We start from the raw sequence: 288358 nt of genomic DNA, 5'->3' as shown, positions 1-288358 counted from the left end.
CGTGCACTTTATTTGACCCAATAAGAGCTTCAAGAATTAGAAGAAAACTCAAAGCAAGCTGTTGACAACTTCTGCACCAGCATACACAAAAATCAATCGCTTAAAAAATCGTAAGAGAAAATTAATGAAAATAGTCATACTCATGGACAATTTGCACGGTAATACTCATGGATCCCACTGTGCTACGTGGACGAGAGGCTGTCAATTAGGTGAATTCAGATAAGTTCTCGCCTTACACCCCATCACCAGTAACACTATTGTAGTAATAATACAGGGGCGTTCAAGCACCCACTAGTACCCCTGCTCTATGCTGTGGTGTAAATATACCTCCTTGGAAACAAATTCAACTCCATAGGTGCGATGTGGATCCTTTCTAATAATCTACATTGGCAACACTTTACTTTACCACACACTTAAGTTTATGATGTGTTCTCAAAGATAATCACAGACTTTTTTTTCATGTGGCTATGGCGGTTGCATTAATCACACCCAATCCGTAACCCTCTCCCTGGGAACAGAAACGCCAATTCACTCTCTCGATCTCAACGGAAGCTTCGATGGGTTTCAGGATTACCTAATTTTGCACTTTTACATACAAAACGCTCCGGCTTTCAGAATCCACAGTGTTTGCAGAGCAAACATGCAGAGAGCGGGCGCTCCATAATGGCTCAATAAAAGGGGCAATCTCCTAACTGTTGCCAGGTCGTGACTTTTAAATTTACGTCGCTACTTTTTGTAGGTTCGAGAACAACCTCGGGATTCATGGAGCAACAAACAATACAGGAATCGAAAAGAGATTGGCAGATGCGATATTTGGTTTTGTAGTCTCCTCCAACGACAAATTGAGCTTACCAAAAACGCTACCCAGAAGTGTTATATCAGAAAACGCAGTGTTGCTACCAGTAACTGGCAACACCGGGAACGCGTGACATCATATGCATAATACAAGTTTCGTGGATAATAGGTTAGTCAATCAGTGGATTTGTATGACGTGAGATGGCGCCCTGGAAGTCAAAGTCAAACGATCTAGTACAACTACTACAATTTTACAAGTTCCTTTGTGAAATATCACAAGTAAATATTATATAAATTATAATTTCAGAAAGTATTATAAAAGTTTAATTTTCCTGATTAATACAAGGGTTGACACCCTATTTAATTAGCAATTCCCTATCATTTTAGACCTTGATTTCGTTATTTAACTATTTAACTTTGGCATCTCCAGGAAAACGGTGCAATCGTTGTGTTATATCCTCAGAATTGTTTTCAAGAGATGTTTATCTGAAGGTGTATTTCCTCATGCCTGGAAAAAGGCTAAAACATCACACAGATTCACAAAAGTGAAACCAAAAAAGCCTTGTTTCGTAATCAAAGGCAGATTATACAAATTTGTTTCTCCGTACAAACCTATCGGTTGTTCTCTCAGATGCTATGAGATGTATTTCAAATAATTCTCAATTGGACGTAATATAATATGATCTGGCCAAAGCTTTCGATACTGTTAGTCACCGTCAACTGACTCACAAAGTATGCAATAGATTCAACATTCATTGCAAATTTCTCAACCTGCTCACAGATTACCTTAGCGATCGCCAATAACGGGTCGTCCTTCCAGGAACTGTATCTAACTTTCTTCCTGCTCTTTCTTGAGTTCCACAGGGTAGCGTTCTAGGACCTATCTTATTCATATTATTCGTCGACGACCTTGCCGACCACCTCACAGCTCCCTCTAGCATTTACCTCCTTTTCGCAGATGACTGTAACATTTTCACAGAAATTTCAACTCGTGTCCTATAGAATGACAACAACATTTACTTCCTGGTGACTGACACGTGACCTCACATTACATCCTGAAAAGTATACTACTCTAAAAAATAACCTGTTATCTCTGGCAATAACATCAAAGCAGTATCTTCTCACGTCGCGTTATTGCAATATGTACTACATTTTCTTTCATACATAGTCACTAATAATTATTATTATTTAGATGAAAGTTTGAAATTGGAAGGGGTGCTGGCCCGAATACAAGGAGTGTGAAAGCACCACGTGGCACAGTGGCGTGCTCAGGATTTTCGAGGGAGGCGTATGTTTTATTAGTCTGCTTTATATTTTGCAGCATTTAAAGTTATTTCTTTTGTAGATGGTGAGTCACCAACTCCCCCTTCGGCGCGACACTGACTTCGCATACCGCTGGCAACACCTTCTACGTCGAGATACGAAAGGAAGTTATTCTTGAGATGTTCGACGAGAGGCAAGGAGGACCCACTGAAATGTATCTCCCACGCTCCAAGTTGGCAACACTGCACCCTGGCTCGAGTGTGAAGCAAGCGGGATGATGTGGTAAATTGGGTGGTCAATTAACCGCTGTGTCGCAACGACGGGCCGCGATTTGTTCTGGAAGACTCCTCTCAAGGTTCCTGTCCCGAAGGAGTCCCTTGACCGCGGAATGCTCTTGTGCAATCAGACCGCCGGAACAACAACCGCATGGAATCGATTGGTGCACGCCAGGGAGCACCAGGGAAGGGCCTCAAGTTTTGTCGGGTGAACTTACACTCGCGGCTTGGATTATGGTCCACGAAAACCTAGGCGGAGTGGATTTTCGGTATGGCTGAGTTGCTCTCAGAGCCTCCACACATTGTTCCGGTACGAGTATAGCTTCTGAGGTTGAAGAGAACGTTTCTTCCATTCGCGACTTGCCGTTGTTATGTGTATGCGCAGAACGATACGGAGCATGTCACTGCGCAGCCTCCTGACGCAGGAAACAAGATTTCTCCCATTTTATGTTGTTCTGCGCATGCGCTGAGCGACACGGCACATGTCACTGCGCAGCCTTTTTCTGACGTAGAATTCTAGCTTCCTCCTACTTGGAATTATATATTGTTGTTCCGCGCATGCGTAGGGCGATACGGTGCGCAACCTCCTTCTGACGTGACACAAGTTCGCTGCACTTTCTTGTCTACACTGTCGCGTCTAGTTCGTTACAAAGTGCAACACCGAGCCGTTTCCTTCGTCGATTTGGTGTCACGTAGTGTATTTCTGTCTGCACTGTTTGCACCACTGAGCTGTGTACGGTGTGGTGTGTGATCACGTGGTGCGTGTTAGCCACTAACCTAAGTTGTACAGCAGACAGGTATTTGTGCAATTTACACCGCTATCCTTCCGTACAGCGTCTGCTTGGTTTAACGTAATTTCCTGGCACCAGCCACTGGCATTCACCTGCACTGCACCTGGTGTCAAAAAGTGTACCGAACTAGATGGGCCTTACGTTTTGTTCTGCGCATGTGCAGAGGGACACGGCGCATGCCACTGCGCAGCATCCTTCTAACGTGAAGTTCCTCTTACTCGTCGCTATATGTTGTTCTGCGCATGCGTAGGACGATACGGCGCAAGCGCAGCTGCTTCTGACGTAGCATGTTTACAATAAAGGTGGGTGGGCTACATACCATCCAAGGATACAACACCGAAGGATTTGCGATGGGATCACGTTCGATTCTGAGTTTCTCTCGTGATTTCGCTCAATGGAATGGAATCTTAGCTTTAACGAAGGAAACGATATTCTTTCATTTCGTCTTTGAAGCCCTCCATCTCGGCCTTAAATTAATGACGCCAATAAACGACGGGGCAACCCATTAGAAACTCGGTTGAGAGCAAAGGAAACGTCACTCCGGAATTTCCTTTCCACAGGGCAAATCGCTGTCCGATGATTACTGCTAAGTCAACCAAATCCCGCTCTAATTGGTAGAAACCGCTGCGCGATATGAAAGCAATTAGCCCAGTATTATGCATCACTGAGCACGCTGAAATCAAATCTGCATCCCGCCTACACACGGCGAGAACAGCGATATTAATATGAGCTCATTGCTTGCAACGTAATGCTCGCGGGAGTACTTAAGTGCACAGAAATGATAGTGCTATTTAGGCATAGTAAAACGGGTTGGAGATATCTGATAGAAAATGTTTTATCGATCATTTCTGTATCGATTGTACTAGAAACTCGACACTAGACAGAGACCTTGAGTTTTTAAAGTCCACTTTATGCACAGAAAGGTTAATCGGGACTGGGTCTACAGTTTAAAATGGGATCCGAAGCGCTATGTGCCTCCACCGGGTGTCAACTGATTCATTGATTGATTGATACATTCATTCATTCATTGATTAACTAAAACGAAAGTGAAAACAGGCACCTGACACGAAAATAAAAATATGTTTCTTAAAAGGTTTGGCATTGATTTTTAAAACTAATTCATTCATTCATTACTTAACAAGGACTAAAACTACACTATCTCTAAGGACAATACATCCATAACGTAGTTAAAGCTAAAAGCTGAGGCTGTAGAGGGGCACTCAGCACACAGAAGGACAAGCATATTACAGCTTGACTCCACAGAGGATTTTCCAGGCGCCAGATCCTCGTCGACCTGCAAGCAGCCGTTATTGTGGTGAGGGTTTTGTGTACACTTTCTGCACCTTTTTACATCTTTTCGTGAGATCAGCACATTCATGCCATTTTTAGCCCCTCTTTGATGCTTCAGCACCATTTTCCTGACTTTTCTTTCATGTCTTGTTAAAAGGAAATTGGACTGAAAAATAAATGATTTTCACTCTTTTTGAGCAGCTACATGAAATCCTTTAGTCTCGTTTTGTAGAGGAGGACGATAGCTACAAAATGGTATAATATAATTATTGTAGCCCCAATAATCAAGATAATCAAGCAAAAGCCGCGAGAGAGAAAACAAACTTCAACGAAACCTATTCGGCAGAACCACAGTTCTCTCTGCGGTCCGCGCGCATTATATACAGAAGGCACAAAAAAAAAGAGAGAGAGCATTGATTAAGGCATTTTATCAGCACTTTTCTTTCCCCTTTTTGAAAACATTATCAGAGCCTTTTTTTTCTTTCCCGACCATAATTTTGAACCTTAAAATCCTTTCCCAAATCATTAGTTACTTGACTTTTGGGCGTCTTAGCAGAAATTCACCCCCTTACAACCCTCCCACAGGCGAGTACCGAACTCAGGATCCCTTGATTACAAGGCGACGACGTCATCACTACGTCACCACAGAGGCCCATCAAGAAAGTCTAGTCTCGTTACAACCTTATAACCAGTGGCGTATACCGAGTCCAATGTCTGGGCTATCTCACTATGTCACGTGGTCCTAGGCTATGAATAGAAATAAATTTACCAACTCCTAAGAAATCAGGTTGCCAACTCCAAAGAAATCAGGTTGCCAACTCCAAAGAAATCAGGTTGCCAACTCCAAAGAAATCAGGTTGCCAACTCCAAAGGAATCAGGTTGCCAACTCCAAAGGAATCAGGTTGCCAACTCCAAAGAAATCAAACTGCCAACTCCAAAGAAATCAAACTGCCAACTCCAAAGAAATCAAACTGCCAAATCCAAAGAAATCAAACTGCCAAATCCAAAGAAATCAAACTGCCAACTCCAAAGAAATCAGGGTGCCAACTGCTAGGAAATCAGGGTGCCAACTCCTAGGAAATCAGGGTGCCAACTCCTAGGAAATCAGGGTGCCAACTCCTAGGAAATCAGGGTGCCAACTCTTAGGAAATCAGGGTGCCAACTCATAGGAAATCAGGGTGCCAACTCCAGAACCAGCATGATCATCTCACTGATATGAATATTATTATTTACAATTTGTGATCGATTTTTCTCCTGTATTTTATTCTCTATACTTCAGTCTTCGCAGATAGCCTAGAATATACGCTCCTGCATATAACACAAAACAGTCTCAAAACAAACCCATTCCACTGTAAACGCAAAATAAACTAGACGTGGTGACAAAAACAGTTGCCGCCCCCCCCCCCGCAACGTCAGTTCTGGAAAAAACAAACTCTTTTTCATCTTTTGTGTAGGATTTCTGATAAAAAGAGGCTAGTGGCTATGGAAACACTGCTTACGGATGAGCTGTTCCTTTTTACCAATTGCGACAAGCCAGTGCACAAAGGGTGGCGTTCCCTTTTGAAGTCATATTTGCACGGATCACGTGGTAGACCGTTTGTTTTTAACGAATGGGGTAGTTGAAACAATAAAAAAGGGTAGGGGGAGGGAAGAACGACAGGTGAAGATAAAATACGTTTCTGCCTGTTCAATTTACATTATGAGAAACGTCATGAAAGCAACTCATTGATCTGAGGACATTTTTCAATTGCCAGTACCAACTGACGTACATGACAACAAATGCGCCATGATGGACGTTTTGAAATGGGGGGTAAGGAACTTGGCGACTGCCAAATATCACCAAAATCACAATGTGTGGTGTTTATGCGTGAATGATAGAATAAACTACCGGGTGATCCGTTTGAGATGTCAGAAGGGGAAGCCGTTGTGTACAATAGGTTAATGTACGTATCTCTGAGCAGTTTGTTATAATATATACAGAAAGGATGTAAGTTTTGAGTGAGTACAGGTTTACAGACTTCAGCCATGTGGCTGTACTAGTGTGCATATAACACTCGAAAATTTCACATCCCATACGATACATCGTGCGCTGTTGTGGCGTGACCACTATCTTATTACGTGCCAGAATGAGCGAAGCCAACGATAAACATATTGTGAAATAGTTTGTGAAAACGACGATAGATGGCACCACAAGTGGAAAAACGGAAAGTAAATTATTAATGAACTAGGAGGAACTAGAAAGTATTAAAAACCTAATAAAACAAATAAAAAGAAATGAGTAGTGATTAAATTGTTGTAAATGAAGAATAAAAAAGGAACAAAGGAAGCTCAATGATCGACGATATGCAGTCGTAAAGAATAAAGAAGTTTGTAAATATATGTATATAAAAAGGCTAAGATAGAGAGGAATAACGAAATGAAAGAAGATAATCTTTCCATAGAAGAAGAAGAAAGAAAATTTTGCACTAAGAATTCATGCATATAATCTTTGTATCGTAGATGTTTCAGAATATAGATTTCCTTTATTTATATCCATTGGTATATTATATGGTTGCAGTTTCATTCGCATTCCAAGAAAAGAACCCATAATCCTAGAGATTAGACGTGGTATACAGAGTGACACCAAAAGACAGGTGGCATAATTAAGTGGCACTCCTAACGTGTGGCATACACAAACAGAGGTAGCAATCTTTATCTACCATGAACGCTAGCGCCATTAGGCTGAAGTCTGAAAACCTGCACTCACTCAAAACTTACATCCTTTCTGCATATATTAAAACAAACTGCTCAGAGATATGTACATTAACCTATTGTACACAACGGTTTACTTTTCTGACATCTCAAACGGATCACCCGTTATGTTAAGTTTGTTGTAAGCTCATTTTATGCTCGGATAGTCTAATTTAGACTCTGTGATGAATTCACGCGGTGGCTCGGGGTGGAATATCACCCCCGGAAGTTAAAAGATCCCCCCAAAAATTTGAATAACCTGGAAGAGCTTCCGGACAAAAATAATTTTGGCAGCCATGATCACTTTGGCTTTCTATCATTCATTTTAATTTTACGTAAAACGTACTTTTTTTGTAGTACAAGCTTTCTTTGATTTTACGTAAAACGTACTTTTTGGTAGTACAAGCTACCTTTAATTTTACGTAAGACGTACTTTTTGTAGTACAAGCTTTCTTTAACTTTACGTAAGACGTATTTTTTGTAGTACAAGCTTTCTTTAATTTTACGTAAGACGTACCTTTTTGTAGTACAAGCTTTCTTTAATTTTACGTAAGACGTACTCTTTTGTAGTACAAGCTTTCTTTAATTTTACGTACAACGTACTTTGTGTAGTACAAGCTATCTTTAATTTTACGTCAAACGTACTTTTTGTAGTACAAGCTATCTTTAATTTTACGTGAAACTTACTTTTTTGTAGTACAAGCTATCTTTAATTTTACGTAAAACGTACTTTTTTGTAGTACAAGCTTTCCTTAATTCTACTTAAAACGTATCTTTTTGCAGTACAAGCTTTCTTTCATTTTACGTAAAACGTACTTTTTGTAGTACAAGCTTTCTTTAATTTTATGTAAAACGTAATTTTTCTTGTAGCACAAATTTTCAAAGCTATGTTGATTAATAAGGTAAACTTTAATCATAGTGTGTAAACTTTTACAAAATGTTATTTTGAAAAGAAGGATGTACTGATTCATTGGCAAAATACCAATGATTGACTTCTAATTCCAAAGGACTGATTGGTTGGAGTGTAGCGCATATCAACATATTATGTTAGTTATTTGCACAGTATTTATTTATTTAATTAGATTTTGAGCATAAGTATTTACAATGAAACCACTTTTTTTCTATTCGAATGTGTACATTTTGCTATCCCGTTTTTCCTTCAGGAAAATGTACAGTTTGGTTATTTTAAAATTGGCCGCGGTGGCTCAGTCGGTAACGCGTCTGAGTACCATGCTAGAGTGCGCGTCAAATCTCCTGCATATGGCCTTGAACGGCTGAACAGCACCAGCGAATCACAGACGTGCGGCGTTGCCTAGTTCAGAACCTGTTTCACCTCGCTACTAAATCGTGTACCTGGCGCTCGGATATAAATAGATTATTTCAAGTGTCGTAGTTCAACAGATGGAAAGATAATGAATTTGCGAGTATGTACGAAAAAGAAGCGTGATTGTAGCTTATACCGTTCGCTCTGCAGAAGCAATGTTATTATAAACGTATTTGCATTGTATCGTTTTTGCTTTCCCTTCGTTCCTGTTTTTAAAATAATGTTCGAGTGAAGAATAGAGAAGTAAAATTGACTTTATGAAGTGCCAGGATCTAACAGCTCAAGCGTGTGGTGTGAATCAAGCTACCGTTTCACGGATATGTTCGGGAGCAAAACAATGTGGATCGGGCCCTGCTCAAATGTTTCAATCACCTAGAAAGCACATTAACGTACCGAAAAGAACGAAAAACTTAGATGACTTTGAAAAAGACGTACTTCGTAGAAGCGTCTTTGAATTTTACGATCGTGGCGAATTCCCTATTGCCAAAATGATAACGTACTCTTTACGGGATAAAATATCTTACAAAGGCTCTACAACTTCCACCTTGAGAATATTGAAACAATTAGGCTTCAAGTACAGGAAAACCAACGACGGTCGTAAATTTTTGAAGGAGAGAAGTGACATTGTTAAGTCAAGGGTATATCGTTTTTTCTTTGGTTTTGGTAGTGCAATTTTTTTATTCTGATCTCGAACAACTTCAGTAACACAAAAGATCAGCAGTGAATTTTTATAATTAAGTATCTAAGTATTCATACACCACAAAATACAGTATTAATATTTATTAAAGGCCCAAGCACCTGACGTCTGTGGTTTACAAACGATTCCGGATTAGTCAGCTTCCGGTGTGAATTTGTTGAGATATTAGACCAAACTTAGTTCTTAGAGGTTATTTCACAGAGTACTTACGTCTTCGATGTAACTACTTAGATATTTACTTCACTTGGCGATAAACACGCTGAAAAACACTAACGTTGAACACTTAGGGGGAGTTGGGGGGAAAGCACAAATCTTGCTGATACCGAGTTCGACGTCTTCAATATTCTAATCCTCCTGTCGTTGGTTCATAATAAACATGTAGCCTCTCTTCTTTAGTAACATGTTCTGGTAGAGATACTGCACAGACCGATAGTTCACTCACAGTTTATTCTATAGACTCTATATCTCTTTCCGGCTGAGATCATGGCCATTAGTTCACTCACAGCTTGTTCTTTGCCCGCGAAACCAATAACCAACGTGATATGGGTTCTAACCGTATCAATGCTTGACTCGGACTGTCTTATCTGCAACGCACATCAACCAGTTCCTTAGAAAAGACGTTAACGTCTCTTGCCGCCTTTTTTCCCCCAGCGAGGGCGGGTCAACTTTCATAAGGGGTGCATCAAGATCGGTTACAAGGGTAAAATTCCTTCGTACAATGCACGAACTTGACAATGTAACACAAGAAAAATGGGCCGCTTGTGTTAAACATGCACAACAATTACAGGAAAACTATTTTGTAAGGGAGATAGGCCGGGACGAAATTTTGGATCCAGTTTGAAGGACCACACAGGGCGAAAGTAGTGCGGTCAGTGACGATGAGGACAACGACGGCAGTTGTTAGAGTGATGAGGAGCTCCTGGCAGTCCCTCTGGCATAATGAAGTATGATCATTTCTCCCATTAAGTTTAATATATGTTATATTATCTAATGTTCCGTGCTCTCCGTGACAAGGCGTTTCGCTCAACCACGCTCTCTCTTTTCCGTGTGAGATTTCGACATGGCACCGCTGCAGTGCGCTGCTATTGGCTATCGCCATATGCAGGAGATTTGACGCACACTCTAAATGTCCCGGGTTCGATCCCCGGCCGGTTCAAATCCGGGAACTTTTCTAACGTTGGAAGCGGCCCCGGCGCCCGCCGAGCGTCGAATGACATGGGTACCTGGGGGAAACCCTGGGGGGTAAAGGCGGTCAGGGGCGTGGTGCTGAGCACATCACCCCCACTCACGACCGGGTCAAGAAAGTGTGGGGCGTTACCCCCACACCCCCTATACGCCTTCATGGCGTGTTGCTAAGTACAGGAGCACTTTAAACTTTGTTCTTTTAAAAATACGGTCACCTTAGTATAAGAGTCGTAACGCGATACCACTACGCCAGAGAGGGCGGCGGGAAGAAGAACTGCATATTCATCTCACGACAGGGGAGAATATCCCCAAGTGGTCCACGAACGTCACAAGGGAGTAAAAAAATGGAACGTTTTTCCTCATCCAAGTGCGTGACACGCATGTGTTTACACGCGTGCACGTTCAATTTTTTCCTCAACGCGTTCCGCCATCTTTCACACCCAATTTCCACGTTTTATCCCGCCTAGACTGTCAGTTTGACACGATGATTGAAGTGGATATTCACGTCACGGAATAAAGCCTTAATTTGGTATCCGAGGCAATGACGGGGGGGGGGGGGGGCACAAGAGAGGGGGAGGAGCCCTGCGAATCCGCACTCATTTTTGACATAGCGGGATTTGTTCGAAATGACAGAGGGGCGAGAATGAGACGTTACAAAAAAAAAAAAAAGAAACAAGCGAAAAACGCTTTTTTTTTTCCTCCGAAAAGCATCCTCTGGAAAATTACTAGCCAAAGGCACGGAATATATGTATGTAATGAAATTTTGATTACAAAGTTACATTTGCTCCCAATCTGGGATTAAAAAAAAAAAGTCGTCCGTGCTCCGAAATTTAAAAGGAAAAAAATGAGTATCCTGCAAAACCGCAGCCCGCTTCACAATAAAGCCAACTTTTTCAGGACCCGCCTTAATTTACATTACCGAGTTTGGATTGTGATGCAAATGAAGTCGGTCCCTTTTCTCCAGAAAACGTCCGCGGCTAATTCCTACTTCCGGTAGACAATTCTAGTGTCTCGTGGTGGTCGCCTACTGAATTTCGGCTTTGTTTTTGCGATTGGTCTGTTGCGAGACTGTTTTCGAACATACAGCAGAGGTGCAATTTATTACTACTTTCGAAAAAGAATCTCCAAGAATTACGGTGGAGCTGTAATAAACAGGGACGTGAAGTCTTAGTTTTATTTTTACCTAAATTTCGATGTTATTTTTTTACTGCAATTCGGTGTTATTGTTCGCGGTTTAGAGAACAATTCGTTACAATTTTTACTGTTCCTTCTACGTTGAAGATTTTCACATTGTTTTAGTTCTGGAAAATTGAGACAAATTTTAGTTTTAAATACAAAAAAAATTATGGCTTACCTTTGTGATAAAAGACATAATTATTTGCATTTGGAAAATTATTTCATCTCATCAGCCACTAAATATGAACTGTTTATTGAATGATAACACCCAAATCTTGGAACACAATCATACCCATCACATTTTCCTGACAATGACAAAAAATCTCTCTGCAACCTCAAAATACCGTTTTGTGAACACACACATATAAGGGCGGGGGATGGGGGCTTACCTTCGAAAATCAACAGGAGCTTCTCCCTGAAAATGTTTCCGTTAAAAATGACATAACCGGGAAATGGATTTCTTCAAATTTACAGGAGAATGTACTTACGGAATTCAGTTTCTGTGTAATTTCGGAATTTCGTTGAAGTGTTTTCTCGCATTTTTCAACGTATTTGGCCGCTAAATCATGTATTTTTCTATAATAATGTCCGTCCGACGCACGAAAGCTGTTGCGTGAATTTCCATCCATGTACTTGAACCGGATGTTGCGAGCATCTGATGACGTAATCCCCGGCAAGTGTTTCCAAACGCACAGTTTTTTCACTAATTTCCCAACCTAAACTAACCTTACCGTGAAGGTGCGTGGGGCTATCGTGAATGGTTTTTGGGGCTATTCGTGGATGGTCATACTATCCCGAATGATTTTTGGGGCTATGGGTGAATGGTTTTTGGGGTTATGCGGGAATGGTTTTCGGGGCCATGCGGGAATTTTTCTGTTAAGAAGGTTGAAACACTGCTTTGCCGTTTGAAACACAACGCTAGTCAAGATTTGCCCGCCATTTTGCGTGTTCAGGAAGCGAGAAAAGAACGAACAATAATTACTCGATATGTCGACAATAGATACTAATTTCGTTAAAAAAAAAGCGAAACCCGTTGTTAAACAATGTTTCGCATTGCAGAATAGGTAAGCACGAATGTAAAAAAGTAGAGAATGAACGAGTTGGAGCGATTTCTCGCATTTCCCTTCCCACGAAACCACGAAATTTCCCTTGAGATAATTCTATTTCAGGGCGAGGTTAAACACTGTCAGTCACGTTTGCGGCAAACTGCAAAAAATGAAAGTGACTGTCGTGTACAGACTGAACATATATGCTGATCTACGCCAGACCTGATCTGCATCATCTGTGCACGCCAGACCTGGTTATTAAGTGTTGTTTAACATCAGTCCGTGATACAGCTTCCTTTGTGTATGCCTCAAAGTCACAGCCGTCCTTCGTGACGAGACTTCTTGCATTTATACCATTATGTAAGTTGTTGTACTAAAGTTCAAATCACCAACCCTGAGACCTTCTGTAAACAAAACCACGTGCATGCAGAAAGCATTGCAAACTCATAGAAGTATTTATTTATTTATTTACATTTTACTTGGGATTACCGCTAAGCAGTTTTTCCCATATCTATATATGTACTGTACATAAACTTACATTTTTTAGTACATTATTATTAAAAGATACTATCAACAATTTTTTTTCTACTAAATAGTTAAGCCACATTTTCTAAAAAAAGATAATAATATATATCCAACTGTAAGGTTAGGTTCACAAATCAAAGATTCCGAACACTGAGGAAAAGGAATTTCACAGTTTATAAGAGTTTTATAGAATGTCTCTCTTTCCTGTGTGATCTATTACGCTCAAATATGATATGGTGTATATCTTCCTTGTTGCCACATGTACAGTTTGGGTTTTGTACAATCCGGATCTTTTGTAAATGACTTTTAGTAGTTGTATGTCCTGACCTAATACGATTTAGTAATACTATCACATTCCGTGAACTTTGAACTTTTGTAATCCAAGGTCTCATTCTATTGAAATTAGCTATCCTCTGATAAAAGCTGACTTCAATTTTGTATGTGTCGTATATAGACAATGTATAATCAAAAGATATAGGTTCAAATGGAATGCTTTCATGAATCACAATTGCAACTCCTTTACTATCATCTTTAATCTTTTCATAAATTATGTGATAATGATTTACTTTAAAATAATTTATGTTTGATGGGTTCACAGAGATTTCCGATAAACATAAAAGTTCAGGTCTATATTCATCTATTAATTTCACCAGATTTTGCTTTCTTGCTTTCAGTGAACTTACATTCCAGTGTACCCCCACGAATGTTTTACATTATTTTTTCTTCCACACCCTAAGGTGTCTCTCCAAAAATTTCCAAATCTTCAATAATTTTCTGCACCTGGCCATTTATTTGTGAGCATTCTGTTAGTATTTCTTGTTTGTTTGTTTGTTTGAGTTGGTGTTTTAAGTCCACTTTATGCACAGTAAGGCTAATCGGGACTGGACCTACAGTTTAGAGTGGGATCCGAACCACTTGTGCCTCCACCGGGTATCGAACCCGGGACCCCTTGATTACAAGGCAATGACGCTACCACTGCGCCATAGGGGAGGCTGTTAGTATTTCTTTTATGCTTAATAAGTCAGAATTTTTAGTTAATGTCGCCATAAGTTTCGCCATTAATTGTAACAAATTATACATAAGATCCTTCTGAGATGTTATGCGAGGAAAGTACACGATTTTTTTCTGTTCTTCATTGTTGTAGATTCCGATGCTCACCTCCTGCATGCTTCTGTTTGTACTATCCACATCTTCCTCATTATGCCTTGTCTTAATTACAGTTCCTGTAGACTTTCCATTTAATTGTTTTTGATTACTTTGTAATTTTTTAGAGAACCTTTACTTGATTCTCCTTGAGAATTTCCATTATAATTCTTTGTTTGTGAATAGGAATTTAGTCTGAAATTTTTTCCAAATTTATTTTCAAATTTTGAATAGTCTCTATGATCTTCTGGAGGAACTCTTTTCCATGAAACATTTTCCAAGTATGTATCTGATTTTCTTTCACCCCAATCACTTAAGGCTTCAAATCTGTTTTGTATTGTTATGCTATTTCCTACAACACCAGTCTTTCTTGTGTTAATTTCACTTACTTGACTTTTGTTTATATGTTTTTTTATTTGATCAGCATATGAGTTGCCTTGAACAACATAATTGCTTGGAACATTACCTGTTATTACTTTCTCTCTTGCATCTTGCCGGGATAAATTATCATATGCCATAACTCTCATGATTTCTCTTTCCATTTCCCATTTTACACATGACTTATCAGTAGCAACATGTTCTCCTCCGCAATTTAAACACTTCGGAGTTTCAATACAATTTTCATGTTCCTCTCTTCCACATCTAGCGCACTTAGCTTTATCCTTGCATATGGCTGCTGAATGTGCGAATCTGTAACATTTCTATATTGCATCATATTTCTAACTTTAGGAGTAACATCGAAAATGTGACTAACCACTATAATCTGTTTAGGCATTTCTTGAGATCTAAACGTGATTGATAATAGCTTAGTAGGGACAAAATAATATGAACCATCATCTTTTCGAATTCTCTTTTTCATTCTTTCCACTGATATTACTGTCGGGTCTTCAATACTTTCCTTAATTTCCTCCTCTTCAAATTCAGTGGGCACACCATATATCAATCCTTCCTTCAACAATAAGGATTCTGGGATGAACACATCAATATTATTTTCTTTATGAAAATGCATATTTTTCATGAAATTGTTAGCTTCATTCCTGGTATAAAAATAAATCTTTGCTCTATATAAACCACTTGGTTGGATATATCTTACCTTTATACCTTTCTTTCGCAATTCATTTCCTATTTTCATAGAGTTAAATTTCTTTTCTGCACCTTTTGTACTAGTCATTATTACTAAATATGGCCCATTATGTGTATCATAATACATTTTACACTTGTCTACATTATTTTCTCTTCGACCTTCTCCAAACTTCTTTACTTTATTTCTATTATCTAACCTGTCCATCCTTACCGCTTTTGCTGGAACTTGACCATCTTCAGGAGATCTGACTCTTTTAGCTTGTTTTCTAGATGTTTCTTCTATAATGTTATCTTCTATAACAATTTCATTGTCTTCTACCAAGTTCGTTATAATTTCTACTTGTATGACATCCGCCATGACGTTAACAAGAACTGCCTTACGCAAATCACATTAATGAGTATATTTCCTTTTACCGTAGTTTTAAACTTCAACTTAAATAAGTGTATGGGTTTAACTCAATTCCAGTCCCAAAATTCTCTCTTTAAAAACAGTACTCACTGAATTAACAACTGTTAATATTACCACAATATTACACAAACAGCTCAGTTTCCATCAACCACCCTCATAGAAGTAAAATAATCCACACGAAAATCCAGTGTTGTTACGGAATTCATTACGTAAGGTAAAACAACGGCCAATTTGTAGTATGGGATACGCTGCCGGAAATGACGTCTCACTTTAAACCCAATGCTCTTTCTTTTCTACTTATTGCTTCACCTTTATGGTTAACTCTTTGCACCAGTAATCATTTCCCATAAATTTGGCTTCTTTCTTGCATGCGAATTGAATATATTTTACTTGCATTTTTTTAGACAAAATGATAAATGGTAATGTATATTTATAAGGTTTGATATAGATAGGAGTGTATTTGAAATTTGTTTGTAGATTTTATGTAAATTGTATCGTATGTAAATAAAATATATAATGGGCATAAACAGCCATATGCAATGCTGTATGTCCAATAAATATATTGATGATGATGATCAAAACAAGACAAAGGAAATTCGTAAATTTATTGCGGTTGGAAACTTTGACAAGTATCCTAATAACGATTTTTGTTCCGCCAAATATAGTGCACTTCGTAAAATAACTTGGTGACATGGCAAGGCAAGATAAGTGTGAACATTTTGTAGTAATATAACTTTCAATCAGCTTAGATCTGTGTACATAATGATGATATTTTATAACATTGGTTATTTTCTAAAAATAATCATGTGAACGGCAAGGAAGTAGTGCCACTTTCGAGTTCTATGCGTGCGGGAAGGTGTTCGTGTTCAGTGATACATCGAATCGGTGAGACGGTTTGTTTACAGAAGGTCTCAGGGTTGGTGATTTACACTTTAATTCTGTTATTGTGTTCGTGAATTATTTTGTTTGTGTCCGTACTCCAGTCGTATTCTTTACTTCATTTCCTGGATTCCCGAAGAACAGAAAGAACCCACACTCAACAGCGACAATCTCATTTGAATCTAACAATCACCATCGACACTGGAAATAACAGATCTAACAGCGCTTTGCTTCAGGTAGTTCTTCTTGAACAAAAGAAGCGTTATCCCCAGTTTATATTTCATATTTCGCGGCGTTTTCGCGTTAAAGTGCAAAAATGGCTGATTTCGCGTTATTTCGCGATTTCGAAACACTGAAAACTTGTCTCCTTTACCTACCCAAATATATTTTAAACACTTTATTTTGATATCCTCAACTTTTCGTTGTTATCGTTATAACGAAAACATCACGTCCCTAGTAATAAGTATGACAGCAAATCAAAAAAGATCATATTAGGTAGAGTCGAATTACTTTCGGAACATCTCCAGCGGACTACGCGAGTCTGTCTAGCGAGCCTAGTGGGCGTGTAGAGCCTGAGCAGTGGGCTTAGCGATAGGTTCTGGATTGAGATGACGTCAGTGGCTCGCTTCGTTGATTGGCTGCTACGAGAGTTGTGACTCGTTTCGAAGCTTCAAATGCATAACAGCCAAAGATGTTATGGAAATAATCTCCCTCTACGAAATGCCAGAATTGTTAACAGAAAGTTTCCGATCTTATGTTCATAAGATTTATTCAAGGCTATTAAATTGTCACGGGCAGGACGCACAGATTACTTTTTGGACATTAAAGTAACTGTTCTGCTCACCTTCATTGGCGTACGCAGTATATTTTCGGGGAAGGGGGGGGGGCGCTGAACGTTTAAAATTGAATTGTGCATAGCAGACCGCAGTGTAGCAGGAGTTTTTCATTTGGTGGGTACACAATTCAACTTTCTCTCTCCCTCTTTCTCTCTCTCTCTCTCTCTCTCTCTAAGCATTCCAAGTCAAAGTGCCCCTGAATTTCATTTTTTTAAATTAAATACAATCTGTAACTTTACTATCTTGTGAGTGAACGATCCAAGATAGTCATTTGCCTAAAAATTCAAGTATTATACATAATTAAGTTAGAAGATAGAATGCATTTTACATAAAAAAAAAAGTAAAGGTAAAGTGCTCCCCTATGCTATGCACCATCCCATGAGGACTATAGGGGGTGTGGGGGTTAAAACCCCACACTTTCTTGATCACGGCCGAAGGTGGGAGTGATCAGCACCACGCCCCTGGCCGCCTTTAGCCCCCAGAGTTTCCTCCAGGTAACCACTTTATACGACGCTGGGTGGGCGCCGTAGCCGCTTAAACAGGTGGAAAATATCTTGGTTTTCCTCCAAGCAGTCAGACGCCCTAACGACTTTTTTTTATTTTTTAATGGAATGTTCGGCAGTATCCCCCGTCATTCACACATTTCTCAAACTTTCACACATGTCAATTTTTACTGTATTATCTTTATTACTCATTTCGGACAAACACAAACATCCAAGTCCTAGCCGGGATTCGAAACTGGGAGTGCCAAACGACTGAGCTACCGTGACTTCGCATTTTACATATTGTTATTTTTTTTAAAACTTTTTGATTTAATCTTGTTTTGTATTGTGTCCCACCCGTGGCACCAAAAAACAATTTCTCCTTTAACTCTTACGTTTTCCCCTTAATTCCGCTAGAAAATTAAAAGATCAATTACCTTCTCTCTTTGTCTTAAATAATTTACTTTTCATCATTAAAATGAAAATAAATTTCTTATTAACTGAAGAGGCAGTGTTTCGTCTGTCCCACCCGTGACACAAAATTGTTCACTTGTAGCTACAAATCTGGGAAAGTATTTTAAGGGTAGTTATGTTCAATCAACAGTCTTAAGTTTCATATTCCATTGGACAGAAACTGCCAGAAAAATGTTGCTTAACTATCAGTAGAATAGTTACTTTAATATGAAAAATGTATTCTACGTGTCCCACCTGTGATCAAACGGATGCCCGATGTATATGTGTGTGGGGGGGGGGGGCTAAGAAAGCCATTAATCCAACTAAGATAAGCTTTGAATTGTCAACAAACATGCACTTATTTTTTTTAATGTAGCGTGCGATTTAAAGGCGGGATAGGGGGGGGGGGTAATTTCCCCAACTGTCTTGAAGAATCAAAGCTCTGGTTATGAATTACATCTTAACCAGGATGGTTATATCCAACACACTGGATATGTAAACTATATTATTAACACTATTAAGGCTTCTTTCCATGTTTAATAAAACACTCAAACAGCTGACCAAGACAGAATTTTTTATCAAAATAACAAACTAAAAACGTCAAACTCATAGCAGGGTCTTATATTTACTAAATTTCATTTTAATTTTGTTCCGAGTCTGAGGAAGGTTTTTGCTATAAGGTTATTTTGATAATAAATTCTGTCTTGGTCAGCCGTTTGAGTGATTTATGTATTACTTGCTGATTAGCCGGCGTCGCAAGTGTATTTATTTATCCCAATCTTATATTAGACAGGAAAATAATGAATTCTAACTATAGTGTAAAATGTAACTAATTTTAAATGTGATCGTGAATGTCACCAATTACCTTAGAGACTCCGAAAACTATGGATTCGACACTAATCTAGGTCATTTGTGGCATTTTATTTTTCACCCCCTCTCACCCCATGCCGATAGGTGATGAACTTTAAGTTGAACCGCATTGGTAGTGTCACGAAAACTATGGATTTCACACGTTTTCGCAACACAAAATCATATCAGCCTGAATGTTAGACAACCCGAGAAACACTATCGTTGTGCGAGATTGCATAGAGTGACGGATGTCTGTTTGTGCGGAATTTAATATCGGTCGTTTTCGATTATTTTTAAATGTCGCCCCTCCCTCACCCCACCCCTAGGGGTGCCAGGAGTGTCTTATCCCCAAAGTATTATTTCCAGATTGCAAGTGATACGTGTACCAAGTTTGGTTGAAATTGCTCCAGACGTTCGAGAGTTATGCCGGAACAAACAAACATACACACCCACCAACACACATACATCCATTTTTATTTATTTATTTATTTATTGCGTCTTGTTTATCATGGCGAAGTTAAGGCTTTGTAGCCTTTTCTACCACTTAACCATGTTTACAACAACGTTTAAACCATTCCATAGAAAGGTAAATTTTAAAATATAAAAAGAGAAATATAAAATTACAAAGAAAAAATTACAGAAAAAAATGATAAGAAAAAAAAATGCATACGGGAATAAAATCCTAACCTATACACACGAACATACAACAAAACACACACATACACACACACACACACAATCAGATATTCATGACAGTAGTCAGGGATTTGAAATATTAAGGTGAATAAGGATTTTCAGTGTTGTTCTGCGCTTAACTGTATGCAATTTATCACTAAAATATAATGTGCTAACTATTTGTGCCCAATAAAAAATGTTTTAATTGCGTCTTAAAGACATATACTGAAGATGAGTTTCGGATTTCGAGGGGCAGTGAGTTCCAAAGACGAGAAGTAGAAACGGTGAAAGATTTTGAATAAAAATTTGAGTTATGAAGGGGGATGAGTAGTTGAGTTCTCCCTCGCGATCTGGTGTCAAGGCTGTGTGATTCGGAAAGCATTGAGAATCTGCTCGAGAGATAAGCCGATAATAAAATAATAAGATTAAATATACTCTTATAGTTTTCCCGTTCAGTTCAATTAAGTTTACAATACCATAGCTACATACAAAAGTTTCGTTACGCAATTGATGGAGGCTGTGTACGTGTACCATATCTAGTCTCGTTTAGATGCCCTGTATTCGGTATTTTCTCAGATTACTTGTGCTTCACAAGTTCTTTTATGTCGAATACTAAAACTGGGCCGTGTTTTTGACGTACGTTTCGTCGCTTCGTTTAATCCTGTTTCAATACTTGAGGTCCATAGTGTTTTTTTTCTGCTCATCTTGTGAAGTCGTAACGATCCGTAGTATCTTTTAATTATTATGGACAACGAACTCCAACTTCCAGTCATTCAACCATCGTTTTCCAATCAGGAAATATTCAGAAACATCAGAGGAATGCAGTGTCAGACAGCACTGAAGCTCTTCCTGGTCATCAGCGGTATACGGACGAAATCCAGGAAGAGGCTACAGTCCTGGCTGTGCATTTGTTTAGTAAATTGAATTGCAATATGTCTTGGAGGCAGAGAGTTCGGGGGTCAGTTCGAATTCAGTTATTGAGGTGGAAGTTCCGATTGAAGAGAGAGAGAGGAGGAGTGTGTGTTAACGCCAGTCGCAAGTCAGACTCTACGTACAGTCACAAGCATAACCTCTCCCAGCAGATCTTCAGTTGGGGTACAGAGACAGGTATATCCTTACATTACCCATGCTGATCCAGTCTTTAGGGGTGTGAAACTCAAGTGTCATGTGTTGCCATTCAAGTGTGTAAATTTAGTACCTCTAGCGCCTTACCATCAAGCTCACCACGAGCAGAGAGTGCTTTACCATCAAGGATGAATGATGATTAGTGAGCTACATTCCCAAAAGATCCCCCCATACCTAAGGGTATGAGACGAAGTGTTCGTTGTATTCCATTACATAATTCGGTTTATCCGGCCATTTCGTTTCGCCGGTTAAGAGGCACCCACCTTACGGAGTAAATAAATTTAGACAGTAATCAAGTTGCAATTTCTCATTTTGAAAATAACTGTTACAAGTAACTCGCCATTTTCAAAGCGCGATTCAAAGAAGCCGCCAAAAGGGTTTCTAAGGCCTTTGAACATCCCTCACAGCCGGCTGCCTTATGCCTTTCTACGCCGCTCGGAACTTCCCTTGGCCTGCCGAAGCCAATTTAGGTCCCAGAGGGTCCTGAGTGTTCAGTGTTTTAGAAGAGCCTTTACCGACCTGGTGATGGAAAGCAGGAGGAAGAGACCGACGCCATTTTTCCCCAAAAGAATTTCCAGCGAAAAAGGAAGAAAGAGCCGATAGGAAATGTGAAGCATCTCCACAGAGATTTAAGTTCGTCCGAAAAAAAAAAACGAGAAATCGCTGAAGGGAGAAATCTTTCAGTAAAAACTACAGAATTTTTTCTCTGGTGGCCCGCCTTTGAAGTCTGAAATTCTGAGCCTCCTATTCCGTTCTATTGTATCATCCCACCGTCCATTATTCACAGATTCAATCATTCTGGAATGGTTTGATTCAAGAAATCTATCGTCGCAGAACTTCAAAGTTTCCGATATTCGGAATTGTTCCAGCTCGATTTTCTGCCACCGTTCGGAAATTGGGATTAGGGTTGGCCCGGGACACCGTGGCCCTTGACGTCAGCAGGAGGGGCAAGGAAGGTATTTTTTTCCAGGGGGCAAACAAGGCACATTTTCTCCAACAAAAGTGTTGTTCCCTAAAAAAAATATTACTTAAATTTGAATTTATGATGTTCATGCAATAATTAACACATATTATTGTGGCTAAAATGAAATTATATGTGTGAAATACACAACTTTTGGTCGACTATCATTTTCTGGGGGGGGGGGGAGGCACGACTCCCATGACCGTGCCATTTCTGCACAATGGAACGTGACTTGGCAGTTTTGGTTTCGTCTCGAATTGTAAATATGCGTCTCGTTCTCTTCGAAGGACAAGTCTAGATTTTGTGTCGAGTTTCGAACATCGCATAAACTGTTACAGGGACATTCCAGCGTTACGTGTGACATTTTACACACAAAATTTAAGGTTCTAGACATGAGATTGGGTTAAAAGGAGCGATTTTACAATACCGGACAATTCCCCGATTTCGTTCATATTTCGCATAGCCCTACTCAATAATTTAGGGCTCCTAATCACGAATCTGCAGTTAATATTTAGTGGTCACGTGTATAATTTACAAAAAAAGGGGCTGTGATCGCAACCGACAATGCACAATTGCTCATTATTTACCGGAAGATTTACTGTTTCCAATATTTAAAAAAAACGAAATATACATTCCTGATATTAGTACGACCAGAAATTTTAACTATGTTTGCCTAACCTGATCTAACCTAACCTAACCTTACCGTGAATGGTTTGTGGGGCTAAGTGTGAATGGTTTGTGGAGCACCGTAATGAGCAATCGTGCATTGTCGGTTGCGATCCTTTTTTTTGTAATTCTACAGGTGACCGCCAAATATTAACTGCAGATTCGTGATTGGGAGCCCTAAATTATTGAGTATGCGAAATATGAACGAAATCGGGGAATTGCCCGGTATTGTAAAATCTTACCGATTAAAATATTCATAATGAACCGATTTCATAGAATTATTAAGTACTTCGTGGTGGCTGCTAACAAATTAAATAAACTTTAGTAAGATGGTATAGGCTGAATGCATGAAAAGCATTAACAAAAGTGAGTTACGTGTGTGACATTTTAAAAACGTAGCAGAATTTTTACTTTTATTTGTCTGTGAAGCATACAGTCTGCAGATGCTAGTAACTTTTATTGGTGAAATCGTGCAACTTATCTGAATTCACAAACTAGGAAATAGTAAGACCATCAATTAGTAATTACGCCACGAGATACATCACTCAACAAACAGTAATGGTGCATTCTTACAAAAGGTACCAACAAGAATACACTATATTATGACTCAAAGGTTTCCAATATGACATTTGTCATACTTAAAGCAAGATGAATCTGTTCATACAAACTTTATTACAAAAATATCGAACACATCACTTCTGGACACTAATAAAATGTACGCATGCATCAGAATCGAACACAATAAAATTTGGTAACAATTTACAATACCGAACCCTTCCGTAATTTCTATCCTAGTTCTTCTACTCACGAAATTCCCGATGAATTATCTGAGGTTAACATCTGGGGGTGACGTGTAGATTGTTCGTTCATTAACGTGTACAAGTTGTAAAATAAGCTTCACAATTTTCGCAATCATTCTCCGTATACAAGCATGGGAACCATGTTTGTTGATATGAACAATTGACGTTCGCAATCAGTTACGCTGTCTACAGCGTTGCCACACTGTTGCCATCATACTTGGAGAGCATGGATCGTGTAAAAATGGCGGAAGAGGGACTGCTTTGATTAGAGGTAAGTTTGGCAACAGTGTATCGAGCGTTCAATTGTAGGTTACGAAAATGGCGTCTTCAGTTAGGAAATTTTGCCGTTATAGTGCTACGAAACTAACATTTTTTATCGGTCCGTGATCGCAATTGACCCACAAACTATTCATGGATAGCCCCACGAACCATTCTCGGTAAGGTTAGGTTAGGCAAACAGTTAAAATTTGGGGTCATAGAACCATGCACGGGTAGCCCCAAACCATTCACGGTAAGGTTAGGTTAGGTTAGGTTAGGAAAGCATAGTTAAAATTTGGAGTCGTAGTAATATCAGGAATAGCTATATTAACTTCGTTCTAAAACGTAAAATATTGCAATAAACATTGTTTTCGTGGAGAAATCCAGGGTTTCTGTTCCGATCACGGACACTCAATTTCGCTTATTTTGCAATTTCTACACGTGACCCCCCCAATTTTAACTTCAAATTCGTGATTAGGAGGCCTCAATTAGTGAGTATGCGAAATATTACAAAAATCGGGGAGGGGTCCGGTATTGTAAATTCGCTCCTAACATTTTAGTAGTCCAAACTATCACATATCTAACGTAAACATTATTAACTTGGGCAAAATACCGTCTTTAGTTTATGTGGAAGGAAGAACGTATTTGACGTAAGCACCAAATAAATAATGGTCGTGGCACGCAAGGCACACTGCGATATGTTCTTGGAGCAGCTGGTTCTATACCTTGCCGGTGGCGGCGCCACTTAACAGCCTCTTTTGATTGCTTTGTTACAAGATTTGAGTACCTTCAGAGGGGTTTTCTCTTCACCAATGGTCCATCAATGTGGTAGAGCGAGATGCAAATTATCGAACACATCTAAACCTTAATGAAATTATAATTTCCATATTAATTCATTTTGTTATTTAAACAGAGTAGGACCACTTTTCATGGAATAAAGTCTCGAACATATTCAAGACACTAATCCTCGATTTTTCAATTGTTCATCGTTCTCGTTGCAGAAAACATGACTCACTTCACTTCGAGCACATAAAACCAGTAAATAATTTACAGAAATAGCCACTCCTTTCCATGACCGACATAGATTAAACACAAACCAGGAAAGAGCTGGACCAAACGTAGCATGTATCTGCTCCGGAAGCGTCTAAATGCATAGTTGCCAGGTCTAAGTTTTTATGACCGCTCACAAATCTTCTCCTTTATGGCACTTACGTGTTGATTTATACATCAGCCATGAATTCCACACCTACGCTGTCGTTTGGGTCGAGAATTATACGCTTCAGCGTGAACGAAGCCACGTGGTGGCTGTATCTAAGCCAAGTTGTCACCAAAGCAGGGGCACGGTTAGTAGAATGTAGGTTACTGGTGACGCCAGAGATGTTGGTTCCAGTAGGTTCAAGGACGGATGAAGTATTTTCAGACGGGCTTCAGTATCTCTTGTCCTAACTTTTACTTGTTTTCCCTTCTCTATCTTTCTGTCACTTTCCATTTTTCCCTTTCTCTGTTTGACCTCTATAAATCAATTTCATTCAAATTTTCCTCAATTTCTTTGTCACTGCTTTGTCTTTTTATTTCCTCTTTTGCTTATTTTCTCGTTTTCTCTTTTCCTGTTTCTCTACATCTTCTTCTTTCTCTCTGCTTCTTTTTGAGGCACTACAACTTCATACATTGAATGTTTTCGCTTTCTCAACATCTCTCAATTTTTCCCTGCACTGGATGCTCCTCGTCCAAATTTTTAATTCCTTGCCTTTCAAATCTTTAATTATTTCATCTCCCTATTGTTTCTTTGGCCTGTCCAAAATTCGTGTTCCGCGTGGACTCCATTTATAAACGTTATTAATATTTCATCAGTCATTCTATTTACGTGCTCAAACCAACTCAATCTTTGTTTTTTAATGAAATTTATTATGTTTTCATTCCGTATTATTTTATTGAGTTCTTCGTTAGGTCGTATCTTCCACGTACAGTGGGATCCATGAGTATTACCGTGCAAATTGTCCATGACTATTTTCATTAATTTTTCTCTTACATCCTATGTGTTTTTAAGCGATGGATTCTTATGTATGCTGGTGCAGAAGTTGTCAACAGATTATTTTGATTTTTCTTTTAATTCTTGACGCTCTTATTGGATCATATGAAGTGCACGAACATGCTGATGGACAATTTGCACGGTAATACTCATGGATCCCACTGTACCACTAGGTTTTGTCAAAGATCCTTATAGTTAACCTCAAATATTAGGAAGTTTTGTTTACAGCAGTCTTTGAGTGTCCAAGTTTCACATAAATTCGCAGCCAAGGAGAAAAACAGCAAGTTACAGGCCGGATCACAAAGCACAGCTTGCATACTATACTTCCAGCGCAGTGGCGGCCATTAAGGGGGCGCGTGCCCGCACTATGCTAAGCTAAACTTTATCTACCAAGGGAAAGTAAACTGGCTTTGCCCCCCCCCCCTGCTGCAACTGTTCCAAGGTTATATATACAAGAAGATAAGGGCTTTCCCGGTGGTGTAGTAGTAGTAACGTCTTTATTTTTTTTAAATCAAGGGGTCCATTGTTCGATGGCCGATGAAGACACATAATGGTACGGATCCCACTTTGAACTGTAGGCCCAGTACCGATTTGCTATCTGTATATAAAATGGACCCAAATTAAAAACAAAAAAATAACAAAAGAAGATAAGCAGAACCGTGCCCAAATTCCAATTAAGGACAACATTCTGCAGCAAAAATAATACTATCATTTTTATTTTTGTTAATTTGCGTCGCTTTTCTGTCACCTTTTGGTTAATCGCGACGATGAGAATGAGTGACGATGTGATGAAGCGAGACTCACAAAGAACACCGATGTCCAGCCTGTGACTCGAACCCGCTGACGTCGAACACAGCGTTGCTCAGCTGGTTGTCTAACCTCGCCGTACCCAGTGACAGGAGAAGCGCCGAAAACTATCACAAATAAAGTTCTCTACCAGCCAGTGTTATGAACGATTACGGAGTGGTTTGGAGTTTAGGAAACTTCGATCTTACCTGTCACTCTCGATTTCCTCCCCCCTAGACTTTGGGCTGAAACTTTCATAAGTTTGGTTGATGACTCAACTTGGGGGAGAGGGGGTTAGCGTCGGGAAACGACGCTCGCAAAATGTGCACACTCCAGGGTCACGCAACGAAGGGGAATTTCAGTTCGTTTCTTCCAATGGTAATGTTTATTGGCTTATGCCACGCCTTCAATGACCTACACCTGCGTCTAGGAAGGGTGTTTGTTATCTTCAATTTAAACGAGAGAGGTTTCTGTGAGGGTGTAGCGGTGGACTACATAATTTCTTCTTTCCCCATAGTGTTTTTGATTACCTAGGAAAGTGATTTCACTAACTGAATATCATTGTTTTCTTTTCTCTGTCATAACTATTTGCGAAAATTGCTATCATGAAAGAACGTGTTATGTGAAGATTATAATTGGTTGGAAAATTATGATTTTGATTTCTCCTGCAAATGTAGAGCCAATATTTAAGCACATATTGCGTGTGTCTGTTGACAAAATTTCGATCTGCTGGTGTTGCCAGCTACGGAGATATGTTCGAAAAATGGCACTTTTTCACTCAACCCATAAAATCGCCAGTCATAAATCAATCAAAGGCTGCACATAATCATTATTAGTCGCAAATGACAGATTGACATGGGATCAGTCATCAGACGTTTAATTGTGATTCTCCGATAATTTCTTATATAGTATTCTCACTGAAAAGTGCATTTCTGGAAAACTTTTAACGCAGCCTTTCGCCAGTTATTAATTTGTTTAATTTTCTGTATGGAATAAATTGATAATGTTAAGCATTGAAAAATATCTCAAAGGATGAGGCTTTATAATGCAGCAAACCCGATGTAAATATCTCTTAAGGTTTTCGTGATATAAATTTTCAAAATTTGGGTTGGGCGACTTTTGAAACACTCTGCATAAGCAATAAGCCCATGTACACTTTTTACTTCAGATAAATTAAAAACCATTGCCCGATGTTTATTTTACAATATAAACACGAAATGTAATACAAATAATAAACTCTACAATATAATTTTGATGAAATTTCATAAATAACATTTCGAGTTTCATGTCGGCCACGGATTAGTGGCAAAAGCCCATTACTTGTCCATGGTCTTGTGACAAAGTTGTCTTCCAACCGTTTGATGGCGCTAGTTACTTCCACATTCGCTTTTCCATAGGGTATTGTAACATCCTTGCTTAGAGATTGTTCTTGTTCAGGTGTTTTAATATCTGCATATTGTTGTTTCATCGTTTCACATTCTAGTGATACATTAACTTTGGCGCCACTAGTACATTGTGCACATAGTACACTTAAAACGTTACATTGTAGATAGGCCAGGGTTTTTGTAATGTTCTTGTCAGCCATTTCACAAAAAAATTCAATAACTTCATAACGAATTATTTCGCTCCTGCAGTCTATAACAAGAAGTTGTACAGGACAGAGAACAATATAAAGGTTTGTTTCAATCTCTCTCATCCTTCCTCCCTTCACATATACCTACCTTACATTTAAACTATTCCTGTTTCTAGCCTCGATTCCGTAAATTTCTCGTATCGGACAAACGGATTTCTTCAAATTTACAGGAGAAATTACTTAGCGAATGCAGTTTCTTTATACTTGTGGAAGTTCGGGGAAATGTTTTCTCGCATCGTTCATTAAATTTTGCCGGTAAATCATCTATTTTTCGATATAAATGTGTGACCGATGCACGAAAGCTCTTGCATCCATTTACTTCCAGGTGGATGTAGCCTGTGTGTGATGACGTAATCCCGGTAAGTGTTTCCAAACACGTGTTTTGTAACTGAAGAAGGTACGTTTCCGCTAATGGTTCGTGGGGCTATGCGAGAATGGTGTGTGGGGCTACGAATACTTTTTTAGAAACCAATTTTTAACTATTGTAACCTATACGTGACCCCACCTAACCTAACCTTACCGGAAATGGTTCGTGGGGCTACGTAGGTATTTTTGGGTGCAGTGGGGGTGGAAACACTGCATGCCGAGTACGGTAGTGAAACTGTGATCGCCATTTTGCGTGTTACCGAAGGCAAAAAGAAACTAAGAAAACTTACTCGATATGTCGCAAATAGAGCTTATTTCAGTGAAATAAGCGAAATGTCACCTTCAGCAATGTTTCTCAATGCAGAAGACGTAAGTACGAATATTCACATTAAATGTACTAGCAAATTTGAGCCGTTTGTCCGATACGAGAAATTTACCCTAGATTCTGTTAAGATGTCGAACTGACAAATGCTCGGGTAAGGTATCACTTATACAACTGACCTACTTCCAAAGGGCGAGCTAGATGTGTATCATCTGAGCTGGAAAAAGATTGAACATCAACCTTCCTTACTGTCCTTGTTAAACGAGCAGAGTGGACGAAAAGCGTCACTTCAGTTTTACCAATATTGATGTATAAAATATGTAGAACCCCCATGCAGTAAAATTTCAGAAAAACGAAATCTAATTTCCTGCTGACGCATTAAAACACTTTCCTATCCGGCTCGTATGTCACTCCAAATGCATCGTTCTCCAAATTGGTGTTGACAAGTGTACCGGGTGAGTGCACGCGGTTGAAATTGGACTCGGGAGAAAAGATGCAACTGTGAAGGGTGGTCAATGACCACTTAAAGCGAAACCCGGATGCTTGGGATGGTATCGTAACCTGGTAGTCAAGGACGTATGTAGACCGTGGGTCGACGAGGTCTGGACCTAAAAACCTGCCAGGTGCAAAATTAAATAGGCGAAATACTTCTTTCTTGTTGTATACAGGGTGTCTCAAAAGTAATAGCGCAAACTGACACAGGTGAAAGTACACGATAATAGAAGCAAAAAAGTCTCAGTAAACATGGGTCTGCAAACGAGCCGTTTTCGAGATAATCGCGAATGTGTGATTACAAGCCGCCCCTGACTTCACTGTTTGTAAACGTCGTCCTAGTTGGTGAAATGCTTTCGAACACCCCCGGTTCATTTCGGAATTGGTCACGAGCATGGACAATTCTCTGTACCGATTGTATCCATCCTGTTTGATTACAACGCCACCTCTCGGAAATGTTCTGTTTTGTAAACAAAGAGAAAACCTCGGAACGCGGAAGGAGTAAAGCAATCGGGGTTTACAAAATGCAATCAGTGACGGCTTCTAACCATACATTCGCACACATTATTTGTATTTTACCAACTAGGACGACGTTTACAAACAATGAAGTCATTGGCGGCTTGTAACCACACATTCGCAATTATCTCGAAAACTGCTAGTTTGCGTACCAATGCTTACCGAGACTATTTTGCTTCTATTATCGTAGGCCTCCCCGATGGCGCAGTGGTAGCGTCCTCGCATTGTAATCAAGGGGTCCCGGGTTCGATACCCGGTGGAGGTACATAGTGGTTCGGATCCCACTTTAAACTGTAGGTCCAGTCCAGATTAGCCTTACTGTGCATAAAGTGGACTTAAACACCAAATCAATCAATCAATTCTATTATCGTGTACTTTCACCTGTGTCAGTTTGCGCTATTACTTATAAGACACCCTGTAATATGAAGTTGATTTTATTTCCGCGGAAATTACATAACGCTATTTTCACCATATGGAAAAGACACGCATACACGGGCGTTGTTAACGGGAAAGGGCAGGAGAATGTGGCGTGTCTGCCAATAACGTAGAAAAGATACATGTCCTCCTCAGCAACTCGAGGTTACGGATGCATATGCACACATGCATCACAATTAATTCATTTTCAATGTCATGTCACAATGTGCATCTTCTGAAAGACAAATTCAACTGAAATTTTTTTGACATATAACTATGAAACAGCATATCGCCATCTGTGATGGCATAGTGGTAGCGTCATCGTCTTGTAATCAAGAGGTCCCGAGTTCGATTCCCAGTGAAGGCACATAGTGGTTCGGATCTCACTTTAAAATGCGGATCCAGTCCTTACTAGACTATATGTGCATTAAGTAACTTAAAACTTCATCTCATCGGCATAGTGACTTTGGCGTATAAGGGAGTGACCCTCTTTCAAAACATCCAAATGTCAATTTCTCGTCCCACGTAGTACACCTTGGACAGTGGCGTGCCCAGGATTTTCGAAAGGGAGGGGTTACGTACACTATTTTTGGTAGTCATCCCTCATTTTGCCATCTTTTCCTACATTTGAATTTTTTTTTAGGAAAACTGGGCCAAAGGGGGGTATAACCCCCAACAACACCCCCTTGGGCACGCCACTGACCTTGGACTGCATTTACCAGTCTAACGAGGCTGTCACCTGAACCCTCAGCCAGTTTTAATTCTCTGTCCGACTTTGGTTGTGTACTGTCCATATACTATATTTCTGACTATCCATTTATCAATTTCATCTTATCGCAATTCATCTTCATCTTCGCGAAAGTGGCAGAAAAGCGAAGAAAAATAAAGGTAATCCAATCAATCAATCGATCGAATTTGGTCTCCCTCTTTCCTCTCAGCAAATCAATTGCGATCCTGGACCAAATGCTGCACGCATCTACACAGATGAATACAACGCACCCCCACAGAACCGGAACTTTTGCCCAACAAACCGCAGCCCAAAACGTCCCAATATATCTGTGGCCGGGGAAGGGTAAATGGCGCGGAAGACGCTAAAGAATTGGCCAGTATCGTACTTCGCACCGTAGAGTTCCGACCGCACCAATTGGTAGGCGAATCAGAGCTACTACGGCCGAAAGCTTCTTCGATCGCACTCAGGATCCTTCCGTGAGTGAATAATTCTTCTTTGGGAGTTGAAAGGAAGTGAATTTGTATCGACAGCTTTGCAGTTAAGAAGCTGATTTAAGCGTACGATTTTCTTGAAGATACGAAGCTGAGTCAAATAACCTCTTCACACCTTGGCAAATTTCAACACACATTTTACTAGGTCTACCAAATGCCGTGCACATACAGTGCGCCATCTAGTAGCTGGTACTGAAATCAACACAATGCTTGCAAAGTTACGCATGAAAATTAGATGGGTATGGGTTAACCTTTCATTTATTTTTTTACTTAAAGTTTCGGATGCAGTACTGAAAGACCATTTTGTACTGAAACTGTACCAACAGGAACACAACAACAACAAGGGACTACAATGCAAGATGGCACAGGAAAAAAAAGTTACATGTACAGTGGAATTCATAAGTGTTGCTCAGCAAATTGTACATGACTATTTTCGTTGGTTTTTACTTCATCCTACATATTTTTAATGACTGTATTTTTACGTATACTGGTTCAGAGGTTGTAAGCAGATTGTTTGGTGTTTTGTGTCAGTTCTTGAAGCTCTCATTGCATAGAACAAAGGGAGTAAACAATTTGCTTGGTAGTACTTATGGATCCCACTGTACATTCTTAACTAATTTCGTAAACTGCGTTCTGACAATAAAATGTCATTCTCACACACTCTCTCTCTCTCACACACACATAGTGTTGCAATAAGTGGACAAATAAACATATAAAACTAATTTTCAGGCTTATTTCCAGAACATTTCGGAGGGGTATGATCAGGACCGGCACATCCCCCTCGTCGCGGCAACGGGAAATTGAAAAATCAATATATTCGTAAGTAAAACATCAAACTATAAAATAAATAATGAGACTTGTTACGCTATTGCAATACTATTAAGCACAAAAGGATATCTCGTTCGACCACAGTTAAACTTTAAAAAATGCGACGCTAATTTTATATTATTATTATATTTTATGAAAACTATCTCTCTTAAATGTATTAACAAGTATTAGGAAAGAAATGAAAGCTTGACTTCATATGTTTACCATAGGTCTGTGATATATGACTGGATCTTTAAAATGTAATATTCCCGGATCTCCCGTGTGGGTGATCTAAGTTCTCAATTCATTCCTGAGTTGTCCCCGCATAAAGCGGCTCTGGGGTTCACCCAGCCTCAAATTAATAGATACCTGTGGGCAACCCTGGGAGGTATAGGCGGCCGGAGAGTGGTGCTGATCACCTCCAAAATAGCCGAGATCAAGAATATGTGTGTCCGTATCCCCCACATCCTATGAACCGTAGTGCGTGCGGAGCAGTCATTTTGTTATATTTGTTTCATTTGTGCCAGATTGATGGAATAATTATTAATTTTACCACCAGAGGTCAATAGAATCGGTTACGCAATGACGTAATAAGGAAGCCTCGGTGCAACCTCGCAGCCTTTCAGGCAGCGCATTTTGGATTCTGACCCCAGAGAGAGGAAGTTGTTTTCCTCAAGGTAGACACTTTGTGAAGGTGTCCGAGGAACCACGTGTTTTAAAGTTCCGATCTTGCACTCACTCACTCAATTATATTTTGTTCATCTTTCTCGTCTATACTACGTGGAGAAGTGACTTGACAGTCAAAACACAGATTTAGTTCATTATTATTAATTAGTTAAACTAATATCCATCAAACTGGGCCAAGTGATAAGACAATGTTTATTTCAGCGAGTTTATCATCCAACAATCTTTCTTTATGTAGTCTAATTGTGCTTGCACATTATGTCAATAAACTCGCATAATTTGGGACAGTGTTGTATCTGTACATTCGAATAGCATAGCTGCCCCATAGCTAATAAGTAGACCTTTAAGGCGGAAATTTCCACTGCGCGCTTACTTCAAGCTTCGTATGCATTAAACAAGCCAGTTTAACGTGCATAATCCCCTAAATGTGACTTCATGACATGGTGTTCTATGCACAGGGAACTTTACCTTTACTTTTGCATGTAATATTCTATTTCGTACAATCTTGCATAAAATGGAAACTAGCGTGTTTCTGATTTATATTTATATTCTTGCCACGGTTACCGACGCGACAAAGTTAATAAATTCGAAGTTCTACATTAGGTGCAAAAACATGACCCTTTATCACTTTAAGACCTCCTTTGGTGTAATTGTTTTATTATATCCGAAAGCAATTTTAGTTCATCTTTTAATTCAGTAGCCTTCATGTGTTAACATTCTGGCAAGTTTTCTACACTTTTCAGACAATATCTAATATCAAAGAAATTAGACAATTCACTATGATGTTTAAGCTGCTCAAACCTTTCTCTTAGAGCTAAAATAATCTACGACCTGGTAATAAAAAACAACTTTGTACCGATTTTGTGGATCTTCAGCAGTTACATCATACGGAAACTGCTCCTTCTTTCGATTTCGGCTCTGTACAGTGTTTCCTATCTTTGGATCATCTATATCTACATTCGATGCCAACTCTCTGTCTTCAACCCGGACTCGCAGGTCGCCGCTGCCCGCCGACGCCTCCGTGGAGGGAGGGAGGCCCTACCACGCTGCCAAGTGACGTTTAAAAAACTTTGAAAGTTTTCATCAATCATGCTTTATTCAAAGCGCTGATATGTTTGGAAGAAATCATCTAACAGCATCTAACAACATCGTAGATTAATGTTTTGAAGACATTATTTGCTCATTACATTACGTGGAATCTTGTTTCCCCAATCTGTGGCACTCAGTGGTTTTAAAGTGATACTACTGGTATGTTCCTTCAAAACGGTGGGTTGGCATATATTAACTTCCAAGTTATATACATAATATAATATTATAACTTTCAAGTTTTCAATAGGTTTATTTCTTTTTCTCTTCAAATTTTGCCGCCCTGGAAATTTGACGCTTTGGCGGTGGCACGATTCGCCCCCCCCCCCTTTCCGCTGGCCCTGAGTATGATTCCTCTCCCCCACCCCCACCCCCTTAATAGCTATCTTACAAAATGTGTGGGAATGTCGTTGCATCGAGTGAAAAATTTGTTGAGTGAAGTGTCTGCCATTGGCAAATAAGTAAGCTAGCGAGTTGAATAAACGTACTCGCCAACTTTTGAATGAAGACTAAAGCCGATAAAGTTGTATGGAAAGAGAGAATTGACATGAAAGATGTAGACAAGAAAGAAGCGAAATTCCATTGATTCATTTCAATTCTGTGAACAACACAGAGGTAAAGGATCAATGCTTCACGAAATTTGCCGAAGATTCCCGAGCCGTCACGATCACAGTTTTCCATTTGAATAAAGTGATAGAGAGAGAGGGTGAGACTTTTTTCACGAATTCTTCAATCGCATCATCGCCTCCTTAATTTCTTGCACCTTCCGCTTCGCTGTTTCCCCATCTCGTAATTAAGTTCAAAATGGTGCAAGGAAGGATGTCAACAACGTGGGGAAACAAAAAAAAAAATCTTTTCTTGTACGAAAGCAGGAGTAAACAACTTCGACTCGCGAATTCTGACGAACGTTCGCTCATTCGACAACTGCGAGAAAGCTCACTCTGGCGGAAGACTAAACAAGCTGATAAGCAAAACAGTGTTGGCAGGTCCAGGAACACGCGAACCCTCTCACGGGCAGAAATAAATAAACTGTTTTCCTTCCTTCTCTCTACACAGATTGTTGGAAGCAAGGAAGCTACATACGGGTGGGTCAATCGCTGGTAGTAAAAGCGCATTGGTTAATTAGAAATGGCGTCAAATTGACATTGGGAAAACTATCTGAAACTTGTAACACATCCAATGCCGGCGATTAGTGGGGGGGGGGGGCACTTGCCTTCCTACTTTGTGCCACTTTTTGCCTCGAACCATGACCTAAGCCTTGTCTACCAAACTGTCCTTGCCCCCCACCCCCGCAGTTTTAGCACCCAATCGCCGCTACTGAGCACATCCATTAAGTTATTGGGGACAAAACATACACACATACTGCGAACATGCGGCTACACAGCGAAATATCAACCCTATTTTTTCTGGGCTGTTTTTAATGTCGTAAAATGTGCACATTTATGTTTTAGTAGTATAATTGGGTTCCTTCAAAGTAACACTTGGTACGAGGCCTATTATTTTTATTAATTTAAGCACAATAGTAAACCTATTTTGGTGATGTTTTTGTCGATTTTATACTATTGCAAATCTGTGTTTTTTCACCTCACACTTCGTACGAGTGTCATTATTTCTTTCGAGTTAAAGTACGTAACATCTACACCCACGCACACCCACACCCACCCACGCACACCTAACGCAAATTTGTGATTTTTACCTCATACATGGTACGAGGCCTATTGTTTTTATTAATTTAACCAGTAGTGTAATTGAGTTTCTTCAAAATAATACTTGGTACGACGCCTATTATTTTTATTAATTTAAGCACAATGGTAAACCTATTTTGATGATGTTTTTGTCGATTTTATACTATTGCAAATCTGTGATTTTTTCATCTCGTACTTGATACGAGTGTCATAATTTCTTACGAGTTAAATTACGTAACATTACATAATATTGTGATGCTCTCATATTAAGCTTCCTTTTATTGTATTTATATAAGGTAAACTATTGCATCATGCTTATGCAACAGGCTATTGCATAACATTACGCAACATTACAATGGCACAGAATGTAACTTGTTGCATCATGTTTATGCAAACAGGTTATTACGTAATATTATAATGACTTGTATCTGACGTGGTGTTTTCTGTTTTTCAACATGTTTTTGCGCTTAGGCTATTTAAAGTCTCTTCGCATTACAGATTAGTCAGTATCGTGAGAGTGTTTGAAGAGTACGGACGTGTTGTTGCAGTGCTCCTCATTTTTTGATAAAAGCTAAGTTTTTTAACTTATTTTAAAGCTACATACTATTTATTATTTCAAGTGATTTTTTTCATAGTAATTTCGATCAGATTGAGTTTTGATGTGATCAGATGTTACTTGTTATCTCTGGAAATTCTGTATAAATAACATAGCTGAAAATTTTATCGTAATAGCTACAATTATTTTATTTTGAAGGTGGTTCAAGTCGTTTTTCATTGTATAAATTTGTATTTGTATTGAATTTTGTATTTTTTCCCGAGAAAATTTATATAAATACCAGAGCTGAAAAAAATATTATAATTATAACTATTATCTTTTAAGTTACATTCTATCAATTATCGTAAGTTTAAAAGTGTTTTTTCTAGTAAATAGAATCTTATTGAATTTTGACTTGATTGTGCGTTTTGTATTTTTCCCTGAGAAAATTTATATATAAATACCGAGAAACTTATATTTAAATAACACCTCGTGAAAATGACAACTCGTATAACCGACTTACCACTCGAACTGCTGCACAAGATTTTTGCGTACACATTCGATGGAGGTGAGGATGTCGCAAGGCTCGTTGAGTTAAGCAAAATAGCGCCTGAATTTCGACCACCGTGCGAGATGATTTTTATGGACAATCTTCGCAAAATATGCGGTATGAAAAAATTGCAGAATCCCGATTCTCTTTTTCGGGCTGCAGGCAAAAAGTTGGCTGATAGGATGGACGAGCTTCATGAGGCGAGGGAAGGAAGGAGACGATATATATACGATTGGTATGAGTCAAACGCGGAAACAGACAGCATTATCACACAACTCATCGCATTGACTGGGGCGCGAACTTTCTTTCTAACCTCGCATGATATATAAATAAAATACCATCACTATTAAACCCAAAGGTGTCGTCTATCAGGTACCATAGGCGGACCTCAAATCTCTCGGAGATTCGAATCCTGTTAGGTTAAACAGCATAAAAATTTCACAGCAAGAATTCTCATATGGACTGACGATTTTTTTAACAGACTTAATAATGAGTTATAACCTGTGTTGTGATACCACTATAAACAAAATATGCAGTCCCTGGAATGAGATGGACGAGGCTTATGAACCTCGACCTATACAGTTGTACAATCTGGCAATGAATGGATCGCTGTGACATGCGATTTTCTGGCTCTTCTACTTACAACACAGACACTCATGTTTCTTTTTACATCGCAACGATGAGGATAGTTAGTATTATATGGGATTTTGGTAACGTTGTTGAAACGTTTATATAAGAACGATGGAACGTTCTGTCATCCCCATCTTCACGATTAGTCAAACGTAGCATTCATTCGCTGTTCATATTTTCCGTCCTTAAATTCTAATAATTATGTATTTTATCTAACAATAGATTAAATTATATACCAAACATTATCGAGAAGCAATTCTCAAGACATTATGCTAAAATATTAACATTATAATAAGTGTTCTTGCATAGCCATTTCAGTCTTCAAACTGCTTCCAACGGCTTCCGCTTACTTTTCAATAAAATCTAAGTTATGTGCTGTTCAATTTACGGTGCTAGCATGTCTCACTACTACACAAAAAATCCTACAGGAGTTTATTTTTCCTGGAGGTCTGAGACTCACCAAAAACCCATATAATACTAACTATCCTCATCGTTGCGATGTAAAAAGAAACATGAGTGTCTGTGTTGTAAGTAGAAGAGCCAGAAAATCGCATGTCATAGGTTTTGATGTTATCTGTAAAAAGCATAACAAGAGCAAGGATCATGTCGAAAATAAACTTGTAGAAGGCAAGGCTTGCATCATGAAGCCTCGAGGATGGCAGTTTCTAATTAGCTCCGTATTAACCAACTAATTCTCTTGCCTTCTTAAACCCGAAGGTTTAGCAACAAAAGCCTTCCATCTCTCAATTTTGTATTTAATTCTGTGCAAATCACATGACTGGAAGCTTGCGTGTATCACCCTCACTGTTTATTCAGATTTTAACCGTAACTATTGATCATGCATTCTTATTGCATGTTTCTCATGTCAACACAAAATATATATTTTCTCTTGGATTAATTTTAACTATGAGGATGAGAATTTAAGAAAGAGTAGAGAGAAAGAGAGAGAGAGAGAGAATACCATAACAAATAGCTTCTAAAATTTTAAGATATATCCTACCATATTCTACAAATTCATTTGATTACAATGCAACAACATTTTATTATTACATCATATGTTTCAATATTTTCATAGTCATCCAAACGTTTGACAAAACATTTTTTCTAGTTACGAAGATAGGAAGAGAAAAAAAGTAGTTGAATAATTTCGAGAAGTATTTCTTAATAGGGGACAGTGTTTTTATTTTTTTTCTTTATTTCTTTTGTGTAACCACTATGTTATCGATGGGAACAAGGCAAGACCAACATTACCACTATGTTATTGTGTTGAAGGGGATTTTTCCATTATCTATTGTGTCCACACACAAAACTTAGTACCTGTCTGCATCCATACCTAGATCAAAAGATTCGAACCATGTCTCAGCCCCTTGTAACTTATTTAATTATTTACGCTTGTGCTTGTATTTGCTATCTTCGGGTTTAAGAAGTCTAGAGAGTTAGTTAGTTAGTAGTTATCCACTGCACTATTTGAATTTTGAATAATCACATGTTAGTTATAAACGCATCGTTGACATCCTGTCTGATCATATATGTATTTGGGTTGAAGCTTCGTATCTGACCGAAACATTTATTTTCTTCTTTTTCTTGTTATCTGCTTTCTATATAGAATATTAGAAACAACACATTTCCATTAACAGTATTTCATGTTATGCAAAACATTTAAGTTTATACACCATCAGAAGTGTGATTGCAACAACGTTACCACTACGTCATCCGACAAAGGTTAGGATCGGTATTGTTATATTTTATTGCTCAGGTCATTTCTTTTTTTAAATATGTACAGCTATAGGTGAACATAGTAACTTAAGTCCTCAGAGTCGTAAACCAACAAAAGTACACCTCTGTTAACTGCCTTGTATGGGTGGTAGGGGGGACAATTGTAGCTGTTGGTGCAATACACTTTGAAGTTTTGTTTTCTAAGTGCCACACATCAATTTCATCATAATTATCATTATTCATCCTCATCGTTGCCATTAGCCAAAATTGCCTTTTCTTTTTTACAAATTTTCGTACTGATATCCGTACACCCTAGGCCTTAGCAGATTAACAGAAATCGTCTGAAGTTTGAACTCGTGACCCATCCCAATACCGTTGCAAGCTTATTTGTGATTGTTCTCCTCAATTATTCAAAGTACCTCACTTTCATATTCAAATACACACAAGTAAAGGTAGTTCATATCACATAAGTGATTTTAAATTGTATTCTTGGGGTCATGCACACACTTTCTAACATTGTTGCCTGATATTAAAATAAGTGAAAACACACTGCTATGCTTAATAAAAAAAACATCCATTCATTGCCAGATTGTACAACTGTATAGGTCGAGGTTCATAAGCCTCTTTGTGATTGTTCTCCTCAATTATTCAAAGTACCTCACTTTCATATTCAAATACACACAAGTGAAAAAAAATTCATATTACATTACTGATTTTAAATTGTATTCTTGGGGCCATGCACACACTTTCTAACATTGTTGTCTGATATTAAAATAAGCGAAAACACACTGCTATGATTAATAAAAAGAAACATCCATTCATTGCCAGATTGTACATCTGTATAGATCGAGATTCATAAGCCTCGTCCATCTCATTCCAGGGACTGCATATTTTGTATACAGTTTATAGTGGTATCACAACACAGGTTATAACTCATTATTAAGTCTGTTAAAAAAATCGTCAGTCCATATGAGAATTCTTGCTGTGAAATTTTTATGCTGTTTAACCTAACAGGATTCGAATCTCCGAGATATTTGAGGTCCGCCTATGGTACCTGATAGACGACACCTTTGGGTTTCATAGTGATGGTATTTTATTTATATATCATGCGAGGTTAGAAAGAAAGTTCGCGCCCCAGTCAATGCGATGAGTTGTGTGATAATGCTGTCTGTTTCCGCGTTTGACTCATACCAATCGTATGTATATCGTCTCCTTCCTTCCCTCGCCTCATGAAGCTCGTCCATCCGATCAGCCAACTTTTTGCCTGCAGCCCGAAAAAGAGAATCGGGATTCTGCAATTTTTTCATACCGCTTATTTTGCGAAGATTGTCCATAAAAATCATCTCGCACGGTGGTCGAAATTCAGGCGCTATTTTGCTTAACTCAACGAGCCTTGCGACATCCTCACCTCCATCGAATGTGTACGCAAAAATCTTGTGCAGCAGTTCGAGTGGTAAGTCGGTTATACGAGTTGTCATTTTCACGAGGTGTTATTTAAATATAAGTTTCTCGGTATTTATATATAAATTTTCTCAGGGAAAAATACAAAACGCACAATCAAGTCAAAATTCAATAAGATTCTATTTACTAGAAAAAACACTTTTAAACTTACGATAATTGATAGAATGTAACTTAAAAGATAATAGTTATAATTATAATATTTTTTTCAGCTCTGGTATTTATATAAATTTTCTCGGGAAAAAATACAAAATTCAATACAAATACAAATTTATACAATGAAAAACGACTTGAACCACCTTCAAAATAAAATAATTGTAGCTATTACGATAAAATTTTCAGCTATGTTATTTATACAGAATTTCCAGAGATAACAAGTAACATCTGATCACATCAAAACTCAATCTGATCGAAATTACTATGAAAAAAATCACTTGAAACACCTTTAAACTTAGCTTTTATCAAAAAATGAGGAGCACTGAAACAACACGTCCGTACTCTTCAAACACTCTCACGATACTGACTAATCTGTAATGCGAAGAGACTTTAAATAGCTTAAGCGCAAAAACATGTTGAAAAACAGAAAACACCACGTCAGATACAAGTCATTATAATATTACGTAATAACCTGTTTGCATAAACATGATGCAACAAGTTACCTTCTGTGCCATTGTAATGTTGCGTAATGTTATGCAATAGCCTGTTGCATAAGCATGATGCAATAGTTTACCTTATATAAATACAATAAAAGGAAGCTTAATATGAGAGCATCACAATATTATGTAATGTTACGTAATTTAACTCGTAAGAAATTATGACACTCGTATCAAGTACGAGATGAAAAAATCACAGATTTGCAATAGTATAAAATCGACAAAAACATCATCAAAATAGGTTTACCATTTTGCTTAAATTAATAAAAATAATAGGCCTCGTACCAAGTATTATTTTGAAGAAACCCAATTACACTACTGGTTAAATTAATAAAAACAATAGGCCTCGTACCATGTGAGGTAAAAATCACAAATTTGCATTAGGTGTGCGTAGGTATGCGTGGGTGTGCGTGGTTGGGTGTGTGTGTGCGTGGGTGGGTGGGTGGGTGTGTGTGTGTGTGCGTGGGTGGGTGGGTGTGGGTGTGCGTGGGTGTAGGTGTAGGTGTAGGTGTTACATACTTTTACTCGAAATAAATTATGACACTCGTACGAAGTGTGAGGTGAAAAAACACAGATTTGCAATAGTATAAAATCGACAAAAACATCATCAAAATTGGTTTTCCATTGTGGTTAAATTAATAAAAATAATAGGCTTCGTACCAAGTGTTACTTTGAAGGTACCCAATTATACTACTTGTTTTCAGCGTTACATCTTATCATATGCTAACACACAGCTTGTTCCACTCTCCCAGAAAATAATTCTAGATCCCTCTATGTCAAAGACTCTTTTCAATATTTGACCAAATTTCGATAGAATTGGAATAAATATACACTCACATCACTTAGTACTCCGGCATGTTTGTTTCAATCTTCATACAATTAAACCTTCAAGTTTATCAATATACACTTTATTAAACACACCTTATTACGAACTTCCTTGTCCGTACACTTTGCAAAACTGTGCAGTCAAAAATTTTAGAAGTGCGGTGTAATATATAAAGGACAATTGAGTTGTAATCATTTTAACGTTTTGTATAATTAAGTAGAAACGTTTACACTTTTACAAGATAGGTTAATTACACGAAGGAATAGAAAATTCTAATTTAAAACAATCGAATAATGTCAGTCGGAATTTCACCTGGGGCAACAATGTTGTATAAAGAAGCGAATTGTGACGACTTTACACAATGACACCATTTAAATACGGTACTGTTCCTAGAAGCACGCATTCTGAGGAAAATTTTCAGATCCTCGCTACACCGCGTATAATCTTGCATTCAACGATTCGTGCATAAAGAAAGTACAAGTTCAAAAGAGCTTGGTACACACCGATTCAATTCACTATCTGGCTCCAAAAAAAGATTCCACTTTCCCAGAGCAGAGAAATCCTCTTTTGAAAGCACTTCATTTCTCTGTGAATTCCTGTTCCTCCGCGTACCCCGTCGCTTGCCGGAGCCTTCCGGGCAATCGCCAGCGACCGGAGCTTTGTAAGCGAGTGCTGATTCAAATCCCATCTGAGCCCCGTAGACCGCCTTCGTCGTTTCAATGGGAGAAAGGGCGAAAGGAAGGATCTTTTTAAGGCTTCATTCAGCACCAACGCTGTAAGCACCTATATGGCGAGGAAAGAACTAATCATACAGCGCCTGAGCTCCGAGGAAGCTTTGGACAGCACATAGAGGTTTTCTTTTCTAGACGGATCTTTCAGTGTTGCCGCCTTCATATTATGTGTCGTGGTGAATGTTCGAACATATAACAATGTGAGGCATAGGAGCCGACTTGGACACTTCTTATGTATATTTACATATATAAAGTATTGTTTACGCCGATCTTGCCCCCCCAAATGTATCTTAAGTTAGCGCCTCTGATGTGAAGGGTGGTTAAATGTTAGTCTACGTTCACGTGGACTACTGATAGTACAGTGGGATCCATGAGTATTACCGTGCAAATTGTCCATGACTATTTTCATTAATTTTTCTCTTACATCCTGTGTGTCTTTAAGCGATGCAGTTTTATGTATGCTAGTGCAGAAGTTGTCAACAGCTTGTTTTGAGTTTTATTTTAATTCTTGAAGCTCTTACAGGGTCAAATAAAGTGCACGAACATGGTGATGGACAATTTGCACGGTAATGCTCATGGATCCCACTGTAAGAGACAAGTTTTGGTGCTCGTCCTGAAAGAATTAAAGGAACGACATGCACACAATGTGATGAGCAACCACCTGGCACGGAGGTTGGCGCAATGTGTATTCAAATAGTTATTTGCAGACGCTGTCCACCCAAATCTTTTGACAGTCATCCAAAGCAGAAAGTCTGGACGTGCCAATGTTGCTCATTTCTGAGTCATGTCCAATATATAATTTGACGATTTACTATGATTTCCTTCTGTCTTTTCTGTCAATTGCTACCTTTATTGAGAGAAAGGGTTCTACTTATTTCCCCTCTTTCTTTCTACCCTGAACCCAATCCACAGAACATTCACAGAAAATAGTCAGACATGGCAATTTTCACACCGGCCGAGTGGCGGCAGCACTTTACGTCCCGTCTTGGAAATCATAAACCGTACTGTCAAGCAAGCAAGAAGAGAAGTTGCCCGTTATATCTTTATGTGCAATGTATTCGTTGCGAAACACGAATCGCTGAAAACATATCGTGAGAAATATTTTCAAATGTTACAACCAGGAGTGTGCAAGGGCACAATTCCTTCGAGTTTCTCATTAGTACAGATCGTTAGATGATACTAAAAAAATGTTGATAAGGAGCTGCTGCTATTTCTTTTCCTTCACGTGTTGACATTTTTCTTTATTCCCGCAGCAGTGTTGCCAATTTCAAAATTCTCACCAAATCTGGCGATTTTTCAGTTTGGAGTCAGTGTTCTTGGAATGAGTTCGTCAGTGTGTACTATTCCGGGTCCTGCTTGGATTTCAAAAGCTAAGAGATTGTTTAAAAAAGGAGGCATGGACTTGAAATTATGTCAGGAAGAACTCTGCAGATCTCTCTAGTGGTCTAAAATTCCCAATGATGTACAAGTTGAGTATTTAGGAATGTTTTGTATCTAACTAAATGACTAACTTATTCCCCAGCATTCTTAAAACCGTCCCTCAAACACCAATTGTGCTGCGAATCTGGTTTTTAGTTCGAGTGATTTGTGTTCAATTTAGTGGAAACTGTTGACATAGCACTGGTAACACTGCTCGTCAGCGTACTTCTATTGCAGAAAAATATCTCTGCGCGGAGAAGCGGGTGGGAAATAAGATTTTTTTATGAGGTCCTTCTTTGTTCGTTTCCGAGGCTACGTGTCATTTAACGAGCTTTTTTTAAGGGACGGGTTGAATTCTACTGCCTCGCTGGGAGGTAAAGTGTTGCGTAAGTATTGTTGATGAATGCAAACATTGTTGAATGTTGCATATATCGTGTTCATGAGGGTGGGGCAGCTATCGTGAACGCTATGCAACACACTGATATCATGTAGCCAGTGCCATGTTTAAAGAGCAGTGGCAAACACTGCGTTTCAGAGAGGGGTAACCGAAGCTTATTTTTCATGCAAGAATTTAATGTAACTTCTGCTACTATTTATGGTACACATCGGTGACGAGTGTGCTTGGTATTTGACTCACCAACTGAACACCCACACCCTAGACAGGGGTAGGCGTTCTGGGTATATGGGAGTGTTCGCCATGGCCGTTCGACATGTGCTGAACCAATGGCGCCACGAAAAGTTTCACTTTCGGGGGGGGGGGTGTACAAAATTGACACCAAAACTACTCTAAAGATGTATTTTTATAGTTTGTCTACCATTCGCAAAAATAAAAAAACGGGGTTTTGATGGTATGATTGTTTATTGAATTTTATTATTTGACGACATTTATCGACGTAGTTTTTCTATCTGTGAGCGTAGTGGTATTTCAAAAGGTTCAAGTAAGGGGAGGAATTTCAATAATTTATATTTAAATATCGAGGTTTTAACGAATAATTCAACAATTCTCTTGCATTTTATGAAAAAATCAACCTTTAATTTTAAGAGCGAAAGTTATTTTAAGTCATTTTTTTTTCAGTCTAGGTAATTTTTCAGGTCATCAACTTCCGAGTTCTAATAATAATACAGTGTCTCCCAAAATAGTGTTTACACTCTTTGAACGTTTACAATGGTAACACTAATAAAGAGCAAGTGTTATAATGTTCATTGGCAGAAATGCTTTGTCTGCAATGCTATAGAACAGATCGACAAATCAACAAACAGCAGATATGGTTTCCACAGGAAGGGAAGCACAGGTAGTGTCAATCGCATGTTCATGTCATCCAGTGACCATGGCATTGTGGGGTACACAACGTTCTTCACTTTCCAAGAGGTAGAAATCTAAGGGTGTTAAATTGGGGATCTGGGTGGTTATTTGACACTTCTTACATTGCTCACTCTGCCACTTGGGCTGCCACCTGGTGGGCTGTGATGGAACTAAAACAACAGAATGCCTACACACGCTCACACAATGTAGATATTGCAGCTTCAAATAGTCTACAAAAAACCCAGTCAAGTCATCTTTAATCGTTTCTCAGTTATTAACATCAAACATGACAAGCACCTACACTGGTCCTTTAGGGCCTGTGAATGGTCACAGCAAGGTTATTAGAAGTATAGGTTGGGCCAATCCGTTGTTTACTCGTGATGACGAAACGACGGTAAGAGGTGAATTTATCCATGAAATGAATTCCAAATTTATGCGCTAGTGTTGCACTATGCAGATAGGAAACCATGCCAGAAACTGAACACACGAAATCGAGTACACAAATGAGCATTTCCACCCATTTACATTTTGTGGCTTCCGACAAATTGAAAATAAATATAGATAGTTACTTATTGTTTTGCGGGAGACAATATTATTGATAAAAAAAAGAAAAAGGTAAAGTGTTCCCCTGTGCATAGCACCACGCCATGAAGGCGTATAGGGGGTGTGAGGGTAACGCCCCACACTTTCTTGATCCGGTCGTGAGTGGGGGTGATGTGATCAGCATCACGCCCCTGACCGCCTTTACCCCCCAGGGTTTCCCCCAGGTACCCATGTTATTCGACGCTGGGTAGGCGCCGGGGCCGCTTCCACCGTTAGAAAAGTTCCCGGATTTGAACCGGCCGGGGATCGAACCCGGGACCTTGAGCATGGTAGTCAGACGCGTTACCGACTGAGCCACCGCGGCCATGATTATTATTGATGGGAACAGGAATCTTTTTTAAAATTCTGACATTCGGGACGGGAAATATTCGCAATTTCTCGACTAGTCGGGAAATCTCAAATTCTCATTTTCACCTTAAGTGATTTTCTTTGCATTTCTGGAATGAAAACTAACAATTTCCGATAAGTTCCAGACACTTGTAATGCAGAAAACGTCAAGAATTAATACCGTTTTAAAATGACCATTCGGTATTTCCCGACTGCTCGGGATCCAGAAAAGTAGGGAAGTCATTTGCTGTAGTCGGGATAGGGACGGAATTTTTCTTTCCGACCCCGGTCCCGACTTTTCGAGATGCCGCACACCATTTGTTATTATTATTTATCTTAGTTCAGCACAAGATAGATCTTCCAAGTACGTTAAACATAATATGTACGTTATATACGTTTTTCAAAAGGATTCTTCGGTCACCGAGCTTTGGATTCGTGTGGGAACACTAACGTGAATCATGCTAATGCTAGAATCTGCAGTGCGCATTTCTGCCCAGAAGATTATGTACGTAATGTGAAAAGTCAACTTTTAGGTTTACATCGAAGAAAGATTCTACCCTTAGTACGCCGCGCGGTCTGACGAAAGTAAGCCCAGTGTCGCCGAGGCTTTGAGCGCGAAATTTGAATTCGTATACATAATGGAGAAAAATCGTAATAACTCTGGCACTATAGGACCAATCTACTTCGGATAACTTTTGTTTTGCAGGTAATACATCGGTGCATGCAACCATGTAAAATTTGGATGCCCCAACCGCTGGGGGGGGGGTGACGGGCGGGGGTTGCATCCCCCGAATTTCAATGAAAAGAACATAAAAATGAGGAGTTTGCCCCCTCTTCTCCAACTACTTTGGGGAGAAAACCGGAACTTTTGCTTTTTATCCAAAGAATGGACCTTCCGCAACAGAACGAAACTTGATTCATGTTCGTGGGTGCAATACAATTTGAATAATAAGGCAAAACGTAAAACTCTTGTTTTTTTCCTCAAAACAGCGAATTTGTATATTATTCATAACATTGTTATAACTGACACTATGGGACTAATCTACTTCGGATAACTTTTGTTTTTCAGGTAGAACATCAGTGCATGTAACCAAGTAAAATTTGGATGCCCCAACCGTGGGGGGGGGGTTACGAGCGGGGGCTGCATCCCCCGAATTTCAATGAAAAAATCATAAAAATGTGGAGTTTGGCCCCTCTTCTCCAGCTACTTTGGGGAGAAAACCCGAACTTTTGCTTTTTTTTCGTTCGCACGTGCATCTTGTGTAACTACTGTGAATCTATTTCTGCCCTGTTGATTCGGCTCTTTGTGGAAATATGTCCGGAAGGAAACGATTGTGCCTTAGGGAAATCGATGAGCTGTTATATGATACGAACTGTTTATGGTGAGGCCTTTCCTAACAGAGGAGGGAAGGGAGCCTTGCAATCGTTTGTTTTGTCTTTACTTCTGGATAGACTCACGCTTCTGGCGCCTCTGGCTATCGTCAAGCTTCATTGCATTTCTAACATAGAGGCGACAGAAAGCTGACACCGCCAAACTTCATCCAATCCCCTCTCTCCTTGACCCCCCCGCCACTACTTCAGCTGGATCACCAGGTCTAAACACAAAGAATAATATGTGCCTTATCAGTACTAAATCACAGCGTTGGAAACTTGGAGGAAAACAGCATCGTAAATACCAAGCATTTATTGTGTCTGTCAACTGACGAGAGCCAACACGTGAGCCCAAGCCCAAACACGTGACATATTCCGAGAAAGGAGGGAGGGAGAGTTGGAATTTTCGTAAACACGATTGCAAAACATGTTCCCGAACGAACTGTCAGTGTTTCAACCTCAATATACAAATATAAGTATGGCAAACCCTCGATAATTGTATCTAAAGCTGTTTGTAACATATGTGTTACAGCGGCTACAAGGGAATACTTTTTTTGTTACATATGTGTTACGGGGGCGGACTAAGGGTTTTAAGCAAGATGCCTTCGACTCCTTATTATGAGCAGGAATGTAGGGAGTATAATCCTGGTAAATACTTCGCCTACCATTTCTTTGCCATTGGTGTACAATTCTCTCTCGCTTTTTCCCTACATATTCACATAAAACAATAAAAATACAAACTGCTAACTTTTCATTCCATTTTGGTTATTTTTTAAACGGTACGTGACTGTATTTATATTTCATAAATTTCCTTGCTCTTCCGGCCATTTAAGTCAATTGAGATAATGAAGAAGTGATAAAATAGATGAATGACCAAGCACAGTTCCCCTTACTTAGAAGAGCGACCACAAGAAAAAGAACCTTCGTCGAAAAGTCCCACGCACCTTCCTCCTCTTCCGTTCAACTCGGGCTATAAGAGAGCTGCTCCACTCTCCCCTCCCCTCCACACTGAAGTACGGTGCACAGGACTCGCGAGTCTGCGCAGGTTTCTTTGCTTGTGGTTCCACTATAATAGTAATATAAAATTGTACACTCACCTGACTTAGTTCTCCGGTAGTTTGTTTCTTTATACATCATATTTGGAGAAGATACAATCATATACAATTCAATCTATAGTTGTACGTACACTGTATATAACACACCTGGATGTATAGGGTCAAGGAAAACAAAGAAATGAGCATAATTTTCTCTTCGGTGAAGATGTTGAACCTAAACCAAAAGAAACTCAAATAATGAATTCGACAATGTAAATTGATGAGATTTAGTAAATCATTTGATGAAGTGAACTAATTCTGAGAAATAAATGAAGTCCACACAGCAGAACCTTTAGTTCCAGAACCTAACTTGACTGAAGTTAAAGATGCTATTAAAATGCTAAAGAATAACAAAGCACCTGGCATTGATTTAATACCAGCTGAGTTAATTAAATATGGTGGAAATTCATTAATATGTCAAATTCATAAATTAATTTGTTTAATATGGAATAAAGAAGAAATCCGTCAACAGTGGAAAGAATCCATAATTGTTCCTGTGTTTAAGAAAGGTGATAAAATGAACTGCAATAATTACCGTGGAATTTCCCTACTCTCAACAACATATAAAATATTATCTAACATTCTTTTAACAAGACTAACCCCATATGCTAATGAAATTATAGGTGATTATCAATGTGGATTTAAACGTAACAGATCAACTACAGATCAAATTTTTCACATCAGACAGACACTTGAGAAAAAGTGGGAATATAATCAAAATGTCCATCAGCTATTCATTGATTTTAAAAAAGCATATGATTCGGTCAAAAGAGATAAATTATATAATATATTAGTAGAGTTTGGAATACCTAAGAAGCTTGTTAGTATGATAAAAATATGCACCAGTGAAACAGAAAGTAAAATTCGTGTGGGTATTAATATGTCTGACAAATTTACAATTCATGATGGGTTAAAACAAGGAGATGCATTATCTCCATTGCTCTTTAAATTTGCCTTAGAAGATGCTGTTAGGAAGGTAAAAGAAACTAAAGAAGGACTAAAATTAAATGGTGTGACTCAGTTGTTAGCATATGCAGATGATGTAGACTTACTGGGGGATGATGTGAATACAATTAAGAATAATGCTAAAATATTTTTCAAAACTGCTAAAGAGATAGGTTTGGAAGTTAACAAAGAGAAAACTAAATATATGCTTACAGGCCGAAACCAAGTATTAGGTAATAATCAAAATCTAATTATTGATAACAACTCGTTTGAACCAGTTTCCAAATTCAAATACTTAGGAGTAAAATTAACAAATGAAAATTATATTAAAGAGGAAATAAAAAGTAGGCTTAATTCAGGAAATGCATGTTACTTCTCTCTTCATAAACTTTTGTCTTCTCGTTTAATATCTAAAAAACTAAAAGTTAAAATATACAAAACAGTAATTTTGCCTGTAGTATTATATGGATGTGAAACTTGGTCCCTTACATTGAAAGAGGAACATAAATTGAGAGTATTTGAAAATAAGATCCTTAGGAAAATCTTTGGACCTAAAAGGGATGAGGGGACAGGTGAATGGAGAAGGTTACATAATTTAGAACTACATAATTTGTATTCATGTCCAGATATTATTAGAATAATTAAATGAAGAAGACTTAGGTGGGCAGGCCATGTGACACGAATGGGAGAGGAAAGAGGAGTTCACAGGATTCTTGTTGGGAAACCTGATGGTAAGAGACCTGTAGGAAGGCCAAGACGAAGATGGAGGGACAACGTTGAGATGGACCTAAAGGAAATCGGTAGGGATGGAAAAGTGTATATAGAACTTGCTCAAGATAGGGAAAGATGGAAGGCCTGTGTTGCTGCAGCCACGAACCTTCGGGTTTAAGAAGGCTAGGGAGTTAGTTAGTTAGTTAGTTAGAACTAATTCTGAGTGGACTAATCGCAAAGTACATAATCAGCTCAGACTATTACTTCTTCATGGTATGTGACGTAAAGTTCCCGCCCAACCGTTTGACGGCGTTAGTGGTTATCGCATCTCCTTTTCCACAGCCTGTAGTACACATCCTCATCTACACATTGTTCTTGATCTGGTGTTTAATATCTGCATACTGCAACACTGTCGTTTTGTCATTTCACGTGACTTCACATTGAAGTGATGCATTCACTTGGCCGGTTGCACGTCATCGCACGCAAAAACTTCAACCGTTACCATGGTTTTGGGCCAGGGCTGGGTCACAGCTAGGTTACCCAAATCGGACTTCTCAGTCAGGGTAAACAGATAACCAGGCCCTGACTGGTCACTGGTGTTGGACTCGGATTTATACCTTTCTTTATGAAATGAAAAGTTTATGAAAATGTTGTCCAATATGTGTCTTATTTATTGTCCTTTATCCACAATTACATCAAAACGTATCCACTGGCAATCGTGGATCGAGTTGACGGATGCAGATCTGGGTACAAATCTGTAACGGGCAACCATTTCAAGATTAATCACGGTTTGATAGTATCGCAAAGAACCTGGCTCGAAAGCATAGTAGGTTTATGAGAAACTAGCCCAAGCATAAGCCGATTCGCCCATTTAAAGTACGGGCAAGGATTATATAATCGATAGTTCCTCACTGTTAGAGTACGTTGTCTTCCCCCGCCAGATGGCTCTGCTTGTACTGGGTATGTATAGTCTGTGGTTTATAAGGCCTTAGAAAAGTGTTCCCACAAGTCAATGGAGAATATGCTCAGTGTCCCATCCTGTAATAGATAATCCTTGGTACGGGATTGACCTGTGATACCAGCAACCGGGTAAGAGGGCCGAAAAATACAGAAATCTGGTCCCTTTTTATACCAAACGGTTGCTGACAAAATACCAAGGAAACTAGGTTGATATTTACACATATCCATGGATCTGCATAATTACATCATGTAATTTAAGCTTTTACAATATAAATTCATTAAAGTTGTAAATTACATACCTTCTTAAAATATTTTTCCAATGCCGAAAAAGATCACAAAACAATTAATTTTTATATCTAAAAAGATTGCAAGTTAATTCGAGAATGTTCGAATTTCGTGCATGGCACAGATAATGATGAATGAAGGTACGCGCAGATGTTGCTCTGCTGCTTTACAAATGGAAGCACGACCAGATTCGACTGGGGCGACACATACAGTGTAAACACTATTTTGAGACACTCTGTAGTTGGTTTGGTTATAATCAGCAATTACAGTGGGGGGGAAGCATTTCTTCATTCCGACACAGGCTCGAATGTGATTGTTGCCTCCATATTCGTCCCTTGGCACACAGGTGAATCACAGACTGGTATTAATTGGTAAGAGGGTGGAGAGAAGAATATTATATCTGTCAGATGCCAACATTGCTCCCAAAGCGATTCGGGCAGCAATTGCATGCTAGGAATCGAGGGGAACGGCGCTGTGACGTCACTCCCTCCCTCTTCTTGCTTTAATTCCAGAGCACCAAATCTGTCACTTCTCTGCCGCACTAAATTTTCTTGGGGGCTCGACACGACCATCCGTGCACAAGTAGAAACAGGGGAACGCATGGATTATTAATGAAAGCCGGCCTTCACTTCCACGCTGCCATTGATAAGTGTTGCAAACTGTGTGGACGGAATAGTCACCAAATTATCGCAGTTTGCTTTTGGACATTGAATGAGCAACCAGAAGCAGCAAATCGGAGCAAGTGAAAGATTCGCTAAACTATAATCAGGGGTAGTATCATTAAAAAAAATACAATAAAAATGCATTTTATTAATGTTGAAAAATTAAAGAAATGTACCTTTAGTTGAACAGTTGTAACCGAGTATCTTAATTTTGAAATGAAAAAGAACTGTTTTATCAGATGGAGGTATGGGGTGGGTCGAAAAATATCGACAAATGGGGCATCTGGAGCAAATGATGATAAATCTCACACATATGTTTTAAGAAGGCCGAGTGATATAAAAAAAGTAAAAAAGTAAAGTGCTCCCCTGTGCATAGTACCACGCCATGAAGGCGTATAGGGGGTGTGGGGGTAACGCCCCACACTTTCTTGATCCGGTCATGAGTGGGGGTGATGTGATCAGCATCACGCCCCTGACCGCCTTTACCCCCCAAGTGATATGTTCTTTTAAAATGTTTTAACACATGTTTTAAACTTGCCAGTCTCTGTGGCGGAGTAGTTAGCAGACCGCGCTACGACACCAGGGGTTCCGCGTTCGAATCACGCCTGGGCATGGGTGTTCTTAGTGAGTGTCCCTTCAGAAATTTAATCATATCGTTATTCATCCTCATCGTCGCGATTAACCAAAAGTTGCAGAAAAGCAGGGTAAATAACAAACTAAATCAAATAAAACATGTTTTAAACTTTCAAAAATGTAAACAACATGCTAATCTTCGGCACCCACAACCTATCCTCAGAAACGAATATTAGTTTTTGTAATTTAAATAAAATTACAAAACACTTGTTTAACACTTGGTGTTTAAAACGTTCGAAACAAGATATCCAACCTACGATTGAATTTACGAAACTCTGAGAATGTTGTCATGTATCAAACAAAAGGTAACAGGTGTACATATACGTATATTAAGAGATTGGACCTATACTTTTACCTACTCTTTCAGTCAAGGGGTCCCGGGGTCGATCCCCCGCAGAGGCACGCTACACAATGGATGGGACTCACTTTAAACTGTAGATTCACTTTCGCTTAGCCCATCTAAGTGTACAGTCGACTTGGGGCCTCCCCGATGGCGCAGTGGTAGCGTCGTCGCCTCGTAATCAAGGGGTCCCGGGTTCTATACCTGGTGGAGGCACATAGTGGTTCGGATCCCACTTTAAACTGTAGGTCCAGTCCCAATTAGTCTTACTGTGCACAAAGTGGACTTAAAACACCAAATCAATCAATGTACAGTCGACTTAAAACAAACTTAAGTTGGCAACATCTTAATATGCACAATACAATTGACAAGCATTTGTTATTAGTATCAAATTTATGCTTTAAGCACTCATTCTCATCGTCGGAATTAGCAAAAGTGGCAGAAAAGCGACGTAAAACAACCTAATTCGATTTAATCAATAACGTTTTCCCACCATACATAGTGGGGAGATTCCGTAGTTGGCAAAACTGCGCCGGTAACGTTCTTGGGCGTGACTCACGCAGTAGCTCTTTTGTTGCAGCCGATCTCCTGTGTCTCGTAAAGAAAACGGCCTCCGTAAGCGAGCCTAGGGAACAAGAGGGGTGGGGGGGGGGGCACGATGCAGCACAGACGAACGTTTTTCCAATGGAGAATGGAGGGGGAAGGCATACAAATGAGATCATTGCACTTCTTAATGGAAATTTCGCGACGTCGCCGTTGGGGGAGGGAGGTGGAATAACGAGAGACAGAAAAATAAAGAAAAGCAGTGGTGAGGGTGGAAATGTTACGAAGGGGCAGATTTACACAGCCAACGTGGAAGCCACAAAGGTATGGATGATATCGAGTTGGCTTGGACGACTGTCTGTCTCGCTTGCAAAGTTGCAATCTCGTTTTCGTATCGATTTATAAACATCCGCCTCGTTCTCGTTTCAATCTCGAAGGATAGGTTGTCTTGTCTGGAGTCTTGAAATATAATTGCTTAGAATTATTAAAGTTCTGCTACTCAGAATCCAATGAAACTAGAATATAGTGGCCATGGAGACCATAGAGAAGCGAATGTCGATGAAAATACGATACATGTTGGGTGCTCACTTATAGCACACATCTGAACCACCTTCTTGCCCAGCCCTCGACTCGTGACGTCACAAAAATTTGCTAAGAGCCCTAAACCATCTTATTTTATATTTGTAATACTTTTCGCCTCGTCTCTATGTTTCTTTCTATTTCCCTTCTCCTGTCTCACTTTTTTATATCTATTCTCTGTCCCTGTCTAGTTTCTTTTTCTTTTTTCCTTTCATTCTCTTTATCTGTGTTTCTTATTTCTCTTCTCCTTCCTTTTGCTCTTTCGGTTCTATATTTCTCTTCGCTTTCCTTTTCTCTTGTCTTTCGTTTATTTATTTACATTCCTTTCTCGCTTATTTCTTTCATTATGTCTCTCTGTGTTTATTTCTCTTCTCCTTCCTTTTGCTTCTTTATTTATTTTTCCCTTTCATTTTCTGTCTCTCTCCCTCTCTCATTCGCTTCTTCATTTCTCATCTCTTTCCGTTTCTCTCTCTGTCTTTTGCTTCTTTATTTATTTTGTTCCCTTTCATTTTCTGGCTCTCCCTCTCTCATTCGCTTCTTCATTTCTCATCTCTTTCCTTTTCTCTCGCTTCTTTCATATCTTCCCACAACACGTAAGCATGACGTCAATGTATCCTTCCTACGTCCACAACCTCGAGCTCTATGGACGCCCAGATGGCGGGAATCTTCTCCACAGCGCCTACCACGCATCACTACGGACGCGAGTAAAACTGCTTCCCTTAATCATTCCTGTAATGGATCTGCCCCCGAAACTCACTCACAACCACGATGAAACACAGAGGGAGCTAAAAACTATACAAGAAAAGAAAGAAGGAATCACTTAAAGAGATAAGAGAAGGGAGGAATTAGGGGGCAGAAAGTCGCGAAGCAATTAGCAAACTTTTCCGCGGATAAGGACACGTTTGAGATTCTGAAATCGGGTCGCTCTCGCAAACACGGAGCGACTCACTCGATAACAAATTCGACCTCTCCTAATTGGAGATCCAAGATTTCATTAAACTCTTCCAGGAATGCAATCGGTAATTACGAAAGGATGCCTTCCCGGATACCAATTTCGTCTTCCCTGAAGATGATGGAACATCAACAACAGACGCCATTACCATCCCGGCATTCAACTTTACAACTCGAAGACGAAACGAAGAAGTAAATATGTTCAGTTGGACCGTACGTTATCTCTGCTATTTGCAAACATGTTTCATTAAGGGCTGAAGCTACGTTTTCAATCAAAGGCGTAGCGAATGGGAGCTAATGAGGCTGCAGCCCCCCTTCCAAAAGCATGAAAGGACATACTGAGAAAAATTCTGGAAAAAGTAAAGTGAAGTGTTCCCCTGTGCTTAGCACCACGCCCTGAAGGCGTATAGGGGGTGTGGGGGTAACGCCCCACACTTTCTTGATCCGGTCGTGAGTGGGGGTGATGTGATCAGCATCACGCCCCTGAAATTCTGGAACGTTTCGTAAAATTTAAAACAATACACGAGTCTACCCTACATTGTTGGCAGTTAAGTAAGATTTACAATTTAAGATTTAATTTACAATTTGCAATTTACAAATTTACAATTTGAACCGCAAATAGTTAACATTTTGCTTGTTAACTTACAAAATCTGGACTTAACCTGTTATTTCCGCGCCCGCATGTGCATTCGTGACGTCGTGTCTGTGTTGGAGCATTTAGTTCGCACACACCGATACATGTTTATATGCAGGGTGGGTAAGAAGTAATTGATTGATTGAATTAGATCACTGTACGCCGCCTTTCTGCTGCTTTTGGCTAATCGCCACGATGAGGACGAGTGAAGATATGATTACATTGATGAAGGAAAAATCCCAAAACCCATGCCAGGAATCGAACCCGGGATCCTTGTCGTCGTAGCGTCCTGTTTTAACCACTCTACCACGGAGGTCGACGAGGTAGGAGAGGACATTTTTAATGCCTACATACTTCTCACCCACCCTGTATATATGACGCCTATAGTGCAGCATTGCGAACAGAATGAACAGAGAACTTTGAGGGGGGCCCCAAATTCACGTAAAGGGATAAATATTACGTATATTTACATATATAAAGCTTTGTTTATGGCAACCTTGCCCCCCCCCCCCAATATTTGAAGATGCCGCCTCAGACTAGAACATATTATTATGGAAAGGAAAAAACAAAGTTAAATACAAATATAAAATATCACTTCCGAATTATAGGTGCACAAGAACAGTCAAACATAACAAAAATGGTACCGTACAGTGGGATACATGAGTATTACCGTGAAAATTGTCCATCACCATGTTCGTGCACTTTATTTGACCCAATAAGAGCTTCAAGAATTAAAAGAAAACTCAAAACAAGCTGTTGACAACTTCTGCACCAGCATACATAGGAATCCATCGCTTAAAAACACACAGGATGTAAGAGAAAAATTAATGAAAATTGTCTGGATAATTTGCACGGTAATACTCATGGATCCCACTGTACAAATGCTTCATGCTATAGGCCTATAATTATTTTTATCTGTAGTCCAGGATTGTCTTGTTTTCTGTGAAATGTCCATTGATTTAGTTTTTACTGACATTTTTGTTATTTAGACGTTGTTTTTCTACCTATTCAGGTAATCGCGACGAAATATATGGAAGAATAAACAGAACGACTATGATGGTACAGTGGAATCCATGAGCATTACCGTGCAAATTGTCAATCATCATGTTCGTTCACGATAGTTGACCCAATAAGAGCTTCAACAATTAAAAGAAAACTCAGAACAAACATTTGACAATTTCTGCACCAGCATATAAAAACCCATCGCTTAAAAACACATTGGATGCAAGAAAAATTAATGAAAACAGTCATGGACAATTTTAACGGTAATACTCATGGATCCCACCCACTGTACTAGGGAACCCAGAATTTTAGTCAGGCAAAATCTCCAGTCACACACTAGCTTCACCCCGAAAGCACTTCCAACCATGTCCGCCAATGTATCTTCCAGAAACTACTGAACAAAATGTCAGACATTTTTGCGCGCCATAGAATAATCGTTTTGCTAGAGTGTGCAATTCTCCGTTCGAGAATTGTCTGCTTTAAAAATCCATAATTTATTCCGTACAATTTACATGCTATCCTCTAGCCACGATAAAGCAGAGAATAAACTGCCTGCCAGAGGAAAGCACAACATAAATTCTGAAGCGGGTAGTCTTCTCTCGCTGCATAACGTCGCTGGCCAAGAAACAAAACAAAAGACGAACGGAATGCGATGCAGTTGATTCGCACTTGATAATTTGAAATGCGAAAGAATTGGGTGCTTAGTCTGTGACATCATTTTGTGCAGTGACTCGTCCTGAGAGAGTTGAAGTGGAGGTGGGGGTTGGAGGGACGTATATGATTAACTTCCTGGGAGAATTGCTAACCATCTGCAATGGCCTCGGAATGCAAATCAACCTTCTTCATTGTTAGGAATTAAATGCCTTCGATGCAAGATTGCCAGTGCTCGATGAAATGTCCTGGGGCGAGGGGAAAGGATAGGGGTCATCAGAACCTTCAAATAGGGGAGAGTGCCACGCGGGGGGGGGGGGGGGGCAAACCGGACCATCCTCCCTTATTTCTGATTACATAACAGTGGCTATTTGAGTTTATTTTCGAGTCCACTTTTTGCATAGAAAGGTTAATCGGGACTGGAACAATAGTTTAAAGTGGGATCCGAACTACCGGGTGTGTGGTTGGCTGTTTCAATAACAGTCGGATTTTTTGTTAAGAATTGATTGGGAGTTACTGCTGCATAATGTAATAAGTATATTGCAAATAGGTATATAACGGTCAAATATTGAGTGACAAGTAATTAATCTAATTGCCCGTTAGTAGGAATTAATTGCAATTGGTAATATTAATATCCGTCGCGAATACAGGTGTCTAGCGAACTGTCTTAGCCAGCACTAGCTTGCTCAACCACCGTTTTCGACCGAATTCGGATTTACATGCATTCTTATGGGAATAACAAGAAAAATGCAACTTCTAAACCAATGGACCGAATTGGATGAGATTTCAACCAGCGGAAGAACACACCATGAAAGTACTGATTCCAAGATTTGAGCCTAATCAGAACAGAAATACGGGAGTTATGATTTATTAAAGATTCATCGCTGGATTGAATAGAAGACGGAACCCTACTGAGTTGGCCTCTCGGAACGTGTCGAATACAAAAGAGGAAGAGTTATCCTAATCTCTGCACGAGGGGCTGCTACCAGAGGTTAAGGACCGGAGTGAGCGTTGACCAGGATAGGAGGACAACGGTCAAAGCACCAGAAACAATAAACAAGCACCTGATCATAGAGGGTAGCGCGTCACCACGTTCAAATCTGGAATAAAAGGGATGATTTGGAATAGCGAGACACAGTTTTGCCTAAAATCGCCACCGGAGTGTGAGCTACGCGCGACCTAGCTGCGAGCTACAATCAGACCCGAGGTCTGGATTTGTTTTCCTCGAGTGAGTGTTTTAGAGCCATGGAGTAGAGCAAAGTAGAACAAGGGGGTCGTTCTCCCCCTCGCCGTCAACGCATCCGTGCGCATACGTGTGGTTATGTGAGAATAACGCCTGACACGTCCACCTGTGTCATTCGTCCGAAACAACGTCCTAAGTAGTAAAAGTTAATAACATTTGATATCCATGTGAAACCGCGAATGGCTCATCGCGTATGTTCGTCTCATCGCCCAAGTCACGTATCTGTACTTACGAGTGACCGCGAAGAACTGACCTATTATTGCGCAAGTTGTCGTATGGAGTCGACAGTGTACGTGTACCGTCCTGGACGTCCCTGCGAAGTGAACGAGTGAAGCCAGGATCCGATGATGCCAGATGGAGCTGCCGACTGATCCACTTTCGCCAACCAGGATAACCGCGAAGTGCAACCCTGGAGTGCGGATGTCTTCCAGAACTGTAGGACCACTTTCACCCAACCCAGGTCAGAGGGAATGCAGCGAAGGTAAGATCCAACCATGTGCGTGTGTGAGAAAGATGACGACTATCTACCGCGAATCTGCGTAAATCAAATCATTGCATAACTTAAATCAGTGCTATGGCATCCCTAGGCATCGGTATTCCGGCGGACAGTCAATGTTTAAGATGAGAGTTTATGTTAACAGCAAACAATAGTTCATTGAATATATTTATACCTTCAGAAAAGATAGAAGGGGTTCGCACAAGGAACAAATATTCACTTTATACTTAAAATCCTAAACGATAAATTGTAAAAGGCAATGTAGCCAAGACATAGCAAGAGCATGGTCAAAGTAGTAAATAATCTAACCTTTGTATTTGTCATATTGTCGCAATATGCCATAGAATGAGAGAATGAATGTGAGATCGAGTGAAAGAGGGCAAGATGTAATGTGTATTTATCTGTGCTTTAATATATGTGTATATTCAGAAACACCGTAGTATTATGTAACGTCATTTCAGGTATTTAAAATCAAATCCTCCTAGGTTTTTTCTCGGTAACTCCGACCGTTAGGCACTTATCCTGACCGTATTATAATTCATGTAATGTTTAATTCGCCCAGCAGGTGAGGCGAGCGATTCTTCGTTGTTGCGTTGCTAAGCTCAGTTCAGTTGAGTTAATTGAGTTAGTTAGTTATTAAATTAGCAGCCCGTACCAGGTATTAAATAGTAACTATAAACTTGTTCTTTGACAGTAACACTAGGCTATTATTTCGTCATCGAAACCGTATTTATACATAAAAAAGTCTCATTTTTTATTGGAGACAGGTGGAAACTGGAAAGTAGGATTGAATGATTGAATTGTTGTTTTAAGTCCACTTTATGCCCAGAAAGGCTAATCGGGACTGGACCTACAGTTTAAAGTAGGATCCGAACCACTGTGCCATGTGCCTCTACCGGGAATCGAACCCGGGACCCTTTGATTACAAGGCGATGACAATACCACTACGCCATTGAGGAGGCCCTGGAAAGTAGAACAAGACAGTTGACGGGGGTAGCAGGGTGGACAATTGGGGGGGGGTGCCAAATACCCACCTCGCCCAGCACCCCTGGTGCCTGGATTGTCTCCTCCCCATTACTGAATATCCATGACAACAGAAGTAATATAAAAATTCTGTAGAGACAACAATGAGATGGTGATTGTTCGGTAAAATATAACTGTGAGAAAATGAGTAATTTATTACGCAGTTATTAATAGATTAGTAACTTAACTTCAGCAAGAGACGAGTTGTAACTTGCATCATTTCCAAGAATACAGCGAACAAGGATGTGCAGGGAAGTAATTGTACCGTTAGCGATTCCAGTGAAGCATATAAAATCACCAGATGCACACAAGCCTTTTTTTTCTTTTTACGTTTATCTTCTGACACCGCAAAACCGTTAGTTTCCTGTTACACAGCGTTCTTCACTCGCCTCCAAACGCCCTTGACAGGACAATGGATCACAAATATCCAGCACCATTTACAATGGACGGCGGAACCTGAAGGTTCGATGTAATAGAACAAAAGTTCTTGTATATTTAAATTCTGGTATTATCAGCAGTATTTTAGTGCAGCTCGCGGAATTCAGAAATATATAAATTAAGAAAACGTAGAGGAATGGGAGTGGTGAATTTCAGATTATACTATTTTGTGTATGTTAACTGAAGTGTAGCCATTCATGAAAAAAGCAGAAGCCTATATTAGAAATTATTTGTAGTTATAATCAAAGTTCAGGGAAATCAAAGAAACACATTATAAGTTGCTTTACTTTGATTTCAAGAATATCTGTGGCTAAAAATGACAATTCAGTAGGGCAAATCGTATAACACATTGTTACAATATTGCTGTTGTTCAATCAAGGGGCACATGCGATGGCATCTGAATATTAGGACATTCACGGATTATTATGGATTGTAAAGTCGAGGGAATTTACGTCGAGCGAAGAAATCAAAATATTAATTAATTTTAATGTAGAGTATTGTAATGAATTGCAGGCCCCCGTGGCGGAGTGGTTAGCACATCGCGCTACGACACCAGGGGTCCCGGGTTCGAATCCTGGCCTGGGCATGGACGTTTGCGAGTGTCCACTCATCAATTTCATCATATCATAAACTCATCCCCATCTTCGCAAATTAGCCAAAAGTGGCACAAGAAGCTAAGTAAAATAAAGCAAATCAATCAATCAATATTGTAATGAATTTGGTAAAATTACTGGCTGTGAGAAATTAAAATATAGATTTGTTTTTCTTGGGTACCAGAAAGACGTAATAAAAGCAACGTGAGAGAATTTGCGAATATTCACAAATTCACTTTTATGACTCAGAAAAGATCAGGCAAAAGTCGATATCATTGCTGAATCCAGCACAGAGGTTGTAAATAAGTATGTCGGGAAAACAAAGAGAAGTCGATAATGCTGAAACAAGTCACAGGCATGTATTGCAAGACCGTCAACGATGTAGGGAATAGTTGGGGCTGTATAGCGGGATCCATAAGTATTACCGTGCAAATTGTCAATCACCATGCTCGTGCACTTCATTTGACCCAATAAGAGCTTCAAGAATTAAAAGAAAACTCAAAACGAACTGTTGACAACTTCTGCACCAGCATACATAAAAATCCATCGCTTAAAAGAACAAGATAAAAATTAATGAAAATAGTCATGGACAATTTGCAAGGTAATAGTCGTGGATCCCACTTGCTCTCACATTCTTAGAACCATGTATGACATTTCATGTCATACGCCATACTTAACGTATTTCGATGACATACGGCAAAATACAAATTCTCTTAGTGTTTATTTTACACGCCCCAGAATATACTCAACTGTGCGACACCGATAAAAACCTTTTCTTTCATAATACAACTTCCGCTGAAATGTTAACAAGATTGTGCATCAGATAAGAACGAGGGAAAAAGATTTTCCACCAAGGCACTCACGAAATGTAGTGTCTGATCTGATGTAATCTTGTAGCCACCCTACCGTAGAACAAGCAGCGTTGCCAAGTCGTGTTAGGAGATTAATGCCAACACCGAGTTGGGTAATTCCTGACGCAAATATCTTTGTTCGGTTGCTTCAAAATGTCAACGTGGAGCAATAACGTACACGTGCTGGCACTGGCAGGCATGAATTTGTGGTTATTAAAGAAAGTTAGTAGCTGTGAGGGGGGAAAAGAGACAAAAAAACAGGCGGAAGAATAAACACGTGGTTACACAATCACCCTCCTCGTTTCCCCCCACAGCCTTTAAGCACGTAACCTCTTCCAGCCTCACGTCACGGAGCTTAGGGGAAACAAGAAACCGCAAATGAATGCCGAGATTTGACGTGGGGTATAAACTGGAACGCAGGCGCCAAGCCGAGGGTGAAGAAAATAAACGAATACGAACCAGTAAGAGGCGTTCACAGGATGTGATTTTATCCAATCTCCCATGGGAAAGTTTGTAACATTTTTTCAAGGGCGGTAGAACTGCACTATTGTCGCCATTCATGTTCATCTTCGAGAACAGAAGATTATAAATATTAGTTATTTACATTTCAAGTACATATACTAAAACGAAATTCTGTGGAACAAGAACCCTTTGAGTTTCAAGACCTCCCAAGCGACACACCGCCGCGGTTTTCTGGCTTTCAAGACATAAAACTGCTACCACTGATTCCGAGTAGCTGGTCTGGTGCGGGGCACACCCAATAAACGCCAAAACTAAATCCCAAGAGCTCTAAACCTGGCCCTCCTAACGAATCACATATGCATTGTTAGATCTTAAGCGGAATTGTAAGTTAGGAATTGACCACTTGTCCTCACTATGCTGGGTCTACCCTCGATTATTGAGCTTACTGCATAATACACAAATATCTTATCTACGTAATATATTTTCTGAGGGTGCGTGCCCCTCTTCAATTCGTGCACCGTTCCCATGCTATTTCCACTCACTTATTGGTGTAGCGGTTACAGCACACAACAGCTATGCACTTACAAACGCTCCAGTGGAAACTGAATTCTTATTATGGGGAAGACATGGAGGAAAGGGGGGAGGGATAAAAAATTTATTTTAAGTGATTATTCACGAATATATGTATCGACTTGATAAATTTCTTACTCATTTGAAACCACAAAGATGAGCTGAACGGTAAAAAGTTAATCGTTTCTCATATTTATGCCCCGCAACTGATCCTAATTTGACAGCAGTTACCCGACAGGAACCTGCTCTTACAGACAAACGCCTCAAGACAACAATCAAATCTTCATTGGTACTTATTCACCAAAACTTCTACTTGTGAAATTCGATCGTAAAAGGAACTTTGGACAATGTACAGTGGCTCGGATCCCACTTGAAAGAAACTGCAGGTCAGTCTCGATTACCCTGTATGGACTTTAAAGAAACTGGAAGATTCAAACTTTTCCGAAAGTTCTAAAGTTAATATAGAGCTGTGCATGATAATGTATTTTTGAAATTATATCACCGCATATGAATACAAGTAAATGAATTCATGACATCAACCCATACAATTTTACCATTATGATGATAATTGGACAAATTCAACCATAAATTGTACAGTGGGATCCACGAGTACCGTGCAAATTGTCCATGACTGTTTTCATTAATTTTTCTTCCATCCTCTGTGTTTTTAAGCGATGGATTTTTATGTATGCTGGTGCAGAAGTTGTCAACAGCTTGTTTTGAGTTTTCTTTTAATTGTTGAAGCTCTTATTGGGTCAAATAAAGTGCACGAACATAGTGATGCACAATTTGCACGGTAAAACTCATGGATCCCACTGTACATATGAAGAAAAACTCTGCTAACATCGGCACTAGAATATGAATAATGTGGAAATCCAGTCAGTGGCATATTTTAGTTCGTGTATTCCAGCGCCGCCTAGTACATATTTCGTATTTTAGTTATTAATACCGCTTTTCCAACAGTTAAATTAATAGCGATAACGATGATAAATTGTGATTAGCTGCAAATACTTTGGTAACGGCAAGGAAACACGAACAACAACTGTATTCCACGCACGTTATTGCTTGTCCACAGCTCAAACATGTACGCATACTGCGCTGTTAATTCCATAGATTGAATGTGCAACTGCGTCATGCTCAATTGTTGAAAGAAAGAACATACAAATTGAAATTACCGAGCATTTGTGCTGCTCGATGATATTCAGAGCTTTGTGGTCTAACCAGCAATAAATAACCAAACACTGCCTTCTTATAAACAGGCCGATCCCCGGTGGAGGCACATTAATTCAGATCTCAATTTAAACTGCCCGACCCTGTGGCCGAGTGGTTAGCACATCGCGCTGCGACGCCAAGGGTCCCGGGTTCGAATCCCGGTCGGGCTTGGTTGTTTGTGGATGTCCATTCATCAATTTCATAATTCCATCACTCATCCCCATCTTCGCAAATTAGCCTAGAGGCACAAAACGCGAAGTAAAATAAATTAAATCAATCAAATCAATCAATCAATCAATTTAAACTGCATGTCGTATGTCTAGTCCCAATTCGCCTATCTGTAAAGTATATTTGAAACAAATACTTAAAGAAAAGAAGTATTGTTTCTTACAAAAGTAAAAACGTCAATTACCTTTAAAGTACTTTTTTTTATGTACAGTACAGTAGGATCTAACAGTATTACCGAAAAAATTGTCCATCACCATGTTCGTGCACTTTATTTGACCCGATCATTGAAACAAAACTCAAAACAAGCTGTTGACAACTTCTGCACCAGCATACATAAGAATCCATCGCTTAAAAACACATAGGATGCAAGGGGAAAATTAATGAAAATAGTCATGGACAATTTGCATGGATCCCACTGTACGTGTGCAATACAATATATTCTGGATTATCCAAAACGGAGGGTCCTATACCCTCTGGTTAACCTTACTCATTAGCATATACCTTCTGATGCATTGTGTCACGTTACAAGGAGCAATGAATGAATAAAGTTTGCGGAACTTAGTAATAGATGGCAGCACGAGGCTTAAGAAGTTCGAGTTAATAGGATGTGTCAAATTGATAAAAATAATATGAAATAAGATGGGAAAGGCAGTGAATAAAATTATTTAACACAGAGAAGAATGACTGAAGAAAATAATGTGTATATATGTATTGATACTGTAACATGGATCTAAATTCACGTAAGTAATAAACTAAAGAATTACATCAAGTTTACAGACGAGGACAACTTGTCAATCTTGACGAAGTTAACAGACGAGTAAAACTTCGTCAATCTTGGCTCTTAGAAGCTTGCCCCTCTATCGAGTGGGTATGAATACACGATGCACGTTGTCATTTTATCGTCATCATTTGACTGCTACAATAATTTTGTAAAAATGTGTAGTTAATTTTAACATAACCTTTTCTACTTTGGTTGAAATCTACGCATTAATATAATATCTATCTTTCGATATCAAGACCAATATACAGTGAGTCACATAATTATTCGGACACAGTAAATTTCTAACGTTTAAGAGCGGGAAGGGAGTGAAATCTGTGTACAGCGTTGAAGTTGATTTTCGTTTAAAAAATGTCATGTTTAGCACTAAATTGGACGATAAAAAGTTAAAAAAAGAACATCAGCAACAATATAACGAAGGATGAATCCCTACCGTTGCAAAAATAGTGCCACAAAATTATTCGGACACATAGTAAATGTTAACGTAAGTTTGCGATACAGTGACAATTTCGATTTACGGATTGATTGATGTATGTACAGACTCTGTTCATATATATTTACTCTGGTTTCCTGTAGGTTTCTATAGCAATTACGACCGCGTTTTGTTTAACAAAGTTGTGATATAAGAACATTTTCTATGTAGAAATGGGGCGAAGAAGAAAGGAAAGTTCATTTGAACAATGTCAGTTAGTGATATGGCACCACGCTAAGGGTAAAACTTACAGTGCAATTGCCTCAATGTTGAAAATGAAAAAAAGTACAGTTGCAGATATTATTAAGCGATTTAAAGATGAAGACAGGATCGAGTCCCACGGTCATACAGGGAGACTAATATTTTTTTCCCCCAGAGAAGAGACAGTAATCGTGAGGAAAATTTAAAAAAAAAAACAAAGATGAGTGCTCCAATGGTGTGTGCTGAGGTAGCTGAGGAGTGTGGAAAGCATAGTCATCCTGAAATTATACGAAGAGTGCTCAGAAGGGCAAACTATCATGGCCGTGTAGCCAGGAGAAAGCCATTTGTAAGTAAGCCAAACAGGACAGAAAGACTGGTGTTCGCAAAGGAACACTTAGGAAAGGTTCAGACATGGTGGAATCGGGTAATTTTCACTGACGAGAGTAAATTCAATATTTGTGAGTCAGATGGGAGGGTAACAGTGTGGCGTAAACCAAAGGAGGAGCTCCGAGGGAAAAATTTGCAAGCAACAGTGAAGCACGGGGGTTGTCACGTAATAGTTTGGGGCTGCATGTCGGCCCAAGGCGTTGGTAAATTGGCTTTCATCGAACAGACAATGGACAGGTACCGTTACCTTGACATTCTGAAGTCAAATCTAAAGACTAGTGCTGAAATGATGGGCATTCTTTGTAACTTTATGTTTTATCAAGATAATGACCCGAAGCACATTTCCCGCGTAGTACAAGAATGGTTATTGTACAACTGCTCAAAAGTGCTCCATCCTCCACCGCAGTCTCCAGACTTGGACGTCATTGAGCACCTCTGGTGTAAGTTGGATTGATTGATTGATTGAGTTGGTGTTTTAAGTCCACTTTATGCACAGTAAGGCTAATCGGGACTGGACCTACAGTTTAAAGTGGGATCCGAACCACTTGTGCCTCCACCGGGTATCGAACCCGGGACCCCTTGATTACAAGGCGACGACGCTACCACTGCGCCATAGGGGAGGCCCTGGTGTAAGTTGGAAAAAGAAGTGAGGAAAACACCTATAACCTCGAAGGCAGACCTCAAGGAGAGACTTTAACATGAATGGGCCAACATATCGCCAGTGTACACCAGAAAATTGGTAGAAAGTATGCCAAGTCGTTTATCCGAGGTGTTAAAAATGAAAGGGATGCCTACCAGATAGTCTACTGACATTTCTGTTCGTTGCTTTTCAAGTATGTTTTCCTGTTTCTCCTTCCATGTGTCCGAATAATTTTGTTTAACCCACAGAAAATGTTTGTTTTGTTTAATGAAAATATTTTAGTAATATATTAAACATAATTGAAGATAATTAACTGTGTGCTCATATTGTGTTTTGTTTGTTAAATAAATATTAAACATTTATCATCGTATTATATCACGACTACGTCAGTAAATATTCAGAAATCTTATCTGTCCGAATAATTATGTGACTCACCGTAGATCTTTGACTTAGCTTGAAATGTCGGGAGTATCGGGTAAGTTGAGATTTCGAAATAACGAGTTAGCCTATGCGAAAGTCTCGACAACGTTCTTGTTTCCTTTTACTGTAAATAACTGGGGGCGGAATATATAGGTTCTTATCGTTAAATGTAAGTGAGGTCTGTTATATATCGGTTATAAAAACGGAGAACGAATAAGAGAATTGTTGCTTTTTTGTTATTTTTTCTCTTTTAAGCGTTTTTACAAGTTGTTCATATTTAGCGTAATTAGCAGTATACAAACTGATAATTCACAAAAGCAATAGCAACAAGAAAATACAATACAATAACATGTTGTACTGTAGACTTTATGTTTAAATGTAATAATTCAAATACAAGTTTCATAATTTTGTTTCTAAAATGTCTTCTCTATTGTAATATGCATCTTTTAGGCCAATTAGGGGGTAAATCATCATTGTTAGTATTGATTGATTGATTAAATTTATTTACTTCGCTTTTCTGCCAATTTTCGCTAACCACGAAGATGACGATAAGTCATTATATGATAAAATTGATGAAGGTTCACTCATCATGCCGGGATTCGAGCTCTGGACCCCTGGCATCGTAGCGCGCTGTGCTAACCACTCTGCCACGGAGGCCGATTATTAGTATTGTAACAGGAATTACTTTTTTTGGTAAAGTTAATTGATTTCAAACATTTTAAAGGAAACAATCCAAAGTTAATGATCTTCTGTTAATGTTTTACGAAACTTAGTATATATCCACTGAAAATTTTCAGACTACATTCCTGCCCTGCCCAATACTATAAATTAATTAATTTCACTTAATGATGATTTTACTGTATTAAAAAAAGTCACAATATCCGCAGTGTTGAGTAGTATGTTAGCGATCTTGCTACCGAAAGTCGCGGATTCGAGTCGTGGTTTGGGCATTTTTTTCGTAAGTGTCCCTTCAATCTCATCCTCATCGTCACGATTGACCGAAAGTGGCAGAAAGAGTAGCGCGAAAGAAACATAATACAAGTACGAATGGCCTCCCCGATGGCGTAGTGGTAACGATGTCGTCTTGTATTCAGGGGGTCCCGGGTTCGAGGTACATAATGATTCGTAACGCATTTTAAACTGTGGGTCCAGTGTCAATTAGACTAAATGTGTTTAACAAACTCTGACCAATGCGAATGGCTTAGGACTGCGAGTGTACTGATGACATGAGACAAAACAGATCAAATTGGTCATGTAGCACTTACCTTGGTTAACGTGAAGCAGGTCGTGTTGCCAAATGAAGAAGTGCCATACAGCAGACTAGTCCCTTTTTACGTAACAGGAACACACCAACAGGCGGCACGTCAACTCTCTCGAATACACCGGTATGTCCGAACAGGCACTGCTCACCAAAAGGTCAACGCCTCGAAACACGGGAGAGAAACAAATGACTGTGCAGCTGGAAAAGTTGGTCGCCTCAAAACAAAACACTTCCGCACACACGAACTCTCAACATTCGAGCACTGTTCCTGCAATGGGGTTCCCTTCCTCTACCCAGCTTAGTCACTCTCTCACTGATTCATCTTCGGCAGCGAGCAAAACTGGTTACCATGACAACGGCATCCTTGGTAACCCTGACATTGGCGTTTACCCTCCGCCTGCTGCTACCCCCTTCGTTTCAAGGGATGCTGCAACTCCCCTCCCTCCGTTAGTTCCAGCGTATTGACCCCTTCCTCTATCACGATCCACAACTGCAGGGTGTGCGCACTTCCGCCGTGTTTTTAAAGGGACACGATGCAAAGCGATGGTTTTTTTAAAAGGTTGTAGTACCTGTTTCGGCCGCGGCGAGGCGCTACCGTCGTTCCCTTTTCACGTGATCACGTCCTTCTCGTCAGCACGCAACGCGCAGACTGACTGCGGTCGTTACGTACTGCACTTCCTTCTGTTGATGTCAGTGTTGCAAACGGGCTGTATCAGAATGTTACTAATCTTTCGAAAAAGTTACCAGACTGTAAATAAATAAGTTTTAAACCTTTTTCTTTTACAGGGAAAGGCTAATCAGGGCTGGACCTACAGTTTAGTATGAGATCAGAATTACTGAAATGTCATCCTGCCGGGAATCAAACTTAAGAATCCTTCGGGTGTAAGGGGTGCTCCTTCCACGTAGTACACCCTGGACTGCAGACTAACGAGGCTTTGGCGACTGGCCCCATGGCCAGTATAATTCTGTGTCGTCCTGTGTTTTGTCCTTATTTGTGCTGAGCGCCCTTTTTAGCCTCAGCTTTTAACCAAGGTAAGGACATTTTAGTTTTCAGACACGCTTTTATTTTTGTTACGATAAGGGGCTGGACCCCGCATAGTGTGACGGTGCAAAATAGCCTCAGTGCTGACGCACCCAAAATGTTTTAATTAAAAAAATTCAAAATGTAAAGCTATTCCCTGTGCATTGAATTGTTACATCAAGGCACACATGGGATTGCGAAATTAGGATTATTGATCCAGACCGTGTTTGAAGTGATGTTATCCACAACTATACGCTGGAGGGCGGGAGAGACAAACGAATTCTTGCGAGCGAAATTGGTCCCATACAGTATTCTAGTTCAAACCCCCCGGGGACGAGTTTTCATAAGTTTTAGTAATATCCCATTGTGTTCAACATCCGCGCCGTGTGAAATGGGCCGATTCTGATTGTCTTTAAGGATGAATTAATAAAGAATACAATTTCTCGATTTCAATGAACTGAGAAGTGGAAAAATTCGGATACATGTTACAAATATGAAAATCAACTTCATGTTTTTAGTGATGTAATCGCAGGTAAAATCGAAATCTTGACCGGAACCCGCCGTCGCCTTGTAATCAAGGGGTCCCGGGTTCGATACCCGGTGGAGGCACATAGTGGTTCGGTTTCCACTTTAAACTGTAGGTCCAGTCCCGATTAGCCTTACTGTGCATAAAGTGGACTTGAAACACTAAATCAACCAAATCGAGCGGAACCTTGCCCTAAACTCAACCAAGAGACATCGCTATTTTAAAATAATGTTATTGGTTGTTTTATGTTGTTAATTCGGTCAATGCATCAGTTCTTGACACTCAGATAATATTTTCAGGAATATTTGGTTCATTTACGGCCCCATATTTACACAGACTCTTCTTTGTTTCTACTAATGCGCACTTTTCACCCTCACAATTTGGACCATCATTTATTATACAACCTGTATACTATAATTTGTTGTCAACATGTTCCCACAGGATAGGGTAAATAATCAGTCCTTTCCGAAACAAAATCACGGCTACCCTAGTGATATGAAGGTTTTATAAAACTTTCCATGTGAAATCATAATATGGTCATATGAAAATACTGGGACTAGATCTTGCAATGAACGTTATGAGTTGGCAACCATGGCTGATAATGGATTCGATACACTACAGCGCCGGCGTAGATGAAAAGCGCGCGAACAGAGGGCGCCGCAGATAGCACATGCCTACAGATTATCAGGGAAAGAAATGACTCACCGCTTGAGGAGTGGTGGAGGGGGTAGCGAATGTGTTTTTGGGGGTGGGTGGGCTGTAAGAATATGGGGAACGAGTGTGTTGACTCCTACCGCAACTGGCACGTGCTGCGTAGAAGCAAAACATGCAGATGTTACAGGGAGGGGGAGCGAAATAATGTTCTACACCTTTTCTTCTTACGTAATACTTCACACTGAGGCACTTTATCTCTGAAGATCCACAGAGTACATGCCAGGTTACGAGGAATAGCAAGGGATTGGTAAATGAAAAAGTGGTCGCGAAATTTAAACTCGCGAAAAACTGATATCGGGGAAATGCAAGTGTGATAAGTACAAGCAAAACCAGTTTTTAATGTGCGTTTGAGCAAAAGGTGAGTTCAAAATAGCTCTACAAGGTTTTGAAGAAGAGAACGAGCTATTGGAAGGGACGACGAAAAGAAATATGCTAAAACTTGTTTCAAACATTGTGCGGTTTAAGGGAGGAGTTGGCGCACAAGCCCCCATCCCATAAGTCTAATATATATATATATATATATATATATATATATATATATATATATATATTAATGGTAATGAATAGGGAACGGATCTTTAGGTAAATAAATGTTTTTTTCTGCGATAAGATAGAGACCCTCGTTTTTGCCAAAATTCTGATCATAGCCTTATATGTCAACACAGCAAATTTTATTTTACATAAAAACATATATTTTCCAGTTTTCCGTATGTAAATACATATTTTTCGAATTTTTATTTTAAATACATAAAATCACTTATTGGCTTCATCTACCTCGAAATCCTCGAAGGAAAAATGTTTATTCTCCGCACCTCTTTCATATCGAGATTTCTAGGTTTGTTTTGTCTTTGAACACGCTCGCTGGCAGACTTCTGGCTTCCCGCCTACGATCCTATTGGGGGAAAATATTACCCCCACAACTGGATGTAACGCACAAGTGCTAATGTCCAAATGTACAGAAATTTTTGGGAAAAAACAAGGTTTTCAAACTTTGTGCCAAATTGCACGTGTTTTGGAATCTGAAGTAGAGGAAGAGGAAGTTTTGGAAAACTTCGTGCTTCAAATATGCAAGAATTGTTTCTTGTGATGTGGAGCGATCTTTCTCACAATATAAGATGCTTTTTAGAGATAATCGTCACAGATTTAGAGCGAAGAATTTGGAAAAACTATGGTGATTCACTGCAATTCTTCCAAAAAATAGCTCGCTAGAAGGTAAGCATTTAGAAACTGATTTCAGCTCTTAAAATGCATGTGATATTTTATTTTTGTTACCAAATGTTTTTCATTTTTGTCACATATTTTCCTGTTTTTATCACATATTTTCAACATTTATGACACATAAGAAAATAAATATTTCTGAGTTTTTTAGCACATAAAGTTCCGTTCCCTAGTAATGAAATGGTAATCAGGGTATGTATTCATACCATACATAAGATTCACATGATCCACTTTTAGAAAAAGAATGCTGTTGGACTGATATGTGAAATATTTAAAGCACTAGTAATAATGAAGATTGTCATTATCGAGTAATTACGTGCAAAAATTTCATTACCATGGATAAATTCCTAAAAATTAATAAACACGAATGTACTTCATTTCTATTTTTTTATCGAGCAAGAATCGCAAAACCTACACTCAGAAAGAAACAGATTTTTCTTGCCCAAACTCATAGCTTATCTTCACGTGACCAAATTCCGCATTTTATGTAAAAATATGTAACAAACATCAAAATATGTAACATAAAATTCACATATGTGGTTCCTATCATCGTAATTCGTCGATATTTGTAGTTTTTGCCTCGTTACAGGTAAATAATATGTAATTACATAAAAATCCGGGCCGTAGTAATGACTAAATGCTGACTAAATGCTTTATTTATAACTATTTGATTTAATCAAAACTGGTTGGTCTCTATTCAGTGTAGACGAAATCGTTTTAACAGTGCGACATCTAAACTTCTAAATCATAAGAAAATGTAATGTCCAAACGTTCTTTGCAGCTTGAACATACAATTCCACTGCGTAGCAGCATTCCCGAATGTGATAATATGAAAAGATCAACATCTGACGTCACTTCTTTACATGTGTTTCCTTTGAAGAAAGAACTCGACCATTGTCTAATCCTTCATCTTTCATTGTCTTCACCCTTTCCCACAACCCTTCCAGCTACAACCGGCTAGGGTCATGGAATGCTGGACGACGCATTCTGTTGATTTTTTCCCCACCCAATGAGTCACGCACATCTCGCAACATGAATTTTTACAGGCTACTGTTCTCCCACCACGTCTAAAAAACGTGCGTTTACAAAGTCAAGGTCGTATGCTGGAACTCTGTGCTTTAGGTTATAAAACCTTGGCTAATGGCTTGGGAACTGCATATTAATGCCATGGTTCACCTTAATTCTCCCTATAACACACACACGCATCTGTATTATACGGTAACTTGTAAAATAGCATTTTCAGTGGAACTCACTTTCGACGAAATTAGCTGAGTAATTGTCAGGCGCGGCGCCAGAAAATAGTATGTTTAAAAAATAATGATCCGATTTTGAAACCATATATCTGTACAGTCATGGAAAAAAGTTCTTCCCCATAAGGCTTTAATAGGAGCAAGTAATGCAGGAGGGTAGGCAACACATATTGCACCCTTCGATGATCGGGTGATTTTGCCTGTCTTAACACCGAGAAATGTGTTCCACGCGAAGGTCAACATGACAGGAAAGCAAAGAGGGTCACGTGACTATTGGTTACGTGGAGTGTTGTGCTTCTCCACGTCCCCAGTTCTTGATCCACATTGCAGAAAAAGTAGAGCTGCATGCAATATATGAAAATAGGTTGTTTTCAACTACACGCTTAATTATGATTTTCCCAATTGTAAATCTATCAGACGTGTCTCCCGATTTAGTCGGGACAGTCTTTTACTTTGAATTCCTGTTCGTCATAGGCGTAACTTGACGGGAGCAGAAAAGGCATTTGTAACCCCCCCAAAAATCAGGTTTCTTAAAGCTGCTAAAACAGGAATTAAATACTATGATTTGACGCATCCAAAAAAAGTATTATATTGAAAGATTTTTCCCAAATACGTAGATAGCAATTTAATACTTTGAAAGTGTCTCAGATTTGTTTATTGTCACAACTTAGTGTGGCACAGGTCTACTACAAAAGTGGAATTTCGTAACAGAAATATGAACCCACTCCTTTTATTTCGTAGCCGATTTCATCTTGAAACTGAAATTAAGAATATTAGTTAACAATGTCATTGGTAAACAATAAAAAAATGTGTTAGACCCAATTCTTTAATACCTTATCATAATCTTTATCGCAAGTTTAAATTTTGTTGTAAGTCCACTTTATGCAAAAAAGAAAGGTAAAGTTCTCACCTGTGCTTGGCGCTATGGCATGAAGGCGTATAGGGGGTGTGGGGGTAACGCCCCACACTTTCTTGATTCGTTCGTGAGTGGGGGTGATGTGATCAGCATCACGCCGCCCCACACTTTCTTGATTCGTTCGTGAGTGGGGGTGATGTGATCAGTATCACGCCCCTGACCGCCTTTACCCCCAGGGTTTCCCCCAGGTACCCATGTCATTCGACGCTGGGTGGGCGCTGGGGCAGCTTCCAACGTTAGAAAAGTTCCCGGCCTTGAACCGACCGGGAATCGAACCCGGGGCCTATAGCATGGTAGTCAGACGCGTTACCGACTGAGTCACCGGCACAGATAGACTAATCTGAAGTGCATACAGTTTAAAGTGGGATCCGAACCACTATGTGCGATCACCTGGTATCGTACCCCAGACCCCTTGATTACAAGGCCTTACCACTACGCCATCAGTGAGGCGCACACAATCTTTGTATTTCGACCTTTTTAAACCTATATGTATCATATAAGAGGTTGTTTAACGTTGCTATGCCTCTATGGATTATATTTAGCCAGTATTCGAGCACATAGCGTCAGGTTTCATAGAATATAAGCTTCTCTTCCATGTTTATGGTTTCCTGTCTGCAGTAGAAAAACTGGCAGGTTCCCACAGCTTTTCTTTCAATAGTCTTCCAATGGTTGCATATCATATCACTCAAATTTGATTCATTCGTTTCGAACACAATCCCCGATGGCGCAGTGGGATCGTGGGCGCCTTGTAATTAAGGGATCCCGGGTTCGATACTCGGTGGAGGAACATAGTGGTTCGGATCCCCCTTTAAACTATAGGTCCATTCACGATTAGCCTAACAGGACATAAAGTGGGCTTAAAACACCAATCAACCAACCAACACAATCCCGTTATTGTCCAGATTATCGAATTAAGAACCTTCGTCGCGAATAACATAAGCAGGAAGACAACGTGAAATAACCGAACAGAAACAGAACCTAAAACCTACATCGGATAGATTGAATTAAGTCGACGATACAGCACGGGTTCTGAAATGAAAAAGAATACGAAAGTTGAAGGACCTCTATACGCACCCACTTTTCCTCCACTCAATGGGGAAGATATCCTTCTAGCTGAGAAGCCTTTACGTAGGAGTGCCCTGAGGGAACTTCAAGGCCACGACGATAAAGTGTTCTACGTGCAATGACGGGACCAAAACATACGTCAGATAGCTGTGTTCCTCCTTATTTCGTACGCCATTGATAACTGGAACACGTGACCTCGTCTTTGGTAGAGCAGAAGCCTGCTTGCTTGCCACCACCCTTTAGTTCAGTGACCTTCGCCCGTAGTCAGCAAGAGTGAATGACTCACCATATACTTGTTGTCTGTGAGGCTACACAAGAATAGATATTTCGTTAGTGGCTGTAAGTATTGTTTCATCTGCAGTTATATCAGTTAACATTTCAATAGTTTCCATCCTAATGGTTACGTTAGTGATAAACATGTAAATTAGTTCTCGAGAGTGAACGTTTTATCTATTTGAACGGGGGATTTTTATACAGCCTGCATGTATTATTTTTTCCTGAAACAAGAAGAAATTCGAAGACGCAAAAAGAGTTGTATAAGAGTAGTTAAGAAAAGGAAAAAGAAGAAGAAAACGAAAATGTAAATGCTGAAATAAATTATGGTAGAGATCAAGTGAATAAAATTTTGTCATGAAGCCTCCTCGATGGCGTAGTGATAACGTCGTCGCCTTGTAATCAGTGGATCCCGGGTTTGATACACGGTGGATGCACATAGTGGTTAGTATCCCACTTTAAACTGAAGGTCGAGTCCAGATTAGCATATCTGTGCACCAAACCAAAACTAAGAAAGAAATTGTCGCAGTGTAAGAAAATGTCATGTTCAACCAGATACGAAACAAAAGGGAATAATATATTGCAGGTTGGAGTTCACATCTGTAGCATCTAACCAGCACAATAATGAATCGCAACATATCGTATCAGATCCATTTCTATTATACATGTATGATAATATAAGAGAAGTAGAGGAAAGAGAAAACCAAGCGAAACACGGACGCCTTCTCCAGAATTTCAAATCTCGTTACATAAGGTTCTGGGTTGGAGTCCCGAACAGGCATGACTTTCTTGTTCTTGCCCTTTTATCTGCTTCATTTCATCATAATTCATCGTTATGGTTTACCTGCAGGGGAAGAATAATGACAATAATTGCCAATACAAAGCCAATGACAAACAGAACAACTCGATTACGGAGGTGCCAAGAAGAAACGAGACTTGACAGTTTCTCCGTCTCTCGGTTTGTCGAATTGAAAATTGCTCTCCCGTTCTCGGTCTCGATTAGTTAAATATAGAAATCGAAAATGTATGTGAATGAATATACATGTATTTCATATATTCCGGTTTTGTAGGAGATTTCGTGAGAGATGAAATAAGTACTCTTCCATCGCATTTATTAGGGCCTCCCCGATGGCGCAGTGGTAGCGTCGTCGCCTTGTAATCAAGGGGTCCCAGGTTCGATACCTGGTGGAGGCACAAGTGGTTCGAATCCCACTTGAAACTGTAGGTCCAGTCCCGATTAGCCTTGCTGTGCATAAAGTGGACTTAAAAAACACCAACTCAAAAACCATCGTATTTATTTTTATAATTTTTATTCCCTGTTCGATGATCGCGACGATAAGGACGAGTGACCATTACATGAAATTGATGACGAAATAGTCAAACACCCCCGACAAGGACGGTACTCAAACCCGGGAACTTTGGCGACGATATCGAATGTCAATCACTTAATGAGCTTGACCACCGAGCCTGCTTAATGTTGTTTCTGTCAGGTAATTCGTAATAATATCCCACATTCACTATCATTTGCTTCATAACTTATCTTATTGTTGTGATTAACCTGAATTCAAAGAATAAGTTGAAAGGCAAAAATGCAAGATTGAATGTCTCTGATGTTACTTCGTGCCGAATAATATGACGTGGTATTATGATATGAATTTATTAATCATATAATATGCCTATTCATTCCATTGATTGATCCCAATTGAGCACACAAAATATGGTATAATGTCCACTCCATGGAGGAGTGGTTAGCACAGCGCGCTACGATGCCATGGGTCCCTGGTTAGAATCTCGACTTGGGCGTGGGTGTCCTTGGTAAGTGTCCCTTCATCAATTTCATCATAGCATCACTCATCTTCGTCGTCGCTATTTGCCAAAAGTGAAAGAATAGCAAATCTAAATAACAAACATCCAATCAAATCGAACATCTCTACCGATTTAATTCTATACGGTACCGAATTCCCACTTTATTACTGCATCTTAAGTCATTTTACAGCATCTCAATTGTTTTCCGATTCGAAAACATTTGGAATGTTGTTTTGTGCAGTTGATTGTGCATTGTTTCGTTGTTTGGATTGTTTAATTAACGTCGCATTAATTAGTTTTAGACCAATCGTGACAGGGGAAAGCAAGAGCACAAAGGAAGCGAAAAAGACAAGGAAGAGACCACGGCTTTCTTTAAAGATAGCATCCCGTGAATGCAACTCAAGTGACTGCAGAATATTATGAATAAAATTTATTTCGCTTTTTCCTTTTATTTCTGTTTCAGTTATTTTACTTCGCTTTTCTTCTACCACTCGCGTTACTCGTGTCGGTGAGGAAGAATTATAAACTCGTGAAATGGACGATGGTTCAAAAAAATATATGCCTCTCCCACGGTTCGAAACTGTCAGTACAAAATATTGTCTTATTTTTAAAATTTACGGGCAAATATGGTTTGTCACGTAGCAATTTTCGCTTATCTCTTTCTCAAGGGGTTCCATTGCCTCTCTGATGTCGTAGTGGTAACGTCTTCGCCATGTAATGAAAGGCTTCCGAATTCAATACCAAATAGAGAGGCATTTGGTTCGGATCTCATTTTAATCTGTAGGTCCAGTGCATGAACTGGACTTAAACAATTAACGTGTGGCATGTGGTCTGTGATGAGAACCATAATTTCAGCGAACCTTCTTGACAATAACTCTAATATCACTTGAAAGAATAGTATTTCCTTACGAGTAGCTCTTGTCAAGAAACCAGTTCCTGAAATTTTCTTCTGGAGGCATCGTAGCACCCAGCTGTTTGTTGTGGCTGGAGCACGAGTCATGTGACTCATGCTATCAAAGCTCAATCCTTCCCGAGAACTCGGAATCACCAGGCAAACTTAAGCGAATATCTTGTTATTTGGGTTGCATAAACAACAGGCTTTAAGACGTTACGAAATTCTACGTCCCGTGGCCCAGGTATTTTTTTCTAAGACTGTACAACCACGCACCGCGAGTGAATGAAACTTGCCCTACATCGTGGTCAAGAGTTTTAAAGGACTGCCGCTAGTGGCGCGCAAATATAGACGTTAACCTTCAGGGTTGCCCAGAGGGGGGCGTAGGCTGCGCCATCAAGATTTTTTGGGGTGATTTTCCCCTTCGATTAATATAAAATTCAACATTTATATATTTTTCCAAAATATATGTAATTTTTTTTTACCTTAAATGCACAATATTTAATCCATTAGATGAAGATAAGAAAGTGTTTAAGGGTATTATTATCGACGGGAAGGGGTGTCCAAATCTTACATATTAGGCCTTAATTGACACGTGGGTTCTGGGGGGGGGGGTTCTGAATTAAACGTTGGGGGGACAGTATCCTACTTCAGGTCTTAGATTATGGCGGGTTAGAGGGGAATTGAGCATTAAATTGAGGGGGGTATCCTATTCTTGTATATTATTAGTAGGGAACGGAACTTTATGTGCTAAAACACTCAGAAATATTTTTTTTTATGTGCCATAAATGTTCAAAATATATTATAAAAACAGGAAAATATGTGACAAAAATAAAAAAAAAACATTTTGTAACAAAAACAAAATATTACTTGCATTTTAAACACCTGAAATCAGTTTCTATATGCTTACCTCTTAGCGAACTATTTTTTTGGGAGAGTTGCAGTGGATCACCATAGGTTTCTTTTTATTCTCCATTGTTAATCTGTGACGATTACCTCTAAAAATAATCTTATATTGTGAGAAAGATCGCTCCACGTCACAAGAAACAATTCTTGCATATTTGAAGCACGAAATGTCACTAACACTGAAGTTTTCCAAAGCTTCCTCTTTCTCTACTTCACCTTCCAAAACACGTGCAATTTGGCACAAATTTTGAGAACTTGCTTTTTCCCAAAAATATCTGTACATTTAGATATTAGCACTTGTGCGTTAGATCCAGTGGGGGTAATATTTTCCCCCAATAGGGTCGTAGGCGAGGCGCCAGAAGTCTGGCAGCGAGCGTGTTCAAAGACAAAACAAACCTAACACTCTCGATATGAAAGAGGTGCGGAGAATAAACATTTTTCCTTCGGGGATTTCGAGGTAGCTGAAGTCAATGAGCGATTTTGTGAAACGCCCTCCCTTGCCCGGGAAAACAAATGCTACCACTACCAAGATAGAGGCGGCAAAATCTCCCTCGGACAAGCGAAATAGCGTTACGGTCCAGGTTAAGTTCGTGTGTAGGAACCGGTGACCGACAGTGCATAGTGATAAGCCATATCGAATAAAAACAAAGACATATGTACTTTCAAATAACCACCTCTTTACCTGTAGCCGGGAAGCGGCTAGCTGCATACCTGTAAATCACGGGTAGCAACATGCGTACTAAATGATCTAGCCCAAAATTAACATGAAAATAAAAAGTATATTCTATCCATAATCAACAAAGATCAATTTACTACATCTCCCCCTCTTTCACTCTCACTTTCACTCACAGAATCAATCCTCACGGGGTCATCGACACAAAGAATGATACATGACATGTACAGGTGTTATGACGATAAGCCCTAATTATTGCATTCTCAATTAATTTTACCTTACTTTTTGTCTAATCAGGTCATTTGTGATTTTGCTCCAGTGCTTCTCAAATCCTAGCCAGCCCTTACTTCACCTTTTTTAAAAAGAAACTAGTCGGCGCGGTGACAATACATTATTTGATCAGCATAAACAAAGGCGTCTCAACGGCAATTACATTCACGTGGGCGGACGTTTTCCTTTTACAAGACCTCACGTGGTTCAAACATAACAAATAACCTCCGTTGAGTGACGCAAACATATACTCTCTAGCAGGCGGGACTTAAACACTTCGCCGCGACGAGCAATTCATATTACCAGGCAAATACTTTTAACAAATAATCACACATGCGGCCTGACATAGCTAGCAGCGACACAGCACTGACACATAAAAAATGAACAAACCTCCAGTAGATTAAACAATTAAGTGGGCGGCGCTTTACTCTAATGGTACGCACTTTAAACAAATACAAAGGAGCACAAACAACAATGAATTTAAGATCATTAAAAAAATACCACAAGGAATAAGAAAAATTGACCTGAGACGAATAGATTACAAGTGACAAGCGCGACGGGAGTTTGATATGAAGTTTCGAGTTGAGTGGGCGTTTTCAAAAATGTTGACGAATTTCAAGGGCGTTCTCTAAATCAATCGGGCCGTCACGTGCTGACAATCACACAGATGAATACATTACTATCTCTCAGCTTCCGAGGTGCATCCTGGCGTCTTTATGGGCGATTGAAAAACACATAGTATTCACGCGAAAGGTTTCCTTGATCGCGACGATGAAGATGCGAAAAGTGTTCATACTTCTGGTTCCTCGGTTTCTCTTCCCCTCGGGATCGGTGAACATCTCCGTGGTCTGGGCGTCGGGACGTCAACGTGGTGGCTGGTAGGCAACATCGGCGTATCAATAGGGCGGCGTTCGACGTCTCTCTCTCTCTCCGTGGCGGCGGATAGGCATCATCGGCGTGGCTCGTCGTTCCTCTCTCTCTCCGTGCCGGCTGGTAGGCATCATCGGCGTAGTCTCTTCTGACATCGGGCGAATCGACGGTAACGCCCTCACCTCTCTTCTCCCTCTAGCCCGCCATAGTTTCCGGTGTTCCTCGTTTCTCAAAAATTATAAACGGCGTAAGGTAATCACGGAAACACGGTCTCGCTTCAACTGCTCCCAGCGGTTGAGGTAGGCGCACTCGTGTAGACTTACTGTCTATCACACACACTGGTGTTCGCAAAACACAAGAAAGTCCACTGTACACGCAGAGGTAGCACGAAGGTGCTCTCGTTACAAGAATCGCGGCAAAACTGTACACGGAGAGGTAGCACGGAGCTGCTCTCGCTACAAGGATCGCGGTAAGACTGTATGTCGAAAAACCATGTCCTTCGTTTTGTTTGGATTTTGAAAAAAGACGCTAGGCGTTCGTTGAAGGGACGCTTCCGAAGAGGTCATTCCACTTTGCTCTATTGTCTCCCAACTTTGACGGGCCGTGCTCGAAGTTGAGTTTCTGCGGATTAAGCTTCCGCCTGGCCGTCGCCCATAGCTCAATTGCAACCGGTGTCCACAAACTGATCAATTACAACCGATTTGATCTGGCGTCCGTAATTGTTGCTTGATCGCGACGAATCTCCACACATCCGTCCTTGCACACATGCCGCTGCGCTGGTATAAGTTTCACATGAATCTGACCGCTGGAAACCGAGATATTTAAATGTTTGTCACTACGGTCGAATTTCCTAAGCTTTAGACGCATAACGTGACCCTTCAGGTGCTCACCCTTAAGACACGCGAACGTCTCGTTCCTCCCGTCGGCTTGGCAAAAATCAAATATGTATTCTTACAAATTAAAACACTCAACACTTTGAATCAACACATCTTTTTACCGCTACAGACATGAATAATAATAATAATAATAATGACGGTAAATCTGACTGTCACAATTTTATGTATTTAAAATGAAAATTCGCAAAATATGTATTTACATACGGAAAACTGGAAAATATGTGTTTTTATGTAAAATAAAATTTGCTGTGTTGACATATAAGGCTATGATCAGAATTTTGGCAAAAACGAGGGTCTCTATCTTATCGCAGAAAAAACAACATTTATTTACCTAAACTTCTGTTCCCTAATTATTAGTATGACGAACTGTCATAAGGTATTCTGGAAACTTAAGTTTCGTGTGTGTTTTGCTGGGGTAAAATAGCCCAACTCAGGTCTAAAGACGATGAACTCGTCTAGTGCAAAGAATTCACGATAGGTGGAATGCCTATGCAATATGAAAACTTTGTTGCTTTAATAGTTACGCGAAGAATCGCTAGATGGCTCTGACCGTTGTGCGCAGTTGAATTGTAAATTCCTTTGTTTGAGACCCGATTTTCTCGCGGTTTCCTTATGCACAAGGACATTTTGATGTGTCGGTCACTGCACGCATGGGCAATTCGCTGTTATGGCGCAAAATCATAAAATATACAGCGTTTTGGTCTAGATGCCTTTGGTTAATTATCAGCAAAAAGTTTATCTTATTGAGCATTACACTGGGTTCCTTAACGCATATACATATCTGTTAACGTTTGGTATTTAAATCATGAAAAATTGTTGTTTGGTAAAGACAATTGTGCTCTAAAAAAATGACGAATAGTGATCGAGAGGGGTGTGCAGTGGTGGTGAAGGACTTCCGGAAAAGAGAAACATGGAGTGAACAAAGCAATGTCACTACAGTGGAGGAAATCAGAATTGTTTCCGTGCTTTAGGGAGGAATCTTACATCTGCAGTTAGGACAAAACGGCAGTTAATAGCATGAAGTGAAAGCACATCGCAAAAATAAGTGTTGGAAAGGAATGGAGCTCTCGGGAAGAGGGAGGTAAGAGTGGACTCGTGCGTACTGGACTCGTCGTTCCCGACACACCAGGTGAGGAAATAAATTATCTTAAGTGACTTTGAGAGAAAGAAAATTCTCGAAGATCGTGTTTACAACGGTTAAGCAAAGTTGTTTATGAGATAGCTATCCCGCGTGTGTTGAATTTTACGGGAAACGGTACTAGTACACGTCACAGACCATGCGTTATCTACAAAATGGCCATCGACGCCATGTCTGATAAGGGCTCTGTGCACACGTAAAACGATTTATTTTCGTGCAAGAAACGCACAGCTCTAGTCAAAATATACTAGGAACATGTTCCAAAATTGGTTCAATGTCAAAATAAGAAGTAATTAGGACTTTTGTAATTCCTTATATGGTATTAATGGTGCATGTTAAATGACTTTGATGGGTAAATTTACGTTCATCTATCGACAGTTCTTATTTTATGTCTCTTAACTTAATAAGCACAAATTGTCGATGCTTTCATACGCAGGAAATATGTGTTAAATTGAAAACAATAAACAAGTTTACTGTTTCTGGTGTTCGTATTTACGTGCTAAAACATTTTCTTCCATTTGTATTTGATGTTTATGAAAATGTTTAAATGATTAATTCTTCTCTTTCAGAAGGGGGGAATTTCACATGTGTAATTTGGGTTAATGCTGTTGCTATGAAAAGGGGTTATTGTTAGTTGTAAATTATTTGAAATCCTATTTGAAATCCGAAGGTATAAAATTTTAATCTCCAGCGATCTGTACGCGTCACCAGCGTTACTAGGCAAAGTGTATCAAAATAAATAATTCAAACCAATGACATATTCAACGTTTCAGGATCGTCGAGACTCAGTTATTGAGTCGTAGTTATTGGGTTCAATCTAATAAATTTAATCTAATTGCATTTAGTCCGTCGCATTAGTCTTATACTGTTGCGGAAATTCTGGTGTGGAGACAGAATTATTTTTTTGGAGGAGGCAATATCCACTCTTCAATATCAACAGTAAGTCTGAAAATTGACATGGAAATTTTGGTGGTAGGATTGAGTATGAAATTTAAAGGGGGAGATAGGAAGCTCTTGATAAAGTGTTAAATCTAAAATTGTCAAGGGATTTCTAGTGGAGAGAGTTCGAACATTAAATTTTGGAGACTGTATTTAGCAATATGGTATCCACACGCCTTCGACCCCGAACGTGCCAAAAGAGAAGCTGGAAAAGACTAAATACCTCGGGATCCTAAAGACTGGTTTAAATTGGTCGAGTGAGCGGGAGAGTTACTGGTCTGTCTGCTCGACTCAACCCTTCTATGGCGAGTAGCTTTTACACACTTCCTACTCGACTCCTGCAAAGTGGGATATTAGCTGCAGCTATTTGAGGCTCCTTTTGACATAATGTCAAAAAAAAAAGTTGTGAAACGGTTTACACACTTTTTTTTCACGAAAAATGAATACAATAATATACGTGGACATGTCTGGAAAGAAAACTAATTTCTTTGATTTCTCCATTTTTCGATCGTTCTTGGTTGAACGTAGAACGTGAATTCTTTATTTTTAATTTTAATTCTCCTACGCCAAATACATCAAGTCTCATTTCTTCCGTAGTTTATTTTGTTCGTTCCTATAATCGACACAAATTCCATGGACACTCACACAACACAAGACAGACTCTATACTGTCCTCAGAAAGCGTTTACATTGACCGAGTGGTCTGTAGAACGTAGAATGCTGTTGGACTGATATGTCAAATATTTAAAGGCACTAGTAATAATGAAGATTGTCATTATCGAGTAATTACATGCAAGAATCTCATTACCATGGAACAATTCCTAAAAATTAATAAACACGAATGTACTTCATTTCTACTTTTTTTTATCGAGCAAGAATCGCAAAACCTACACTCAGAAAGAAATCGATTTGCCTTGCTCAACTCATAGATTTTCTTCGCGTGTGTGAAAAAATCGATGGGAGAAGAAGCAACGCCGTCGAATCGCTCGCTGTCCTCCGTGGACAGCCACTCGACTGTCCTCGCTACTGGAGCGAGTACTGGCTCCAGTGCTCCCCCCCGTTTACACGAGGAGAGTAGCTCGCTCCAGCTACTCTCCCGTTCACTCGACCAATGTAAACCAGCCTTAAGAAAGTATTGACACCCCATTAAATTAATAAAAAAATAAAAAATGGATGTAAAAATTTTCTTGCTCGCATTGTTGCGAGAATGCGTGTTTGGCGCTTTACTGACGTCAACATGGACATCCGCAGGATTTTTTCCAGGGAGGGGCAAGGAAGGTTTTTTTTTTCCAGGGGGAGCAACATGGCATATTTTCCCCAATAATAGTGTTCATCCCTCAAAAAACATTACTTAAATTTCAATTTATCATGTTCGTGCAATAATTAACACACATTATTGTGGCTGAAATTAAATTATATGTGTGAAATATGTAATTTTTTGTTGACTTTCGTTTTCCAGGGGGGGTCACGGCCCCCCCTGCCCCCCCTTCCGGACGTCAATGTGAAGTTTCATACTATAGCTGCATTACAAAACATAAGCGGGATTCTAGGGCCTGCCGATGGCGCACCGGTAGCGTCGTCGCCTTGTAATAAAGGGGTCCCGGGTTCGATACCCGGTGGAGGTAGGGGCCTCCCCCATGGCGCAGTGGTAGCGTCATTGCCTTGTAATCAAGGGGTCCCGGGTTCGACACCCGGTGGAGGCACAAGTGGTTCGGATCCTACTTTAAACTGTAGGTCCAGTCCCGATTAGCCTTACTGTGCATAAAGTGGACTTCAAACACCAACTCAAACCAAACCCGGTGGAGGCACAACTGGTTCGAATCCCACTTTAAGCTGTAGGTCCAGTCCCGATTAGCCTTACCGTGCATAAAGTGGACTTAAAACACCAAATCAATCAATCAATAAGCGAGATTCTGGAGATACATTAACATCGCTTCTTTAAATACAGGTTGTATAAAAAAGAATCATCCGATTTCAAAAGGCTATATTTAGGAAACCAATGAACATAGAACCTTGCTGTAAATTGTAAAATACATGTTGGAATATAAAGTTTTATTTACATAATGTTTACAATTGCTCTATATGTCTACCTCTGGATGCACAGCATACAACCACACAATGGTGAAATTCATCCCATACTTGAGGGACATGTCTGGTGTTACTGCAGTCACTGCTGCCAACGGCCTATCCATCGTTGAGGAAGCTAGCTCATTGTTAAGAAATGAATGAACATCCAGGTGGCAGTGGTGGTGCTCCATCCTGTTGGAATACGAAAGGGAGCCTTCCAATTTGGCTTCACACCATTGCCCACCGAGGTCGCCAGATCTCACTGTCTGTGATTTTTTCTTGTGGCGGATTCATGAAAGACCCCGTATATGTCTCCCCCCTCCCTTTAAGAACTGTGGATGAGCTGTGAAACCACATAACAACAGCAGTGACTGCAATAACACCAGACATGCCCCCTCAAGTATGGGATGAATTTCACTATTGTGTGGTTTTATGCTGTGCATCCAGAGGTAGACATATAGAGCAATTGTAAACATTATGTAAATAAAACTTTATATTCCAGCATGTATTTTACAATTTGCAGCAAGGTTCTATGTTCATTGGTTTCCTAAATATAGCCTTTTGAAATCGGATGATTCTTTTTGATACACCCTGTATAATGCTTAGTGTTGGTATACTGCTTAATTTAAAGCAGGTGCATCAAACAAAATGGAACAAAAATCTATCGAATTCGCATTTCTAACTTCTTGTCATAGGAAAAGTTTACTTTAACAAGTTAAACTTGCTCTGAAGATAAAATCCACGTAATTATTGTTATGGGTTACTAAAATAATTATACTTACCCCAAGAAAACAGGGAGGGGGTGAGTTCTTTGAAAGAGCTTAAGATTTTCCAGCTAGTGTTCTGTAATGTCTCGTGAAACAGTACTTGATTCGGTAATACGGCTGGAGCATATTATTTGGTTTTTCAAGGTTGAAATTTCTATCTTTATCGTGTAACAATTTGTGTCAAATTGTGACTTTTATAAACCCACTCACAAACACTATTTATATGCATATTTACATAATTCAATTTACTACATTTAACCAATCAATGTGCTAGCTATAAGTTTGTTCGAAAATCGAACAATTAAAAAATATGGGCAGTTTAACACGGTATTTCATTCATATAGACATTAATTATTACGTATTCATCCAAACTATTTTGGGGGATTATGATGAACGATTTTAGAGGCGGTCTTGAGGGATGGGCACAACTGTCTATGGAGGAGGGGCATATGAAGCATAGTGTAGAGTAAAGCTATGATAAAAGTTACTTTCGGTAGACACGCTGTCGTAATTAAATACTTTGTGGAGTTTACGATATGGTTTGAGGGCGCGAGTGATATGATTTGGTGGGGGGGGGATGCCTTAGTCTTTGAGTCCCTGTCGCTTGCGCCGAGGGTTCTTATCGGTTCATTTCCGCCGCGACATATGTCAAGACCTTCCTTGGTGGGTTTTCCCACAATCCGGAGTGTCATTACCGCCGCGCGCACCTGGGTTTATGACGTTGCACAGCTGCAGGTGTGTTTATCTTCGATTGAAAAGGAAGGTGATTGGTAAATGAATGTAAGATGAAAGTATATATGAGGGAACTACATTGGGAAATTAGTATTTATGTAAAACTCAGACTTGTAAGAGACGACAAGATGGCTGAGAATATGAAAATGTCAATACATCGGAATGGACAAATGTGTTGAGTGTGTTCTTTCGAAGTACAGAAGCTTAGGCGATCTTCGAGGATGCCTTCAAGCATTTACATACCTACAAGAATTCAAATAACGTTTGTACTGTTCTTGTTCTAGTCTATCGAAATATTGTGTTTATATAATGTTTGCAAAAAATAACACTGTATTTACAATGTTTCTTTGACGATTAACGATAAATGATTAATAGTTAATAGGCTGATGCTGATTTATGTATTTTGTGTTGTGGAATAAAATTTATACAAGTAATCCTGTGTAACGTCTTTTGAAACAAGTAAAGAAAAGTCATATTTGACTCTGTGGATAGGTTTAACATTTCAGTGTAAACACAGCTGTGTAACGTCATAAACATACGTTTGATTTTATGTTTTAAGTCCACTTTATGCACTATGCACCATGTGCCCATAAACACACGTGCGGGCGGCCGTGATGACACTCTGGATTGTGGGAAAACCAGCCAAGGATGGTCTTGACATATGTCACGGCGGAAATGAACCGATAAGAAGCCTCGGCGCAAACGACACGACACCTTAGTCTTTCACCAGATGGTGTCCATGCAACAGAGGACGTTTTGTGTTCTCCAATTCAGCAATGCATTACACCCTGTGACTTTTTTCATGAGGGGTACGTAAAACAGCGTGTTTTTGTTCCACCATCACCCATGGACCTGGATGAGCTCATGGACACAATTTTCAGGCGCCATTGCGACCGGGTGTCCTGTAATTGTCTACTTCTGTATATGGATAATACAGCAGCAGTAAGCTTAACTCGAAATATATATCGCGTAGATTTTTTTTAATACAGTGACCGAGCTCCTACAGCATGCGGTTTATGGCGACCATGATGGTAAGTAGCCATGAAGAATATGAAGAGAATCAGTAAAACGCACTAAAACGGATAGCGGATTTGTTGAATATCCGTACGGCAGATACATGACGGATAATGAATGTGCGGGAAACCCGTAAATGGATAAACGAACAGTTCGGATACCGGATTCGTTTACAGCAGTGGCGGGGGTTGTCTGGCTCTATGGGTGTGCACTTCAGCCTTGGCTATTTATTTGTTTGAGTTTATTTTTTAGATCCACTTTATGCATAGAGAAGCAGACACGACCTACAGTTTAAAGTGGGATCCGAACCACTATGTGCATCCACCGGGTGTGGCTGTTTGTTTTTAAAAAGAGTTGGATTTATTGTTATCAAGAATTAATTGAAGTTACTGCTGAATAACTTTTTTAAGCATATTGCAAAATCATGTAGGAATTTAAGCTAAGTGGTTACTTTGATGTCATTATATAGGTATTAAATAACACATACAATAAACATGTTCTTTAACAGTAACACTCAAAGTATTTTTAAATAAAAGGCTATTATTTCTCGTCATCAAAACTGTAAATATATACCATGACCATGATTTACATTGGAGCAAGGTGGAAAGTAGAAACAACAGGGTGGAAAAGAGGGGGCAACACCTCGCCCGGATGAGAATTTTATATGAAGCCGCTACTGCAAACTAGGTAGCCGATCCAAAGACATGCAGAAAATCAGTTGTAATCTATCTAGCAGTTGTTTATTTCTAATGAGCGAGTAACCAAAATAACTAAATCACGCGAATTCAAGAGAATAATAAAGTATGAAAGTACTCACTCTGTCCACACTGCCCTGCTTCGTATTTCAGATGTTTTCCCCATTCCGCTGTGTACGTATTATTACTGTAGTCGCTGCCCGCTTTGTAGCTAACTTCCCTCCAAATATTCAACAACGTTAAATATTATGTATATGCTTTCGCTGTGTAGAGTTTTCCCTTTCATCATGAAATCAAACAATTTGCACTGAAACAGGAACGAGCTTTTGACAGTGTAACAATTCTTGCAACGCATGAACTGAGCCACAATGAAAACAGCAAACTGATCAACGATCCCCCCGCCCGCGTTGATCGACCACAGCGCCATAAGGACAGTTTATTATGACCAAGCTGCTGCACTAAGCAAAGGCAATGCAAGACATTGTTTAAAACACGCGTTTCGCTCTCAGTTGTCCCCCTCCTTGATTCCCTTCTCTCTTACGTCTGGCATGCTCGGAACAACAATGTGGGCGAAGAAACAACCTCGATTTACGATGATGTGGGGGCTGCGTCTACTCCGCCACACGATCTCGAATGGAATGGGATTGCAACACTGCGTGAACACAGCACTGGTGGTGCTCGTGAAGCCCATAATACTGCAAGCTACAGGCGCCAATTCTTCTCTTTCCTTGCGTCCTGCAAACAGCGGCACCTGAGCGCATTTCCACTTGTGCGAAACGAACGAACCTCAGTCTGCACTCTGCAGTCGCTCGTAACACGAAGATATGGTCGCCGATTGGGCGTGGGAACGTTTGATGTTTTGAAGGAGATAGTATTAAGTGAATAAGTATTTATTTGGGTGTGCACGTGCATATAGGCAGAAGCCACTACTGGTTTACAGACAGAGAGAATCTTCCAAACTCTCCGGTTAACTCTCATATTTGGATATCTGGATTATCCGTTGAAAGGGATATGATCTGATAATTTGAAATCTGGATGTCCGTCATCTCGAATTTATGACCATACCGAGGGGAGGAACTCTTGCCTCACTTCATAAACTATGATTATCTGATCATGTCGTTCACTGGGAGTAGTTTTTTCGGTTCCCGGACAGTTAGGGTTACCAGATCGATGTAAGGGAAATGTAGGACATGCTGTCCCAAAATGTAGGACATTAAGTCAAAATGTAGGACACAAAACATTCTCAATAAACAATACATATTTCTATAGAACACGTTAGAAAGTAGTTGTAAAATGACACTTTTCAGTTTTAAAAATATAAATTCTTAATGAATTTTTAAATGCAAAATTTCAAAACTTGCAATCATACTAATCAATGCACCTCTTACTATGTAACGAGTGCACTCACGGTCCCCGAAATGACGTGTCAATCATACCCCGGCACGGGGCCAAACGTCGTTATGTGTACGGGAAACCGGTCGTGACTCTCGGTCCAGGTTTTCAAGTTCGGTACTAAGACGGTCGTTTATTGTCATACTATTGCGAGGCGGGGATAAATACCTTGAAATATTATACTGTTTTGTTTACCTTGGATATGTAGATTCGACCAATCATAACACACTAATAGCATAATATCTGGTACCTGAAAAACGTCAAATAACAACACTGACGAACGGTAAAAAGTGAATATATATTGTAACAACAAAAAAAAAAAATTGCAATCAACAACTCTTTACAAAGCCTCCTGAAACGCTCACTCATTCACTCTTTCTCTCTTTCACACCTCTGAGGTATTTTTACACGTGAAGTATAGATACAAATCATGGATCTCATTAACATATCATTCCTTTTTAGTTTTAAACCTTAATGTGAATTTAGGGCCTTTGTCTGCCAGCTCCTGTGCTCTTTTAAATTAACTTAAGTGCCAGGCCTCGGAAAGCGGTTAACTAAGACAATTGGGTCGGCGTGGTTAAATATTTCGTTCGAATGAACGTATGCATCCAGTCGTAAGCACGACATTATACAAGTTTCTCGGACGGGGGTAATACACATAAGCCTCTCTCGTCCAATGAGAACAACTACACAATTACATAGTGATGCAAAAACTTAATTGGCTCCAGCTGCCGGAAATACACAAATCAATCGTCGGCGCGAGCAAAAATTACATCAAAAACCACTATGCAACAAATAATACTACTTCATGCGCACGACCTTGCAATAAAAATTACGTTTTCCACGATTAAAAAGGACTCATCAGTCAACTATTGACAAGGTAAATGGCGCGACGGCGAAGTCGGTTACACAAAAAATGGAGCACACTTTGACTATTTACACTAAATATTAAAGAAATGAAATGGAGCTTCTAACGCTGAATGCAGACAATTAAATTAGAACATCTGAACATGAAATAACCCTTTTTACAACAATACCAAAAATTATCAGACAGGGAAATTAGGTTCGGGGTTTCCTGAGTAACTTTGCAAATAAGTGAGACTTCGGCGTTAACAGTACGGTGTTGATACTAACAATGCACGTTTACATGGACATAGACCCTCTGAAGTATACTCTACCGGACTCTGCTACATAGCGTGGTCATTCATCTCTCCTGGACGCGGGACTTGCACACGGTTCCTTTGTGGCGAAATTGTTCTCCGAGGTCGATCGCGACGAAGAATAATTGCGACGATATGGTGTACTTGCACCTCCTCAGTACTTCGGGCGTTCCTCCTGTCACTAGCGTCGGGTGTACGTGGTCACGCGCCGGTTCGGAATATCTCTAGTGTCGGGCATCAATTGGACGTCGATCTGCAATCATCTCTCTCTGGTAACGGGCTTCGATTGGGTGTGGATCTGGAGTCGTCCTTCTCTCTCTCTCTCTCTGGTAACGAGCTTCGGTTGGAACGTCGATCTGGAAACATCCTTCGGGCTTTGGTTGGAACGTCGATATGGAAACGTCCTTCGGGCTTTGGTTGGAACGTCGATCTGGAAACGTCCTTCGGGCTTTGAGCAGTGGTTTGTTTTGGCGTCGTCTGGCTGGCTTCTGCGTCGTTGCGGGTGTCGGGGAGGCGACGGCCCCCCTTCTCTATCTTCTTTAGCCCTCCATTATTATGTAGTCCACGCTTGGCAAAAACAAATTACCGCGTAATTTTCACCAAAATATGGCGCACACTGGTAACTCTCTATCTGCAACTCGCTCACGGTACGTAAGAAAACGAAGTCCACGGACACAAAAACAATAATCACGCGAGAGTGTAGCGCGGAGATGCTCTCTCTATGAAATCCGGGTAAAAACTGTGTCTGGAATAGTAGTACCGCATATTTATAAGCGATTCAAATTCGTCCGTTGAAAAGCAAGCTCAAGTAGCTTGGCTTCGCTTTCGGAGGAGATGCGAATGACCTGTGTCCATTGTCTTGAAACTCGGTCGGCAGCGCGTCTTCGATCCTTGCAGGCTTGGGCTCCAGCTGGTTTTCCTGGTCATCCGTGAACATGGGTTCGACCGCCCGCTGAGACTTGAAGCCCGGTCTCGACGAAAATAATCTTTCCTTTTCTCCGTGTTGGTGCAAATATGTCATTTTCTAAGCGGCGGCTGTCACTCAGGAAAAACCCGTCTCCCAACTCCCGACGTCTGGCTCGGATACAAATTTATCCACAAAATAAAGAACCTCACACTTTTATAATTGAACATAAAATGAATCAATAAACAAAAACAATTTATATCGAACTGCGTTTCACATGTCACTAGATACCGTGACAACTACATGATTTAAATGATATTTATCAGAGAAGACTTTTTTTTTATCAAAATTTCATGTTTAGTCAAACTATATTTATATTAGAGTGGACAGTCGAACTCTTTGAAATTATAGGGACCAGTACAAAACATTTTACAGACTTTTCGAAAAAAATAATTTCTCTCGTGATTCTGTTGTGTTGATTGTAATGAAAGAACTCTCTCAACGTTTGAATTATGACCTCTAATGGCAAACAAATATTCAGCAATTACCGTAATTTAAAATGGTTCCAGAAGTTTCATCTTGGGTAGTTTTTAGGTCAATAACAGTGTGTCTACCAAAATAACACATCCAGAATTCTTGACTTTTCTGGACTTTTCTAGACCTTTTTTCAGTTTTTCTTAACTTTTATTTATTCGATCCCTACTTAAGTAAAGTTGGAAATTAGTAATTAAGAAAAAAATATTTATTTAATGAAAACCCCTACCAAAGGGCCAGTTAAGATAAAAACTGAAGCTGGATTTAAGAAGAGAATTAGATCTGCTTTCTGTATTAATGTATTCTGAACTGTGTTTAGGAGCAAGCGAGGCTTTGGCTTCTGGATTCACAGCCAGTATAATCTTATGTGGGGCTTGTATCGGTTGTCCCTATATGTTTGTGATTATCCCTTTATCCATCTTATCGTAAAACCATTCATCCTCATCTTCGCGATTAGCCAAAGAGACAGAAAAATTGAAGTAAAATAAACTAAATCAACCAATCAGTCATTACGATAGCAAGAATTATTGACCACAAGAATAATTTGTTGCCTTTTTATTGACTTTCTTGACCTACTTGTTGATTTCTTTACTTTTTCTTGACTTCCATGACTTTCTTAACTGGCAGACACCCTGAATAACTTTGTTATCTATACCCCTGCTTTACAATCAAATTATATTGAATATTGAATAAGAATGGGCAACACCTTGTTCCATCAGTATAAACCCTAATGCAAGAAATTCTGCTCAGGCATTGAACAGTGACGTTATCAGAAAGTGGTCCAAAAACTTTATTCATTAATTGCTTCCATTTTCCCGTTTGTTTAATAGCAGGACAAACTTTTTCTTTCTTTTTGGGCAATGACTGAATTAAAATAAATTTCACTATTGAGTTTGGAAGCGCAGTCCAAAGACTTGTAACTTGCAAGATTTTTTTCTGTTACGTATTTTCTTAATTAATATTATGTGACGCTCAAAATGTAGGCCATTTATGATATTTTTCAAATTCCTCCCGGACGCCGAACATAAGGCTAAAATGTAGGATATGATCCGGTAAAAACCGGACATCTGGTAACCCTACGGACAGTACATTTCTACATGTGCCGTACAAAATGGTTCTGCGCATGAAATCACTTCCCAGAGAAGTTCTAGTTTTCTTTGTCTTTGCAATCGAAAATCTACCGAATTCTAATATAGAATTATCGAAGTCTCGTATCGAAGTTTTCGACCTGAAACAGCAGAAGCATAACTACACCTCTTGTATTACAAAAATAACATTGGATTGCAATCTACTGATTTTTGTACGCTTTTCGCGGGGATAATCAGTGAGGCACATTGCAACAACTGCTTGTTTTGAGAAAGATAGCGCCTTTCTGGAAACCTTACCCTGTTTACATGATTTGTATACGTATTACCCCATGCCCTTTAGTGCCTGCCTTAGTTAAAAGAGTTTCGGTACCGAAGTATTCCTCTTGGAGTTCGCCGAATCCTAGTGGGCCGCTGGGTTCTAGCTGCATACTTTTTTCACCAGGAGGAAATATTTATAACCAGCAACTCCGGAAAAGGTTTGTCGTGTAATTTAAGGCAATATTAATGCTTTAGTTTCGATTTTATACCATGTACTGTTACTGTAAAGTTAAGATTTAGTATGGTACTCCTAGCAAATATTGACTATTCCTCTTTTCTGCTGTGTATATATACTTCACTATGATTTTTATGGTAATTTGTATTGAGAAAACATGAAACTGATTTGCAGTATGTGACTGATACTAAGTAAATTTTTAGTGTCGGCATTAGTACATCCCCTTCTTTCTTATAAAGGTAAAAATTTGAGTTATGTCACTTGAGGTAGGTACAATACCTTACTTGCTTCCTTTTAATTTGTTTAATGACATATTTTTAGAACCGTTCCAGCATTTAAGCTTCATGTGAAGAATGATGTAGAAAAAAAATCAAATTATTAGAAGTATTGCACAATAATGATTTATTACTAGTGTAGTATAGGGGTAACACCTCTGACTCGTTTATTTTGTTACTTTAAACGTTCCTACTTACCTATTCTGCATTGCGGAACATTCTAGAAGGTGTGAATAGGCTTTTCTCATGATATTTATGACAAATTTTCACATTAGGATTACTTCTTTCATCTCCTTTTTTGAGTTGCGTAACATACAATATGGCACGTACAGATTGACTACCATAGTCGGTATGCAGTGTTTGCAACATTTCCAACATACTTTACCGAAAAATACCTACATAGCTCGATGAACCATTCACGCATAGCCCCAAAAACCATTGACACATAGCCCCACAAACCATTTCCGGTAAGGTTAGGTTAGGCAAGCATAGTTAAAATTTAGTTTGTAAAACTATAAACCATTGACGCATAGCCCCAAAAAACCATTCATACATAGCCCCACAAACCATTTCCGGTAAGGTTAGGCAAGCATAGTTAAAATTTAGTTTGTAAAACTATAGGTAGCCCCACAAACTATTAACGCATAGCCCCAAAAAACATTCATACATAGCCCCACAAACCATTTCCGGTAAGGTTAGGTTATGCAAACATATTTTCATAGAAAACAACATTTCTTGCACAAAAACAGTTTTTGGTAAGACAAAACACCTTCACGAACTTCCACAATGATACAGAAAGTGATTTCCGTAAGTAGTTTCTTCTGTAAAATTGAATAAATCTGTTACCCCTATACTACACTGTTACCAATGATTTAATTTATTTTAATTTCTAGGTGGAAAACATTTTGGTGGAATATCAGCCATTTTCGAATGATGGCCTCAGGGGTTGAAGCATCAGAGTTGCGGCGCCAGAATCGGTTGTCGCTTGAGAGGTCACCTTACCTCCTACAGCATGCCTCAAACCCGGTTGATTGGTAAGGACATAACATGTACATTATTCTGTAAGTTTCGCCAATGTGCTTGCATGTTTCTGTTGGTCCCTGTGATCTAATGATTAGTGTAGGATGCTCAAGCAGGTAAGGGTATGCTACTGTCCCTCATACCCAACTCGAACTTTCTACTGTCAAAAATGGCTCTTTTACATTTTTTTCAGACCATATTTTCTGCATGTTTCTCTTTGTCTTTTGAGACTGCTGATGTTCACAATTGTCCAACACCATGGATTCTTTTATTACTTTCAGTATTTCAATCATTGAACGGTTCGAATGTTTAATGGTTGTCACAAGTATTTATAGGAGTATTAGGAAATGTTTTAGAATGTTAGAAATGCGTGTGGTAGTAAGTTTGAAGCTTGGAGAAACTAATTAGCACAGTTAAAAGCTTCATTAAGTATTATTTACAAAAAAAATAATTATGTGAGCATTTGCTCTTCTTAGTTTATGGTCAGACATGGAGTTTTGGTGGATTTTCGCACAAGGTTCGAGGGAATTTGTGCTTGAGGCCAGATATTACATGATCAGGTGTTGGAAGCATTTACAGCCATTATTTTAATGCTAATAGCTCTAAGCCTGTCTTGCCCAACAATGAAAGAATTTAGAGATGTGAAACCCCATTTATACCTCGCATCACATGACGTAGTAGCAGCATCAGAAGTCTATATCCAAGATGTCAGTAAACAAATGGCTGCAAGCAAACATTCACAAAGGAGTACAGGGAAGTGAAAATTGTTCTCCAGACAACATGCAGTGAGTAATTACTAAGCATGTGAAGTTTGTATGACATATATAAATAGCAATTGAACCATGTAAAGAATGCTTGTGTACTGCTATTAGTTCAGAATTAAATAATCGGAACTTGGGCCCATTCATTTATCATGGTTGTTAATTGTTATATTAGGGAGTAACATGCTCGGTCATTCTCCCTTAATTTTATAGATACGTACATTTCCCCCAAGGTAAGACTACTTTACGTCCTTTTCCTAAGGAATATGTGTCATATATCGTTGGAAAGCTTATTGTATAAGGAATTCAACAACGTAAATCCCAAAGCGAGGAAAAGTTACCTGGAGGATGAAATCGATAAAAACCAATGTTGTCCGGATATGCGTAATTGAACGTACTGAGGAAATTTTTCGATGAAGCACATATTTAGGGGTGAAATGAGTGCTAATGGAACCTAACCTAACCTCATTAGGCATACTTTGTCCCCGTGAAAGGTTCGTGGTGCTATCGTGAATGGTTCATGGGGCTACCCGTGAATGGGTAGTGGGGCTAACGTGAATGGTTTGTGGGGCTATCGAGAATGGTTTGTGGGGCTACCCGTGAATGGGTAGTGGGGCTATCGTGAACAGAAAGTGTAAAAAGAAGAAAGGCACTTACCCGAAGAGATACCGGCTGTCTGCAAGCACGGTTTTGAATGATGCACTAAATTATTACTGGGGATAGACTTATTTTACACTATCTACAAGTTTTTTGGACCTGTTCGTTTTCATGCACCATACACACGCACAACGCACCGAGAACGCAAAGAAGCAATCACCATGCAGAACGCAAACAAGCAATGCACACGCATTCACAACGTGGACACAAAGACGAGCCTGCAGTGCTGTTAACTCCCATCGGTTATCACCAAAAGGCAATACGGACGAAAAGTAGAGAGTAGCCCCTCAGTTAGTTCATTTGCAGTGGTTCTTAGGTTCAGTGATTCCAGTATAAATGCACTAAAACCTAGAGGTGGAAATATATCTATAATAAAAATAAATATGAAATACTTAAAGACATGAACATACAATCTAACAAAATACTTGGCACACAAATTGATCAGAATAGCTACATTTTCATCCGTGAATTCCATGTTTGCGCATACATGCTGTGATGTTGGACATGTCAGTCAAGCATTACAATGGGATACTACAGTACAATAGAGAGTTTTGTGGAATGAGATTTAAATTATCTGGTTGATAATGGGATTCATTAACCTATAACATAAATATATTGTATTGAGATAGTATTTACAGTACGCATTATGTCTTTAATGAAATCTTACTGAAGGTTGTGTATTTTGCATGATTAGGTACTCATGAATTGAGTGAAAATTGCTCCTAATCCATTAGTGTTTTTAATTGCATTAAGGTTTAAATGTTTGTGAATGCACAGAATTTCTAGTTTTCATTAACAAAATTTATTAGCATCTATAACTTAAGTGTTTTTACAGACAAATGAAGACAAATTTGCTACAATTTTAAAGCATCAAACGTAACACTTTTTCGTTAATATTTTTCGTTCATTCAGTCTCTACCATCATACTCAAATTCTTCTTCATTTGCTAGCAGACACTACAAATTACTTTATAAGTGTATGAAATTAGTTCATTATGTATATGTTGCTTTAGTCTCATGCCTAGAACCTTACATTTTGTTTGTAAAATATCGCTTACATAACACTGGAATGCCCCAAAAGCAGTGTTGCAGCTAATACTTTTTTTTAGTTATTTTTTTTTAAAAAATAATTATGGGATTAAATTGTTTTCATGCACTTAGGGTAGGGAGTGAATGGATCCCAGTGCACTTAGATTCTTTTCCATGCAACATTGTATTATGCATTGGCATTAGTGAATTAGCTTAATTTCAGTATTGTTTAGGTGGCATCTGAATAAGTTGTAGTAATTTACTTTTACATAATTTGGTAGATGAAATATGTACTATATGTCCAGAAAATAAATGCTCGGTTGATGGTGGCGTTGCAAGCAAAACTTCAAAGATGAAAAATGTTGAGGTCAAATGTCTGACTGAACACATTATTCCCACCTCAAGTTGTTCTAAACTAAGATATTCTCTTTTCTGTGAGTTGCATACCAGTAATAATGTATTCCATAAGGATCTCCATGGGTGGCAGAAGGTAGAAAAATGTATCTGTCTGGAAAAACAACTACATCTGAAAGAAAATAAGCAAAAAGAAATTAACATCGCCAATAGTGAAACAATTCGAAAACTTACATGATAAGTAAATAAACACCTACCAATAGAAGGTGTAAGTGAGTGGATGCTGTTACGGCTTCACGCTCTGAAGGATGCGTGTTCGAGCATGGTTACAGATTTTCTGTTTTTTTTAGTTGCCAATGAGGTACCAACTTGTGTGTGTTCGAATCTGCATTTAAACAGTGATTTTCTTTAAAATCTGTAACCACAGCACATGCATTTTTAATACATGATTTCACCTGCTAATTTTGAAAAGCACCTTAGATTTTTCCTTCTTAAATAAATAAAAAATAAATAACCCCTGACATCACTTTATGAAATGACAGCTTCCCACGCGGCTACTAACAATTTCAACATTAACGTTTGCGTCTGTTTATGGATTTAGAGACAAGATTTAATAGCATAGCTTCATCAGTAAAGTTCTTTCTCTTGACCTTGCACTCCCGATTTTAATCTCCAACTGCCACGAAGCAAGTGCGAGGCATTTAAATGCTTGGGTCGTTTGCAACTGAAGAAGGCAATGGATAATATAAGCACTTCTTACTTCCTTCCTACAGCTTTATATTTCAGCTCCCGGAAAACAAAGAAAGACATTATTAGAGTGAGTGAAATTATTAAATATAATTTTCTTCAATAATTTATTATGCAAATATGATAATTTGCTGACGTATCTCTGAAGATTTTGTATCGAGTCGAACTGAGATTTCAAATTTAAAAACAGGTTGGGACTCGGATTCTCATCTCACCCAGGACCTCGCGATATGTTCCTACGCCACTGGGTATATGGGTTGTCATTGTTCTTATATTTTATTTAAAAACAATAAACTCATATTTTACCTCACAGGGTGGGCCTCAAAGGGTTAAGATTTTTGCCAATATCTCTCTGTCCACCCTATTTCCTCCTGTTAGAAGTAATTTAGTATTGGAGAAACTACACGAGAAACACATCCTAAGTGGCATCGACGAGGAATTAGATTTATCGTATTTTGCTTCTTATAAATGTCGACAATACACTAATTCTACATAATAAAAAAAAATAATCGGCTCTAAAAGAGATTCGAACCTGCGATCTTCAGACAACTGGGCTAGGCCTCTAACATTTTCCCACTTTACCACTCTTACAAACTAACTTGAAATTTTATCTTAAGGATCGTCAGCAATCTTGCAAACTTTGTTAACATACACTAGTTTATTTATACAAGCTGGAATAGACTTAAAGTATGCAACTCGGAACTAGACTTCTGTGGCAACTTATTCTCTCCCGTCTACATTACTGTGACAAAACTCACGTATTGTAAATGTGAAGGGGCATTGTTACATGTGCAAATAATTTCTCATACCATCGTTATTTCCAGATTTGGCCACAGCCACCGAGGAATTAGTTTCTGGACATATAGTGGCAGTGGCAGAACACCAACTTTCTTGTACTGCTTTGCACATGGTTCATTCATCATATTGTTAAAAAAATAATTTCAGCAAATGATTAAATGAATTAAACATATATTACATTTCTACATCAGCATGTTTTTTTTTGCTCCATTACAACTTTTTATAACAATTTTGTAGTGTAACTGTAAAAAACACAACAACAAAGCTGCGCAATATGATGTTCAAATGAGTGTCAACATAAGCAGGAATCCAAAATGACGTGTTGCTTGAGATGGTTTAAGTACCAGCTGGTTTGAATTGAAATTCCCCTACTCGGAGCCATGTTGAGCCCATTCAAAGCAATGGGTTGCAGTGAAGCTTGGTACAGATGCTATGTAGGGCATGGAGAAGCGAATCCCGACGTTAAAAAAAAGGGTTTAAATTTTCACCACAAGGTGGAAAGGTGGTGCTGAAATCTGGTGCACAGTGAACAACATCCTATGAAATGCTACGTCCGATCATTGATCACACATATAACAGTGGCAGCGAAAAATCAGGCGAAGCCAGGACTGCTTGGCAGCTCAATGGTAAAGCAATGGTACGGTATGCCAGAGACCCATGTTCGAGTCCTGGTCGAGCCTGCATTTTTCGCTGAATATTTTATGTAGTACATCTCTTGTGTGTGCCAAATCTTATTTAATTTACATCCCTATGCTGGGAGGAAGCAGGCAATGTCTGCGTCTGCAGTGTTCCAAAGGAAACAGATTCCGTTGCGGTAGCACTTTCCGAGACCATTCCACACAAGTAAAACAGCGACAGCGAAAAATCAGGCAAAGCCAGGCTGGCTCGGTACCTCAGTGGTAAAGCAATGGCATCGTATGCCAGAGACCCGGGTTTGAATCCTGGTTGAGACTGCATTTTTCTATGAAAATTCTACATTGATTACAATGCCTTACGCTTCCAAAGGGTCCTTCATTTTGACGTCATGCATATTGAACACTGCTGTACTGATTTAAACAAAAAATTTTGCATGTCCAACTTCTGGCAGTTTCAGCACCACATTTTTACCTGGTGGTGAATTTGAACTATTTTTTGTCAGCATTCACTTCCTCATGGCCTCCATAGCATCTATACCAAGTTTCATCGCAATCTGATGCTTCAAACGAGCTCCTGAAGGCTCAGAGTAGTACAACCTTAATTATGAGCACACATTCCGATACAGACCTATCTGTCGGTATCAACGGTGTTTCAGTATAATTTTTTTGAGATGACCCTATTCACATTCAGCGTGGCATTCAGAACTTCATATTTAATTTTTTCTACAACCGAGACATTTTTACCCTGAAAAGAAAATCCACCCTGTTACCCTTTTTATTACCTAAAAAGAGAACATATGGTATCCTTGTTTGTGTGGCATAAACTATTCAAGAATTTAGAATACATGGAAATATTGCGAAAAGTATATAGGTTAAAAGATACTAAACAGAAAAAATATTTGTGTTCAAATGTGTTAAAAAATTTCTATTTGATCTTGAATTGTGTGTGAATAACTTAATATAGATTTTCATTGATCTTGAATTGTGTGTGAATAAGTTAATATAGATTTTCCAAAATGATTGTTCATCAGTCACATACTCTCCATTGACCAATCAGTTTAGATAGATTGCTGTGTATTATGGCAGTCAATACAGGTTGCTGTCATATTTGAAACTTTTGCACGTATTAATATTTCAATATTAACTTATATTTCAAAGGTTTTCTAATTTTATTTCAGGTCCAAAATGTCCAAATTATAATTCTTTAATGTCTCAGTACATGAATTATCTTATTTATGAGTTAATATGCATAATTATATTACACAATAACAAATATGGTTACAATGAGATTTGTCTCTGTATTACAAAACGTTGAAATATTTCATACCATGTCTTTTCTACCTAAAGTATCAAATTTTAAAATTTTAAAAACCATTTATATTGTTTTGGTAATCAATGCACAAAAGATTTTATTGGAAATGTATATTTCTTGTAAATGGATTAAGATACATATATTTAGGTGCACTCATAACAATTCCACAGAATATAAAAGGTCATCTGTTGTTGGAATTTAGAACATGATATATGAAATTGTAATATTCTTATATCTATTTTTAAATTTGTTGATTGTGTTACAAATTATGAGATGTAACTTCAATACTTATATTTAAATCAGTTTTAATTTTGCTGCTCTTCACAAAATGTTGAAATCTTAATCTTTGGCATTTAAAAACGTTTGAACATAGATATTTTTACCATGTGAGGAGCTGGTAACAGTGGTGACTGGTTTGATGATGGAAACATAGCCTATAATAGAAGATAGATATTTTGTAAGCTCTTTATTTGACTTCAGATGGAAGTACGTGGGTCGTACAATATATAAGTTTCTGTATGCTGTAAAAAAAAAAAAAAATTAAGATACATTAGAAAACTATACATACATGTGTAGGAGGATCCTTCCTCACTTCTCCACATAATCCCCATAGATTCAGGCATTTGTCCCACCGTTGCACCAATTTGTCCATACCCTTTGCAAGAAAATCAGGGCTTTGGCTATTGAGCACTATTCTCACATTACGCTTCACTTCTTCATCTGTTTCCAAATGGCAACCTTGCGTTTCAGACTTTAACACCGGAAAATGATGGAAATCACTCGGTACTAAATCGGGGATGTATGGAGGATGGGGCAGCCGTTCCCACCCCAATTCTTCAATTTTGTGTTGTGTTTGCACTGCTGAGTGGGGGCGAGCGTTATCGTCAAGAAGTATGACACCAGCTGACAGGAGACCTGGTCGCTTATGTCGAATTGAGTTTTTCACTTTATCCAATGTTTGACAATAACGGTCAGCATTAATTGTTCTTCCTCGTTCCAAAAAGTCCATAAGCAGAACGCCCTTAGCATCCATGCTTCTGAACTCCTTATAACGCGAGCCCACGTTTTCCGAACAAGCATTTACTTATCGCCCTTGAGCGCATGCACCTTCACGTCTGATAACGAATTGATTGCTGTTCCTTGTAGACGAAGGATGGCGCTTGTCAACCATGTCCTTCTTTTTAATGGCATTGCTTTATACAATATTTTATAGCACAGGGAAACATATATTGAACGTCCCTAGTATTATTGTAGAAAACTTTGATCTGCAGTACAAAAATGCATATTTATGTCAAGTTGAAGTTTTTATGACAGCATACAGAGTATGATGATCTACTAAAGTTGTAAATTTCTTCATTTTTATGAACTACACTAGTGGTGATGGAAATGAAGCCAGGAATCACCATTTTAGATTGCATACAGCTTAGTATTATCCATAAGCATCCACTTGCACAGATAATGTTCAATGTTTTAATATGCAACATTATTGTTTATTAGTAACCCATCTGTAGTGTGATCAATATATTTATCTCAATGAAACTTTTTATAGTGGATAAACAACTTTGGAAATTTAAAGTCAATTTTACCTTTATGCAAAATAGAACTATGTTATTTCTACAAAGAGTATTCACCTTAGTGAACATTTAAGACTTGAAACTTGAAAAATAAAACCAAATGTTCTTAGTAAAGAGATTTAAATCAATATTTTCATTAGTTAAGATTTGTTAAACATCAAAATTAAATAACATTTTATTTAATTATTTATTGAGAACAACAAGAACAAGCAGATGCTCAATTACAGCATTCTATAAATCTGACATTGTACTCATTCAGAATAATTATAATAAACTTAGCTGATACAATTATACAATTCAATACATTCAATAAAGATATACAATACAATATTAAATAATGAAGATATAAAAATAAAACAAGTAAATTGATTAAGGTAAACCGGGGTATTAAGGACCACGGGGCGTTAAGGACCGTGTGCTAGAAATTCGTAAAAAGCGCAAAGAAATGCGAAGCAGCAGGTGCACCAGCCGTGTGCACGGTCTGTGATCCTCTTTTGTATGTGTAAATAGTACTCTGCACACAAATGGCGTGCAAGCTGTGTAGTTAAGACTGGAAAACGGAACCAGCCAAAAGGCAGACGCATGGAAATGCCATAAAGAACTGCTGAGCGGCTGTATGAAGTTAAAAGCGCATCCTAGAATGTCTACTACATTAACATCTGCAGAAGAATCACAATTAGAGGAGTGCTTCATTCTATTTGCTCAGTGGGGTTTTGGAATGAACAAACAAGACTTGTGTGACGTAGTTCAAGATTATTGTGTTTTGAAAAAGAAGCACGTACAGTACCATTCAAAAGTGGACTGGTCCTTGATACCCCATTGGCTGGTCCTTATTACCCAGCAAAGGGGCAATTGGGACTGTACAACCTACCTTTCAATTCATTGTTGTTTTTGCCTTTGCATTATATTCCTACTCGTTTGTGTTCTCATTAATGTAAACTAGGAAATATACATTCCAGAATGCATCCTGTTTGTGTTTTCTTGAACAGCTCGTGATGAATTTCTTCAATGAAATAGCAAATTGGTTGTCCTTAATACCCCGGTTTACCTTACTATTATATATGTGTACATATATGTATAGTTTTCACCTTATGTCTACTGTCTTAAATCATGAAATATATTGAGGATATTTAATCGAAATTCCTTCAGGTTCATAGAAAATATGTTGATGTTTTTGTTCCTAGCTACTAGACTGTTATAACTTTTGCACATTTTATAGATTGGTGATTTTTTTAGTATGTCAGTTCTAGCTTGCTTCGTTAAAAATATATAATTTTTGTCAGTGGCGTATGCTGGTTCTAACGAGTGGGTAATCTCCGACCCTTGATCCTCAAACTCCAAAAGTTTCCGTGCAATTTATGTCAGGATCCATATTGGATTTAGGAATATTGTGTTACGACCACAATCAATTAATTCTCGTTATTGCAGTTTAATATACGTGTAGAATTTCAAAGAATAAAACAAGACAGTATTATAAGGCTATAAAAAACAGCCTGTGAAATATAAAATGAAAGACGTGCACTAGTGAAATAAAAACCCGCAATATTAATTGAAGTGCAAAATTCAACTTACTCCAGGACCCGATTACTTGTGCCGTACCACATGCAAAGCACGCTGTTTGTCCAGTTGCACGTCAATACATGTCTGTGCGAAAGATTGCAGGTTAACAAAGGAAGTTATGTGACTTTTGGATTTTTCATGTTTGGCACAAGCGTTGCAAAGATTACAGTATCCGCCACGTGTCCATACATTCTTTTCAGCCCCGAAAAGTAAGCACGGCCAACAAAAAAGCAAAGCTTATTAACACTTATACTTCCTGTCAACCATGGTGTTTTGTCATAATTTGCTTGCGAAAATGCCTCACAGATTCCCGATTTTTGTCTTTGTGTGTAGAAATAAGTTCAAGCGATGACACTGGACTACCTGTATTAACAATTTGCAACTTCTCCTGAAAAGATCTTGGTCCAAAAGGTTTCACCAGCAAATCTTGTATCACATACATTACCCTTTAACACAGCACTATCACGACAAACACTAACACCTAAATAAATAATAAACATGAAGCATAGCACGAAGCCAACGACTACACGCATTCAGTTTCACGTGCCAAACTTCTGTTGTTGTGTTCCTGGCTCAGAATGAAATTCCCTATGAATGACAGGTTTTAAAAGTTCGAATCATTGCAGGCCAGAGCCAGAATTTTATTTCAGGATGGGGATCATCCCTTATTAGCAGCCGCCACATAAAGTTGAAACAGTGGGGTTAGAAGTCCTGAAGATGAATCTCAGATTATTACAACGTATTATGCAAGGTGTTTAATCCTGCTAATGAAGTAAAATTAATTACCACTATACACTTTTTAAATTAGATATTTGTAGGATTTCGGGGAAGGGGGTTTCAGCCCCCCGAGTCCTCCACCTGACTACGTGCCTGATGTGTTTTTTTCGTTTTATGTTTAATTCGTTCATCTTCATGACTATTAATCTAAAGAGGCGGAATATAGCAATTTAAATTAACTAATATATATATATATATATATAAAATTTATTTTTGATATCTCTTCCTTTAAAAAATATTCAGTTCCGTGTAATTGCTTAAGCTTTGAATTTTAATTTAGTTTGCGTCATCTTCAATATTTAAGCTTTTTCCTTTTGATAAATTTATGTTCAAGTAACAGAAATCAGCAAGACAGAAGCAAATGTAAAGTGAAAATTAGCGTAGAATTGGTTTGGCCATGTTATTCAATTTACCTGTTCTTCGCACTCTACCAGGTATGTTTTCCCTAGTTCAGCGGAGGGAACGGAAAAGGCTCTGAAGGTTGAGAGTGCGACCGGTGGACTCTCACAAGAAGAAGGTTACCCTGGGCACAGAATCACCGCGCCTGAGAAGCAGTGTTTCCTCCCCCTCTTTCCTCTCTCCTCCCTCCTCGGCAAGGGTTGTAAGGGAAGCGGGAGGAATGACGTCAGGGTGAGATTCCCTGAAGTCATTCCACCGGCTGGAGAAAGGTTCCTGGACATTCAGCGGCAAATGGTTGGAACCATTCGCACGCTGGAAGCAAAGAAATGTATGCATCAAAATTGGTTTGGAAGAATATTGCGAAGAAATTTATATATATATATATATATATATATATATATATATATATATATATATATATATATATATATATATTAAAAAAAGAAATACAGCCGGGTCATCTGCGATTACCTAGATGACCCAGAATATACGCCGCTGATTTTTGTGTCTTGTTCTCAGTGAGGGAACCCGAAGTCTGACTTTTGATAAGAGATTCGTTGCGTCATTGTCATTATTAATTTCCACAGGAGTATATTTTCATGAAGTGTTCTTTGTTCTTATCGCTTTGTCAGTGTACTTGTGTACTTGTAACTTGGCTGAAAGCACATAGATACAATATTTTATGCAAAATAGTTACACACTGTTTGAATATACAAAGTCATAAATCACTGTAGATTTGGCAATGGGCATTATTTTGTCAAAGCTCTCATGCTTGCTACTTATTGGTGCTAGCACACTTATTGAGTGTTTTGGATTGGTTACACATATTTTACCTACCGGACCAATCATATGTCTCCTCTCTATTGGGTGTCACACTGACGAGGCAAGCAGGTATAAAACAAGTTCCTCCATAGTATTGCATAACAGTATTAATCTGAAATCGAGTAAAATTTTAATTCCCTGTCACAATAGCATTACATTGTAGGATTGTGGATATTCAGTCTTGACTTTTTTGTTGAGTTGAATACACACAAGTACACCAATCCAATGATCTAGTGGGGTGTCGTACCTGTCTCCCTTTTTATTATCTAAAAAGAGGATGTATCATAACGTTGGTAGTGTGGTATAATGTATGCTACATAATCTATTCAAGAAGTTAGGATATGTTAAAAATGTAAAAAGTGTGTAGGTTAAAGGATAATGAACAGATGAAAATTTGTTTAAATTTTAATTTGATCTTGATTTGTGTGTTGCTATTCAGGGTTGTAAGCTAATTTATATTTTTTTAAATGATTGTTCATTAAGCATATACTCTTCGTTGACCAATCAGCTAACATAAATTGCAATATATGTATTCTGGAAGCCTGTAGGCATGTTCATAGTACTCTTCTGCCCTCAGAAACAGTTTTTTTTAAAAAAAAAAAAAAATATGTTATAATTTTTTTACTTGAATACCATAAAACTTGAATAAATTCTACATATTTGTGTGAATATTGAATTTATTTCAGTTTTGTCATGTTTAAGGAGCAAAAATGTGACTTCCCTGGTTGGATCGCAGGTTTGATACCCAGTTGAGGTACATAGTGATTCGGAACACACTTTTAACTGTAGGTCCAGTCCCAATTGCTAATATGTGCATAAAATGGTCTTAGAGCAACAAACCCAGTTTCAAGGTGTAAATTTTATGATATTGAAAAATGCTATTTTTGCTGGCCTTAAGAGTTACAAGAAATATTAGGATATCATGTTTTTTTATTAGGGCTGATCTGATACCACTTTGAACCGATACTCTCACCGATTCCCACCGATACCGATGCTTGAAAATTGTAATAATTAAAAGTTGTTCAAAATATAGATTAATATTAGTGTTTAAGAATTATACTAATTTTGTGCATGAATTTACCAGTATTTTTGCTTTAAATATTTGAGAATTACATCAGAATTTAATTATATGTTTCAGATACATTATTACAAAATTCAGTTTTTTCACATGAAAATAGTGCAAAATTTAAAGAATTTGCATTTTGCGTAATTTCCAGGACAATGAGACTCGTCGAAAGTATCCCATGGCATTTTTGCGGAGTCTGTGAAAGACGAAGATGCCAGAAAAGTATCGTCAGGTATTAATAATTATATTCCAACCAATACTTCCATTATCGATCGGTATCGGCTCAGCCCTATTTTTTATGCGATATTGAAATATGTCATGTTATGTCACTTCGCAGCTACAGTTGTAGTATTTGCAATACTTGCCTCATTAATGGTGGATGAACCTACTTTTAGGTATCCCTGGTGCGAGGAAGCCTTCGAAAAAGCCAAGAAGGAGAACAAGCTGATCTTCTTGTCCGTTGGCTACTCAACGTGCCATTGGTGCCATGTTATGGAGAGGGAGTCCTTTGAGAACGAAGAAATCGCCAAAGTCATGAACGACAATTTTATCAACATCAAAGTTGATCGGGAAGAAAGACCTGATGTTGATAAAATTTATATGACCTTTATTCAGGTATTGTATTTTGACAGTTTTTAAACTTTTACCCTTTGGCGTTGTCCTTCAGTAGCACCAAAACCTTATTTCTGATTTCATCAGTGTGGCTATTTGTTTTCAAAAGAATTGAATTTTTGTTGACAGGAATTAATCAAAGTTACTGCTGCATACATGGGCGTCCGGAAGGGGGGCCATGCCCCCCCCTGGAAAACGAAAGTCAACCAAAAATTATGTATTTCACACTAATTTCATTTTAGCCACAATAATATGTGTTAATTATTGCATGAACACCATAAATTCAAATTTAAGCAATGTTTTTTTAGGGAACAACACTATTTTTGGGTAAAATGTGGCTTGTTTGCCCCCCCTGGAAAAAATACCTTCCTTGCCCCTCCCTGGAAAAAATCCTGTGGACGTCCATGGCTGCATAGCATAATAAGTATATTACAAAATCATGTAGGATATCAACTAAAGGTTAAAAGATTAAAAATCAGTAACTTACGTGTGTGAGCATGAGATTTGTCGAACTACATTTCGAAGGTTATACTACCTCCTTCTTCAGGTTGAAGCGATGTTTTCAGACACCTGACATGGTGCCTCGTCGAGAAAGTGTTGGTTGAGGATTTAGGTCAAATGGTATAGGAAAAGACACGTTCTAAAAAGATGATGTAAAATACACATACTTTAACCGCGCAATACTCTATAAAAACAAAAGAACGTTCAAAGCTGATGAAGGCGAACTGCCGATCGGTGCTCGAGGTAGGCGAATGCACGGTGTCAGCTCACACCTGGAGATGGAAAACTCCTCCCCCCCAGTCTTTACCCAACTGGGGCTCGTGAGTCACCAATCCAAGGTGAATTCAACTTCCACCTCGGCATCTTCCCTAACCTCAGGTGTAACATGGAAGCCCATCTCGTCTCTATTCCCGGCGGCTTTATCCCATTTTTTAAGAAAGTTAATCCAGCCGTCTTCCAAGTTTCCGTCATCCCTATTGAGTTTATTCGTATTATCTGCGCATATATAGGCTGCCTCATACACATTCCTACCTAATTTATTGTTAATTTTCCTGGTGACTTCTCTTTTGGCGATCTTATGCCAGTTAACTAATATAAGTTCAGATAATCCTGTCTTGGGTATACCCTCCTTTACATCTTTATCGTGCTCACCCCACCTAATTTGCATACTCCTCCCGGTCTGTCCCACGTATTCCTTTCCGCATGTAGGAATTGAAGCTAAGAGATTGCTGTTATTTTTATGTCATTATGTAGGTATTAAATAAATACATAAAAAAAAGAAAAAAGTAAAGAGCTCCCCTGTGCTTAGCACCATGCCATGAAGGCATGTAGGGGGTGTGGGGATAATGCCCCATACTTTCCTGATCTGGTCGTGAGTGGGGGTGATGTGATCAGCATCACGCCCCTGACCACCTTTACCCCCCAGGGTTTCCCCCAGGCACCCATGTCATTCGATGCTGGGTTGGCACCGTAGCCACTTCCTACGTTAGAAAAGTTCCCAGATTTGAACCGGCTGGGGATCGAACCCGGGACCTTTAGCATGGTAGTCAGACACGTTACAGACTGAGCCACCGCGGATATTAAATAAATACACAACCACAATAAATATATTATTTAACAGTAACACTTGAAGCATTTTAAAAGTAAGGTTATTATTTTTTGTAATTAAAACCATAAATACTGTATTGACGCATTTATAATGAGCACTGTTTTCCAAATTTTTGCTGCCAAACACTGTGGTGTATACAGGGTGTTTGAAAAAGAACTCCCTAGTTTTAAGTATAAATTTAATAGGGAAAGTAATGAAAACTTACATCAATGAGTACATATCATGAAAGAGGATTCCTTCAAGTTTTGTTCAATGTTAGTACACCTCAACGTGGGATCCATTTGTTGCCCTGCACACGTCGAGACGATATTCCACTTCTCGCCACGTATTCACCAACATTTCAGGTGTAACTGTCCCAACCGCAGCGACGATTCTTTCCCGTAAATGATTGATGTCTCTGATCCTAGCACTGTACACATTTTTTATGTGGCCCCGAAAGAAAAAGTCCAGTGGGGTTAAGTCTGGGCTTCGTGGTGGCCAAGGTATTGGGCCAGCCCTGCCTATGCACCTTCCTGGAAAGCAAGTGTTAACAACCGCACGCACCTGATTACTGTAATGAGGTGGGGCGCCATCTTGTTGGAAAAACACAAGCCCCTTTTCCGCCTCAATATCGTCCATTTGGGGAAAGACGTACTCTGTCAATATGTCATGGTAAACGTCCCCGTTTATTGTTTTTTTTCTACAAAAATGAAAGGACCAACCACACGATCTTCCATCAAGCCGCACCAGACATTGTTTGGGAGAGTCACGTTGATGCTGAATAACTTCATGTGGATGCTCTGCCCCCCAAATTCTACAATTATGACGATTAACTGTTCCACTGACATGAAATGTAGCCTCGTCAGAAAAGAGAATGTTTGGTAAAAAATTGTCATCATCAATTCTGTGTAGAAAGTCAACAGCAAACTCATAGCTTTGGATTTTATCAGTAGGTTTCACTTCATGTAACAGTTGCAATTTGTAGGCGCGCAACTTTAGTCTTTTACGAACAACATCATACACTGTACCTTTAGGCACTCCTAATTGTAGACTACGTCTGGCCAACGACTTCTTCGGGCTCCGAACACACGAAACACGGATCTGTTCAACATCATCTTCGGAAGTTCTCGGTCTACCTGGTGATTTACCTTTTAAAACACTACCGGTTTCCTTGAAAGACTTTAGCCAATGACGGATAGTTTTTGCTGTAGGTGGTTCACCACCATATTGACGTCTAAAATTACGTTGCACTGTTATAACTGACTCAGTTTTCACAAACCAAATAACACACTGCGCTTTCTGTTGCGGAGTACACATTGTTGCTGAGTTGCTCTGCACTACACGAACGCCGGAACTGAACTGAGGGAACAAAGGAAAAAACACAGCACTGGTGCCGTCTCAAGGTCAAGCAGACCTACCAACTGCAAGGGTGTCAAACTTGGAGAGTTGATGAATCAAACACCACAAACTAGAATACTGTATGTCAATTTGTACAGATTCTAGGACACATTAAAACTAGGGAGTTCTTTTTCAAACATGCTGTATTATGCACAGAATAATTCTGACAGCCAACACGAAACCACCCATGTTTTCACTATGCCACTTCGTATAACATGTATATATCAACAGGTGCAAATACAAATTACTAGGTTGAATTTCTTTAGCAATAATAATTAACAAAAAAAAAAAAAAAGCACTATAAATGTGAAATAGCAGCTTCCCATGATTTTTTTACTTTGTATCGGAACAATTTGAGGCATCAAGAAAGGCGGTGCCTAACCTAACCTAATCCTAACAAATTGCATAATTTCAGCTTTAGCTTGTAGATTGCAATTTTTACACTTTGTATATTGGCACCTAAAATGACAAAAATGTGTTGCAAAATGTATAGGGTCAGTTGGGGTAAAATGGGTATAAAAATGACCCCCTTTCATCTTTGACGTTTTATAATGAATTCCAATTAAACATTATTCTTTAAAATTTTGTTCCAGCTCAGCATTGTGACTTTCTAGAATAGTTTTATGCATGTTATAAGTTGATTGACCACTTCGTATAAAAATGATTACCATTTCTACACTATACTTATTTTACCCCATGGATGGGGGGAAAACCGGTATAGTACATGTTTTCAAAGTCAAACATAGCTTTAACAAGTATTATACTTGTTTTACCCCAGAATATGTGTTATGTAGGTAGAGTAAGTGATCATAGTCCATTATTTGTAGCAGAAATATTGAAAAATCTCCTATTGTAGTCTGGAACATGAAATAATTCAACAATTTGTCCAACTTCCACCCATTCATTGTCATCTTTTTCTGGAAAAATGTAGCGTTCACCTTCACTTACGCATTTACTAAAAAAATTGACAGAATAACGATCCTTATTACGGTGATCCTGAGCAGTTACTTGCCCCCCTGTACTCTTTCACTGTTTTGCCACACTCGCGCTGATAATGGACAGATACCCATGACCCTATAGTTAGGCCTATGTCATTTTTTAATGATCTGGCAAGGTTAGGCCCATCGTCTTCATCTTCGCTTTTGACTTGTTGAAACAGTTTCTTGGCACATTTAGATTTTTTTCCCCTTAATCACATTTGGATCTGCCTTCTCTTGTTTTCAGGTTCACTTTTCACAATGTTTTAAAACTGGTTGTTTTGTTTACACTGACACCTGTGAAGAAATTTTTTTTCTTTTTGAGAAGCCAATATCAGTGTTGCCAACATGTTTTTAGCATGATATAATATGTAGTCATGGTATGCATATATGATATTTTTTACTGGTGCATACTATTAATAGTTTAGGATTTATTAAATAAAATTTTGTTTATACCCGTTTTACCCCACTATACCCATTTTACCCCAACCGACCCTATTTTAATTTGTGAGGGTTATGTGAGAATTGTTTATTTTTCAGTTATTTTAGTTCCAGTCAGAATACTAATCATTGTTTTATTTGCAGTTTTCTTTTTATGTCACTCCTAAGTCACAGATTTATTTGTATTAACTTTTTTATGCTTTGTTAGAAAATGTTTGTCACAAATCAAAAATGGAAGTCTGATGCCTGACCAACAGCTATGAGGGGAACATTTATAATTTTAAATGTGCAAGCAAAAACATTGTCACAAGTGAGACACGCGGACTACATTTTCGATATCAAAGTAACTGTTCTACTGATAGTTAAGCAACATTACTCTTACAGTTTCTGTGCAGTGAGATATGAAAGTTCACACTGTTGATTGAACATAACTACCATTAAATTACTTTCCCAGATTTGTAGCTACAAGTGAACAATTTTGTGTCATGGGGGTGACAGACGAAACACTGCCTCTTCACTTTATAACAAATTTATTTTAATTTCTGTCAGTTGTCAAATGAAAAGTAAATTATTTAAGACAGAGAGAGAAGGTAATTGATCTTTGAATATTCTAGTGGAGTTTATGGGAAAATTAATTGTTTTTTTTGTCATGGGTGGGACCCAATAGAAAACATAAGTAAATCAAAAAGTTCAAATAAATGAACAATATATAAAATACCAAAAACCCAAAAGACAATTGTAGATTCTTCACTCACAAGATAGGATAAAGTTACAGCATTGCATTTAATTTTAAAAAATTGAGATTCAGGAGCAGTTTCACATAGAATGCCCCAAAAGATAAGCCTGTGTTTGTCTTTTTTTCCTGTTTTACCACTTTTGACTAATAACTACCATGATTGGATGATTAGATGAAATTTAATGAAGAGGTACCCACAAAGAAATACCTGTTCCTAGATCAGGACCCTATCCTGGCACCCTGTGCTATTATGTATGCCAGTCATAAAAATAAAATACAAATAATATTTATTTTCCAGACTCGCACGTGGAGTTTGCATCAAACCAAATGTCATAAATCAGGTTTTACAGTAATTTTTAATTCAAATATGAAAAAATGATAGTCAACAATAATTTTACAGAACCATTTGATCTGTTCATAACACCTGCAAACTGGAAGCAGTAACGTTCACTTTTGGTACATACCTCTTCTTCCCTCTAGTGTTCATCACATTATGTAGCTTCATCGGGAGGATGGACAAAATTTAAACTTTAAAACAGTAGGCGTAGAGGATAAGAGGGTTAAAAATGTACGAACAAGGAAAGGTTTTCCCTGTTATGGTGATTACACTTTCATATCTGGCTGGGAACTCACCATCATGACAGGAGCAACTTCTTCCTTGGTTTTGTCTGGCCCCCGTGGTGGAGTATTTAACACATCTATAGCCTGACAAGTTAAGTCCCGATATGTGCAGATCATTGCGGAGCACTTCCTATTACGTCATCCTCCCCACCACTCTTCTACATACGGGTCTGGCCTTGAGACTATGAGTGGTGCCAACTCAGCAAAATGAAGCTAAAACAAATATGACAAACAATTTTTACTGTGTGGACTGACAGTGCCTGCTCATATCAGTTTATCAGTGGTTCATTTGATTTAATCCGGTCTTTGAAAATGCGTGTGGTGCGCGAATCGTAAACTGTAGTATTATGCATGCGTGTTAAGGTTTATAACGAAGATAAACTTCTGGGCGAATGACTTAATTTTCTGAATGCGACATCGAGCAGTGGCCTGTTTTTTTTTAAAGCCGAGTGGGGGGGTTGTTCTTTTGTTTATCGTACAACAATTGCTACGAGAAGGCAATCTGATAACACGCTTGCCTGTGTTCTTTTTTAAAGCATTGAAATGTTCTTGCTCTTTACTCTTGGCTGCATATTTTTGAAATGCAAAAATCAAATCATGCCGGGTCCAACGAAATCCACAATCTGCTCTGGAAAGCCCCTTTGAGGACAGGCCAGAGAAATTGTTTACAATGTTGCAACACATTTGCGAAATCAGGAGTAGTTACATAAACTTAAGTATAATGTTGTAGAGTCCACAAGCGCCGCCATGGGAGTATCTAAATGAATGGATGGTTTGTCAAGTTTTACAAGAATTGGATTGATTTGTTGTTTTAAGTCCACTTTATGCACAGTAAGGCTAATCGGGACTGGACCTACAGTTTAAAGTGGGATCCAAACCACTATGTGCCTCCACCGGGAATCGAAACTGGGACCCCTTGATTACAAGCCGATGACGCTACCACTGCGCCATCGGGGAGGCCAAGTTTTAAAAGAAGGAAAAGAGTCGTTGGAGAAAGGTGAGCTGAATTTCTGTACTCCGAGAGGTAGAAAACAGCCCAGGAAGAAGCGAATACAAATTTCGTTGAAAATCCTCAGACCATTCCGCTCCCTCCAGGTTACAACACTGCGAACCAACGTCGCTGCGGAGAATGGAGTGGGGAAATGTGGTGCGAGATGCGCAACAGCTATTTGCAGCATCTTGTTTATAAACTTGTCAAGTTATAGAGTTCCCAGGTCTCTTCATCAAGTTCAGCATGTCATCACTCATTCTGATCATCGTTATTAGCCAAAAGTGGCAGAAAAGCAGCACTAAATAACAAAAATCAATTCAAATCAAATCAGATTATTCCTTTGTTTTACACCTATCTGATTTTACCTTCTTCACTCTCTCCCAATGAGGCTACATCATGTGGTAAATGCCTGGGTCTGTTTAATGACCTTTCCTGGGAGGAGGCAGATGACTTTTCTAACTTCCACCCTGAAGGTCTGTTATTAGTTTTAGAAGTTACCTCTAAGGGCAATTGCTTAATTTTAGACATAAAAGTTCCGTACCCATTACATTTAATTTAAGTGACGATTAGTGGTTGGTTTCAGAGGTCGTGGTGTGGAGTGGTTTGGGCATCACTATATGCTATGTGTTAATTGACAGCTTGTTGTCACTGTTCGAATCTAAAAGGGGTAATCCTTTCCTGCCTTTCCTGTGAGTGAGATTTGACACCAAAGTGAGTGCCACTTGGGAAAGGAAAGGGAAGCTACTCCCTTAACATTGCAACACATACACAACTTCCATAGTGATATAATCAGTACCATACTTGGCAGCTTTTGTTAGAGGCTTGGTGAACCCCAAAATCTCTCCATGCAGCGACATCGTTGAAAAAATTCTCCACCTCCTCAGGAATTGAACCTAGGTTTCCTGCATGATTGTCATGCAGGGGCCCCAGGTTCAAATCCCAGCCTGGACATGATTGTTCTTTGCGAGTGTCTTTTCATCAATGTCGTTATATCATCAATCATCATCATCTTTGTGATTAGCCAAAAGTGACAGAAAAGTGAAGTAAATCAGTCAATCAATCATAGTGGCATGTCGTGCCGCATAAGCCAGCATTCAGTTGGTTCATTCTCAAGTAACTAGCAACACATGTTGCCCTCATTTCAGTGAGAAGTCTCAAATACACCCACGGCAAGGGGGAAACAAGAGGTATGTGCTAAAGGTATCATCAAATTTATGTGTACTTTGCTAAAGAGAAACGTTTCATTTTGCCAGATTCAAACTTAATCTTAACCCTCTGCTAGGCATGTCATTTTCCGTTATATACTTAGGCACATGGGGTACATCTGTCATCTAAGGCTTTAACTATCTTTAAGATACATTAAGTACACTACAATTCTCCTCCATGTGCCTAAATATGTAACAACGAAGCAGTGTCATGTTCACTTTCAGTCACATGTTCACTTTTGTCACTAATATATATCCAAATGCACTTCCTTTCCTCACTAACCATGTTCCGTAAAACATCTGAATCTCCTGTATGCTCTGTCTTTCAACCCTTTGATATTTTTCTTGTTACATATTTAGGCACGTGTGGGACAATATCTCCAAGCATGTGACTGATGTTAACTTTATACTATTATGTGGCTTAGAAGTGTAAAATATTACGTGGCTTAGAAGTGCAACAGAACAACACAGCTAAGCTTTGAACGAAGACAAAAAAGAACATGAAGCTACACAAAAGCAGTCGTATGTAGTATGCATATCGATGGGGGACACTTGTACTCCACATGCCTAATGGAGGGTTAAACATCTTTAGGTCATGGTTAACCTAATGGTACGATTGCGAGACATCAATGAACAACCATACATTTTAGAAACAATCCTGGTAGAATAAATCCCAAACCCAACCTAACCCAATCCAAGATGTATCTTGCATTCTTGTTTAAAGTGTCTTAGAGCGACACCAACAACATTGTTCTCTATCATCTAATTAGGCTACTTCTGGAAGAGGCGGATGGCCCATGAGCGTCTTTCTGACACCCGATCTGAAGCCTGTGGCCGGCGGAACGTACTTCCCTCCGCATGACCTGTGGGGAAGGCCCGGATTCAAGTCTGTACTCCTGACTCTGTTGAAACAGGTAATAATCTATGATCAATTTCTTTTCGTTCGTAGGCGACCCGTGGAGGAGGCGGATGGCCTATGAGTGTTTGGCTAACTCCCGATTTGAAGCCTGTCCATGGCGGAACGTATTTTCCTCCCGATGATCGCTACTTTGGGCAGCCTGGCTTTAAATCTCTGCTTAGCATTTTAACCTCACAGGTATCATAACAACACAACTGTGTAGTGTGTGCATATGGTGACTATCTCTAACCAGTGCTTTTTTTATATGCATAGAGTAACATGTGTTTATAGAGAGATACTGTAAGACCTCAAATTCTTTGCATTTAACCATGTTGCCACATTTACTAAGTTATAATAAAATTACTATGCCTTATTGTGGTGGTGTTTATGTACTTATTTCAACATTTTGACTAGTAATGAATACTCTTCATCTTAAGAGATTGTTAATATTGTAACATAGCTATGATCATATTACTCTTGAGCATGGTGGAAAATTAAAATGTTAAAAACATAAAGAGCTAAATGATAAGAAGTAGGATCTTTATAAAATCTAGTGAGTTTATCAAAGTAATATCTACTGAATCACACCACACTGGGCAAATGCTCCAAGGAAGACACCTAGCCTATATTTTTTGTTGGATGTATGCATTGCTTACATTGTAGAATTATTTCTCTTGTAGTTCTCAGCTGTTACAAGCAAAGAACACAGTGTTTGTTGTATCGTATTGATCCACCTTACCTTCATGCACCTTGAACCATTCATTACTTGAAAATTACAAAGACTTGTGGCCTAAGGCGACTTTTACGTACACTGATGGCTCAATATGTACAGATGGAGATGGCTGCATCTTCTACATTCTGACACATAAGGAAATACAACTATTCACTTTACCACTGGACATGTCTGTATTTTAGGCTGAGTGCTATGCCATGTACCGAGCATTACTTTACATTTTACAAATAAAAATTACCCCTTCATTAATCCTCACTGATGCATTGAGCATCCTACAAACATTGTCGAGAACAGGTCATGCCACTTACAAACAAACAACCTTTCCATGCTTGATTTTACACATGATGCAACAACTCTGGCAGCAAGGACGTGCAGTGATTTTCACTTATATTCGTGTGCATAGTGATCTAAATATATACCATGACATAGCTGCTAATGCTAATAGAGCAAGAAGCTGGGAACACATAACACCACTTTGTCTACCCTAAACAGATGTTTGGAAGAACCTTGGGGTTAGCTGGGAGGATGGTCTTATGGTTTAACATGGTGACTATGATGACGAGACAGATGGGTGATGCTTTGCGAAAATTTTGCTAGCTGGGGAGATACCATCCTCCCTGCATCCCCCCTCACTTCGACCACTGGTAATAGTCCATAGTAACACCATACTTGTGTAATACAGTACAGATATTTAGTAGTCCCCATTCTTTACCTGGTTTCCATTGACTAGTGGTCATAAAAAGTTTTAATTTTCATACAGTATATTGTTAATCCCTTGGAATAGCCTGCACAGTATGTACTAAACTGAAAGACTTGGTGTTTCATTAGTACATACACATGTTTGTAAGAGTACTGTATTGATCTGCTATAATTTTTAACATGCTGCAGATGAATGTTAATGTTTATATAGTTGTCGTCCTGAAAGCAACCTCACTTTACTTCATAGAAAATTCCGAAAGATCAGTTTTCCCCCAACAACCACATGTCAGGTCCACGTGGAGTGCAATAAATCGTCCCCTGAAACCTTTCCCACCAATAGCATCCGTCCAAGAAATGACAGCTCTTGTCAAGTCCACTTGGACTAAATGAGATGTTGCTAATTCAGTTTCTTTAGAGATTTCTAAACACCAGGTTGCGGTTCTCTATCTTTGCTAGGTTGTGTTATTGTGTTGTGCTATTTTTTTATGCAATATAAAAACCTTGGGAGTAAAACATCTCCAGTGAATGTCTAAACACTGCAGGCAAAAGTGACGACAGCGCTTTGCCGAAAAACAGGTGGTGGCTCGAAACGAGATACAGGTCTGGTCGGCTTCCTCTGGGGTTCTGTCAAAGATGCCGAACTGGCGATACGTTCAAGACTAGCACTATAACTCAAAATGTTAAGGTAATTGCACAAACAATGTCACAATAAGGTGCATAGAAATGTTGTTGTAACTGTGTGAGACCCAATTTTTGTTTGCTATTTGCGTGTGGAAAGAGTGCTTACGTCTTCATGATGTGAAATTTTTATGCTGAACAATTGTGCAATTTTTGTTCTGCTAAAATGACTAACCTTTACATACACATTTATCCTAACCGCCATCATGGTCATTTACTTAATAACTATTTGTGTGATTCTTGTTGTGTGTGCCGCCACCTTTGTTTAACTTATACTAAATTACAGTACTAACTACAAATACATATTCATTTTAATTAAAGAAGGACAAATATGAAATGTATACCAATACAGATAAATAAAGCCACGTATTTTTGGTGAATAAAAGATTAAGATTTTGGATTGAAAAACTGGCACATTTTGGGATCAAGATCAGTATATGAAATGGCATTTCGATGTTAAAATTGTGAATGTAACCATAAATATGATTTAAAAACTACACTTACTGCACAAAATAAACATTTCCTTTTCAATGAAACTTGTCTGTAGTTGTAAGAGTATTAAATTTATTCCTGTGTAAAGGGGGTCCATTTTTGCTTCTCAAATATTTACAGCAGAATTATTATATTTTTTGTGAATTGCATAACTCAGGATAATTCAGACTTCAGAAAGTGTCTTAATTACATGTTAGAGAGTTTATTTCGCAGTTCATTTTGCATCATTTCGTGACAAAACGTGGTAGGAAGATGTTCCCACGCTTTTCAACAACATGAAACATGAATATTACAGTGTGTTATTTCACATTTTTGTTTCCGTCAAAAATTAAAATGCATAACTCTACTGATCAAACATACCAACGTAAATTTTACAGAACTTGTTATCTAAGGAGATGAATTTATTTTTTTATTTTCCCTATGGAATGTATGCTATTTGGAACTGCAGTTCAGTGTTATTTTTCACAGTTTGGTGCAAAAAATGTTTCAAATAATTTTATTATTATATGTTAATATAATGTTGTATTCTACTCATTAAAAATTCATATTGTATAAAGTATCATTAAGTTTACAATCAACCCAGCTTGCTGTCACCAAGGTGATTTAAATCAGGTGATTTTTTAAAATGAAAATCACTGATTTAAATCGCTTTAAATAAATGATTTATAGAATAATGTGCAAGTATTTTGTAGATATCACAATCGCTTTTGGTGAAAGTACATTAATCTCGTAATCATTTAATGGCATTTATTAGGCTCTAAGAAAGGAAAATAAAGGAAATAAAATACATGTACTGATTTTGTGAAGCTCATAGGAAGGATAATGTAAACACACATTTCTCTTGATTTATAATTCAATGATTTTTATAGGCAAAAATAGCAAACATTTTGTGTAGAAAAGTATACAAAATATTAATCATGTTAATCTTAAATAGTGTCATTATCATTAAACTGTAAATAAACATGGCAGCTGATATTTTTGAAACTACAAAGTACCATTAAAAAAATCTTCAAAATTCAACTGCAAAGACTATAAAGATATTTAAGTCAATATTTTAAGTTACACTTGTAGAGCAGATCCAGAATGTTTATCACTGGAAAAGAAGTTACTGAAAATTACTATAGTTTCGTTAACACACACAACAAATATTTCCATGGTAGGTTCAGTAGAAAAATGTTTATTTATTCGTACATATAATTTTGTAATTGCTTTAATCAAACTGTTCAAATATTTTACAGTGCTGTTTACTAGAAAAAGCCTTTCTATAAAAATCACATATCTATATATATGGTGCCAAAAAACATACAAGCAATTTTATGCATGTTTTTTTAAAAATAAAAAAAAATATTGATTCAAATCAATAAAATCAACAAAAATGATTTTTTAAAATAAAAATCATGATATTTATCCATATTTGAATATTTTCAAGTATTAAAATAGGTATATTTCTCAAGTGACCTATAATTCTGAAATGTTCTAATTTTATTTTGGGCCAAAAATTCTAAAATTACAATTTTTTAATGTCGCAGTACATGAATTATCCTATTTTTGAACTAATTTGCATAATTATGATACCTTTGCAAATACAGTATGTAACATTTTTATTCGTACACACAGATTTTCAAAGAAAATGCTTTATTATCTGAAAGGAAATACACTCTTTTGAAATTGTTTCTTTACAATTCAATAACTAATATCATTAGGAACATAAAATCTTACCCAAATTCTGTATAACCAATGACAATAATAAATTAAATGAAACTGAAAGAGAAACATGCCATTTTTTGTACAACTTTTCTATTCGTACACTTAATACTATAAAAGAAAAAAGTATATTCAGAGCAAATTGACTGTCAGTTCTAACACTTTGATGCGTATCCTTTGGCTTTAATTACTGCTTGACACCTGTTCTTCATAGAATTAATCAGTTTCCGACATGTTTCAGAGCTTATTTTATTTCACTCGGCTTGCACAACAGTTTTCAACTCTTGTTTGGACTTGACGCTTGCTTTATGGACTCGCCTCTTCAAAATTGCCCATAAACCCTCAATGGGATTTAAGTCTGGACTTTGAGCTGGTGTTTGTAGTAGTTTGGGCACATTCCATATTAGCCAATTCATGTCATCTCTCGCCTTATGCTTACTGTCATTGTCTTGTTGGAATCTGTAGATAGGCGGCATGTCCATTTTTTGGGCACTCTGCTTTACGTTGTTCTTCAATATGCCCAAATAGACATATGCATCCATGATATGTCTATAAACTGGATGGTACCAACACCTTTGGACGACATACAGCCCCAAATCATTAATGACCCACCACCGTGTTTAACTGTTGGAACTGTGTTAATGTGATAATTGTCTTTATTTGATTTTCTTCAGACCCTATTTATCCCATCTGACCCGTATATATTAATCTTGGACTCGTCTGACCATATGACACGATCCCAAAATTCCTGGTTCTTGTGGATGTGTTCTTTCGCGAATGAAAGTCTATTCCTGCGATTCACCTTATTTACATACGACCTCTTTCGTGGTATTCTGCCATGATATCCATGCTTCCACAAGGCACGTCGGACAGTTTGATCGGACATCATCCTGCCAGAAACATATTCTACTAACGGTCGTAACTGAGGAACACTTAGTCAGGGGTTTTCTTGCACTCTTTTTAAAATAAAGTGTTCATCACATTTATTCAACCATCTCTCTTTTGGTTTTCTTGACACATTCTGTGTTGAACCTTCCTCTCTAAATTTGTTTACTATGTATTGAACTGTGGAGTGTGATTTATTGACTGTTTGTCCAATTTTTCTTAACGAATAACCTCTAAGGGCCAAATTTATAATAACATCCTTCAGATCGGAACTAAGTTCCTTCACCTTGCCCATTTCGAACATGCTGAAACACACTGATAGATAGACGATAGGCCTACAACAATACCTATGCCAGCATTCTGCTTCACAGGGAGCGCACCTGCATGTTCAAACTTGTTACGAAGTTGCAAACTGCACGAAATTGCCCGAATAGCGGTGGCGCTGTATGCGAGGAAGATTGAAACTCTTGCCTGTACGAATAACAATGTTGCATGAAACAGCGTGTTTTTCACTTTTCGTTCAAATTATATACTCTGTTTATACACTTTGAACGTACATTTTTATTGACATTTGTTGGTGAAACCTTCATTAACATTAATTTCCAGGTACATATGAAAATGATTATATTTACTAGTAGATATGACATTTTTTCTCGGAAATTCTATGTGTATGAATAACAATGTTGCATACTGTATGGCTACCATGACATTTGCTTCTACATTGCAAGATGTTGAAATTATAAATAACATGTCTTTTTTACCTGATCAAATTTAATTATGTTTTATGACAATTTATACTGTTTTAAGAGAAACTGCATAGATATTTAAAATGTACATAATATATTATTGGAAATTGTATATTTGAACTAAATGTGGTGGAAAAGAATCAAGTGCACCCATAACCATTGCACAGCATATTATTGGAATTTTGACAGGATACATGAAATTGTAATATCATTTTATCTAATGAAATATTTGTTGATTATGTCACAAATTATGTATTTTGGCGTCAGTACTTGTATTTAAATCAGTTTCAATAGTATGCTTTTCACAAAGTGTTCAAACTTCATTCTAAATGTTTAAAAACAGTTCAAACTCAATAGTTTTATCATGTGCTTGTTAGTGATTATTTGTGAGGAGCTGGTAACATTGGACTGGTTGATGATTAATGGAGGGAAAGAACAGATCCTTGAAATTTTGTAGGCTTCTGGTTTTAGCCTGAAACTAAAGAATTATAATAGAGAGGTTTGTTCTACAATACTAAAATACATTCTTATGTCAAGAAGAAGGACTTGTGATATCAAATAAAGCATGATGAGCTGCTATACTTATCAATTCCTTTTTTATATGAACTATATTAGTGGTGATGCAATGGAAGCCTGAAATCGCCATCTTTTGAAAACATACAGACAGCTAAGTAGTATCCATAAGCATCCTTGTGCACAGATCATGTTCAATGTTTATATTGGCAAGATAGGTGCTCTTTAGTAATGCATCTGTATAATGATTAATATATTTATCATGATTAAACTTATTACAAGTGAATTATCAACTTTAAATGTTTGAAGGCTTACCATATGTTAATACTAATAGGAACAAAGTCTTATCCATAATAAATAATTATCTTATTGAAGGTTTGTGACAGGTTACTCAAGAAATGATTCAATAGAGGTTTAAATCAAGTATATCTTTATTATCTAAGATTTGTTAGACTACAAATGTGAATTATTTTTCTTCATAATTTGTAAGTGTATTTGAAACTTTGCTAATGTATACAAATACAGACTTTTAGTTTAGACACTGTTTAAATACATATATACTCAGTGCTTTTTTACAGTGGTACAAAATGGTACACCATTCTGGTACATTTTTATAAGTTAGAATAAAACTAATAACTTTTTATTTTAATGAAAAAAAATGTGTGTATGTGTGCTGCGTGAAATTACATGTATGCAAAATCATTTATGAATGCATCACAATAGTTTGAGTGGTTGGAACGACTTGAGATGACCGGACCCCTCTCCGATTTTCTTCATATTTGGCATACTCACTAATTGAGGCCTCCTAATCGTGAATCTGAAATTAAAAGTTGTCGGAAACATCTAGAAATTGCAAAATAAGCGAAAATAAGGCATTAGTTTTCGGAATGGAAACCATCGATTTTCGCGAAATTTTTTGTTTCACAAGCAAATATATATATTCCTGATACTACCACGACACCAAATTTTAACTATGTTTGCCTAACCTAACCACACGTCAATGGTTCATGGGGCTAGCGTCAATGGTTCACAATTATTTGCAATTTCTAGATCCTGATACTAGCATGATACGAAATTTTAACTATGTTTGCCTAACCTAACCGAAATTAACCTAACCACACGTCAATGGTTCGTGGGGCTAGCGCCAATGGTTCATGAGGCTAGCGTCAATGGTTCACAATTTCTAGACGTGACCGACAAATTTTAACTTCAGATTCGTGATTAGGAGGCATCAATTAGTGAGTATGCCAAATATTAAAGAAATCGGGATAGAACGTAACAGAAACTTACTTTCAATGTTTTCCAGATACCATTTCCACAGAATCCAATGTTGCCAAACTATAGTCCACACTCCACATGCTCCTCTTCCTTGCCATTGTCACTGTCACTTTCTTCTTCTTCCTTGAGCTCGCCAAGTTTAGGACATGCCCTCGCGCACATATATACGTCCCCTCCTTTGGCAAAACTCCGAAATCACCAAGTTTCTTAATTAATGCCCGTCCTTAATCCTCCACACTCTACCTATACATTTGGACAACATTAACAAACTTTCCACTCCTCTCTGCAGCCATTGTCAAACGATCCTTCTTCTCCAAGTAAGAAAGCAATAGTGTGGCAATGCTGTAGAATCTGTGGAGTAGCTCATTCCGAGCGTCACATGTGCATGTCATCAAATATGACCTCCAACCTTCTATGTGAAGAATTATCGCGGTAATGTAGAAGCTATCCAGAAAACTATCTACACGTGACCAGAGCATGTTAACATGAGGTACTTCATGCGGACAACATATGTAGTAAGTATGAGCAGTACTATAAACATTGGAGAGCAGTCAAATATGAAGAAAATCGGAGAGGGGTCCGGTCATCTCAAGTCATACCGAGTGGTTGTTAGGATGAAAAATAACATACCAACTTGAATAGTAGCAGAACCTCTCTTCCCAGAAAGAAAAACACTGCATACACATATAAATTTTCGTTGATTTGGCAATGGGCATTCTTCTGTGAAAGCTCTTGTGCTACTTAGTGTACTAAAACTCAATGAGCTTTTCATTGGTGAAATATATTCTAAGATGTATCTATTCACATACTGGACCAATCAGATGTCTTCGTTCCATAAAGTATGATACCTATAAGGCAGTGTAAAACAATTACCCAAGTTCCTATCACATCTTAGTTCTCAAGGATTGGTGTGGGGTTGGCCAAAATCTTAAGATTCCCCTGTTATTTTGGCAGAATCTGATTGGTCTATTCATCTTTTTAATTGAACCATATAATTGAGCAGCTGCGGTGGGTTTTGTCTTGTGGAAAAACCGTGTATCCAGAAATTTATTTTATGAAAGCAGAGGACTTGAAGTACCTTTATATTCATAAAAATAATAAGTCTATTTATTGAACTATTTGATTGGTAATATTAAAGGTAATTTTACCTATTTATTGAACTATTCGATTGGTAATATTAAGGGTAACTTTACCAATAAATTAATTCACTGATGTGCCTATATCAGCCAATACACATAGTAGCAGTTATTTTGCCCCATCTATACTTTTTATTGAAACAGGCATTTTTAGAATTACATGAAGGTGACATTTGTAAAAATCTTTTTTCCCTCCACTTGTGGAGTAATTTTTCTTGTATGTACGCATTGCTTGCATTGTAGAATTATTTCTCTAGTAGTCTATGGTTGCTACAAGCATAAAAACACATTTTTTTTGTTGTGACATTTCAGGAGAACACACACGCCCTTCATCAGACATTTATTTTTAGTGTGATTAAAGATACAGTTACAACAATGGTTACAAATCTTTAAAAATAATCAGTTTTACAATGGATCTTGTCAATGTTACATGGTTGGAATGTAGCAACTTAACTGTGGAGTAAATGTTCCTCCAATGAGTATCATCAGTAAATCAGCAGTTGAGAAGCATGTTTAATTCAACAGCTTTTATTGTCATTATATGTTCAACGTACAGGTGTCCCAGGTTTGAATCCCGGCTTGGGCATGGGTGTTCTTTGTTGGCAGGGGTAGAGAAATACAGGGTGCCCGGTCATCATGGTGCCTGAATTTTCAAATTCACAGTGCTAAATAAGATGTATATTTTTAATATTTTGAGTTTGCTTGTGGAAATTTACATTAGCTTTTTTTAAAATAACGAGTAGTGTTTTTTTAATATGTGTGTGTTTTTGTGTAGCACGTGTACCATTAAATCAGAATAATAAACAGGCCATTATAATTTTTTTTTCACTGTTGCTAGCCGAATTCTAAAATCTGCGGCGATGTGGTAGAGTTGGCCATATATTAGAATGTATTGTATCGTTGTTCATGCTGGTACCAGTTGGGCCTTCTTTAGGAAGGCCACCCTAGCGCACTTTTGATGCAATCTTGTATTAATTAATAAATTAAATGTGTTGAGATCATATTTCAAAATGTGTAGCTTTATCTCAGTTGGCATCATGACTTTCTTGGGCCATATTTGAATATAAACCTGGCTCCTGAGAAAAAGGGGCTATTGTCGGAATTACTTTTAGTTTTGTCTACCCCTGTTTATGGGTGTCCCGTCATCCATTTCATCATATCATCAAGCATCTTGATCATTGTGATTAGCCAGAAGTGGCAGAAAGGCGATGTGAAATAACCTAATATCAATCAATCATTCAGTTTATACAGGGTGCTCGGAAATTCCCCTTACAAACTCCTAGGACAAGTAGAGGGGACTGAGTAGACAATATTTGGAATGTCCGGAAACCAATGTGTCGGATGTGTCTGTGTTGGATTGCAACCGGGTAGGCAGTACATGACGTCAGAAGATCACCTGATGACTTAAAGTGTAATCATTTATTACAACCATGTCAAATGAGGTGTTACGTAAGGTACAGAAGTGAATGACGTGTGACTCAGTCCATAATACAAATTTATTTGTTAACAATGCCAAGGGAACAAAAAAGAAACGTACTATTCATTGATCAACACCTGTGTCGACAGTGGAACGCAACAATTTGTAGACATCACGTGCCATCAGTTGATCTGACGTCATGTACTGCCTACCCGGTTGCATACCAAAACAGGCACATTCCACACATTGTCATGGCGTTTCCGGACACGGGTTCCTATTCCAAATATTGTCTACTCAGTCCCCTCTACTTGCTCTAGGAGTTTGTAAGGGGAATTTCCGAGCACCCTGTACGTTCAATCCAGATTACCCTAGATCAAATCATCTAGTTTAGTTTAATGTAATGATGTTAATGAGACATTGTATGAAATATCACCTTCTTTATTTGGGGTTGGTAACTAGAATTTTAATTTTGTTTCTTTTCTCATTCAAGTGGCAGAAAAATAGCCAGAAGTTCATCGATTCGGGATCGCAAATTCTGGAGGTGTTGAAGAAGACCGTGGTGCTGGACGAAGCCGAAGCAGGCCCCACGGTGCCCGGGCCCGAGTGTTGGGAGAAATGCTTCCAGCAGCTTTCAGGCAGCTTCGAGACTAAGTTCGGAGGATTCGGGCAAGCCCCGAAGTTCCCCCAGCCAGTCAACTTCAACTTCCTTTTCCACATATACGGAAAGGAGCCCAACACCGAAAGAGGGAAGAATGCCCTGGAGATATGTACATACACGCTGAAGATGATGGCAAAGGGAGGAATTCACGATCACATATCTCAGGTTTGTTGCATTGGTGCTCTTATCTATATACTAACTGACCTCCATGGCAGAGTGGTTATCACAGCATGCTATGAAGTCAGAGGTCCGGGGTTTGAATCCCAGCCTGGGCATGGGTGTTCTTTGTGAGTTCCGCTTCATCAATTTCATCATTTCCTTACTCATTTTCATCTTTGCGATTCGCCCAAAGTAGCAGAAATTGAAAGTAAAATAAACCAAATCAATCAATCCATCATTCTTCATAGACTAGGCTTGTTTCAGATCGTAGGGAACACAAGCATGTCTGTTCACTTCTGTTCTTGATCAGTACAACTACTAGAACAGTGGTGTATTCTGAAAATTTGACCTGGTTTACTGCTACAATTCTTATTTATTGTATGTTAATTAGATATTATGGAAATAAAACACCACTGCAGGCATGCAAGAAAAAGTAAACAAGATAACATGGGTGAATACAGTACTGTACTAGAACTAACATTTTCACATTCTTTTTGGGGATGGAACATTATCTACTGGACAGGGATGTCGGAACTTATTTCGGAGGAGGTGGGAGATTTCTTTTGTTCTTTTTTATTACCAATGGGTACTACTTTCTGGATGTGCTTGTATAAGGTGCCATCAAATGAAAAGATCCATTTCCATGTAGAGAGTTTTTTACTGACATTGACTACACATATTCGCCATATGAGGTAAGGCACTTATCCCACTTGGGTACCAACTGATGAATGCCTTGGTACAAGAAGTCCTTGGGTTGTGAGGCAAACCATTTTGTCACTGCAGCCTGCAGATCTGCATCCAAAGCATAGCGGCGTCCTCTGAGGTGTTTCTTCATTGGGCCGAAAATGTGGAAATCACATGGACTCAAGTCCGGAGTGTAAGCACTTCCCAACCGAAAGAATTCAACAGGTCCTGCATTTGAATGGCGACATGGGGACTAACATTATCGTGCAGTAAAATGAAGCCTGTGCTGAGCTTTCCGGTTCACTTATGCTTTTATTGCTGTCCGCAGACGATGCAGTGTTTTGCAGTATGTGTTGACATTAATGGTGAGTCCTTCTGTCTTGAATGAGAGTGTCAATAGCATTCACTTTCACATCAATGATGTACTTGTCAATTGTCCTAGCCGCGAATCGTCCTTTAATGTGTTGCATCCAGTACGAAACTGTCGACACCATTTCCTCACTGTTTTGTCCTGTACACATTTTGTCACCATATACAGCCTGCATTCTCCGGTAAATGTCTGCTGGATGCATATCTTCAGCATGCAGAAAGCGTATCACTCCACGCTGTTCTTCCATGGCCACGTCTGTGAGCTGCTCCTCTATTGTTCCATCACACAGCACCACATTTCACCTAGAGGGGAGCAAGAGAAGTGATTAGCCAATGACCCAATGCCACCTGAGTCAACATTGCGCATGTGCTGATCCACTGCCACTGACATGTCACATACACCGATGGGTATACACAGCACCCAAAAGCACTGTCGCAGGTAACATGTATTTCAGGATATTTTCCGTTGGACCTTTTCATTTGATGGCACCTTATGGAAGCATCTAGAAAAAAGTTGTTACAAGTTTGAAATCTTAAGCATACATTGCTTACTGTAGTGGTATTTTTTTTACTTTTAAATGCATAAGGTAGCTTCACAGCATTTATTCAAAGCTAGAATATTTACTGTGCATGATAAAATAAGTTTTCTTTCAAGACCTGAATTCCCAGGCAATCTGTATTGACTGAAAGAGAGAAACTTCTACAACATGGAAACATTTTCATTTTGCAATGTTACCATTATTATAGGTCCAACCCAAAAGTGCCAGTAGGGTCTGTTCATTTGTCATACCAAAAATTAGTATTCCTGTAGTTTCTCCTAAATATTCGAACATATGTGCATAACCTTATGCTGAACAGAATGCAGTGTGATTTGCAACTTTAGCATTCATAGTTTCCGGGATATTAAATATTTGATTAGAGCAGGATGTAATTTCAAATTCCACCTTAAAATGAATCGTCCTCATTAAGATTAATATGGTAGAAACAGCTTGAGCATCATTCCCTGTGCATATAGCTCCAAGCCATGAAGGCACATTTAGGGGATGTGGGGGTTGAGATCCACACATTCTCGATCTTGGCCATTTTGGAGGTGGTGTGATCAGCACCACACTCTACCCACCTTTACCCCCTGGTTTTGCCCCAGGTAACCAGGTAGGTTGGAGTTGGGTGACCCCCAGAGTTGCTTAATGCACCACCCCTGGAATCGAACCTGGATTTCCCACGTGGCATGTAAGGGTTAAAGAAAGAAATATGTTTGACCAGAATACATAAAATCAAACAATCTTGTGAAAAACTCCTTCTGTGATAGATTAAAAACTAAGGTCGTATTTGAAATCATCACACCCAAACAACATAAAAGTCAACTGTTTTCAGGCCTGTGTAATCTTTAATCTTTTGTACCATTTGGTATTTATGTTGGATTTAAACACATTTTCCTTAAATATTTACTTGTTTGTATGCCAAATGTTTATTGCAGGGTTTTGCAAGATATTCCACTGACGACCGGTGGCACGTACCCCACTTTGAGAAGATGCTGTACGACCAAGCCCAGTTGGCAGTTGTTTACACATCAGCATATTTGGCAACTAAAGATCAGTTCTTCGCAGATGTCATCAGGGACATTTTGACATATGTGTCAAGAGATTTGAGCGATGAAGTAAGTTCACTTTCTGGGATTTCTGCATGTTCGTTCTTTCATAATCGTTTTTCATATACATGTAGAGTGTGATTTTTCTTGTATGTACGCATTGCTTGCATTGTACAATTATTTCTCTTGTAGTCTAACATTATTAATAATAATCCGTGGCTCGACAGCCATCGAAGGGCCTTGGCCTATCTCCCGACTGCCAGTCTCCATCCTACAATCCTACGTAGAGGTGTGGAGATCTTCAACTGGTAATGGGCTGACGTGGGGTCAGCACGTTTAACCCTCAGCCGTTATAGGAAATTTTCCAGACCAGATTACGCTACTCACTCCTAGCTTCCCAATTTCCTCATGATGGTGGGTTGCTACCTGTCTTATACACAGGCCGAGAACCCAGAGACTGAATCCAGGTGGACTCGAACCCATGCCGTCCCGCAGTCAGATTTCAAAGCACAGTGCCTTAGACCACACGGCCACGGAGGAGGACAGTGTACTGTTATTACAAGCATAAAAAACAGTTTTTCATTGTGACGTTTCAGAAGAACACACGCTCCCTTCATCAGACAAGAAAAACTGTGTTTTTATGCTTGTAATAACTGTAGACTACAAGAGAAAGAATGTAAAGTGTGGTTTAAGATAACAATGAAGTTTTTTACTGAAAGAAAGGAAAATCATGTGGCTAATTTTAACATACTGTATTTTAGTGATGTGAAGAGCAGCTAATTTACGAATTTTGAATTTCTCCCCAATGATTTTTTTAAAGTAACCTAACCTAACTTAACCTGGTGGTAATTTGAACCCTTTTACACCTTTGCTGCAAGTAATATCTGTATGCTAGGTTGCACTGGAATGATGGTGTAATGCAGAAGGTATTAACTTTTCAGATACTAATAACTCTGAATGTTATGGTACACATAGCTTTAACTCCATGTAGTTTAATTCATAACAGGCTGCATGTTTTCATGCAACATATTGTTGCAAATTTATCAAGAAACATGCAGCAGTTTCCACAGTGACTTCATTTGGTTTGGGAATCTTAGTAAACGAAATGATGATATTAGGGATCTACGAGGGCGAGCTGAAAAGTAATGCCTGCTATTTTTTTGTGACGGTATAAAGACATTTTGGATTTTGAGCAACCATGCATTGTACTCTTCAGACTTTCCCGCTTCTCCATTCCAAGTTTCAAACTTCTACCTCAGGGGTTACTGAACTAGAGCGAGTAAAATGGCAGCATGTAACCTTACTATGTCGGTGCACCTGAAACTGCGTGTGGTGACCGAGTTTCTAACTGCAGAATATGTGTCCCCAATTGACATTCATCAGAGAATGAAGGCTTTTTATGGCAATGAATGTGTAACGTCAGTACTGTATGATATTGGGCTGTTTATGCTCACAATGAAAACCCCTGCCGAGGAACTCTCAACTCTCAAGAAGTTCTTTGTCACACACGTTGAGAGTTCCCCGGCAGGAGTTTTCATTATGAGCATGAACAGTCCAAAGAAAGCCTTCATTATCTGATGAATGCCAATTGGGGACACATTTTCTGCAGTTAGAAACTCCTGTCACCACACGCAGTTTCAGGTGCACCGACATAGTAAGGTTACATGCTGCCATTTTCCTCGCTCTAGTTCAGCAACCCCTGGTGATAGAAGATTGAAACTTGGAATGGAGAAAGGGGAAAGTCTGAAGGGTACAATGCATGGTTGCTCAAAATCCAAAATGTCTTTACACCGTCACAAAAAAAAAGCAGGCATTACTTTTCAGCCTGCCCTCGTATAATTAAAATTTGATAAAAATCTTCATCTACAATAATAACAAAAACGGACTGCATGTCTCACAGTTAAGTTTGTATGTCCCACCAATGTAATATTATTGACAAGATTCATTGTATGACTGCTTCTGTTTTTGTTAAATTTATCCCATTGTTATAACTGTATCGTTAATCCAAGTAAAAATAAGTCTAATAAGGGAGCATGTGTTCTCCAAAAACATTACAATAAAAAGTGTGATTTTATGCTTGTTACAGCTGTAAAGTACAAGGGAAGTAATTCTAATCTAACCAAACTTAACCTAACCTAACCTAACCTAACAACTTCCTTGGAGTGCAGAAAAAAATCCTTACTCTACAGTCACAATTGTCACAATTTCAGTTTTGAAAGGGCTAACCTAACCTGTATTTCTCTACTGCGTGGTGCATGCAAGCAGTCATGAGAGCATTTGTAAAATAGTATTTACATTATAGTTTTGTACGGTTTCCATTTTGCAATATTGTATTTATCTGCGATATTTTTTCTAGTCTGGAGGCTTCTACAGTGCAGAGGATGCTGATTCCCTACCTACTCATGAATCGAAAAACAAAAAGGAAGGAGCTTTTTGTGTTTGGACTTTCGAAGAGGTCAACAAGTTACTGGATGAGTCAGTAGAGGGCAATGCATCTGTGAAACTAGCAGATATATTTTGCCATCACTATAATGTTAAAGCTGGAGGCAACGTTAGCCAGCAACAGGTATGCTGTAATTTGAGAACTGTTAAGGAAGTGAATACATTGTATTTAGTGTGGATATAGCATATTTATATTGAATCTTGTGTTTTTTCTGCACTACTTTTCAAAGCTGAGACATTAAATGCAAATGTAGGGCATTTCAGACCAAAGCTACATGTGAGCGGAAAGAGCCAATCAATAGCAACGTTTCACACCACAGCAGCATGACAGGCTGCATGAGCCTGCATTACATTGAATAAATCCTCATCACATGTCACTCCATCATTTCGGTACGAAATCTAAGTAGAGGGCAAAGGTGAAATTGAAGCCATTGGAGGTGTGCAATATGGAATAAATCATGTATTCATGGATTTTTGTGCAAGCATGCTCATATGTGCATTTATGATTCCAGCTATCTGATATGACATCTGGTGAGAGCTTTTGGAACTACTGTGTATGGGAATGCTTGCTTCCATTGAAAAATGGAATAGTTCATTAGTAACTTGTTTTTGTCAAGCGAGAGAAGTTTTATCATATATGGTAGTTATATTTTGTTCTCTCCAAAACATTACTAAAGCTGCGCTATGAGAAGCCTATCTGTGCTTGTTTTTTCCCCAACCATGATGCTGCTTCTTCCTCTTTTTTTTTTTATCAGTTCGTATGTTACTCTCTTTGACACAATATTGTTCACTAATCATTTTGGTTACGACTGTGTAAAGTGGAATCCAAACTACTGTGAGTCTGCCAGACATACAGGTGTCTGGTTGAGTGAATTTTAAACTGAAATGTCTACATAAACAATAAGTATTTCATGAAATATAAAAACCGTTTACTTACGTTATGTGAGTATGTTCCGTTTGTAAAAGCAACGTTTCAGGAGTCTACTGCTCCCTTCTTCAGGCTCCTTCTTTGGCACGTGTTATTGCTACATGCCGCGTCAATTTACGTTGAACAAGGAATACGGTAAAAGGTTTCAATTGGTAAAAGAATTGTTAAAAACTTGCCCATGTCTCAATAAAACTTTCCATGCCCATTTCATCCTTCATAAAAACCTCCGAAAAAGTATAAAGGTTGAAACTTAAAACTGTAAAAATGCACTCTCCTCAGTCACCTGTGTTGGTACCCGATTGTCTTTCTTGTGGAATGAAGGAAGTTCATTTGAGGCTATTCCCCTCCTACGTCGTTCCCCTCCCCTCTGCTGTATCCTTACGTCATTTCCAACTCGAAATCCTGTGTTTCCTGGACTGCATGGATTACTTCCAGCGTGACATGAAATACTATTTTGTTTTTGAAGTCAAACAAAGAATTCACGATATAATTGAAGAACAGGTTAGGAAAGAGAATTTAAAGGAAAAGGGAAATAAAAAAGGGAAGAAAGAGAAAAAAGACATGGGAACTTTAAGAGAAACATAAATAATGTAAAGAAATGGGTAAAAGAAAATAAAGTATTTTTGATTTGATCCAATAAGGAGAATAAAATGGTGGTTATAGGTAAGGATGAGTATAAAAGAAAAATGGAAGAATGTTTCTGTAGCAAAGATTTTGAAGTAGTAAAGGAAAACTCAATTAACAAAATTTAGAGGGAAATTAGGAAAGCAGTGGAAACAAGTATCATGCTAGCGAGAACTGTAAAAAAGAAATTAATTGAAGGTAGCAAAAAAAGGTAGTATCCCAATAGCGTTTGGGATTCCTAAAACACATAAAGAGGGAATTTCCCTAAGACCTATTATCCCGATGTATTTGCACCCAGGATATAATTTAGCTAAAACATTAGTAAAACAAATTAAAGAAGTAGGGGAAAAAACTGAATATACTGTTAGGAACTCATGGGAGGTAAAAAAAGAAAAAGGTAAAGCGGCGGACTGTTTGCAAAGATGGCTAATGGAAAAAAAGGTTTGAGCATTATAATCGCATGGGAATACTACGTCAGATGGTTTCATCTAGTCACTGGATATAACTACTTTAGCTTCAACAACAAGATATACGTACAGAAAGAAGGGTTAGCCGTGGGTAACCCAATCTCCGGGATCGTATCCAGTATATCCTTGCATTACATTGAGAAGGCAACTATAGAACAAGTGAAAGGGGGAGGTCAAATACTTTGGTAGATATGTTGACGACACACTGATTATCGGTGGGGAAAAGGTTTAAATGGATGTTAAAAATTTTAGGTGAACAGGAAGACCGCATTAAGTTTACAAAGGAGGAAATGAAAAATGATGAAATTAATTTTTTGGATCTTAGGATCAAAAGTACAAAAAAGGGATTTGGAACAGGAGTCTTTCATAAGACATTGGCAGGGAACCTATACATTAGTAAAGAATCGGAGCATGCGAGGTGAACAAAAAAACAATGTATTTTTTAACTTCTATTCATAATTTGGAAAAGAGAGATGCGGTAGTATATAAATATGGAGAAACTAGTACTCACTTTTATCCGCGAATCTGTTTTTTCTTTTTCGATTAATTTCAGTGGCCACTGCCACCATCCTTGTTGGAACTTGCTGTACTGTTGCTTGGCGTGCGTCTTTTGTTTGTAGTTCTCTGGCTACCGCTAGGTGCACTGTTGTTAACTGCATCTGGGTCTGTGTTGTCTGCTATTTCCGGGCGATAACTGTTGTAGTAGGGGAATCCAAGTGCGGTGCGCTTGCCCGCTATCGATGTTTAGCTCGTGCGGGAAGTGCATTATGGCGTGCGAGGATCTACGAGAGGAGATAGCCACCATCACTGAAATAGCCCTGAAACATGGCTACACTGAAGCACAACTTTCCACTTGGTGCAGTAAAGCGGAAATACAGGTCAGACACCCTAACCAACCACAGTCAACCCATCTGCAAGCAACCCAGTCACAATCAACCTCCAGCGGCCAATATAAATGGTTTGCCTTCCCCTACCATCCCACCACTTCCAATCGCATATCCAAAGCCCTTCTCCCATACGGCATCAAAGTAGCGCTCAAACCCAATTCCAAAATAGCTGATAACCTGAACAAACACAATCGGTACTTCCTTTCTCCCCTTGATAACCCAGGTGTATACGATGCAGAGTGCGAATGCAAGGCACATTATATCGGCATGTCCATCAGATCTGTCAATGAAAGAATCCAACATCACCTAGCAGATGCGAAAAAAGGCCAACCCACTACTTGTCTTGCTAAGCATATCAAATACAATAGCCATAAAATTCAAAAGGTTCAAGTCAAACACACTGCCCACACGCTCGTAGACACCAAAATCAAGGAAACGCATGCCATAATGCACTTCCCGCACGAGCTAAACATCGATAGCGGGCAAGCACTCCACACTTGGATTCCCCTACTACAACAGTTATTGCCCGGAAATAGCAGACGACACAGACCCAGATGCACAGTTAACAACTGCGCACTTAGCGGCAGCCAGAGAACTACAAACAAAAGACGCACGCCAAGCAACAGTACAGCAAGTTCCAACGAGGATGGTGGCAGTGGCCACTGACATTAATCGAAAAAGAAAAAGACAGCTTCGTGGATAAAAGTAAGAACTAGTTTCTCCGTATTTAACTGATATATTACAGCGAAAAGGCTATATAATCGTAAGGAGGAATTGATAAAAGAGGAAAAATGGATGATGGGTGTTGGAAAAAGGAATGGGTATAAGGAGAACGAAATGAGGAAGATACAAAGGAGAGCACGCAAAATTTGCGAGAAAGATGAAAGGGGGATGAATAAGGAGGGGGAAAGAGAAGAGGGGAGGACAAAGGAGAAGATAAAAGGAAGTAGAGCTCGCGCACGTTCGGAAGTTCTCTGGCGTTTCTAATGCGCAGCGTCGTTTCGAGTCTAACACTCCGCACGGAGGTTCCCGGGAGAGGGGAAGTGAGTGGGCGCGAATGTCAGAGCCAATCAGCACCAAGTGCCTCGGCACATGCGCGTACGATCATCAGCTGTTCTGCTAGAATGCTTGTAACAGCGAGAGTTGGAGAGGGACAAAGTAGAATACTAGTAATACAGCAGTGCATTTAAAGATAACAAATCATTTGTAATCCAGTATGAGACGTATGCGAAAATGAATATCTTAACGAGAATAAGTAATTAGTAAAAGGTGGAAACTTACGTGGTGGAACTGGAACAGATGTGTGATGGCGACATTGCGGCTCTTTAATCCAATCTTTCGATGTCGCTTATGGAGGAATCTTCTGCTTCGGAGTCACTGGAACTATCACTGCATATTTCACTGTCACTACTACTGCTGTTGCTGTTAACCCTGATAGTGAGGCGCTCTATTTCAGGCTCCAACAAACCTTCAGTTTTGATATAATATTGTTCAACATCTTGCACATGACGGCAGACATCACTCCATTCTTTCGCCCCAATCTCCGAAAATCTTCTTTTGCACAGCTCCCACACATCAATTAATTTGAAAGTGACATTGTGTTGTCCAACCCATTGTTTTACGTTGCCCCATATCTTCTCAATGCTGTTCAAATCTGGATGATAAGGTGGTAAACGTAGGACCGTGTGACCATATTCAGCTAGAATTTGATCTAAAACGAACTTTTTGGCTTTGCCCTTATGCAACTTTATGAGTTCGTAGAGTTCAGTTTTATACATACCATCACCGAAGGGAATATTATTTTGTAACAACCAGTTTTGCATGTCTTGCTTCCTACTATTTGAGGTTGGGCATTTCTCGTACTGAACATTGTGGTAAGAAGCATTGTCTATTACTAAAACAGAGGTAGGTGGCAAATTGGGTAGGAGCATTTCTTTAACCCAGCGAATGTAATTCTCAGAATTCATTTCTCTGTGGTAATCTCCGGTTGCTTGATTCGATTTGAAAATCAACAACGCGTTGGGAATGAAACCTTTTTCACTGCCGGCATGTACGATAATGAGACGCTGTCCCTTTGAAATAGGCACTTTCATACCTTTTACACTATCATCGCACCATGCTTTGGGATTTGCGTGCGAACTATGTATGTACGTTTCATCACTGTATATTATCGGTCGCCCTTCCCGACGAAATCTGGTAATGGCTCTCAAGTAAGCTATACGTGTATTGCGTATGTCACTTCTTTCAATGAGCAGCCGTCTGTTGCTTTGAACCTTTTTCCAGCGAAACCCCAGTTTTCGAAATATTTTTCTTAAGCTAGATGATTGACCTTCATATCCAATATCTTGGCGCCATTTCAGCAACACGGATTTCAAGGTAGGAATTCTCTTTTCCTGAATATAAAATTCATTAATTGTTCTTCGCACTACACAGAGATCAAATTCGTCCAAATTTGTGCACCGTCGCGGTCGGTTCTGATTTCTGCGCGGTGTACCATAACTGGTTGATGTGCCTTCTTCCACCTTTTCCATTTCTTTTTTTACAGATTTTATAATTTTCAAAGACACACCGGTAGCAGCAGAAGCACCTTCATATACTTTCTTTAGTGGAATGGTACATCCATTTTCATCGGCTTCCCTTTGCATGAATTGCAGCACGTTTGCCACAACTTCCCGTGTTTGCCCACGAATCGTCCTGCGGAAAACCTTAGAATGAACGGGAGGCATGTTTCCCTTGAAACGAACGAAGAAACGAATGTAAAATTAACAGCACCCGCGTGAAGATAAACAACCGATTTCCAACTTGTTTCTGCCTGGCCGCCCACGACAACAATACTCTGACTCATGCTTTTCTCCTCTCCCCTCCCCTTCCTCGCGCCAGCTCGAACCTTTGCTGAGGCTCGTTGACCAGCTTTCATCCATACGCCAGAGAACTTCCGAAAGTGCGCGAGCTCTATATGTTTACGGGAATCCCGTATTTTAAAGGGGGTTTCTGAAAATATTGAAATTAAGTAAAAGAATATGGCATAAAATGCGGAATGAGGGCTCCACACAATATAGAAAAACATTTTACAGAATACGAGAAGGAAGGAAAGGTAAAGAAAAATGAGGTAGTGAAGGGTGTGTGTATAGGATTAGGTGTGATTGTGATAAACAATACAAATACATTGGACAAACAGGAAGAAGCATGGAGGTAAGGTCGAAGGAAAACGATAAAGATATCAGGGAGGAAATACCCAGAACAGGTTTATCCGAACACATTATAGAGAAACAACATAAAATTAAGAAAAGGGAGGTCATTAGAAGAGAAAATAAACAAATAAATATAAATGTATATGAGGCCGCTAATATATGCAAGGAAAGGAATAATAAATTTAACAGGGATGACGGGAACCTAGATGAAATATGGATAAAGATGTTTAAAAGGTGGGAGGTAGGTAAGAAAAAACAAAATAGGATTTCATGTCACGCCGGAAGTAATCCACGCAGTCCAGGAAACACAGGATTTCGAGTTGGAAATGACGTAAGGATACGGCAGAGGGGAGGGGAACGATGTAGGAGGGGAATAGCCTCGAATGAACTTCCTGCATTCCACAAGAAAGACAATCGGGTACCAACACAGGTGACTAAGGAGAGTGCATTTTTACAGTTTTAAGTTTCAACCACAGGCATGGGCACGTTTTTAACAATTCTTTTACCAATTGAAACCTTTAACCTTATTCCTAGTTCAACGTAAATTGACGCGGCATGTAGCAATAATGCGTGCCATAGAAGGAGCCTGAAGTAGGGAGCAGAAGACTCCCGAAACATTGCTTTTACGAACGGAATATTTTATATTTTAGGAAATACTTATTGTTTACTAAAGTAAGTAATTCGCACCTGTGCAAATGTGTATATTTCACATTTAACAGTACATTTCATGTGCAGCTTATAAGGTTCCTTCTGAAACAGACGTTTCGGGTCCCTTGCCAGATCCTTCTTCAGGGTGCTCCAATAAAATCACATTAAAGATGTAAGCAAGTTAAGAGCGGAACGATTGATTGATTGAGTTGGTGTTTTAAGTCCACTTTATGCACAGTAAGGCTAATCGGGACTGGACCTACAGTTTAATGTGAGATCCGAACCACAATGTGCCTCCACAGGGTATCCAACCTGGGACCCCTTGATTTCAAGGTGATTAAAAGTGGAAAGAAAAAGGCTAAAAGGATAATGTCACTTGATTAAAAACAAACTGCTTGATAGTCGTCAATTGTCTCTTGTTAACAATGCACACCACTACCCACCGCCTGCAGCACTGGCTTTTGAAGGAACCTTATAAGCCACACGTAAGTTAAGTGAAAACTGTATTTTACCTCTAATTAGCTACTGTGGTTATGCTAACATTTAAGTAATTAGTTCATTCCACATTTTACATGTATCTGATATGATGAAATGTTGGAAAATCACCTAAAATGAACAGTACAGTGTATAATCTGACATTTCATGTTTCAGTCTAAAAGAAAGTATGCATATGTCTAGTTATTTCCAATTATGCTTTGTGATACTGCACCTTAACAAAATGTGTAACTGAGATTAATTCCTTTCTGCTTGCAGGATCACCAGAGCGAATTGAAGAATCAGAATGTGCTGATAGTATTTGGCAGCGAGGAAGAAACGGCCGAGAAGTTTGGTATAACCATTGAGACGCTGAGAGGGGCTCTAGCTAAGGCAAGGGGAATTTTGTATGAGGCAAGGTTAAAGCGACCAAGACCGCATCTTGATGACAAAATGTTAACAGCATGGAATGGTATGTAGATTGTGCACATGCGTACTAATTAGGGCTGAGTCGATACCGATACATCAGTATCTATCTGTTGACACCATTGGTATCACTATTGGAAAGCATTGGTTTAAATTAATTCACCGATACCAGTCGGTACTTTTCCAGAGTCTTGCAGGTTCCATAAGAATGTCACACAATACTTTGTGTAGTCCATATATATCAAGGAAATTATGCAAAATACACAATTTTCAATATTTTACAACAACATTGTGGACAGAAATAGATTTTGTGATTAAATAGTTATCATATACAAAATTAATAATTGGGAGTCACAATGTTGTAGCTTGTCCCCTCATAAAGTGGCTCTGGGGTTCACCCAGTCTCAAATCAATGGGTACTTGTGGCAACCCTTGTGAGGTAAAGTTGGCTGGAGTGTGGTGCTGATCACATCACCTCCAAAAAAAATGACCGAGATCAAGAATGTGTGGAGTCCTACCCCCACATCCCCTAAATGTGCCTTCATGGTACGGTGCTATATGCACGAGGAACTTTACCTGTACCTTACCAGAAATTAGTAATATTTTGAACCATAACATTTAACAGATTGATTTGGGTTGGTTCCAATTATATTTTACATTTTTTGAATATTTTGAGCTAAGTAGCTGAAGTCCAGTTTAGGTATGCACTTACTTTTCAGTAACTCAAGTTTTCACCACATCATGTGACTTCTTCAAGAGTTGACAAGAATAGCCAAAATTTAAAACATGCGAAGGTAGGTCAGCCAGACAGTCATTTTGAATAAGATCGTCAGCCGAATGGAGTAGGAAGTAGTGACAGGACACTCTGATTGTCTTTTACCTTCTACTTTTAACACTTTTAACCAAACTTACCTTCACATGTTTTAAAGTTTGACTGTTCTTGTCTTAACGAGAAACCACATGATTGGCGAAAACTTGAGTAACTGAGAAAGTGAGAGCACTGGGCTTCAGCTACTTAGTGAAATGATGGCATGTGTTGCAAGTTAGACCTCATCTATAGAGGCATGCATACTTCAATTGTCAATGAAAAATGTGAAATAACACTGTAATATTCAATTTTCATGTTTTTGAAAGGTCTAAGGTGCATTTTCCTAACATCTTTTCTCACGAAATGATGCGAAATGAACTCCAAAATGCCAAATAAACCATCATACATGAAATTTAGAGTTTGTTTAAAGATGCTACACTTTCTGAAGTGTAAATTATCGTGGGAGCTATGCAAATCATGGAATATTGATTAATTCTGCTGGTAACATACTAATTAAGCCTTGTTTCGATTTTAAAAACATTACAGATGCTGACCAAGGCAGCTTTATAGTAAACTAAAAACACTACATGTTACATTTCTACTCTATATCAGGGTATTCTTAAGATGTAGAACTAATTAAAAAAAATAGATTTTAATTTATGGAGTAGAAACGTAATGTGTAAAGTATTTTTAGTTTATTATAAAGCTGCTTTGGTTAGCACCTGTAGTGTTTTTAATTCTGCTGTAAATATTTGAGAAGCAAAAATGGACTCCTTTTCACAGGAATAAACTTACTACATACAGGGTGTGGCAACGTAACTTCCTTTTTTTGAAATGCGCGCCATGCAGCCTGTAGAGGTCGTAGCGGGGCGGAAGTGGTCTCATTCGACAGGCGCGAGTCTAAAGTTTTGTTTGCGTCCCGGTCAGTCAGTCGCCATCATGCGTTGGAACAGTGAGGAGCGTGCGGATGTTCTGTTATCGCAACGCAGCGCACCTTCCGAAAGCGCTTTCATGTAGCTCCGTTGGGCACTGTCCCGGACCAAATCTCGCATTTATGTTACCTGTCCAAGGACCCTCCAAGACCTGAAGGCCAACATCCGTCAAGAAATTGCCAACATTCCCGCTGATATGCTGGTTCGGGTCAGGAAGAACGCCAGAAATCGGCTTCTTCAGTGGACAATGGGGGGCGTCACCTCCCTGATATGATTTTCAAAACTGTGTGAAACATAACTTTAGATATGTAGCTACAGTGTAACAAAACCATTAAACAATTCTAATTCATCACATGGGTTTTATTGCGTTCTGAAATAAGGAAGTTATGTTGCCGCACCCTGTAAAATGTGCTATTGGAAGGCAAATATTTATTTTGTGTAATAACAGTAGTTTTTTTTTAAAAAAAATAGGATTTTATTCACCATTTTAAGACCAAAATGTCATTTTTATATATTGCTGTTGATCCCAAAACGTGCCTTGTTTTTGTACCGAAATCGTGATCTTTTATTCACCATAAATATGTGCCCTTACTTATCTACTTTTAATTGTTTCAATTTTCAAGTAACGGTACCTGTCTGAATCCGTAAGAGTATTAGCACAGATAATGGTGTCAAATCAAAGTGGTATCAGCTCGGCCCTAATACTAATATATTTTTTTGGAGATACAGTGTTATCTTGATTTTACATCTATTTAGTGCACCAAGGTGAAAACACGCAAAATGAAGGAAAGTATAATTCATGAAAATGTTATAGCTTTCCAGGAAGCAAGAAAAGTGAATGTTTAATGTAGGAAAAAATGTAAAATCAGGTTTCCACTGTATTTTGTTGGTTAACTCTTAAAAAATCATTAATTTGAACTGTGTCATGTGTGGAGACGTGTGATAATTTTCCTTAACATGTGTGATTTTTTAAAATACAGTGTTACTGAGAATGATTGGGGGCGGGGGTTGGTGAGGTTATTGTGTATGCAGTATGCATTCAAAGTAGTTTTATTAGGTTCAGTAACGCAAACACTTTGTGCAGTAAGAAAATAAATGATTTCGTTACTACAGCAAATATGTATTAACTGAAACATATTCTGGAGAACACATCATAACGAAACTCAATTTCAGTATACACTCGAACAAAAACATTCAGAGTAACACTGTCGGTAATTATCCAATAAGGCCCGAGCACCTCTCACTCGTTTATTTCGTTAATTTTGGCATTGATACCTACCTATTCTGCATTGCGGAAGATTCTTTAAGGTGAGGTTATGCCTTTTTCCATAAAATAGTGTCAACTTTTCATATTACGAGTCATTATTTGTCTTCCTTGTTCTGCTTGGGTAGCAGACAATATGGCGTGCACTTGTCATGGATCATCGCGCGTTGTGCTTGTGTTTTGTCGATTTGGAGTGGGTATGCAGTGTTCTTAACCGAAAAATACCTACTTTCGTGTTCATAATGTCATCACAAACCATTGACGGATAGCCCCACGAACCATTGATGGATAGCCCCAAAACCATTCACGATAGCCCCAAAAACCATTGACGGATAGCTCCAAAAACCATTCATGATAGCCCCATGGACCATTTCCGGCAAGGTTAGGTTAGGTTGGGTTAGGTTAGGTAAGCATAGTTAAAAGAAAATTCTCGTAAAAAAAGGCACGTTTGGAAACACTGGCGAGACCACGTGACTTTCGACACTCGTACCATCTGCATACATAAAGGAAACAACGGCATAATGTTATAGAAAATGCAAGTTCCTTACATAACAAGTGATTATTTTTTGTTCTGCAGCATTCTATGGTGAAGTTTTCAGTTTCCGTGTAAGAAAATACCTCCAAGAACTTCGACAATGCTACAGAAACTGATTTCAGTTAAGTAGTTTCTCCTGTAAATTTGAAGAAATCCGTTCGGGCGATATTGGATATTTAACACACTGTCAATTGCTGTTTTGATTCTTTCTTTTTAGATTGGCCAAATTGTTCTTTTTTTCTTTTCCACTGTAAACCATGGTCTTTGACATGGTTCCACAGTTAAATGTCTAATGGAATAACTTCTGGACTTCTGGGGCCACTTGCAATTCATCTCTCTGGAAAGTGAAAACCTAACACACGTTGCACATGAGCTTCAAATTGAGGTGGTGCTTCATCTTGTTGAAAGATGACCTTAAACTTGAGAGTTTCCATTTTGTTGATCTGAGGGAATTAATATTTCTCCAGCATATCGAGGTATTCCACGCTGTTGATGGTTAGTAGAAAATAGTGCTTGAAAATCTTATTATGCATGAGACCACTCCACATATTGAGTTTTGGAGAGTCTAAGATATGTTCTTAGCCCCAAATTCGGCTTGAAGTAATTTTTGTGGACTCCGAATGCAGGACTGTCAAATTCTTTCCACTTGGAATTGCACAAATCATCGATGGATATTGCTGTCCTGCAATGAATCCTTTTGATACTGGCATCTAAAATGCCATTTTTAACACCAGAAACAGATTTTTGTGCTGCCCATCATAGGACACAAGCAACTTTCTCTTGTGTGGTGCACATTGCACTACTGTGCACAATTTCACATTGCAACTTCGTACCCGGTAGCACACAATGCGGACTGCAGTTGTTCTTGTAGTTTCCTCCACCATCCCATCGTGCACACCGTACGTTGCTGAACCTAATAAAACATCATTCTATGTATAAGATGTAATGTATCTTTCACAGAAACCCCCCAAAAATGTGACTTATCTTTCACAATAACCCCACCAAACCCCACAAGTTGTTCTCAGGTACTGCACATGAACACTGGTTCCTTGTTCTCTGTAGGAATACATTTACCAAAGTGTCTCCTTGTGATTGAAATACAATCGTCACGTCACGTTTTCCCTTTTATGTATGTGTTTTCTTTAGTTAAGCATGGTTCTTCTTGATAGTGTGAGGATTTTTTATTTTTATTTTGATTGCTACTGAAAGGTTCCTGAGCTGTGATGATCCAGTTGGTAGGGAGTCTGGCTGTTACGTAGGAGACCCAGGTTCGATTCCCACTGTGTGTGATCTAGGGTGGAAATTTTCCCAACAGTGTCCCTGTATAGGGCAGCCCTGGGACCCAACTATTTACCATCCATGTTGGGAGATGATGACAGTGTGTTAACAAATGTTTTTATCTTTTTGAGAATAGCGAGCGTTTTATAATATTTCTGAGGAAGTTTTCGGACTATCTTTACCTTTTATAATGTGTTCTGTATAACCTATGCCAGTCTCTACAACCTTGCACTTTTAACCTTTCTCAAGGGACTCTTTGCACCCCTTTTCTAACATGTAGGTATGGTTTTTAGATGAGGGGATATTTCCTTGTGTACTTAGAAGGGTGCGAAATGGCCGTACATGCTGAGGCACCCAAAACTTATAACTCGTTCATTCATTCTAGTCAATGTATACATGGGTGGGTGTGTGGCGAGGGGAAGCCAAAGCATTGTGCTGATCACATCATCCATGTATGGCCAAGACCGAGAATGTGTGGTACATCCCTATGTGCAGTTCAAGGCGAAAACCATATTTTTAAGAAGACATAACCACCAAAATGTTTTTACCTTGAAAATTGTGTAAAGTCGACAAAATAAAAACATTCACTGGACAAGCGCATCACACACTATAATGATGTTTCGCATTACATTTGTGCATCATCAGGTTAAAACAAGAACAAATAGAGACAGATAAAAAACATATTCTTCTCCTTCCTCTCACTGCAGCTTAAAGAATTCTTAATACAGTAAAACCTGTCTATCCCGGAACATGATGGTTCTGAGAAAAATTTTCCGTCTTAACAGTTTTCCTTCTTATACAGGGTTGACTTTAAATACAGTATAGAGCACTGCAGGAAATAATGGAAAGACAGATTTACATTTTGCATTACTTATAATGTAGAGTACTAATGCATACCCGGTGGAGGCACAAGTGGTTCGGATCCCACTTTAAACCGTAGGCCCAGTCCCGATTAGCCTTACTGTTCATAAAGTGGACTTAAAACACCAGCTCAAACCAATAGCAGAGTACTAATGCATGTACGTACATGAATAAAAATGCGATACAGTCGCAATAAGCATAGCAGAGATTACAATTATGTAACTACACAACATGTTGGTACACTTTTTACAGTATTGTAAGAAAGTATAGTTGTACTTATTTATCTTTTTGAACCTGGGACCCCTGGCATCGTAGCGCGATGTGCATAGAGGGAAAGAGAAAGATTGAAAGATGGAATAAGAGAGGTGAAGAAAGATTGAGATAAGTGAAGAAAAAAGAAAGAATCAAAGAGAGATAACAAGAAAAATAGAAAGATGACGAAAGAACAGAGGAGAAATAGACAAAGAAAGGTGGAGAAAGAGGGTAAGAGATGAAAGGAAGAAACGGAATCGTAACAGCTATGAGTATTGTAGCGCATTCTTTCATATCGACAATGTTACTGATAAGCGAGTGGCAACAGAGGCGTGTTCCACTTACAGTATTGCATTGTTTTCTTGCAAGCGAAAAAAATAAAGGAAGAAATATCCGTCTTACTGAGAATAAGAACATCTCGTTGGTCTTTAAATGGTGTTCTGTTTCCGCCTTAAGCAGGTCATTTTCAGGTATAAAATCGGTCCGTTCTGGGGACTTTTTTCCATATTTACAGGTTTCCTTCTTATAGAGGTTCCGGGATGTGCAGTTTTTACTGTATATCTGTAGTTTTCTGCTTTTGTTGATAACATTTCCACACCACTGATGAAAATCATGGTTAAATTATTGACATTGGGAACATTCAGCGTGGCATGTCTCAATGAACAGTCTAGCACAGCATCATATGGATTTTCGCATGTGATTCAAGGAGTTTTGCCTTTTAGTAAACCCTTCATTTGTTGTTGTGTCTTACTTAAATAATGTCGTTCATTCAAATTGACGTTTCATTTATGCTAATAATTGTAGCAATTGTATGTAATTGTAGCAATTACAACTATCGAGTTGTTTGTACGTATACACATATTCTTCCGAATCAAGGATCATTATTGACCTCTTGGTGTGCAATGATAAAAAATCTTAGAAATGAAACTAATCCATGCAAAAAAAATTACCATATGAATAGCATATATATATTCTGTCAAAAAAGTACCAGGAATTGTTAAATAAAATGCACAATTTTCATTTATTCATCAATATTTATTTTGTCGCCCCATTTGATGCAACACACATTTGCCAGCATTTTTTAAAGTCTTGGAAACACTTTTTATAGGTGCTTTCCGGTATGGCCTTCAGCTTCTTCCATGAATTTTGTTTTATGGCTTCAATCGAGTCAAAACAGGTACCCCGGAGTGGCAATTTTAGTTTCGGGAACATAAGGAAGTCACACGGGGCCAGATCTGGTGAATATGGTGGTTGATCGATTGTATTTATTGTGTTTTTGGCCTTAAATTTGGTTAGAACTGTCGCTCTATGCGATGGCACATTATCGTCATGTAAAATCCACGAATTGTTCTTCCACAAATTTGGCCGTTTCTGACGGATTTTCTCCACAAACTCTTCAATACGGCCAAATAGTATTCTTTATTGACCATTTGTCCCTCTGGAACAAATTCATGATGCACCAAACCACGAATATCGAAGAAAACAATGAGCATCACCTTGATTTTTGAGCGACTTTGACGTGGTTTTTTCGGTTTCGGCTCGTCTTTTGTCCTCCATTCTGATGACTGTTGACTTGTTTGCATGTCAAACTCGTAGACCCATGTCTCGTCACCAGTTATGATGCATTCCATGAATGTGGGATCAGAATTGGCACGATCCAGCATGTCTAAAGAGACCTCCTCACGGTACTGTTTTTGAAGAAAATTCAGCTCTTTTGGAACAAACCGTGTGTCGACGTGTCTCATGCCCAAAATATTCACCAAAATCGAACGAACAGACTCGTGAGAGATGTTAAGGTCACCAGCTATCTCTCTTAAGCTGGAATGGCGATTATCGAGCACAATTTCCTTCACTTTTTCGATGTTTTCATCGGTTGAAGAGGTCGAAGGTCGTCCAGAAGGAGGCATGTCTTCGACGATCTCGTGGCCCTCCTTGAATGCTTTGTACCACTTGTAAGCCCGTGTTTTTGATAAAAGTGATTCACCATAAGTCTTTTCTAACATTTTTAGTGAGTCAGCACACGAAATTCCGTTCACAACACAAAATTTAAGGCAAACTCTTTGTTCAGTACTTTCATTCATTGTAAAAATCGTGATGCACTACTGAAGTGGACTGATTCAACCAGCTGTTGTAAACAAACTGGTTGACAGTTCACACTCATGTTTGGCAAAAAAAAAAGGTAAAGTGTTCCCCTGTGCATAGCACCACGTCATGAAGGCGTATAGGGGGTGTGGGGGTAACGCTCCACACTTTCTTGATCCGGTCGTGAATGGGGGTGATGTGATCAGCATCATGGCCCTGACCGCCTTTACCTCCCAGGGTTTCCCCCAGGTACCCATGTTATTCGACGCTGGGTGTGCGCCGGGGCCGCTTCCACCGTTAGAAAAGTTGTTTGGCATAGTAATTAAGTACAGTGCTACCAACTTTCGAAAAAAAAAGATTTAAATCATTAGCGCGGGTCTTTTAAATTACAAATTCCCGGTACTTTTTTGACAGAAGGTATTTCTTAGGCTGCAGAAAAATCTGTAAGAAAGATTCAAATACCCTGCAAAGCCATTGTACAAAGTAGCTAAAATCATTCAGTATTAATGTAATGTTTATAAAGTAAAACCTATTTACACTGCAAAATGTTATACTGATCAGCTGAAATCAACAACAATAAAAACTTATTGAGAACTACAATCAGTACATGGTTATTTGACAATTCTCCTGTGCGAACGTACTAGCTACAGTTTCACTCTTATTGCCTTTCGAGCAGCAAAGTCATTGAACTCTGTACTTCTCAACAGACAAAATAGCCAGGTTAGTCAGCTTTTCTTGACTCAAGGAAGAACGCAAGTAATTCTTTATAAGCCTTATCTTACTAAAACTCCTTTCACAAGATGCAACAGACGAAGGTAGATTTAAGAATAGTTTCAATGCAGTGACAAAATTTGGGTACAACTCAATACATGATATTTTATGAATGAATGAATCAGCAGCAAGTGGTGACAATTCTGACAAGCATTCCAAGTAAAAGTCTTTTAAAAATGCTTGCGAATGATGTTTAAAGAACAACAGTTCATGAAGTAATTCACTTCTGTTGATATCCTCGGGGTATAATAAAGCCAGATCAAAGACTCCCTTTCTCAGCGTTTCATCTGACATAACTGCCATATTGCTTGGAATAATTACAGAAAAATCCTCCAAAACTCCTTTCATTAGCTTGAATCGATCGCCTATTTGTGACAAAATTGAATCCAATGCACAAAACAAGCTCTTCCTAATTTTTTGTTCTTCATTTAAGGCTACACTTTCATCTTCTGCAACTTCATCGAAAACCTTGGTTTTCTTTTTTGATGCTGTTCTTTACTTGCAATGTTCATGTCATCGCAGATCTGTTTGCTTTTCTCAATAGCGTTAGTCACAATTGTTTCCCGATTGGCAGACAGAAAGCTTTGCAGTCCCTGTAAGTGACTAACCCCTATATCTATTGTAACAGACTTTTCTTGTAGCTGTGGGTTAACGTCGTTAATAGCTCGAAGGATATCAGCCCAGCAGAATAAGAACACAAGAAAGTTAAGCTTCTTAAGGCTGTGTAGCAGGCATTTGGCACCGTGTAACTGTTTTGGTTGACTCACATAATTCCTCCAAAACTGCACAGGCATCCGGAAATTGGCTACTTAGAGATTGTACTGTGTTTGCTTTTGAAGACCACCTAGTTGCTAGATAAGATAAGATTGATATGCAGCATAGACTTTAATTTATTATTGTTCTTCTAAGTGACGTGTACTCTCGTCTTGTACAACTTTTATTTGAAAGCTGTCTGGGAAGATCATTGAAAGAGCCAAAGATCATCATGACGTATCTCTCTTTTTTTTGAAGAGAGATTGTTTTCCGTCTAATTTCGCAAAAATTCTTTTGTTTTAAAAGAAAATTTAGTACAGTTGTTACGACATGCAGACTGCAGTTTACACCAATAGTATTTTTACAGCTCCATATACTATTTTAACTATTCACTAAGAAGTTGTAAAACACATCCTCACTAACAAACAAATAATAATATATACGAGGTTTGGCTAGAAAAAAACTGGATTGATGTTGCTATTGGCAAACAACGAATGCGCGAAGGTTGAGCAATGCATGATTCTATACTACCATACCCTGCCTACAGAATGACTAATTGCCCTGGGTGCAGGCCTCTCAGTTTCGCTGTGGCACTTGGACAAAGCGGAACGTGCGTCTGTGCTCCGTCGGAAAAATGCTGAGTATTAAAATGGAACAGCGTGTCAATATGAAGTTCCTTTACAAACTGGGGAAATCCGCAACAGAAGCGTACGACATGTTAAAATCTGTGTACGGGGATGAGTGTTTATCACGCACACAAGTGTTTGAGTGGTTTAAACGGTTTAAAGAAGGACAGGAAATGATCCAAGACAACCCACGTTCAGGACGACCATGCACGTCGAAAACGGAAACAAACATTCAAAAAGTGAGTGATGTGATTCGAAAAGATCGTCGATTGACCATTAGAGCAGTTGCTGAAATCACAGGAATAGACAAAGAAAGTGTTCGACAAATTTTACACGAGAATTTGAACATGAGTAAAGTGTGTTCAAAATTCGTGCCAAGGAACCTGACATTGGAACAGAAGGAAGCTCGAGTGAACATTTGTACGGACACTTTGAAGAACATTGAAACATACCCTACATTCTTAGAGAGAGTGATAACCTGTGATGAATCGTGGTTTTTCACGTATGACCCTGCCACAAAGCGCCAATCAATGCATTGAAAGACCCCGAGTTCGCCACGTTACAAGAAAGCTCGCATGAGCAAGTCCAAATTCAAAGCCATGATGATTGTCTTTTTCGACATTCGAGGCATTGTGTACATTCATTGGGTACCCGAGGGTCAAACTGTAAACCAACATCATTACATTAATGTGCTGAAAACCCTTCGTGAGCGAGTAAGAAGACGACGACCTGATTTGTGGCAACGGAAGTCATGGATTCTGCACCAAGACAATGCTCCTGTCCATACGGCCCTGTCAGTGAAGACATTTTTGGCTAAATATGGCATCCCAGTGTTAGAACATCCGCCGTATTTGCCGGACCTTGCTCCCTGTGACTTCTTTTTATTCCCCAGAGTGAAGTCCGCCCTAAAAGGAACCACATTTGAGACAGTAGAAGCTGTGCAAAGAAAAGCGACGGATGTAATGAACATGATCTCCGAAAATGACTGGCAACACTGCTTCCAGCAATGGAAAATTCGTATGGAGCGGTGTACAGATCGTGCAGGGGAGTACTTTGAAGGAGATAAAGTTCCTGTTGTACAAAATGCCGAATAAAAGATTTCATAGCATCAGTCCGGTTTTTTTCTAGCCAAACCTCGTATATATATAAATTGGATATATATATATATAATGGATAAAAGCAAGGAGGGCCAAAAGGGCTAAGTAAAAATCAAATAAGGTAAAAGGAAACACTCACCGGACAGTAGGAAAATTCAAAATTTTCGCTAATTTATAGCATCATCGGTGTGAGAAGAAACAGAAGACGGAACCGGCTGTTTCTTCTCACACCGATGATGCTATAAATTAGCGAAAATTTTGAATTTTCCTACTGTCCGGTGAGTGTTTCCTTTTACCTTATTTGATTTATATATATATATATATATATATATATATTTGTTTAAAAGACAATCTTCAGTGCTTCTTCTTAACCAACTTCTCATTGGTTTACATGTACTTTACATGCTGTTGAATTACGTATTTGAATTCATCTGAATGTATTGAGTTATTTTACTCTGGCATGCTTACTTTTCATTTTTCTGCGCAAATTTTCTTCACGATTGATTTGTCTGGTGGCTTCGTCACGCATGTACTTTGTGAGAGTAAATTACCTATCTCTGCGTTACCGCCAAACAGATATAAATACAATCTATTTAGTTAGCTAATTTTTTAAATAAATTAAGAAAAAAACAGTATCTTTGCACAGACATAGGAAACCTGTTCTTTATGCGAAGTAATTTGCATATAATACACATTGAATGATCTTGCCAACCTTGCTCGTAAATAATGTCTGGTTTGGTGAATCTTTTCCCTTGATGGAAATATTCTTTAGCTCATGCACATCATACCAATATTAATCTGTTGCAAAGTGCAAACTATATTTACGAGCACAGAACTCTGTATTCCCATTTTTTAAACTTTTACAATATAAATATAAATGGATAGAAATTTACAATACTGGTCTTATATCTCTTGTACTTTATGGTTCTTGCAAGATTTAGATACACTTTTTGATGTAATGTTTCGGGAGAACAAACGCTCCCTTCAGCAGACGTTTATTTTTTTAATGTTATAAATGTAACATTAATTAATCTAAAAATAAATGCCTGATAAAGGGAGTGTGTGTTCTCCCAAAACGTTACATCAAAAAATGTGTTTAAATGCTTGTAAGAACCGTAACCTACATGAGAAATAATTGTATAATGCAAGCAATACATACATTAAAGAAAAAACAGGTCTTGTTGCATCATTATTCATAAAATGTGTTTGTGTATGTGCAGCGGCAACTGAAATTTGTGCTGTGCAAGCAACAGGGTGACCAATGAGAGAGTAATGCAGAGATAGTTCTGCAGTTTTAGAGAAGTGACAAAAAGCATCGACCATAAGCCTCTCTCTGGAAGATTCGCACTGTCAGGTCCAGAAGTTATGCACCAACCACTGAAGACCAGTCCAACCATGAACACTTATACAGATTGCCAGATGAAAGAGAACATCTGGTAGTCCTAGTTATATTAAGTGGTTTTTATTTTATTTTTAATTCGATGTTTCGTCCTGGTTTTACAGAACTTTCTCAAGCCAAGATAACCACAACTTTGTTACCAGTCACTCATGTTCTGGGAAAGTTCTGGGAAACCAGGCCAAAACATCACATGAAAAATAAAATAAAGACCACTTAAAATGACCATATTTTACCGGGTTTTCGTAAATGATTATTGGGGTTTCCTCATTGTTGTAATCGATCTGGGTGAATGACACGGTGAACACAAATGCAAGATATTGTTGAGAAACTCAACAAGTTTTATTCCTTATTTGTTTAATAGACCTCTGTTTCCCGATTCTGCCGCTAGGTGGCAGTTTTCAAAAATGGCGGATATTACTAGTGAGAAGGCATTCTGTGTCCTTGAATATCATGCAACGAGGTCCGTTACAGTTGTGCAAAGACATTTTCGTGCGCGACAATTCGATTACAAGGTGGTATTCACTGTTCAAAGAAAAAGGTTACATTTGCAAAGGCAAATGCAGTGGTCCACCCACCATCAGTGTCGGAACATGATGTTGAGCGATTTCGTGAAATCTATCTATTGAGCCCGAAGAAATCAATTCCTGCTGGATTAAAAAAGGTAAAAAAAGGTAAAGTGTTCCCCTGTGCATAGCACCACGCCATGAAGGCGTATAGGGGGTGTGGGGGTAACGCCCCACACTTTCTTGATCCGGTCGTGAGTGGGGGTGATGTGATCAGCATCACGCCCCTGACCGCCTTTACCCCCCAGGGTTTCCCCCAGGTACCCATGTTATTCGACGCTGGGTAGGCGCCGGGGCCGCTTCCACCGTTAGAAAAGTTCCCGGATTTGAACCGGCCGGGGATCGAACCCGGGACCTTGAGCATGGCAGTCAGACGCGTTACCGACTGAGCCACCGCGGCCACCTGCTGGATTAAAGTAACTAAAAATTCCGAAGACAACATTAGTGTTCTACGAATTTTTTTATCATGGCCGTCTCGTTCCCCTGACCTTTCTCCTTGCGATTTTTTTCTCTGGGGATACGTAAAAGATACCGTTTACTATCCTCCATTAGCCACTACCATTGAGGAATTGAAAACATGCACAAGAATTCCATCAACAGTGTTACACATGATATGTTATCCTGATTGTGGCAGGAAATGGACTATCGCTTAGATATCTGCAGCATATTGCGAGGCGAGCACATGGAACATTTGTGACTTTGTCATAAAAACTTGGTGAGTTTTCTAACATTTTGCAAAAAATTGCATGTATTTATCTTTATTAGGTAAAATACAGTGCTTGTTTGTAACCCTGACAATCATTTACGAAAACCCTGTATTTTGAATCTAGAAAAAGTGGTTATGCGAACCTTTAAGAAGAATCTAGATATGGTAGTCCTAGATTTGCCAATAATGGTCAATATCAATGGAGTATGCTTAGTCTGCCCCCTTCCTACTAGTACCTTTTTTTGTTCACGAACCTTGAAAATGTTAATCAAAGTATTTTATTTGTAATTTGACATTTCTCTTTGCTAGAAAGCAATATCATAAGGTCACCAACCTTTTGTGTAATGTATTGTAGGTGAAAAAATTATTATTATACTATTGAAGGTGCTGTGTGGATATGTACAAGTGGTAATTTTTTGTCTTGCAGGTTTGATGGTATCTGGCTTTGCAAGAGCTGGGCAAGCTCTTGGCGATTCCAGTTATATAAAGAGGGCAGTAGCTGCAGCTAAATTCATTAAGAAGCACCTGTATGATGCCGAGAAGGGAACGCTGCTCAGAAGCTGCTACCGGGGGAGTGAGGGAAATGTGGCTCAAATGTAAGTACTCGACTTCCTTTCCATGCTAGCGAGTACTTCAGTGGCATATTCTGAAAATTGACCTGGTTTACCACAACAATTCTTATCATTGTGTATATTTCTTATGCACCTCATCTAGATTAATAAGGTGTAATAGAAATAAAACACAAATACAGGCATGCAAGTAAAACAACAAACACAAAAACAACTTCAAATTTTGCGGCAATTTCTATATTTTTCATAAAATCTCCCTTTTTAATTGGACCTAGATTTCCCTGCACCAAGAGAAATATTCCTTCATGTAGCAACACTGCTTCTACCAAGCACAGTACAGAAAGAAGGAAGGAACAAGCAATGTTCTTCTGCGAACACTGTATGCAGTGGTGGAACTGACGCCCGCAAGCCATGCATTTTTAAATATTCACTCTCTTCGGTTGGATTTCTATAGGTGGATCTGTCTCTTATATTTAACAGTTTAATGCATTTCACATTTATGTTGAATTATCCTTAGTGAGCCTTCATTGATAGAAGGTACTTCAAAACCCTCATCCTCCATCCCTACAATCAGGGAGGAAATCCAGTCGTCAGAAGCTTCTTTTAATAGTTTGCATAATATATAATGAACAATTACCCATATATTAAAGCTAAATGTATTAAAATAATATTAAGAGAAAAGTTGGTTTACCAGTGGTAAAGGTGGTAACATGGAAAATACGCCACTGGAGTACTTATAAAAACTGTATGTGCTATTGTTATAGTGACACCACTTTGAAGCAGTACTCATGCTTTACTCGTACTGATTCATGCCTATACTGATCCCTGACTATTGTAGAAATTATAAATGTTAGAAAGTAAGTATAGTGAAACCCTGATTTTACAAGTAAGTGTTCTCAGTTACTTCATCCACGTGGGAGATTTCACTCAGATGTGAAATAAAGTTTGAAAAATGAACCAAGTGAATCTTTCTGTCAACAATTCATTTTTAGCATGATTTGAGAAGAATTGCACTGACTTGTACTGCATTATAGATTGATTTGGTTTATTTTACTTCACTTTTCTGCCACTTTTGCTAAATGCAAGACTGGGGATGAGTGATAATGTTATGAAATTGATGAAGGGACATTCATTCACAAAGAACACCCATGACAAGGCTTTTTCTGAAAAAAAAAGGTCCACTTCTTTTTTTTTTTAGTTTTTTTTTTAAACTTTTTTTTCTGAAAGATAACCCATGTGGGAAAACTGTGATAGACTCACCTGGACCGGGGCCTCCGAGATGCGTATACTTCATGTATACTCTGTATACGGGCTGCAACCTGTGATGCTAAAAGGATGATTACGTCAAAGGATTAGTCGTGCATTTTGGAGAAACACATGTATTTGAATGAGCGATTTGTGCTATAAAGAGTTCTTGTAATTCTATTTATTTCAGAGTAAGAATAATAATTGTTATCACAAATTAAACATAGTTGTATCCTGATCAGTTACAAGTAAATTTATGCATTTGTATGTAGTATAACATTCAATTATATGTTAGGAAAAAAGTTTGTGTTCAACCAGTGCGAAGTATATGATATTTAAGAATTTGTGAACATAGCTGAATGGTAATATTAAGTACATGGATGCCAACCATGTAACTATTATATTCCTTTATTTAACATGAAAAAATGTTGATCGTTATTTATATGTTTGTATTATTACTCATACGTTGTCTGAAATTGTGCAGTTCAAAGTGCAAGAGTCACGTAGTGAACATATTTACTTTCTAGTGACAATAGAGGATATTCACTTCCTTCTTCATGTGATGTTCGAGTTTACAAGAATTATGTGCTTGATGATATACATGACGTGAAAGAAATGTAATGTACATCAATAGAATTTTACGACTTGTACTAGCCTATTTCACAAATACATTGTGGATAATTTTGTACCTTTGTACTCAGTAATGGCTGTTATATTTTCCTATTGTCAGTTATTTCTATACAAAACAGGAAGATTTTTTTGATTATCGCGATGTAGTTAGCGAACTATATAAAACATGACCTTGTGTCACCAACATTTAAGGTAATTGGAACTGTAGACAAGTTGCTAGGTGAAAATTTACTATGTAAAGAGTAACGATTAGTACATTTGCATAGTCAGTCATTGTGATTTCATGTAACACATTTGCTTTATTTACATTTATGCTCTGTGGAAAAGTACGAGAGTGAGATATTATCTCAACCTATCCTAAATGTCACAAGGGGGGAAAATATAATTATCAACTTACATGTCAGCAAATATTGCATGACATGATTTCAGTACATGTGCAGGTACAGTTAGAAGTAAATTGTGGTTGTTAGGGATGAATGAAACACACGCTGATATATATATAAACTTACGTCTTATCCTGAAAAATGACTTGTCTAACTTGTCTCGTGGTTTTTACCATTATCTAGCTTGTTTACCGATAAGGTATATAATTATAAGGACTTTAGAATATGATATTCTTTTAACAATAATCTCCTAATAGAGCCAGTGGCGGATTAAGCTTCCTCGCCGCCCCTAGGCACAAACTTAATGTGCGCCCTTCTCAAAAGAAAAGTAGTAACTTATTTGCAATATTTTTACAGGCTAATACAAAAATTAGTGAACATACTGAAATAAAAAACAAAGGATAAAAATCAATAACCAGGGTGGCGACAGACCTGGAAAACCTGGAAAACCGGGAAAAGTCAGGGAATTTGAGGTGTCAAAAAAAGTCAGGGAAATGTCAGGGAATTTCGTCTTCATTGACTTTTTAAATTTTTTTATTTAAAGATATCGTTATGGAATTCTGCACGGGAACAGAAAATTGTTATATCTCTGGCACTATGGGAGCAATCTACTTCGGATAAGTTTTGTTTCGCAGCTAAAACATAAGCGCATGCAACCGTGTACAATTCAGAACGCCGGACTGAGGAAGGGGGTTTGGGGGGCTCGACCCCCGAATTTAAATAGAGAAAACAAAAATCTGAAGTTTGCCCCCTCTTCTCCTACTATTTTGGGAACAAGGCGCGAACTTTAGTATTCTTTTCAAGGAATGGACATTTCTCAAGGGAATGAAACATGTTTCATGTTGTTGGGTGCCATACAAGTAGAATAATAAGCCAAAATGTGATTTTTTTTACGAAAAATATGTAACTTGCATTTTTGGAGGAAAATTGTTATAACTCGGGCACTATAGGAACAATCTACTTCAGATAAGTTTTGTTTTTCATATAAAACACCAGAGCATGCAACCGTGTACAATTCAGAACGCCGAACCGAGGAAGAGGGGCTGGGGGGCACGACCCCCAATTTTCAATGGGAAAAAAAAGGAGTTTGCCCCTACTTCCCCCGCTATTTTGCGTAGAGGGCGCGAACTTTATTATTATTTTCAAAGAATGGACATTTCTCAAGAGAACGTAACATGTTTCATGTTCTTGGGTGCCATAGAAGTTGAATAATAAGCCAAAATGTGATTTTTTTTTACGAAAAATATGTAATTTGCATTTTTGGAGGTAAATTGTTATAACTCGGGCACTATGGGAGCAATCTACTTTAGATAAGTTTTGTTTTTCAGATAGAACATCACAGCATACAACCGTGTACAATTCAGAACGCCTGACCGAGGAAGGGGGTTTGGGGGAGCCCGACCCCGAATTTCAATGAAGAAAACATAAAAATCTGAAGTTTGCCCCCTCTTCTCCCGCTTTTTTGGGGATAGGGCGCAAAGCTTAGTATTCTCTTCAAAGAATGGACGTTTTCAAAGAGAATGAAACATGTTTCATGTTCTTGGGTGTCATAAGCCAAAATGTGAACACTGTTTTTTTTTACTAAAAATAGGTAATTAGCATATTGCTCAGACAATTGTTATAACTCGGGCACTATGGGAGCAATCTACTTCGGATAAGTTTTGTTTTGCAGCTAAAACATCAGAGCATGCAACCGTGTACAATTCAGAACGCCGAACTGAGGAAGGGGGGTTTGGGTGGCGCGACCCCCGAATTTTAATGGAAAAAACATAAATATCTGAAGTTTGCCCCCTCTTCTCCCGCTATTTTAGGGAGAAGGCGCAAATCTTAGTATTCTTTTCAAAGAATGGACATTTCCAAAGAGATTGAAACATATTTCATGTTTCTGGGTGCCATACAAATTGAATAATGAGCCAAAATGTGAAACTCTGTTCGGAAATGTAGCATGGATATGTTGCAGAGGGGAGGAGAAGGTGGAGGTTGATAATCAATATGAATTTCCTAAGCTTGCTCCAGACCTGTGTCAAGAGTTTCCACCCAAACAGAGTATGAACATCCAAAAAGCACATCCATTTCGTAATCAGCACAATTATACCATGTGGTATCATCAGGCCAGTACGACCTTACTCTGATGATACCATATGGTATTATTGGGGTAGTAAAGGTTAAGCCTCTAAATATTACGTGGAAAATGCATTGAATTATATTTTTTTCTTGTCCATATGGGAGTAGTAAGGGGACTTGTCACGTAGTAAGGCATTTTGTTGGGCAAACTGAAGGAACGTGGAAACAAATAGGTTCCATTGGTACATACGATTTTTGTTGAATATCGTCACCTGACAAGGTATCTCACTACAACATGCGACAGAAATTGCATGGACTGCAACATCCAACAAAAATCGCATGCATAAACAAGAATAGCTTTAGGCTGCAAATATGCTGCTGGAATTTTATTACTCTTCTGGCTCACTTCACCTTATTTAATGTAGCAGTGCTTACGAAGGTCTTCTTTCATCATCCTGACGTTACTGGTTTCGCACAAATTAACATACGTTTACAATGACATTGCAATATTCTTAGATATCAAGAAGAATTCAACCAAACGGGATATATATTGAATACTATCACGAAAAAGTTAAACATAAATCTGCAATGGTGAACGTTTTAAAAATTGGCAAGAGCATGCTCCCAACCTCAAATTTACTGTAACACTAGTATTGCATTGAAATTAACGCCACTCTTTGTCCTGTCTGTTTAAACTCGTGAGAGATGGTCATTAATGTCTCACAGGATAAGGTTAATGTCCAATATTATGAAACAAAATACTAATAATAAATACGTAAATATTTTAATATCATATTTACTAGATTCATTCAATCATAAAAGCAAATCACTTTCTTCAAGGATTGACTTTTCTCTGCCAGCCCTGCTAAATTTTCACTTTCCATCTACTATTTATATGAGGGGTGGCCAGAAAGTAATTTCCAATTAGTAGGGACATTAATTTTTCGCAAACGCCAAAACCGTGAAAAATGGTAATTGCTGGGAAGTTATGTTTAGGAATGTGTAGTGATGAAAATGTAAATGAAGTCCACACAGCAGAACCTAACTTGACGGAAGTTAAAGATGCTATTAAAAGGCTAAAGAATAACAAAGCACCTGGCATTGATTTAATACCAGCTGAGTTAATTAAATATGGTGGAAATTCATTAATATGTCAAATTCATAAATTAATTTGTTTAATATGGAATAAAGAAGAAATCCCTCATAAGTGGAAAGAATCCATAATTGTTCCTGTGTTTAAAAAAGGTGATAAAATGAACAGCAATAATTACCGTGGAATTTCTCTACTCTCAACAACATATAAAATATTATCTAACATTCTTTTAACAAGACTAACCCCATATGCTAGTGAAATTATAGGTGATTATCAATGTGAATTTAAACGTAACAGATCAACTACAGATCAAATTTTTCACATCAGACAGACACTTGGAAAATAAGTGGGAATATAATCAAAATGTCCATCAGCTATTCATTGATTTCAAAAAAGCATATGATTCGGTCAAAAGACATAAATTATATAATATATTAGTAGAGTTTGGAATACCTAAGAAGCTTGTTAGTATGATAAAAATATGCACCAGTGAAACAGAAAGTAAAATTCGTGTGGGTATTAATATGTCTGACAAATTTACAATTCATGATGGGTTAAAACAAGGAGATGCATTATCTCCATTGCTCTTTAATTTTGCCTTAGAATATGCTGTTAGGAAGGTAAACGAAACTAAAGAAGGACTAAAATTAAATGGTGTGACTCAGTTGTTAGCATATGCAGATGATGTAGACTTACTGGGGAATGATGTGAATACAATTAAGAATAATGCTAAAATATTTTTCAAAACTGCCAAAGAGATAGGTTTGGAAGTTAACAAAGAGAAAACTAAATATATGCTTACAGGCCGAAACCAAGTGTTAGGTAATAATAAAAATCTAATTATTGATAACAACTCGTTTGAACCAGTTTCCAAATTCAAATACTTAGGAGTAATATTAACAAATGAAAATTATATTAAAGAGGAAATAAAAAGTAGGCTTAATTCAGGAAATGCATGTTACTTCTCTCTTCATAAACTTTTGTCTTCTCGTTTAATATCTAAGAAACAAAAAGTTAAAATATACAAAACAGTAATTTTGCCTGTAGTATTATATGGATGTGAAACTTGGTCTCTTACATTGAAAGAGGAACTTAAATTTAGAATTTTTTAAAATAAGATCCTTAGGAAAATATTTGTACCTAAAAGGGATGAGGAGACAGGTGAGTGCAGAAGGTTACATAATTTAGAACTACATAATTTGTATTCATGTCCAGATATTATTAGAATAATTAAATCAAGAAGACTTAGGTGGGCAGGCCATGTGGCACGAATGGGAGAGGAAAGAGGAGTTTACAGGATTGTTGTTGGGAAACCTGATGGTAAGAGACCTGTAGGAAGGCCAAGACGAAGATGGAGGGACAACGTTGATATGGACCTAAGGGAAATAGGTAGGAATGGAAAAGAGTATATAGATCTTGCTCAAGATAGGGACAGTTGGAAGGCCTGTGTTGCGGCAGACATGACTTTCGGGTTTAAGAAGGCTAGGGAGTTAGTTAGTTAGTTATGTGTAGTGATGTCTGGACACATTTTTCGCCCATTCGAAATATCGAAATAATGCGAATTTGGCATAAAATGCGAATTGTTGGCGTTTTTAACGATTTTTTTTAAAGAAATGTCCTAAAACAGCGTAAAATTCCATGAAATCCAACATTCTTGTCTTTTCTAGGCCATGTTTGTGTACATAGAACATGCAAGTTTTCCAACATTTTACTCAAGAGTAAATTGTAGAGTTAAACGAACATGGAATATTTCCGACAGACACATTAAATCATGTATTTCCCACGATTTTTTCAACTTTTATCAAAACCATTTGCATCACAGAGCAAAGTGGCAGGGTTCTAACAGGAGATCGAGTGGGTATCTACCGTCACACGGGAGCCACATCTTCGTATTTGTCACACGAGATATGTTTTGAATTACCAAGCTAAGTGCGCGCCATCGGCATTTGTCGAGCGAGTAATAATGGAGTTCACTCTTTAGGGCGTCTGACTACTATGCGAGAGACCCGGGGTCGTTCCCTTGCGGGGGAGAACCGGGATGTTTTCCACCTATTCAAACTGCTCCGGCGACCGCCCAGCATCATATGAAGCTGGTACCTTGAGGAAACTTTGAGGGATAAAGGTAGCCAGGAGCGTGGTGCTGATCACATCACCCCCACCTTCAGCCGTGATCAAGAAAGTGTGGGACCCTAAATCTACACCCCTATACACCTTCATGGAAAAGTGCAGGGAAGCACTTTACTTTTACTTCCTCAAAAATCTGTTCCAACATATGAAACTGTCACGAAAATACGTAGACCATGTGACCTACAATTTAAAATAATAGTTTAAAAGCACAATGAAGTATTAAGTTTCGGTATATTTGGCAGATAAATGTTCTAAAACAAAAACGCGAATTTTGGGAAACGTAACAGTAACAAGTCAAAAAAGATAATGCCAATTTTTGGTGCTATAATATATCGGTATCTGTCACGTGAGATTGATTGATTTTAATTTTTTGGTGCGTCGCCACTTATGGTCATTATGCACCCTTCAGTATATACGGGGAAAATTCCATTATCTAAAATCCTTACCTTAAAATTTTAAAAAAGGGGTATGGAAAATAACTTTCAATATATCAAACTCTCACGAAGAGGCGTAAGCCATGTGACTTACAATTTGAAACAGTAGTTTAAAAACACCATGAAGGTATAATTTCAGCTATTTTCCAGAAAATGCGCTAAAGTGAAAATGTGAATTTTGGGAAAAATAACACCGTATAGTAAAAAATAAAAAATAAGAAAATACACCAATTTAAAAAAAATAACAAAATATTAAGGTCCCTACCGATTAGGCATAAATAAAACAATAATATCAGTAGTAATTTATTGCATTAGTAACAGTGAGTCCTAACTTAATTTTCGGCATAATCACCACCATTGTTCTCGCATTTGTCGTAGCATGGCACTAAATTTTGTATGCCCATGGTATATGTGTCTGACAAACAAAGACTGGAACTATCTCTACCGCAGTGTAGCTGTCAAATCCTTGCCCTGCCAGAAACCTATTCAGTTAAACCAGGAGATGAAAGTCGGTACATAAAGGGCAGGGCTGTACAGGGAGTGGTCCAAGATCTCTCACCTGAAGTTATGCAAAGGGCCCGTGTATACTCAGCTGTATGGGGTTGTGCACATTCGATTGGCCTTCCGTGAATTGTCTGCACCATCGTCTGACCATACTATCATTCACGACATCCGATCTGCACACCTCACACAATTGCTGGTGGCTCTGAGCCAAATTCTGAGCATGCAATATAGGCTACATCGCAGTCTGTGGGAGACTGTATGATAGCTGCAATCTTTAACCTAGAACTGTCCTAAAACGGCTGCATTGCAACTGTACCAGATTACAGCTACATGCCACTTCTTCCTCCGAAAACTAGTACTGCGTATAGGCACCATTGGATGCCCCTCGTATATGAACTTTCAGAAGCTTTTATTATTAGTGTGTTCCTGTTTTAATGTGTGGTTAGCTAAATCATGTACCTATACAATGCAATTCTATAAATTCCTTGCGTTAAATTTCTAATACCTACATACCCTTTTCGTCAGCATTAAAGGTATAACTGCATGTTGTCAATTTCACAGTACTTCACTTGGATATACTGTACTGAAGCAGAAATCCCATTGATGAAGTAAGGAAATATGACACTTTATTTTGTTCGATTCAATTGTTTCACTTATATGAAAGAGTTAAGTTGTTTGCTTTACAGAGAAGAGAGAAGTAGCTTTATGCATTGAAAAATGAGTCCGCACTCATGGTTCTTGCAAGCAGAGGGTTCCAAACTTCAGTGGAAATATCAACATATAATACCGAGAATGGATAAGGAGACTGATAAATTACAAATTGTATTTCTTAATCATTCACTCTTCCCTCTTATCTCATTTAGTCGTAACTTTAAAAATAATCAAGTATTTTATTTTAAACATACTGCATATGACAAAATTCCGTAATCAATCCTTCCCTAGCTTGTGAATTGTAATAATTTTCCAAATTCACTATTTTGCAGTTTGAATTCAAATCATAGAGAATAGAGGAATTAAGTCAATTTCATAGAAGATAATATTGGTGCTTAACAAATCCATGCCTGGATCTGTATGAGTTTATTATTTCAATTTACAAAAACATCGATTTAGTTTAGTTTGTAATTGTCAGGGAAAAATGTAAATTTTGTCCTGGAAAACCTGGAAAAGTCAGGGAATTTCATTTTTGCTTGTTTGTAGCCACCCTGATAACAAACAATTCATTTTCTGTGCTATACCTAAAATTATGTAATGTATTGAGAAATTAAATTAAATTCACCACTCACCACTTTTCGTGTGATGCTAGAATATTTGAAATGCTTTTCCAGTCTGAAATGCCGTGAGTTGCGATGTTTGTCTTGCCCTTCAACAACCTGCATGATGCACAATAAACGGCACCAGTGCTGCACGAATATACCAAATAATTCTGCCAAATTGATTCGCTATTTACAAGTTTACGAGAAAAAACCACTATTATTTAAAAATCTTGTCTTGCCTGCTATGAGTCTTCGCCATTTAGAAAAATTGTTTTCAGCATTCTGATTAATTCCACGTCTTAGAAGAATGTCAATTGTAGACTCATTCAGACACCACTCGGCAGGATCGTAACTAACAAAATTTGCACTCTCACTGTCACAATCAGGAACTCCTATGAACTGAGGGGACACTACCTAAGGTGCACTTTCTTCCTCCACTAAACCCACAATATTTTCGACATTTTGCGTTTCACAGAGTTCACTTGATGTAGCCACTTCCACTTCGGCTTCCACTTTTTGAACTGCTTTCGGAAATCACTTGTTCCTTTCGCCTAAAAAACGTGTCCACTGTACCAAGCTTTTTCTGTAAGGTTGCTCCTCTTTCACGCTTTGCGTTTGCAAGTTTACGATAAGCCGCCCCACTTAACTTTGTTCGCTTCATGCTGCCTGCTGCATAAAAAAAAAAAAACAAACACCAAATCGCAAACGCACTAGCGACAAACTGAATGCACCAGCCAGAGATTCCAGTAAGACAAAAACTAGTTGCTGTTCACGCGAAAGCTGCACTCACTCACTCACTTATCAGCAGTGTTTATGTGTTTATTTTTTTTTTAAGACTGGCATTGTTACAGGTGCGAGTTTCAAGCAATCAGTCTTCTTCCCTGCCTGGCCATTAACAAAAGCTTAGTGGAAGAGCGAGTGGTATGTATTTACAAAAACAAACCAACAAAGGCTGGGCAGCTTGCATTGTATTGTAAGCGATAAAAGCCACAGCAAGGGTTAAAAACAAATTGATTGTCGCCTGAAGGAGGCAGAGCAGACAAAACATTTCTTGATAACACATAAATCTGATACATCAAGGTTTCTTTCATATGAAGCGAAAGTGTTGCAAACCGTTGATTTGAAATATTGGTTTCATAGGTCTAAATTGTCACTGTGTACGTAAGACACTTTTATTATTCTTGATATTCTGAAAAAAAGATTTACCACCCCCAAGAGTTGCCGCCCCTAGGCACGTGCCTAGTGGGCCTATTTGGTAATCCGCCACTGAATAGAGCATGAGGTTTATTGTGTCCTCATGCTTTTTGCTTTGGACTTCTTAATTAAAGTAAGTTGCTTGCATGTTGCATTAATATTCTCAACAAGTTTCATTTTTCGTGTGATCGTAAATCCCTTTTCATAGGCTTGAATTACTGTTAGATCATTTAAGATTAGTGTTCTTAGCATCTAGATATTGTGAATAGGTTAGGCTAATACGTTTGTTGCATTAATATTTATACACTTTATATCTTTGCTTGCATGTAAGATTTTAATGCAAAAATGATTTTTAAAAAATGTTAACTACAACCAAACCACGGGAACTTGGGTATCCAAATATATACCAGATTTCTAGAAAATTAAACATTTATGTAAATTAAACACGGGAATTGAGTTTCCAAAGTTCGAAAGCTTATTTAATATGAAATTCCAATCTTACAATCCTTTCCTCAACCTTCTGTACATAAATGTTTACAGTATTATCTTGCATACATAACTTGGACAGTAAGTTTTTATTCCACATCAATTTAATAGCAATTATATACTAACGATGATAATTCTTGACGAACTTACAGTAAGTTCCAAATGTAGGATGAAATTTTATCTATATCACCTTTCATCCACTGGTAATTTGAAAAATACGAGTAGCCTACATTATGTAGAATGGTAAAGATTGCTTTTTACTATTGTCAATATTATTTACGTATTGTCTAATGTCATGTAACATTTGAGATGTTCTTCAGGTGAAAGCAATGTTCTGAACAAATAAGAGAGGACTATTCACTCAGAAAACTAAATAATATACTCTTACAGTGCACTTTGTTGAATGTTGTAAATGGACTATACTTGACTAATTCTGTGATGTCACGGAAGCTGGTGTGAGGCCCGTATATAAGTATCATGGAGGCTCCACCTGAACCAACCCTGTTTCTCAGTGAGATGTCACATACTACATAATGCATATATCATGATCCCCATACAACGTTATTTACCATGGTATTCCAGCATCTACTAGCCTCTACTGCAGGGCTGACATTGATTGGATAAGTGCTGCTAGTGACACTGAAGGGTTATGTGACCAGCTGCTGATAAATCACTGTTTATACAGTGTTTGAAAAGTCCCCACACTCAAAGTTTGAGAATTTTTTGCTTATAATTTATTGAACTTGTCAACGTAATGAATACATACATTTGTTAACTATATCTTGCAATACACAAAAAATAATTTGTAAGCTAAATGTGAGTAAAACTGCAATTTCTGAGGTCAGTAACACACTAACAAGACAGGAAACTACTTTCCACATGTTGAAATACACAAAAAGAATATTGAAACTAAATTTGAAACAATCATCCATTGCGGTTTTAGCTGGTTCCGGATCATCAGGAAATAGACTTCTCCATTTCTCCACATATCTTTCACATGACATACTCAAAATATGCTTCCAATATAGCGATTCACTGTGTTCGCGTAAAGCAGCCTAACCTAATGCCTACTGAGACGCTGAGAAACATGCCAACAGAATGCAACTTACATGTTTTTGGGTATCTCAATGAAGATTTCTGGCCCGGAAATTCCGTGCTTTGATTCCGCACGTTTCCCTGTAGTAGGCGTTACACCATTTGAATTCAATAGAAGCAGACAACAGAAGTTCTGTTGTCGCTTTTCTCCACGTCCCAGTGGGCGATGTGCTTAAAAGGCATTGTTGCCAAACTGTGATTGTACGTCTGACACCGAGGACTGTAACAGCGGCACTTCACTAAATGTAACATAAACTCGTTCTTCAAGGTCATACCAACCCCTACTGGCAAGCTTGCCAACTCATCCAGATGAATGCCTTAGTAGCTTTTTTTGAAAGTATGAGTGTGGAGACTTTGCAGGCAGTACCTAGCAACAAAGTAGCTGGTGAACCAGCCTAGTGTGACCATGGTGTAGGGAGCGTGTGCAACATGTGAATTAAATTTCCAGTTTTTTGAGGGGGTTGGTGGAGATCCAATACTGGATTCAAGTGGAATCAATGCATACTAATCTGTCTGAAAAATTCCTGATATTTTTAAATAAATGCTCAAAAGCTATTCGGCTTTGTCAGCTTCAAAATAACCAGGGTGATACTTCTCAATGTTGATAGAGTGATGTGAAGACAGTGAGACAGGAAATGTAGTGTGTGTTAAAGACTTGACAGGGGTGAAAATTATGAAGTTCCCATAACAAGATGCAATTAGTTTAATTACGTAGCACTGTGTTGTTATAATTTGTGTGCAAAGCTCATTGCAATTAGTGAAAAGTTGCAGAAATAGGACGTTAAATAAACTTAATCAATCTTTGAGCAAGGCAAGCTCAATACATAATCATGTTCATAGGATTTGTAGATTATGTGTCTAAGTAATATAAGTGTGGTTTACACCAGAAAATTAGGTAATGGGATAAGCATTAACGAAAATGTGTTGTGTGTGTGATGCTTTAAAATTGTAGCAAAGTATGACTTTATTTGCCTCCGAAGCATATAAGATGCAGATGCTAATAATTTTTGTCGATGAAATATGCAAATTATATGCATTCACAAACATTTAAACCTTATTAAAATTAAAGCTCACCTCTGATGCATACATACTTTCTCCCCCCCCCCTTTCCTCCCCCAATAGCCAATTACTGTTGAGTTTCCCGTCTTGATATTATTACCTTTACATTTGAAGTTGATATCCTAAATCTTGGTTAAGTAGGATTCTAAACATGTATGTTTAACTAAATTATAGTGATCTCCTTCCAGACATGTTTGTGTATGCTAATTGCTGTAATTATTTGGTCTGGAAAATCTGGAAAAGTCAAAATATTTTGTTTTCATGAATTTGTAGACACTCTGTTCACACTTTAATGACCCCTTTTTCCATAATGTAAAGATATTACAAAATTCTCCCTTTTTGAAACGTAATGTCAAAATTAGTATTAACATTTAGTGGCATTGTAATCAAAGAAAATCATTCATTAATTAGAAATCTACTCATTTAAAAAAAAGTTATTGAACAGTAAGAGGAAAAAACAATTCTAAGGATGCCCCAAAATAATTTGTAAAATGCCATACATATTCAGCCCAGTGTCTACAGTGTTGCAAGCATCTTCCTTTATAGCAAGTAGAGTCTGAGATGGATTATGGAACTCAGTTTTTAGGGAAAAATACAAAATCTTTCTATCTTACGCTTTCTATAGTATTCGTTGGGATGTGATAAAATGGAACCATATTTTTATTGCCTGTTATTTTATTCATTTGATTTTGCTTGTATACCAATTGTGGTGTTAAATTCTTGTTAGATATCTTGTGTAATTTAGTTTACTGGAAACTACACGTAGAACTTTTAAACCCTATTTATGTAGAGCCTCCTCATTCAATTTTGCAGTGGTTCTTGAAATCAGTATTGTGGCCATTGCTTTTGCTGGATGTGTATTAACATTGTTACTGTAGTATTAACTTTACTGTTATAGTAGTATTAACTTTATCAACTTTATAGATATCCCGGATTTGATTTTCAATGACAACAAATTTTGAATTTCGAAGAGATCCAATACCAATTTGCCTATTTGCCCTAAACCTTTTCTTTGTATGCTTTAGCTGTCGGAAGAAGGTTTTATTGAAGGATTCCGTTGCATAACTTTCTTCGTTTGTTGGGATACATCGATATCATCACTTTTCGTGATACTTAGTCATAGCTTGTGGGCTTAAAGGGGACATGTGCGCCTCTCCCTGCTCAATTATTTTCAATCAGCTCCCCAGTTATCCTCATGTCACCGAGCTAACACCTGGAACTTCCACCAGAAATCAAGCCCAAGACAGCTTGCGGCAAAGGCCAAAGTGTTTTTGCAGGAACACTTATATTACTACTCTTTGTAATAGTTTTTCTTGTATGTACACATTGCTTGTATTGTAGAATTATTTCTCTTGTAGTTTACGGTTATTACAAGCATAAGAACACAGTTTTTCATTGTGACGTTTCAGGAGAACACACGCTCCCTTCATGGAGCGTGTGTTCTCCTGAAACGTCACAACGAAAAATTACTCTTTGTAATATATAGCTCTTTATTTCTAAGAATTCCGTGAGAATCATGTGCATAATTGCGAGTGGAATGCATTGCATTGTGTTCTAGATTGTATAATGTATTCTTGTAAGTTTTTAAAATTAGTGATTGGATTTGTGTGATGAAGATGAAGAAAACAAAGCACAGGGTTTCCACACACCTGGAAAACCTGTAATTCTCAGGGAATTTGAAGAAAAGTAAAAACTCAGGGAAAATCATCTAATTATCACTGAGTCCCAATGAAGCACATCTGAAGGACTAAAATATGCTTGTTCTTGTACTAATAATTCCAACTTCAATAACTTGCTTTATATGAACTCTTTTGAAGATGTAGGCTTTAGATGTGTGTTTATTTTGCATTACAGATTAATTGATATTATAACAGGGTGACGACTAGTTAAGAAATCAACGGATAGGTCAAGAAAGTCAAGAAATTATGTAATATAATTAAGCATTGTTTCCATATTTTAAAAAAACCACTATGTTGCTGACCAAGGCAGTTTATTAAGACATAAAAACACTTAACATGTAACGTTTCAACTCTGTATCAGAGTCTTCCTCAGACGAAGAACCAAACTAAAATGAAGAAATACACACACAGAAAGATATACAGGGTGGCTCAAAAAGCCACTTAACACCCCAGGTACAAGGCCACTGCAGCGTGCAACATGGAAATGGTGATGACCAATCGTTATCAGGCCAAGGGGGAACCACATTGACGCCAACCGCACGGTCGGCAACCATCTTAATGTCCGCCATCTTGAATTCAACTTCAGAATTTTAAATGGGAAGGGGGTAATATGATATATCAAATCAGGCTAGAATTTCACGAGAAATGCAATGGTGAAGGTTTTTCGATGTATCTTTAACCAGTAAAAAGTTATGACTGAATACTTGTACCAATTTGCTCCTTTTCGAGATGTTAGAGAAATGCCTTAAAATTTGTTTAGCACATCAGTAATGCATCGAGATCAAAGGGATGTCTAGGGAGAGAAGTTTGCATGCCATTGCACACGATTTTAATCGGATACATCCACGAAGAGCTGCCCATTATGAATGGTTGTCGCGAACAATTTACAGTGTGACGCTTCAATTGAATTAAAAGTCCTTCACAGTGACAAGGCTAATGTTTATGTTCATAAGGAAGTTCATAAACAGAATATTCGACCCTTGTCATCTGATAACTAACTTTGGACAGAAACTGCTTCACAATGTTTCCATAGTGGCTGGTGTTCCCTCCCTATTGAAAAAAAACTCTGTAAAAAGTACCTTGTTCCATAAGCAAGGATGAAAAAACCTGTTTATTTAACAAATCCAAGTAGCCCTAAGCATTTAAGGTTCCGTTGATGAAAAATTGACTAACCAATCGTGTTCCACACAGCACACCACACCATTAACTTACCAGCACTAACCATTCAGCTTTGATCTGTCGAACATGGGTTATCAGATAAAAAGCATCGAATATTCTGTTTATGAACTTCCTTATGAACATAAACATTAGCCTTGTCACTGTGAAGGACTTTTCATTTAATGGAAGCATCACACTGGTAATTGTTCGCGACAACCATTCATAATGCGCAGCTCTTCATGGATGTATCCGATTAAAATCTTGTGCAATAGCGTGCGAACATCTCTCCCTAGACGTCACTTTGATCTCGATGAGTTACCGATGCGCTAAACGAAGTTTAAGGCATTTCTCTAACACCTCGGAAAGGAGCAAATTGGTACAAGAATTCAGTCATAACTTTTTACTGGTTAAAGATATGTCGAAAAAACCTTCACCATTGCATTTCTCGTGAAATTCTAGCCTGATTTGATATATTATATCCCATTTAAAATTTTGAAGTTGAATTCAAGATGGCGGACATCAAGATGGTTGCCGGCCGCGTGGGTGGCGTCAATGTGGTTCCCCCTTGGCCTGGCAACGATTGATCAGGTGCTTACTCAATTACAGTGTTCAATACGGGATGCCACCATTACGTAAACAAGAACATAATTAACATGAAATATGAGTGACACAAAATACAATTTACATTTGATAACAGTTGTGAAAGAATATAATTATTACATTATAGAGACGAAAGAAATGAATATATATATATGTATAAAACCTTACAAGCTAATTCAAAACTAAAATTCTATGAACAGAACAAAACATAAAACAATTCAATAAATAGAACTAAAGTTACAATTACATTTAAATAGGTCTATACTTTGGTTGTTGTTCTTGGAAACTGAATTAAATAACTTGCACATTCTCCTCATGGGTTCAGCTTTGGTTATTTTGGTTCTTCCGAGGGGGATTTGAAAGAGGTCGAGTGACTAAATATTGTAGATTTTGGTAATATGTTACTAGAAGTGAGTTTCAGATATATACCATCAAGTTTTAATAGTAGATATCTGAGAAATTTACCTTGAAGTTTCTCTAATTTTTAGATATATTTCTTGAATTGCGGCTTCCAAACAAGAGAGGCATATTCGAGTTTAGATCAGACGAGCATATATTGCAGCAATAGAAATATTTCCTTTCTTCTAAATTGATTACCCACTCTCATTATAAATCCAAAATTTCCATGAGTTTCGCTTAGAATGCGGGCAATGTGTCCGTTGGAATGTTAACTTTTGGTCACTTTGTACTACCACATTAGAAATAGTGTATGAATATTGAATAGGGTGTCTGTTGTGGGTGAATGATACAAGCTTACATTTCTTTTAAGTTCAGGCTAACTTTATTAATTTCACACCATTGAAGCAAGTTATCCACAAATTTGATTTCAAGATCACTTGTCCTATCTGAGAATGACCTAAGGTTCAATCTATGTAATACATTTTTAGACGAAATAATTTAGATTGGAAGTAAATAAATGATATTTCCATTGTGCTTTTAAACTAGTATTTTAATTTGCAGGTCACACCTGTTTATGACAGTTCCATATGTTGGAAACAGTTTTTGAGGAAATTATTTTTCCGTTATTTCTCACCTGACAAATACTGATGGTATGGATCTCGTGTGGCCTATCTAAATTTTTGACAGCCATCCATCGGCTTGCGATAAGTTCAAAATATACTCCCATATTTAAATTCATAGCACAAACACGGCTGAATTCTCATCATATATGCAGAATTATTATACATTTGTGTGAGAAGAATGTAAGCACTTATACTTGAGAATGGGGATATGAACTGTACTGTTAGTTGCAACTATCTCCGGATTTGATGTCCACCATATTTACAGTATTAATAAATTTGGCGATGCTAGTGATTTCCATATTATCCAGGTTATTCTTAATCTGCTAACACATTTTCTGGCAAGATCTCTCTTCTTTACCCTGGTTCAAACACAGCAGCAAACTGTGAAATTCCAGTTTAGTGTGTGATAGTACATATAGAGCAATGGCATATGCTGAGTCAGACCTGGACTAACTCACTACACCTGGTCCTAGACTGGATGAAGGGAGAAAACTAGGCTCATTCTTGACATCTTCAAAGAAGTCAGGTTGCCATCACAACGGTAGTCAGGTTGACAACTTCTAAGAATTCAGGTTGCCAACTTCTAAGAATTGAGGTTGCCAACTCCAAAGAATTGAGGTTGCAAACTCCAAAGAATTGAAGTTGCCAACTCCTAAGAATTGAGGTTGCCAACTCCAAAGAATTGAGGTTGCCAACTCCAAAGAATTGAGGTTGCCAACTCCAAAGAATTGAGGTTGCCAACTCCAAGGAATTGAGGTTGCCAACTCCAAAGAATTGAAGTTGCCAACTCCAAGGAATTGAGGTTGCCAACTCCAGAGAATTGAGGTTGCCAACTCCAGAGAATTGAGGTTGCCAACTCCAGAGAATTGAGGTTGCCAACTCCAGAGAATTGAGGTTGCCAACTCCAAAGAATTGAGGTTGCCAACTCCAGAGAATTGAGGGTGCCAACTCCAGAGAATTGAGGGTGCCAACTCCAGAGAATTGAGGGTGCCAACTCCAGAGAATTGAGGTTGCCAACTCCAGAGAATTGAGGTTGCCAACTCCAGAGAATTGAGGTTGCCAACTCCAGAGAATTGAGGTTGCCAACTCCAGAGAATTGAGGTTGCCAACTCCAGAGAATTGAGGTTGCCAACTCCAGAGAATTGAGGTTGCCAACTCCAGAGAATTGAGGTTGCCAAATCCAAGGAATTGAGGTTGCCAACTCCAAGGAATTGAGGTTGCCAACTCCAAGGAATTGAGGTTGCAAACTCCAAGGAATTGAGGTTGCCAACTCCAAGGAATTGAGGTTGCCAACTCAAAAGAATTCAGCTTGCCAACTTCAGAATCGCAATTATCTTTTTTTAAAATCAGGTTAATTCACAGTTTCGAACTGATTTTTCTTCAGTATTTTACTTTCTAGGCTACAGGCTAGATAGCCTTCAGGATAGCCTAGCTATCCTCGAATACACACTCCTGATATAGAGTACAGATCCCTTGACAAATAATTGAGGATATTTGACATTGCTCAGTTTGGTTAGTACCTGCCTAAGGTTGGATTATGTAAATGTGCTAGTTTTCTCCAGTGTTTGGAAGTTTGCAAGTTACATGTAATAGTTATTGTAACTAGTTACTTTCTTAAATGAGTAACCGTCATTGATTGATCCAAACACCTCCTAAATCTTTTCACAAAGGGCTGTTTTATGGATATTTTGTGACCTTTACACACCCCTCCCTAGATCGAAAATTCTGGATAAACACTTGTTTATAATGAGTGTGTATGTGGATATTAGCATTTTATTTCTATCTCTTTTGAGCAAACCATAATTTTGTTGCTGTTGGAATGCACAGAATGCCACTTAATTTTGTTACCTGAAAGAAGTAACTAGTTCTAGTTAGAATAGTAACTATTGTTGAAGTCCTGATTCGAACACCACTTTACTTCAAAGAAAGTTCCGAAAGATCCATTTCCCTCTGACAACCATATGTCAAGACCCCTCAAACCTTTCCCGCCAATAGCACCTGTTTTAGGAACTGACAGTACTTGTCAAGTTCACGTGGAGTGAGATGTTACCAATTAAGTTTCTTTGGAGATTTCATAACGTGAGATTGTTTTTTTTGCTAGGTTGTGTTATTTTGTGCTGTCTTTTTTTAATACAATATGGAGACCTTGGGAGTGGTACGTCATTGAAGTTTGTGTTGGATGTCTAAACACTAAAAGTTCATTACCTGACCAGTTTGCATAATGAAATATTGACTTGGCAACATATTTGCATCTCATCTTGTGAGCTCACCTTTATACCGGGTGGCAGAATTAAAGTTACCCAATTTAGATCCCTCTGTAGCCTGTTTGAGGCATCGTAGAACTCTGAAATTTGGTGAATCCACTATGCAGACCATGGGGAAGAGGATGGCGATAAAAAAATAGTTCAATTTTCCGCCACCACGTTGAAATGTGGCGCTGTACTTCCATGATGGGTTGTAATAATGACGTAAACTGCTCCAATTGGTTATGGATTTGCCTTTACCTTGCAATCTTACAATAAACGAGAGATTATTTTCTCGCAACTTCCAGCCACTAACAAAAGTCTTTCTAATTAATAACTCAGCCACTTAACATGATTATTTGTACAACCTATCATGGAAGTACAGCGCCACATTTCAACGTGGTGGTGGAAACTTTAACTATTTTTTATCGCCATCCTCTTCCCCATGGTCTGCATAGTGGATTCACCAAATTTAAGCGTTCTACGATGGCTCAAACAGGCTACAGAGGGCTCTGAGTTGGGTAACTTTAATTCTGACCACCTGGTACATCCACCATGCTGCGTGGACACAGTTGCACCTGTCTTGCAAGGATAGGCAGCTCAGACCAACATTTACTGTTGAGTTATAATCAGTTTTTATAGACGTGTTTCCTTGTTATTCAACATGGCAGGAAGAGCTTGGTTTTTATTTCTTCCCCTTCTGAGGAAAGCGAGGTTATTAATGACCCTTCAGATTGAATGAAGGAGCATCCCCTCTTCCTTCCTGCTTAACCTGACAGACAGAATTAATGTCTTTCATCAGAACGTGGCTGCAGTTAAAGACCACTTAATATGTCTTCTCCTTGAGTGAATATTCGTTGACGCAGATGAAGTGCTGCCACCTATGTGACAGCTCCTTAAGCTCGACAGGACTTTGGGTAAACGGAGGAGCTTGAGTTATTGCAGAGGTGAGAGATTTTGTTGAGATGAACATGGAATGGATGTGTTCGTTAGTGATAGGAAGGCAACCGTACAAGGTTTGTACCAAAAGTTCCTGGACTGATTGCTCTTCTTGGGAATGGGAGATATGGAATTGAACTTGTGGTTAAAAGAGTTCCAACAATGCTGAAGCAGATCTGGGACACTCCTTCCTGAATGGAGAGAAGTTGTTGTTGAACAGCTTATTTTATGGTTTCCACATCAAAATATCCATCTTCCATAGACCAGTGATTCTCAAACTGTGGTACGCGATCTGCTCGGAAGAGAAATGTCGAGAATACACACAATACAACATTTTTTCTGCAGGTGTGTAGAGCAGCCTTAATGTTTCAGACATTATAACTTTAATACTCAACAGGAAAGTAAGGCTCCCGGTAGAGGCACATAGTAGTTCGGATCCCACTTTAAACTGTAGGTCCAGTCCCGATTAGCCTTACTGTGCATAAGTTGGACTTAAAACATCAAATCAACCAACCAAGGAAAGTAAGGCTGATTTTGTCACTGACACTCTTATCTGTGTTGCATATGTTTTGAAAATGGTGGAGGTACATTAGACGTTTAATTACTACTAAAGGTTGCAATGAGAAAAAAACAGTTTGAGAATCACTGCCATAGACCGTTTCGGATGGGGGGAATACGTGAAAGTTAGTGAGCTTAGATGTGGAAAGGTCATTGAAAAGTCCGAGAATTTTGTAAAATGCCCCCTGGAAATGTCCGTGGAAATTAAATGCTTTTACGTTTGCTTGTCAAGTTCTAAAACTGAAAACACATTTAACTTTTTTACTCCCAACTTGATTCTTTTTTTGGCGATCGTACAAATATGTTCTTTAATTTTATTTGCGACGATTTATTTTTTCAAGAATGTTGAATAAAATTTAATTCATTTGCCTAACATCGAGCATCGTAGAGTGGGCTGGAAAATTGTTTAGAAAGTGTCGGGGAAACTGGAAAAGCCAGGGAGTTGGGAGCGGGAACCATGAATTTGTAGAACTAATAATGACAACAATAAAACTTTTAGTTGACGGAACTTTTTACAATTAGTCAACGCTTCGACACATTTCACATTTCACTGTGTCCTCCTCATCAGCCATTTCATTGCATTTAATTCTGTTTACAGTTGCCGAGAATATGTATTATGACCATTGCAGCATTTTTGCCGTTTTTAATTGTCACCATATGCAGTATCATCCGCCAACAATTAAGCTACATGATGTGCGTGTTTTTACATGCATAATTTTTCAGGTCGAATGGCCATATATAAAAAAGGAACGCACTCGGTTCTACATGTTAAAGGTTTAAAATATTATGTTCAGGGTGCACCCTGGTCGATATATCCCCTCCTTTTTACATTTTAGAGAGGATTTTTTTTTAATATTTACACCGCGAACGAGTGGTTGTTTTGGCCGATCGTAAAAAAGGGTTAGCCTTTTCGCAGAGGCACATTTATGGAACAGTAATAAAGTCCATTCGAGCGAGATCATTGTTGGCAAGTTAGTTAACTCGCGTTTATTGGAGGACAGAGAAAAAGCAGACCACGATGGCAGAATGTTCTCGTATCTGTTTTTTTTATTTTTTGGTTATTGTGCTTCACTTTTTCAGCCTTTCTAGGTTAATCGTTGCGATGGGGATAGATCAAGGACAATGAGACGTGTGTGCGTTACCTAGGACTCGAACTTGAGACTCCCCTGGCTTGGAAGCGCGCTACGATGACCACTCTTCCACTGAAGCTGGCCCCGTTTTTGTGTATAACGAATTCCGCTGACCTCGAACTTATGTACGAGGGTTGTCCAATATGTATTCACACACTACGACCGCACATGTATATTTATCAAGGAATAGATATGAAATGACCGCTACGTTGTCAGGGGGTCCCGGTTTCGAATCTTGACCTGGACATGGGTGTTGTTTGTATGAATTTCATCGTATCCTGACTCATCCTCATCGTCGCAATTAGCCAAAAGTGTCAGAAGAGCGGAGTAAAATAAATCAAATAAATAAATTAATCAGTCGACGTGTCGTTGGCGAAATTGAGGCGCAATTCTGTGAAATTTTCATCGAAAACTTCAGAGTCGTGTGGGACATTTGTCGACTATTGTGTTTTACACTTAATCGCAGTGCGTGTACTTTAAGCTGAAATAAAAATAGCATTTTTGAAATCAACTTTGTGTTTTATTACTAAATTAAATTATGCGTTCTTGTTGAGACACCCTTTACCTCGGGAAGGCCCGGCATCTAGTGTTAGAATAGGTATACGTAGTAGAGGCACAATGCCCAATTAACATCGGCCTCCCCGATGGCACAGTGGTAGCGTCGTCGCCTTGTAATCAAGGGGTCCCGGGTTCGATACCCGGTGGAGGCACAAGTGGTTCGGATCCCACTTTAAACTGTAGGTCCAGTCCCAATTAGCCTTACTGTGCATAAAGTGGACTTAAAACAACAAATCAATCAACCCAATTAACATCGCATGCTAATAGAGAACAATTGTCACTAACATTAGGAGAATTCATCTTCATAGTCGTACTTAGCGTAAAGGGGAAGAAAAAGTTACGTAAATATAAGCCCTAATTATGTTGTATCAACTAACTGTGTTGAAGCTACTGCTAAACCACCACGTCTTCCTTTCCTCCCCAGAGCTTCTCCGATCAACGGATTCTGCGATGACTATGCGTTCGTGATCCGTGGTCTCTTGGACCTGTACATGGCCAGCTTCGACGAGGCGTGGCTGGAATGGGCCGAGAAGCTGCAGGACGTTCAGGACAAGCTCTTTTGGGACGTGAACGGCGCCGCCTACTACACCAGCGCAGCTGACGACCCCACGATCGTCATAAGGATCAAGGAAGGTAGGTGTACCAATGGGTGTTAATTTGTGTCGTTTAAGCTTTTTTGTTTTGCTTTGTTTTACAGCAAAGTGTCACTTGAAAACAACTTTAATGGGTCGAAGTTCTCGGATCCGAGTCTGGGCAGGGTTGTTCTTTGTGAGTTCATCGAATCATCAGTCATCCTCATCGTTTCGATTAGCCAAAAGAGGCAGAAAAGCGACGCTAAGTAAGAGCATTTCGCACCGCTCAAGTCTCAGTCGTTCTTTCAGGACCGCTCTTTTGCCCGCAGCGTTCGTTGTGTCATCTCGCGCATGCGCAGCGATTACTTTTCTCAGGCGAGTGCAGTTTGTGGTGAAGTGTCACCAACATTTTTTTTTTGTAGCTTGGGCCGCGACGCTTCACGCACGCGCAGCAGTTACTTTTCTCATCCTGGTTGGGTGGATTTGCTTTATGTATTTCGTTTTTCTGATACTTTCGGCTAATCGCGAAGATGAGAAGGAGTGATGATGAAATTTATGAAGGGACAGTGATAACCACTCCGCCACGGAGGTCGACACTTTCAATGTGCCCTTCCCTGTGACGTAGTGGTAACGTCGTTGCCTTGTGACAAGGGATCTCGTGTTCGATACTCGGTAGAGGCACGTAATCGTTCAGATCCCACTTTAAACTGTAGATCCAGTCCCGCTTAGCTTATCTGTGCATAAAGTGGACTTAAAAACACAAAAGCAAAACAGGGCAGTTAGCAGGCACATGGCAATTCCACTCCAGGTCCTCTCCAATGGCGCAGCGGTAGCGTTGTCGCCTTGTAATCAAGGCGTCCTGGGTTCGATACCCGGTGGAGGCACATAGTGTTCGGATCGCACTTTAGTAGGTCCAGTCCCGACTAGCCTTACAGTGCACAAAGTGACTTAAACAAACAAGAAAACAACAACTCAGTCCACTCCATTTGTAGGCAAGAGATGAATATTTCGGCTTAAGTATTTGCTATATCTAATATATAAAAATGGATATGTGTGTGTGTGTGTGTGTGTGTGTGTGTGTGTGTGTCGGCATAACTCTCGAAGACCTGGAGCGATTTCAACCAAACTTGGAACGCGTATCACTTACAATCTCGAATGAAATACTGTGGGGGTAAGACACCCCTGGCACCCCTATGGGTGGGGGTAGGAGGGGTGACATGTAAAAATAATCGAAAACGACCGATATTAGTGTGGAATCCATAGTTGTCGGGGTCGCTAAGATGAATAGTGACACTCCCAATGCCGTTCAACTTCAAGACACCCCTGGCACCCTTAGGGGTGGGGGTGGGAAGGGGGTGACATGTAAAACGACCGATATTAGTGTGGAATCCATAGTTTTTGGGGCCTCTGAGATGAATAGTGACACTTCCAATGCCGTTCAACTCCAAGTTCATTTTACACTATTGTTAGAATTAATTATATTCCTGTCTAATAGAAGATTGGGATAAATAAATACCCGGGCAACGCCGCGCAATCAGCTAGTATATTATAAAAGAACAATGAAAGCCAGTTTTATGCTTTGGTTTCTGGACTTCAACCCCCAATCCTTCCCCCTCTCGGCACGCCCTTGCTCACCACCTCAGCCCATGATTGTCAAATTCTGCCGGAACCCATTCTGCATATTTGGCGAACAGTCCTGACACCTTTAGCCCACTTCTCATAACCAGTCATCACCCTTTAAAACATTCGCGGCTGCGAAAGAAAATGGAGGGAACGAACAATTGGCGAATTTCCATGAACTATTCCCGCTGAAATATTCCATGGGACTCAGCTGTTTCTCAAGAGTCACCAGAACCAGTTCTGTTTCCACAAAGTCAACGTTCCCATTCTAACAGAGCACATGCAAGAAGACATTTCTGCCTGTGGTACGTCATAAAGCAGCGTGCCAACTTTTTTTTTCTTGCAATTTTTTCCACTTAATTTGACGACGAAAGCCCCAGCACCGTGCTTCCTGGAACTTCTCAATAGGACCCGTAATTCCAGGGTCGTTCGTCCAATTCGCGGATATTTTTGTAGCTGACTGGAATCTTTCTCTTGTGCGATTGGAGTAACTTTTTTGTTCTTGCTCGTTTTCTTCAGGAATTCTATAGTTAGGGAGACAAATTTATGGTAAATAAAAACTGAGGAGAGCGGTAAATAAAATGTTAGATCAGCGGTATATACGCGTACCAGCGGTGGAAAAAAATAAATTGGCACACACTTTTTCATTATGCGAGGAAACAATATACAAAAGAGCTATAAATTGATAAACTAGTTCATTTTTATATACTGTACACATACACAAGTACTTAGCTGTCCAACCAAAAATAAAACATCAACACAAAATCACTTCATTTCTAAATTGCATATCTCAGGTGATTTATTCATTGTATGTATTTAAAGGATATCCTTGCTGTCCAACAAATATAATAATCACTACTGCACATACACAAACACATGTTGAAAATCACATGATGATAAACAAAATTCATTCGTGACTGAACACAAATGACACCATTGTTTCCCTTGATGTGCGGGAACAGACTAATCTTACCGCTGCTACAGCTAGCAAGTTCAATGAAACTGGAAGTTGAGTAGACATTCTGGGGAAGAAAGGAATGCAGCTTGACAGGGAGCGAAGTTTTCAAACTGAGATTATGTGCATGGGAAATCCCAATTTGCAGCGTCTTCCTGATGTGATCGAAAATAAAACGTTCTTCAGCTGCAAGTGGTAGGAAACTTTAGGCAAACGTTTCGTTACAAATCGACAGTTTGCGCGCACAACCTCGATTGCTGGTTTTTGCGTGTTTTCTACTTAGTTTGATGATATTTCACGGTTATTTCGCGAAAAAGCGTTTATTTCGTGGAAAAGTACACATTTCGCATTACTTCGCGAATAAAACTCATGCATATTTCATCGTGGGGGATGTAGTTACGTGCAGAATGTTCAAAATTGCATCTTTTTTTCTTCACATTTCGCGATTTCGCGCATCGCGAAAATTCAATGTCCCTATCTATAGTATATCTTGACAAATGTTTCACTAGGCCGCATTGATCATGTAGTCTGGGCAAGTGTTACAGGGGCGGCTCACACACCCTTAACACCCCCGCACAATTTGTCCCAACCACTAGCGTAGGATTTTTTCCGGGCGTGGAATTGAAAGAAATGGGTGTCACATAAGGCGCTTTCTAGGTAGGTGTGAGATAAATAACGTGTTCCCTGCATTTCATCTCCATCGCAGCGGCAGGTTAACTTGCCTACGATGAAGATGAAATGCAGGGAACACGTTACTTTGTGCAAACGATGATCCTTGCCTGTAGATGTGCACCGTGTAATTGATGTCTCATTTCTTCCATATTGAGGAGCTGAAGCTGGAGAGCATGTCACGGGAAGTTGAGTGATTTCGAAATAGGCCTCAACATTTAACCTGCCGCTGCGATGGACATGAAAAGATTTTGCAATTACCGTTTTTTGACCTTCGTTTTAAAAGTTGTCCAAAGACAAAAATGGTACTTGAAGGTCATTTTAAGGGATTTTGCATGTACCAATAATAATAATAAACAAAAAATGCAATCCGGATAAATATATTTGGCCATCCCTAGTTCAGGACATTAGTTCTCCAGCATTACTCACATGCTCCGGTCGCATTTTCTTCACAAAGTTTTACCCTCTCGGTGTATGATTTCGTGATTAGACAAAGTGGCGAAAAGCGAAGTAAAATAAATCAAATCAAATCAATGGTCAAGTATCCGTTGATGAGATGCTGGGTGATCCCCATATTATCTTACACAAGTTTGTCGGCGAGACAAAACCGTGTTGGTTGATAAACACGATACAATGCGAAGTTGTTTTTTTTCCCCAGGCCCGGACATGTGTGTTCTATGCGAGTGTCCCTTCATAAATTTCTTCGTATCATCACATCCTCATCGTCGCGATTTGACAAAAGTAGCAGAAAAGCAACGTTAATCAACCTGATTAATTCAATCAATCTTTTAACTTTAAGCGCTAATTAAACCACATCTCTACTCTGATAGACGCACAAAATTTCATGAAAATCCGTCTAGAACATTTTGCGCAAACCATCTCAAGCAGGTATTACATCCGTTTACACAGCTCCTCAAAAGCTGATGTTTCCTGCCACCTGAGTGGCCAGAGGGCGCTCACGCGAGAGATGTCAGGTGTAATTAGTTGCAGAACTGGCAGCCGCTGCTTAAGGCAGGCAAAGCTCAGCGACGTGTCACTGATCCGGCAGCACATCGCCCTATTCCCCTTCTGGTCGCTGGATCGACAACGCTTCTTCCTCCCTCCATAGCCCCCCCCTTTCTCCCCCCTGCTACCAACAAAAACATTGTTTTTCGCCGAAAGTCTGGGTAAGAGTATTAGCCTCTGAGCCCCGTTCAGAAGTTCGTCGTCGAAACCGAGGTAAGGAGGATGCTGTTTTTATCATCGCCATCTTCCAAGTGTTCGCTTGTGTGACTTTTTTACATGCCTCGGGAAATCGTTTTGTCTTATTTGTTTATTTAACTTTACCGCGGGCTTGGAGAAATGTGAAACTTTCCAGGAAGGTAAAAAGCCCCCCCCAAATCTAGGAAAGGTAAAGAAAATGCCAGCTGAGAGGGAAAGTTCGGGGGGTAGGTTGCATTCCAGATCGTGAGGGGTGTGTAGTGGGTGGTACTCGTATGTCAGCATCCATTCCACATAGTTAGGGATGGTACCGAGTTGGTTGAGTTGCTTCGATTTTAAGCCCGCTTTTACGGACAAATTGGCTAATCGGGACTTGACCTACAGTTTAAAGTGGGACCCGAAACACTATGTGCCTCCACCGGGTGTCAAACACCTAGTGGAGATTCCCGACCTCCGTGGCTGAGTGGTTAGCACAACGCGCTACGACAGGGGCTCGAATCTCGGCATTGGTGATCTTCGTGAGTGTCCCTTCCTCAATTTCATCGTAGCACTACTCATCCTCACCGTCGCGATTAGCCAAAAGTGGCAGAAAAGCGACGATAATACGAAGAATCAAATCAAACCCAACATAGCCGACCTCCGCGTTTGAGCGGTTAGCACGGCGCGCTACGATGCCAGGTGTTCCGGATTCGAATCCCGTACTTGGCATGTGTGTTCTTTGTGAGTGTCGTGTCATCAGTGTCATCACTCATCCCCTTCTTCGACATTGGCCAAAAGTAGTAGATGATTGAAGTAAAATAAATCAAATTAATCAAATAATAATTAATGATAATCGAAATCGACATAGGCAGGGTTAATATGGAGACGAGACTTGTCTCGTTCTCGTCTCGGCTTAGTAAACACCCTTCTCGAAATACATAATATAAACAATATATAGAGGTTGCACCACATAAACTTTTATAGCTTATAGAGTTCATTTAATCAAATAAGTTTTCTTCTTAACGTTTTTCTGCTTACGACGCTAAGAATTAATCGGAACCACGAAGCAGATACTCATTTATAGAGGCTGGGTGAACTCCAGAGCCGATCCACGAAGGGACATAGTTGGAAAAATTCCCACCTGGGGAATCGAACCCGCGGGTCCCGCATGACCGACGCCTGCCGACTGAACACTGCAGTGGACAGGATCAGCTAAGGCCATTCGATTGTGAAATCATCGTCTAACCGATTATTTCTATGTCAAGTTCTGCAGACTGCACACACAACGTCAAAAGAAAATTTGATTTTTCTGCCTTTACTTTAACTACCACTACGACAATTCCATCCTTACAGTATATGCAATCCGACTAGCTCTAAAGTGATTTGGGTTGCTAACTTTTAGGAGTTCTGATTTATAAATGCCCTCTTTTGGCGAAGAGCATCCACGTTCAGCTGTTCAATATACGAATTACCGTGACAAACAAGTACATCATGCGTCTTTGTCAGATGTTTGGAAACTTTTGTTAGGGCCTTGAAAAATGAACCCGTCCCTTGTTTAACTCGAAAACTCTCTGTTCGGAATTTTTGTGCCCAGCGTACAAACAGGAAGACTTCTATCTCTGGTTTCTCCACGCTTTCTCGGAAATCGCTTTAAAATTCAGCAGATATTGATTTATGGAGACGAAGAATGATGTTGAAGCAAGTGGCAGATAGATTTATATATTCTCTTTCTTCTACGCAAGCCAAGTTTCATCCACCCTCTTTCTTTTGGAGTTCTTTCGCTGGGGAAAGCGACTTGTTAGACAACAATCATTATTTCCAGTTGCACTGCTCCAAGGACATAGACATTGCCGTGTCTGGGAATCAAGAAGAACTAGCATTGGAAAAAGTTTTGGGGAATTTTCTGTCTAGAATGGTTCTTGGGAGACGAGTGTCTGTTCTGAAATCCTTGACGTTTTGGCATCCCGTCATATGATGTATTATACGAGGTGCATTCAAATTCTAAGGCCTCCTGTTCTATCGTTGATCTCTACTTTCATCCCCCTCTTCATGACCAACAACTCACGTATAATGTGACGGGTGCAAAATAGCCTAAGTGCTGACGCACCAAATTTTCAAATTCAATCAATCCAGTGGGAATCTCTAAACTTTTAAGTTTGGAACGAATGATTTTACTGGATCCCAGAATAACCAGCTTCATCTTCTACTACTCAAACCACATACATAAATATGCATAACTCCGTTTCTCCTCATTTAACTCTATTTATCTGATTTATTATATTTTCTGTCTAATATAATTAAACATCTGCTTATATCAGTGTCACATATTAAGATAAGTGATCGTCTTCGTGATATTATAATGTAAATGCAACCAATGTAAACAGAATGTGTCCCGGAAAACACACGGCATCATAAATTTGATGTATCAAAGGCAACTCCACGTAGTAATCACCATTTACTCAACTTAGTACAGTAATGTGTTCGTGTGTGTGTATCCTTTCCTTTTGTAAAGAAAGAGATAAAGTCGAACTTAAGATGGGGAAACCTCAATTCACGCAAATGACGTCTCGGTTAAATAAAAAAGTACCGAAAGGAGGCACGGTTTTATGTCAGGGGTTCCCTGAGGGTTTTTTTCTGTCTCTTAACAAAATTTAAGGAAAATCAAACGAGAACTATTCCATTATCCAGTGTATTTATGTTTTGGCCTTCTTTTATCGCGGCAGAAAATGTGATTAGATAGAAATTCGAGAGATGTATTTTAAATCCAGAGGAAAAAAACAAACAAAAAAAAACGTATCATTCTAAAGAATGATGGGATCAGAACCAGTCATTGTGCAATTAATTTCTGGGTGATGTAAGTTATTCATCATTCATCCTCTGATGAGAGCACTCGTCATTGGCATGACGAGTTAAGGCTTGGCAATACAAAAGGTACAAATAAGATTAAGGAACTAAACTGCAGAAAAGACAATGGTCACTCGTTGGGTTTTGTGAACCTTTGAACCTGAATCATGGCTGGGTGTTAGGATAATTACCTGTCTATCTGAAGAATTAGGCTGAATAGAATATACGAAGTCCTCTGTTGGCTTCTCAATTGGTTGACCAGAGCATCGTCTCACTTCTGCTCCACTGCTCTCCTAACCTCTTCCCCTTTCTCAATTTCAATCCAAAGTCAGTCACCTCTCAGCTTGTCCCACCTCTATATCCCTAGGCCATGGAGCTCTTCCTCCATGCCGAATCGTGTTTTCAATTGCCACTATGCTAACCGCTGACTCCATAGGCAGAAGAAACTACCTGTTTCCTGAATAGCTCAGGAGGTTTGCATAGCACAACACTGTGCATTGTTTACATGCCTCAGAGGCTGAGACAACTGAGAAAAAACAAGTCACATGCCTCAGAGGCTGAGACAACTGACAAAAAACAAGTGAATGCCCTGGTCAACGTGAAGCATTCAGAGAGGCTTTATAAAATAAACATATAATCTTAGGGATTGATACGATATATAAAATGGAAAAAATAAAAGTCGAACGTTAGCCTGCGACAGATAAATGAAAATACGACGTATAAAGAGATTACGTTGAATTTCTTAATGGAAATTGAGAACGAAAAGAGTAGGGCAGAATACATTTGCCGTCCTCGTAATCAGGATAGAAAACATCAGATTGCATTCCGTGGTCCCCGGATCAGCGAGTTTCCCCCGTAACCATGCGGACGCGAGCCACCCGTTCATCAAGGCAGTCGGTAATTGAATTAAGACGCAGACGTCCTACCTCTCCCACCTTCCAACCACCTTATTCTCGTCTCCTTTCTCAGGTGTGCTCCGGTCTCCATTCACCGCACCGAGATAAATCACAGGTGCGTAAAGCTTCGGGTGCCCTTATTAAGATCTTACCTTGACGACGCTATGGTATCCCGCAGAGCGAAAATCCTTGCGGAGCGTCCTTCGATGTATTTTATTTTTTTGGCCTGGAAAAATTTTCCCTGAAATCCTGGAAATCTCGTTGGAGTGGTCACCAGCTTGTGGTTACTCTATCGGAGCGGACCGTACTTCGGTATCGCCAGTTCTGATCGTGGGCGAGACTACGGCTCTACGATATTTGAATATCGATATCGAGTCGATATATCGATTATCGAAAATGTCAGTGTCTACGATATCGATATATCGAGAAAACGAAAACAAGTGTCTGCGCGAGAGGGCTCGACCAATGAACTCGTGATGGAAAGCTGTATTGCGACTGCAGTTACAATTTTTACAGCAGCGTGTTTTGCTTCGCTCCGTCCACTCGCTTTCTCCCCTTCTCCACCATCATATCATAGCGGCGTCGGCCAAAGGTTCACTCGAGCCTTAAGGCCCTGTGCTCAGTTTTGTTCTAGTATTCTGTCATGGGCAAATACGAGGAGGTTTTGATAAGTTTCCGGCCTCGGAAAGAAATAATGGCGCCAGTGGCAAATGAATGTCATTTTATTCAACATAGCTCCCTTTCAGGTTGACACACTTGGCATAACGTTCCTGCAGCAATTCTAAGCCATGGTACTAGAAGGCTATATCTTGGTCTGCAAACCATGCCTCTACTGGTGTCCCTAAATTCAGTACTTTTGAGGTGCATTTTAGGTTTGGAGAAAAGGTAATAGTCTGAGAGGGCCAGATCGGGGAAATAAGGGGGATGGTCAATGAATTCGAAGAAGTGTTCTCGGGTTACCAGCCAGGTTAAATTGGAGTTGGCTTCCAACGTTTCGAGGGCATACATTGCTCTCATCTTCAGGGAATGTAAAAATGGAGACCACTGTAGGTTAATATACATGACTATAATGTAGCGGAGTTCGGATTCTGTCTTCCTATTGGCTCTCTCTGGATCCTGGTGTTCTCATTGGCTGGTGTCTTGTTTTTACGGAGGAGTGGGTTCCAGGCGTGACTGAGCTGGAGTCCCACGTCCCTGTTGAGATTGGTACTTTCCCGCGATATGGCTATGGCTTCCTTTACCCGTCGGTCCCAGTGACCGACACATTTGGCTATGATTTTGGTGTCTGCAAATAAAATTCTGTGTCCCTCGGTGATGCTGTGTTCTGCAAGTCCTGACTTTTCCGTTTGGAATAATCTGATATTACGTTGATGTTCATTCCGCCGCTGCTCAATGGTGCGTCCTGTTTGGCCTATGTAAGTTGTCCCACACTCACAGGGTATTCGGTATACTCCTGCAATACGGAGTTCCAGGTCATCTTTGACTGAACGGAGCAGGGCCTTGGTTTTCAGTGGCGGCCTGTGAATGGTCTTCACCCCGTGCCTGGCTAGAATTCTGCTTAACTTCCCGGAGGTGTGTCCTATGTTCTTCGAGAAGAGGTACTTGATGACAGCTCTTGTTTACAATTTGGAAAACTGCACACACTACGTTGCCATGGTCACTTCAAACCTGTTAACACAAAAGAAGTTCTAGCACTATCGTGTCTGAAATTTTGCACAATATGTTCTGAATATTGACTCGCAACATATTAATAGGATTTTCATCTATTCCAATACCTTTCCCGTCAGGCCGGAAACTTGTCAAAAACCCCTCGTATATCCTATGTGGTGATGGGCCCATAATATCAAATCAATCAATCATGTATCAGTGATCTTGAGGCGAAAGCGCCACTGCCAAATGAATTCAAGGATCCACACAGAGAACTATTGTTCGCGTTATTCAATAGAGGGAAGTTATGTAGATGGTTTCATTGTCATTTGAAACAAGTACTGCGTTATTAGGGAGGCCATGTTCAAGGTGATCCCTTAACAATTCCACAAGCATTTATAGCCGTCTTTTTACATATAAGGAACCACAAGCAAAGCCGCTGCACGTTCGGCGATACCTTTCTGTGGAGAAGTGGTTTTGCTTTCAGTGAAGGTAGTGGATCGAAGACTGTCGTTTATTGCTGTCGAACTACGTGTCCGTTGTCACGAAGGTGATTAACAATTGACGAGCGGATGCTTCACCCTCACGTGCTCTCGATCACTTGTGTTATTTGATTATCATTAACGATGTGGTCGACTGAGAGCTCGTGTAGTGGTACACTCAGAAGCAGAAGTGGGCGGCATATACAGATCAGCCAAGATTGGCAAGACAACGGAAAACTCGCGAACTAAAATGGGCAGTCATTTGTTTTCCCCTCTCGCTTCCCCATAGCTTGGGATCGAGTTTCCCAGGGGTCCCGGTTCGAATCCCGCCTGGGCATGGTTATTCTGTGCAAGTGTTACATATTTGTGTACATATTTTGTACTTTGATATTACATAAAAATCCGGGCTCTCGGCGCCAGGAGTTCTTCGGCTTGCACGTATGCAGTTACCAGGGTTTACTACGAAATGAAAATAAAGTTGACTTTGAATCAGGGTGAATATAAATCATGATTTTTATTTAAAAAACACTTTTGTTGATTTTTAAAATTTAAATCGGATTTCTTGGGGGTTTTAATCGATTTTTTTATTTTTTTGTAAAAAACACGCTTAAAATTGTTCGCATGGTTTTTGGCACCTTGCACATAGATATATGTATTTTATGGAAAGGATTTTTCCAGTAAACAGCCCTGTAAAATATTTGAACAGTTTGATTAAAGCAAATATAAATATAAGATATACGTAAACATACATTTTTCTTTTTCTGATACTGTATGTATGGACCTACTATGGAAATGTTTGTTGAGTTTGTTAATGAAACTAATAATAATTTCAGTAACTTTTCTTCCAGTGAAAATAAAACATTCTGGATGTTCTATAAAATTGTAACTTAAAATATTAACTTAAATATTTTTATAGTCTTTGTAGCTGAATTTTGGAGATGTTTTTAAGGATAGTTTGGAAAAACATCAGCCATGTTTATTTACAGTTTAATCATAATGACACTATTTATGGTTAATATGATTAGTATTTTGTATATTTCATTGATTGATTGATTTGGTGTTTTGAGTCCACTTTATGCACAGTAAGGCTAATCGGGACTGGGCCTACAGTTTAAAGTGGGATCCGAACCACTATATGCCTCCTCACAAAATGTTTGCTATTTTTACCCATAAAATTATTGAATTTTAAATCAAGAGAAATCCTGTGTTTACATTTCCTTCCGAATGAGCTTCACAACATCAGCACATAATTTTTATTTCCTTTATTTTCCTATCTTAGAACCTAATAATCACCATTAAATGATTACGAGATTAATGTACTTTCACCAAAAGTGTTTCTGATATCATTATTCTAAAAAAAATATTAATTTAGAGTGATTTAAATCAGTGATTTTTAAATCTTGATCTAAATCGCGATTTAAATCAACCTGATTTAAATCAACCCACCCTGCTTCGGGTGCATTCAGCAAAGATCACCCTTTACACCCCGAAGGTATTTTGTGAACGTTATTGCGTCCCTCAAAGAACCTGGAGACAAAATATGTTGCTTCCTTGATTCACTTGTGTCGGTGTTTATCTCATGCACCTACAACATCTTCTCTCCTTTCACCTTGTCCTATCGTATCAATCACTAAGATTATATGTTTATTTTATAAAGCCTCTCTGAATGCTTCACGTTGACCAGGGCATTCACTTGTTTTTCTCAGTTGTCTCAGCCTCTGAGGCATGTAAACAATGCACAGTGTTGTGCTATGCAAACCTCCTGAGCTATTCAGGAAACAGGTAGTTTCTTCTGCCTATGGAGTCGGCGGTTTGCATAGTGGCAATTAAAAACATGATTCGGCATGGAGGAAGAGCTCCATGGCCTAGGGATATAGAGGGGAGACAAGCTGAGAGGGGACTGACTTTGGATTGGAGTTGAGAAGGGAGAAGAGGTTAGGAGAGCAGTGGGGCAGAAGTGAGACGACGCTCTGGTCAACCAAGAGAGAAGCCAACAGAGGACTTCGTATATTTTATTCGTTCGTATTGCCAAGCCTTAACTCGTCATGCCAATGACGAGTGCTCTCATCAGAGGATGAATGATGAATAACTTACATCACCCAGCAATTAATTGCAAACTGACTGGTTCTGATCCCATCATTCTTTAGAATGATACGCTATTCCTGTGCTAACACTCAAAGTATAAAAAGTAATTGATCATCAGAGCTACTGCCAGTTCTTTCTCTCTGCTCCAACGGACACCCATCATACTGGAGAACAGCCAGAGACGTTAAGAAAGTATCCACTCTCCAACATGAATCATTTGGGGGCTGAACCTCCAAATCCTCTTATATCCTTGATAGCAAGGAACACCGGGACACGCCATCATGATGCATCACTCTCCGGTGCAGTGGTCAAGCATTTCTTCTCAAGAGCAAGAAAAGACAGTTCCCGATGTTCCTTTTCGAAGTGGAGAACCCCCAGACGATGGCTGTTGTTGACAGCCTGGATTTTTTTGATTCGCTCTGCTCGGGCGGGGAGGGGAGAGGTCACGTTATCATTGCTCTCCGGAACACTTCGCGAAGGGCTTTCGCAGGGAGGGAAGGAGAGAGCCAAAGGGCAAAAGGGCATCCATCAAACAAATGTTTCTGCCTGTCCGGAGCACATTTTGAACCGTGACCGTTGGTAATTCCCGACGATTTAAGGTAGGACTTCTTGTTGGATTGCACCGAAACCTCTCATTCATGTTCTTACGATTTGTCACATGAAATTTCTGTCTAACTGATCCACACACGAGATAAGCGTAATTAATGAAATCAAACGTTGTCATCTTGATGGTTAAACTGTTAAGTGTTGATATCAGGTTCTGTAAGACAAGATTTAGCTCCTTCGAGCACAGACGGGATCTTAGGTAATAAGCAGGGCCAAATCTGGCGAATAAGGTGGGTGCTCACACATATTTTGGCTGGAGCTTTGTCTTGCTGCAATATCTTTATATATCAGGTGGGAAACAGAAGTAAAACGTATACGTTTTTTATTCATTGACTGCGCTTTAGATATTCATTATGAACCTTTTACCCTGTCTTGACTCTATTGGCTTATTGACATAGTCTTGGTTTTGAGTGGCGGGTGGAAGCATCCTAAGCTGATTTTGGGCATGGCTTGTGATATGGATACAGATGTTGACTAAATAAGTCATTCTGAAACTAGATTTCGACCTAATTGCATAACTCTTGGTGATCTGAAATTGGATTTCTACTTTAATTGCTTAATTGTTGGTGATTTGGAACCATATTCCTGCCAAACTGTTTAATTTTGGAGGTCCGGAAGTAGATTTTTCACTTGCTCTATTGTGCTGACTTTGAACCACATTTCCACCCAGTTGCATAACTGTTGGTGATATGAAACTAGATTTCCACCTCAATTGCTTAATTGTTGGTGATTTGGAGCGACATTTCTGCCTAAATTGCTTATTAAGAACTGGATTTCACTATTACAACACGATGTAATTACTACTGAACTGATAGAAACTTTCTTCCAGGTTCGCGGATGCGTATATACACTAGAAATGTAACCTCGATAAAAAGGAGTATAGAGAATACGCATTACTTACAGATGGTTTACAACTTATCAACGGAGATAGAAATTCGAAAATTCCTTGCGCAAATTTTGTTCTCCCCGGGAAGAAGTTTAATTCAGGAAACTCACGGTTTATTTCCCCCGTACCGCCAACGTTTTCCTCTCGGCTAGACCAGACCTTGTTCGCCTCAACTTCCCGCGATTCCTTCAAGCATTTCTTCCTCTGCTCCGTGTCGCTCCTCACGACCTTCCGGCTGGTCTCCTCGCTGCCTCAGGTGGGTCAATTAAGCTCCAGCGTATCTTCTCCATCAGCCACAATGGAACTGGAGAAAGAAGTTCCAAACTCGAGATGGAAGTCGTTCTTTCGCCCCGAGTTCATCCCGGTCGTCGTGGCCTGTGTCAATGTGCAGCTTCTTTTTAAGTTAGGGCTAAATGCGCGTGTAGGGATGAAGTAAGGAAGGGCTTCGTATAGAGTATGGAGTCCGCCCTTAATGGTCAACGAACGAGGGTGCAGAGGATGCTAAGCGATATCGAGCTCCGCTGTTCGCGATAGCTTCACACAACACGAGCTCCACGGAGGATTATACAGGCCGTCAGTCCAGACGCCAGAGCCTCGCTAGTCTGCACAATGCAGTCCAAGGTGTATTACATGGAAGAGACGCTGACATTTGGGTGTCCTCGGAAAGGAAAAAATGCATGACCGTATATACAGAAATAATGGACGTGAGTCAACTTACCAGCCAAACATAGTAGAGGAAATTTACGGTTTCACCCGGAAATAATTGCAAAACAAATGTTTTTTGTGCCAGATAGTGAATAATATATTAAAAATCCGCCAACAAAATGTTTTGGGAAAATCCGCCATCTTGGAAAATGGCGGCAAAAATTCAACTTAAAAATTTAAAAAAATTAATATCTCGAAAACGGTGCATTGTACACAAGAAGTGAAGATAACCAAAATGAAAGAACATAAAATTTGATAAATTATGGTTTTTGTTTGATAGAGCTACCATAAATCTTAATTGAATTAAAAAGATTCAAAAATTTTCTTTAAGTTTTAGAATTAGCGTAAAAGTTGGTTTCTGACACAAAAAGCAGCAAATATGTAAGAAACTATCGCTACGAAGCCAGGGGTCTCTGATTCGAATCCCGGCCTGGGCATGGATGTTTGTGAGTGTCCATCAATTTCATCATATCATCACTCATCCCCATCTTCGCAAATTAGCCAAAAGTGACACAAAAAGCGAAGTAAGATAAAGCAAACCAATCAACCAATATCATAAGAAATGGAACACGTAAATTTAGGTAAACACATGACTCTGCATTAGACTACATCTCCTCAACCCCTGACACTAAAGGCACGAAACAAAAACCAATCTCTAGAGGAAATCATAAGCTATGAATTTGGTTCAGTGACTTTAGGACGTAAATTAAATAGTTTCTTACATATTTGCTGCTTTTTGTGTCGGAAACCAACTTTTACGCTAATCCAAAAAAGTAAAGAAAATTTTTGAACCTTTCTAATTCAATTAAGATTTATGGTAGCTCTATCAAACAAAACATCCAATTTTATGTTCTTTCATTTTGGTTATCTTCACTTTTTGTGTACGATGCACCGTTTTCGAGATATTATTATTTTTTTTATTTTTAAGTTGAATTTTTCCGCCATTTATCAAGACGGCGTATTTTCCCGAAACATTTGGATGGCGGATTTTTAATATATTATTCACTATACCATTCCGCACAATGTGGCACAAAAAACATTTGTGTTGCAATGATTTCCGGGTTAGGCATCTTTTTTTCCGTTCGTTTCCTCTACTAACATGTGGTTAGCACAGCACGCCGGAACACCAGGGGCCCCGGATTCGTATTGCGAGCTGGGCATGGTGTCCTTTGCGAATGTCCCTTCATGAGTTTCATATCACCATCATCCTCATCTTCGCGATTAGCCAAACGTGACAGAAAAGCGAAGCAAAATATATCAAATCAATCACGTCCGCCGCTGAAAGGAACATCCAGCATTGCTAACAGTGGAGCGCCATTCCCCTCTGTCATATCTGTGAACGCTTGTTTATTTGTGAATATCCCATCATGATATCTAAGCATCATTCATCCTCGTCGTCGCGATTAGCGAAATGTAGCAGGAAAGCGACCCAAAAATAAGATAAATACAATAATTTACGTAAGAACACTTGCTCTATGCTTTTCTCCTGTTTTTGTTCTGAAATATCACAGGATACCTGTAAAAGTAAAATAACCTGGAATATGGATGAGCTCTGGAGAATTTCAAATGCAGGTCCAGTGGGCGGCAAACATTTCGGTCGCTGAAAAAGATTTACGCCCTCGCAGCGTAATCCTCTCTCGTAATGGTTCCACTGTGATCAATGGGGGAGCAAATTGCATTCAACTAGGCAGCCTAAACACCTGTCATCTCGCCTTTGTAATTGGTTCGGTACGAGCTCGCGAGCGGCGAAGGCAGGCACTGCGAATAAATAAATCACAAGAAACAAGCGGGGGGCGCTTATCCACCTTTTTCCTGCTTATTTATGTGCCATAGTCTCTAATTTTCGCGAGGGTGCATCCAAGTTTCAATCTTTGATTTTTTAGTATTCGCGGTACAGTGGGATCCATGAGTATTACCGTGCAAATTGTCCATGACTATTTTCATTAATTTTTCTTTTACATCCTGTGTGTTTTTAAGCTATGGATTTTTATGTATGCTAGTTCAGAAGTTGTCAACAGGTTGTATTGAGATTTCTTTTAATTTTTGAAGCTCTTATTGGGCCATATAAAGTGCACGAACATGGTGATGGGCAATTTGCACTGTAATACTTATGGATCCCACTGTACGAGTGTTGTTTATACACCCGCAGAGATTTAGCTATACTGACCACCATTTCAGCTGGTGGACGGGAAGCAGCGAATAATTATATCGTTTACTTTCGTTTCGCAACGTGCCGAATTCAAGACTCATCGAGAAGAGACCGAGAACGAGACAAACCTTTGTAAAATCGAGACGAGACGAGACTGCAGCAAACCAAACAATAATGTGTGATATTTGAAATTAACTAACTCTCCAGCCTTCTTGAACCGGATGGTTCATGGCTGCAGCAACACAAGCCTTCCATCTGTCCCTATCCTAGGTGATATCAATCCAACCTTCCATCCGTACCGATTTCCTTTAGGCCCATCTTCGTCTTGGCCTTCCTACAGGTCTCTTACCATCAGGTTTCCCAACAAGAATCCTGCACTCTCTTCTTTTCCTCTCCCATTCGTGCCACATGGCCTGCCCACCGAAGTCTTCTTGATTTAATATTTTTAATTAGTAGCTATCTAATAATATCTGGACATGAATACATATTATGCAGTTCTAAATTATGTAACCTTCTCCACTCACCTGTCTTCTCATCCCGTTTAGGTCCAAATATTTTTCTAAGGATTTTATTTTCAAATACTCTTAATTTTTGTTCCTCTTTTAATGTAATGAACCAAGTTTCGCATCCATATAATACTACAGGCAAAATTACTGTTTTGTATATTTTAACTTTTATTTTCTTAGATATTATACGAGAAGATAAAAGTTTATGAAGAGAAACGTACATGAATTAAGTCTGCTTTTTATTTCCTCTTTAATATCATGTTCATTTGTTAGTATTACTTAGCATATATTTAGTTTTCTCTTTGCTAACACCTCACATGCCTTAACCTTAAAATGCTGAACTATTTGAAAGTATTCATGGTGTGCCAAGTGAAATGTGATAAACAGAAACGCCTGATAGTTTGGCCGAAAAATGCAGCTGTTTTCTCTAGGCTCCCGTTCAAGAGAGGCACCTTTCGATTCTGCGTATTTGCTCTATAAAAATGGTATGGATGTGCCACGGAGGGACCGTTTCTCCGCAGGCAGTAAAGTTTCCAGTGGATGCGAGCAGGGAGGAACGCCGTCTGCATCCTTTGGGGTGATGGAATGTGTTGACCTCGCTTAGCGGATCGAAGACCTCCACGTAAGTATCCCCTCGGGCGGCGGTACGTTTCTCAGCGTTTACCAGGACTCCCTTCGGATGCTTTTTCGGGGACCAAGTTGCTTCCCGTTGGAGGGATTCGGGAAGACAAACTGGTTTCGTTTCCAATCCCTCTCTTCGGTTTGTGTCAAATACCGCACCCTCTCCTTCTTTCGAATAAGTGGGCCTTTTATAATGGCGATTCAATTGAAAGTAAGCCAAGCCGATGGATGGGAATACAATTCTTTTAACAGTACCGGGCTTTCCCGGTGGCGTAGTGGTAACGTCGTCGCCTTGTAAACACAAGGGATAGATTGCATTTTAATTGATTGGCTGAAATGTTGGATCCTAGCTGTTACTTTTTTTTATCGTCATGATCATCTGACATCCTCATCGTCGCGATTAGACAAAAATGACGGAAGAGGCACCGCTAAATAAACGAAATGCAATGAAAGTACGTCGGTTACCGTATGCCTAAGTTGGACTTGAGCTATGACTTTTCCCCATTTTGTGCCGTAAGCACAGCTCCACTTTTAATTTGCATTTTCATAGGGATTTAATGACAAATAACCGATAGCTAAGCCACATCTAATAAGAACCGATTGAAATTTCGCTTCCTGCCTAACGTTATATGATATATTGATACCCAATCCCTCGTGTAATATGCAACACACCATGCATGGGGTTTCTTCAGTTATTTTTCCACCTGCAACAGTGCATTCCTCATCCATTTAGTTTTTTATATTCGTAGCCTGCATCTCGTCGATGCTTTCCAATTTTGCTAATTACTTGATTGTTCGTTAACTTGATTTCCATTACGTTGGACATGAAAGGTTTCGTTCCCTCCACCCTCGAATTTACCAAACAATAGAGTTCCATTAATGACATTTGCGGTGAGTCAGTAGCGACATTCTCATCACGCCTTGTTGACCTCAAATGATGACATTTATTTATTTATTTCTCGGTCCAGTGGCGCTCGAATCCGATCTTGTTAAGGCCCATGCTTTGTCTAGCGTCGTGCGTAAACAGCATTGTCCAATTTTCGTTACGATGGATTGGATATTTGCGTCAAAAGAGCGTGTTTTTTTTCTGAGCCGATTTTATGCATAGGTGAGCTCATCGAGACTGGATCTAGGGTTCAAAGATTCCGAGGAACTGATCACTAGGGAACGGAACTTTATGTGCTAAAATACTCAGCAATATTTATTTTTTATGTGTCATAAATGTTGAAAATATGTGATATAAACAGGAAAATATGTGACAAAAATAAAAAAAAAAACATTTGGTAACAAAACCAAAATATTACATGCATTTTAAACACCTGAAATAAGTTTCTAAATGCTTACCTCTTAGTGAGCTATTTTTTGGAAGAGTTGCAGTGGGTCACCATAGTTTTTTTTTCCAAATTCTCCATTGTAAATAAGTGATGATTATCTCTAAAAAGCATCTTATATTGTGAGAAAGATCGCTCCACGTCACAAAAACAATTCTTGCATATTTGAAGCACGAAATGTCACTAACACTGAAGTTTTCTAAAGCTTCATCTTCCTCTACTTCACCTTCCAAAACACGTGCAATTTGGCACAAAGTTTGAAAACCTTGGTTTTCCCAAAAATTTCTGTACATTTAGAGATTAGCACTTATGCGCTAGATCCAGTGGGGGTAATATTTTCCCTCAATAGGATCGTAGGCGAGGCGCCAGAAGTCTGCCAGCGAGCGTGTTCAAAGACAAACCAAACCTAGCACTCTCGATATGAAAGAGGTGCGGAGAATAAACATTTTTCCTTCGATGACTTCGAGGTAGTTGAAGTCAATGAGCGATTTTATGTATTTAAAATGAAAATTCGCAAAATATGTATTTACATACGGAAAACTGGAAAATATGTGTTTTTATGCAAAATAAAATTTGCTGTGTTGACATATAAGGCTATGATCAGAATTTTGGTAAAAACAAGGGTCTCTATCTTATCGCAGAAAAAAACATTTATTTACCTAAACTTCCGTTCCCTACTGATCACTGTTGCCAGATTTGCTCTTTCGAAACCAGATCTGGCTCTTTATTCTCTTTCATGAGTGAAATGGTCAATGAAGTAAGTTTTTCATTTTGGTCTGTAATTGCGATTTTTAAAACCGTCAGTACAGCCGTACCTCTGGGGCTCTCGTCGAATTTTCAACCCTAACTCACATCAGCGGAGGGAGAGTGGGCGATGCGATCAGCTGCTTACCATGCAATCATGCCCCTGCGTTGCCAAAATGTTCTGCGTTCTTCAGCATATCGTCGTCACCTGTCTTCGTAGGGAAACTGTACGCATCTAAAAGATAGACGTGATATTTGACGTTGTTGAGTTTGTTGACAACAGAGCAAAGGGATGTTATAGGTATGGCAACAAGGGGGCAGGGGCACAAGCGAGAGGGCAAAACAAATGACTGTCCATTTTAGTTCGCGAGTTTGCCGGGGTTCTTCTCAACTTGATAGAACTGTAAATTCAGTATATTTATTTTTGTTTGCAAGACTGCAATTCGTAATTTTTCCCCCGTAAGGTCACTACATTTTGCGGATACATGATGATTTCTCAGTGAAAAAATAAACATATGACGAAATCTGCTGTGGAAAATTAACATTTTTTTGTTAAAAAACAACAAACACAAAAATGGACCAAAGACGCTCCACACAAAATAGGCAGAAAGCTGGAAGAGGTGCCAGAAATGATAACACGCTGCACTCGCGCACGCAGATAGTCGTAGATAGAAATTTACCATAGATGTTAAATCTGGATTACAATTTATGAAGAAGGAGATTATGCATAGACTGTAAGTCCAGTCAGTGCATAAAGTGGACATAAAAACTAAAAATTGCTGTTTTTTTTTTTCACCAGGCAAGTAATTCGACTCTGATATTTTCCACCTCTATCCGCCCGATCTGTCCGGAGAACCGTTGGACCTAGCTGTTCAGCTGCGCGTCTTTAATGCCCACCCTCCACCCCCGCATGCCCGTGTTTTCGTCTGTTTCCCGCGGAGAGGAGAGCGTTGGTAAACCGCCATCTGAAAAGGCGAAAGAGCTTATTGATTTCGCGATCGCAGCCAAGAAAATGAAGTGGCTGTCGGGTTCCGCTCTCGGGGGACGCCGGATTAAGGTGATCCGACCTTCGGATGGGAACTTCACCTGGACGCTTTCCTGAAATATCGCCCTTCCTTTATAACGCTCTGTTATTTCGACAGGCTCACCTGTTTCCTTCCCGAGTACTCTTTCCCTTAATGCTTTGAGGCTGTGTTCGCACTGGATCCGGTTTCGGACAAATTTGCACACTCGCCTACGCGTCAGAAAACAGTGGAACGAACGCCACCGTGTAAGTAAGTGCGGACGTTCACACTGGCACCGAGTTACTCTTTCGCCTACCGACCACCGATTTTTGTGTGCCACTAGTAGTCAGTAAAAAGTGTACGAACGTAAACCATTATTTAGCTTTCGGACTAAAGCGACACGTTTCTCTTGCAAACGAATCTTCTTAAATAAGTGCAACCTTTCATACCGAAGCGACACGGCAAGCTGCACGTGTCTCTTGGATCGGGTCCTTTCCTAAATACCATGCATTGTGCCTGGTCTGGGTGGTCGCGCATGCGCAGCGAATTTTTTTTTAGACTGCAGGTGCCAGTGTCTCTTCGGCTAAAAATCCATTAGGGACACATCCATTGGGAGCCATAAGATTGTGGTATAAAATTATCTTTCGTAATTAAAAAATAAACACAAATAAAAATTATCCAAATTCTCATTAACCTCCTTCATTAATATTTTATTTTTGGTTATTTAGCGTCGTTTTTCTTCCACCACTTACGACTATCGCGACGATGAGGAGGAGTGGTGACATGATGACATTGATGAAGGGTCACTTACAGAGAGTGGTGTAATCAGCAGCACGATCCTGCTGCCTTTTCCTCCAGGGTTGCCCCCCCCCCCAGATACCCATTGATGATATTCGGTCCCATACGAGCTTGTGTAAAGACATTGATTGAACGCAATGCCCAGGAATCGAACGTATGTCTCCCGTTTAACAGTCACGACACCATACCGACTGGACTATTGTGGATCTTGTTATTTGGAAGAGTAATCGAACGTATATAGTGGGGTATGAGTTTAACGAGCAACACACACATGGAACTTCTATGTTCTTTCAGGTGGAAAAACCATGAAGCACACTGTGGGAAAAAATAATTGAACAGAGCGCAGAAACTTGTACTTTCTTCGTTCCTGACACAGAATGCGTTATAACTTACAGAAATTGCTGTTTAGTGTGTGGAATTCCCTTCCACCCCTCACCCCGTCCAATTTTGCCCGTGTTGGGTCGTGATCAAGCTGCCTTTTAAGCAAGAGGGAAATTTATTTCGCCCGGAGAATTTTATTTCGTAATAACTTACAATCATGTCGCGTTCGCTACGGGCACCGACCGAAATAAAAGATGGAGAATCCATGAATGTTTCGCAAATCGGCCTCTGGGAAGTCTTGTTTTGGGAGCTTTCGTGAGCCGTGTATGGATACATTGTGAGAGTATTAGGGTTGTTGTTATCGTCTTGGTCTCGTATCGCATATGTTTGTATGGTTTTCGGTCTCCTCTCGAATTGTAAGTGTATGTCTCTATCTCGTATTGATTTATAACCATCTCTGTAGCTCTCGTCCCGTAGGTGTCACCGCAGAAAATTGCATAACGTATAAACATCATTAAGGCAAGCAACTTTTTTCAATGCCACGAACTGATGAAAACAGTCGTTTATTCAGCACAGGCTCACAATTCGAACTAATGGATTGATTTGTCATTACTATAAACAAAATATACGACTTATCTGTAAATAATCAAGTAGATAACCTCTTCGTACGTTTGCAAGAAATGCAAAGCAAGGTAGTTTCAAATATCATACCAAAGTTTCGAACGAGGTCGGACATTAGCTTAATAACAAATTAAAGGATCTTGATTTGGATAAGAAATCTCATAATATTCAGTTGGGTAAGATTCTAGATCCGGGTAATAATAGAAGATTCTTGTGAAAAACAAATTCAAGATTTTGGATATGGGTTACAAATGCAAGATTCTTAATGTGGATAACAAATTCAAAATTCCTAATGTGGATAGCAAATGCAAGATTCTTAATGTGGATAGGAAATGCAAGATTCTTAATGTGCATGAGAAATGCAAGATTCTTAATGTGGATAACGAATTCAAGATTCAGGATATGATTAACAGATTCAAGATTCTTGGTGTTGCCACGTCCTCTCACGTGAGCATCTGCCAGCTTAGCACAGGGTAGAGACAATGAGATACCTCTGGGCACAGACCAAGGTTACTAACGCTAAGAATATATGAAAGGAAACAACAGATTTAACCCACTACGGAGGGTACAATTCGTACTATATTCTTGAATAATTATATACAAATATTAATATCTTTGTAAATCCTTTTATACAATATTATTCTTCTATTGTAGCAATTCTTCTTTAGGCTTCTTCTTCTTGTAATCAATATGACCTCTTCTTCTTATGGCGTCTTAATTAATATGGCATCTTCTTCTTACAGCCTCTTAATTAATATGGCATCTTCTTCTTATAGTTAATATGGCATCTTCTTCTTATAGCCTCTTAATTAATATGTCATCTTCTTCTCATAATCAATATAGCATCTTCTTCTTATAATGATTAAGGTGCCTTCTTCATGCAATTAATAAGGCTTCTTCTTCTTATAATCGCTAAGGCTTCTCCTTCTTGTAATCAATAATATTTCTTCTTCCTTTTCTTTTTCGATCCAAATTTACGGAAATATTAATAAAATCAATCCCCCAGACAAACAAAGAGAAAGGGGTTAGTTAAAGATCGCCGCCTAGCCGGCGGTAACCTTAACTTGGAGCTACAATGTATGCGCTTCCAAATGTGCTTGGGTGCTGCCGTGAAATGGCGCTACACCTGGGGAAAAACAACCCAAAAGCCACACGAAACTCTCAGTTCGTGGGAACTGTAATGGACACAAAATCGAGATTACCATTCGACTTCATTACTTTTGTATATTAATCACTTATGCCATTACTGAATGATAATTCCCCTTTTCTCCTTATTTATATCCTGTTATTATGTTAAATTTATTTATTTATTTCCTCATAATTAGTATTAATATATACAATCACTATTTCATCATATCTGCTCTTTCCGTTGTCTCTATTTACAATCGTATAAGTTCTCCTGGGTGGTGCCATCTCTTACCCACTTTCTAAACTGCTTTATGCATCACCTCATATAATCGTTGTTCCTTTTGCATGCTGCCATCTATGGTCCTTTATTTCAAAGAATAGCAATGCAGTTTGTGTACGTGACAGTGTGGATACAAATCCAAGTGTCTTGTTGAGGATAAGAAGTCAAGATTCTTAATGTGAAAGGCGAGTGAAACTAGATATTTCCGGATATTGGTAACAAAAAATCAGTATTTATGATTCTGTATTCGAGTAACAAATTCATGATTCTCGATTCGATTATATATAATCTAAGATTAATGATTCGAAATTGGATAAAGAATGCAGGTTTCCCAATTTGGCATTCGGCTAACAATTCCTGGAATCATAACTTCAGGATTCGGTGTTCACTGGAACAGGATTCAGGTAATCCGCATTGGATATCCTCCTTGCATCCCCAAGCTTACGCAAACTTCCCTCATACACACTGTTGCTGCTCAAATTTCACGCATTTCCACCACCTGAAACTTCTCTTTCGGTGCCAGCAAACTCTCCTCCTGGCCAGCAAGCCTCTTGGCGAACAATGGCTGCCGCGCAGCTATCTGTTTTGGAACATTAATCGTGTTTTTGCATCCATTGATCACCCCTGAATAGAGAGAGAGTATCGCGTTTTACAGCGCCGCATGAATTCGACCGTCACAATTGAACAGTGTCCGAAACGCGACAATAATTCAAACCCGTTGCAAGGCTGCGCGTGAAAGATCGTATTGACTGCGAGATAGCGTGGAATATCATATATTTATCGAAACATATACGCGCCAGAGTTGAAAGGCCGTGGATATAAACTATTGGTTTAGGGAGGCGGAGGTAAACACTCAATGTATAGATTTCAAATATTGTTTCCAAGGAGACCAACTCGGGCTGGACCATTTCACTGATTGTGTTTTGTGCGTTCTAATATCTCCTGGAACCTAATCTTTCTGGAGAAGTTGCTTTCCTTCCAGTAGCATCTGGAAACCGATGCCATTACTCATCTGAGGGAGATAGCTGGAAATTAATTGGAGAAAAGCATTCGGGCATTCCTTGACAAAGCATCCCGAATTTCTATGTATTTTAAAAATTAGATTAAAGGCTGTAATTTTATTCTATCTTGAGAGTCAGCAATCTAAAACTGTCATTTGGATAGAAATTCAAGTATTATACATTGTACACCCAACGGCGAAAGAAACAGTAGGCGAATTGTCCACCACCATTTTCATTCGGTCTGAATTACACAATGTGATGACAATGAATTGAAATAAAGACGTCAATAAGCAGAGAACAATGCCTGCTTCGAACCAGCATAGTTTCATTCCTTAAAACAATACAGGATGCAGAATGAAAAAGTAATGAAAATAGCGGTGGACAATTTGCCTACCATTATCTTTGCCGTTGACTGTACATAATGCAGTTACTACTAGAATGTATATTTACGTATTGTTTCTGTATTTTAACTTTTTTATTTACTGTTGTTTCGTGTCCCACACGTGACAACCGGAAAACAATTAATTTCTCATTTAACTTTTACATTGACTATTCAATTCCACTAGAACATTCAAAGCTCAATTACTTTCTCTCTTTGTCTTAAATGATTTATTTTTCATAATTTGAATTCACAGAAATTAAAATAAAGTTCTTATTAAGGGGAAGTGTTTTATCTGTTCCACCCGTGACAAACAATTGTTAACCTGTAACAGTGTTTTGTTTCATAATCCGTCACACAGAAACTGTAAGAAAGATGTTAGTACAATAGTTACTTTTATGTAAAAAATGTAGCCGGGGCGTCCTACCCGTGATAATGAAATGGCTGTAATCATTTATCAGATAAAGATCACGTTACGTCACCTGGTTATGTTCCGACGGTTCCACCTGTATATAATGGACCTTGGTAGAAAGTCATATGCATGTCACTCCATTCCCTCGTCACCCAATTATAACTCTCAACCCATGATTACTTAACTGCGTAAAAGTACTTGATTACTTGTAATGGTGAAATGAAAATATTTAAAATAAATGTATGCGTTTGAATTGAGGGGTTGCGCAAACTTGGTTTCGCCGGCGGGCGTCGTGGATGCGGCCGCTACACGGACATGCCTTCGAGCGGCTGATTGCCCAAAAGAAGGCGCTGTAGTTTTCCACGAAAGTAAGTTGTATTCAGGTTTAGGCCGGTCCCTACAATCTTACTTACAAGAGCCACTTAGATGCATGGAGTTTGCCACTGAACAGTCAGTCTTTTGTTTCGCTATACTTCATGTTGCCCAGAGGCCGCTCAGAGTTGACAAAGAATATTACGGTAAGACACGTGAATGGGAATTAGATAACGTAACTTATCGAGGCGGTCTGTGAAACTCCAGTGATCTTCTTTGCTGTCTTTCGCGAACAGACCTGGCTTGAGTTTTATCTTATTTAATGCTAATTTTCCCCTCCGTCTCAAGATAAGGCTGTCTTTGCGATAAACACACTGTCCATGTCACTTCCTTTATTTTGCACCCCAAAAATATAGCGTTTGCGTTTCAGCTATTGTTATCGTTAGAAGGGCGGCTTGAGAATGGTTGTCACATGTTCAATTTTTGTTTGCTGAACATGAATGTCTGTCTTTGTATTTGTAGTTTCAGTCACTTTTGGGACTCTCTTTGGGCTAATTATATTTATTTATTTATTTCTTGTTTTGAATGGTGAGGTTAAGGCACATGACTTTTCTTCCGCTTAACCATTTCCGCGAGGGCCGTATACAAATGATTTAGACTGTGGCTATGATTTCGACCTGGTAGGTTGCATCGGACTGTCATTTTGTGAAACCATAGCGGTGATTGCTAGGGCAGCGTCAGTTGGTCCCACAGTACATTGACCAGTCAGCAGAGTTCTTATGGAAGGAGGGAGAGAATACCGCGAGTATTCCCAGGTATTTAATGGATGTGTGTGGTGCTTCTGCTCCTTCACGTACAACTGTGGGTTGCACAAATGCAGCAGCGGTCTTCGAAGAACACCGTAAGTAATTCAAAGAGGGTCGGACCTGATCAACGAAAACAAACACGTCACCTTTGACTAAATGATTGCTGACCCTGAGGCACCGCACACTGCAACAAATCGCCCACGATGACCGCTAATACACCGTCACACACCAACGAACAGACTCGAACTGAGCTGCAGTCGCTGGGGTTCACACCTGTCCTATTCCCTTGACCTGGCACGAAGTGACTTTGCCCTTTTCCGTGAGGTAACCGATTCCTAGAACGCGAATTATTCAATGATGCTATCAGAAGTGGGATAGAGAGGATATCTGTGCTTAATGTGGCCTTAAACAACAACAAATCTTCTCATTTTCTCTTTCTTATTCTGTCTGTCTTTCTCTTTACGCTGACCACTCTGTCACGGAGATAGGCAAATGCGGATTTATCTATCTTTCCACTTTTACTTCTCTTTACTACCTGTCAGGCTAATCGCGACGATGAGAATGATGATCTGATGGCATAAACACATGCTTTCTCAATCAAATTAAACCTCAAGCAAGTTCGAACCTGAAACCTCTGGTTACGCAGCCAGTCCGCAACGGAGGCAGGTTATTTATTGGCTTAGGGAACACGATGTGTCACACAGAGGAGAAATCTGGAAAAAATGCCGTAATTTTTTCGAGGGCTTCCAGACCGGGCGACATCCTGCATGACAAACCGACGTGTCAAAAGCTCGCGCCCTCTTCAGTGATAATCGACATATGCAATGGAAGCAATGCGGCAACATGAAACGGACCTGACGCTGAATGCGAGGAAATTGCCGCTTATGGAGAGCCCCTTCAGCCCATTCACGGGTCTGCAGTTAATTGGGAACGAACAAGCGTGAAGGCGGCCGCAACTGACCAATGCAGACCGCGTCACGACGAGTAGGAATTTTTGTAAAAAGAAAAAAAGGCAACGTGTCGATGTTGAGGGTCATTCTCATCGCCGTCGATTCACGAAACCACAAAAACCACTCGCTTTCTTTCGCTCCTCGCAATCCCCGTACGCGGACGACACTGCATTGCATTGTATTTGAAATGCAGGGAAAATACTACCCCATCCTCTGAAACGAGTATTGAAAACGGAGTAGCGCTCTACTGAATACCTAATCCATGCTGATGCACATTGTGAAATATGTATGCGAGTTGTTTTTTTTTCTTTTAGGATAATTTACGTCCGTGATGAGCATCGCTATTCGCTGATGACCTTCTATATTTTTGTTATTTAATGCTGCTTTTCTTTATTATGACGAGGGTATACAAGAACGTGTCTCTCAGCACGACAAGTACCTCCGTGTCATGCGTGTGTATGTTGAAAAATAGCTCAAGGTACGTACAGTCAGCGGCAATACAAATGGGACACCTAAATCCTGCAATGCGTTATGTTGGTTGCCTAACTATACGGCGATGAGCAAATTCAGTGGCAACCTTTTCAATGGCAAGTTCTGCTGTAGCCGTAGAGTTAGACAACACCCATAACACATTGCAGATAAGCCAGTATTTCAGGATCTAAGTGTGTCATTTTTATTGTCGGTGACTGTACAGTCAGAGTAAAATTAGAAAGTGAAAATTTCTTTTTGAGTCACCCTATACAGTACAATATTCGTGCACTTTTCCTCATGAACGTCCGCAGGATTTCTTCCAGGGAGAGGTAAGCAAGGTACTTTTTCCAGGGTTGGGAGGCAAAAAAGGCAAATTTTCCCTCATAATAGTGTTGTCCCCTCAAGAAAAAATGCTTGATTTTGATTTTATCATGTTCATGCAATAATTAAGACATATAATTGTGTGGTGAAATGAAATTATACGTACGAAATATATATATGTTTTGTTGACTTTTATTTTTCAGGGGGAGGTGCCTCCCCTTGCCCCCTTCCGGACGCCCATGCCTTTCCTTAGGCAATGGAGGAACTGAAAGAAAACTCCAGCAAAGAACAGAGTGCAAATGCATCCCTTGAAAACACCTGGTATACAAAATAAACGTACATTAGAATTGTAGGTGATTAGTTTTCCTACTAATATATTTGAGGCCGACTGTATATAGATAAAGAGAATCAAGGGCAATTAAGTAAAGGAAAGAGCGTTTCCCACTGGAATCAGCTTATTTATTAACGCTCTACTTCTAAGAATCATTTTCCACTAACCATGATGAGGACAAAGATGCAGAAAATTGGCCTGTTCGCCCTCTCGACTAGTCCAAGGTTAAAGCTAGCGAATAGATTAAGTTTTGATATATTTGGCAAAATAGATGGCGTCCCTAATATAATTGAGTCTCCATCAAAATAAGGGGGAATCACCATTATTCCACATAACAAGGCCCCAAAATCCACCCTTTTCCATAGAGGCTTCCAAATAGGCCCCAGGGGAAATTACAGTCCTCGGTAGATGATGTAAGGGCTGCCGTCAGCTCTTGTGGAATGCAGGTCGGTAAACGTAGCCTCGAACCAGAAACCTAAGGGTTCTTACCTTGTTTTTTTGTATCCCCTGAACTTGATACACAACACCGATAGAGTGCTGAGGCTGTGTCGGAAATGTCCAAAAAGCAGACTTGAGGTACGGTCTTGTCGGAAGTGACGTCACTTAGTTCAGTTCGAAAGCGCCAGTTAAACAAGCAACGGAGCCTGCAGCATGCAGTAGAGTCCAGCGCAGATATTTCTGCCGTGCGATGCGCGAAACAACTAAAGAAGCAGTGTTGCTAATGGAGCAGATAGAAAAATCGCTGCAGTGCGCCGATACACAGCTGTTACGTAGAACAATAAAATTAGAGAATTCAGGTCTATCTAACGTTGAGTTTTAAACGTCATGCATTATACCAGGACTAGGATTAATATGTACTAACAAGTGGCTTTGTATGTAGCTACATACATATGGACTAAAAATTCGCAAAATATGAACTAACACATAAGTAAAATTACCAAAAATGCTGCAAAGAAGACTTCTTCATACGATTCCTTATTTGAGTGATTTCAAACAAAATAAAAAAATATATATATTATTTTTCATTGCATTAATGCACTGGTGGCGTTCTAACTTTTCACTCCCAAAACCCGTATACACTGGTATGGAACTGCAACGGCAGATAATAACATGCCAACGTGTTAAACCGCTACAATTGCACCATAACACTCCTCCTGAAGCAGTATTATTATTTCTTCTCTGAGATTGGAGACAGTCGGTTGCCTTTGTTGTACATTTACAAAGGATGCCGGCTTCCACAACAATAACAAGTACATATACTGCCACTAGACGATAAGCTGCGCGGCCTTCATGAACGCGTGCACGTTGCTTAGAATTTCCCGAGCTTGGCTATGCAAGGTTTTTGATTTCAACTTCGACAGAACTGGAGGCATTATGGAATTTAACGTTCATTAGCAAACACACACTTTTACATACAGACACGCAATACACGCACACAACGTCAAACCGGTCAAATACTTAGTATAAAATAAAAATATGGTGCTTCCAATCCAACAAAACTCACCACCACTTTACCTGCCTTTCGTGCTTCATTATTACAGTTGGCAACACTAGTTACTAGCTAGCTAATGAACATGCACTGCATAAAAGAAGCAAGCACTACGCCGTGCTATATTGCCACATTACCGTCCCTGCCGAACGGTGGGAACCGCGAGCTCGAGCGCTATTCAATTGTTTTCAATGATGTTTGCGCGAGTGTGTCCAGGAATGGAATGACAATATGGCAACAATAGCGAAGGTTTTCGAGCAGGGTATAACACATGATGCTAAGAGAGAGGGAGACGAAACGAAAATTCGTTTCTACGCAACGGCAAATTTACGTGTGTGGCACTCTACGCGACAGTGCACACTTGCTTGTTGTTCACTTGTTTGAAATCATGGAAGTTGAAAGTCAGCCAGGTGTTGGTGGGTTTTCTGCTATTATGTGGAAATGGAAGTATGAAAGCTTTCTAAACTGCTGTGTGATTTCTGTGGTGTAAAATAAAGTGTTAATAACGCGGGAGAAACAATTTGTTCTTAGTTTCATCTACTGACCGTTTTAGGCGCTGCAGTCGAAATGCAATTCGAAAGATTTTCGCTTCCAGTCCAAGCTTTCAAGACTGAACCGTGAGTAGTACCGTGCAAATTGTCCATCACCATGTTCGTGCACTTTATTTGACCCAGTAAGAGCTTCAAGAATTAAAAGAAAACTCAAAACAAGCTGTTGACAACTTCTGCACCAGCATACATAAAAAAATCCATCGCTTAAAAACACACAGGATGTAAGAGAAAAATTAATGAAAATAGTAATGGAAAATTTGCACGGTAATACTCACGGATCCCACTGTACCATTCTCGAATTTGTTCTCCGGCCCCCGTGACGGAGTGGTTATCAAATCTCTCATCCCAGCGTGGACATGGATGTTTATTGCGAGTGTCCATTCATCAATTTCATCATATCATCACTCATCCTCATTTTCGGAAATTGGCACAAAAGCGAAGTAAAATAAAGCAAATCAATAAAAACTCGAAGTTTGTTCGGGCCTCCTCGATGGCGTATTTTGACGCCGTCTCATTGTAATTAAGGGGTTCCGGGTTCGATACCCGGTGGAGGCACATTGGTTCGTATCCCACTTTAAACTGTCCCGATTAGCCTACCTGTGCATAAAGTGGACTTAGAACAACAATTCAATTGAAATTATGCTCGCTTCAAGTACGGCCTTGCACCTTAGTACCTCAGGTTTTTTTATTCAGACTTGAGTAAAATGTATTTCATGGTTGCTGTTTTGTACGGGAGAGCATGTACAGTCACGAACACTTCTGGGTTGTGAGAATCCCACTAACTTAATTAAATTAATGAAATCGTTATAACCCATGACTGTGCCAATCGTACATAACATTGCCTGTAATTTTATCGAGGCCTAAATAGTAGTATGTGAATTGTAATTTGCTAATTTGCTCCAGAGAGGGAGAAACAGGCACGGTCCAATAATATTCGAGCCGAACGGAATTCCATTATTCAATCAATTTCTCCACTCAATTACTCAAAGTTTACGCCACGAACTATTAGTGCTTTGTACACTCAGGAGCTTTTAATTATTGTAATGTTATTAGAGGATTCTGGGAAATGTGGAAGAGTTACGTAAATTAGCTTAAACGTTAAAAAAAAATAGGAATTTTCTAAAAATATTTTTTTGAAAAGCTGGACAAGATAAATGTGTTTGTTTGATGAGAGAACCCCGAAAACACATTTTACTTTTTCTCTAGCCAGCGTCTTCATTGGAGATATTTGTATAGAAATATGATCATAAGCCATCACAACGCGTTACGTATCCAGAGGTCCCGGGTTAAGGTATCAATTTCGTCAGCTCATCATTTCTCCTCATCGCCGCGGTTAATCAAAGAGGTAGAAAAATATAGGAAGGTAAAGTCAACCCATGCACATTGTTACATGCTGTGAATGCATATTGGGGGGTGGGGCACACGTTCCTAATATCGTCCAGTTGTGGAGGTGATGTGATCAGCACCACGCTCCGGCCACTTTTACCCTCCTTTTCTCAGTTATCCATCTGTTGGAGGCTTGTTGAGTCACAGAGGAATATTACTGGGAAAATTCCCATCTTAAATCATGCTACCTGAGAATCGAATACGGGACTCCCGCGCGGCAGTCAGGTGCGCTACCAACTGAACCAACACGGCACTAAGGGCAGCCGCACACCGGATCCGACACGACACGGCGCGAGTCGTTTTTGTTGCAAACCGTCGCAGGGAAGGTTTAACATCAGTATCTTTTCGGCGGCCACACACCGGACGAAGCATTTGACTCGAGCCACCTTGCGACGGTTTTCTACAAGACAACGGGGCTCCCCGGTGGCGCAGTGGTAGCGTCGTCGCCTTGTAATCAAGGGGTCCCGGATTCGATACCCGGTGGAGGCACAAGTGGTTCGGATCCCACTTTAAACTGTAGGTCCAGTCCCGATTAGCCTTACTGTGCATAAAGTGGACTTAAAATACTAACTCAACAACAAGACAACGAAGGTCTGGGGAATTTGGTCTCGCGTGGAGCGGCTTCCGACAAAACGATCTGCGCATGCGCGGGTCCATTACCTTCAGCCACAGGCAGTACCAGTATTCTATATATTCAATTCAAAACATGTGAAATGATACATTAATTCTACGAGGGTTATTTTTTAAGTAAGGTCCGTTTTGCAATAAAAACGAAGTAAGTAAATGTTTTTCAAAAAACATTTATTTTCTGAATTTACATGCACTTCTCTATTTTTCTACATAATTTCCTAGCCAGTTTAAACATTATCGTAATGAACTGCGACTTTTTGGATGCCCTCCTCATATAACTCTTCCGCCTGTGATGATAGCCAGTTACTCACGGTCGTTTTCACGTCTTCATCATTGTCTAAACGCTTGCCGGCCAGGAAGGTCTTCAAATGGCGGAAGATTGATTGATTGGTTTGCTTTATTTTACTTCGCTTCTTGTGCCACTTTTGGCTAATTTGCGAAGATGAGTGATGATATGATGAAATTGATGAAAGGACACTCACAAACATCTATGCCCAGGCCAGGATTCGAACCCGGGAGATGGCGGAAGAGGTGGTAGTCGCTAGGGGCAAGGTCTGTTTGTGAATACCGTTTGAAATTGCACGCGCAGGCTCCCGGCATTCTTTGAGCAGCATCATTGCAACTGTGTTTTGGGACAGTTAGTGGACTTTTTGTCGCAAGGAACAACAATTAACTCAGCTTCCGTGAGTAACTGGCGATCATCACAGGCGGCAGAGTTCTATGAGGAGGGTATCGAAAAAGTCGTCGTTCGTTACGACAAATGTTTAAACTGGCAAGGAAATTATGTAGAAAAATAGAGAAGTGTATGTAAATTCAGAAAATAAATGGTTTCTTGAAAAACATTTACTTGCTTCGTTTTTATTGCAAAACGGACCTTACTTAAAAAATAACCCTCGTACATATACATTGATTCTGATGCATCTCTGATGCATTATAAAAGGCAGACCTAGACCAATTGCATGCACGAACGGGATATGAAATCAGATTTTAGCTAACGAACAAAATGACTCGTCGTGTTGCATTGCGTCGCGTCGCGGCGTGTCGTGTCGCGTCCGGTATGCGGCTGGCCTAAGAGGTATACAAAATATACATAGAAAGAAAGATAATAAGCTAAACTCACATTGCAACGCGAGTCGTTTGCTTTGATATTGAGAACTTTGAACATAAGTAACATCTTTATTAAAACAAAATCACATCTTTTCCTTCGTTATCCTTTTGCGAATTTTTTAGGCTAGATTTCTTCTGTTTCCGGCACCAGAAATCCCAGTCTCTCAAATGTATCTCTTCTAATTCTCCACATTTCCAAACACTTCATCCAAGCTCCTTTAGCTTTCCCTTCGTTGTGGGTGGAACCAATGCTTCTCACTAAATTAAATATCGATTCCTCGTCTCGTGTTAGACAGTTGCCTCGGAATGTGCATCTGCTTACCTTAACCCCGGCGTTACCTGCGAGGGTAAATTGCCCCGAGGAGTGAAGAAATTGGGTCGTCAAATACAAAGTTCCAGAATGTTTCTTCAGGTGCTCTCTTCTGCTAACTAAATGATTTATCACCCTAATAAAAAGAAAGGATCGTAGAGCCAGATCACGCAGATTGGTCCATAACCGGATGTGCGTCATCCCTTCGACGTTCGAAGTGGAAAAAATCGATGAAGTGGAGAACAAAAATGAAAAATAAAAAGTTGGAAGTTCTCTTTACGCTGGAATAATCTAATTCTTTTGTTCTATTTTGTTATTTTACGTCAGCTTTCTACATCATAGGTTAATCGCGACGACGAGGACGAGGCAGAAAAGCCACGTAAAATGAAAAACAACACTCTTTGTACTGATAGGTTCAGTCTACAGGGGATATGACTACCACACGCAAGATCCGGGTTTGAATCCTGCGATGGGCGATCTCGGCTGGGAACGTTTCGAAAAGTTTTCATGCATAAAGCTGCTCTGGGGTCCTCTTAGACTCTATTCAATGGGTTACTGTCGGCAACACCTAAGTGGGTGGTTGAAGAAGGCCGGAGGGCGATTGTTCAGCCAAACAATTCATTATGAACCTTCCATATCAACAATGAAAATCTTGAGATTGTTCAACCAAACGGTTCATTATGAACCTTCCATATCAACAATGAAAATCTTGAGATTATTCAACCAAACGGTTCATTATGAACCTTTCATATCAACAATGAAAATGTTGATATTATTATACCAAACTGTTCATTATGAACCTGCTAGATCAACAATGAAAATCTTGAGATTGTGCAACCAAACTGTTCATTATGAACCTTCCATATCAACAATGAAAATCTTGAGATTGTTCAACCAAACGGTTCATTATGAACCTTCCATATCAACAATGAAAATCTTGAGATTATTCAACCAAACGGTTCATTATGAACCTTTCATATCAACAATGAAAATGTTGAGATTATTATACCAAACTGTTCATTATGAACCTGCTAGATCAACAATGAAAATCTTGAGATTGTGCAACCAAACTGTTCATTATGAACCTTCCATATCAACAATGAAAATCTTGAGATTATTCAACCAAACGGTTCATTATGAACCTTTCATATCAACAATGAAAATGTTGATATTATTATACCAAACTGTTCATTATGAACCTGCTAGATCAACAATGAAAATCTTGAGATTATTCAACCAAACGGTTCATTATGAACCTTTCATATCAACAATGAAAATGTTGAGATTATTATACCAAACTGTTCATTATGAACCTGCTAGATCAACAATGAAAATCTTGAGATTGTGCAACCAAACTGTTCATTATGAACCTTCCATATCAACAATGAAAATGTTGAGATTATTATACCAAACTGTTCATTATGAACCTGCTAGATCAACAATGAAAATCTTGAGATTGTTCAACCAAACGGTTCATTATGAACCTTCCATATCAACAATGAAAATCTTGAGATTATTCAACCAAACGGTTCATTATGAACCTTTCATATCAACAATGAAAATGTTGAGATTATTATACCAAACTGTTCATTATGAACCTGCTAGATCAACAATGAAAATCTTGAGATTGTGCAACCAAACTGTTCATTATGAACCTTCCATATCAACAATGAAAATCTTGAGATTATTCAACCAAACGGTTCATTATGAACCTTTCATATCAACAATGAAAATGTTGATATTATTATACCAAACTGTTCATTATGAACCTGCTAGATCAACAATGAAAATCTTGAGATTATTCAACCAAACGGTTCATTATGAACCTTTCATATCAACAATGAAAATGTTGAGATTATTATACCAAACTGTTCATTATGAACCTGCTAGATCAACAATGAAAATCTTGAGATTGTGCAACCAAACTGTTCATTATGAACCTTCCATATCAACAATGAAAATGTTGAGATTATTATACCAAACTGTTCATTATGAACCTGCTAGATCAACAATGAAAATCTTGAGATTATTCAACCAAACGGTTCATTATGAACCTTTCATATCAACAATGAAAATGTTGAGATTATTATACCAAACTGTTCATTATGAACCTGCTAGATCAACAATGAAAATCTTGAGATTGTGCAACCAAACTGTTCATTATGAACCTTCCATATCAACAATGAAAATCTTGAGATTATTCAACCAAACGGTTCATTATGAACCTTTCATATCAACAATGAAAATGTTGATATTATTATACCAAACTGTTCATTATGAACCTGCTAGATCAACAATGAAAATCTTGAGATTATTCAACCAAACGGTTCATTATGAACCTTTCATATCAACAATGAAAATGTTGAGATTATTATACCAAACTGTTCATTATGAACCTGCTAGATCAACAATGAAAATCTTGAGATTGTGCAACCAAACTGTTCATTATGAACCTTCCATATCAACAATGAAAATCTTGAGATTATTCAACCAAACGGTTCATTATGAACCTTTCATATCAACAATGAAAATGTTGATATTATTATACCAAACTGTTCATTATGAACCTGCTAGATCAACAATGAAAATCTTGAGATTGTGCAACCAAACTGTTCATTATGAACCTTCCATATCAACAATGAAAATGTTGATATTATTATACCAAACTGTTCATTATGAACCTGCTAGATCAACAATGAAAATCTTGAGATTGTTCAACCAAACGGTTCATCATGGACCTTTCATATCAGCCACAATAATCTTGAGATTGTTCAACTAAACGGTTCATTTTGAACGTTCCATATCAACCATGAAAATCTGAGATTTTTCATCCAAACGGTTCTTTATGAACCTTCCCATATCAACCATGAAAATCTGAGATTGTTCACCTAAACTGTTCATCCTGAACTTGCCAAATGACCGTGAAAATCTGATATTTTTCATCCAATCGAATCATTTTGAACTTGCCCATTGACAATTGGAATTATTGAAGAGTTGCTTCCTGAATGGTTTTGGAAACTTGCTTTTCTTTCTGGGGTCATGATGTCATTGAACGGAGCAATTGCAACGGTAAACGATAGATGCAAAAACTGATCGTACAATTAGCCGTTTATACAAATCGTACACTTCTTGTGTGTTTATACGAAGATCAATGTCCTGATGAGTAAATATTGGATTGGTTTTGTGTACTTCGGCAAAAATGTTTGTTATATTACTTATACGAGCAGTTGGAAGTGTTAGCCATTGTTTACATAGTTGCAAACGGTAATCATGAGCGCGGCCTGTTAACAAAACTCAACATGTGTTTTTCCCCGTCTGTTTTTTGTTAGGTGCAGATATATTGGGTCAGTCAGTATCCGCGGAAACAATTCAACATATCTGCAGCTTTGCATAAATGTTTAGAAATACCGCTAGTGGGATCTTTGGCTCTTGATGCGCGCGCGCGTGTGTGTGCTTGTGTTTATATCTTGAGAGTTTTTCGTGTAGCCACACACAAGGTTACCTACCTCTCATGCCACTCAAAAGTATTTGTAGTTGCAAAAAACGTTTGAGTAATTTCAGTAAACCTTCCGAATCTAAAATGTACATTTTTTTTACTAAAAGGTTCTTTCTGAACTTGCCAAATCAACATTGAGAATGTGAGTCCCCCCCCCCTCCCGCCCACCAAGCGGTTCATTGTGAATCTGCCAAAGTCTAATCGCGACGATGAGGATGAGTGATATGATGAAATTGTCGAAGGGACACTCACAAAGAACACCCCGGGATTCGTAACCAGGTCCCCTGGTATCGTAGCGCTCTGTGCTAACCACTCCGCCACAGAGGTTGACTAGAGTGTGAGTGTTCCATCAAACTTGTTAATTCAGAACTTACTTATGCGAGCTTTTTAACCAAATGGTTCATTCTCAGGGTGCCAAATTAACAATATAATTTTTTCCACCAAAAGTTTCATATGGAAGAGTTTTCTACAAAATGGTTCATTCTCAAGGAGCCAAGGAGCAGGGTGTTCTTTGTAAATGCCTCTTCGTCAATTTAATCATCATTCATCCTCATCTTCGCAGAAAAGGGAAGAAAAATAAACGGAATCGATGAATCAGTCAACTTCGTCTTAACACCATTCTTCCCCATCGTCGCGATTATTAAAAACTGAAGAAATGCGACGTTAAATACACAATCAACGTTACCTGGTGGTTTCAGAATGAATCGTCTGGTGAAAAATTCACATACTAGGCTTATACGATTATCGATTCTCATCTTCGATCAAATTTCAGCGTGGTGACAAAGGCGAGTGCAAAATGCCATTGGCTGAAAGGGAATTGCATATTTTTCTTCACCAGCGTAATGGAGAGAAGTGCTCCAATGTCATTGGCGGATTGTTTGCCTTGCCCGTCCAGCTGTCTTCTTGACACATCATCCCGTTATAGGAATTCGATTCCACAAATTGAAATTTTCGAAAGTGCATTGCAAAGCGGGGCACGGCGCTGCCATTTCCAGTATTGATTGATGGAAACATTTTTTTTTCGCGGTGAAGTGCGTCGTCGCCACTTGCTGCTCCACTGTTTGTACCGAATTGTGCTCGAAATAGAAATAGAATTCCTGACTCTCCTCAGAGGGGATTGAACCGCGTCTCCTCTGGGGTGAGCAGTGAGATCTCGCTGGGCCAGCATCTCGAGATGTGTTAAACTGCAGATTGCTGGAAATCTTCGCCAGTCTGTTACAAAACAACCTGCTTTACAATATATTTATTCTTTTTTGTGGTCTTCTGCTGCCATAGCAATAGCTCTGCCGATATTCATTAGAATCGGTTGCTGTAGTATGTTCTACATTCATTCGTTCATCGTTTTCTGCCTTAATAGAGAGATTTTCGCTGAAACCTCCAGCTTTCCGATCTCCCGCTCTACGTTTCATGTCAGCTCAGGGTCCACTTACGTTAATACCTATCATCTGATTTCTTCTTCCCAATAACCATCCCTTCCGGTAAGTCTTTCAGCAGGTCTCACCCAACTTATACAGGGTGTCATTTTCATGGCGCCCACAGACCATGGAAACGTATAGAAAACGTAAAAACAAACAACTTTTCTCAGTAACATTTTTCTCGCTGGTGCATCGTTTCGGCGCTACAGACGTTCAAAAAATCCCGTTTTGCCGTCTGAATGCTGGCAACCACACACAACATTTGATCGTATCTGTGACGTCATTTCCAGTGGCGAAACAGCGCACGGCAGGGTTGCAAGGAACACACAAATTTTGTGAAAAATTACAAAATACCAACCACATTATTAGCTGTAAAACGAAGCGAGAAACGCGTCCAGTAGACCAAACATCATAACCTAACAGCCAGAAGATCAGCAGCCATCTCAGGGGAAGGGGGAAGTGAACCAACGTTATGAGAAATGGTAAAAAACGTATTCAGAATTAAGTGTCACTATCGGATTTTGTCTCAGCCTACATGTCAAATATTAACAACAATAATTTTTATTGGAGTTGCAGCTTACATGTGACTGTTTACGCCCAGCCACATGTCAAATATTTGCAAATTTCGTTGCAAGGTTGATATCTACAGGTTTGCGTCCAGATGGCTTGTGGTACTTTTGTGCTGATAACGGAAGTATCCGAGGTTCACGTTGTTACATTACGGCTAAAACACGTACAACCACAGTAACAATCTAATTATGAATCAGTAGCGAATATACTGCCCTGCTCACAGTTGCAAACTATTACATGTGCATCCGGTGCATAGATAAGCACAGTCGTCGGAGAGCTTGTATTACTACTACTCATATCCCTGTATTTTCAACCATTTTTGTCACTTGCCTCATAATGCCCTGAATATACATTATATTATGTGTTGCTTACCTTTGGAATTTTGAATTCTTTCATTTCTATTTTGTCAACTGTTCAGTGTGTGTCAGACAACTAGTATCAGAAGGATGAAGTGGAGAGACTAAATTTAGATGCCAACTTGGTAACTAGATTTGCAAATAGTTGACATGCATGCTGAGACAAAATTCGATATGACCACTTCCACTTGAATTCTATTTTCTTTCTACCATTTTTCGTATCGTTTGTTTACTTCCTGTTAGGTTACAGAACGTGTTTCCTCTTTTTGTTTTACTGTACATAATATGGCTGATTGTATCTATGTCATTTTTGACAGAATGTATGCGTTCCTGGCAAACCTGGAACGCATAGCTTCACGACGGGATATGACGTCTTGGTAGAATTAGGTTATTCTACGTCGCTTTTCTTCCACTTCTGGCTAATTGCGACGATAAGGGTGAGTGATGATGACATTGATGAAGGGACATTCACAAAGAACACCCATGCCGGGATTCTAACCCGAGAACCCTGGCTTCATAGCGCGCTCTGCTAACCACTCCGCCACGCAGGTCGGCTTAACGGCGGGTCTGTTCACGTGCGAGTGAAAGAATTTCAAAGTAAAAATTATTACGTGCGTCCTGCTGCTAATAGGCTGGCTGCATTGGATCCCTTGGGAGGAATTTCGGGCGAGGACACCTACGAACAACCGACACAAGCACAGTGGCACAGCTAGCTTCTCGAGAGTGGAGAGAGAGAGAGAGAGAGAGATCCGATGGAAAGTCAATATTAGCTTGGCTTTTAGGTGAAGCGGTCTTGGGTTTCCAAGGTTCGTCTTTCCCTTAAGAGACGACTTCAATTTTAATTCGTTTTCAATCATTGTCAGCAAGAAATGTATCTGCAAACCTGTCCTGTATAAAACGCTTCGACACCAACCTCAAATTTAATAAGCGCATTGAAACTTTTACTAAACGACGCTTTCAGAAACTTGGTTTTTATAATCCGTTCAAGTCACGACTTCAGGAGAACAGAACAAGTGGTACTATTCCCACGTACGGTCAAAACTACAATTTGCGTCAGTAATCTGGAAACCGGCTCAAGAAGACTTAATTCATAGACTTGAACGTCAAAGTGCCTTATACTCTATCCCGGGAATCTCGGACCAAGGCTGCGCATAACGGTAAAGAAGAGGAGAAAGCGATTGGGCGCATCGAGGCACTACCCGCTGCTGCAAAGGCTGGTAGTTGTAGTCGCTTTTCCTCCTCCACGGAATCCCGTTCCCTCTTACGCGTTCGTTTGTCGAGCTCTCTCAAGTCACTGCTTGGGTAGACACTTGCTTTCGTTGTCTCGCTCCAGAAATTCCTGGGACATAGTATAGATACCTCAAATTCAAACCTGTGGAGAATATCCAACATACGATCCATACGAAAATGTATTTTCAGCAAACTAGCGCTCCGACGACAAGTGACGGTATAATAGACGATCCCAACATTTTCTCAGCCGTACCGTTTTTAAAAAACATTCCAAACATTGCCACAGAGCGGAAACGTCACAAGGTCATGGAAGAGTCAGTCACAGAATACATATACATTGCAGAAACATTACATTGGACATTTACATGTAACATTAGAAGAAGATTATGTTAAAAGGAGTACAAGTCATTACTTAAGCACTTGCTTAACAATTGTTAGGCAAGTACTTAACACCATTATCGTAAAGGTAGTATTCTATGTACAGGGCGAGTCCAAAGTTCCTTAACACCCTATAAAATGTTAAGGAGTTTTGCTGGGTTCAATTGGTCATGAGTAGGGGTAGGATTTTCATGACTTAGCATATTTATTTTCGTAGGGGTGATGTGTTCCCTAAATATCTAGAAATTCATATTATGAAGAAACTAATTAAATTAGGGTGCTTCTTAAGGGCATCTTTTGGCATATTTGGCCATTTCTGAGTGATGGAGCATAGTTTGATGGATTTTCGGTCATATTCAGCATATTTTCGCTTTTTCAAGAAAATACAGTCATTTTCGAAGTTGATGTTGATGTTTGAAACAGTCCAGTTATAAGTGCATATTTTTCAAATTATAATGCATATTTTGTACAATTTTAAGTCATAAGAGCATATTTTATTTTGCATATTTTGGTGATTCCTAGCCCTAGTCATGAGAGTACCAGGTTAGACTGAGGAGGAACCATACTTGTGTGTGTAAAGTGCACATTGCATACCTTTGAGCTCAAGTTTAAGTAAAAAGATAGGGGCGTCATTCCATGCCAAATCAACACAGATATGTACAGTGTCTCTCAAAAGTATTAGGACAACGACATTTTAAACTAGGCAACCCAATTTACACAAGGCGTTGGTGGGTTGCGTGTAGAGTTAGCCTCAATTTCAGGGTTGCCACATGCACAATAAATATTTATAAAATACGCGAAAGAAATAAAAACAAGTATTAGTGTATAAAAAGTATTAAAAATATCAATATTATATCGCAAGTGACAACATTCTTTCTGAAAGAAAAATAATAGCTTTTCTAGCATTTCATCACTGATGAGTCTACAGAAAGGAGAAGAGGTAAGAGAAAACGAGAGGTGACAAAGGACAGGAGAAAGAGAAAGCGAGAGGAGAAGAGGAAAAATAGAGGAGAGAAGGAAGAGATGATAGACGAGGAGAGGAGATGTAGTGAGGAGAATGGAAAAATATTCTAGGAGAGATGAGGAAAATGGAGCAAAAAAGAGAAAAGAGTAGGAAAACGAGAGAAGAGTGGAGAGTAGAGTAAAGGAGAGAAAAAGAGAAGCACGAAAAGAAGAGGAGAAAAGTGAGTGGAATCGGAAATCTAAGACAGGAAAGGAGATACGAGGAGTGGAGATGAGTGGGATGGAGATAAGATGCGAGAAAAGTAGGGAAGGCGATATGAGATAAAAGCAGAGCAGAAGGGGGGGGGGAGAAGAAGGAGAAGGAGAAGAGAAGAACAGAAGGGACTGAAGAGAAGAGGTAGTTGCAGAAAATATCGTCTCAGCGTCAAGAATTGATGCATTGGTCAAATTATCGACATGAAACATTCAATAACATTTTGAAATGTATTGGAGAATGTATTAAATCGGTGCGAAATGCCTTTTGGCTTAGTTCAGAGCAAGGTAAAATCTTCCATGTAAGATCTTTGATTTTACCTGCGATTATACCACTAAAAACATGAATATAATTTTAATATTTATAAGAATTATCCAATTTTTGTCCACTTCTCGGTTCGTTGAAATGGATATTTTGTAATTTAATATTTCCCGTCACCCCATCGTGGCCGCGGTGGCTCAGTCGGTAACGCGTCTGACTACCATGCTCAAGGTCCCGGGTTCGATCCCCGGCCGGTTCAAATCCGGGAACTTTTCTAACGGTGAAAGCGGCCCCGGCGCCCACCCAGCGTCGAATAACATGGGTACCTGGGGGAAACCCTGGGGGGTAAAGGCGGTCAGGGGCGTGATGCTGATCACATCACCCCCACTCACGACCGGATCAAGAAAGTGTGGGGCGTTACCCCCACACCCCCTATACGCCTTCATGGCGTGGTGCTATGCACAGGGGAACACTTTACCTTTTTACTTTACCTTTACCCCATCGTTAATTCCAAACTGAATCATTCCGTTTCACACAGGGTGAACAATGAACACAATGGGATAGGTCTAAAACTTACGAAAATTTTCTGCCACCGGAAGGGTTTGAACCTACGACCATCAGATTGACAGTCCTGAACGTTAAACACTACCCTACAAGCTTTCGCTCCTGAAAGTAAGTAGAAGGAGCTGACCAATGTGAAATGTAGATGCAACTCTCCTCCTACATGTAATGTGCAAACAATACTTGTTTGTAACAAAGAAAACGAAGGTAATACGACTCGGAGAAAACATTTAATGGAGAATTGCACATGATGAGAACTTTTCATTCGATATTTGCGGAGGTATCCTTGCATCGAACTCGAGTGGGAAAAGGGGTAAAATTAGTATGTCCTGAATTGCCACAAATATAAATAGTTCTTTCATTAATATTTGTCAATGTCTTTGAAGCAGTACACAATTATCGTTAAAGTATTATAATTCACGATCTTATACATGAAAATATCCCTTTTAACGTGTGTCAATTCATTTATTTGTTTATTTTTTTTATAAATTCCATTTGCAGAACAATGTAGCTACTATACACTGCTATTACAATTAATGTTACCATGCTCTTGTTTGTAATAAAAGGAGAATTAATAAAATAACACCTCCTGGGACCACAATCAATGCTTTCAAGAACTCTAACCACTACATCACGCCTTAACTTTCGATAAAAACAACAATTTTTATGTATTCTGTCTCTTCAATATTGCAAATGAAGTTGGGTATACATGTGGTTGAACTTTTACTTTAATTTTGGATTGCTTTCTTGTAGTATAGCAGATATGTTTGAGAAATAATTTTCGAAGTGATGAAGAAAAACGAGAATATTGGTAGTTGTGAAAATGCGAGTTATTTCTTCTAACTTATTATTGTTATTAGACATTATTAATAAAAAATATCTAGAGGCTTGAACATTGCAGGACGATGTTCTTTTCCTGTGATACTGCAACAGACGAAATGCTTGTTTACTGACGCAAGTCTGGTGTTCAGAACAGTCTTATGAAATGTATTTGCTGTTGCGTAAGGTAACACGAAATAATTACACCGTTTGCGAACTACCAAATCTGCGCAACGTTAAAAGTAAACAAGCGGAAAATTTTATTCTTCACACTTGACAGTATTAGTCAAGAGAGACTCGTGGGACACTGTGTAAAGGTGCTGGTGTAAATCCTTCTTATTTTTCTTCCTCGAAGGACAACAATTTTTAAAGTAGAATAACAGTAGTTCCGCTCTTTCTTATTTCTTTTAAATTCTTCCACATTCCTTTCATTGGTTTAAATATAAATAAAAGTATTGCTTGCATTTCCGTCATTGACGTAGACCAGGCCAGTACGCAGGATTTCTTTGAAGGAGTGGCCAGACCCAAATGTGTGTGTGTGTGTGTGTGTGTGTGTGTATGAGAGAGAGAGAGACAGATATTACAAAATAGTTCAAATAGTTCGAGCGCGATTCAAAAGTCATGAAAATTCTATGTTTAGAAAATAATATATTTATAAATTAAATGTTGCGTACTAGGAATTATTATTACAATAAAGAACATGTCTAATTTTGAGTTAAAAAAACAACAATAACAAAGAGACATTCTCGCATCACGATTGCAGTTCGAAAAAGTCGGGACAGGGATTGAAAGTAGCGCACTGTCCTGACTAAATCGGTGAATCGGACGTCTGCTAGCCTTCCATTATAAAACTGAAACCATCCAATATGCAGTCTGAAGACTTTTGCGCAAGAAACAGATTCATTTATGTAAGAACAAAATTGAAATGTTTACACATTTCTAAAATCGACGATGTTATTTTCGTAGTTATTGATAGGTTCACATTTAAATATTTCAGGGTTCGAGGAGGGCATGGCCTCCATGCCCCCCTAGATACTGCCCTGACGTTATTGACGTAGACTGTGGGAGAGAAATTTTGGAGAATCTTTGTATTAAATTTATTATTTACATCCACCTTATGCTCAGATAGGTTTATTGACAATCGTGAACTTTTCGTTTAATAGATAATATTTGGTTTTAAACGACGGGAGAACATTGGTCTAATTTTCTTTCTTGCTCTCTTGTGAGAATATATACTTCTACAATAGCAATCGCGTTCGGAAACGGTGAAAAAAAAATGACTTGGTTTTCAAAGGCAGACAACCTTGGTAGCGTAGCTTGCTCGCGTTCAAAGTGACTCACTCATGCTTTTCAAGGCCGCTCCTTATCGCAAAACATTGTCCGTCGATGCACCCAGCAAGTTACGAGTGAGTAGAGTCGAATTTTAAAGATAATCTGAAGAATGATAGATTTCATCAGAGGCGGCTAGGTGGGCACTAGCTCAACATGCAATAGTTTAAGTGATAATTTCTGACGACCAAGAAACCTTATTGAATAAGTATTGGGATGGTAATACGCGTACCCGCTCCTTTTTAACAATGTAAGCTCGAAGACAATCTGTATTCCATTCCTTTGTATTGGCAACTTGTTCAACCTGAGGTTATTATAAGGAACTATTTCCTAGATGTTCATGTAACCGTTACAAAATTACAAATAAAATATATTCACAAGCTTAGATATACTAACAACGAAGAAATAAATTCAGAGTTAATTTTCAAATGCATGTGTATAGAGTAATTCTAGAAGTACAGAGCTAACTTATATCAGAGTATTGAACTTCTTTTTGCAGCATAACGTTTACAATAATGACGTGACAGAATAATTAAGAACTGTTGCTCCAAGGGAAGCAAAGGGCGTAGTGTATTGGTTAGAGTTCTTGAAAGCATTGATTGTGGTCCCAGGAGGTGTTCTTTTATTAATTCTCCTTTTATTACAAACAAGAGCATGGTAACATTAATTGTAATAGCAGTGTATAGTAGCTACATTGTTCTGCAAATGAAATTTATAAAAAAATAAACAAATAAATGAATTGACACACGTTGAAAGGGATATTTTCATGTATAAGATCGTGAATTATAATACTTTAACGATAATTGTGTACTGCTTCAAAGACATTGACAAATATTAATGAAAGAACTATTTATATTTGTGGCAATTCAGGACATACTAATTTTACCCCTTTTCCCACTCGAGTTCGATGCAAGGATACCTCCGCAAATATCGAATGAAAAGTTCTCATCATGTGCAATTCTCCATTAAATGTTTTCTCCGAGTCGTATTACCTTCGTTTTCTTTGTTACAAACAAGTATTGTTTGCACATTACATGTAGGAGGAGAGTTGCATCTACATTTCACATTGGTCAGCTCCTTCTACTTACTTTCAGGAGCGAAAGCTTGTAGGGTAGTGTTTAACGTTCAGGACTGTCAATCTGATGGTCGTAGGTTCAAACCCTTCCGGTGGCAGAAAATTTTCGTAAGTTTTAGACCTATCCCATTGTGTTCATTGTTCACCCTGTGTGAAACGGAATGATTCAGTTTGGAATTAACGATGGGGTGACGGGAAATATTAAATTACAAAATATCCATTTCAACGAACCGAGAAGTGGACAAAAATTGGATAATTCTTATAAATATTAAAATTATATTCATGTTTTTAGTGGTATAATCGCAGGTAAAATCAAAGATCTTACATGGAAGATTTTACCTTGCTCTGAACTAAGCCAAAAGGCATTTCGCACCGATTTAATACATTCTCCAATACATTTCAAAATGTTATTGAATGTTTCATGTCGATAATTTGACCAATGCATCAATTCTTGACGCTGAGACGATATTTTCTGCAACTACCTCTTCTCTTCAGTCCCTTCTGTTCTTCTCTTCTCCTTCTCCTTCTTCTCCCCCCCCTTCTGCTCTGCTTTTATCTCATATCGCCTTCCCTACTTTTCTCGCATCTTATCTCCATCCCACTCATCTCCACTCCTCGTATCTCCTTTCCTGTCTTAGATTTCCGATTCCACTCACTTTTCTCCTCTTCTTTTCGTGCTTCTCTTTTTCTCTCCTTTACTCTACTCTCCACTCTTCTCTCGTTTTCCTACTCTTTTCTCTTTTTTGCTCCATTTTCCTCATCTCTCCTAGAATATTTTTCCATTCTCCTCACTACATCTCCTCTCCTCGTCTATCATCTCTTCCTTCTCTCCTCTATTTTTCCTCTTCTCTTCTCGCTTTCTCTTTCTCCTGTCCTTTGTCACCTCTCGTTTTCTCTTACCTCTTCTCCTTTCTGTAGACTCATCAGTGATGAAATGCTAGAAAAGCTATTATTTTTCTTTCAGAAAGAATGTTGTCACTTGCGATATAATATTGATATTTTTAATACTTTTTATACACTAATATTTGTTTTTATTTCTTTCGCGTATTTTATAAATATCTATTGTGCATGTGGCAACCCTGAAATTGAGCCTAACTCTACACGCAACCCACCAACGCCTTGTGTAAATTGGGTTGCCTAGTTTAAAATGTCGTTGTCCTAAAACTTTTGAGAGACACTGTACAATTTCCAACCTGACCATCTCCGATTTTAACATTTAGTGATGTTAGCAAAACCTGCGTTGCTTCATTTCTCGTGAAATTCTAGCCTGATTTGATATATCACATCACCCCCTTCCCTTTGAAATTTTTGTGTTGAATTCAATATGGCGGTCAACAATATGCCGGACCTGCGCTTGACACACAGCTAGCGATCTCCCTGTGCCTAACCTATTTCTTTCCTTTACATTTTGTAGGGGGTGTTAAGGGACTTTTGACTCTTCATAGTTCATGTAATGAGGCTTTTATCAGTCACAGTTACACATATTATTTTGTATCTTCTGATCCCATTGCAGTCCCAGAATGATTTTGCGATATGTTTTAGAGTATGGCATGAGGGACAAAATATATTTTTTTCACAATTTTTGATGATGACATGTTTTGAGATATTCAAGGTCAAAGGTCAAGGTCACGTGACAAAATTATATTGTTATCCAAAGGTAGGCTTGTTATATATCACTGGAAAGCTTGTTCAATTCCCTGTACAATAAGCTTTATTTGAGCTTCCTAGGGGAAATAGGGGCGGAGTTACAGCACATTTACTATAGCTAAGCGGGCTCAAAAAGGGCAATTTCTGGGAACTTTGACCTTGAATAATTTAACAATTACAAGACGAACGAGACTCAAAATTTTCAAGTTCCATGCATAGTTTCAACTCACCAAATTTCATGAAAATCGGAGTTGATCAGATTGTGGGCTGTGTTGATTTCACATGGAATGACTCGGGGATTAGATCCTTTGAGGGTCACAGAACAGATTCGGCGGAAATGCCTACATTCTGGGCATGTTATCCTTATGGGAGAAATAAAAACTCGTGGGGCACGGTCGGTTACCAAACTTTGTGTGGGGTGTTTTCATGTATATTGACACCCAGCTTTACTCTTTCAAGAAAAAAAAAACTAAATTTTTTACAACTTTTTTACCAGGCTAAAAGACGCCCAGACAGGGAATCGAACCCGAGACCCCTTGCGTCGTAGCAAGCTGTGCTAACCACTCCGCCACGGAGTTCGTCTCGATCCTACTCAAGCCTATGTTTTGTCAGAATCCTTAAGTCTCGAGCGGAGCACTTAGTTGTTTTGTGCGAACATCCAGGAACTTAACGACGCCATCGCATGCGGTCCACGTGCATTACGTGACTGCAATGCCCGTCCGTTGAAATCTCCCCGCATTGAAATGCACGAGGTGCGAAGCAACAGGCAGACGGCTAATGGAAACGCAAGCCTCCGCCGGAAGGCCAATTGTTGCGGCGGCGAGGCTTACGCAATAATTGGGATTTTCATTGGAGGAACTTAAGACGAGCGACTTACACAACTCAGGTTCTCCGTAGCTGAGCAGTGTTGCCAACCGTTTTGCGGAGACGCTCAGGGTTGAGTTTGAGATCCGTACCAAATGTGATATGCATCTCTTTCGAGGTGCGAGACGCTGATATAACCGTATATAGCAGGCGTTTCCATACTCTTTCCTGTCGTCTCCCCACAATAATAATAGACAAATACATGTAACCATGAAAAAAATACAAACTATATTCATGTGTTTATTTACTGTTGGTACAGGGTCATTCCATAGTGACTAACGTAAAAACTAAGGTATCCGATCAGTATATTAGGGCATATGCACAGTATGAATGTGAAAAGTACAGACATGTTGATAGGTCATGACAAGTATTGGACATAGTGCTTGGTGTGAGATGTATCGTATAATGCTCACTCATTTTGTAAATTCTTAATTTATTCTATGTGACTAACTTGACATATTTTGCCACACATAAAAAAGGTAAAGTGTTCCCCTGTGCATAGCACCACGCCATGAAGGCGTATAGGGGGTGTGGGGGTAACGCCCCACACTTTCTTGATCCGGTCGTGAGTGGGGGTGATGTGATCAGCATCACGCCCCTGACCGCCTTTACCCCCCAGGGTTTCCCCCAGGTACCCATGTTATTCGACGCTGGGTGGGCGCCGGGGCCGCTTCCACCGTTAGAAAAGTTCCCGGAATTGAACCGGCCGGGGATCGAACCCGGGAGCTTTAGCATGGTAGTCAGACGCGTTACCGACTGAGCCACCGCGGCCACACATAATGAAACAAAAGACTTCAATGCGAGAAAAACAATGGTGCCTGTTCTACAAATCTAATGAATATTTTTCTGCATTGTACTGAAGAACTGAAGAGTGAAATGACAAAATTTCAGATTCTAGAAATTCAGCAAATTATTGTAATATATTTATGTACACATAAAAGTAATGAAAATATAAAGTGTGATTAATACAGGTGATGCACAATTTTTTAACTTTCGATATTCATGAGAAAGAATGATAAATACAGATAGTATGAAAACCTGTGTAATCGAGGTTAATAACAGGAATTATTGCAATGTTAAGCAAAGTCAGTGCGATGTATGAGCTTGCTGGCGTCACACAGTTTATCGAATCCGGGTACATATTAGGAAATTGCAAGGCGCATCTCATTCTGGATATTTACTCTTGATCTATATTTGGACTTGATCACCGCCATCACACAAATAAGAAGTCGCAAAAGGAAGCGGAATGCGCTAGGCCTCCTTACTTAACTCTGATTCTCATTCATGGAGGAGGTGCAAAATTCAAGCAGTGTTGCGGAAAGAAATATAGTCTTCACTATGTGGTCTGAGGAAAGATTAATGAACTGATTCTCTTCTGATGTGGTAAAATTTGATGAAGAGTCTGTATTGAATGGATCCTTGATCCAGTTGTGCTGTATGTCCTGTGGAAAGTATTTTTCGAAGTGCAGCCAAGTTGTGACAAGTGTTCTACAAACACAGATCAGATGTCTTCATTATGTTGTAGTCCTGTTTCTTCTAACAACATGCTGAATGTAGGAAAGCAATCACTAGGGAGACAAATTTATGGTAAATAAAAACTGAGGAGAGCGGTAAATAAAATGTTAGATCAGCGGTATATACCAGCGGTGCAAAATAAAATAAAATAAATAAATAAATAAAATGGCACACACTTTTTCATTGAGAGGAAGCAACCTACAAAAGAGCTATAAATTCATAAACTACTTCATTTTTATATACTGTACACATACACAAGTACTTAGCTGTCCAACCAAAAATAAAACCACCACAAAATCACTTCATTTCTAAATTGCATATCTCAGGTGATTTATTCATTGTATGTATTTAAAGGATATCCTTGCTGTCCAACAAATATAATAATCACTACTGCACATACACAAACACATGTTGAAAATCACATGATGATAAACAAAATTCATTCATGACTGAACACAAATGACACCGTTGTTTCCCTTGATGTGCGGGAACAGACTAATCTTATCGCTGCTACAGCTAGCAAGTTCAATGAAACTGGAATTTGAGTAGACATTCGGGGGAAGAAAGGAATGCAGCTTGACAGGGAGCGAAGTTTTCGAACTGAGATTATGTGCATGGGAAATCCCAATTTCCAGCGTCTTCCTGATGTGATCGAAGATAAAACGTTCTTCAGCTGCAAGTGGTAGGAAACTTTAGGCAAACGTTTCGTTACAAATCGACAGTTTGCGCGCACAACCTCGATTGCCTGTTTTTGCGTGTTTTCTACTTAATTTCATGCTATTTCACGGTTATTTCGCGAAAAAGCGTTCATTTCGTGGAAAAGCACACATTTCGCATTACTTCGCGAATAAAACTCATCCATATTTCATCATTGGGGGTGTAGTTACGTGCAGAATGTTCAAAATTGCATCTTTTTTCACATTTCGCAATTTCGCGCATCGCAAAAATTCAATGTCCCTAGCAATCACCAATGTTTCAGCTTTCTCTTTCAAAGCAGCAACTTCCTTTTGAAGACTAACACCTTGTCTGATAGGTGCGTAATGTGGGTATCATTACTTTGTGTAAAATATCAGGAAGGTGGTACCAACCTCTGTACAGAGGCACTACACTATCAATGACGTTTTAATTATTGGTATGGCTTTTTCCTACAAGGAACGAGTGCAGTTGCTGTCTCATTAAAAAATACGGGAGATGACATTGCTTTGAGTGATTGATTGATTTTGTATTATGGGCATAACAGCACATAGACAAATGTTGCCCGTGGCCTCCCTGATGGCGTAATGGTAACGTCGTTGACTTGTAATCAAGGATCCTGGGTTCGATACCCGATGGAGGCACGTAGTGGTTCGGATCCCACTTTAAACTATAAGTTCACTCTGCGCATAGTGGACTTATAGCAGAATCTCAAAACTCAAAGTATGAAAATATGCACAAAGTTCCTGAAAAGACAAGCCTGCAATTGGATTCAACATCTGATTTTTCAAGGCCTGCTTGTCCCGAAAGTAGAGCTGCGCAGTCTTCCCTATTGCGCAATCTCGTGATCATTGCTATCTCAAGGTTAACGTGTTGATAGGACGTAAAATAACACTTAAATACAGACAAGGACATATTCTGATTTAGAATACCTGATTATAAGTATTTGTTTTGTTTTGTACAGAACGTGTGTGAAATTCTTTCCCCGAAGGTCTGTTTTATATCCGAGACGTACGGTGGAACCTCGTGTAGGGATTCTGATTAAATCCTGCGAAGACAGATTAGGAGCTACAGTGGAATTAGAACACCTATTCTCCCCCGCGGGGGCTCCTTTCAAAGGAAGGCAAAGTGGTAATTTACGTGCCCCCCCTTGCGGGTCACTTCCGGAGCATTGACTTTTTTTTCTCCGTTTTTTCCCTACCCTTTCCGCGCCACCCTGGCATCGTCCCAGGCTGCGTCCAACTGGCAAGGGACACAGAGATGCTGCGGAACGTGTGCGTTCGGTGGGCGCTTGCTAGATGACAATTCCGTGGTCTCGCTGGGCGTTTTATCCTCTCTCTCTGTCTCTCTCATTATCTGTTTCTCTATCTGTCTCTCTCTCTATCTGTGTCTGTCTATCTCTATCTGTCCGTTTGTCTATACGTATATTGTGTGTGTGTATACGGTATATATATCGTATGTATATTTTTCTCTGTCGCTCTCTTTCTTTCTCTCTCCCTCCCTATCTATATGTCACCTTCTATTTGTCTGTCTGTCTCTCTCTCTCTCTCTATCTATCTATATATATATATGATGATGAGTTGTCTGCCGGAAGGCAGGTCTTTTGACCGGAAGGTCGCTGGGCAAGGTGAACCCATGGTGGTTTGCCATTGCCTTCCATGGGATGAGGATGAAATGGACATTACAAACAACCATGCACGAGCGGGATTCGAACCCGGGACCCCTAGCGTCGCAGCGCGATGTGCTAACCACTCGGCCATGGGGTCCGGCATATATATATAATATATATTATCCCTTTCTCTCTCTCTCTCTATCCGTGTGTCTCTATCTGTTTCTTTCTGTGTGTCGGGTTCAAATCCCGGCCTGGGCTTGTGTTTTTTTGAGTGTCCTTTCATCACATCATCTCTTATCCTCATCTTCGCGATTAGCCAAAAGTTGCAGAAAAGCGAAGTAAAATAAGCCAAATCAATTAAATCAATCTTTCTGTGTGTATCTATATCTCTCTATCGCTCTCTACCTCTCTCTCTTCCTATACGTCTGTCTATCCATCTCTATCTATGGCTTTCTTCCTCTCTCTCTCTCTATTTCTCCATTTCTGCGTGTCTCAGTACAAGGCGACAACGTTATCTATTCAACTATCGGCGGTGCCTCACAGTGGGAACAGTCCCTTCCTTCTTAATCGACAAACCATCTGGAGCCTGCGTCGAGAACGAGTGTAGCTGAGAGTTCCCGAATACACGAAGTACCCGTTTTCCCTTGCCTGTTCATATGCCCAACTTGGAGCAAGGAAAGTTTCGTAGTAAATGGGATATTGCGACAGCATTCGCAACCACAGCCCGTTAGATGCAGACAACCAGCTTTACACCAGTGTATGCGGGTTGCTTATGCAGAAGGATAATATGTATTGTCTGATCCTTTTCTACTCATACGGCGGGCGCTCTATATGCTGTCAAGGGAAGTGGGGAGCGGGAAATACGCAGCAGACCAACCAGACAACAGCGGTGGCGCCGAGAGTTAAGATGTCTAGGGGAAGAACTACTACGTGCACCTCGTTCTACAGGCTGCTGCGTTTCTTATCGCGCTGGATTGGTCGCTTCACGTCTCACCATTTTCCTTGCCAGCATATAGAGCACCCGCCGTTATACTGGAAAAGAGCTATAATATCTTGAAAACTCCCAACTGTGCCAACGACTAAGGAGAGTGGCATTTCGAATTTGTAGCGATACCAGAATTTCCAAAGGGACCCATGATTGATGAGCAACGCATAATATTTTGACGGACAAGATGTTTTATAGAACACTTTTTATTGGCTATATTACATACAGTACACATGCATTCGCCATGTCCGTAGATCTATTGTCTGATTATTGTAAATATTTTTAAAACACACTTCTGCATTGTTCTTGTATCATCAACTAGATCAAGTGTAAATTTTATTTACGATACTACTACGCATTAAAGTAACTGCATTATTCTATGCAGACAATAGTATTTTTATATTAACGCTTGTTTAATTATTTGAAATATTTTCAATTAGTATATGATGGTTTATGTGTTAAGAGGTACTTTGTAGTTATAAATTGCAGATTAGAGATTTTTTTTAGTGGCCAGAATTTTTTTTTCCACATGTTTTAAATTTTGTCAAACTTTACATAATGTGCTGTTCGCGGATGTTTTAACAATCTCACAAAATAAAAACGATGTGCTGTATCTATGCTTTTGAAGTGATTTTCTCCTCCTTCCTTCCCACTTCCTTTCTATTTTAAACTAGGATCATCTGTCCCTTTCTCTCTCTTTCTCTACCTCTTTGTATTTTAAGTAGCTTCATCACTTTTCATGTCTTTCTCTGCCACCCTCCATGCTGTTTCTAATGCCTGTCTCGTCCTTTGTAACTTTATTCATCTTCTCTTTTTCTGTCTCTTTTATCTTTCTCTTGTTCCTTCTCTCTCTCGCTCTCATTCTCTCTGTTTCTATTGTCTGTCTCATCCTTTGTGATTTTCCACTTCTCTTTTTTAACTGTCTTTCGTCACCCCTCTCTATTTCTCTAGTCTTTCCCTTTTTGTATCTCTTTGTCCTTGTCAATTTCTCTATTTCCTCCTCTCTATTTCCCTTACTTTGTTTCTCTTTCGCTTTTCCCTTTCACACTTTATCTCTCTTTTGTTTCGCTATTTTGACGGACATAGACCACTTTCTATTGTCTATATTACATGCAGTACACATGCATTCGCCGTGTCCGTAGATCTATTTTCTGATTTCTCTCTTTTTCCCTTGCCTTTATCTGTCCATCGCTCTTTTTCTCCATCTTTCCTTCTCTCCTTATATCTATGTTTCCCTCACTTCTTAGCTACATGTTTCCCTCGGTCTTTATCTCTTTCGCTCGCTCTTTATCTCATTTCGCTCGCTCTTTATCTCCTTTCGCTTGCTCATTATCTCCTTTCTCTCGCTCTTTATCTTCTTTCGCTCGTTCTTTATCTCTTTCGCTCGCTCTTCATCTTCTTTCGGTCGCTCTTTATCTTCTTTCGCTCGCTCTTTATCCTCTTTCGCTCGCTCTTTATCTCTTTCGCTCGCTCTTTATCTCTTTCGCTCGGTCTTTATCTCCTTTCGCTCGCTCATTATCTCCTTTCGCTCGCTCTTTATCTTCTTTTGCTCGTTCTTTATCTCTTTCGCTCGTTCTTTATCTTCTTTTGCTCGTTCTTTATCTCTTTCGCTCGCTCTTTATCTCCTTTCGCTCGCTCTTTATCTCCTTTCGCTCGCTCTTTATCTTCTTTCGCTCGTTCTTTATCTCTTTCGCTCGCTCTTCATCTTCTTTCGCTCGCTCTTTATCTCTTTCGCACGCTCTTTATCTCCTTTCGCTCGCTCATTATCTCCTTTCGCTCGCTCATTATCTCCTTTCGCTCGCTCTTTATCTCTTTCGCTCGCTCTTTATCTCCTTTCGCTCGCTCATTATCTCCTTTCGCTCGCTCTTTATCTCTTTCGCTCGCTCTTTATCTCCTTTCGCTCGCTCTTTATCTCCTTTCGCTCGCTCTTTATCTCCTTTCGCTCGCTCTTGTCTATCTTTCCTTCGCTCTTTATCTCCATCTTTTTCTTGGTCCCACACACGCAGAGTACAAAATCGATCATTTATACATATACCTACAGCACAGCAAGCATGCTGCTGCCGAATCTCTTGCAGAGCCATTAATTATGAATCCCTTTAATAGCAGCGGAATCCAGCACCCGGCCGCATTCCGTTTGTTTCCTTCGGAGAGAGCGGCCGGCAGCATTTGCCGTGGGAGAATTTAATTGCCGGCAGACGCGTGCAATAATCTCTCTCTTCTCTTTTCCAGATCAGGACGGCGCGGAGCCATCTGGGAACTCCGTAACGGCCCATAACCTGGTTCGCCTGGCGGGCGTCCTGGACAGGCACGACCTGCGGGAGAAGGCCGGGACGTTGCTCTCCGCCTTTACCACTAGGCTCACCCGCATCCCCATCGCCCTGCCCGAGATGATCTCCGCCGTGATGATGTACCACGACTCGCCCGTGCAGGTCAGTATCCCCCACCTTTTGCCTTCTCGCTTTCCTCTGTTCTTCAGCTCTCATCCAGGGATGCCACGATATAAGGGCATAATTTCCCTTCGCAAGGAACAAGATTATCCCTTTCCCCCCCAACTTCCCTTCCCTTCTAAAAATATCAATAATAATAATAGTAATTATAGTCGGTGCTTTTTTTCTGGCGGTACGCAACGGTACGCCGTGTCCGCACCTTTTTGTACATAAGAATATAACTAAATATTTTATTATAATGGAGAAATGTGTGTGTAAGTACATACATGCAAAATCACGTACGAAAATACACTATATACCGTGCGTCCATTTCGATCTTCAGCCGAGAGATCGGGAGAAGCGTGGCGGGTGGCGCTGACGGAGATGCCGACATTTGCGGCCTGTAATGCCCGCTTATTTTCATGGACATATGCAGAGATTTACATAAATATTGCAAAACGAGCACTAACCTGTGTTATAAGAGTACGGTTTTAATTTTAGTAGCTTGACACGCCCACCTCTTGTGAAACACGGTGTAGAGGTTTGTTTGGAGAACGTTCTAACGCTGCACCAATATCATCGAGTTTTGCTTCGGTTAGAATCCGTCGTTTTTGCTTAGGTGTTTTAAAATTTAACGATCCAGTTTCTCGTAATTTAAGGACAAGATGTCTAACCGTATCTCTATGTGGAGGTGAAACGCCTGGGAATTTCTGTACAAATTGCCTACACAAGTCTCAACATGAGTCTATTTTCACGTAAGTGTCATACATAAAAGTTCTTTGTTCTAACGTGAACCTTGCGGCTGGCATTCCAATCGTCTCACTGACACAACACACATACACACTGCAATAACACAAACAAGTAACTGCAAGTAACCAAGAATAACACTCTTGCGCACAGTACGAAATTAACACGCTCTTGGTTTACATTGCTCGCCACTATATTCACAACTCTGTCTTCATCTAGTTGCGAAGGAACAAAAAACTCGAGCTCGGAGATTTCGGATTGCAAGGAAGCTCACGAAAACCATTCACTTTTAACGGTTTTGTCTGCAACGTAATCTTGATACAGTGTTGCACATTCGAAACCTCCAAACGATTCCCATGGCCACAAAACTCTTTCAAGGATATAAACTTAAGCAGGACGTTAATGGTCAAAACTATGATTAAAATGCTTTATTATCTGTGGCTCTTAACATCGTTTCTATAGCGTATTTATTTGTGTATATAAGAGCAGAACTTGGATGAATTACAGAAGAACTTTTGCGTGTTATAACCCAGTTTAGTGCTCGTTTTGCAATATTTATATAAATGTCTGCATATGTCCATAAAAATAAGCGGGCATTACAGGCCGCAAATGTCGGCATCTCCGTCAGCGCCGCCCGCCACGCTTCTCTCGGCTGAAGATCGAAATGGACGCACGGTATAACACTACATTTGGAGTAATTCTTATAATGAGCACAGTAACATTAATAAACCAAGTTGAAGAGGGCCGGAACCTATTTTTTCCAGAAAAAGGCACTGATAATAATAATAATAATAATTATAATTAGTAGTAGTAGTTGGAGTAGTAGTGGTGGTAGTGTTCTCTTTTACCCATGTTCATTGGCGCGGGAACGTTTTGGGGATTACGAAGTTCAACCTCCGTATATATGTATGCATGTATATGTATTTGTCTTGTGTGTCGATCTCCGTGACGGAGTGTTTAACACAGTACAGGCCTATACACTGTATCTGAGGAAGTTCTTAGTGCCTTACCCTTTTAATGCATGTCCTGTGCAGATCCCTTTCCAACCATACATTTTGACCATTCTCTTTACACCCCTTTTTTAAACTTTAAAGTAAGGATTTTAGATAAGACAATTTTCCCTGTATATTCTGAAGGGTGCGAAAATGGCCAAGAGTGCCAGCGCCCACATCATCCACTCATTCTCTCACCCATCCCTTTTATCGTGTTACACTTTTTGGACCTACCTCGTATTGTCGAAGCGAAAACCATTGATACTTACCGGGCATGTTTGATCTTTGGACTGTGTCGTCAGAGGAAACACTTGTGGAATCACTTCCCACAATCCATTTTTCCGTACAATACCCTTACAAGATGGAAACTTCCATCCCCGTGCATAATCCACATTCTTCAATTGCAGATGCCTCGCCCACATATTCCGTGATCCCCATTATATCCAAAAATATCCCCTTTGAGGTAACGGCCTGCTAAAAGAGAATCGAGAGAAGCAAAATACGAAGTAGAAGCCCGGAAATTACATCCTCTGGAGCATTGTGCAGGAGGTCACCTTGTTGGAGAAGCTTTTGATGTCGTTATCGACCTTTGTTGCAAGAGGACCTCTCCCTGCCTTTCCCCTGCCGGCGAAGGTGAAAGGGATGAAAGGGGTTGGGGGGCATTGTATCAACGTAGGCTCCCTTGATAACTGCTTATTGACAGGTCTCCTCCGTTTCTTCCCGCCTTCCACCTTTCCCGGTGCATCTCGGGTAATGGACAAATGGCGGCGGGTGGAAAGAATTGCCGGGAAACACCGCACCTGCCTGCGGGTTAGGTGAATTGCGGGAAAAGTACAATCTTACAATATTTTGTTGGGCAATTCTCCATAAAGACCTTCCCGATGGCGTAATGGTAACGTCTTTGCCTTATAATCAAAGGGTCCCGGGTTCGATATGCAGTTGTATAGAATAGAATCGCCTTTATTGAGCGGGCGGGTCGCTTTTACAACAAACCCTTGTCAAATACATATTGCAATTGATTAGGGTTGTCAGACGTTCTCTTTTACCCGGTAATGCCTTCTTTTTCGGGTCCTAAAAATGGTCCGGGCGGGTTTTTAGGAAAATGAGGAAATGCTCTCTTATGGGGGTAACTTCGAGATTCTTGACAGTATTTTATACTTGTAAATAATTGTTAATTGTTTCCGTGTTCAGTTTCAAAGTAAGAAATCACAAGCGCAAAGACAAGCAACTTTTCTTCCAACAACAAGAAGAAACAACTGCGAGGCAGATTGTCTTGTCGTCCACCAGGCACATTCGTTTCGTGGTGGTACATAATTGTTCGGATCCCACCTTAAACTGTCGGTCCAGTCCCGATTAGTATTTCTGTGCATAAAGTGGACTTAAAAACTATAGCAATAGTTATCAAATAAGGACACAAGCGACACGTGACACGTTGCAAACAAAACATCAGTAATAAATGCAACCTTCCGAATCGAAGCGACACTTTAGCTGCAGGTTTCGCTTGCGGCGAATGCTTGCTTATAGACTTAAGGGGCCCTTTTTCGTTTGTCCCGCGACCTTTCGTACCGAAGCGGCACGGCAAGCTTGCTGCGCCTTGTCTATTTTTAACATGTATATGTTTTATTTATTCGTTATTTTCACATTAATATGTTTTATTTGATTGTGTTGGCAAATTTATAGTTTTTAGATTTATATGAATTAATGACGATACCGGAAGTAGAAGCTATTTCCGGTTTCTGGACAGTTTCTGGCACAGTTATATCTGTTGTGAATCAGTTGCTATGGCAACAGTGTGCGATGAGAACAGAACGTTGATTGAGAGATGTAAAAAGATGGGGATGTGAGTTGTACGTAGAATAGGGGCATTCCACGTGAATTTTTAAAATTTAATGCAATGCTGTAATTTTAGCCTATCTTGTGACTGAACAATCTAAACTTGTCATTTGCATAAAGATTCAAGTATTATACATAATTAAGTTAGAAGGTATTTTACATATTGTTATCTTATTTTAACTTTGATTTACTTTTGTATTGTGTCCCACCCTTGACACCAAAAAAACAATTCATTTCTCCTTTAACTGTTATATGTCCCCCTCAACTTCACTAGAAATTGAAAGGTCAATTACCTTCTCTCTTTGTCTTAAATTACTTCATCCTGACAATTCACAGAAATTAAAATATTTATTGAGATTTATTGAGAAAATTTCAGATACAGCACGTAGCCATTTTACACTGAAATCAGTAACAATGAAAATAACAAAAAAGAACAAAAATAAAAATAGCAAAAGAAGACAAAATATTAATATAAATAAGTCAAGATAGCACAATTAAATATTATTTAGCAACATATCTTCTGATGGTTGACCGAAAGGCATATTCTGTGGAAAATACATCAGCACTTGATGGGAGGTCGTTATATTGAGTGGGAAGTCTGTGGAAGAGCGATCTTCTTTGAATTTCCAGTCTTGGCTTTTTTGTGTAAAATAGATTTGTGTTGCGTGTTGAGCGCATAGGCACTCGAAAGTGGAATTCCTGGAGGAGTGTGTTGCAACGGATTTTGCCATTGACAATTTTGTAAAGATACCTAAAATCGTTCAGTAAACGGCGCTGATAGGGAGTATGTAGGTTTAGAAAGGCCAGGAGATGTGGTGTTGGAAAGTTGCGTAATGAGGGAACCCTGTAACGAACTATAGCCAGGAAAAAGTTAAGAACAGAATCAATTCTGGAGAGCTGAGTGGGACATGCCATGGACCAGACGGGAGAGCAGTATTCTATTATTGGGGAGATGAATGATTTATAGTACAAGGTGAGGGCTGAGATGTCACTAATTTCGGTGAAACGGTAGAGTAAACCTAAGAGACGCATAGCCTTTTTTGTCGTGCCTGTAATATGTTCTTCAAATGTGAGCTTTTGGTCGAAAACAATGCCTAGGTCTTTATGAGAGGATACTGCTTTGATGTTATTGCCAAAGATGGAGTAAGATGACTTTAACAGGTTCTTTTTGAGAGAGATGGTGAGAGTAGTACATTTTTCAGGATTTAAAGTAAGTTTCCATGTCAGGCACCATGAAAAAAACGTTGTTATGTCATTCTGGAGAAGATGAGCATCGTTGGAAGTGGAGATTTCTTATTAAGTGAAGAGACAGTGTTTCGTCTGTCCCACCTGTGACACAAAATTGTTCACTTATAGCTACAAATCTGGGAAAGTATTTTAAGGGTAGTTATGTTCAATCAACAGTCTTAAGTTTCATATTCCATTGGACAGAAACTGCCAGAAAAATGTTGCTTAACTATCAGTGGAATAGTTACTTGAATATAGAAAATGTAGTGACAATAATTTAACAGAGAAGAAGGTTCATTGTGTTGTATTTGTGTTTGAGGCAATAGTGTAATTATATCGCTGTGACTGATCTTAATCAAGAAAGAACGACAATAAATTTTGGTAAAGGTAAGGAAGTATGTTCTATTTTTTTTTTTCTTTTTTTCAAAATTACGTCCTGAGAGGGCTCAGTGTAACTCCAACTTAAAGGAGGGTCTCATAACCCTTTCCAGCACTGTGATTGGGCTACTACCGTGACATGGTAATCCTGTGGCTCACACCAAAATGCAACGTCACAAGCTGCACGTGCTTCTTGGAAACTTACCTTCAGAAATTAAAGCAACCTTTCGTTCGGAAGCAACACGGCTAGCTGCACGTGTCGCTCGTACTGGGCCGTTTTCTCATGCCGCCTCGGCCACTTTCTGCCGTGTTTCCGCATGGTTTTCATTGTCGTCGCCGCGATTACTGTGGGAGATAGGACCCCCCCCCCCTCTTGCTGATCTCCCGCATATTACTCGCACCACACGTCTTTCGTATCCCTTCTTCATTCCTAACATTAATCTTACACCTCAAAGCTATGACCTATCTTAACAAAATATTACCCAACAACTTACACACTTAGTAATTTTGTATCTGTATTCATTAATATTATTAATGTTATCCACTAACATAATTTACTTCCTACTCTTACTAACTTTAATCTTACTTATCTTCTTGTAGAATGCTGTAAGACCAACTTTGTTAAGGAAAACCGAACAAATTTGGTTCTTCACCCTACGGCATTCAAGTCAATGCCACAGTGAATTACTTTAAAGAAAGGAAAGGAAAATAAAGTTGAAATCAAAAGCGGGGAATACGTAGAGAATATTCGCGGAACTGCCGCCCCCCAGGGTTAATTTTCAGGTACCAGGGCATAAGTGCATACCTCCGAAAGTATGCAAGTGGAGGAAGGCATTTTTTGTGGGTTCTCCCACTGTCAAGAAATCAACATGTAGGTCAAGAATGTTTGCTATTTTTTACAGTGTAGTGAATTTACATTGTTATTTACCTGTATTGGGATTTGATAAAATTGAATATTTCGAAATCTAAAATTGTATTGAATTGTGGTTAAGATTTGTTAACTTTGTTCCTTAAGAATTGCATTCTTGTATGCATCAAGATTTTTTAAAAATATTAAATAAAGTAATGTGGCCATTCCCCATCCTGGATGAAGTCTGAAGCATCAATTTTCACATGCATTAATAATTAAAATCTAAATATCTTGTTAAAGTACAACTTCGGTTTTCATCTTAACAGGCCTTGTGGTAGGGGTTTTTTATTGAATAAAAAATATATTTTCTTAATTTACACTACATCTAAGTAGGGGCAATTAAATAAATGTTAAGAAAAAGGGGAAAGAAAGTCAAGAAAAAGGAAAGAAAGGTCATGAAAAAGACAAGATTTTTGGATTTGTTATTTTGGTAGACACCTGATAGGGTAATACTTCCTGCCTGCCCCTCTGGCTAGTCGGTTTGCGTTTGTGAAGAAGAAAAGGACATTGGAAAGTAATGCAGTCTCAGCAAGTGGGGCTCTCCTTAGGGACAAACGATCTCGCTGGAAGAGTCCAGGGTTTAACGCCATTACTTACCGAGAGGGCCCCTTGGAGGATCGAACCAACGGTCATTGCAATGGAATGAGGACCACACCAGGTCAGCAAAAGTGCTAGTCTCAAGGGCTCTTCGATAAGTAGTCGATTCTCCTTCCCTAAGCATTCAATAGAAGCTACAATTCTCAATTGGCCTGGCTCTAAGAAGCAGTTTAAGCCCTGAAATTCCTGTATTCAGTCAGCTCTCGTTTACACTAATCGTTTAAACGCTAGAAGAATCAATTTTCGTAACTTTTTCGAAAATTGTAACTCCACACTAGTTCTGTTATACCCGAAACGTCAGTTGGCAAGTACATCTCTACGCATATTTCGACTTCACTCATACTTTTGGATATTCTGCAAGAAATTGGATAGACAAATGTAGAAACATTTACAATTGGTCTGCTTATCCGTCTCCTATTTAAATTATATTGGCGTTTTTGTGAGCTGAATTATTTCTAATCTGCGAGTTATAGATTGAACGAAAGTTACTTGAATTATTATCTTTAATGATTTAGGACCTGGTAGGGTGAAGATGATATTGTAAAAAATTGTTCAATGAACGCAATTTGTATCTATAAATTTGATTTTCGAAAGCGATCTATCAGGAAGTGAAACGTTGTTACAACACAATCATTCCGAGACTTCATTTTGTAAGAACTCACCCATTTCGCCACTCGTGTCAATTACTTCTTTTTATATACGAGGGAGAGTCAAATCGAAAGCTTAATTTGTTTTTTTACCTACCAGATTCCTGAATGTAGAATTGCACAAAATTGCTATAGCATAGATCTATTGCTGATCTGCATGTATTTGCAAGTCTTGAGTTAGTGCCTGTATACCTCAAGAAAAATAATATTTTGGATAAGCCACTGCGAAGGTATTTCCACCAATCTACCTGCGAACTGAGACCATTGCCAAAATTCCTCCTCCATTCGTAAACTTCGGAATCATTCAGAGAGTTTTTCATTAGCCGGGGGATTTCGATAAGTTTTAGTCTTTCATACGGCAAGAAACCACTGCTCTTCACTGGTGCCAATGTGTTTTCAAGCACACTTGATCAGTGTTGTAGCCTTGATAGCAGTTGATACCTCATGTACATTTGAGTTGCTCTATAATTTTTGTGGACTTTTAAGGCTTTCCTTTGCCCCTTTCTCGCATGCATGTCTGTGCGTAATGTGTGGAATTAACAAATTATCATTATGATCGTCGAAAAAACATTGGATTTGTGATATCATTTGGGTTTAGAATACAGTTTTGTTTATGTGTGATATCATTAGAATTTTGTTTAATCGTTTGTGCGTATTTAGCTTTAGAAGCCTGGAATTATATTTGTATTATGTCCTTGAGTGGTTGTCCTATTGTTCCTTAAATTCTTCCCATCTCACCTTGGACTGCATTCGCTTGTCACATTGTCCTGCCCCATGCTGTTGGATCTCGGCTGCAGTTAACATTTTCCTGGAGAGATGCGTATGAGATTGAACCATACTATTTTCTCAGATCAACAACTGAACTAAGGGAATTGTGATAGGATTTGGACGTTGGTGCAGTGTTGTCAGTGGAAAATTTTCACGAAAGTATGAGGAACATTACTTTACGATTTGACACACACGGTAGATGTACTATGTAGAAATTTGAGCGAAAAATGCAGGCTTGACCAGGACTCGAACCAGATTTTCTGGCATACCGGTCATTTCTCTACCAACTGAGTCAGGGCTGGCTCGGTAGCTCAGTTAGTAGAGCAATGACACTGTATGCCAGGGACCTGGGTTCGAGTTCTGGTCGGGCTTGCATTTTTCGCTCAAATTTCTAATTATGTGGAACACGTGTTGGTTTTAGTGGTTACTCATAGTCTGTTTTCTAAAATCATTTCTGTTAAAATTTGGCTAGATATTTTCACCAATTGCATTCATACTTTGCAAGCACAATTTCTAGTATTTTATCATATCACATGCCTTCCTCCTATCAAGTCATGGAGCATTATGGTTCTTCTTCTGTCCCCATTTATTTATTTATTGCACAGTGCCTTACAAAGTATCTTCCAGCAAATCTTGACGTAGGAAGGCTAAAGTGATTATCTTTGTAGATGTTCTCATGCGAATGTAATTATCTTTCTGACTTTTCCTTATTTATTTCGTAGAGTTTTAATTAAAAGCATCTTTCTCATCCCCTCATCTCACAAAACTGGACTCTTGTCTCGTGCCCTTTCCTTGTGAACTATTTGTACAGTTTTACATCGCATACAGTACATTTTCCCCTCTTGATCCATAAAGAAAGGATTCAAACTAACCATCGTTCATATTCCACTTGTAATCATAAACATACAGAATTATTCAAAGGTCAGGAAACATAGTACAGGTAGCGAAAATTGGAAAGAGGCTGAAGTTGTTGGAAACATGTAGTTTTCAATCTAATTGAATTTTCAACATAGAATGTAGCATTCAGGCTGTACACTGGTACAAGCCTCCATGATACTAAGTACCTTATTGCCACATGTTTCACATTTAACGGGAACATTTACGTTACTGCAAAATCGTACTGGGTACAAAATTCTCTAAATTATCGTCATTAATTCTTAATTTGCCTAGTACTGTACGGCTTTACAGTAACGTAAATGATCTTATAAGTACGAAGCATGTGGCAACAAGGCATTTTTCGTTCTCATTGAGGCTCATACCAGTGTACAACTTCAACCGTGAATTCAATGTTGAAAATTCAATCACTTTAGATTGCAAACCACATATTTTTAAGAACTTTCCCTTTTCCCATTTCTCGCTATTTACACTACTAAGGAAGTTATTCTATGGTGCAGGATATTTGACATATCTGAGCTGAAAACACTGGAAATATCTTGGCGAATATAAAAGGTCCAATGATTCACACTGAAGAAGCAATAAAAATGCACTGAAGTTTAAATTTGCAAGCAGTTTTTCTTGATGCAGTTGTTGATGTGGAAATTATGCCAAAAGTATCTACACAGGAGAATTAGAGTTGACGTAGTCATCATGCGGTTCCTGAAGCTTTCCCAATCTTCTCTTGAATTTCGCTTATATCATCCTTTTGTTCCTGAAGCTTTCCCAATCTCCTCTTGAATTTCGCTTATGTCATCCTGTTGTTCCTGAAGCTTTCCCAATCTCCTCTTGAATTTTGCTTGTGTCATCCTGTTATTCCTGAAGCTTTCCCAATCTCCTCTTGAATTTCGCTTATGTCTTCCTGTTGTTCCTGAAGCTTTCCCAATCTCCTCTTGAATTTTGCTTGTCATCTGTTGTTCCTGAAGCTTTCCCAATCTCCTCTTGAATTTCGCTTATGTCATCCTGTTGTTCCTGAAGCTTTCCCAATCTCCTCTTGAATTTTGCTTGTGTCATCCTGTTATTCCTGAAGGTTTCCCAATCTCCTCTTGAATTTCGCTTATGTCATCCTGTTGTTCCTGAAGCTTTCCCAATCTCCTCTTGAATTTTGCTTGTCATCTGTTGTTCCTGAAGCTTTCCCAATCTCCTCTTGAATTTCGCTTATGTCATCCTGTTGTTCCTGAAGCTTTCCCAATCTCCTCTTGAATTTTGCTTGTGTCATCCTGTTATTCCTGAAGCTTTCCCAATCTCCTCTTGAATTTCGCTTATGTCATCCTGTTGTTCCTGAAGCTTTCCCAATGTCCTCTTGAATTTTGCTTGTCATCTGTTGTTCCTGAAGCTTTCCCAATCAACTCTTGAATTTTGCTTGTGTCATCCTGTTATTCCTGAAGCTTTCCCAATCTCCTCTTGAATTTCCCTTATGTCATCCTGTTGTTCCTGAAGCTTTCCCAATCTCCTCTTGAATTTTGCTTGTGTCATCCTGTTATTCCTGAAGATTTCCCGATCACTCTTTGAATTTCGCTTATGTCATCCTGTTGTTCCTGAAGTTTTCCTAATATCCACATGAATTTTGTTTATGTCATCCTGTTGTTCCTGGTGCTTTCCCGATCTCCTCTTGAATTTCGCTTATGTCTGGTTTCTCAACGTCTTCTTTGACATCTCTCCCGTCAGGTGTTTGTCACGGGCAGCCCGGAGAATCCCGACACCGTGGCGCTCCTGTCGGAAGTCAACTCCAGGATGCTCCCTGGACGCACGGTAGCCGTGGTAGACCAGCGGGAGGACAGCTTCCTCTATCGCAGGTGCCAGATCATCCGCAAAATGAAGCCTGTCCAGGGGAAGGCCGCCGCTTACGTTTGCAAAGACAATATGTGTTCTTTGCCCGTGACGTCACCGGAGGAGCTGGCCGAGCTTCTGGAGAAGCGAGATTGAGCCATTGCTTAATCCTTTAAGTTACAAAAGATAAAGAGGATACGAGCAGTAGCAAGACTGTATGTTGGTAGCATGTTATTTTTGCTGTCAAGTAGGAGTCGATCGCTGAATAACCAAATTGTTCTTTTTGTAATTAGTTCAGGTACTTTATTTTCAAAGTCGAATCATAGTTGTATAGTTTTCTATCATAGAGTAAGTACATACCTAGTAACGGCATGATAACAAGGCAAGTGAGAATAAATTTTCAGGTTACTTTGTGCATTGTCGTCCATTTGATTTGCTGTGAGAAGAGAGAAAGAGAGGGAGAGGTAGGTTCAACTAAAGACCAGAGTTGTGGTAGTGCAATAAGTGATACTTTGTGCAAAGATAATAATCATTTCACACATATTTGTCTCTCGTTCCCACAGTTAAAAGTTGTAAATAAGAGTACGAGTGATTGTGAGGTAGGTCTTGGTACGAGGGACTCTGTATGGTGAAATCTTTGTAGATTTTTTTTTTAATGAGTCCGTCGTCGCTTCCGCGTATTTGCTTTTAGAATTCCTGTAAGGTGTTCATAAACTGTTCACATATGCAGAGAGGAGAGAGAGAGGGAGAGAGAGTGAGTTTTTAATTAATAGTGTTACTCTTTCATGTTTTTCTTTCCATTTCTTCATTTAGTACTTGGGAAAAGTATAGACCAAATTGGAGGCCACATTGTACGTCATGTAAATAAAGTCTTTAGTCTATTTCTGTATATTTTTTTCATAACTTTCGTGCAATGTAAACTTGTATTTATAGCCTCATTAATCTCTTTTGTACAGTTTTGTTCGTGCCTCCAAGTAACCTGAGATATTTTTTCTCATATTTGGCTCTATTTTGAACATCTTCATCTTATGTTGCTCCTCGTCCATACGAAGGAGAGTCAATTGAAAAACCTTATTATTGTTTTTAATCTAGTGGATTCCTACATGTAGGATTGCACAACCTTCCTGCATTTTAGTCTAGTCCCATTGCTGATCCACATATATTGCCAAGCCTGAGTTAGTGCCTGTATGCCTCCAGAACTGAGGTCATTGTCGATCCTCCTCAATTCTTAAACTTGCTGGTGTGGGAAGCATGCATAGACATATTGAATTTTCATTTGCCGGAGAATTTCTATGAGTTTTAGGCTCCCAGAAGGCAAGAAACCACTGCTCTTCATTGGCGCAAGTGTGTTGAGAAGGCGTCATCTTTGAAATGACATAAATGAAGTTTTGAAACTCACTTGGATCAATGTTGCGGCCTTGAGGCCGTTTGTAAATGACATTTGATACCTCATTTCAATTTGAGCTTTGTACAGTTCCTAATATAATTCTTGCCGGACTTTTAAGGTTTTTCATTTGACACTCTCCCGTATTAAATTACACGATAATTTTGAAGAGTATAAGAGTATGTCACTTTATCTGAACAGGAATGTAGTTCCATTTTATTGTTTACATTTTTCCCCTCAGCCTTCTGCAATACTATCGTACAACATAATTATTTTTGTCCATTGGACGAAACAAAAGTCCTTACCAGAAATATACCTAATTGTGAATCCTAAGTGTATGGTCACATTAATGTGTGCAAGATTATGAAAGGAAAAATGTATCTGAAATGGCAGCTAGTGAAATTGAAGTGTACCTCTCTCTCTGCATGTGTGCGAGTGTTTTTGTGTGTGTGTTTCGTAATTCAATAGAATGCTTGCCTCTGATAAGTATACTTTGTTGCTTGTTCTGCCGAGTTGAATTCTCGAAACATGTAATAGATGCGATAATCGAGCTAATAGTATTCATATGTACAAAACATGCCAGTAAATATGGTAAAGTAGCATATTCAGGTGAATTTAATTGTGAAAAAGTAGGTTTTGCTTAGTCATTGTAAGTTTAACTACTGCAAACAGTACCCTTGAAAATATATCCCTCCTCTCCCCCTCAAGGCCATATCTAAGCATGTACGAGTTGTAATGTTCTTTAGTAGCTCATTGTAAATGTTCTCATTGGTGGATAATGTAGTCCGTTAGCGATCACGGAAACTGTTGTGAAATGTAATAAAAGGAATCGAACACGGGAATTTAAATAGAACTATTCGGTCCATTAAGAACACATTGTGCCTCAGAAAATTAAAAAATGGTTTCGTGAAAACGCAAAGTTAACAATAATATCCGTGTTGGAAAATTTTCTTGGCCTGTACATAGCAGTGTTTCACGCGCCAAAGACTGTTGCAGCGTGTCCTTTGCCTGTTCGTGTATATTTTGACGGTCAAAAAAAGTGTACAGTATTGGTCGGTGGCAAAGGATTTTTGTTCTAATGTACTTGTAAACTATTGAAAAAAGTGGCCCGAAAGGAAGCCCGAATATGACAATACCGCTAGTTTTCTTAGTAAATGTGAAGTTTTATCTTAGGTACAGTGTACAGCAAAGCAGGAATATCGAAAGATTCTTAATTTGCAATTTCAAGCACACATATTACTAAGTGTGTTGCACCATAGAATTAATTTCAGTCATCATTAGATCAGTAAATTTTCTTACATAGTAAAGTTTATTTTTATAGCAGAATATATTTCCAAGTATCCATCTTATATTTTTGCCATATGCTTCTTAACACCCCACTTCCATTTTACTAACAGCATATGCATTTAGTTATTTTTACTGCCTTGCGAATCTGAGTGAATTCAGTAATACTTTGCAAATGGCGTTGAAAGAATCACACACGTAATGATAACGTGAAGGAGTAGAGAGTGTAGAATACTCATAGTATCAAATGTGATGTGTAGTATTTAGTTTGAACGCACTGTAATTCGTCAATGTGTAAAATAAAATTAGCTTCAAGCTAAAGAAAAGTCGTTGTGAAACACTGTGCTTGCTGTACTTGCATAAAAGTTTCTCGCTGTCGTGTGTGTGTGTTGTTAAAATGCATGTGTGAGTGTGTGTGGTAAATATACCTCGTAGTACGTGCGGATATCTTAGTTCCAGAGTTCAGAACAGTATAATACTCATTGGCTCACTCGAAGTGTGTAGAAGTCCGATGCATTTGGAGGAATACAATCAAGTGATTTGAGAATGGAAAAATTAAATACTGTAATCATTATTTTGTTTACTGTAAATAGCTGGTATTGTGTTATGATTTCCCCCCCATTTCTGTGGTGTTTCGTTGATTAGACTTCTTGTGTGTAACAATAACCACTTGCTCATTTGTATATATGCAAGAAGGGCCATCTGCAAATGCCATACGTGTACAGTCATGTTATGTTGGTTAAGATTCAGCCTTGTTTGCTTGTTTTGTATGATTCTTGTATTTTTTACATCCTGTTTTGGAAGGTATTGATCTGTGATTCGGTATTCTGTATGTATGTGTTGAAGAACTGGCGTTGCTATATTGATTGTTGGATTCGTCACAGTTAACCACTCCCCCCCTCCTCCTGCAGTGTTCCATCAATTCCTATTTTTAAAAATTTTCCCCTTTGGAGGTGTATGACGACCAATGTCCATGTAATTTAATTCTTAAAAGTGGCTTGCATAATGTTGGATTAGTTATCAATCGTTTTTCAGCAATTTTAGAAATAGAATAACATTTTAATATTTTAAAATGTATTTTTGATGGGTTTGGCATCTCAGGGGGGTCGTGTGATATTTTCAGTGTTCATTTGTTATTTCTCTTCATGCTTGTGTATATTAGAGTGCTGAATGTAGCATAAAACTAAATTCTATACTTTGTTTACATACCAATGCAAATTGGTGAAAAAAAGTATAAAGTTTTGCCAGTGCTTATCTGAAAATATGTACATTTATGTATAAATTATCAATTATCATGTTACGTTGATGGTAATTTCCGTAAGTCAGTATAAACGAGAAATATAATAAAAGATAATTTTAACAACAGTATTTTTAGATATAAATTTGTTAACGCTATTTCAAAATCTTGCTGAAGAGTTTCTTTTCTTCTGTAAATAATTCCTCATCTAAACATTTCAAGTAATAGCGCTCTAGCAAATGTATACTTTACTCTGCTTGATTGCTCTAATTTTCACTGCCGTCACAAGTGTAGAATCTGATGCAAATCGAATAATGCAGTTCTTCAGTTCATTGGAAGCCAAATTTCATTCTCCTCCATACCGCGCAACCGTAGATTCCGAACGGTGGATAGATTGCGTTCAACAGGTTGTTATCGGCTGGGATGCTGCTTCAGAAGCATTCTTGGGATTTTCGTGAGCGTTCTTTCTTTTCTTTCTAATTTTCAGGGAGTTGTGAAACAGGAACATGCTGCGATTTTTTCTAGCAAACAGCATCTCCATTACATACGTTCCTAAACGTTTCCATAATTTATCAATTACTATTTTATTCTATTTGTTTTCTTGTGCGTAATTATATCATAATTTTGCTATTTCTGCCATGTCGAAATTATTTATTTCTTCAAATATAAATATGATATGTAGATACGATATGACAATTTTCTTATGACCTTCTTATACCCTTCAACAATTGTAATTTTACATTATTTTTTAAAATTTTAATCATAATCTTAAGATTCACATGCTTAAGAGGGCCGATTATAAGTTTCACATAGCTAGTCTAGCATCGTGGTCGAGGCTTCTTTTCTGCTACATATCGACACAGAAGTTTTCAATCCAAGCTGTATCTAACGATCGTCTTACTAAACGTAAATTCATAGAAAAATATACTATAAAGCATCTAAAACCTAAATTTGACCATTAGTCGGGTAATTTCTTTGATTTGTGTTAATTTGTTTCATAAAAATTAGCAGTGCCGAAATGTCACGCATAGGAACTGGAACTAATCTCTTTTTTTTTTTTTTTTTTTTGTAAGGAACTAACGAATACTCTTATTTTCATATTTTATGATGTCAAAGCCACTGTCCAGCTGTGATTTGATCGTCTTTTGTAACATAACATGCGTAAAAATCACAAACTTTTAATGTTTGGAATTTGCCAGAACATTTTTGATATATCTGAATTAATTGTTTTTGGAAAAAGTGACAAAATTGCATACTATATAAAATTTCAAATTCTGCTCAATTTTTTTGTCCCCACTCCGGGGGTAGTACCAGTACCACTTACCCGAGATAGTATGCACTTATTGAAACACAATTGTTCCTGCATTATCGTCGCGGTTGTTCTTTGGGTGTGGAAACGCAGAGGTTTAAATGCCGCTGCGTCCAGCACACAAACAGGTGGGTGCCCAACGTGGCGTGTATCGACTTCCAGCTTCTTGTTCCTTGGGGAAGATCAATACCGAACAGACTCCCTCTGCCGGGATTTAATAACACGATCCTCCAGCGGGCAATGATCGTCAAGCCGGCTTCCAGCGGCAAATAATTGGGCGCCTCGACTTTCCTTCCCTGCTGGAGAAAAGGCGAGCGGGGCGATTATTTTCACGTTATATGTGCATTATACACGTTATATGCTACTGCTCTCGCTCTCTGGTGTTGACTTTATAGATTTCCCCAGCATCGGGAACTGGTGTCGAGTTGAAAAATATCTGCAATATCTCTTACCGGCTGTCACCTTTCAGATGCGGGAAGATTGGGGATAAATTAAGAATGCTCCCGGATCGTATGCGTAAAAGAAATCTCAGGGCTTGAACAGCGAACAGCACTATTTCCACTATGTGGTAATACCGCATACGCTATAGCAATCACCAATTTACTTGGGTGTCGGCAGGCCCGGGGGGGGGGGGGGTACAATGGGTCCGTCGACCCCTCTGGAATTTGTCATCGTTCATTCCAAATGTCGGTATTGGAACAGAATTATTAAAGTAAAACTGCATTAGATCGATAAAAAAATGTGAAATGCAGGAACCATGTTATATTTTCACATTCTGCTATTTAATCTATAGAATAAATGGTTCAATTCCCGGATTTACACACCATACAACTCGGATTTAAAAACTCTTCAAGAGGCAAAGTTTATGGCGTTGAGGTCAGGTGACCGTGGTTGTCCGTAGGGCGGCCTGTTGTCAGTATCATACTTCACATGTAAACAAGAAACTATTGGTTCCAGACTTTATGACTACCCTGTGGATCTTATGCGTATTCTATGATGTCTAAGAGAAATATGGTCATTGGATTCAGAGTTAAATAAAATATATGCATCTTGTTATTGTCTAGTAAAAAAATACTGTAGCAAAATACTGTACTGCGAATATATTATTAATAAATTCTAAAAATTCAACATTAAGGCTCGGCCAGGGCAGCTGTTCTCGAATTTTCATATTTCGATAAATCGCTATGATGTTCCAAAATCTGAAATTTACATCTGCTTAGAATTCCTTCTAGAGCATTCACGTAAATCTTCGTGTGGTTTGCTTTCGTTGTTGCCTAGATATTCTCAATAGTTTCCTAGCTATTACAATTAATTAATTAAGTCTATTATAATATCGGGACAATAGCAACAGCAAGCCAAGAGAAGATTCACGTGAATGCTCCTGAACGAATTCTAAGCAAGTGTAATTTTTTAGATTTTTAGAACATCACACCGGTTTTTTAGAATGGAGAGAAAAATTAGAAAACAACTTCCCTGGCGTTGCCCAAAGGCAAGCCGAGCCTTAAGAGAGAAAATTATGGAAAGACTTTCAGAAGGTTAAAATTCTTCTTCATCAAGAATCTGGAATTTTATTTATTTGACAAGCTTCATACAGGTTTATGATACAAAAAAATGTGATAGCTTTGATGAATGCAAAGCTATTATGGTTGACGTTCTCGTGTGTACCCATCTCTCCCCACGCGCACGCAAAATTTCTAGATCTTTTTGAGTGGTTGTATAAAGTTCACAGTGCTAGTGTTATCCAAGCCACCCCAATTTCACCTCGTATATAAAATATCGTTATTTTTTAAAAATGTGAAACTTTTTTCATACGACCCCTCCGCCAAACTCCATCATAACTACTCTAGTCATCCTGCAACGAAGCTAGTGCTGCATCACCTCAATCCATCGTTAGCAAGCCATTGTTAATTACGCAGCGAAGTAAATGGAGAATATTTTAATCCTAAGGTCGCCTCCTACGATGCTCGTTTTCTTCCCTTACCCAGATCGAACCCAATTAATTCTCTCTGTTATGTCTGAGGTAACCTTTGCTTGGTAACTGAAAACAGCACGTTATGAAACAAAGAACTAGTAATAATACTGTAAATATGATTGTTGTTATTTTGTGATAACATTGTATGGGTGAATTTGCTGTATACACGTTGTAAATTGCGAATAAAGAATCACCTGTTAACACGTTGAAAAATATGCGACTCGTTCTTATAATTTATTACTCCTTGTATCCTTTTGTATTTCTATTTATATTGATGGATGTATAATTATTATTTTATTTAGTTATGTGGGAGCATAACAAGCACTGGTAAGAATAAACAGACTGACTTCCAATTCTAAAGGACTGCTTTGTTTGAGTGCAGTGCATATCACCATGTTATGTAAGTTATTTACGCAGTATTTATTTAGTTTTAGTTTAGTTTTATTTAGTTCAAACATAAGTGTTTGGGACGAAACAGTTTTTTGTAATACATTTCGCCGTTTTACCACAGATCGGGGACAAGGCTGGAAAAATTCTGATCTTAGATCATCCACCCCGAGAATCGAACCCGGGCCTCTCGCGTGGGAGTCAGACGCCTTACCGTCTAGACCACCGCGTCTAGTTCTATCATAAATTTTAAGTTATTTGTTACAAAAGAAACTAACGAAGGACTAAAGTTAAACGGTGTGACTCAGTTGTTAGCATATGCAGATGATGTAGACTTATTAGGGGCTGATAGAAATACAATTAAGAATAATGCTAAAATATTTTTCAAAACTGCTAAAGAGATAGGTTTGGAAGTTAGCAAAGAGAAAACTAAATATATGCTTACAAGTGTTAGGTAATGATCAAAGTCTAATTATTGATAACAACTCGTTTGAACCAGTATCCAAATTCAAGTACAAGGGTCGTTCAAGGTTGACCGGGATTTTTATTTCTTCACAGAAAATAGGTAGCAGAAGAAACACCAAACTATGTCAGTTTTTCAAAGTATTCTCCGTGCGCGCCGAGGCACTGTTGCCATCGTTCTGGCAGCTCCCGAATTCCTTTGGCGTAGAAAGAACTTGGTTTTTGTCGTAGCCACTGGAGGACATCGCTCCGCAGTGCTTCGTGAATTTCTTCCCTCCCAGATGGTCTTTAAGGGGTGCAAACAAATGATAATCACTGGGGGCCAAATCCGGACTGCAGGGGGGATGGGGCAGAACTTCCCAGCGCATGTCGGCCAGAGTTGTTGTCACATTGGCCGTGTGAGGGTGGGCATTGTCATGGAGAAGAATGACATTTCCAGACAACATCCCAGGTCTTTTCTTGCGAATGGACTTTCGTACAGCACCACTCAACAATGTGGAGTAATACTGGGCATTAATCGTTCTCCCTTTGTCCAGAAAATCCACATGGATAACGCCCTTCATGTCCCAGAAGACACTTGCCATGATCTTTCCAGCGGACGGCTGCGTTTTGCTTTTCTTGGGGGGCGGGGAACCTTTATGCCGCCACTCCATGCTGCGTCTTTTGGTCTCTGGGGTTGAATTGTGCAACCATGTTTCATCACACCAGCTCCCGTCCTTCGCGAAACTGCTCACACCATTCGTACAGTCTTGTCCGCGACATCGTTTGTTCACCATACTGTGCTTGCAATCGTCTGAAAATCTCAGCTGGTTTCACTTTCTCCTTCACGAGAAATTTGATTACACACCGCTGCTCTACAGCCACAGACACACTGCTTGCCGCCATGTTCGCTGCAACTGCTGCGCATGCACGAAATACGTCATGCCGGGCGCTAGTTACTCGCGAAGGAATACATTTCGTCACCCGCACGTTTCATCATGATCCGGCTATTCATTGATTTTTTACGTACGAAAATCCCGGTCAACCTTGAACGACCCTTGTACTTAGGAATAATACTAATAAATGAAAATGGTATTAAAGAGGAAATAAAAAGTAGGCTCAATTCAGGAAATGCGTTACTTTTCTATTCATAAACTTTTGTCTTCTTGTTTAATATCTAAGAAAGTAAAAGTTAAAATATACAAAACAGTAATTTTGCCTGTATTATTATATGGATGCGAAACATGGTCCTTTACATTGAAAGAGGAACATAAATTGAGAGTATTTGAAAGTAAGATTCTTAGGAAAATCTGTGGACCTAAATGGGATGAGGAGACAGGTGAGTGGAGAAGATTACATAATTTAGAACTACATAATTTATATTCATGTCCAGATATTATTAGAATAATTAAATCAAGAAGACTTAGGTGGGCAGGCCATGTGGCACGAATGGGAGAGGAAAGAGGAGTTTACAGGATTCTTGTTGGGAAACCTGATGGTAAGAGACCTGTAGGAAGGCCAAGACGAAGATGGCGGGACAACATTGAGATGGAGCTAAAGGAAATCGGTAGGGATGGAAAAGAGTATATAGATCTTGCTCAGGATAGGGACAGATGGAAGGCCTGTGTTGCTGCAGCCATGAACCTTCGGGTTTAAGAAGACTAGAGAGTTAGTTAGTTTGTTACAATTAAATTATTACGATTATACATGTACGATTATAAATTATACACGATATGGAGCTGGGATGTTACGATCCTCTCCTTACAAAACAATTCCCGAAATTGAAATTGGAAAATCTAAATTGTCTGCCATTCCCCATATAATGAAATTAGAAGGAATTTTATTACACAAGATTACAGAATTGAGAAAATAAACTGTAACTCCCCCAACAAAAAAATTAGACAAAATTAAAGTCTCAAGGCTTTACACATGGAATTGAGTCCGTTCACCACAGTCGCTGGTAGTGTTTTTGTTTTGAAGGAATAAAATGCATACACATATTTACGCAGTATTTATTTAGTTTTCATACATAAGTGTTTGAGACGAAACAGTTTGTTGTAATACATTTCGCCGGTTTACCACAGATCGGGGACAAGGCCGGAAAAATTCCGATGTTAGATCACCCAACCCGAGAATCGAACCCGGGTCTCTCGCATGGGAGTCAGACGCCCTTTTTTTATATATATATTCAAAGGAAATACCCCCTACACGGAGGTATCTCCCACCATTCACTCTTTTTCTCACTTTTACACTTTTCAATTCTTACATTTTTCTTTGTTTCTTATCAACTGGACGAACATAAATACCCATGCCTTACCCGGGACTCGAACGCGTCTGCTTAGTTCTATAATAAATTTTAAGTTATTTATGTCAATGTACGGTATTTGTAATTGAGAAGTTGAATGCAGTGTTTTTAAGTTTCTCGTATTTAAGGTGACAATACAATGAACTTATGATGAATCGTTATTGTTTTTTTTGGTGCCAACACCGTAAAGCTAGGAAAGTTTCTTGTAGTGCACCAGACAAAACCCCACTTCCAAGTTACTGGTTCCGATACTACTACAAAACAAAGATATAATGAGGCATATTTTTTTTGCATTTTTCTTGAATATGCTTTCAGCAAATATTGAATCCGGACCAATACATATGGATACTCTGAGAGGACATGCATATTTAAGTAGTCGTGCGTCCAACTCTATATAGATCGGTGATTTCAAGTTTCCCTCTTGGGCTTTAGTACCTTTTGTATCAGTGTATGACAATAATCAATTTCGTTCCACCACACTGACAGCTGAATCAAAGATATTTCAGAACACACGAGTATTTGCGAGCGTTCGTATTGTTGCCAGGAGCTTTGCATCCGCCAATCAGCGACGAATGAAAGGATCGAACATTTGAAATCCTGAGTGATGCGAGGCTTTAAGCTGTAGCATTGTAACATCACGTATTCTCTATCAGAAAGGACACACTGGGGGACAAACAAAAGCGTTTCTTCCGCGGAAAGCACACACACAAGTACAAATTTTCTTTCATGTGCATTTTTTTCGAAATTCAACTATTCAGTATCTCCATACCGCACTTCATCAGCTTTTTTCTAAGTGCTGGAAACAGTATAAGTTTGTATCAAGGATTTGTCTTTTGTTCACATGGTACTATGCCAAACATCGATGGCAATTTGTTTAATAGAAACTGAGAAAAGAGGTTTTTTGTTTTAAGCATATTTTGAATGTTTCAAACACTGTTTTAATCAAGAACAAAAAATATGTTTGAAACATAATGAACAGAATGTTTAAAACATAATGCCAAAAAGACTTATTTCCTAAGAATAATGATTAATAAGGAATATATGTTCCTAGTTATAAAGTAAACACGTGACTAACTTCTTAAAATACCTAAATCTCGCATATAGGGTGTTTGAGAAAGTTCCACTCTATCCACGTGGTAGCTACTCTGTTTTCCGAAATACATTTTATCGTGAATACAACAAAATATTAACATATTACCATTAACTACTGTAATTGCAGTATGATATGTGTAGAACAAAACTGTTCCAACCATATACTATTTAATTTTATAAATGTTTTAAACACTTGTAATAAGAGAAAGAAAACATTGCCAGGTGTTTTAAACGTGCCCCACGGGTACACATACGATATATTTCTTTCTTAACTGAATATATATTTTCAGCCACTGAACATACTTCTGAACACAGTAAACAAAACGACACGGATTGGATGAAAAAGCAAAGTTACAAAACACGCAAACAATTACGGACTATCAAGTGTTTTAAATATGTCTAAAAAGACTTTGTAAATAAGTACAAAGTCTTGTGATTTAAACGTTTAACAACTGTGCGATGTACACCCACCGAATCCGGAATCCCTTATTTACAAGACAAATGCGTTAGTCGCAGCGTTATCGGGTATAGAAAACGGGTTCAGCTTATTCATATCAAAGAATTTATGAATACCTCTCTTCATTTACACGACTTCAGTCGCTGCTAAATTATCTATGTCCCCGTAACGACACGATGACATGTCGTATATCGCAGTGCAAGGCCCATTCCGCTGCTCGCCGCTTCGCTAAACAGCTCAAGACAGCTTACAAACGGAACGTTAAATCCATATTTTTCCTTGGCAGATGCCCTCGGGAAGTCGCTTGTCGTTCCCGTGGCCGGAATCCAGACCCGGATGTGCCGTGTGGGCAAAGGCGCTTGGACGTCTTCCAAATCTTACCATCAACAGGTGCAGTTGTTCCGCTAGATGCATTTTAAAGAGTTTCCCGTTGGATGGTCGTATTTGCGGAAATGCATTCGTGTGCGGTTTTTGGTTTCCGGAGCTTTTAATGTTATGTTTCTTTGAAGCCGCTTCTGGCACCAGGCGTATCGTTCTTTTGTTTTGGAAACATGGGCTGCAAGGGTGTATTCTGGGGAGAAGGGCCAACAGCGGTCATACCTAGATCGGAGACGGTGGAAAACCCAACCGAGCTCCACCTGGCGTTGCATTTGTTTAAATCTTTCAACTCTCCCTTGCATCACTTTCTTGTTAGGAGGTCTAATAAATACAGAACAAAGCCGGAGTGGTTAACACAGCGCGGTACAACACCAGGGGTTCCGGGTTCGAATCCTGCCCTGAACATGGCTGTTACTTGCGTGTATTCCTCCATCAATTTAATCTTATCATCACTCATCCTCATCTTCGCAATTAGTCAAATGTGACAGAAAAGCGACGCTATATTACAAATAAAATCAAAGCGAATACAGAACAAGAATTTAGTGGCACTTGAAAGAAGGATAATGGTATGGAAGGTTTGTTTGATCTTCAGAATTCCTCGTCAGGAACAAATGGCAAGGAAATTTGGGATGAACCTACACTGTGTGCCTTCACCGAATATCGAAGCCGGGACTCCTTGATTACAAGGCGACGTTACCACAATACTTTTGGGGAGGCGATTTCTTATTCTAGAAAGAGGACCTTGCAAAGTCGGGATAGAATGATTTGTTTCGATCACTTAACGGGGACATGAATACCTTCAGTGATATTTGAATCGGGTGTTCATAAACACTTTCTCGAATACTTTCACTGCTAAGAAAGGCTAGAATACTTTCACATGTGGAGGAAGGATAGTTCTATTTCCAACTCTACATCCAAGCAACAGACAAGTTTCAACTTCCTGTAATCAACGTGACTGTTCTTCCCTGGCTTTCTGTTGCTTCCTCCCCTAGCCAACGCTCATGAAACTGCAAAATGCATCCAAGTGCACGTTAATCGGTTATTTTAATCCGGGAAGTTTTGGACATCGCCACATAAAAAGTGGATGAGCGCGCTTACAGCGAAGAGCTATGGACTGCTATCAACTGCCTCTAAAACTGAATTCCTATAATTTTCCATCCTGATATGTAGGCCACGGTCTCAACAGCATTCTAATATCGTCAGGTAATGTGTTTACGACTTGTGTTATTTTTTTCCCTGTCGTTTTGAGGGTCTTGGATGAGCAGATTTACGAGAGCTACGAGCGACGTAACAGCCTTGTTTCACGGCGCATTAAAGAGCTTGATTCTTGCATCGTATTGGCCGGAAATGAAGGAAAGGATTTTTGTTAAATGACGTAATGAAACTATTTAATGTGTTCCCTCCGCACCTCTACGGGAAATGACAACCGTGTCTGACGTAACTCGCAGCCAATCACGCCTGACGAGCGAATTATAAAATGTATTTACGAATGTATGGGGATGCTATTGGAGAAAACGAGGAATTTTTATCCCTCTTAGGATCCAAAGATGAACTGGCTTTTTCTTTGGTTCGATCTAAATGTTTGCTATCAACTGCGTATCGAAGACATTTAAGACTTTTCGTGAAGATAATAAGGGCACCAGATGGCAAAGACAAATGTTGTTATTGCTTTATTTATTATCTTAATAGAGTTTTAGGAAAACACTACATATGCCTACCAAGGCAGTCTATATTTCAGTAAAAAAACAAACCAAAAGAGAAAGAAACGCTAAACAACGTTACGTTTCAACCCCCTATCAGGGACTTCCTCAGACTTGAAAACAAACTAAATAAAAAAACATCGTCGCAGTTCGTGTTGGATGTCTAAACATTGCAGGTAGAAGTGACAGAAGCGCTGCTCAGAAACGTAGGAGCTGGCTTGAAACCAGATACGCTACCGTTCGGCTTCCTCTCGATCTATGTCAAAGATACTAAATTGGCGAGCGAATCAGAACTTGAACTAAACGCAGTGATGTGCCGTAGACTATAAGTTTACGTCTACATACGTTGTCTACACGTAATCTACGCGTAGATTACATTCGGTTGTAGTTTACATAGACTACGTAAACAATCTAAAGTGCATTAAAATTAATTTTCAAGGGTTTCATGAAACAAAAGTGACATATTCAACTGGTTCCTAACGAAATGAAAACAATCCTATTTACAACAAAATTTATCTTCTCTTTTATTATCAACTATGGAAGAAGATAAATAGTATGCAAAAACAACAACAGATGGCAGTCGTGAGGCAAAAGTGGTCTTTTCCCCATAAAACACTAGAATATTTCCTATATTAGGTTTCTTCCTAGGTGAGAAATTGTTGGAATTTGGAAGAAAGAGTATGAAAGTTCTCCTCACACATCAGCAACTGATACCCAGTATAATTGTATTTTTATTCCACGGCGCCCTTTGCTAAGTTATCACCTTTCGCCATGTTGTTTACATAGATTACATCATCTACTTGTATAAAATAGTCTACGTGTAGAATGTAGACTATCGTTGTTTACGCGTAGACGCACATCACTGACTAAACGCCACATGTTTTCAAAAAATATATTTAGAAACAAATCTCAACAAAGGAGTATACCTTGCAACAATATTTACTTTCCCTTTTGTAAAGCGAAACGTCCTGGTTAAAGTTTTTGATTATTCAATTTGGAATTAAATGGAAACGAGATTCCTGTCACTCGTTGACAGTGATGTGCCGTAGACTATAAGTTTACGTCTACATGCGTTGTCTACACGTAGTCTACGCGTACATTACATTGGGTTGTAGTTTACATAAACTATGTAGACAATCGAAAGTGCATTTTCAAGGGTTTCATGAAAGGAAAGTTACATTTTCAACTATATTGTTTCCTAATGAAATAAAGAGAATCCTATTTACAACAAATTTCTCTTATCTTCTATTATCAACTATGGAAGAAGAAATAGTATGGAAAACACAACAACAGATGGCAGTCGTGAGGCAAGAGTGGTCTTTCCCCCATAAAACACTAGAATATTTCCTATATTAGGTTTCTTCCTAGGTGAGAAATTGTTCGAATTTGGAAGAAAGAGTATGAAAAGTTCTCCTCACACATCAGCAACTGATACGCAGTATAATTTTGTTTTAATTCCTCGGCGCCCTTTGCTAAGTTATCACCTTTCACCATGTTGTTTACATAGATTAGTAATCTACGTGTATAAAATAGTCTACGTGTAGAATGTAGACTATCATTGTTTACGAGTAGACGCACATCACTGCTCGTTGAGTATCACTACCCTCCAGCGCTTCCCTGTGTAGCCTACGGAGGGACAGAAGTGAGCAGTGCCTCTTGCAGTAACCGAGTGATAAGTGGGGAAAATAAATCTTTTTCGAAGAATCGTATGATACATTTCTGACTCGCTTTGCTCCAATAAAATATGAATATTGATTGTGTTTTATAACTATTTAATGTTTCCACGCGATGAGTAAAGCTAAGAGAACGTCAGAGAGAAAAGATACACGAGATGGGTTTTATATCTTATTAGAATATGCAAACCTCATCGATTTATCTAAAGGGGCCATGTACAGAAATAATGTTAGGTCGTTCCATTTCAAATCAGGCAGGTTATAAATAAGGAAAAATAGAGAGATGTGAAAAAATAGAGTATCAGTCTGGAAAACCTGGAAAAGTCTGGAAATTTACTTTTCCTGGAAAAGTAATGGAAATGTCAGGGGAGAGTAATAACTTTTCTCGTGAGATTTCTGCCTGTGTATAGGACCGGTGGCCACCCATCATCGTGAGGAAATTGGGAACTACGAATTAGTAGCATAACCTGGTCATGGAAACCTACAAGAACGACTGGATGCTCGTCGTGCTGACCACACGTCACCCCTTAACTGGTTGTATAATCTCTCACCTCCAGCGGGTGTGAGGCAGCAGTCGGAATAGTAGGCAATGACCTACAGGGGCTGTTACGAAATGGGTTATATACCGTGCGTCCATTTCGATCTTCAGCCGAGTGATCGGGAGAAGCATGGCGGGCGGCGTTGACGGAGATGCCGACATTTGCGGCCTGTAATGCCCGCTTATTTTTATGTTCCTTCGCGACTAGATGAAGACAGAGCTGTGAATATAGTGGCGAGCAGATGTAAACCAAGAGCGTGTTAATTTCGTACTGTACGCAAGAGTGTTATTCTTGGTTACTTGCCGTTACTTGTTTGTGTTATTGCAGTGTGTATGTGTGTTGTGTCAGTGAGACGATTGGAATGCCAACCGCAAGGTTCACTTTAGAACAAAGAATTTTTATGTATGACACTTACGTGAAAACAGACTCCTGTCGAGACGTGTGTAGGCAATTTGTACAGAAATTCCCAGGCGTTTCACCTCCACATAGAGATACGGTTAGACATCTTGTCCTTAAATTACGAGAAACTGGATCGTTAAATTTTAAAACACCTAAGCAAAAACGACGGATTCTAACCGAAGCAAAACTCGATGAAATTGGTGCAGCGTTAAAACGTTCTCCAAACAAACCTCTACGCCGTGTTTCAAAAGAGGTGGGCGTGTCAAAATCATCGGCACATACAGCCACTAAGCTACTAAAATTAAAACCGTACAGAGTTTCTATAGTGCAAGAATTACGGCCCCCTGACAACGTAAGTAGAGTAAATTTCTGTAATTGGGTTTTGAAGAATATTGTACAGAGCATTCCCTGACATTCGCTACGAGAGTCGGAGGTAAGCGGCCCGGCATCAGCGCTTGTCTTTCCCCGTGAACGGGTCCGCGGCAGTCGCACGGTACAGTCTGTTTTTTTTTCGCTCTCCAGCCTTCGCTCTCTTTCCCTTTCTGCTGAAGTTGCAGACTGACGTCAGTATAATCCTCCCTCGGAAGTTGTGTTGTGTTGTGTCGTGTCCGTGTGTTGAAGATTGTGGCTTAATATGGAACCACAAAAGTTTACATTACAACAAAGGATTTATCTTGTAGAGTGTTACTTCGGAAAGAGGAATTGTGGAGAAGTGCGACGACGTTTTGCAAGGAAATTTCCTGGTGTTCCCGTTCCACATAGAACCACTATATTAAACCTCGTAAAAAAGTTTAGAGTAACAGGGTCAGTTCCGAATAAATGTGGAAAGAAAAATGGGGAAATCTAAAAAATAAAGTATACAAAGACAATCCGCACACCATCCGTGAGTTAAAAGAGAGTATTGTACGAGAAATCGGGAGAATTACAGTAGACGAACTTGCACGTGTAAATGCCAATTTCCTTCGGAGATGCCAGGAATGTGTTTTTTCAGTTGTTATCAGATAATGAGAGACAATATGGGTATCTTCAACAAGATTCGGCCACAGCCCATACCGCCGCTGATTTTTTGGGCGCTATAAGGGAGGTGTTTGATGACAGAATAATTTCTAGAGGTTTATGGCCTTCACGTTCGCCAGATCTTACCGTATGTGACTATTATTTGTGGGGAACCTTAAAAAATAGAGTCTACCGAAATAACCCTCATAGCATCGACGAACTAAAATACAATATAAGGGCAGAACTTGGAAGAATTACGGAAGAAGAACTTTTGCGTGTGTATCAAAATTTCATCAAACGATGCCAGGAATGTGTGAATGTAGGTGGACATCACTTTGAACAACTCTTATAACACAGGTTAGTGCTCGTTTTGCAATATTTATATAAATGTCTGCATATGTCCATAAAAATATGCGGGCATTACAGGCCGCAAATGTCGGCATCTCCGTCAGCGTCGCCCGCCACGCTTCTCCCGATCTCTCGGCTGAAGATCGAAATGAACGCACGGTACATACACACACACGCACACCCCCACGCACACACACTGCATTCGTTTTGACTCTGGGCCGAGATAGCGCGTGACATGGTGCAGACGCCGGCATTTTCGTCCCGTAACTTCTCTCTTATTTACGCACATATCTTTAGCATGTAGACAATTATATTTATATTGCATAACAAGTACTAACCTGTGTTATAAGAGTTTTTCAAAGTTGCAAATTCTATTGCCGTGCATACTCGCGCACTTTATTTGACCCAATAAGAGCTTAAAGAATTAAAATAAAACTCAAAGCAAGCTTGTGTACCAGAATACATAAAAATCCATCGCTTTTAAAACACACAGGATGTACGAGAAAAATTAATGAAAATTGTCGTGGACAATTTGCACCGTAATACTCATGGATCCCACTGTTCTCTGAAATATATATCTCGTCTGAAACCGGCAAATCTTTTTACGGAAACAGAATAGGCATTATGGGGAAAATCCGGGATAGAAGCATTTAAACTTGTAATTCATGACGCTTGTATAAGTCTCGCAGGAAATTCGTCTGTACCATGAAAATGTACATTTCCCCCCACCCCTTGCTACGTATCACTTTGTGTTCAACACGTGGATGGGGTGCAAATACAGCTTGTAGCCTCGTGGTGTACAAATTGGTGGATATTGTACGCTATTATCGGGAACAATGTCTGTCGCCCACTCGAAACCAAACATATCTAGTCATCTCTCTGTGGAGCCTAAACTAACAAATGCACTGCGGTAGTGTTGACTATTGAGGGTCATTGCTGATATTCAATTATGCAGATGGTGCCAGGGTGTGGGCTGCTTCGGATCATAGTTTCATCAGTGGCGAATATGAGGGGGTATGCTGCTCGGTCTCGGCGCCACGAAGGTCTTACGAGAATGCGTTTTTTTCTTTATGGCAGGGAGGACATGTACAATGGGATGCATAAGTATTACCAAGGAAATTGTATATACAGCTTGTTTTGCGCAATGAGAGCTGCAAGGATTTAAACCAAAAGGCAAACAAGCTCTTGACAATGTCTACTCCAGCATACATAAAAAGATAATCCTTAAAAATACGTAGGTTGCCAGAAAATTTAATGAAAATGATCGTGGACAATTTGCCGAGCAATACTTGTGCGTCCCACTGTACAGGGTCCGTAAGAAAGATCTCCCCGATTTGACTTGGCCGCCGCGCCGCACTCCTAGACATTTCCCCAGGCTAACAAAACACTAACGCTTGGACCTACAGCCAGTATAATCCTACGTGCGGGTTTGTTTTGTTTCATTCTTATGTCTCTGTGATTGTCCATTCATATCATCCTTTCATCATTGATTCCCATCGTCGTGATTATCCGAAAGTGGCGGAAAAGCGGTGTAAAATACTATAATTGATAGCTTGAGAGAATATTCAAATTTAAGTAAAAAGACGATCGCGTCACTTTTTTGTAAATGAACAGGCAGATAGGTAAATTTTAACGGTAGAATATTGTAAAATTTGCGGAATTAATTAATTTCAATTAATTGATATATTTTTCTTCGCGCTTCTGCAACTTCTGGCTAATTGCGATGAGGATGAATGGTGGGTGATAAGATGAGATTGATGAAGTGAAATCACAAACAGGTGTCCCAGGCGCCAGAGACTCGCTAGTCTGCAAAATGCAGGTCAGGACGTGCTGCATTCCAAAAGGGTCAGCCTCTACATCCAGCAGTGTACTCGAGGAAGAACGAAAACAAACTTTTTTGTATTATATCAATGTTTTCTTTTTATTTATTGTTGTTGGTAGTAATAATACTAATAGTAACAATTAAAGTTGGGAGCCGAAGCAGTTTATCATGTACCACCATCAGCCACGTTCGAGTCAGCGCTACCTTAAGCGTACGCTTTACGGCTTTAAAAGAATGCTTTTACATTCCTCATACGTATATGTACCTCAGGAGAGACCAGCATTCATCAGAACGCTCGTACCATTCAGCATGTACTGAAACAACTTTCTTATGAGAGACATGTAAATTGTTACTTTACATATACAATGCATGAATCCCGGGGTGAGTGGCGAAATGTTAAAAGGATAGATAGGCAACTCGCTGCTGTGCACATTAATCTGCTCATATAGACACGGTTTCCATATCCTTTATCGATACACGTCATGGATGACAAATCATTTACGACTTAATGATACTCTTTTTTCAAAGACCTTGATTGATTGATTGACTTTTATATTATTTTATTTTATTTTATATATTATTATATATAATATTTATTATTTATATTATATATGCATATTAGGATATCACTTTAAGTTATAGGTCCAGGCCCAATTAGTCTATATGTGCATAAAATGGAATTAAAACTCAGAAAACAGAACAAGATCGCCGATTCCTGGAACTTCCTAGAAAAAAAAACTAAATTGTGAATATCCGGCCTCCGTGACAAAATTCTGTTTCCCTACTGGCTGCTTCCAAGAGGAGGGATTTTAATGTTGTCGCTTCTTGAAGCACAGCAAGTTCCTTCGTAGGTAAACGCGGTAAAATCGGGTCACTGCCATAAAGGCGGTCTCCGCGCCGGCTATTACGGCGGCCTCACTATAGTTGCGGGTTTTCTCAACACATTTCGCCCTCTACCCTTGACTGCCCCCTACCCTGGTCAGAGAAATCAAGATGCGGACGTTTGTGGAGCACTACATTCCCCCCTGTACATATGCAACCACTCACGGCATTGCAACCCGCACGGAGAGCGGGCTTTGTGCGCGAAGCTTTGGACTTCTGCAAAGCCTTTGATGTTGTTGCGCACAACAGCCGCCGCACATGAAATTAACGTGGAGCCTCGCGCGCACTAAGTGAATTGCGGCTCGAGAGGCACGAACCATGAGGTTTTCGGAGCTTCAAATCGTGTTCGGCGTTACCTGGTACCTAATCTTCACTGATTGTGTTCTTTCGTTATCGCGATGTTCTTTGACACTTCCCTCCCGCCTTGTCTTTAATGGAGTAATTCGTTGTCTACCCTGATTTAAGTCAGGTTCGTCATTAACCCTAGCTTACCCAAGTAACAATACGAACCAAACTTTGCACGAGTTTCTACGGTGTTCGGGAAAAATCACTTCAGTCACAAACTGCTTTCTGCTTCTTTAATTTAAGTAACAATAAATCAATTTCTGTAATTATAAGTAGGAAAAGGATTTTAAGCTGGAAAATTGTGTTCGGGAATGCGAAAAGAAGGTTCTGAAAACGTTTTCCAAAAGGTGCTGATAAAATGCCGTTATCCAATGCTCTCTTTTTCTGCGTCTTCTGTATATAATGCGCGCGGACCGCAGAGAGAACGGTGGTTCTGCCGAATAGGTTTTGTTGAAGTTTGTCTTTTCTCTCGCGGGGTTTGCTACATTATCTTGGGAACTATTGGAGCTGCAATGATTATATTATACCATTTTGTAGCTCTCGGTCTGCTCTACAAAATGAGACTATAGGATTCTATGTAGCTGCTCAAGCAGAGTGAAAAGCATTTATTCTGCTGTCCAATTTTATAACAAAACATGACAGAAAAGGGTGGGAAAAGGTGCTCAAGCATCAACGGGGGTGGGGGTAAAAAGGGGATAAATGTGCTAATCTTACGAAAAGGTGCAACAAAGTGTGTTCATTTTACTTGATTTCATGTCCTAAAATACATATCTCAAACGACCGGTATGAAAACAGCTATAGTTTTGGAAAAGTGCTGAACCTTAAATTGATTGATTTGCTTTATTTTACTTCGCTTTTGTGCCACTTTTGCCTAATTGCGAAGATGAGGATGAGTGATGATATGTTGGAATTGATGATTGGATACTCACAAACATCCATGCTCAGGCCGGGATTCCAATCCGGGATCCCTGGGGTCGCAGCTGCACCTTAAAATCCGCTCCCTAATTGTAAGTATAATTTTATGTTTGGCATGTTTAAAGATTCTAAACAGTGATAATCCAACATTTATATCATGTCTGTAATGTTTCATATTAAAAATATAAACATATACAAACCGTCTGTTGTAAGATTTCATTTTTTGACTAGAAGTGCCTAGATTCGAACCCAGGATCACTTCCGTCGCTGTGATAACCATTCCGCCACGGAGGTCGGCAGATTTTCGAAGGAGATATTGTTTTCGAAAACGGTTTGGCTCGCGTCGGCCAAAGGCCCAGAGTGGACTGAGTGAAAATTTTGCTTCTGCCTGTTAATCATATTTGGGCTTACCCATACTTTTTTTTCGGCTGGGGCAGACAACACTTCTTCCAGAAGGTGCATGCAACACTCTCCCAGAGAGGACAATGATTTATTTTGAATAATTTGAAAAATAATAATATTAATTTTACCCACCATCGTGAGAAAATTGGGGAGCTCCGAGTGAGTGAGCGTAATCCGGTCGCGAAGTCCTACAACGGCTGGGGGTTGGTCGGGCCGACCACCCGTCCCCCTAGTCTGGCTGCAGATCTCCACGCCCCCCTGGTGGCCAGCGTGGGAGGGAGGCCAGCAGTCGGTAGGTAAGCCAAGGCCCAATATTGGGCTCTAGCGCTATAGGGTTTTTAATATTAATTTTACTTTGCACATAAAACAAAGGCACAGTGAAAATAATAAAAATTTTCACCACTCGTTTTCCAGGGCGGAAGAGTGAATGGGGGTGGGGAGGAGGGGGCGGCAAGTACACCCACGGTCAGGGGTAGAAAAATACAAGTTGCCATGGTGTGTGGAAAATTTTCATTTGGCACCTGAATTTTCAAATTTATTTTTCTAATACTTCAAGTTTGCTTAAAGAAATTTCTATTCTTTTAAAATTATGAGTACAATACGTGTTTTTTTGTGTGTGTATCAACAAATCAGAATAATAAACATGCCATTACATGTGTTTTCACTGTTGCTGCCCAATTTTAACAACTGCAGCGATATGGTGTAGTCGGCCATATATTAGTATGTATTGCATAATTATTCATGCTGATACTTGTTGAACCTACTTTAGCAAGGCCATTCCGGCGTAATAATTAATTACATTTATTCCGATCTTAAAATAAGTAATTAGTGTTTTAAGGTCCCAATTCGAAAAGTATAGCTTTATGTTAGTTATATTAATGGATTTCTTAGCCGTGTTTAGTGAAAAAAGCTGGCTCTTTAGAAACAGAGGTTGGCGCCTGAATTAGTTATAGTTTTGTCTACTCCTGCACATGGTTATAACTTTCCTATTTTACACTTAATTTATTGACTCAACTTAAAATATGTGCATGAACAGTAAATGCGCATATGGATATGTAAACCTTTCAATCAAGTCCACATGTAAAACTTAAATGAAATGCTCTTTCTTAAACATGAACAGATAATTAGATTTGGATGTTGTCCAAATCAGAAAGATCAGGAGAAAATTAAACAAGTTAATTAAGCTTTCCGAAAACAAGAAGAAGGAAGGGGAAAATCAGATGATCTCGATGCCAGGAACGGAAGGTAAATAGCGCCTCGAGGCACCATCTTCAAAAGTCAACAAGGATTTGGTAAGGTGGAATGCAAAAAACGTTAAGAAGAGGGGTGCTTCAGGAGAGGACAGCAAATTACGTCAAGTGATCCTTCTTCCATTGCAGAAACAAGGGTATAAGTATTTCCAATGTCACAAACAAAGCAGTTCAAACCATTACCCCCATGATGACAACTTAAAAAGATGGCGATATTGTATTAGCAAAAACGTGTCATTACAGATTGGACTACATAAAAGAGGAAACGTTACACCAAAGGGGCACTTTTCAAACAAATACTGATATTTCGATTCGGGCAGACATGTATATTTGAAGGTAACGTACCATTGAGGAGGAACGGTGGTCATTCCAACTTCTTTAATCTCCTCGCAATTGTGGTTGTTGACGGGTTCCATACATGTGCCGATATCTCAAGAAGAAAGTCGGAACATCCCAGTAGGAGATTCCAACCCGTGCACGATTCGTAACACGAACCCAAAATTTTCCACCGCGACACAAATACAAATTGTTATTTAGGACAAACCAGACACCAGTTATGTGCTTTTGAAATAAATCCGACACCTCTCTCCAGAGACTCAGTCGGTAACGCGTCTGACTAACATGCTCAAGGTCCCGGGTTCGATCCCCGGTCGGTTCAAATCCGGGAACTTTTCTAACGATGGAAGCGGCCCCGGCGCCCACCCAGCGTGGAATAACTTGGTACCTGGGAGAAACCCTGGGGGGTAAAGGCGGTCAGGGGCGTGATGCTGATCACATCACCCCCACTCACGACCGGATCAAGAAAGTGTGTGGCATTACCCCCACACCCCCTATACGCCTTCATGGCGTGGTGCTAAGCACAGGGGAACACTTTACTTTACTTTTTACTCTCCAGAGGAAACATCCACTTACTTTAATCGGGAATCACGGAAATGATCTCGCCTCCAAAGAGAACCCAACATACTGACTTGCTTTACAAACATGCTGAAAACATTGTACCGAAATCCCAGGTACACAACATCAGACTTCATTATAATTTAAACGCATGGAAACATCACACCGATTGCTCCACACATGGAGAAATGATAAAGAGAATACTTAACCATGTTTCGAGTGTTTTAAGAGTAAGATTCACACTAGGAAAACATTCTTGCAGCTTGCTTGGTTTTGAAATTTGATTTACGGAAACATAAAACTTGGAAAATACAACAACATATAGTACGATCCACGAAAGATCATCGAGGTCTACAATCAATAGCTTTATACCCAGGTAAGTTCGAAATAAGAAATCCGAGCAAAAAAATGTATACGCGTTTCGGAGCAGGAGACTCGAACCTGAGCTCGATTTGTAGCACGAGCCTAAAGACTGACGCCTTAGAGCACACGGCCACGGCGGGGGCAGAAACCCAAGCATACAAAGATTAGAATGGGATCGGCTTCTCATGTGCCTGACTTTAGTGCCTATGTTTTAGCCAAGGAAAATTTCCATCCCGAAACAAATACAAATTATTATTTCGTAAAATTCAAGGGTGTATCAAAAAGTAAGGTGAATTTTTCTGTAAAAGCCAGAGTTTTTTGTAGATAATTAAAATTTTTGTATGTTTCAGATACCAAGGTGATGCAAGCCTGACGGCAATTACAGCCTTCTACATCAACCCGTCTGGTACCTAGAGCAATTCAAGGATGGCGCAACGACATGAACATTACTACAAGGAGGAGGTGCGCGGTGTTATTCGTTTTTTATGGGCCAAGGGAAAGAAACCATCTGAAATTCATCGAGAATTGTTGGAGGTCTATGGAGAGAGTGTTATGTCGCAAAAACAAGTGTATGTGTGGTGTAACTCATTTGCAAGTGGCAGGAGTAGTGTGACAGACGATGACAGAAGTGGCAGACCAGCAACGTGCACCACCAAACATCACCGACAGGAATGTGTGTGACGTGGATGCGATGATTCGTGAAGACATGCCAAACCATGAACAGGCTGAAAGCAGCCGTACGTCAGAAACGAAGAGGGGCACTACGAGAGGGGGTGTTGTTATTGCACGATAACGCACGACCACATTCAGCCCAACGGACGCGTACACAAATCATGGGTTTCAGCTGGGAAATTCTGGACCATCCCCCGTATAGCCCGGATTTAGCCCCTTCCGACTACCATTTGTTTGGCCCCCTAAAGAAACACCTACGTGGGCGGCGTTTCGATACACCGGAAGTGGCACAACAGGCTACGGTTAGCTGGTTAGGGAACCTGGAGCAATATTTCTTTGAAATGGGCATGGACGATTTGGTGTCACGTTGGAATAAATGTTTGGACCATAGTGGTTCCTATGTCGAATTTTAGCGTGATACCATGTGTCAAACATACTACAGTTTCATATTTTTTTCTATGCACGTTTTTCAATAAATTTTCAATTCACCTTACTTTTTGATACACCTCTGTAGCAAATAACCATTATTTGCTATTGATTGTATAAATCAGAATTCGCTCTCGACCGTTTATTTTCAACACTAAATACCCCGTGATCCTTAAATTTACATGAGCACAATGATGATACCTAGATAGAGAATCAGAAAGCATTAATTCGACGGGTTAAAGTTACAGTGGTGTAAGCCACTTTTTTAAAAAAAGAGACTTAGACACAGAAGCCAGATCTATATAAGTCAATCTGTTAACAGAAAACGTGAAGTAATTCAGAGATTCATTCAACTGTCAACAGATGAGAGTTTAAGGTCTAGTGATGAAGAAAACAGCTGTTGTGTTGATCAGCAAAGTGCTGTGAGTCAGACTTTTTTTTTTTTTTTTTAAAAAAAAAGTGACTTACACCACTGTTTTAATTTCCCAACTGGCACGACAGTATCACATTAGCTAGAGAGCTTTATTAGATCGCAGAATATATAAACGTTACACCAAAGGTGCAGTTCTCAACCTCATATTGATATTTCGATTAGGCCAGACATGTATATTTGAAGGTAACGCATCATTTAGGAGGAAATTGAATGATACAATTTCCCGTGGCGCAATGGGCTTTGAGAGCTAAAGCCTACATACAGAGTGCGTGCCTCACTCGCACATGCCTCAGCACAGGTGGGCGATCATCGAACCAGTTACGGTTGTACACTTCTGTTCACAGAAAGTGGCACACTTGTTTGAGTTAAAGATCAGCTTCGGAGCCGATCGAGTGTGGCAGTACAGCCGAAGTAAAGGTTCGGGAAAACAGCACTCTGCAGTGTTGCTTACCACTAACGTTTTTCACCGGATGCAGGGAATTTTCTGACTTGCCGAGCGAAAAGAAACGGTCACAGGAAAGCCTTGCATTTTAATTATTAATGCAATCCAGTGTCCAATTTTACAAGAGAATGGCGGGGAAAAAAATCAGGAAAATGTGTTCGAGATACTCAGTATCCCATAACTAATGAAAAAAACTGCCTCAATACCTGTGCTTGGGGAAAAGCCCATATTCATTTGAAAGCAGAGGAGAGTGGATGGTGGTTCCATTAGCTTTTTCCCTAGCTTAACGTAACAGCAATGTCGACGTTCACTAAGAGGACCCGGGTTCGAATACCGACCTGAGCGTGGGTGTTCTTTGCGAGCGTCCCTTCATCACTTTTCCCATATCATCATTTATCTTCTTCATCGTGATTAACTAAAAAGTGGAAGAAAAGTGACGCTAATAAAAAATAAATGAAATTGATATTCAAGATGCGGACGGGAGAAAATAAACAATCCAAGGCTATAAGAATATCTATCGCTGCCCGAATGATGTGACTTCAGGATCACTTTCGTTACTTTCTCGTACGTATGCAAACTGCTTTTCTAGCTTTTAATTTGAACACGAAAGTAGTATAATAGAGCTCACAGTACAGGCTGGATGAATGTCTTCATATTTTCCTGAAAAACCACTCTTCTTCGTCAAATAGTTACTTTCAAAATATAATTATGTATGTGCCATTGACTTATAAGATTCCTCGCCACATATCAGAATCTGCTATGTTGACAGAAGCTGGAGCACGAAGATTATTAGGGGTTGGAAACACTAACCTTACATAAAAGCACGTCTTCGATCGTCTTCATTAATATACACACACAACATTAACTCATAGTCTAAGAGCAATGTGTGCACAGCATAGAGACATTATACCATGAAGCGTCTTGCTTTCAAATTAATGTAATTAGAGAGAAGGGACATTGAAAGTTTGGAACCGGACAAGTGAAAGTGCAATAAAAGTATGGATATTTAGCATTTTCAGAAGGATGGACTTTTGCAAGTATTTTGTGGATGGAATTTGGTAACGAACAATGTCCCAAGAAGAAATTTAGAACAACGTTTAGTTTGTTTAAATTTGATAGGCATGCCATGGACCAGATCGGAGAGCTATTCAATTGTAGGTGCAAGGAAAGAATTGTAATAAATACTGAGAGCAGACAGGGTGTTTTTTTTTTCAGTAAAACGATAGAGTTGACCCAGCATGACCCTTAGTGACTGCGGAGATGTGCTCAGAAAAGGAGAGTTTCTCATTAAATATGACACGTAGGTCCTTCTGTACGGCAACTCTTTGAACACAGTTATTTTTAATGAAGTATTTTGTAGGTAATGCGTCTTTCTTTAAGGAGAAGGCCATCGTAATTGTTACGTCTTAATCTTCATGACTTAAACAGAAATACACATGTCAAGAGTGGAACTTCATAAATAAATATATTTGAACTTATAACAAAGTGGGTTTACATTTTAACACATATAGACATAAAAACAAAGTTCATCATAGTTGCTATGCACAGACTATTACAATTGGCCATAGCCGCCAGTTCACCATGTATTGGCTGTAACGGTAGGGGTTCGTGTCCCCGTATTACCGTTAGAGAACGTAACTCAGATGTCTGGGGTAAGAGAATACATTTATTATCTGGATAAAGCCTTAATACTAAGTGGGAGAACCTGTAGGGTTAGTATAGGGCCCGGGACTGTATGTCCTATAAAACTGTAAAATATGTATGTAATTATGTTATATAAATCGGAAAATATGTCATGAAAAATTACAAATATGTCAGAAAAATGCAGAAATATTCCCAGTAAAGCCAAAAATATGCACAACAGTACTCTCGAATTTCTCCCGTACCCGATAGAGTAGGGTAGGGGCTGTAATGTACCGAATGTTATTTTTACTTTTGACTGATTTTTGTGAAAAGCGAAAAAGGCAAAGAAATGAGAACGAAACTTCTTTACTTCGCGTGCAACAATGAGAGAGAACATTTTTCCTCAATGGCTATCAATTGTCGGCGGGATAAAAAAGTGGGGTATTATTGTTCTGTACTAAGAAAACACGGCACCTTTCTTCCTCCGTAACTTCCATATCGTGCCATCGACAATATGAACTATCCGTTGTGCTAAAGGTACGAAGAAAATAAATTATGAAATAACCGATTATGTGCGAGAGAATTACGAAATTATACAGACATATGTCTTATTACAACAAAATTGAAGAAATATGTTGTAAAAACGCGAAATTGGAGAAATATGTCAAAATATTCTTTGTCAAGTTTGTCTATTTCGGCTGATTTTCATCTGATATGTAAAGATCTCACCCCAATATTAGATCCGAAGCCAAATGAAAAATATGTTATAACAAAAGTCCCGGGTCCTAGTAATAATTAACAATAACAACATTTATTATAAGAATAGTAGCTGTTGATATATGAAGATATTCCCGGCCCTATTGTCAGATGTAAGGGAGATGTTTGTAAGGAAAGGTAGGTTAGTGATACTTAGTAAGTTGTACGTGAAGATCCTTGTCCATCTTCTAAGTGCCTTGAGATAGGCTGGACTTGGCTGGGTGGATAGCCATCTTAGACTGGAGACTGGACAGCGCCTCCGGCCGCACTTAAGATCTTCCACACTTTTTTACCCTTTTACTGGGGTTTATATACTTAGGGGATGGCCTTCGATAGGGTTATTTATGTTGCCTCGTATCAAACGCAGGAAGCCCCATATTTGGGGATGCTTCTTATGACCATGGCTAAAAAAGAAAACAATCACACTTTCTTAATTGTTTTGACCTTACTCCAAATAAGGGTTTAGAGGGCACGAGGACATCGTTTGAGTGCTCTCCGGCGAAAATCGCACTCAAAAGCCAACTTAGAAAATAAAGCTTGGAACATGCGAGAAGTTGCACGTTACAAGACTAGTAACAACGTATTTCAAATGTCATGTTATGAGATATAACAGTAATACAAAATGTTGGTGAGAAACATCAAGTATACAATAATGAAACAGTTGTTTCAATACAACAAAGAAAGAAGTGATTGGTGAAAATTATTGCAAGGCAAATATATAAGGTAATGTGGCGAAATAAAGATAGAAACAGACAATCTGTTTCATGCAATCTCCACTCGCTCAATCTTCGGCGCAGCATCTCTACGAATGCACGGGCGCCACATGCTACTCCCTTCAGCGGACGAAAGAGCCCGCATTCAATGGGGAACGTCGGGCCGCGAAGAATTGATTTTTCACTTGTTGCTAACCTCGGAGGAGAGAAGAAAGCGGTTCGTTTTCATGCTCGTTTTGCGGGGAGGAAAGTGGTCCTTACGAAGATTAAATCCGGCAAGGGATGCTGGGGACCTTCTCAGAACAAGTTTCGCTAACTACGACGTCATTTTTCAGCACAGCTCGTTATGCATTCCCTTATCCTCCTTCACCAAATGCAAAGAGCTTCACCTTCTCGTGCTTGCCCGAAGAGAAAGTACGGGTATCTCGGGAACTGAAAGTGCTACGAAGATTTACTTTCTCCATCCATCCGTATTCCATAGGCGTATCCGGCGAGGAGAAAGGGGATTGATTAATTGAATTAGGTAAGGGTCAGGGAAAAAAGAAAAAAACAGGCAAGTCAATTGCGTTAGTGATGACATTTCTTCCCATGTGGATGCTGTACTACAGCCGGGAAGGAATAACCTGGCAGTGACGTCACTCCCTGCTAAGTCAGCGTTGCCAACTACTATGAAAATAACCATGGCACGAGTAAGAGTACGAGCAGTAAGGATCGCGGTGCAAACTACCAATTTTCAATTTAATGTTAGCACTGCTAGATGCTTATTTTATGTTTGTTTATTTTAATTATTTCATATAATTCGGCTTTCAGCAAATCTTCTGCATGCGGAATATTGTGAGATGACAACCACGACTTCATTTCATCCTTCCTCCTGTTTGATGTTGGGATTTTTTCCACTAACTTCTTGTTGTACGGAGCATTGTCACACACAATAACAGAGTTTGGGGGCAGATTGGGAAGAAGCTGTTCTCTGTTGTTCGAACCACAACATAAAATTGTTAGTGTTCATCTCCCCATGATAGTCCCCAGAAGTTGTTTTTGAAAGGAACACTAACTTCGCCCCCTCCACAAATCCACTTTCACCACTTTCACCACCATGCACAATAATGAATCTGGGACCCCTTCTTGTTGGCAATCCCCCCCAAATCTTTGGGGACAGTGTGATGTGTGTTCACGAAACTTTCATCCATGTAAATGAAAAAAAACCGGCGGTTTGCTCTCTGCGCAGTTCTTTAACTTCACTCAAAAATGATCGCTGCCCGCAACGCAACGATGCTGTTTCGTTCAAGGAGTAGCTTCCTGCTGTTTACGCTATGCTTTTTAAATCTGAATCCTAATTTTCTTAAGATCATACGCAACGACCAACGCGAACCCTTAAAATTAATATTTTCTTGAAGTTCCTTCAGTTTATGTACGGTGACAACAATGCCTTTCGTGTATAAATCATATGGATTGTTCGGTGCACGACTGCTTCATCAAAAGAATCCAGATTTGTGACACGTTGCTGGGCGTTCGGTCGGTTTTTGCCCGCCGTTGAAAAAGATTTACCGCTCGCACTCGCAACACTTTTGTCTTTCTCTTTCAAAATTCTCAACACAGATCTTTCACTGACACCTGTCGCCACGGACGTTCTGTGAACAGCCGTTGGTTTGTTTTCATCGCAATCAAAGTTCATATACAAATTGAAAACTATTTCTCTTGCATCGCTCTGCAAGGGCTTACCTTTCTTTACGCCACTGCTCATTGTACAACAATGACAAAACTAGCAAAAAAAACAACCTCCCTAACAAAGAAACAAAATAGCCTGCAATCCCTCGCTCGTAGCTGCGGTTTGTTAGACTAATGTAGCAGTGTGGGGGTTTGCACCCCTGCATCACCCCTCTCGGAATGATTTCGATTGGTTTGCACGTCACCTTGTCGTCCGCTCTAGCGAATGAGCCTTCGCTTCTGGAAGGAGAGGTGAAGGTGGGAGATGACGTCACTGCCAAGTTATTCCTTCTGCGCTGTAGATTTTACAACATTGTTTCTTTCGTATCATACATTTCACACTTTCATTCATATGTTTTTGCATATATTCATTTACATGTTCAATAACGATTTGCAATTAAAATTATAGTTTTTTTAAAGGTTGACGAGCGTTGAATTACCTGTTCTCCCCCCTCTGACCCTTCATTTTACGTCGCCTTTCTCGCTAATCGCGACGATGGGGATAAATGGTCATACGGTGAGATAGATGAAAGGACAAACACAAACCCACATGGACGACACAACACAGGTCCCACAGAGGATCCTGCACGTCCAGGCGCCAAAGCCTCGCTAGTCCAGGGTGTACTACGTGGAAGTGGCGGACAGCTAGGGGATAGAGAATTTTCCCCTCCCTGGAAAACGAGTAATGAAAACTTCCATTTCTTTAATTGTGCTTTTTACGTTGGAAATTACAATAAACATTTTTCCCTTTTCAAATAATTCATAATGTATTGGTCAGGGGGAAATGGTAAGAAATGAGGAAAGAGGCATATGAGGCATAATTTTATTTTCATTCAAAGTATCATTTATTATGCATGAAATTAAAGGGAAAACTGCAAAATTTAGAATTATTAATACAAACATTGTTTTTATGACTTTTAAATAATTTTAGAGTTGTGTGACTTTTTTGAATGTAAACAGTACTGTAAGCCTTACAATTCAAACAATCTATTTTCTACACTGGATCTCTCTCTTCAATACTGATATTTTAAATATTGAACTTAATTAGTCAGTTCCTACTGTGTCCAAGGTTGATATATATCATCCTCCGTTTTTAGCGAATCTACCTTATCATGTCCCTCACACTAGTTCTGATAAATCATCAGAATCAGGCCAGTTTTTTAGATATGATTTTAAGCAATGTAATTTTCTTCAACTTTATAAAGATCTTGAAAATAAGGTATCTTTCATAGATACCAGCCTAGTTTTAGATTCATTAGTATAACTTTTGCATTTATCTGTTGTGCAGGTCATTAATGATAATGTGCCAAATAGAAAGTATATCAATCAAAAATTCGCTTCCCCTTGGTTCACCACTGAAATTAAAACATTGCTGAACAAAAAGAAAAAATATTATTATAAATATTTTGTGACAAAAAAACATTTCATGGTTTTTGAAATTTGTGTCTATTAGGAAAGCAGTAAAGAAGAAGATAAGAAAAAAAGTTAAATCTTCAACATCCAGTGATTCTTGTATCCTGGATCCTGTTAACGGAATTTTAACTGACAAACAAAAAATAGCTGATACATTTTGTGAAATGTTCGAAAATAATTTTTCTCTTCCTTCAAATGGTAATTATGCAAATAAAGAGTGGTCTACTATGCCAATATTTCCTCCGGTTATTGATGAAAAGGAAATCTTAAAAACCTTGGTTTGAAGAATCTATTTATGATAATTTCTATAGCCTTTGCATTGTTGCATAACCCTACAAAGTTAATAACTTGCATGGTGTCACACCCGTCACAGGCAAAAAATGTTTATAAAAAGGTATGTAGTAATAGTTTTAGCAACTAGAAGCATGTAAATGTCGAGTAAGGTTTGCTTTGCCCACGTATCTTACAGAGTTTTTCTGAAAGACAGCGGAAGGTCCAAAAGTCAAGTCTCGGAAGTGTTGCACCCGACACATTTCCAAAAAATGTATTTTCTGTAGTTGAGAATTGATATGGGGGAGGAATATTCTGAGATTATGTAACTTTCATCAAGGAAAATATTGGTAGAGTTATATATTTGAAGGTGGCAAGAAAATATTTAAAGAATGAATGTAAATTTGTCTGAATGTCACAGCCGTCACACTGGAATTGCTCATATAACTAATTTCCAACTTGCTTCCTTCACCACTTAGCCATGTCCCTCTTCATCTTGGATCGGAAGAACACCACTACTTCACTTAAAACAGAAAATTTACCTTACATGTTTTTTATTCCTGCCCCTCCAATTGCTTCAATTTCGAAACATGTATTATTTGCCCTCCATGAAAGAAAGCATGTTTCTAAAACTTTTATTTTATTTTTAACTTTTATAAAGAGACCATGGTGAAGCTGTTCTTGTTTTAACTTCTTTGACCTATCCTTTTGTACATCGTAATAATCCGTAACTCGACACCCCTTGAAGGGCCTTGGCCTATATCCCGACTGCCGGTCTCCTTCCCACAATCCTACCTAGAGGTGTGGAGATCTTCAACCGGTATTGGGGTGACGTGGGGTCAGCACGTTATAGGCGACTCCCGAGACCGGGTTACGCTACTCACTCGTAGCTCCCCAATTTCCTCACGATGGTGGGTTGCCACCGGTCCTATACACAGGTGGGCTCGAACCTATGCCGTCCCGCAGTCGGAGTCCAAAGCATAGCGCCTTAGACCGCACGGCCACAGAGGAGGACGTATGTCGTTGTATGATGTGCCTTCTTTTTCTTCTTTTTTTATGACCTTTGTCGGTCAGGACGTCAGCTTAATGGGAACCTGCATCTTGATTTACAGTATCATTAACAAGCATCGACAATTTTATTATTTTTACAAGTTTTAGATTTACATCAACATTTCAAAGACCGCTCTGCAACTGTCGCAAGAGGGTATATTGCACATGTTCCCAAAAAACCCAAGAAAATAGTAGACTACACAATACAATACAACATAGAACACAAAATCAAAGGAGCGATATAATCGTGGTAAGTTGATTAAATCGTTCCTGACTGTCGGTTAAGGTATGAAGTTTAAGGAGACCTTCAACCAATATATGTAATGTCCGGAGGAATTCCGGGCCCTGAAGGTGGCGTAATAGTCGTTTCATGTGTTTGAGGACAGCAGGTGGTTGTCCTAAATTTTCCACCATCGGTATATCTTCAGGAGGCGTACTGCTCACTGATGATCGCTGTTGAGTTGGCTGCTGGGCTGTTTGCAGGCACGGCTGTACTGGAACTTCGGTCCACTTTGACCGAGTTTGAGAATTTAATGGGGCAGCTGTCAAGGGCTGCTTCTTCACGTCTGCTACTGGCTTCTTTGTAGGAGGAATGGAGGTAGCTGGAATAGAGGGCGTTGATTGGACGTCCTTCCTCTGCTGGCGAGTTGCAGCTGGATGGTCACGACGTTGTTGAGTGCGACGCATCGTTGCGAGTTTTCGGTACAAGGGACACCCCTTGTAATTTGCAGTGTGGGTGCCAGAACAATTGGCACAAATCACTGGTATTTTCAGGGAACGTCGAGAACAGTTGTCGATCGAATGTTCCCCGGCACATTTCACACATCTAGGTTTGGCCTTACAGAATTTACTGCCGTGCCCAAACCGCTGGCATTTATGACATTGAAGAATGTCTTGTGGTCGAAGTTTTTCCACCTTGATGGAAAATCCAGCAAGGGAATCTAATTCTAGTATTTCGTCGGCAGGACGATCATTGAACCCTGGACGAGGATCGCTATACGTATGATGTGCCAATAACTTAGGTGCTGACGTATTCACGAATTATAATTTCAGCCAATCAAAACACACTCAAACTCACTACCCCGGCTTCCTCGATACCCGGTGGAGGCACATAGTGGTTCGGATCCCACTTTAAACTGTAGGTCCAGTCCCGATTAGCCTTACTGTGCATTAAGTGAACTTATAACACCAACTTAATCAATCAAACTCACTTGATGATCTAGAACTTTCAGCGACAAGAATGAGTAAAGTTTAAGTTAGTGCAAATCTAATTCTGTTAATGACAATGCACCACTAACGTTTGTTCTGCGAAATGCGGACATCCTTATTCCTCAGATGAGGATAATCTTGGGGTCTGCAAATTAATCTAAGACCGGGGTCTGTAATTCCCCCAGAAAATGGCTTTGTCATCGCCTATTGCGGAGCCAATGATGCCTCGTGGCAATTTGCGCAACGCCTGACCACGTGGGACCCTCGCTAATTAAGACGCTAGCACGCCACGTGTGAGCGATTGGGGAAGGCAACGTTGTATTGGGTTTTCACAACAGGAGTTGCTTAGCAACGCCGGCCGCTTTTTTTCTCTCTCGTCCTCTAGATGTTCCGTACAAAGCTACAAACTATTTCTCGCAGACAAACTAGATCCGTATTCGATGTGGGATTTTCGGGAACTGTTGGCTGAGAGTGGATATTTCAGTCCTTGTTAGGCAAGAATTCTCTCACGTAAGGTAAAGATTACTTCGCGTGAGAAGCAAAAATTCCCTTTGGTAAGACAAATATCCCTTTAACATGGCAAAAATTCCCTTTAGCAAGTCAAAATTCCCTCTAATGGAGACGCAAATTCCATTTTGTAAGCTAAAATTCCCTCAGTTAATGCAAAAATTCCCATTAGCTAGACAGAAATTTCCCTCTAGCAAGGCAAACATTTCCTTTAGCAAGGCAAAATTTCCCTCTAACAAGGCAAAAATTCCCTCTAGCAAGGGACAAATTTCCTTTAGGAAACCAAAAAATTTCTGTTAAGGCAGACAGCAAGACAAATTTTCTCTGGAAAAGCTTCAGTTTCAGTTTTGGTTTGAAGTCCATTTGTGCACAGATAAGCTAATTGGGACCTGGCCAACAGTTTAAAGTGGGAACGGAAGAACTGTGTGCATCCACCAAGTAACGAACCCGGGACTCCTTGAGTACAGGGCAAGGACATTACCACCTACGTCTTTGGGGAGGCTCTCTCTACTAAAGCAAGAATTACGCGTACGTTGAATAAATCAAATATTATTTGTAGAGTGGAGAAAATTCCGTCCTGTATGACAATAATTCATTCGCACGAGAGGAAAATCCCTCCTGCAAGGCAAAAATTTTCTGTCTCTAATATATAAAAAATGCCATCCACTAAGCAAAAAGCGCATCTGCTTTATTGGATGCGAAAATCTGGATTTAATTTTGCACCCCGTCTTTCTAATATTAGCGATACAAAAATTGCACCATTTGTTGTAAAGATATTCGACGGTCTATTTGTGCTTGTAGAGAGACTTGACGCTTGAAGTAGGCAACACTGTCTGTTGAATGTTGCAACACTGTGTATGTGAACCAAGGATTCTTGGATTCCGTTCGCTTTGCTTTAATTATCTACGTCGTTATTAAGACAGTTGGTCTCCAGTATCAGTAATTAGAATTGTAATCTTATTTCTCTCGTAGAGGAAAATGCAAATACCCCCACTACAGAGCTCGTTACAAAGATAATCTCCAACGCCTAGAGCGCTGACAATGTTTCACTCTGTGATTTTCATGCATTGTCCCACAAGGAATTTGATGGGCCTGAAAATTGCAGAAAGGTTAGGTGATTCAAAAAGTAAGATCCCTGCAGCCACAATGCATAGAACAGCACAGACCTCTCGTGGATATTTTCTAAAAGTAGTGTCCCGCCTTTCCATTTAAATATAATCGTCCGTGGTCTAGTGGCTAGCAGAAGACTTCGTGTGTCGAGCATTGTGTTCATTGTCTTATCTTGATCGACTCCTTATTTGCTCTCACTATGACCAATCAAATTCGGCGTATATACAGCAGCTCTTTCGACGCCCAGGGCCTGACATTGGGTGAAACGTGTTCACTGACCGTTGCCAATGCCCTCTGGCTCAAACCTATATTCGAGAGCCTCCCCGATGACGCAGTGGTAACCTCACCGCCTTGTGACCACGGAGTACAGGGTTCGATACCCGGTGGAGGCACATAGTGGTTCGGATCTCACTTTAAACTGTTGGTCCGGTCCCGATTAACCTTACTGTGCATAAAGTGGACTTAAGAATTCGACATTCAAACTGAAACATCCCTCTGGAGGCAAGGGCTTATCAAGCGCCTTTTTCATTGAGCGACGGATGGTCAGAGCATGTAGAAATCCCATTGTCGCTTTTTTTAGCTTTCGATACCGGAACCCGCTACTTCTTCTTTTCTGGTGTTCTTACGATGCTGAATCAACAATGAAACTTTGGTGGGCTCATACCGGGAATCGAATCCGGGACCGCTTGCACCGAAGGTGAGAGCTCTATCCATTTGAAATGTGTGAGACCAGGAAAAGAAGACGATAAAGAAAGAAAATTGAAAAATATATATCCAGTTTGTCAATTAATGTAGATAAATTGTACAGTAACGGACACTTCTGGGTTGTAATAAACTCCTTAAATTTCAATTTAATAGTTAAGACACAGAAGTATCCGCGACTGTGCAGTCAACACGAAAAGTGCACAACAAAATTACAGTACAAGCAAGCTGTATTGCATAACATTTTAGGATACAAATCCCAGAAATGCCAACAGTCATCAAGGCGAGCTACTTTTGAGCACCTTAGTCTGTTGCCGAACTGAATGCAAGTTTTGAACGCGACTGTACAACCAAGTAGTTCCGTATCTTACCACGGTGCATCGCCACCTTCGCCTTCCGTTTCCTTTAAGGACCAGTCCATTTATTATGTCATTGTGTGCGGCTGCCGTATATTGATCACTCTCACCTGCCCATTGGACTGGTCGGGCGAGCACCTGACGCTGCGAGGGAGGGGGAAGAAACCCAATCCTCCCCCTCCCCCGTCGACAAGTAACAGCTGAGTCCTCCCCATTCTCCTTGCAGCAGCTCTCCACAATACCATGTTTGTTCCTATAGCAATCGATATTAAGGTACTCTCTCTCTATGGACCTGCGTGCTGCGAGCTTCTTCGAGGACGAGGAAACATGTTGGGGCATGTCTTCTGAAGCATGAGAAGTTTTTCTTGGAGATTTTTAATTGGGTGAGACGAACCTTCCTTGGATTTCGGGTGTATTTACGTTGGGTGGGTGGTATACTTGACATACCACCTCCACTTGACAGCAAATACCGCGTCATTTCTTGAAGTCCACTTTGTGCACAGATATGCTAATCGGGACTGGACCTACAGTTTTAAGTGCGATCCGAACCACTGTACAATGCGCCTCCACAGGGTACCGAACCCGGAACCCCTTTATTACAAGACAAATATACAGGGTTATTAAAAAAGAAAGAGCAGATTTCAAATGTTTATTTCTCATGAACTATAAAAGATAGAAACACGTGCCGTACATCAATGGATAAAGGAAGATTCAAAGTGTTACAAACCTGTCTATTAGTTCCATTCAATACACATAGAATTGTTGTAGCTATCAGTTCAATAGCTAGGAACCAGTTAATTTGTGTGTGGCAAGAAATGGAGTACCGTTTTGATGTTTTGATGTTTCTCATGTTGAGAGCATACATTAATACTTTCAGCAATAAAACTTTGAACCTTGCTCTATCTATTGATGTATGGCACGTGTTTCTATATTATATAGTTCGTGAGAAATAAACATTTGATATCTGCTCTTTCTTTTTGAATAACCCTGTATTACCACTACACCATCGGGGAGGCATGTGGTTTACTTGTATCAAGTAAGGTAATAATTAAAAAAATGTTCATGTCTTCACATCCTATAGTACAGGATGGCGCATATTGTATGAACCAATGTCAGTTTATACACCTGTCGGAATGCAAGTGCGCATGCGCAAGAATGTTCCATTCTTAGGCCAGCTTTAGACGGAACCATTTCCAGCAGATGGAAGAATTTCATGTAACATTCCGGTTAGCTTTTCGACCATGGCCAAATCGGATATTATCGGATAATTTTCTTTCAGGATTTTTATCGTTTATCTGTTTTACGTCTATCCACATTTTTTTTATTCGTCATGCTCGTATTTCACTGTGTGGATTTTCTACAAATCCTTCCTCAAATCTTGACTATCCAGATAACCGAATAATTCGGATATTATATTACCGGGATATCCGAATTATCCACATTATCCGC

At 39.2% G+C, this 288358-nt stretch overlaps 2 protein-coding genes across 3 annotated transcripts in view; one reads left to right on the top strand and one right to left on the bottom strand.

Moving 5' to 3' along the window:
• stet (rhomboid serine protease stem cell tumor) overlaps positions 1 to 69614 on the bottom strand; it is a 553830-nt gene extending 484216 nt beyond the window's left edge. Inside the window, exon 1 of the mRNA XM_083110953.1 lies at positions 69150 to 69614. The gene's annotated coding sequence lies outside the window, so the exon portion shown is untranslated. The remainder of the gene's footprint in view (positions 1 to 69149) is intronic.
• Positions 69615 to 95012: 25398 nt separating this feature from the next.
• LOC145978227 (spermatogenesis-associated protein 20) lies at positions 95013 to 256134 on the top strand. Of its 2 annotated transcripts, none has more exons than XM_083110699.1 (12): positions 95013 to 95346; positions 96532 to 96672; positions 109544 to 109763; positions 118667 to 118813; positions 129387 to 129719; positions 132244 to 132423; positions 134711 to 134920; positions 142295 to 142487; positions 156796 to 156964; positions 180816 to 181024; positions 237748 to 237947; positions 248645 to 256134. In XM_083110699.1, exons 1-12 carry the CDS (start codon positions 95177 to 95179, stop codon positions 248900 to 248902), a joined length of 2430 nt encoding a protein of 809 aa, XP_082966825.1. In that variant the 5' UTR covers positions 95013 to 95176; the 3' UTR covers positions 248903 to 256134. The 2 variants fall into 2 exon arrangements, with proteins under 2 accessions (XP_082966825.1, XP_082966826.1); XM_083110700.1 differs by lacking the exon at positions 118667 to 118813 and adding an exon at positions 118488 to 118631.
• The last annotated feature ends 32224 nt before the right edge of the window (positions 256135 to 288358 follow it).

The sequence above is a fragment of the Lepisma saccharinum genome, chromosome 24 (genome assembly GCF_977018435.1).
Source record: "Lepisma saccharinum chromosome 24, izLepSacc3.1, whole genome shotgun sequence".
Taxonomy (NCBI): Eukaryota; Metazoa; Arthropoda; class Insecta; order Zygentoma; family Lepismatidae; genus Lepisma; species Lepisma saccharinum.
The sequence above is the reverse complement of the archived record's forward strand: the minus strand, read 5'-3'. Positions and strand labels throughout refer to the sequence as shown.

Excerpts from the sequence above, each read along its gene's own strand:
- LOC145978227 (XM_083110699.1), top strand. The coding sequence starts at position 95,177 with ATGATTTGTATACGTATTACCCCATGCCCTTTAGTGCCTGCCTTAGTT. Across the intron at positions 96,673-109,543 it reads GCCTCAAACCCGGTTGATTG|GTATCCCTGGTGCGAGGAAG; the intron begins GTAAGGACATAA and ends ACCTACTTTTAG. Across the intron at positions 142,488-156,795 it reads AATGTTAACAGCATGGAATG|GTTTGATGGTATCTGGCTTT; the intron begins GTATGTAGATTG and ends TTTGTCTTGCAG.